Below are 247,864 nucleotides of genomic sequence, written 5' to 3'. Positions count from 1 at the left end.
TAAATTCCAGGAGGAAGGAAGTAAAAGTATAGGCAGAATTGGGGTTCACATAAAAATTCCACAGCGCCTGGAGCTCAGGGCAATACAGTCAATAGTTATGTTAGTAATAACACCTAGTCATACTATTGATATATTACTAGTTCCTTGCTCACAATAATTAATTTGATACACATTCCCAGAGAAACTTGTTCCACATTGATTTTCCATATTACAGTTTTATTCTCACATTATTCAGGGAAGTGTGTAGGTAGTAGGTTATATCGTATTATTATCCTGTATTGAATGGAAGACAAGACTGAAAACATATTATTGAAATGAACACGTGTGCAGGTGAAGAACACAGTCTGTTAAATTTTTCTTGGAATCTTGCATCACAGGAACTTTATGGTAATGGTTCCTTAGCTGAGCATGTGTTGATGATGTTTGAAACACCAAAAAGTGTAAAAGAGTTTCTGTTGTGGGATTTAACCTGCTGTTCCTTGGGCTGTCCAGGCTTTGGGAAAGATGAGCTCATTCATGCTCTTCATATTGAAATGCACATTTGAGAAAAGTCCGGAGTAGGCAAGCAGTGGGTCTACATTTTGATATTAATGTATTTACTTGTGATCTGATCCCAAGAATCCATTCATTTGGAAATTACCAAAAATCCAGCTTAACCAGAGATATTCTGAACATTTAGAATTTGCTGCTTTGAAGTGGTAGTACTAATAGAATGTTTTATCCAGTATGTCCTGCTTATTAATGGAGATATTTCTCTCCATGTAACAACTGCTAACTTCCAGGTCTACATGATGCCATTCATTTGTTTATTTATTCAGTTACTCCACAAATACTCCCTAATGCCTATTGTGTCCGCAAAGGTAGTTTGTTAGCCTCCAGGGATTCAGGGATAGAATCAATACCAGCTCCCTACTTAAAAGTTGATTCCAGTGGTAAGGAGGAGATAGATAAACTATAATGCAGTATGAATACTGTAATAGAGGTCTACACAAAATACCATTCGATAAGGCTTACATATGTTCCTTTCACCAGTGTTTAATTCAATCATTATTATTAGAAAATACTAGCATTTTACTTCAGTACCTATGCAGTATAACAGAGGAATGAAATGTCTTTTAAACTACCCTGTAAGTCAGCATACAATTTTTTATTTGTATGATTTTTTTCAATCTAGTGATAATCATAAATGTAGTTTATCAGGAAATTTCTATGACCTTTCTCTAAACAAGTAAGGCTATAGATATATCTCTAAATGATCAATACTTGTTTTAACTGATCCCTAATGCAAATTCAGTTTGGCAACAATACTTCATTCCAGTTAATTTTTTAGTTCATCATTTTAATTAAGTTTCGCCTTCTTTCAGCCTTCAGCCTTATTGGTAACTGTTACTTTTCAGCAATTTCAGAGAGATTACATTCTAAAATAATTTTTAAAATCTTCCCTGCAAGTGGTCATGAGCCTTACACACAGTAGATTTCATACTTCTGTGTGATTAGAGGGACCAAATATGAAACCTTTAAGCAACCAAAATCCCCCCACAAACCAGTAGAACCTTTATCCATAGATCTCTTTAAAATTAAACCCATGCCTTAAAGCCAAGTCATATAGATTAGGGGGATGGTAGTTTGGTCAAAATATTACCTACTCAAAAATATAAATGACAGCATTTTGCTTGCAATCCCAGAGTAAGGTTTTGCATATCCATTTTGAATAACTTTAGTGAAGTTAAGTGATTTGAAATTGAATGCAGTGGGGTAAGCTGGTGAGACAGCTCAAAGCTATTGCAGGTCAAGGAAATCATGGAAAGTGGAGTCATCTCTCTTTCAATCCCTTTCATTGTAGACGCCAGCACCATTGCGCTCGGAGTCGGGCTGCATCTTGTTATATGTATAGAAGTTTTAAAATCAATTTGATTTTCACTGGTATGATTCTCTAGTGTACTTAATATGCTATGGACGGATTTCTGAGAATAGTAAGAAGCAGTTACACTTCTCATGAATATATAGCAGATGAGGCACTGTGATTTATTATTCCATTCTATTTCAGAACATGCTTATGATTTTTTTAAAAAAGGAAAAGAAGAAGAAAAATTCTGAAAAGCACAGGCCAGTAGGCCTGAGTTATAGTTCTCTCACTAGATGACTTTGGGTAAACCCTTTGACTACTCTGTGCCTTAGTTTATCCTCCTGTGAAATTGGATAAGACTCCCATTACTACCAATATTTTTATGAACAATGAATTCTGACCTCTTTCAATATATATATTCAAAATTAAATAATCTCCATATTGCAGATCCAGTTTCTTTTTATTTATGAAAAAAAATTCCCTTCTTACTAATGACTTTTTTTTAAAAAAGTATTTGAAAGTCAAGGAGAGAGATAAGAACAATGAAAAACTCTGGGGGGGGGGGGAGTTAAATAACATTAACAGGCAACACAAGTTCTAAAAATCAAGAGAATTCTAAATGAATTCCAGATTCACTAATCAAAAATATTTGATATACTGATTCAAGCAGCAATGTGTATGTAACTCACAATAAATTTTGATCATGGACTGTAAAGTTTGCTTGAATTCATAGTTTACTCTAATGCCACCAGTATTAATCTTACTCTTGATCCTTTTTTTCCCTAATGGAATTAATATTTGGTTAGTTCATTCTATAATCTATCTTCACCTGTGGTAGTGATTTCCTCTTCTGTTCTGTGACCTTACTGAATGTGCCAAGTGTGAGGGAATTTAATGTAGAATTTTACAACAAAAAAAAAATTAGCAAAAGCCTGTGTCCCATTGATAGAGGAGAAAATTATTTAACCTTGCTTTCTGGGTAATTGGTTTTTTAATGCCTTAATGCAAAGTGTTTTTAAAATCTTCCCTAAACCACATGTTGTTCTAAATTTTGCTTATTCTTAAATGTACTAGCTAGACTAACTGTAGATTAATTGTGGCCCTATGAAAATTGTGCCTTTAAGGTAGATTGTTAAAGAAAGAGAAAATTTAAAAATTCCAGAAAATCTAATTTAAAGTCAGATCACAAGATTTTAAAATACATGGCAGTTAAACATGTATAAATGGATCCTCTGTCTCAAGGAGGCCTAGCCCTGTGCAGGGTTTGTTGGGAGACCTGAGGGCATGGCATCAGTGGCAACCACAAGCAAAGACTGAAGTTTCCAGAACCGTTCATGCCTTCCCTTCCAGGATGGGCTTCTCTGCACCAGAACACATATGGTAGCACAGGAGTCCCCGCAAACTATAGAACATCTGGATGCTAGACTAAAATTTTCATTCTTCATCCAAATAATAGAATACTTGTGTATCCTTTGCATAGACACAAATCCAAACCAAAATAGTTAAATTTAATCTTGAGTGTGAGATTAAATAACATTCTTTGTTTCTATGAAAGGAAACACTTTCTCCAAATATTTTCTACCAAGTGTTGTCAACCACAGTCCTGGGGCAACACAGAGGCCCATTCAGTGATAAGCAGTTTGCTGGTGCCTGGGGCTGCTGGTAGGGCAGCGCTTGGAGTGCTGGTTGCAGATTTGAGGGAGAATTTAAAAGAGAAATCACTAGTGAAGACCAGGAGTAGGAAATCAAATAGAGAGGGAAAGGAAAAGGAAGGGGAGAGAGTTTATCTCCATAGAAATGGGTGAATGCCAAAGTTTTTGCTCTTTATTCAACTGTCAGGCATTTCATAGTGTACGATGCATATGTACAGGGTATATGAAATAATGATATTATTCACTGAATTCCAGGTTAGTGTAAGAAGAGTGATAACCACTTAATCAGCTTTTCCTCCTAACCCATGAGCAGGCATCTGACCTATTCATCTGGCTCTTAAAATTAAATGAACTTTAAAATGTGCAGTACTTTTGGTGTTGGAGACTGTGATTTGTACATTAACTAATATTTTCATGCATTGGTTGAAATTCAGTGCTGTAGGTTTGCTTGTCTCTGAAATTTTCAAAATGTCAGCTAGGAAAAATAACCAAACATCACAAACTTCCCCAGTAAATTGAGACTATAGAATGAGTCAGAACTGAAAGTGAATCAAAATGTGCTTTTTTCAGTCATTGGATAAGTCAGTGCTTAAAAACCTCTTACAACAACCCAGGACTTGCAATACCATACATTTGTATTTCTTTCCCAATCCAAACTCTTTCCACATTTGTTCACAAACCAGGTTGATTTAAATTCAGTGCAGCAAGATTCTTGGAATTCATCCCTCCCTGGGGTAGATGAGGTGGAGGTTACCTGTCCAGCAGGGAGTCCCTACCCTCAGCATATTTTTGAGTTACAGAAGACCAGACTAGCATAGGGGAAACACTGGAATGTGGGGTACAAAGTGTCAAAGTAAGGACAACAGACAACAGCACTTAGCATTTCAACTCAGGAAGGAATACAATAGATCAGCAGCATTCACAGAATTTGGGAAAGGTTTTACAAAGAGTAGAGATTTGGCATTTTGATTTTAGATGGAGGGAGAAGAAGAAGGAGGGTACCTTAGGCAAGAGAAATGACATAAGGCACAGCCAGGTGTGAGAATAAATACCCAACTAGAGTGAAGGGTTTGTTTTTGCTGATAAAGACAAGTTGACTCAGATGGGACAAGGTGATGGGAGACCCTGGAGGCTCTGCGGGAGGAATTTAGAGTGGATTCTGCAATGTGGAGCATGGGGAGCCATTGCAGGTTCTCAAGCAGAGGTATATCATGATATTTCTAAAACAGGCACCCTTGAATCTGCTGGCTCTTTTAGGGAGCTGTTTTTCCAGATTTTTGTTCTAACCTGGGTATTAGAGTCTCCTCTTTTTGCCAGTTACTGCTCTTGTCTGCTTCAGCATGGCATAGTCTCACATCCCTCCCTCTTGTACTTCCAGATTCAAATGGCTGTGTGAGGGCAGAATCAAAGGTGGGGGGAACATCGGGGTAGAACATTCTTCTGGAATACTGGGAATGCCTGATGCTGGAGGACCCTAGAGGGTCCATGAAAACAGGACCATGTGGTTCCTGGCTCTCTGGCCTCCTCTACACTCAACATTGCCTGACCTCCCAGGGCCAGCAGGACTGATGGGCAATTGTGCTAGTCACAGTGATTGGCCCAGAGAACGTGAGCTTGTGGGGTGCTGATGAAGACATTTTCCTGAGCGGCTGCTCCAGTCTCATCAGTCCACACCCCGATTACCCTTTACTCTTGAACTTTAAACCAACCAAAGATTTTCTTTTACAGTCTGATTTAAGATATGTTTAAAGTCAGGCCTTGACGATACATGTTTCTTCCACACTATAAGTTTCTCTCCTTTAATGCTGCAAAATTAAGATCTCTATATCCAGTCCACCTTTTTGCAATGCTTTTTTAAAAGGGGAGAAACCAGATTGGGAAGAAATTCATTCATTCGTTTTGGGAAAGTAAAATGCATCTAACCTGATGGAATATTTATAAAAATTGGAAACTCATTGTCAACTAAATCTCATTTATTTAATCTAGTATTAGACTGCCTTTTTTTTAACCAGATGGAAAACATTAGCAGTAATAGTGAACAAACATATCCAGGCTCCCAGAGGTCATTTTTAACCACCATTAACAATCTGGTTTCACAGATTAGTAATATACAAAAGGCAGCGGTCCAGTAAAAGATACATAAAAGGCAGCTGAAGCTTCTTTGCCCCTTATTTACCTAACATTTAGCTTCTTTAATAAAGAAAAAAATGACATTTGTGAGACAAGTTGTATCTTTTCAGCACAAAGGTGGTAGATTTTACCCAGAAGTTGCAGCAAAATATTTGTTTGAAATAGACACTGATGCAAAATATTAGTAAAACCTCCACAAAGCTGATGGAAAGAAAAGCTTATTATTAATGTCATCAGTAGATTTGCCTGTGGTTAATGTAGTTTCCATTTACTAGCTATTTGTTTAATGGTGTCATACCTATGTAAACCTCTTAACTGTGGAAAAGAAATGCATCTTTGTGTATCATATTTTAATTTTTTATTTAATAATCTAATTAAAATACAATATATGATAAAGAGTCCATGCAATATGGTCATGAATTTTAAAAAAATCTGGTCTGTAATGTGATAAGAACATGACTTCTAAAGTTGCCTATTCAGAAACAAATGATCTCATTTAAATCCTTTTTTGAGTGATTGGGAAAGTTGTAGGATAAAACCTCATTATGCCTGTAGACAGCGCAGATATGTACATGCTCATTTCTTCTCTTGTTCAGATTTCATACCATATGTATGAAACTTCTATGCATTAACTGAGAATAGACATAACTACACATGATGTGCATTTACTTCCATTTCAAAATACCATTATTTTTGGTTTACATAATTATGATTTTTTTCAACCTCCAAGTTACTCTTCTTTCAGATACTGGTATTTTATAAGAATTATACCGAGGTCAATATTTAAAAGACTTCACAGATATTTCCTCATTATGTTCATATTATATGGAGCAGAAAAAAAAAGGTACTAACATTCGAGAGCCTGTAGAGAGAGATCACATCCAAGATGAGCGTGAGAATGAAGTTGCACAAATATGATCTACATAGTAGAGAAAATCCTACTGGGGATCCATGGATATTATTGTCCTAGTGAAGGGGAACTACGGAAAGTGCCTTCTCCCAGCTATACACATTTGGGGGAATAGTTGCATATATGTATAGTTACATATAAGTATTGTATACACAGATATGCACAGGCACACATACTTCATCAGGTGGATTGCAGAACTGCTGTTTATAATAGCACATTGGGGATTTTCCTGTCTGTCCTTGATACCGTAGGCCCCTGCTCTGGAGATATTGTTTCCTTCTTTGAAGAAATTTTACCTTGACAGTGAAATCTCCCAGTATTTCTACAAGTGCTTGGGGCTATTACATTCCATTTCTTGCTGAAGAAGGGAAATGAATAAATAGTGAGGAGAGAATTGAAATGATACATTCTGAACTGTGCTATAATTTAGAATTTACAAGCTCCTGGGGTCCCTTTCATGACAACCAGACACTTTATTGAATACCTGTTATGTGTTCACTGTGCTGGGCACTGGGCATGCAGGGAAGGCTATAGCAGGCCACCTAGTAGAAGGGGAAGGTGGGTAAGCAAACTGTACCAGGAACCAGAGGAGGCTGCTAAACCAGTGCCAACCCACCCACCCCACCCCAGGGAGGAGGGGGGAAATCCACAGAACCTCAGAGCATCCTTGTCTTTAGATAGAAATGAAAAGCTTAACTAAATTATGTGACTAGTTGAAGATATAAGATTGAAACCTGAAAAAAATTGGATTAGCTGAATGATTGAATTTTTTAATTTATTTATCTTTTCTGATTTATGGAGACTCAGTTTATGAATGTAGGTAAGTACGTTTTCTTAGACATCATCATTCGAATTAGCACATAAGCAAAATAGATGGAACAATCTAAACTTTATCTCCAATATAGTTTCTATGGGTCAAAGGCAATAGTTAAGAAACTATCAGTGAGTATGTGAATGTGACAAAGTAACATGAGATAACTTCACATCTCTGTCTTAGATTGATGTCTTTTCTATCAATTAGGAAATTGTCAATTATTAATAAGTTATTAGGAAATCACTATCAATTATTAGGAAAGCACTTATAATCACTTATAATCACTCCAGGCTTATAATCACTCCAGCTCCCAAGGACAACAGAAGTCTTCTCCTACTTCTTTTTCACTGCCCCAAATTTTGGCATTCCAGGAAGGGGAGAGGCTTCAGCTTGCATGGCTCCTAGGGAGCCTTCTGGTTAGTTGCTGGCTTTTTCCCTTCTAGAAGGAGTGGAACTCTGAATTTCTGCCAGAAGTGTTGATTGTTTACAACTAAGTTTGTAATTACCTTCAGCAGAAAGGATGGATCCTTGTAGGAGTAGAGCTAACTTTGGGAACCTGCTTTCAGGGAGCTGCCCTCACAGGCCAGGTACCTTCACCTTCCAGAGGTGCCCTCACCTTCTAGAGAGCCCCACTAAGGTCCAGAGGGATTATGCACACATAAATGAGGATAACATTTGGTTATGAGGACTTCTGCCTTCAAGCTATGTTAAATAAGCTCTTATGCAAATAGTAAAAGAAAACGAAAACTTTCAGAAAATAACCTACACAAAACTGATTATTTTTTCTCTCTTTTTTTTTTAAGGTGAACACACACAAGAAACAAATTCACCTCATTCGCTCAAAAAGGATGTAGAAAATATGGGGAAAGGTAAGGAAGTTTTAATTCTATAGAACTTCTCTTAGCTTTAAAAGACTATAGAGATAATAGGAGGATATTTTTGTTCTGCTCCATATTTTAAGCTTGACAAGCAACATATGAATAATATATGGACCATTGGGTGGATATAATTGAGATTAATGCATACATATCAATCAATACATGACACTGTAATATAATACTTTAAAATAATATATTACATTGATTTATATTCATGGATTTCTGCACAAAATCTATCCTATGTCTATGCAACACTTTTTAAACTGGTAAAATATTTTGTCTTATAATAATAAATTGCCATATATAACAGTTCTCTGGAGAGTTATTTGTAAAGATTAGTAAAATGACTCTTCTTTTTTTCTTTATTAGAAGAACTTCAGAAGGTTTTATTTGAACAAATAGATTTACGGAGACGACTAGAACAAGAATTCCAAGTCTTGAAAGGAAATACATCTTTTCCAGTATTCAGTAAGAAATCACTTTTGTTTCATTACTTTCATGATACTTGATAAGATTTCTTTTATTAAGCTTAAGAAGATACTTCTAAGTATTAAGTGACTATATACAGTACCCCATGGCCTCTGTTTAAATATTCAGAAATTTTGGCCTCTTATTTATGCTGAGTCTGTGCAGCGATAAAACTATCTTACAAAAACCTTGTGGCACTATTGTTTTCTTGTGTGTTTATGCATTTTCGTTTATATTTCAAATATATATGAAAATATACTATTATCTAGGTAGGTATGTTTAAATATTTAAGTGTATTTAGATTATGTATTTTAGAGCAAAATAATTACTTGGGTTGTTTTTTTTTCTTGAAAGTAGGGAGGAAAAGGATTAGTTTTTATTCTCCAATAATACTGGAGAGCTACCTCATGCTTAAAATAGATATAAAAAAGATTTTAAATAATTACAGGTGCACATACCTATTTTAGTCATTTAAATTAGTATGATTTTAGCAATTTTGGGTTCTTGGTCTATAGTAAATGTTAAAATTCCATCATAAATTTAGAGACAGATGACACTGTGGTGTAAAAACTGTTGGTTCTACTCCCAGAGTGTGGCAATTTCACACTTTATAATAGGTGTCCAGATTTCTAAAAATCACAGCTTTGGGTCATATTTGGACAAACATCCCAGTAGTATTTTTCCAAACTTTTTGGAGTTTCATTTAGTCATAATCCCCTCACCAAAGAAAGGGAAGCTGGGAAGAAAGTAGCATGTGAGCTTATATTTCAAATTCTATAAATTTAATATTAAATTTCTGGACTTTTTTTTAGTACGTCAGTATGTCCCTTGTTATTAATCCAAGCATCACAAAACTCATGTTGGTTTCTGGTGCTAAAAGTCACAGATCTGAAAGAATTTTTAATTGTGACAATTTTAATAATTGTGCATGACTGCATTCATGATGGATTCTCAAATGTAACTGTCAGCACAACAGAAAGGTGTGCCCTCTCGGTAGTGTTTTTGACTAGTACCAGGTTTTCTGTGATATGTCAAACTGAATCCCAGATATGTCAGAGCCAGGTGAAAATGAAGTGAGAGCTCTGACTGCAAAGAGCAGTGGGGTCTGCCAAGTTTGTGATCCTCAAGGCCCACCTGGGAGGTTTGGAATTCAGGGTGCTCAGTATTTTGAATTCAGAGGATGCCTGCTGAGGCTTCAAAAAAGCTCTAGTTGGGCCTTCCTGGTGGCACAGTGGTTGAGCGCTGGGTTGCGAAGCTGCCCACAGCCTCCGTAGCGCCGGTTCGATCGCCGGCTGTTCCCTGGCCCTGGAGGAGGGTCCCACATGGCGCGCAGACCTCTCCTGCCGCCCGCTGCTCCCCTCAGCAGTGTCCTTCGGTCCTTCTGCCTGCTCTGCTCCCTGCTCTGGCTCTGGTGAATTCTCTCACCCTCCCGTGCTTCTGACTGTACCCAGTGCTTGTATAAATAAATCAATAAATCTTTAAAAAAAAAAAGTTCTAGTGGTGGAGGGTGGACAGTAGCTTTTGAGAGGCTATTGGGTTCCCCAGGATATTTGTAGCTTCAAGAGAAAGAGACACATTAAAAAAGCCCTTGAAATCTTTAAAAACCTGGTGCTTCCAAAGGATCCAGAAATCTCTAACTTATAAAACAGCAATGAGCAAGCCCTGAAGGATTTGTTTCCCCTTTAGGCTGACGCTTGTCTGACCACTGAAAGCTGCTTTCAGATCCAGCAGAGTACTGCCAAGTCCCGGGAACCCCTCAGGTGCTCACCTAACTCCTGGTGCAGCCAGTGTACTGCGACTAACCATTAATAAAAACTAATCACTTCTAAGGAATTAAATAAGTTGTAATAATTTATACATTTTCCTTATTAGCTGCTCTGCCGTAAAAACGTATCTGGTTTCCTGTTTTTTAAAAAATTAGGAGTGTTAGTACAACGAGCCAGTCTCTATCCGGACCTATCATTTATCCCTTGATCTGAATTAAAATAAATGTGATTGCCAGACATATGAAATACTTCAACCAAACAACAAATTTCCCTCTTTTTCCTCTACAATCTGCTCTGCTGACCAAGGAAGTGGCATGTGTGTGCCCAAGTTTGAATAATGCGTGGTTTAGACATACCACAAAGAGGCAGTTAATTTCACACCAATGAAAACAGCATCTGCACATGATGTGCTTGTTAAATAAATGCAGGAGGCCATGAGGCTGGCGGACAGATTTAGATTGACTCAGATGCAAAAGGGGAAACGCAACTTTGTAAAGCCACCTCAGAGGAAGCATAAAGAATCCCACCAGGGTTTGCAGAGCTTTTTACTAGGAGGTGGACAGACATTCAAGTCACGATGCCTAAACTCAGTCCACTTACAACACTGTGTAGCCTGTGTTGATTAGGGATCCAGGCTCAAGAATCAAGCAGACCCTAGCTCGTGTGGGAGTCCTGCTACTTCCTGCTTGCAGGACTTTGGAAACCTTAAAAGTGGCCAGCTACTTCCTGTCTCCAGGGAAGATGAGAGGACTAAATGAAATGGTTCTCGTGAATTGCAGCAGACGTCCCTAGCCCAGGGTAAGAGCTCAGCAACAGCTGCTGAGACGATGGTGCTGATAAGGAAGCAGGAGCGGGAAGAGTGAGCACTGAGCTGTAGAAAGCATTTCTAAAATGGGTCCAACTTTCTGCGTTTCTCTTGGGCTGCTTGTGGTTCTGAGAGTTAATGAGGACCGCAGGGTTGAATCCCGGGAGTGGGAGGGTTAGGGTAAAGAATAGGAGAAATGTCGAGGAGGAAGGATAATATAGGGTATCCTCCTATACCCTATATTATTATAGCATCCATCCCTTTGCTGTAGCTTTTCATTCAGGAGGAAGGCACAAGTCTCCATCTTGGGAGGCAGTGGGCGAGGGGGAAGAACAAGCTTGTCTCTACCTACTGGGACAGAGGCTTCCAGAACAGCTCTCCACGAATACTTCTGCATGACCCTGATGAGGAAATCCAGGGAGGAGAAAAGAAGATAAAACAGCAGGGCAGGGTCTCCCTGGTGGTGCAAGGGGTTAAGCACCACACTATGAAGCAATCCTCAGCCTCTGAAGCACGAGTTCAATCCCCGGCCAGCCAGGGAGCAACCCACGTGGTGAGGCAGACCTCTCCTGTCTCGCCCACAGCTCCCCTAGGCAGTGTCTTCGGTCCATCCGCCTGTTCTGCTCCCTGCTCTGTCTCTGGTGAATTCTCTCACCCTCCTGCACATCTGGTCTATACCCCAGTTCTAGTATAAATTAATAAATCTTAAAAAAAAAAAAAAAAAACCAGCAGGGCAAAGGAAGCATTTAGCTTTAGGGTGGGGGCAGAGATGAATTGTGGTTAGTAGTGAGCTGAGGGCTCCAACTTTGGACACTGACTCTCCCACTGAGTAACATTAGGCAAGTTACCGAACCTCCTTTTCAACTGTAAAACAATACTACTACCTTCCTCACGGGCTGCTGAACGAGTGAAATGTAATAAAATGTTTAGCATAGTGACCGATCCATAGTCATGTGGGTTTTTCTGCTCATACCATTTTAAAGTTTGTTACTTATGTTCCTGCAGGGACTTTATAGTAAACTAGCTGCTATTAGAAGCCAGGACTTCTACAGATTTTATTGGGCCGTAGTTTAGAATTGTGGAACAGGCAGTGAAACTTGTTTTGAGACCGGACCATAAGTCTAGCTGACAAACTGGATAGGACATGAGAAGAAAGGTGTGGAGGGCGTCTCCAGGAAAAGCAGGTGAAATGTAGAACAGAGAAATAGGTATTTGGAGGAAAAGGGTGAGAAGAAGCTTCACCATCATCAAGGTCACTCTAAGGGCAGCAGGTCAGACGTTGTTCAGTGTCAGTCATGTTCAGTTGGTCAGGAGTGAATGGTGAGGGAGCCTGCCTCCCAGAGGCCACCGTTCCAGACTCCTCCATTAATGACTGGTTTCATCTGCAAATCCTGAAGGCACTGGTGCCTCCTCATTGTGTCCACCTTCTCTAGAGAGTCGCTTCTGGTTCCTTTCTCCTCTGATACCCTATATTATTATAGCATCCATCCCTTTGCTGTAGCTTTTCATTCGTTGTATTTTCTTCCCACTAACCATCAGTGTAGCCTAAGGGTCGAGCCCAGAACCTGGGACTTGTAAAGATTGCAAGATGAGGGCCTCCCCGGTGGCGCAGCGGTTGAGTGCTGGGCTGCAAAGCTGCCCGCAGCCTCTGCAGCGCTGATTCGATCCTTGGCCACCGGGCGAGGGTCCCACATGGCGCACAGACCTCTCCTGCCGAGCCCACTGCTCCCTTCCGCAGTGTACTTCGTCAGTCTGCCTGTTCTGCTCCCTGCTCTGGCTCTGGTGAATTCTCTCACCCTCCCGCACTTCTGACTACCCAGTGCTTGTATAAATAAATAAATAAATCTTATAAAAAAAATTGCAAGATGAGGCAATGAGTGGAGCTCATCCTCACACTCTCCATCTCCTGTGTCCCCACAGCAGGGCACCCAGGGTCCTCAGTTTTCTTCCTCACTCTTCCCCATCCGTCCCTCTCTTCTAAAACTTTACTTTTGACTCAAGAAGTTACAGTAAGTTGTTGTTGCAGATCATATGTGTCTAATTTAACTCCTGACTGACTCTTAGAAGTCTGCAGAACTGAACCACCCTGCCTCTCCACTTATTTCTACCTCGCCTGCTCAGCTCCACTCACCTGCAGGCCGCCCTCTCTCCCCTCACTTTCCACCTCTGCAAACTGTGCTCTAATTTGGATGCCTCCCCTCAGCAAGGTCCCCTCATCATACAGGATATTCAAGGTCCTCCACCTCCAGGAAGTCTTCCAGCTCTCACAGTAAGGTACTCTTTGCTGAAGTCCCACTGTGTTTAGTTCTAGTTCTCCAGGTGTGTTGTGGGGACTCCTCCCCTTAGTTATTTCCCACAGGCTACCCACCTTTACCCCGAGGCTTTGTAGATAGGTCCAGGAAAGGATGTTCTTCCCTTGCTGCCCACACAGCACCTGGCATGTTGTGGGCACATAACATACTGTCAGTAAATGGTTTATATAAAGTTTGGTATCACACTCAAAAAGAATAAAACTGACAACAGAGGAGATTGGCTCACTAACAACTGTTGGATACAGGAAGTGAGTGAGGACTCCTGAATCCTGTCCTTGGATGTGCAGGGATGAGGATCCATGGCACTGGAGAGAGCAAGGTGGAAGAACTAGCCATTCATGACAGAGAAGGCCTCACCTCTGGGGCTTTATGAAAAACCCAAGCTGTCGATTTTGACCATGTCATCATTTTAGATTCTTTTTCCCCCTCTCATCTTTTTTTTTTTTTAAGTTTATTGATTTAATTTCTCACATCATGGCTAATTTTTGGACAGCATTTGACCTCTCCCCTTTAGCATTTATGTATACTCTCCCAATTTACTGATAAGGTCACTTCACATTACAAACAAGCTACATTCCTCTGCTGGAATATGGTTGTCCCTCATCTTTCACCTGTCGCTGTCACCGATTTCATTCTACATTCCGTAGTTTCCATCCTTCCTTCCTCTCTCTTGCTGGAGGAGGAGGCGAAATGAAGGAATTCTAAAACACTGTACAGATCAAAAGTCTCAGTAGTTGTTTATTTTTTTTTTAAGATTTATTTTATTTATTTATTCATACAAGCACTGGGTACAGTCAGAAGCGCAGGAGGGTGAGAGAATTCACCAGAGCCAGAGCGGGGAGCAGGGCAGGCAGAGGGACCGAAGTACACTGCTGAAGGGAGCAGCGGGCGGCAGGAGAGGTCTGCGCGCCATGTGGGACCCTCCTCCGGTGGCCGGGGAGCAGGTGGGGATCGAACTGGCGCTGCAGAGGCTGCGGGCAGCTTTGCAACCCAGCACTCAACCACTGCGCCACCGGGGAGGCCCCTCAGTAGTTGTTTAAAAGTGATGTTAACAAAATAAAAAAAAAACTGTTTTGTTCTGTTTTTTACTTAGCTGATGAACCAGCTGAAGCTGGTGGGTCTGCTTCCACTGGTCCCAGGACAGTGGTCTGGATACTTTTATTTTTTTTGCACATAGAAGAACAGGGGTGTGGGGAGGGGGTGAGAGGACTCACCAGTGACAGAGTAGGGAGCAGAACAGGCAGATCTACTGAAATGCACTGCTGAGGGGAGCAGCGGGCAGGACAGGAGAGGTCTGCGGCGTCATATGTGGGTCAGCTCTCTGAACGGGGATTGAACTGAGGCATAGTGGTGTAGCGCTGAGACTTAACCCCTAGCCCACCAGGGGTGCTTTTTAGGTTGTGTATGTGTAAAGGCGGGACAGGACACAGTGCAGGTTTTCTGATCCCATGCAGACCTGGTAAAGGAGGAGTCAGAGTCCTCAGTGGGGCCTCCCCGGTGGCGCAGCGGTTGAGCGCTGGGTTGCGAAGCTGCCCGCGGCCTCTGCGGCGCCGGTTTGATCCCCGGCTGCTCCCCGGCCACCCGAGGAGGGTCCCACATGGTGCGCAGACCTCTCCTGCCGCCCGCTGCTCCCCTCAGCAGTGTACTTCGGTCCTTCTGCCTGCTCTGCTCCCCGCTCTGGCTCTGGTGAATTCTCTCACCCTCCCACGCTTCTGACTGTACCCAGTGCATGTATAAACAAAACAAACAAACAAACAAATAAATAAAACATGCCTCTATTTAAAAAATAAATAAATAAATAAATAATAAATTACTTCAGAGTCCTCTGATTTTTTGCAGGTCTTTTATTGGGGTTCACCAGGCAGGGGTGCTGGGGGGCTGGGAGGCTGGCAGGCCTCCCAGCTCCCAGCAAGTCTTCACTCTATCTGGGCTCTCTGGCGTTCGTTCTGCTGCTTCTCGGCTTCTATTTCGGCTTCTGCTTCAGCGTCTGCTGGCGTCCCCGTGACGCTGCCCTTAAAAGCACAGTCTTAGCCCAGGTGTACCCACTTCAGGTGCCCGCCATCAGGCATGCATTCAGGATCACAGGGTTCCCTCATCTATCCTGATGGCGGGAGGGCAGAAAAACCTGATTTTTTACCTTACCCTACAGTATGCCTTGGCTTTTCAAACCAAGTTCCAGCCCTTGGCAGCATTGGGCAGCAGGCAGCTCTTTGGTGCTTTTCTCTGCTACCTCCTTTCAAACATTGGGTTTTAAGGGTATATCAGAGAAATCAGTTTAATTAGTTTCATCTTCTCCAGTTAAATTGTGCCCACATCAGCCTTTAGGACATAGCAAAAATTTGACTTTTTTTATTTGCCAGTGAATAATCTTTAAATCACAAAAGGTATTCACATGCATATTGTAGAAAATCTTAAGTATATAGAAACGCTAAGGAAATAAGAAAAAAAAAATCACCCCAAGTCTTGCCACTTAGAGATTAACAAAGTTAACATGTGGAGTTTCAGCCTTTTTAATGCATATTAAATCCTTTTTAAAAAACAAGGTGAAATATTATACACAGTCATTTTAATCCTCCTTTTTTCCCTCTTAGAATAAGCCTCCTCACTGCATAGTAGTCTACATGTGTGCTTACTTTGGACATTAAAATTTGCTTAAGTTTTAGATGAACATCATCAGGACTAAATCTTTGCACATATCTATGTTTGTTTCTATAGGATAAACATCTTTAAAAACTATGATTAAAGAGAAGGACCTTTTAAAAGTTTTTCATGCATAATTTTGAGTGGTTTTCTGGAATGGTTACACTAATTATATGCCCATCCTTTAATGTTATCTTTTAATCTTTGCTAAGGTATATGGAAAAAGTGGTACTTCATATTATCTCTTTTCCTTCATTGCCAGGGATGCTGACACTTATCTATTCTGTAGTTTTTCCTCATTTCCTTTCATGTATTCATTTTCTTATTGATCTATATGAAGTCTTGATAGATACTAACAGAATTTTTTAAAAGATTTATTTATTTATGCATACAAGAACTGGGGTACAGAGTAGAGGTGGGGGGGTGAGAGAATTCACCAGAGGCAGAGTAGGGAGCAAAACAGGCAGATTAATTGAAATACACTGCTGAGGGGAACAGCCGGAGAGCCAGGAGAGGTCTGCCGCACCATGTGGTTAGCTCCCTGGCTGGGGATCAAACTCATCGTTCAGAGGCTGCAGACAGCTTCATAGGTTGCGTCTTAACCTCTTGCACCCCCAGGGAGGCCCTACTAACAGAATTCTTTATCATGTCACCAATATTCTTTAATTTTCATCATTTACCTTTAAGTGCTGACTGGTGTTTTAGGAGTTGAATTTGTTTGTAAATAGTCATACAAACATTTAAATTTTTTTAATTTTAACTTAAAGAATTTATTAAGTATGCCAACACAGAGCAATGCCATGAATTAAGTAAGGGTAGTACTCATTGTTCCACTCTGAACTGCCCTTAGCTATTTCCCCCTCCAAATTCAGAATCTTCTGGGAGCTCAGGGAGGTGTGCCAGAGAGGTCAGCATCTTGCTACCCCTCATCCCCAATCCATATCAATTTACCACCTGGTAAGAGGCACCTCAAGGGCCTAGATGGACATAGGGACCTACTGGGATGCAGGGACAGTCTCTTCTTCACAGAAGGAGACCCACTTGGGATGTGCTCTGGTGATGGGGAAACACACTGATTTTCCTGGAGGCACTCAGGCCCAGGTATAGGTCAGGGCCTTGCGACTGTGATAACTGTAAAAAGCAGGTTCCCCTGTGGCCCTGTGCCCAGAGCATGGGCTTTGACCTGCCTCCAGAGTATCCTGTGGTGGCAGAGTGGGTGCTATTGTAAATCGAAACCATTTGCACCCCCCCCCACACACACACACACTTCCCAGCACAGGAAAGACTGGAGCTCACCCACACTGGCACACTTGTTATCAAACTTTAAAGCACTAGAGCAAGAAAGGCCCTCACAGAGCACATGGTCCCACACCCTTCTTGTTTGGAAGAAGTTCTGAGCCGGGATTGGGGTAATTACTGCCGGTGGCAGAAACCAGACCTCTGGTGCATACTTCATGCTCTTTTCACTCTTCCTTCCCTAAGTAACCCCTGCTGTGTGCCGAGCACTGTGGTGGACTTGGGAAATTTGAAAAATGTTTACCTTCCTGCCCTCCAAGAACTCAGCTGTTTAGCAAAGAAACAGATGTGTAATAGCTAATCAGAGTTGGCCCATACAGACCCAACCCCCCATGTGCTACGGGCACATCACTATGGTCTGTGCAGAGCGCTGAAGGGGCTCAAGGAAAGGATGGCTAATTTGGCATGAGATGGCAGGAGAACTGAGAATTTCTTTTTTTTTTTTGAAGATGTATTTATTTATGCATACAAGAGCTGGGGTGTAGGCCAGAGATGCGGAGGAATGAGAGGATTCACCAAAGACAGAGTGGGGAGGGCCTCCCTGGTGGCACAAGGGGTTAAGACACAACCCATGAAGCTGTCCACAGCCACTGACTCGTCTGTTGCTCCCCTCAGCAGTGTATTTCAGTCAGTCTGCCTGCTCTGCTCCCCACTCTGTCTCTGGTGAATCCTCTCACCCCCCACTCCTCTGGCCTATGCCCCAGCTCTTGTATGCATAAATAAATAAATATTTTTTAAAAAAACATAGTGGGGAGCAGAACAGGCAGATCCATTGAAACACAATGCTGAGGGGAGCAGCGAGTGAGACAGGAGAGGTTCTGCTGCACCATGTGGGTCACCAATCTAGCCTGCTGCCTGAGATCAAACTCATGCTGCAGTGGCTGCAGATAACTTCACAGTGCTGCGTCTTAACCCCTTGCACCACCAGGGAGACCCCAAGAGAGAATTTCTTGAAGAGATAGTATTTGAACTGGATTTTAAAGAAAAAGGAGATGTTTGTTACAGGACAAGGCCACAACAGGGGCAAAACCAGCAGGGCAGGCTCCCCAGGCTGAAAGCACAGTGTGTGCAAGGTCAGGAGAGTGGTTTGCTAGGTGATGGGGGCCAGGAGGGTTTCTCCCACGCCCGCAGCTACTCTCAGCGGAGGTGCTCGCTGTTCCCCACCCCCTATGTCCTGTGCCGAATGCTGTTTTCCACATCTCTACTCAAGCCTGGCCCTCTTACCCCCCCCCCCCCAAGAGAATGAAAGCATCTCCCTCAGCCCTTGCATGGAGCCTGCTTACCTCTGGTAGAGTACCTTTCACCTCAAATTCAGGAAATGCATCTTTTTATAATTGAGTTGTAAAAGACAGAACTGGAGATATTAAAAAGATGAGTGGTTCCTGGGGGTAGAGTGGAGAGGAGACATGAAAAGACAGCGCGCAGAGGACTTCGGGAGATGGAAATCCTCCATCCGGTGTAATGGTGGACATATGTCATTATCCTTTGTCCAAACCCATGGAACGTACAACCCCAAGAGTGAACCTGAAGGTGAACTGTGAAGTTCAGATGACTAGGACATGTCAGTGTAGGTTCATCGCTTGTGACAAATGCACCACATTGGTGGGGGAATATTGATAATAGGGAGGGTGGGGGCGGGGTGGGGAATATATGGGAAATCTGTGTCACTTCCTCTTGATTTTGTCATGAATCTAAAACTACTATTTTAAAACTAAATATGTATTTTTAATTACATGCTTGGGCTTGGGAAGACATTCAAATAGCACAGAAAGGTAAAAGTCCAAAAAATTAAAAGAACAATGTCGAAGTACATAGAATTTCATTAATGGCAGGGATTTATTGTCTTGAAAACAGTGGGAAGTCACAGATTTTCAAGCAGGAGAATGAAAGGGATTTGGAGAGGGAGGAACTAGAGATCAGGTGGTCAGCTGGAGAACCGTTCACAGAAGAAGAGGTGTCTGCATTTAGGAGGTGACAATGGCAAAGAGAAGAGAGCAGGGAGGTAGAATGTGCGGGACTCACACACCAGTTGCCTGAAGAGCTGAAGGAAGAAAGTAAAAATGATGACAAAGTTTCTGGCTTTTCCAAACTGCTGGCCCCACTATCCATCACAGATGCAATATGAAATTGTTGAAGTTTCATTTAAAGAAAAAAAAAAAAAACAGCTGACGTTAGCCATATCCACATTTTAAAAAGACCACGTTGAGAAGATGCAACAATACAATATACACTAGGAAATCATTTCCATAAATTCAATAAAAGTGATCAGTACGTAGAACGATATAACAATATCTCTTAAAATCCTTCTCCCACCCCAACCCCCTAATCAGATAGAGGCAAAGTCTGTAGAACCATATCAGACCCAAGGAGGGCCAACATGATAAGGCTCATATAGGGTGAAAGAATTTGCAGGTTGGGAGAGCCGAGGCAGAATACACTTATCACTCTCTTAGGAGTGAACTCAGTTGCAGTGAAGCCAGGCAGACATAGCTAATGGATCTGGGTCATGCCAGAAGGCATGACCAGCATTACATCCCAGAAGGGTCCTAGATCCTGTTATCAGCTCTAACTGAGGTTCACCTCTCACTCATACAAGTCTAGTATGGAAGACAGTGGAAGTTCTCCATACCTGGCTTGCTCCAGTGTACGAAGGCTGGGGAACATGATTGCACCAGACATTCCTCGGGAGTTGTTATAATACAAGGCATTACACTAGATGGGCTATGACATACTGTAAAATATAAGATATAAATCTTACCCTCTCAGAATTTACTGTGTTGATTAAATTATAGGTCCCGTCTAACAACCACATTATTTACTTTTAAAAAATACCAAAAAGGAAGAGAGGTTTTTTTTTACTGGACTGTCAGTTATATTACTTAATATACTAATATTACTAAGTATACTAAAAATAGATTTTATCCTTTAATTTTAATTTTTTTCTATTTCTCTTCCTACCAGATAATTTTCAGGATCAGATGAAAAGGGAACTAGCCTACCGAGAAGAAATGGTGCAACAGTTACAAATTGTAAGATGCTTTTCTATTTAAAAACCATTGCAATTTGCTGGGCTTATGAAACTGTTCATGTTTTTGTCAGTGAAATCCTTTGGTCCACTTACCTCTCAGCTGGTATAGATGCTAATTACCAAGAGATTTACTTAGACAGGATAAACAGATGTGTCTGTATGTTTCCTCTAAATGTAACTACCTACCATGTGTTAATAGACAGATGTGTGAATTGTCTCTGTGGGCAAACCAGAGGTACCTGCATTGTTTTCCATTGTGCAAACTTGTAAATACGGTGCTGGCATGTGCTAGAAGCTCTGTGAGGGGAAATTGTCTGCTACCTTCCCCTCTTTTCACTACCTAGACCTGAACCAGGATCTCCCGTGTCAATAGAAGTTAGTATAAACACAATTAATCAATTAAGTTCACTTGAAGGAGCATGAAAAGAAATTAATTCTTTCCAAGTGAAATGTTGCCCTTTCTATTCTAATCATGTCTAAAAGCAGGTGCTTAGGTCTACATACAGAAACAGGGAAACAGAAAGATGTCTCATAAATAAATGTAGTGAGATTTGTTTGTTTTTTAGCTTTTGTTTTTCTGAGTTCCTCGCCCATTATCCCTAAGAGCTCCATCTGGTATTATTCATTAGTGCCCTTAAAGCAGCTTCCCAAGCTTCCTCATTTTCACGAGCACAGTGGGGAAAATAATTTCTGTGCAGTATTTGTGAGTTTATATGATCACCTGGACAAGACAGACCCTGATCCTTAATAGTATTTACAGCATGCTTATGATGCTGTGGGCACTGGACATTTTTGAGCAGGTCCTTATGCCATTAAGCATCTACCTCTGCATACCTGCTTGTTTTATCCAGAGTTAGGTATCTAGCTGTCAGGATTAAAGATCAAGAAACTAGATATGCAGGATATTTTTAAAATGTGGTTATTCGTGTTTCTTTTCTGCACGGGAGAAATCATGCCTGTGTGAATTGAGGCTGCTGAGACTTGGTTATAAGGCATTCTTGTTATATATAAGATGTTTTCCCCATTTAGATGGCTCTGTCCAAAGTGCTGCCTGTAACTCAACGTCTGTTATTTCCCTGTTCTCAATACAACTGAGCCAGTTAACGGCTCCGAGTTCTGAAAACCACCTCAGCAGTAGCTTGCTTTCTTAAATCACGATCTTTCTTCTCATTTTGGTTGTTTGTATTGGATTTACTTGCACCTAAATCTGCTGGCGAGGGAAGGGATTTTCTTAATTTATTGGCAATTAATCCCCAGAGGTTAAAAAAATTGTGTTTACTATTCTTAGGTTTTGATACCTAGATAACAAGAGCTGCTAATTACTTGCTGCATATATATTTATTGGACTTTTGTCTGAAGGACGAATTTAAATATAGAATTGGAGGCAGAGAGATATAAAAGCTTAAGACCGTTCTGCTTTACCTATCAGTAAAGATATACTTTAAGACACTTAAAACAAAAATTGCCACACATGCAACCAAAAACTTGTGATTTAAGGGTGGTGGTGACTATAGAAAAATGAGGATTAGGAAAGGAAACTAAGTATTTATGCCCCTGTTTAAGGCCAGTTATATAACTTTAATGCCTAATTTTCTCTGACTTGGGTTTCTTTAGTAAAAGAGGAAATGATATTGAATTTATGTAATAAACAGGCTATGGTAATAGAAGAAAAATTGTGTCATGTTTGACATATTTGTACATGGAAGCTACAAGTTGATATTGCTAAACATCTTTATATACCGTGTTGCAAAATATTTTATCAGCGTGTATTCAGTTATCAAATGGATCTAGATATCACGTTCATCTAGATAGTAAATTATTTCTGGCTGCAGGTTAAGTCTTGCAACTTAAGTTCAAAACTCATTCCATTTAGTTCATTTGTATCACTTCCTCAACTTAAAACTAGGATGTTTTCCCACAAGTAAGCACCATGTAATTCCTGATATCCACAAAGGCACTTTCAGATTAACCTCATGAAAACTGGTGAACTAGACATCATTTGTTCTCAATGCTACTTTCTTTTGTGTCCCCTGGAAAAGATGCCCAGATTTTGCATGCTGCCTCCAGCACCTAGCACAGTATCGAGCATCAACTGTCTATCAAATAAACATTTTTTGAATGAATTACCACTGATGCTCCAGACCCAGTTGTGATCCTCTCATATAATGCAGTCTAAGTCTTTTCCAAGTTTCCCTGGTTTAGTCCCAAAGTCTGTAAGTAACCACTGTGAAATTATGAAAGGAAGGCATACTGGTGAGCTATGGAAAACTTATTGTGATCACAGTCTTTATGATTAACAGACACAAGCTTTAATGTCTGTAAATGAGTTCAAAACTCATCCCATCTAATTCATTGTGTCAGTTCCTAAACTTAAAGGCCCTGATAGTGGGTCTAGCCTAATTCCCTGACCTAAGTATAGTAAGGCAAAAGCATGTAATAAATATGAAATGCACATGCCAGTCAAGAAGTGCAATGTTGATTTGAGAAATCAATTCAATGGCCTGCCCCTTCTCAAAGCCGACTTACTGAAGTGAACCTTCTAGTGGAACTATTTAAGTCCTGGTGGATGGAGATTATTTTTTGCTGGGAGGACCTGTGTTTACATTATGCTATTTGCTTTAGGACTGAGGTAGCAGATACAAGTTTACTTGAACAGAAATGTATCTAGTCCCTTATTGAGCTTGTATTTGCTGAGTATCTGTAGGAAAGCACTTTTAGAAAGATTACCAAGTTGCTAGGTATCACAATTCCTGACTTGCTTAATCGTTTTAGTTGAATGATCTAATTCATCAGTAAATATGCTTTGCTCCCTAAGAACAGAATGATTCACTCAAAATAATTATCTTATATTTAAAGTTTATAGAACATATGTAACAGAATAGTCATTTGCCTACAGAATAGGTATTTTTTTTCCTTTAGATGAAATAATAACACACTCTATCTTGCAATCATGGAGAATTCAAATATATTAAAGCCATCATATTTTGTAACAATTCCCATACCCACAGTGCATTTATCCTATGCAGTTACACAGTGTTCTTATTCAAAAGATTATATAGAAATCGTCTTGGGCATCATTACCAGAGAAAGAAAACTTATGAATTTTTTTGGCTCCTGCATTTTTAGATCCTCTACTGACTATAATTTCTGCACCATTGCTTTCTTCTTCAGTTTGTTAACAGCAAAGTTGTGATGACTATAGAGTCAAATGATAGACTCTCTTTGTGCATTTATAAATGAATGTGCATTTATCTCAATGTGATATTTAAAGCATAGACCATTTATTTAACATTTATGCATGGGCCACAAGTTAAATTTGTAACAATATCTTAAGTTAGAGTTTTGTAGCACTTAATGCAGTCTGTGTTTAAAGTCCCTTATCTCTGCCTTGAGTTTCCAAGTGCTTAAACATTTTCATTACTAAACCAGATTTATTTATACAAACAATGAAATATATTTATTATGAACCAAATGCAAAAGCTTTAAAATCTAGCAAATTCATGAAAGTGTTAGTGTGTAGACCAAAAGCTTTCTTATTCATAAGCAAATTGTGATTCTAGGTAAAATCTGTTCAAATTTGAAAGCAAAATCCACCATCCCTTAGGGTTCAGAGAAAGCAAAGAAACTAATGCAATGTTATATGTCAAGTATATCTCAATTTAAAAAAATCAAAGAAGCTGAAGATATTTTACTTAGTGTATAACCTTTTGATTAAAGTTTTTCTAAGAACTGCAATGTCATATAATTTATAACATGAGCTGAGACCATTATAATGCCTTGATAACCTTCTTTTACTGCAAATTTTGAAAAAAAAAATGTTTTTTAAGCTACTAGTGTGGGTTTGTTGAAGAGGTGCTCTTCTTTAGTCATAGTACTTAAAGAACCTGTGAAGCTGCAACAGAGAACACAATGCGTGAACCCAGAGTCAACATCCCTAAACTTGCAGGATTAATACCAAGGGATGCGGGGAGCTGCAGACAATATGCTAGTCCTGAAGTGCCCTCTGCTGTTTTTCTAGAATGCTGCAGTCACACATAGCTGGGGGACCTAGTCTCCAAGTTCTTCATTAAAAGACTCAATTAAAATAATGTTCAATCAATAGATTTAGTACTAATATGTCTTCACTGTGGCCTTGTAAAAAAATCAGTTTACAACTTCCTTGTGGTGGGAGTGCTTCTCTGCAGGAATGGAGCTGGAGGTCTTTACCATTGCTGCAGGAGCACTCCCTCTATGTCAAGGGCACAGCTCTTCAGCGACATGGTGTCCTCTTGGAGATTCTCCAGTATGCATTAGGATGGGAACTTAACCAAATTCCTACTGTCTCAACACAGAGAGTGTTTCAAATACAATTCACACATATATTTTAAATTAGATACAACTGTTTTGTAGTCTAGTTTTAGCAAAAAATCCCTGTGCCACTGAAGGAGTTTGGTTTCGTGGCTAAATATGTAATAAAAGGGGGTTCTTGCAAGTCAGAGGACTTGTCTGAACTTAAGTCTGCTTTTAAGAGTCTCCTAGCAGCTGACAGACTGGCTATAGGCGTCCTTTTCCAATGTTTGATCTACAGCCCTGCCTCTTGACAACGCAATCACTTGTTCTGCAGTTCTGTAGCCTTCTTCTCATCTATCTCCTTGTGAATATAGACCCACTTCCATACCTAAGCTCAGACACAGAAAGTTATATTTTTTTGGTAAGACTAATACATCTGGTAGACGCAAGACAATTAGTTAATTTAGAAATTAAATAATAACTTTGGGGAGTTTCTTATTTATTTATTTATTTTTGTTTGTTTGTTTGTTTGTTTGCTCATGCTAATTTTGGTGCTCTCCAAGCTGGTCAAAATAAAAAGACAGCCTTTTGAAGTTCTATTACATGAGATTTATGTGGAATAATTAATTTTAGTAGAATCTTTAGGACACTGAGCTCACAAGTTGGAGAGCATTTGTTGAGGTCTCTCTCTGTAAATTCAATATTGCATTTTATGGTATCTGAAGCATCATCAATCATAGGAGACAACACTAATTGATGTATCATAAGAAACAAAGCTTCCAACTGTTATTCTAAGATTCATCAATTGTAATATGCCCAAATTCAGAAATGTTAAAATGAAAGGAGAAAAGAATATTTGAGAATCAATGAAATAGGATCGTTTCCATGAGCAGTTGGGCCGTGTGCTGATATGTTTCTTATTTTATCATTCATGATTTAGGACTTAGAATTAAAAACACAAGATTTTCAGCTCACGACCTTTTGCTTTTTGGTCTTTGTTGTTAGTGGGCTTTATTTCATTTTGTTTTAATGAAATAAACATAGCAGTCAATGTTTGAGTGTGGATAATTTTTCACACATAGTTAAATTCTAATTTGGAGATTGGGGAATCAAATGTGCTCATTTAGATGTGTCCTTTTTTTGTCCTGAATGCCTTTTTCTCTTATTTCTCAGCTTCCTACCTTAATGAAATATTGCACTGCTCTTTCTGAAAAGGAAGAAAGGGGTGTGCTGACTTAGATCTGAAAGTGGTGCCCTACGAGTGATTTTCTTTGAGTTAGGATGGTGGGCTACTGGCCTTGATGAGATCCCCATGGTGATGTTAGCTTATCTTGTTAATGGCTGCCTTAGAACAGGGACTTACTAAATCTTTGAGGCATCTTATCTTCATGTTGAGACCTCTTTCTAAATGTGAGGGTGGTAGAAATACATTTTCTTAGGGCCTCCCCTGTGGCGCAGCGGGTTGAGCACTGCGCTGTGAAGCTGTCTGCAGTCTCTGCAATGCGGGTTCAATTCTGGGTCGGCCGTGGAGAAACCCGCATGGCGTGGCAGACCTCTCCTGCCTCACCTGCTGCTCCCCTTGCAGTGTATTTCATCAGTCTGCCTGTTCTGCTCCCCGCTCTCTCTGGTGAATTCTTTCGCCCTCCCGCACCTCTGACCTGTACCCCAGTTCTTGTATAAATAAATAAATAAATAAATCTTTTTAAAAAAAGAAAAGGAAAAGAAATACATTTCCTTAGGTAATTCCTTGTACCTCAAGGTTTACATCATTTCTGTTTGTTATCCCAACGACAAGAATGCCATTCAAGGCTCTGCTGGAACAAGCATCTAAAGAGAGGTGATCCATGGGTTGTTGGCCTATTGAACATGCACCATAATGGAAAATCAAGATTCAAGTGTATCTCTGTTAATAGCAGGTGTAGCATAACCTAGAGTGAAAAGAAGAGGTAATTAGAGTAGGTCGCTGTGTAACTGTTCTTGACATAGTTATCTAGCTGATCTCAGCTCATGTCTTAAAATATGAGATTAGGACACTGAACTTTTTATGGTACTATATGAATCATTAATTTCAATGCTACTATCTGTGCCCTTTATCAGATATGTCCCTATCATATATATCCATGTTGTGGCTGTGTATCCAAATAGCAAGTTTATTTTAGTCTTCTCTCTTTTTGGCATTAAAAATACTGTTTGATTCAGCTGACCAGTTATTTTGGCAAAATGACCCAGTTCATCTTAGTCAGTAGCATCATTGTAGAGTCCAACTCCTTTCCATTAACAAAGGTTCATATTTATGAGCTATTGAATCAGGAGAGCAAAATATTAATATGCTGGAAGTATGGGGAATATAATAGCAGTACTCAAAAACATTGTCTAATTGAATGAAAATAATTTTATTTCCCTCAATGCTTTCACATATCAGTCATATTTTATGATACTATCTAGAAGACTAAACATTTGTCCCTTTAAATGTAAAATAGATTTGAATCTTTAGAGTCCTAGGTTTATTCTTGTAATAATGAAGGTAAGTAATATAATGATAGGGTACTTTAGCTGGGGTTAGAGCAGAGGCAAATCTAAATAATACATGTAGTCCAATTTCAACCATTTGAATTTTCTAATGAAAAGTAGCATATCAAATGTGATAGTCTTTCATTCAAAGCCCAGTATTGAAAAATACTTTTCAAGTTCATCCAGTTAGAATTCTCAAGAGTGGTATTTTCCATGTAGTGTAATTATTTCTGATGCGTCTTAGTATTTACCGGGGAATTACCCAGAGTAATAGTTTGTGTTTAGTTAGTTTGTCTTGTTTGTGGTTTATAATGATGGCATATTTTACTACTCTTAATTAAATGAAAGATTACATTGAAATAATTTGTAGTCACATTCTTGTTGTGTGACCTTGAACGTACATTATAAAATCACAAAATGTTTTTGCACCTAAATAAAAAATAATGAAATTGTATTATTAAATACAACTTTTTAAAACTTCTTTAAGTGAAATGTCATATATTAAACTCAGCGCTAACTGTAGCAACAATCCAGTGTGATCACCTGTTCTGTCCTCCATTTGCTTTTTCACTGGCCTTATAGATATCATACCCCAGAAGGCTCACAACGCTGTGCATATGGATAGAGCTTTTCTTTCCAGAGAGGACCCACTGACATTCAACTTGTTAGACGTTGATGAAGGGTCTCCATTATACATCTGTCTCTACATTTTACTTACCTGGAGAATTTTGCCTGTTTTATCTTACAGATCCCCTATGCAGCAAGCTTGATCAGGAAAGAGAAGCTTGGTGCCCATCTCAGCAAAAGCTAAAAGGTGAGCTCACCAGGAGAAAGAGATTTACCTTAACTCTCTGAGTTGTCGTTGCCTGGCCATGTTCTTTATTGATATGTTTGAAATAATCCAAGGGATTGATGAAGTTACATCTTGTGTTTCAGTCAATGCAGTGATGAACTTTGTTCGTGGGGCAAAGTATGGCAGAAAGGCACAGAGCATCCATGCCATTTTTAGGCACAAGTTTCCCTCCTAAATCTTCATGTTCACCAACCTGAAAGCCCTATGAAGCCCCCTCCTTTTGAGTTTTTATGCAAGCTTCACTACATAAGCCTGGTTAATAATATATTTGGCCTTTAGCAATTGATTCAACTTCCAGACCCTCTCCCCTCCCCAAAGGTCAGGAGATAGGGCTGGAAGTTCCAACCCTCTATTTGGGTTGGTTTACCTGGCAACCAGAACCCCAAAACGTTACCTTCATTAACATAACAAGAGACACCTTTATCACTAGTAATACTTAGAAAATTCCAGGGGAGCTATGGACTAGAAACTGGGGATGAAGACCAAATATGCACGAAAAATACTTCTTTTGGTAATCTGAACAAATATGTATTTCTTGTATCACAATATCACAGTTCAAGTATTTTATTTAAGTCTGAAGTTGTCGTTGGGCAATTTATTTCTTATTATAGTAGACCAGCTATGCATCTGCAGTGTGGAATGAATAATTTTAGAACATTCAGATGCCAGTAAATCTTAACTCAGAATATCAAGGTAATCAAGGCAAGAATGATCCAAATTAATGCTGATAAACACATATGTATAATACCCTGAAAGTGTCAAGTTAATTTTCTTCCAAATCAAAGAGACTATATTAGGTTATATTTTTAATAATCTTTGTATTGAGTATAATGCACCTTGGACAAAATCTACAAATCATCAAGTTGTACAAATTAGGAAGTCTACAAATCAAAACCTAAATAGATTTCCACAAGATGAACTCACCTGTTTCCAGCCCCCACAGACTGACCTCATGTCCCTGTCCAGCTATCCCCTACCTCAACAAAGATTAGCTTTGCCTGGTTTTAAACTGTAGTAAAGGACATTGTATAGAATATTCTCTTGAGTCTGGCTTCTTTAACTCTGTGTTTGTGAGATTCACCTATTAGAATAGAGTTTGATTTACACTTAGGAACTTCAACAAAATCTCTTTTTACTCCTTCCACTTCCCCAACTCATCTTCTTTGCTTGTCAGACATGAACTCCTTCTGCACCTACAAAATGAGACTTCCATAAACCACACCTTTGACGGTGACATAGCATACAACTAGGTGGAAAAAAGAGATTGATTTGTATTTAGTAACTAATGCTTCCTCCATGCTGATTTTGTTTCCATCCTTGCAGACAACAGGGATTTCTCTAAGTAGACCCTGGTGCTTTCAGAAGATTAGTGGTTACTTAAATGCTGAGCTAAATCAGCCAAGCAGAGAATCACAACCATATTGTTAGAGGCAGTATTTGATTCTCAACATGCCAAGCCTGCAAGGAATTACCCCAAGAGAGATTACAAAATAAAAATCATTACACCAAAGGAGAGAGACACATTCTGTCTTGCTGAGTGACCACAGGTTTCCAAATTAGGGACTGATGCATTAATGTCTTATGCAAGAGTGACCCTTAAGGTAGTATGCTGTGTTCTTGCCACCCAGTGGATTCCAATATGACTATTCAGAGGAGGAAGCTTTTCAAAACCACAGGCAATCCACTTAATAAGCTGAGCAAGTATTACCACATATATCTCTGCTCTACTAATCTTTTTTGCCATGTGTTAGGATATAAGCAATTCCATGTTGAGTCAACATAAAGGTCTACCCAGACCAATATATAATTGTGAATTTTCACTAGAAGAGTCAAATTGCTGTTCTTAACAATACCAACCTTAAAATTTATGTATATACACTGAAAATGCTTAACTTTTCCTTGATAACTCCTTAATGACCCATTACCCATGGATTTATCTAAACCTTTCTCCAACCTAGGCACAGTCCCCTTTAGGGCAATGAATTCTATTTGTTTAGCCACCAGCTGTGTAAAATTAGTTTATTTTATTTATCTTCAAACTACCTCTTCAAACAAGCCCTAGTAGATTAGACATTGCACCACTCTGCCTGTTTATTTCATTGTGAGCTCACAAGAGTACAATAGAAATTATTTGAAAAATATTTCATCTGGGACCATTTTTAACATCTCAATTATTCCTAACAACCTTCCTTACCTTAGGTTGTTTCTGTGACCCAGTTCCCATAAAGACACCCCCATTTAATCTCCATGATATCTGCACCCTGAAAAAAATGCCATAATGTTAATATAAATTTAATTATTATTTTACATTCTTTTTTATTTCAAGTACCTCTTAGCATGATGTAAGTGTAATCCATGTGACTGGCAGAAACAGCCATGTGTTTCACAGAGAAGAATGCCATCATTTTATATTAAGTGAAAAGTGAATTGTGGGAAATGATGGCTCACTCATGATCATACAAAAAGTCATTGGCCATGTCGGAAGGAATAATAATTATCATTTATTGAGCACAAACAATGCCAGATAGTGGTCTAAATTCTTTGCCACATTATCTCTTTTGATCCTTGCAACTCTTTAAGAAAGATGCTGTCACTACCCCTCATATGCTACCATCTCATACATGAGAACACAAAAGCTCAGTGAGGTCATTAGCTAGCTAGTGACAGAGCCAGGATTCAGTCCACATCTGTTTGATTCTAAAGCCTCTCCTTGCCTCCTTAGGATCATTGAGTTGGTTCAGGGGAAGCCTGGTTTCTAAATCTGACACTAACTCCCTAAGTTAGCTTGAAGAACAGCATTGCATCTCTTGGAAACTGACTCTTATCTGTAAACCATGGGTGACCAAATCTGATCAAACTCTCAGCCATCTCTAATATTTTGGCTCTCACTGTTTCATGCCAGTCTTCTGTCTCTTCTCTCTCCTCTCCCACAAAGAAACTGCTTTTATTCAAGTCTGCTCAGTGAACACCCAATGGCATGGCCCACCTACTTTTGTTTTATGTCTGCATTTTGTTCATCACTAATGGATAGTTTGATTCCTTTTGGAGCATTTGAAAATGTGATTTATTTTCCTATATAAACAGTATCTACCTCTTTAATAAACTCCTGTTATTATTATTTCACTTCTGGAATAAATGCTATAAAAATAATAATAAAAAAGGTCTTAAAAGTATGTGAAGGGATTGAACACTCTGTCTTTTGCACAGATCAGAAATAGAGAGGGAAAAGGTGGGTCCATTTCTCTCCTCTGTGGTCAGACATAAGAGTCTCCATTAAGGGAGAGCTGTGTGGAGATTTCTGGACCTACTAAACATAGAGCTTCCATATGATCCAGCAATTCCACTCCTAGGTATTTACCCAAAGGACACAGAAACATCAATTCCAAAGAACACCTGCACCCCTATGTTTACAGCAGCACTGTTTACAATAGCTAAGCTTTGGAAACAATCCAAATGCCCAAAAATAGATGACTGGATCAAGAAGATGTGGTACATATACACCATGGAATATTACTCAGCATTCAAAAAAGATAAACACATGCAATTTGCAGCAACATGGATGGCGCTGGAAGGGATCATGCTCAGCAAAATAAGCCAGAAAGAAAAAGAAAAATACCGGATGGTCTCACTCATAGCAGGAATCTAGAAAACTTAAATAAGGGACCAGGAAAATGAATAACTATAAGAAAGTAAAAATCAAAATCAACAAAAAACTATGAACCAGAGATACCTTTTGAGGGGTGGGGGGCGGGAGGGGAGGGATTGGGGTCAGAATGGGGGGGGTTGCAATTGTATGGGGAATATAAAAATAAAATTTATTATTAAAAAAAAATTTCTATAGCTCCCCATTGCCAACCAAAATAAATATAATCTCCTATAAAAAAAAAAAAAACTATGAACCAGAGACACTTTTTAGGGGGTGGGGGGCGGGAGGGGAGGGATTGGGGTCAGAATGAGGGGGTTGCAATTGTATGGGGAATATAAAAATAAAATTTATTATTTAAAAAAATAAATAAATAAATTGTATATAATGAAAAAAAAAAAAGAGTCTCCATTAAGAATGACACTGTGCTGTCATGGTTCTGTACAAGAATTTTATGTCAATTATCATCTTTAATTTTCCAAACAACCCATTAATGGAAATACCTGTGCTTTTACCATTTCTACCACTAAGAAAATTGAAATGCAGACGTGAGTAAGGTGTTGCCATACAAAGTAGCAGGGTTTGAAACAGCCCACCTGGCTTTGTGGCCCACACTTCACCTGTTCTCTGATTTAAAACCTCAATTGAAGCCTAATTCACACTTCTCTTATCAGTTATTAATACACACTTAATAACCAGTATAATGCTTTCATTGCTGTTGAATCACAAAACCTCCAGTCATTCTTCTCCAACTGCCCTAACATCCCAAGGTAAGAAAAATAAATGAAACTTGGGCCATTCAACCAAAACCAGAGGGCACTGCAACATGAAATTTCATCTTTTCTTGTCACTGCAGGCAACCTGAACCTTTGCTCCACCAAAATGGAGATTCTAGAACCCAACAAAATGGCTTTACTCTAATGAAGGCATAGCAACCCAGCACACTCTGACCTAATAGTTGTAGTTTGGATCAATGTCAGCAGAGATTATAACCTAAGAAAGGAGGCAAGATTGTAGAATGGAAGATGGTCTCATGGTCCCTATTTAAAATTTTTAATCCAAACCATTTTTAATCCAAACCATCCTGAAAATGTCTTCTCTTAAGGATATAATAAGTATTACTTTGAATATGTTTAACCTGATTGTGTCATGCTGAGGTTGTCATTCTATGCTTTTTGTCTTATCCCAGGTGCACAGAACCACTTAGTCTTGTTCTCTTGTAAGATACAGCCTGCCACTGAGCACTTCTGACCCACATAAAGACTGTGAATTGAAAGGGCTTGGGAATCAAATGCTAAATCAGGTTTGGGAGAACACAAGGACACGTGACCTCAAGCAGCATGGACAACCATGTAAAATAGACTGTAGCGGCCATTTATTAGTGGGGGGAGGGGGGAGCCAACCAGAGCAGCCAATGCTTGTCGCATCTTTTGGTGGAACCAAAGTTTGAGTCTTTGTGTTTTTAAAGGCCAACTGGACCCAGAATGTGGGCGTGCTGTTAGCCAACCGGGGTGGGAAATCCATGGACGGTCCCAAGTGGTTTCAGGGCTGCACACTTGAGAGAGCAGCTCTACAAGACTGTCTTTTATGTCTGAAGAAGTGATTCTTGTTTGGAAAGAAAACACAAGACCTGTCCTAAGAGTGGGGATCACGTTTCGACAGCCAGGATGGCATTAGCCGTGCAAACCTGCTTTTCATAACAAACTGGACAGACTTATGTGTGGCCCCTTCCTCTCTGGTACTTTGCCTGCTGTATGAATGAAGATTGTATTCCTCTGGAAATATTTTACAGTTTAATATTGAGTGTAATTAAGAATATAATCATGTTATCAAAAATGGTATTTAACTCTGTTGTAGTTTCTTTAACATTCATGTGGATAAAAAAAGTCTATAATAAAAAACTATGACATAATAGTTGTGTTATTGTAGTTAAATGCATATTTGCTTGGGGGCTGCTAATAGAAACTAAAACTTTTTAGAATTATTTTGGCATAAAATATTTGAATAAATTATTTTTGAAAACTGAATTCCTTCAAAAATGATTATTAAAGTCTAGATTAGTCTTTGGCCATTGTCAGCAGCTGGGGACCTCCCCCTATGGTAAAATCTTCGTGTGGGTAAGAGAATGATCTATATTCCTGCCAGATCTTTCAATAATGTTGGTGATGTGCCTCCTTCCTTACTGTGTTGTTGAATCAAAGTCCATGAGATCATTTTACTCCAAAGTTCTGCTTTTTAAAAATTCTTGACTTTTCAAAAGATAGAAGGGCCAAAATGATGATCCTATTGGGGCCGGGATTTCAAAGTGGTGCTGAGTTGCACAGAAGTCTGCTGTAGATGCCTTCCACCCTGGGATTGCAGAAAACACCCTAACTGGAGAGGCATCTCATCATTGGGATCCCTCGACAGGTTTCAAAAGAGGTTTATGATATTTGATACTTTGCCCCACCATCTTCATTACCATGAACCATCCCCCAAAAAGCTTCACAAATTACCCTTATTCTAAACTGCCACATAAAGAAACCAAAGGAGTTTTTCTTATTTGTGGTTTTCTTCCTAGTCCATGAATGATATAAATCACAAACCAAGTCCCTGACAAACCAAGTCCCTGACTCCCAGGGACCACTAGTGGAAAGTAATACAATGATGGTGCAAGAGACCATGGAGGGCAGAACATTCTATATGACTTGTTCTTCCAGGATCCTGGGTCTGGGGCTCATGCAGCCCTTCAGCTGTGGGATGCATTTCTGAAACTGGCAGCTGTTCTTAGCAGGATAAGTAGGCTATCATGTTGGTATAGAGCATTTTCTCTCAGTAAGTCTTAAATTACACCTAGAGATGTAAGCCTAGTGTCCTTAACTGTCCACTCTCAGGCAATAATACCAGAGGAGACCAAATTTCCTGGAAAGACACCAACCTGGCTTCATGGCCAGTCACCAGGGAACAGCAGAGGTCACTTTCTATATATCCCAATGCAAATTCTGATACCAGAGAGCTTCTCAGAACAAGATCAGCAGGTTGGTCAGGAGTCCAGGGAGAGAAGAAACTATTGGATTAACTAAAATTTATTGTCCTACAGCTACATCAGCAGGCAACGTAAACAAGACTGAAGTGTTGTTCTTTCCTTTCCAATTGCAACTTTAAATGTCTTTAGCACTATAAGTGATAAAATATCAGCAAATTATCTTATAGCAAAGGGAACATTTGAACCAGCTAATTTGACAAGTACGTCTGAGAGCCTTAAGTTGTTAAGAGTGAATATAGGGGGGCCTCCCCGGTGGCGCAGCGGTTGAGCGCTGGGTTGCGAAGCTGCCCGCGGCCTCTGCGGCGCCAGTTCGATCCCGGCTGCTCCCCGGCCACCGGAGGAGGGGTCCCACATGGCGCACAGACCTCTCCTGCCGCCCGCTGCTCCCCTCAGCAGTGTACTTCGGTCCTTCTGCCTGTTCTGCTCCCCGCTCTGGCTCTGGTGAATTCTCTCACCCTCCCGCGCTTCTGACTGTACCCAGTGCATGTATAAACAAAAAACAAACAAATAAATAAATAAAGCATGCCTCTATTAAAAAAAAAAAAAAAAGAAAGAGTGAATATAGGTATAAAACAGTGAATTGTGTCCATGGCTATTGACCTCTGCATCTGAGATCACTCAAACTATATATATGCCTTCCAGTTCTCCACTTTCCAGCCTCCCAAGGAGCCAGATTGTACATCTCTTCCTGAGCACTGAGACTCTGTCCATGTTCTCATGGCCTTGGTCTCTCTGATTTTCAAGGTGTTTTATCAGACCGAGTCTATTCCTTACAAACACTAGTGCCAAACAATTCTCCATGTCACCAAGAAATTATACACCAAAAACCTCCAGAGAAAAAGGGTCAAGGAAATCCAGCTTAAATAAGGAAATGTCATTAACCTATGTATTTTCTCATGAAGGAAAAAAAGAGTAACTCTGCTCTAGCAAATCTTGATGCTTCTAAGTTATAATAAAAGGAATTTGTCCCTAAAACTGCATGTGATTGGGTTATCTGAGCTTTTGGGAAAAGACAGGACATCCATCTAAAGTACTGCACGCAGCTAAAAATAAAGGCATTCTTCAGGAGGGCAAATAAAAATTATTGGCTCAGCAAAATGACAGCAGAAAAATGCTATGTTCTTTTCTTTGACTGTTTTATGGTAAAATTCCAAGGTGAACCCAAATGTTAGTTAATGAAGAATATGGGCAATGCAAATAAAATTCTCTATTTTAATTCCAAATGAAATGATAAGATCAGAAAGAGTCATAGCAAATCAAAGCAGAATCCCCAACCCCACCATTAATGTATTTCCTATTGGGATGGACTAGCCATTTCAGACTGATGCTTTTGATCCTCAGAATGCCTGGTAATTGCTCCTCTGTTTGCCATAGGCCAGGAGAGTGGGGACAACACATCCTGGTCTCCTTAGATTGAACAATGAGTGTAGCCTCAGCTCTGTGGAGAATAGAGGGAGAATTCCCTCTTAGCTACAGGGGATATGATCAAGCAGATAGGACCTCTTTCATTTAAGAAGGAGCATTAAGACATTCCTAGCCAGCAATGAGGAAGGTCAGAGAAGAGAAATACAGTCAGCATACTAAGGAAGTGTAACAAGACCTTCAAACCAACTCCAGGCCCCGCTAGAAGAGGCCCCTTGTCTCTCTCTACAGAGTTGAGAAGACAAAATTCAAGCCTGACCATCTTATAAAGTTCCACATAGAGAGCCCACACCACACTGTGTGATTATACACTCTTCTATTTGTGGGCGGTGTAGACTGAAGACTTTATGAGGACAGGAACTGTTCATTTCGGTTCATCACCACCTCCCTGTCTCTGGCACGTAATAACCATACAAAACATTTTTGTTGAATGAGTAAATGAATCTCATTTATTTTATCTGCGCTAATCACAAGATGTCATTTCACTGTTATCTCTTTAACTGCCCTCTCAAAGAAGGTTGACATTTCATTTGGCTTAATTGCTATCCAACAGTATCCATGGTCAAGTGACATTACAACTAAATATAAGACTACATTTCCCAGGTTTACTTGCAGTTAGATGTGGCCTTATCACTCTATTCTGGCACCTGGGATGTAGGTGTAAATATGTGAAACTTTCAAAAAGAACTTGATTTAGCCATCATTCCCTTTTCCCTTCCCTTTCCCTCTTTTATGATGTCTGTAATGTGGATGGAGCCCCAAAGCCCTCTTGGGCCTTGAGATGTCTCTGAAAATAGACTGTCACAGACAGATAATAGAAGCCTGAATTCCTGACAACGACTAAGAACATTTGTCTAAGAGTGGAGAGAACAACTCACCATTATAACCATTCTAACTCTGAACTGCTCAGTTTCAAATTTCTTTTATGTTGGAGAAAAATGAGGTTCTATATATTTTATTTATGCATACAGGAACTGGCATACAGGCCAGAGGTGTGGGGGGTGAGAGGATTCACCAGAGAGAGAGAGGGGAACAGAACAGGCTGATTGACTGAAATACACTGCTGAGGGGAGCAGTGGGCTAGTCAGGAGAGGTCTGCTGCACCATGTGGGTAGCTCCCTGGCCGGGGATCGAACTCGTGCTGCAGTGGCTGCAGCTAGCTTCATAGGTTATGTCTTAACCCCTTGCGCCATCAGCGTGGCCAAATGAGGTTCTATCTTATTTAACCCTGTTGCTTTAGAATTTCTGTTAACTCTGATTACAAAACCATTTTCTGTATTTTGGAGCTCTGATCCACCAAAAGGAACACAAATTCTTATTTGTGTGCTAGCTTTCCAATGTAGAGTTATGTGTCTGTTCGTGCCATTTTATGTTCTCTTTAGCATTTAGATTTAACTAAGGGAGGTCATGGATGGGCAGTCTAGTTAGTTACAGAATCAAGCCTCTAAACTTACTGCCATACAGGTTTTTTCTGCTCAATCTCTTGGCTTTAGCATCACAGCTGAGCCACTCTTAATATCTCAGATATCCCCCATGGCAATACAGGCAGATAAAGGTAGGGGGGAAAAGCTGACTGGAACTTGATCTGCTCCCCAGGGTAGTTCAAGAGCCCGACTTGAGAGGTACATTATCCAGAAGGACACCCTTGTCTGATGCAAGCAAAGCTGTGGCCAGGTATTTAGTCAGGACAGCACACATGTGAACAGACACAGCACTGGTAAGCTCAGGAGCAGGAGAATGTCATCACCACTATCATAATGATGGACTCCTATTGCCTGATTGGCGTCCAAGGAAGGTTCATCTTGGGAAATCACACTATTGAGAAGAAATAGGGTGATTAAAAGCAAGCCAGGTTCTTGATTTAGGAATGTAACAGACTGAGAGCAATATGATGCAGTGACCCATGTGGGCACTGACCCTCTTGTCGGAGGGCAGGGGGTAAGCATGACAGATCAGGTCATAGCCCAGGGACTCCCAGACTTGAGCCAGCAGCTCAGGTAATAGAAGAGACTGAAGAAGAGAGCTAAACTTTCTAAATGCCTCTGACTCTCATCTGGATTTGGGCTCTGAAACAATGTGACAGCTGTAGGACAGGGAAGAAGGAAAGAAGGTTGGTTTTGAGCTGAGAGAGGATAAAACAAACAAACAAACAAACAAACAAACAAAAAAAAAACCCAGAAGAACTGAGAATACCTTTCTGCAAATGGCTACTTTTTTCCATACCAGGCCTAATATAAATAAATATAACTTAGAAATAACAGTTAGGCTAACTAAAGTAAATAATCATTCCGAAAAGCCACAACTCTCAACTGAAGGAAGAATTTCCTGAAAGCATTGTTAACGCCTGGAGTTTTCAAATAATAAAATTCATTCTTCTTACCCAACTTTTACATCATCTCACTCTTAAGGACAGTGGCTTCCTGGATGATTGTTAATGATGGTTTTCTTTATTATATTTTAGGCCATTTAGCAAAGTTTATTGATTTATACTTCCTTGTAATTAGTTGTAGTGATTAAAATAGCTTTTATGGCCCTCTAGAGATTGACTTTTTAAAGAATCAACATTTCCCCCAAATTGTGTGCTTTACAACATGGTTAAATACTGTTTGAATTCACTGCTAAACCATCACTGGTGAAACTGTGATTTTATATGTATTTGCTTTCGCATCCCTCTACTTATATGGCACTATCATCCAATTACTTGGCAGCCAATAATAATAACAGCAGCCAACTTTCACAGAGTGATTACAATAACCGAACATTGTGCTATGTCTTAATGCATTATTTCATTTAATCTTCTTAACAACCCTGTGAGGCAAGGACTATTTAACTACTTAACTAGTTAATTGAAACTTGAAGGAGTTTAGTCACTCAGTTAATAAGTGGAAATTGGGAATTTGAACCTCAGGTCATTATGATTTCAAAACCTCAGATTTTAACCAATAAACACCACTGCTCACTGCTAAGTGAGCTAAGCCAACCCCTCCATATATAGGTGAATTGGCAGTCCCCTGAATAACAACATTTGAAAGGTTCTGGAAGACCCCTCTTAGACAAAAATGTCCGCACCCTCCCCCTCACTTGAAGCTGAGATGCCACCCGTGGCATGATGTCTTTGATTAAGCTATGTTATGTTCCTGAAAAGAAAAATACTCCAGACAGTGTGCTATATTGAAGATCTTAAACTATAGAAAACACAGGAGCAGGGCCTCCCTGGTGGCGCAAGGGATTAAGACACAACCTATGAAGCTAACCGCAGCCACTGCAAGCATGAGTTCAATCCCCGGTCAGGGAGCAACCCACATGGCCCAGCAGACCTCTCCTGACTCGCCTGCTGCTCCCCTTAGCAGTGTATTTCAGTCAGTCTGCCTGTTTTGTTCCCCATTCTGTCTCTGGTGAATCCTCTCACCACCACCCCCCCACAACTCTGGCCTATACCCCAGCTTTTGTATGCCTAAAAATAAAATAAATCTTTAAAAAAAAAAAAGAAAACACAGGAGCAAATATTCATGACCTTGGGTTAGGCAATGGTTTCTTAGATAAAACACCAAAATTGGGCCTCCCCGGTGGTGCAGCGCGTTGAGCACAGCACTGTGAAGCTGTACGCAGCCTCTGTGGTGTGGGTTCAATTCCCGGCTGACCAGGGAGATACCCACATGGCACGGCAGACGTCTCCTGTCTTGTCCACTGCTCCTTTCAGCAGTGCTTTCGTTCTGTCTGCCTGTTCTATTCCCCCCTCTGTCTCTGGTGAATCCTCTCACCCCCCATGCCTCTGGCCTGTACCCCAGCTCTTGTATAAATAAAAAAATCTTTTTAAAAAAAAACACAAAATTACAAGCAATAAAAGAAAAAATATAGATAAATTGAACTTCATCAAAATTACAAACTTTTTTGTTGCTAATGATACTGACAAGAAAATGAGAAGACAACTGACAGAATGGGAGAAAATATGGATGAATGATAAGCTTGATAAGGAATCTGTATCCAGAATATATAAAGAACTCTCGCAACTTGATAATAAGATAAATATTTCAAATAAGAAATGGGCAAAGGATTTGAACAGACGTTTCCCCCGGAAGAGATATACAAATGCTCAATAAATACACAAAAAGATATTTAACATCATGAGTCATAAGGGAAATGCACTTTACAAATCATTTCACACCCTCTAGGGTTACTATTATCAAAGAGATAGGAAATGACACTGTTGGTGAAGACATGGGGCAAATTAGAACCTTTGTACACTGCTGCTGGAAGTGTAGAATGGTACAACCACTGTGGAAAAGAGTCTGGCAGTTCCTCACAAAATTAAACAGAATTGTCACTCCACCAGGCAATCCCACTTCTAGGTATATACCCCAGGACATTGAAAACTGATACTCAAACAAATCTTTGTATGTGAATGCTCATAGCAGCACTATTCACAATAGTCAATTGTAGAAACAACCCAAATGTACAAATGAATGGATACACAAAATGTCTTTTCAACAAAACATTACTGGAATAATATACATTGAACAAAATAAACCTCTATCTTTATATACCTCAGACTATATATAAAATTAAATATGAGACATAGGATAGATCTAACTATATAACTTAAAATCATAAAAATTGCAGAGCAAAATGTAGGAGAATATCTTCATGACTAAGGGGGAAGGCAAAGATTTCTTAGACATACAAAGAAATAAGTATTAAAAAATAACCACACGAAACCAACCCTGATAAGCTGAACTTTACCCTGTCTGCTCATTATGACAAGAAAATGAACATGCAAGCCACAAACTGATAGAAAATATTTGCAACATATATCTAATAAAAAATGTGCATCTAGAATATATACAGAACTCCATCAAGCTAAAGAATTGAACAAATATTTCACAAAAGAAAATGTACAAATCTCTAGAAATATATGAAAAAGTGCTCACCACCATTAATCATCAGAAAATGCAAAAATCACAATGCAGTACCACTGCATATGCTCAAGATGACTACAATTTAAAAACTGGCAACACTAAATGTTGAAAAGGTTGTGGAGCAACTGGAAAATCTTAGGCACTGTTAATGGGAATGTAAAAGGATACAAACCGTTTAGGCCTGGCAGGTTCTTATGAAACTAAACATGTACTTACTCTATGTCATACAGTTCTATTTCTAGGTATTTATCAAAAAGAAATGAAGACAAATGTACACAATGTACAAAAGAGAGGTGCAATAGTGTTTAGAGCAGTTTTGTTCATAATAACCAAGAACTAGAAACAGTTGAGGGGTTCATCAATAGGAGAATGGATTTTTTTTAAATTGTGATACATTCATATGAGGGGAGACTGCCCTGCAGTATAAAGAAATGAATTACTGATATATGCAGTACATGGGTGAATCTCAAAAATACTGCACAAGAGTTTATACTGTAATTATTTGATTATAATGATTTATAGTTTTATAATGGTTCCAACCAACCTATACAGGGTAAAAATTTACAACAATGGTTGCCTCTGAAGGCAAGTAAGAATTAGCTGGGAAAAGGCATTAAAGAACTTTCTGGGATGATGATAATGATCTATATTTTGATAAAGCTCTGGGTGACATAGATGTACACATTTATTAAAACCCAGGAAGTCTACTGAAGTTGTGTGCATTTTATTGTATGTAAATTTTATATCAAAGAAAAAATATAAGCAAATGTTAAACTCTAGTTAATGAGTTGCATGTTCAAATATTTAGGGGGACGTGATGTCTGTAATTTACTTTGAAGTGCACGGGAACCAGGATGGATTAATAAATGTGTAGAAGGATAGACAGGTGATAAAGAAAGCATAATAAAATCCTGTTGGTAGCACCTAGATTTTGGGCATATGAGGGTTCACTGTAAATTTGCAACATGCTTGCAATTTTTATGATAAAATGCTGAGGAATCAACAAGGATTACATAGTCCAGTGTTGCAACAAATTCCTGTGTGTGCTAGTGAGAAGTTATCTGTATGTTCCTTGCCATCTCTATACATATTTTTAATTTTCCCTGTATTCTTCTGGATAGCTTCTACAGTGTTGGTGGTTAGAAGGCATAAAAACAGTCCCTAAGAGATATTTCCTTTACTAATGTTAGGCAGAGTTGGGAATTTTCTTTTTCACAATATCCCCAAGTGAACTGTTATGAGTTAAGTCTCTACTTTAGGAGGCAGTAAGTGAGGGCTGAGCTACACCAACAAGACTTAGATGAACAGGGAGGAGAGGAAAGACACTGGTGAGCAGTTAGCTCTGCCATCACTGAAAAGGGCTCTTCTCGAATATGGATGTTGGAATGTTGGTCATGTTGCACTATTATTGGCAAGACTACTTCTCTTTTAGTGAAGAAGCAGGTTTTCAGCTGAAGGATAAAATACTGTGACATCCTCTGGTGAATCCTCTCACCCTCCTGCGCAGCTGGCCTGTACCCTGGTTCTTGTATAAAAAAAAATAAATCTTTAAAAAAAAAAATATTGTGTCATCCTGTCAGCAAAGTCTTGAATGTTCCAGGCACGGCGCAAGATACTAGGAAGCAGGAAACCCCTGTTCTTAAGATCCATGCTGTTTAGTGGAGGATGCATTTATAAAGAGATAGAATGCACAGGGGTTAGAGATAGATGGCGCAGGGGTTAGAGTCTCAGCACTATCAAGCTATTGGCTACCACTGCAGCATGAGTTGGATCCTGGCCAGGGAGCTAACCCACAGGGCACAGCAGACCTCTCCTATCTCACCTGCTGCTCAGTAAATCTGCCTATTCAGCTCCCCACTCTGTCTCTGGTGAATCCTCCCTCCCCACCCCACCCCCATACCTCTGGCCTACAACCCAGTTCTTGTATGCATAAATAGATAATTTTTTTTTTTTTTTAAAGAGAGCAATAGAATGCTATAGTAGAGACATGTAGAAGATGCTTTGGGAAGGTGAGGAACAACACCTGACCCAGACTGGAAAGTAAGAAGAGGCTTTTTTCTAACATCTCATTTGCCTCCTTCCTGAAATGTTTTGCCTGGAGGAGGTGACAAACGAAAAGGGGCTTCCCCTGGTGGCGCAGCGGTTGCGCGCTGGGCTGTGAAGCCCGCAGCCTGTGCAGCACCGGTTCGATCCCCGGCCAAGAGCGAGGGTCCCACATGGTGCGCAGACCTCTCCTGCCGTGCCTACTGTTCCCGTCAGCAGTGTACTTCGTCAGTCTGCCTGTTCTGTTCCTTGCTCTGGAGCTCTGGTGAATCCTTTCACCCTCCCGTGCTTCTGACTGTACCCAGTGCTTGTAGAAATAAATAAATCTTTAAAAAAAAAAAAAAGAACTTATCCAAACGAAAGTTGAATGTAGAGGCAAGGATGGGAGGCGGGGGGTGAGGAAGGAGTAAGGGAAAGTTGTGTGGGATATGTCCCTGACTCTAATCCCAGAGACTGGCATTAGGAGGAGAGAAGGTGGGTGGCAGAGGCAACAAACACCAAAATCAACAGAACTGTCAAGCATAAAAAATGAGGTGCTACAGATCCTCTGCTGAGCTGGAAAATCTTATTTCTTGAAACTTGAACAGGTCTCTACAAACAAATGCATAAACAGTCATCTGCATTGTATTATTATATTTACTTATGTCTGTGTCTAAAAACACAAAAGACATTTTTTGTGCCCCCAGCTCCAGGAAAAGTCTGTTGGAAGAAAACCATGTGGCTTTCCTACTACTTAGAAAAAGGAAATGTTGTCTATAATATAGCAGATTTCCAGCACAATCACAGTCCCCAAATTCTTCCTTACATCTGTAAATATTCTTCCTGATTAACTTTGGTTTCCCTAATCACCTCCTACCTCTTCCTTCCATCTCCCTGAGTATATAAGATTAATAAGGTTACATTTGCAAAGAGAGATCTTTCTTTAATAAGCTACATAAATAACAATGGACATAAGAACCTCCCTTGGGAGATACTAATTAATTCTCAAAACCCCTAAGAGGTTTCATTTCTTTAGCATTAAGTAACAAGGAAGGAAAAAATATTGGCAACAACAGATGGGTGTTCCATCTTCTGGAACAGAACTTTTTATTCTTAACTCTTAACAAACCAAGGCTAATTGAACCTTGTAGATGCTCCAGAACTAAACTGAATTGGAATGGTATTTTCATATATTCTAAGGCTTGAAAACTAATACTAAAAACATAAATATGGTCAAAGATTTTAGTGCTACCACTTTTATCTTGAAAATTGTTTATGCTATCTATTGTCTACAAAATAAATCCCAAGTTCTTACCTGTTATTCAAGGTAAGATCAGATAATTCAGGTAAGAATGTATAGTTTAGACCCAGTCTATACTGGCTGTCTCAGCAGTCTCCCTATGTTGGTTCCAGTTCTTACCTTCTTGCTTTTGCTGACACATTTTCCACCTGAAGGCCCTCCTTTCCTCTCTTCTTCAGAGAACTCTGTCCTACCCTCAAATTTCAGCAACTCAAATCTACCCCTGGCTCTGCCTTTCCAGGCCTTCCTTTTAAAAATCTTTATTTTGCCCTCATTATTAATAGTTTGATTAGCTATAGAATTTTAGGTCCAAAATTATTTTCCTTCAAGACCTTGAAAGAAGCACACCACTATCTTCTATATATAGTGCTAATCATTTTCTCATTTCTTTAATAGATAACATTTTTCCTCCCTTGAAATTTTAGAGTCTTCTTTTTAATAGGATTTGAGATTTAAGATTTAATAATTTTTGAAATTTCATGATGATGGGCCCAGGTAATGATTTTTAAAAACCATTTAACCTACTCAGTATCAGTGGATCTTTAAGTTTGAATACTCATACACTTTTCATCTCTGCATTTTTTTATTTTTTATTATTATTTCCTCCCTATATTTCTGTCCTTATGAAACTCCCATTTTTCTATTTTCTTTCTTTCTGCTCACATTTTTTGTATCGACTTTTTGTCTATTTTCTGGGCTATTTCCTCAACCTTATCTTCCAATGAACTCTTTTAAAGGGCTATCACATTTTGAATTTTAAGAAATTAATTTTAAGAAAATTTGTTTTTCTCTGGTAGTTGATTTTGTATAGAAATGGGGGGGGATCCTGTTTAAATGCCTTTCAAATCACTTTTAAGACTGTTAATTAGACTTTTATTTATCTCTGTTCTCTTCTGAGATCAATTTTACTGATTATTCATCTTAGTCTTTCCTTTCACATTGCTTGTTTTCCCTGTACCTCCTGCTTACCTGCTTATGTTTGTTAACAGTAAACTTGAGTGGATCTATACAATGGTGTGGGGAGAATTACCTTGCTAGAAGTTCTATGCAGTTGAAAAGTATGAAACTGGCAACTTAGCAAGTGCAGGCTGTGTACTATACTAGACTGTGTCCAAGCAGTTTGGGATTCAGGGCTGGAAAGCTGAATATTTCACATGCAGATCATCAATCAATCTGCCTGTTTTCAGCCCTGCATCAGATAATCTTCGGGTTCTCTATTGTATGCCTGGCTCTGAATCAGGAGCTTTTGTGAGATTCTTCAGGACAGTGGCTTTCACCTCCCCTGCAATCCATTCATGTTTTTTTCTGACTAAAGTTTTATCCACTGAGTGTCCATCCATACACTTCCTTCCTTTTTTTTTTTTTTTTGTCTTCCAGATATTGTTGAAATTGCTTTTGTCCCTCTGTATCTTTGCTATTACAAAGGTATTTTCTTTTTTTTATTCTTTTATAATTTAGTGGAGTCTTAAGAAGGAGTATATGTGAGAAATACATGTACTTGATGCACCATCTTGAACTAGAAGTAAAGCATATATATTTAAAAGTTCTCAGGTGATTTGACAACCAGCCAGTTTGGAAAACGCTGTTATACATTATCTTTTGTTCCCACTTTCCCTTTATTTTAACACTTAATATATACTGCTTTGTAGCTCCATGTACTCTGTGGTTCATTTTTCTTAGTAGTTGACAATTTTCATCAAAGCAGAAGTATATCCAATGACTATTTGTGCTTAGTTTCCTACATACATCACCCAACTCCTGCACAATGCAAAGCATATTTTAAAATTCCAATTCTGATAGAGTAAAAAAACAAATGAATGAGTGAAGGAATGACATGCATTTGAATGTTTTTTTATTCTGCTTTTATTTAGTGGGGTGGGCTTTTTTTTTTTTTTTTTTGGGAAATATAACTACTCAGCTATATGTAGCCATTGAGGATTAATCCCCTTTAAAAATAGATACAGTGACTCATTTTTATTTTGTAAGGAAACTTTCCACTTCCAAGAGCCCTATTTCCAGAAACACTTCATAATGCACAAGCTTTCAGCTTGCAAATGGTTTCATCTGAGTCTTATACCAGGAATAGCTTATATGAATCCATAAACATGAATGAGGCTCTTGTGGGATTTTCCTATTTTTGTCCATTGCTTACCTAAATAGAACCCATTTCGGTGAATTCTACTGCCATAAACCCATTTAAACTCAAGGTTGCCATTGTAAATAATAGGGTTAAAAGCTAACATGCCTCAGTCATCATTGATTCATATCTCAGACATAGGCAACAAAATAAATATATGTATTAAAATATAGCAGGATAAAAATGCTTCAAACCAATAATCCATTTTTATCATTCTTTAAGATGAGGTCTAAATTTTTAATAAATAACATGCATAATCCTTATCTCAATGAACTATTTTTTAATGAATTCAGGAATAGAAATGCTGAGATATAAAAATAGGAATGGAAAAAGAACTGTCAACATATTTACTGAAGAATTATTCTAAGATCTGATTTGTAAAAATGTTCTCTTTACCACATACCTGATATTTTTCTTTGAGTTAGTGAAAGGTTTTAGTCAGTTTAAATAGTAACTATTTTTTAATCACTAAATATTTTCATTTTTTACAGGTGATATGGGTGTTATGCATACCCTTTGAGTCAAATAGGATCATGGGGATGAAATCCAGGTTGTGGGAAGTTCTAAAAGACAAATGGTCCATCTTTCTCAACAAAGAAAGTCTTTTCCTCACTTGGCTTTAAAAGAGGCACTTGGGCTCCTCTGGGAAGAATAAACTTTGGAGAGGCAAAAGTGGAGTCATAGAGGGGCCTCCCTGGTAGCACAGTGGGTTACACATCAGCACCATGAAGCAATCCACAGCTACTGCAGCAATAGCTACTGCAGCAGTTTGATCCCAGCCAGGGGGCTAATCCACATGGTGCAGCAGACCTTTCCTATCTCACCTGCAGCTCCCCTCAGCAGTGTATTTCAGTGGATCCGCCTGTTCTGCTCCCCACTCTGTCTCTGGTGAATCCTCTCTCTCATATGCACACATATACCCCGCCCTGCATCTCAAGCCTACACTCCAGTTCTTGTATGTATAAATAAATAAATAAATAAATAAATAAATAAATAAATCTTTTAAAAAGAAAATACTCCATATTAACAGTTACAGAGAAAATCTGAAGCAAGTGGTTTAAGATGTTAAAGTGTGCCGTCTATCAATCCTAAAGAGAAAAAAAACTGAAGAGAAAAAAATCAAGACTTAAAGAAGCAAAAGAGAGATATTTGTCTCTGAAATTGAAAAAAGTTTTGTCTTCTATAGTAGTATCCTGTAGGATATCTAACAAGAATGCATGAAAATATTTTATATAGATGAGACACAGGGCAAGCTAGGGTTATTAGGCAGTTTTAGGGACAGTGCAGGAGGGGACCTCTGAAGAATTAAGGGAGGCTTCAGAGATAAGGACAACCAAGGGAATGTAACCAATTCCGCTGGGAAAAACAAACATCCCAGGACCATTGATAACAAAATGGGAAAAACAAACATTCCAGGATGGTCCTGGTTTTCTTCAGGTGATAAAGGTGTAACAAATGGGGAAAGACAAACCTGTTAGATAAGGAATGTGAAGATCTCCCACTCACTAGCAAATTAAGTGAGACAGCCAAGAACTGACCAATCACAAAGAGACTGGTAGAGCTTTAGAATAATCAGGGAAAGAAAGTATATATTCCCTGAGATACGACTCCACTTTGGCTTCCTTGCCCCTCCCAGGCCTGGTTCCCTGGCCTGGGAGTCCCACTTTATTTCTGCTCTTTTTCTCCTCAATAAACTTTCTTCTTCTTCTAAACAAACCTGCCTTTGCTCGCTTGCTTGCCTGAGCGTCTGCGAAGTTCCTGCTGCGGCTTCGTGAGACACCAACCCGTGGGGGGGTCTAGCGGCTGGGGCTCAGCGCTGCCCTGCAGCCTGGAATCCGTTCCTGGCTGGGAGACTAGGCCTGACAATTCCGGTATCATAGACATCAGAAGTTCAGCACCAACAAAGCAAGTTCTAGTTTTAAATAAACCATAATCAGTAATTTTTTCCCAAAATCCTAAAATGCAAAATATGCCTCTTACCAAGTTCTTTTTTCACAGGACAGATTTTTTTTTTTTTAAAGGAGACAACTGTTTGATAAATATATTAAAAAGATTCCTGGTCTTTTGAATTTTTTTTGCAAGTAAGGATATAAGAGGAACAATTCTTTTTAAGGATATGGTCTGCTGTTGTCAGCTTAGACCACAAACCTGGATTATTATAAAAATAATGAATCAGATAATCTGCTAGTAGTGTAACAGGGTGGTCCCCAGGAAAGGGGGAGGTTCCCTGGTTTGGGCTGCCCCTCTCCCTGTCCTATAACAGTAGCAGCTGTACATTATCTTATATTTGAAGCTGCTTTTGCTGGGGTTAGAGATGGGAGAAGGGGTGATGCTGAAGCAACCTTAGAGATCAGAATCACCTAATTTTATGATGAAGTAATTTGATTCTTTTGCTAATGAAAGAACTGGATCATGTGAGTTGCAACCCAGAGGCAAGTGACACAAATTATCTGTAGGAGGGCTTATGCCCACCTCCACTTCACCCACCCCCATATTCTCCAGTCATCCCCCTTTACCTCTTGTCCTCAGAAAGCATGCAATCTAATAAAAAAAAAATATATACAGTTCACTGCTCAACCAAAGCTTACACACAAGGCCCTCTGGTATTTCCTTCCTCTGTCCAGTCAAGCACAGAAATCTTGGCATGGTAGCTGTCCACTTACAGGTATAATTTTCCTTCTCTGTCACCAGAGTCTAGAGTTTTACGGGCCTCAATAATGGGAGGATTTGTCAGTGTACTGTTGTTTCTCTTTATCTTCTGTGTTTATTCCTATCTGATGTGCACTTAGGGCCAATTCTGGAGATAATGTTTATTTATGTGTGTGGAATTGATATATCTCTTTATCCCTATAGACCCTAACTAGAAATTAAGTTTAATTTCTTCTTGGGAGTTTAATTATTTTGTTCTTCCTTCTTCTATTTCTTCCAGTATTAGCAACACAAGAGCTTCCAAAGTTCTGGGACTGAATGTGCTGCTTTTCCCCTTTTCTTTTTTCTCTCTCTTTTTTTTTTAAGATTTTTAAAATTTATTTATGCATACAAGAGCTGGGGTACAGGCCAAAGATGCAGGGGTGAGAGGATTCACCAGAGACAACAGGCAGATCGACTGAAGTACACTGCTAAGGGGAGCAGCAGGCAAGTCAGGAGAGGTCTGCTGCACCATGTAGGTTGCTCCCTGGCCAGCCAGGGATTGAACTTGCTGCAGAGGCTGCAGATTGCTTCATAGTGCGGTGCTTAACCCTTTGCGCCGACAGGGAGGCCCTGCTTGTCCTCTTTTCTATCTTAGGGAGCCCTAAGAAGTTCAAGATGTAAATACTTTACATACTTGTCCTCAAACAATATCTAAAATTTAACATGATGGAACTCAGCCTCTTAACTGCTGCTGTCAAATATAAACAAAGCCAGATACCAGCCAGAGTAGCAAAGACAGATTTTAATCTGTAATATACTATTGCAATAGGGAGGAGGGTCAAGTGTGGACTGAATTTAAATTCCATTTGTACAGAGGTGACTATTCTAAGGAGGGCATTTACAGGGAGAATTGGGAGAAGAGAGGAGGAAGGTGGGTGGATGGGAGGGAGTTTAATAAAAGTCAGGGGAAGTGAAAAATTACAAAGGGGGGGTCAGTGTAAATGTTGATTAGGTCAGCTGTGTCTGCTAGCTGGCAAGATCAAAGGTAGGATTTTACCTTCCCTTGGAGACTGAGAGGCCTACACTTCCTGATGATTATATTTAAAGGAGTGGCTTTCAGATCTTTTGGAAGACATTCCTAAATTGTAAGAAATGCATCTACATCTCAAAGGGAGAAAGGAAGGATTCACATTTGCAAGTCCTCTAAGAAAGGTGATCAGGGAATGGGCTAAAACAAAGAGTTGGTTCTTTTGGCAGCCTCCAGCTTTCTCAGGCAGGTACTTTAAGAAAGGTTGGGGACATGCTAGGAATGGGGCCTTGTGCCGTTCAAAACTATGTTAGTGGTAGTTTAAAATGTTGAATGTGAGGGTAGAGGGGTGGATGAAATAATTCGTGTTGAGACTCTGAAGTTTGTGTAGGTCATGGTTGAGTCTCAGCAAGAGGGCTTAAAGGAGCCTGGCTAGAATTTGATAGCGGAGAGAACGTTTCTCATTGAGTAATTTTAAGACCTGTTATTTTATTTTAAAAAAAATTTTTTTTACTTCACAAAGCCTCCATTTCTTTGTCTGTAAAAGAGGAAAATTAACATCTTATGCATGTGTTGGGAGGATCGAATCCAGAGCTGTGCAGTTGAAAGACACCGCTGAAAGGTTCAGCGCGGTAAAGAAAAGGAGAGCCAGGCTACATTTCTCAAAGGGAGGGAAAGTTTATTGCGCCCCGGGCGGACCTCACAGACCCAAGGCGGGGGTCAGTGGAATCGCGCACGTTGTTAGGGGGAAGCAGGGTTTTATAGGGCGAGGAGAGGTCAGGTGGGTAGTTGGGCTCGTACGGCGGGAAAAGTTTGTAGGGCAGGTAGAGGTTCTTTGAGACAAGACTCGTAGGGGGAGGGGGGAAGCTCATTGTCTGAGTCCTCCAGGCAGGTATCCGCATTCCTGCCCCCCAGGTGGGCTTCCTGGTTGGCTCCAGCATTCTGGCTTCCTGCAGGGACCTTTCAGTTAGGGGGAAGCAGGGTTTTATAGGGTGAGGAGGGGTCAGGTGGAAAGTTGGGCTCCCACGGCGGGAAAAAGTTTGTTGGGCGGGGGGAGTTTCGTGGGGTAGGTAGAGGTTCTTTGTCTGAGAAGAGACTCGTAGGGGAGTGGGGAGGCTCATTTTCTGAGTCCTCCAGGCAGGTTTTCCACATTCCTGCCCCCAGGTGGGCTACCTGGTGGGTTTCTGCATTCCGGCCTCCTGCATGGACCTTTCAACCACAAGCTTCACACGTCATTTTCAATGCACTCAAAGCCACAATCTTAAAAAAGCCGGAAAAAAAAAACAACAACAGTAAAAATCAATGTTAGTCCTTTATTTCCCTAATATACTAAAACATTTTTTAATTATTGGGAGATTTTACGTTGTTTTCGTCCTAAATCTTCGAAGTTCGGTGTGTATTTCACCCTTACAGCACCTCGATTCGCTCTGGACCAGGCTCATCTCAAGAATTCCAAGTCCACAAGCGACACTGCACGAGTCAACACGGGTCTAGACAGCAGGCGGACTGGCCTCCGCGGCGCAGCGCAGCGCGGGCGTGTCGCAGCCAGACAGGGCGGAGCGTCGCGGAGGCGTTTTGGGCCTCGCGAGCCTCCGTAGGAGCGCGCGGGCGGCGGCGGCGCCACGTCCCCTGCGGCGGCCGGAGCGCGACGCGCTGGGCTTGGGCGCTCGGTAACTATGGCCTTTACCCTGTACTCGCTGCTGCAGGCGGCCCTGCTGTGCGTCAACGCCATCGCGGTGCTCCACGAAGAACGCTTCCTCAAGAACAGTGAGTCGGGCCCGGGGCGGGCCGAGATGGCGGCGGCGGAGCCCGGGGGCGCGGACCCGAGCCTCGCCGCGTCGGGGGATTGGGGGGCCGGGGGGGGGCGACGTGCAGCCGCGGGCTCTCCCTTGGGGGTCTTTCCTTGAGGTGGTGTCGGTGGGGAGGTGGGAGGGAGCTGAGTCTCTCTCAGGGGCCAGGCTTTACTCAGCAGCGGCTGAAGGCTGTTGTGATACCCACCCGGCGCCGGCCCGGGGGCGGGGGGCGGGGGGCGAGGGCGGGGGCCCGGGACGCCCCTGCCTGCCAGAGTTAGGTTAGTGGGTAGTAGTCTGGCATGGCTCTGCATCGCGTTTATTAGTCAGAAATCCGGGTCTGAGTTTTCAGTTGATAAGGGAGGGGCGTGGCTCGTTTGGAGCGTAGGTAATTGGAAGAATGAACTGAAAGGGTTAGGGGGCTTCCTGGGCTTTGGGGGTCAGAGGAGAGGGAAAGTACTGGGGTTCTCATTACATCCAGCCATCACGTTCCGAGGAAAGTTTATTCAGCACAACTTTTTTTTTTTTTAAAGGTTTATTTATTTATGCATACAAGAGCAGGGGTACAGGCCAGAGGTGCGGGGGTGAGAGGATTCACCAGAGACAGAGTGGGGAACAGAACAGGCAAGACTGACTGAAATACACTGCTGAGGGGAGCAGTGGGTGAGACAGACAGGAGAGGTCTGCCATGCCATGTGGGTTTCTCCCTGGCCGGCCGGGGATCGAACTTGTGCTGCAGAGGTCGTGGATTGCTTCATAGTGCGGTTGCTTTACCTCTTGCGCCACCAGGGAGGCCCTATAAAGCACAACTTTTTAGGTGCCCAGGATGTGCCAGTAATTGTGCTAGAACCTAAAAATAGAGAGGCACAAGTTATGCCTACCTGCACTCCAAAGTTCACCAGTCTCTGTGCCACCCTAGGCAGGCGGCTTCTTGCAATGTGAGGCAAAATTGAGGCAGGCCACTTTATGATGTGCCTCGTTTGTCACAGTATGCCAGCTATGTCTGTGTGAATCACTGAAACTCAAACCAATAAGGAAGATTGATTCGTTTCATTTATTCCTTCAGGCAAGATTTATTGAGCACAAATTATATGCAAGGCCCATGTAATAGAACCTGAGATTACAACAGTTGCCTTGCCCTTCTAATGGAAATTAATCTAAATAAAATCTGAACAAGTCACAATAACAGGTAATGCAGAATATTATGAAAGACAAGTGCAGAATGGCACTAACCTATGAATCTGGGAAAACATCTTGGAGGAGGTGTGTTTAACCCAAAACCTGATAAATGAGTAAATATTAAGTAAGTAGGTGTGAAGGGTTGGGAGAAGTTGGTAGCATTAGGAGTGCTAGCTGGTGTGAAAACTCTGAGGCAGTTGAAAATAAGGTCTTAAACAGATCTGTAACCAGATTTGTGTTTGATTTGCAAGATCTTTCTGACTACAGTGTGGAGAACAGATTGGATGGATAAAAGAGTGGATATGGGAAGCACCATTCCTAACAGGGCTGTAGATATGCTGGGTATAATATCAGTTGAGTTTGTATAAGAACAATAATAATAATAACTAACACTTAGCCAAAGTCTGTATCAAGTGCTTTACATATATTACCCTGTGTAACTCACAACAATCCTATGAGATAGGTACTGAGGAACCTGAAGCATAATAGAGAGTAAATTTTCAAAAGTCACACAGCTAGAAAGTGACTACGATTCAAACATAGGCATTCTTACTCAAAGAATCCATCTCTTTACCACTGTTTTATACAGGAAAGTAGGAAGGATCATCTTGTGGGTTGAATTGTATCCCACCCAAAAGATGTATTGAAGTCTTAGCCCTAGGTACCTGTGTATGTGACCTTCTTGCAAAACAGGGTCTTTGCAGGTGTAATCAATCAGGTTAAGGTAAGTTATATTGAATTAGGATGCATTCTAGATCCCACCTCAAATATGTTGTCCATATAAGGAGAGAGATAGAGATGCACAGACCCACTCAAGAGGAAGCATTGTAGGGCCTCCCTGGTGGCGCAGCGGTTGAGCACTGGGCTGTGAAGCTGCCCGCAGCCTCTGCAGCCCCGGTTCGATCCCCAGCCACCGGGGAGGGTCCCACATGGCGCGCAGACCTCTCCTGCCATGCCTGCTGCTCCCCTCAGCAGTGTCCTCCATCTGTCTGCCTGTTCTGCTCCCCGCTCTGGCTCTGGTGAATTCTCTCACCCTCCTGTGCTTCTGATTGTACCCAGTGCTTGTATAAATAAAAAAATCTTTAAAAAAAAAAAAAAAAGGAAGCATTGTAGCCACAAAGTCAAAGAATGCCTAGGATTACCAGTAGCTACCTGAAGCTAGGAAGAGAGATGGATGATATTATCCCTTAACGTCCCGTATGGAACCAACTTGATTTGAGATTTCTACTCTCCTGAGTTGTGAGAAAATAAATCTCTATTGCGGCAAACCACAACAAAGCGATGCTTTGTTATGATAGCCCTAGGAAATTATAAGTCAGAAGAACATAACTTGGTGTTTGCAATCAGAAATTTTTGCCATTTAAATTCATTCCTAAAATTATAGCAGCAACTCTTGGCTGGTCTTAACCATTTGTTCCTTGCTAGACCCTCTAGCTTTTGAAGTCACAAGAAAACCACAGAATTAAATCTTTCTCTTTAAACAAGCAAAGCCCTTAAAACTTTGGCCAGGTTCCTTATAAAAACAACTGAGACTCTCTAAGTAGCAGTTTGAGGGAAAACTATTTTAGTAAAATGTAATCCCTGGAATTACATCTGGTCTTTTCACTTGTTACCTTGTATTTATTTGTGGAATATCTAAAGAAATGGTTTGCTCTCTTTAGCTAAAATTCCATTTTCTTTTTCATCCTAGTGTCATAAGAATAGAGATGAGTCTAGAATTAACTGAGAACTTGGTCAGTTAATTTCATTGTAGACCCCGTATTGTAGTTTTGTCAGAGTAGTTTAGTGTAGAAAAATGTATTTTTTTCTGGGACTTGCTTCTTTAATTGTGTAAAGACATATTTAAACACCTTATTAGAACAGGCCTAAGAGAATGAAAGAGTTTTGGAAGTTATCATTTATGATAAAAATTGAATGAATGATCAGATAGCCCTGCATTCAGAAGCTGCCACATGGAACATGTGCAACAGTTAGTAATTAAGTGCAATAGGAGTATTTGAGGAACTGTGATGGGATATAAGGCTAGAATGTCAACTTGAGCAGCAGGCAGTGGGAATCCCCACATGATTGTGAGGTGGAAAGGTCTGACCTTTAAGGAAGAAAACTCAAGAGATTGACACAGCGAGATTTCAGAGGCATCTTAGGAAACAGTTGTAGAGACTGTGACAGTAACCACTGCGATCTATGGTGGTTGTACAACTCAAAAAACTGTGAACTGAGAAGGCCGTGGTACCAGCCCCAACCCAAAGGCCCTCTAGAGAAAGAATTCACCAACAAGCACTAGTAGTTGAAGCAGGCAAGGTTTTATTAGAGACTTGTCCATGAGGGAACTGGTGCTGGAAAGAATTTAGCCTGACTCTTCGAAGGGACTTAGGAGGAGATAATTGACATGTAGCTCCATAAGATGGAAAGGAGAACAGTTTTATAGCTTGCTCTGGGTTGGGGTACACTCAGGCATGCACAGATGAGTTACATTCCAACTGCACATACATGGGCTCTCAGCCTTTTCCTCCTGGAAATTGTGAGATCTAACCCTTTTTGTCTAACATGGCATCTTATGGTCAGTAGGGTGGACCAAATTGTTTGGACAGGGTGTCGGGACAGGGCCCACCACTCCAGGATACAGTAAATTGTTCAACAGGACTTGGGGCAACTGTTACCCAATCAACGGTAACTTCTTTTACCTAGATTGTTTCTTTCTTTTTTTTTTTATTTTTTTTAAGATTTATTTATTTTATTTATACAAGCACTGGGTATAGGCAGAAGCCTGGGAGGGTGAGAATTCACCAGAGCCAGAGCAGGGAACAGAATAGGCAGACTGACGAAATACACTCCTGAGGGGAGCAGCGGGCATGGCAGGAGAGGTCTGCGGCCATGTGGGACCCTTGCTGGTGGCCGGGGATCCAATGGCTCTGCAGAGGCTGCTGCGGGCAGCTTCACAGCCCAGCACTCAACAGCTGCACCACCGGGGGAGGCCTTACCTAGATTGTTTCTTAAGTACAATGTGAACTAAGTCTTAAAGGGTGAATAAAGATCAAAGCACATCAGCTCTGTTGTGAACTCGAATGTTAAATTAGTTTTAAAGATTTATTTTTATTTATGCATACAAGAACTGGGGTGTAGGCCAGGGTTGGGGGGCCGGGGGCAGTGAGAGGATTCACCAGAGACAGAGAGGGGAGAAGAACTTGTGGATCTACTGAAATACACTACCGAGGGATACAATGGGCAAGAAAGAGAGGTCTGCTGTGCAGTGTGGGTTAGCTCCCTGGCCAGGGATCGAAGTCATGCTGCAGTGGCTGACGACAGTTTGATAGCGCTAAGAACTTTAACCACCAAGAAGGCCCTATTAAATTATTTGTAAACCATGTGTTACAGTGTTGATGTGGCAATGAACATGAAACCTTTATTTAACCTTTATTTCAACCAAATAAAAGTTGATTTAAAAAAGTGAGATTGTTTCCTGATATTTGGTTCTTTCATATATAAAATAAATGAAGACTTGTTCTTTGTCTTCAGGTTTAAGGGTTATTATGTCAGGAATTAATTAAAGCCTGTAGTCATATGAGATTAAAAAAAAAAAGTAGTCATGTGAGATATGGCAGGTGGACCTGAAATGAGGGCAAGAGAAGAGCACATTGTAGAAATGAGGACATGGATGTCTTTAGGAGAATGTGTAAGGCAATAGAAAAAGAATTAGTAGGTGTGGGTCAAGAAAGTGATGCAGAGAGTAAAAGACCCATTTACAGAGAATAAGTGGGGTAGTGGACTAAATTCCTCACCTCAAAATTGAGAAAGGAAAAGGAGTGATCAAGAGGGGAAAAGTGTGCCCTGTTGGCAGGATGAAGCATTCTTTGAAGGCCTAGCCCAGCTGTGATAGGGCTTATGTTAAATTTCCCCAAATGATGTGAATTTCAGCTATAATGTTTTTAGACAGATTTGGGTTTTTAAAATTCTGGATTGAGCTGATTAATTAATCAGCTTGACACTATGCTTTGGTTTTCTGTTCTGACCTGAAAAATGTTTTATTACTTTGGGGGGACTAATCAGGGCAGTGTAGGCTTCTTCACTGAATGGAATGCCATGGAGTAATTTAGACTAAGGTTTTTTTTGTTTTTTTTTTTTTTTAAGATTTATTTATTTATACAAGAACTGAGGTACAGTCAGAGGCGCGAGAGGGTGAGAGAATTCACAAGAGACAGAGGGGGGAGCAGAACAGGCAGAAGGACAGACCTGAGGGGAGCAGTGGTCAAGGCAGGAGAGGTCTGTGTGCCATGTGGGAATCTCTCTGGCTGGCTGGGAATTGAACCCACACTGCAGAGGCTGCAGACAGCTTCACAGAACGGCGCTCAACCTGCTGCACCACCTGGAAGGCCCTAGACTAAGTTTTTTTTAATAAAAGTGGAAATGAAATTTGTTCATGCTGTCGAAAGTAAACAAAATCAACATATCCTAAGATATAACTCAGTATTTTAACTTTTAAGTCAAATGACTTTTGTATCTTTAACAAAAAGTAAGCTTATCTTTTAGAATATGACTAATGAAGGAGCAAGACAAGCACATAATAAATTTTAACACATCTAATCATCTTTCTGTTATGCAGTTGGCTGGGGAACAGACCAGGGAATTGGTGGATTCGGAGAGGAGCCAGGAATTAAGTCTCAGCTAATGAACCTTATTCGATCTGTAAGAACTGTGATGAGAGGTAAGGAGAAAAATTAGTGTAACTAAGTTTTAATTTTGTGGTTTGATTTAAAAAGCAAAACCTCTGAGTACAAATACTATCACATTGGTTTTTGTAATGCAATTTTTTTCTTTTTAACATGACTTTACTGCTTAAAAGTGTTGGTTTCTTTCTTAGTTTGCCTTTTATTTCTAAGCCAGTTCATGCAGTTCAGTGGTGTAATCATTTAACTCCTGCACCACCAAGGTGGCCCTGTTAAATTATTTTTTTTTAAAGATTTATTTATTTATTTATTTATTTATTTATTTATTTATTTATTTATTTATTTATTTATACAAGCACTGGGTACAGTCAGAAGCGCGGGAGGGTGAGAGAATCCACCAGAGCCAGAGCGGGGAGCAGAGCAGGCAGAAGGACCGAAGTACACTGCTGAGGGGAGCAGCGGGCGGCAGGAGAGGTCTGCGCGCCATGCGGGACCCTCCTCTGGTGGCCGGGGAGCAGCCGGGGATCGAACCGGCGCTGCAGAGGCTGCAGGCAGCTTCGCAACCCAGGGCTCAACCACTGCGCCACCGGGGAGGCCCCTTGTTAAATTATTTTTAAACCACATGTTACAGTCAGTGCTGATGTGGCAAAAGAGCATGAAACAATTGCATGAAATCATGCATGCATCAAACTGCATGAAATCATGCAGCTCAGTGGTATAAGCTGTATGTTAACCTCAGAGCTGAAAGACAATGAACTTCTTACCTCTAAAATGTGCTTTTTAAGTTGTAAAGTACTTTATAGTCTTGGAAGCCTTTCAAGAGAAAAATAAAAGTTCCATATCTACCATTCTATTGAAAAATATTTTATTTTAGACAACTTCACACTTTTTATTTAAAACCATTACAATCAGGCCATGTGCACAGGCTGTGTGTCTCCCTCTTTTATTAGCTGTTTTAATCATGGCTTTGGGTGAAATGATACATAGCTTCGTTCTTAATTTAGTGATAAAACTACTTTGGCACTTTTGAATCTTCTCTGCACTGTATTTTCTAATGCCAGGTGGTACTAGCAGTCATGAGGGTCTACTTCTGCCAGTGTGTTTGTGTTCTCAAAGCTGCACCAGCACTAGCCACTGATGTTTCACACTGAAGTAGATGTTCCATTGTGACCTTGATCCCTAGTCACACAATCCCTCTTTAAAATAAGTTTTGGATTTTCTGATCCAGCGCATATTTGAATGTTCGCTGTTTTGTTTTATTTTTTAAAGATTTATTTGTTTATGTATACAAGAGATGAGGTGGGGTACAGGCCAGAGATGCGAGGGGGTGAGAGGATCCACCAGAGACAGAGTGGGGAACAGAACAGGCAGACCGACGGAAATACACTGCTGAGGGGAGCAGCTGGTGAGACAGGAGAGTTCTGCTTCGCCATGTGGGTTTCTCTCTGGCGGCCCGGGGATTGAACTCGTGCTGCAGAGGCTGCGGATTGCTTCATAGTGCGGTGCTTAACCCCTTGCATCACCAGGGAGGCCGTGAATGTTCGCTGTTTTAGCTACTTGCAAATGATTATGATGGCAGGTTTTTATTTTATTTTTTTTAAGATTTATTTATTCATGTATAAAAGAGCTGGGGTACAGGCCAGAGATGCCAGGGGCAGAGGGAGGGCGGTGTGAGAGGATTCACCAGAGACAGAGCAGGGAACAGAACAGGCAGACCAACTGAAATACAGTGCTGAGGGACCAGCGGGCAAGACAGGAGAGCTCTGCTTCATCATGTGGGTTGCTGTCTGGCCGGGGATCAAACTCATGCTGCAGAGGCTGTGGATTGCTTCATCGTGCGGTGCTTAACCCCTTGTGCCACCAGAGAGGTCCCAATGGCAGGTTTTTAGATATTTCCCTCCATCCTTCCTAGATGCTAGTAACTTCTTTCTGATATTTCTTTTAGTAACCAACTCTTGTTTTTTTTTTTCCTTTGCAGTGCCATTGATAATAGTAAACTCAGTTGTAATTGTATTACTTTTATTGTTTGGGTGAAGATCAGTAGGGGAAATGGAGACTCAGAGGAAGAGATGCCACCAGAAGTGATTACTTCCATCATCATTGGAATATATACATCTTAACTGGTCATCCTTGCACTTGAAAAAAATGTAAAACTGACAATAAAACAAGAGTCCCTATTTATCTGATTTTTTAAATGTTGCAATTAAAATATCATTACAGAAAGATCAGATCATCAGAGGTAGTAGCTATCCAGGATTGGAATACATTTGATTGCTGACTATTAATAAAAGTTCATGCTATGGGGAACATTATTAAAGGGCATAGGACTGTCACTTCTCTGTTTTTTAGAGATTTTCTCTCAGTTCTCAGGGATAAATTTTTTTTCAAAGTTTTGAAGTTTCTTGTGACTATAATGGAAAGAGTGATTATCCTTCTAGATAAAATTTAAAGGATTTTTAAAAAGTATTTACAACACATAAAATGATAAATACATAATTTGGATAATTTTATTTTGAATTCCTTGGTTAAATGTTTTGTTGATATGTTGTCTTAGCTATGAAAAATTCAAATTTCTAGTAAAGATAGTAAATAATTATACTCTGATTTCATAACTATACTCTGATTTTAGAGAGAATTTTATAGTTGTTAGATAGTCACATGATGATAGTGATTGTGATTTTGTTTAAAGTTCTTTTCATGCACTTGCTATTTTATTAATTGGCCTGATAGGACCAAACCAGTATCTGCGTATTTTCATTGGTAGAAAAATCTATCTAAAAAAGTCTATGCCCTTTTTATAGTGATGACTTTTTAAAATCAGCATAAATATTATCCTTCAAGATTCATAAATAATCACAATGAAACTATTATATAACTTAGAAAAATTTTATTGTAAAGCAAGTATCTCTCCAAATTACCACATATCCATTTCTTGGAGACATAAAGACATTAAGTAAGGGTGTGAATTTTTTTTTTTTTAATTCTTCACTCTATCACTAAAGCATTCATGCTGAACAAGTTTTGTTGTTTTTTTGGTCTCAGATCATCCTATATATGCTTTTCTCATAATATTCTTTTATGCAGAAAGATTATATGTAAATGTTTTTTCTGGAAATTGGCAGTTTTAATATTTTAAAGGGGGGTGAAATGACATCTTTGTTTATAGAACATTTGTAAATAAAATAATTGTAAGTCAAGCATTTGTTTTTGTACCTGAGAATATACCTGTCAGTGTTAACTGAATTAATCTCATTTGTATGTAAACTTCTTGTGTTTTTTGTGGTTGAATCACTGAACACAGATTTAATGAAAGTAAGCATTGACTTCATTTTTTCAAGGATTTAACAATTGCTGACATATATCAAGAAGACTCGTGAACAACTTTTGTTTTATGATTTAAGTTACTCCTAAAACTTTGGAGCCTTGTCTGAATTAGAAATGGATCATTTCTGGGCCACTGGATTGCAGCTTAACCAAAGAAATATACCAGGGATTCTTCTTAGTTGATTACTTGGCTAATGTGAGTAACATATTTGGCACTTAGAGGTCAAATATTCTTTTTGGCCTTACAAAGAACTGGACATGAGTCCAGGTTTAAGTTACTGAACAAATTCAAAAGAAGCAATTAGTTGAGGGCACTTCTCCACAATTTGAAACAGAAAGCAAAGAAAGGCCTTAGTTAGATGCCATTTTCTTGTAAGAAAATGTGAACACATGGTGTTTAGTGTCAGCGTACCCTTCACCCACCCCTGGAAAGAAGTCAGAGCAGGGTAGGATCAGCGTATTCTGTAGGAAAGTGGTTTTAAGAAAAGTGAAGTATTGGACATCAAAATATTTCCTCTCTGAAGACCATCTACATAGTTCTAGCTTTACTGTGCCTGAAGGGAAGTATGTAGGCTTCACAGGTTAACCTTGTTTCCCCCAGAGCAGTTGTGATTCAGTGACCATAGGACGCATTAACTTAAGTGTATGCTTGCTTGCCCATATCATCCCCCTTAGCCATTCTCAGGATTAATAATTTGTGATCATTTTAGACTCCAAATATCCATGATGTTTATGGTCCTTACACATGCTGATGCTACTCTGTATGCTTCTCATCTGTTGTGTAGATTACCCAAATCATACCTTAATCTTTAATCTAGTACAGTAGTTTTCAAACTTCAATTGTTAACAGCAAAATCAGACTTTCAAAGGAATAACCAGAACTGTAATGCACCAATATCTAAAATGGATGGGTCGTGCCCATTCGTTCTTTGATTTTTGCCAGAAGTAGGGATAGGTCCCACTGTTCAGCCTTCATCCCCCTTGTCAAAATTTCTAAGGCACTTCCACAATACCCTGTGTTTTAAACATGGCTTGACTATTGTTTGTAAAATCCTGCTTTAGATAGAACAAGCAGTGTGATATGTGCTCTAGGCATATGTAATCACATGTATATATGTACTTATGATTTGAGAGAAAGCCATTTCAGTAAAGAGGAGGCAGGCTGTTCCTGATATAGCAAGCAAAATCTTTTATCATGTGACTTAAATTTCCTAAGACAGTTGGTTGCCTCATCTAGAAAACTGTTCAATAACTTTCAGAAAACAATCTGGGCCAAATAGTTATATATATTTATGTATATAATCTTTTCCAGGTCAGTTTTTGATTCTAGATGTACCTCACTCAAAGACATGTTCAGAAATAAAATGTTTTTGGTGACAAAAAAATCACTTTCTGTTTGACTTACAGCTTCAAAGTTATCAATAATAAAATGTTGATATTAAGCAAAATGAAAGCCTTTTTGCTAAAATTGCTCTTGACCGGAATGGTCATTAGACGTCAGATGCTGTAAAACATTGTGCAAGGACCTGGAACAAATAGGGAAAGATATACAAAGGTATATTTGGTCAACTGTTTTTCAGTTCTGCTCTAGCTTCCTTTACCTCTCTACTACCTTTTTTACCCCACCTTTTAAAAAGCTTTTACCCCACCTTTTCTTTCCCAAATTCAGCCCCACCCTTTTAAGGACCCACCCCTTCCTTAGTCATCGTGCACTTTAGAAAGCAGAATCCTGAGTCTTGATGAGAAGGCTGTCGTTAGTCTCATACCATTACTCCATATCACCATGAAGGATACCATCAGTTACACAACCCAGTTGCCCAAATTTGGTACCTAGTAATTATCTTGATGCTTTTCTCTCATGTAACCAATTTTTCTTTTACCTCCTAAAGATCTCTTGGATTTGACTGCTTTGTTTCCACACATTCTAGTTTAAGCATATCTTGTAGCCCTGCAATAGTTTCTTTTTTTTTTTTTTTTTTTTTTTATAGAGGCATGTTTTTATTTATTTATTTATTTGTTTGTTTGTTTGTTTTGTTTATACAAGCACTGGGTACAGTCAGAAGCGCGGGAGGGTGAGAGAATTCACCAGAGCCAGAGCGGGGAGCAGAGCAGGCAGAAGGACCAAAGTACACTGCTGAGGGGAGCAGCGGGCGGCAGGAGAGGTCTGCGCGCCATGTGGGACCCTCCTCTGGTGGCCGGGGAGCAGCTGGGGATCGAACCGGCGCCACAGAGGTCGCCGGCAGCTTCGCAACCCAGCGCTCAACCGCTGCGCCACCGGGGAGGCCCCCTGCAATAGTTTCTTAACTGGTCTCACATTTTGGCACTTCCATCCATTCTTTATATTACAATTAGAGTAGCATTTAGAAAAATGCATGTCTTACATTACCTACTTTAAAATTTTTCAGTGATGTTTTAATGTGATCAAAGATAGCTTCTAATTCTGAAGGGGAGAGTAGGAACAGGTTCCTTTTCCTCAACCAAGTAGGCCCTCACACAAAAGAATAAAAGACCCAAGTAAGCTCCAAACCCAGTCAGGAAGAAGAGTAGAGGGTCACTAGTCCAGAGAACAGGGTTATAACATGACACGGTGACGGCAGCCCTGGGCAGAGGGGATACTGGGTTAGGGTTAGGAGGAGTCCCCCAGTCAAGGAAGGAGCAGCAGATTTGTCGTGGGGGTCTATATATGTAAACCAAAGTTTATATCCTATTGTGTCAGACTGCTCCACAAAGTTTTTCATTTAGTAGTTTTCACAGAGCGCCTAGAATGACCATCTTTGCACTCAACTTTACTTGGATCAAAGGAAGACAAGTGTGTGAGAGGGAGTGGTGTGGGAGCTAGTACTCCCTATGTCAGCATAATGCCCCTAGGGAAGATAGGCACTGACTTAGCTCTATGACAGGCTGGTTGGAAAACATGACAGCGTAGGGTTTTGGAATAGCTAATGCAGGACTAGTGAGGTCGCTACCTGCGGCAGTGGCTAACAAAAACAGCAGTTAAGTGCCAGGTATAAAATTCAAGCAGCAAACCAGGAAAGACTTCGGAGACTGGACGTTTCAAGGGCTGTATCAAGACGATTTATGACTTAACCCTCGAGAACGGGCAAGAAAGTGGTGCAATGAGGGAAGGTGGAGGCAAAGAAAGTGAACAATGGTGCTATGGAATAGGAAACAGCTACGGAGCCAAGGAGAGGGTTTCTTTTTCGTTTTTCTTCTTGCATCTAGTCCAGCAGGCTGCGCCTCGGAAAGAGCGGGTCTCAAGTGCAACTCTACTTTCTTCTCTAAGATAGTGATGGAGCAGGACTAGACCCAGTAAAAGACCAGCTGCGAACCCCGCGCGGGCGGGGCAGAAATAGACGGGAGGGGCGGGACTTCCGGTGCGGCCTGGCCCAGCTTCCGGCGCAGGCGGGGTTGCGTCCCGCTTGCTCCGGGCTCGCAGCAAGGACGCAGAGGAAGGCGCCGCTGTGCTGACTTTCCCGTGAGCGGGGCCTTAGCTGAGGACGGCGTGCGGAGCGGGTGAGGAGCCGCCTGGGACGGACGGCCGCCGGCCCGCTTGAAGGCTGCATCTCTTTGTGAGCGGGTGAGGGGGCCCGCGGGCTGCGTGTCCCGGGCGCCCCCACCCACCCGCTGGCTCCGTTTGAGCTGCCCCGCCCCTCCGCGCGGGCCCGCCCCCTCGGCCGCCCTTCTGCGCGTGCGCGAGGCGTTTCCGCCCGGGCTCTGGTTCGCGGAGTCTGGCGCGTCGCGGCTCTGATGTGTTAACCCTCGGAGCCCGGACTAGGCGACGCTGGCCTCCCTTCGGTCAGCCTGGCCTTGCCAGCCCCGGGAACTCGGGCAGAGCCCCCTCCGCCCAGCCTGGGGGTGGCAGGGCTGGCTCTTGAGTTAGTGCTGGAAGGTTCTCGGCTACGTCCCAATTCCTGAGAACGGGTTTCCAGAGCTTAGTTCATTCAGAAATCTTCTTGCGCGTTATTAGATGGCACATGCAAAAGGCAGCACAGCCGCTTTCCTCACGGATCCAGAGTTTGGACCGGTGATGAGAATAATAGGGGAGCTCGCTGGGGCATCCTAGCCCAGCCCTGGCAGAAAGTAAGTTCGACTCAGGTATGCCAGGGGAATCAGAAATGAGAGAATGATGCTTACCTGAGACCCAAGGCCTGAAGGAGTTGCCTGGGGAAAGGACTGGAACAATGCAGGGAGCAAAAATGGTTTCAGACAAAAGTCCAGCGATGAGGGAAGTAAAGTGTAGGACTTTAGGCGACTGCGGTGCATGGAACTTGGCTTTAGGAAAGGACAGATGAGTTGAAGTGGTAAACCACGGCCCTGTACACTAGTGTTCATTGTTGAGGGTGCTGGGAAGTCTTGGAAAAGTTTTAAGTGAAGAATAACTGAATAATAACGTTGTTGATTGAATACATACGGTGGTTCCAGACTTTTCCACTAGAAGTATATTGGGGCAAAAAGATTTGTACACGCCAAGGAGTCTAATAAACATTCTGAACAGCCCCAAGCTCCCAAGAGAAACTTTTAATTGAAATCTTTTGCTTCATCTTAAATATTTATGCAATTTTGAGTAATATGTGATGATATATCCTTTTTATGTAAAATTTTTTCTTGTGTCATCAAGTTATAATAATGTTGCATCATGGTTATACTGCTTTTTGCAGTCCTTGATATGTCTATCCATTGTGTACCCTCCCTCATTTTACACAAACACAAAAACGCACACACAACCCAGCCTTTCTACCTACAGAATACCTTCAGAGTTTGCTTTTTTTAAGTGACTGTTAGATGTCTTTCGCAAAACTCAGGTCTTGAGAGAAGCAATTTTAGGTTCCTCCATCCAAAAAGGAGAATGCTTTGTCTTCACTTTTTGTAGCCTTATCTTTTGTGATGTATGTTTTAAATTTAAAAGTCCTTAACTTTTTTTACACATCCAAATCTTTTAACTGTTTCTCTTTTTAGGTAACTGGTAATGCTATTATGGAGGAAAGCCTCCCTTTCAAGGTCACAATAAAGATCAAATGTAAAATAACATGTGAGGACTGTTACAAAAGAGGATTTTGCAACTGAGTCTTGCTTAACCAGAAATCTTAATATCATTTTGTGCCTCTTCAGTTTTTTTTTCCCCACCAGATACAGTATAAAAGACAAACAGCACCAGGGAATTATTTAAAATGTTAAAACAGTTTAAGGATGGAGGTTGTTAGTACTGAGTGCGTAATGATTTTCTGGACTATATTTAGTTTTTTAATAACTATATTAAATGAGAAATGACTATAATATAACAAGTCTAATTTTTGTGAAAAATGTCTTAAAGAGTATGAAGACCATATATGTAAGTTTTTAATGATTATAAAATAAACACACACATACTCACCATCTCCTTTCAGAAGACCTTAGAGATCCCCTTGTGCTCTCCTGGTTTGCGTTTTCTCTCTGTGCCCTGCAGGAGTCACTGCCCTGACTCTTGTGATAGTCATTGCCTTGCTTCTCTGTGCAGTTTTACCAAAATCTGTGTGTGCATCCCTGTTTCTGAACCTGTAATATGAAGCCATACTGTATGTAGTCTTGTCTTGCTTACCTGAAAAAAAATTCTATATAGTGTGATATAGAAGTTCAGTTTTATGTTTTCTACTATGGATATTCAGTTTTATGCACATTTATTGAAATGTTCAACATTTCATTTTTTCTTCACTAATCTGAAATACTGTTCTTGCAACATATCAAGTTTCTGTACATATAAGAGGTTCTTTTTTGGGGTTCTCTCTTCTGTTCCGTTGATCAATTTGTCTCTTTATGTGCTAGTATTACACTATCTTCAAATTACAAGACCTTATTAATCAAGTCTATATATTAGGTAAACAAGGCCACTCTTTGGTTTTCTTCTTCAATCTCAGCTAAAGTATCTTGCTTATCCCTGGCCATTTTCACGGATGCATAACTTATGATCAACTTATCAAGTTCCACAAAATATTTTTTTGACTATTGATTGGAATTGCATTGAATCTCTAAATCAAAGATGCCATGAAAGCTGACAGCCTTACACTATTGAGTCTTTTAATCTATGAAAATCGTGTCTATATATTTAAGTCTTATTTTTATCTGTCAGGTTTTATAATTTTGCCTTCAAAGTGTTGACACTTTTGTAAGAAATTTCCTGGTTACTTTATATTTTATCATCCATTGCAGATAATATCTTTTTAAAATAGTTTTCTAATTATTTGCTGATGGCATGGAAATGACTGATTTTTATATTACTTACTAAATAATCATGTAGTAATTGCTACTCCTACCTTGTTAACTATTTTAAATTCTTGACTTTTTGATACAATGGTGTCATCTATAAATAATGATAGTTTTGTTTTTCCTTTCCAGTCTTTATACTTTGTTTTTCTTGCTTTACTATACTAGCTGGGGTATCATTTGCAGTATTAAGTAGAAGTGGTGTGTGAAATAAAAACAAACCAAAGTCTCAGGTTTTAAGTTGGGAGGATCTGTCTCTTCAGGGGAACCCTGAGTTTTGTCTTTTGTTACCTGAAGGGGCCAACTTAAGGTCACCTAGCATAGCAGATGTTGTTGAGGCCAAGCAGGCTGCAATCTTTTGCTCATCTCCCAGTTTCTTGCTTTTATTCAGACCTATGATGGTACTAGTCTGTATAGTACTGGGGTAATGGATTCTTAACTCTGCATTTGTCAAAACTTGTAGAATTATATCACAAAGAATGGGCCTCAGTGTGTTCAAACAAACAAAAAGATGAACCAGGGTTTGGAAGATCCCAGGATGGAAAGCAAACTGTGTGACAAATGAATCTAACTGTACTGGGAATGTATTACTTAACCACTCAACCATATGAGGGCTATAGAGAATGGGGAGGCACTAACCTAAGTAGCTTTGGAAAATGACGCTTTGATTGAAGACATCTAAGGATAGATTTCCTCTAAGAAGACAGACAAAATGAACTGCACGTGAACACTGTACTTTAGTGAGTAATATGTTTCTCATGAAAACAAAAACAGTCCTGAAAGTACCTTATTAAATACCAGACATGAACAAATAAATAGATGGCATGAGCCAGGTTTCTGACTTATCTTAGAGAGAAATTAAAAATAAACAAAGAAGGCTAAATGGATGCTGTAGTTATTGTATTTGAATTGGAGGCATCACTATGTATAGTTATTGTTGCATATAATCACACGCACAGATGGATAGGTGCAGAAGTAATGATAGGTATGTGTGTATACACGCATTAGGATGCATCCTTGTAGTGCCTAGTTTTTTCTGCTGAGAGGACCTAGGAACAATGACATCCCAGTAGCAGAGAATACTTCCAGTATCCAGATCTTGATTTCTAAGTGCTATTCTCTTATTAAAGGAACCAAGACTCCTCATGGAAATGGCTGATTCTAGGGCTGGGGCAGGGAACACACAGATGAGCCAGGAGCATCTTTGCAGCTGCTCAAAAGAGAAAACAAGGAAACAAAAACCAGAAGGACGGAGGCATGGAAACCAACTTGAAAGTTCTCTCAGTAGCCTAAGATAGAACAGTTTGAGGTACAAAATAGCACAGTATGGGTGTGTATCCCAAAGAATAGAATAAATATCTGTGGGTTCATACTGATTGTATAAACAAATGACTTATAGAAAAGTTACAGAAAAATTCCAAATACTATGTCAGTGCTTCTCTCTAGGGAGTAAAGCTTGGTTCCTCCTTACCCCTTCTGCCCCCATGACTCACTTCCAAAGAATATATATGGAAAAGGAAAAAGAGTAAATGTGGAGAAAAGTAGTAGTGTAAAACCATTTATGACAAAATCTTTGTAAACTGACACAAGCTCTTATTGTGGTGGTAAATACATACAGCATCCAATAAATGTGAGCTGTTCTTACTTTTCTTGTTTCTCCATGGATTTCATCTGATTGCTTCTTGCTCTTACTTTTTCTGATCTGTGACCCCAGCTCATACACTTTGGGGAACCAGTGATGTAAAAGATTTGCCAATGCTTCTATTCACCTGTCCTTCAAAGTACATTATTCTCATATTTAAAAATAAGAGGAATGTGGGCCTCCCCGGTGGCGCAGCAGTTGAGTGCTGGCTTGCGAAGCTACCCGCAGCCTCTGCATCGCTGGTTCAATCCCCGGCTGCTCCCTGGCCACCGGAGGAGGGTGCCACATGACGCGCAGACCTCTCCTGCCGCCCACTGCTCCCCTCAGCAGTGTACTTCGGTCCTTCTGCCTGCTCTGCTCCCCGCTCTGGCTCTGGTGAATTCTCTCACCCTCCCGCGCTTCTGACTGTACCCAGTGCTTGTATAAATAAATAAAAATAAATCTTTAAAAAAAAATAAAAATAAGAGGAATGAATTGTTCACCAAATTGTTAAGAAATCTGAAAATAAATAGTAACTTTTTGGTAACTTCTCTTTTTCCTCTTGTAATTTTAATTTTAAAAATTGACTAAGCGTTATGAAAGTTTTATGAATCAAATTTGGATTTTTTTAATTTTTAAAACTTTTTTGATCAAAGCAGCTTAACACTAAACAGTATCTTTCTGGCTATGAATAATATTTTCAAAGACTTACCAGTTTTTAATTGTCCATTGTTTCCTAAACTGTATTTTTAATTTCATTTGCTCTCTCCTAGGGAATGAAGGATGGCAGCACGCCGTGCATTAAAAGCTGTTTTGGTAGATCTCAATGGCACACTTCACATTGAAGATGCAGCTGTGCCAGGCGCACAGGAAGCTCTTAAAAGGCAAGCTATCCTGCAGGTTCAGCTGACAAATATGTTTATAAGTGCCATTTTACCGAGGCAGATCATTAGCTAAATGGATGGCCTTAAGATGGCATTTCACCAGCTTACCATATATACAGGAACTGCCTTGGGTTTAGCTGGAAGATGTATGTGTTGTAATATCCTCCAAACGTTGTTCTCCAAGCCTTTATTAGGTTTGGCCTTTTGATCTAGTCATTTTGGGGGGGGGGGGGTGTCTAAGTTAGTATTGTAAACTTGGGAATGAAAATTCAAGATTCTAAAATGTAGAATAAATAGTACTGGAAAAAATTACAAATGAATATTGGAATCAGGAAATGAAGCACACACATACACAAAGGCACAGTTCTGCCCAGCCTCCCCTTCATTTAAGATCTAGCATTGAGTGTGCAGCTGCTCAAATAAAATTTAATTAAGGAACTTGAAATTTTAGAATTATTTCTGTCAACTAAATTTAGTCCTTTCAAAGGTTAGAGACTTACATTTCTGATATATCAGCCACGGTACCAAACACAAGTATAGATAAAAACCAAGAATACATAGTAAAATCTTTTAAAGTGAACTGAATATGAGTGTTTCTTCTGATTGTACTGGAAAAAAAATATTAGACAGCACTACAACAGAACTAGTAATTGGTATTAAACATCTTCTTCCTAAAATAAGGAAGTTTTCGAAATCAAGAGTACTTAACATGTAATGCTTGTCATTTTCCAACCTTAAAATATTCCTGTGCTGCTATTCAGAAACTAATGACAATCACATACCAGGTGTTAGGGCCAAAGATTGACATAGACTTTGTACTCTCTCAAGAAGCCTCCTTTCCATTTGGGGAATCATCAAATAAAGAGACTTGTGTATCTGGTAAGTATCAGTTGGAAGTTACCAGTTTAATTAGGAGTTATGATGTTTGTTTTGTAGGTGGACAATATGTTACTTAAACACCCCCCAGGCCCCCCCAAAAAATCAGACTCCTGACACAGTCTTTCTCTTAGGCTTTCTAAGGGAAAGGATGTCTTTTGATTTACATTCCTGTTGGACAGGAGTTTTTGCTGCTTTAAAGATGAGCTCTCACTTTTGGATCAAAAGAAAAAATCTTTTATTTCTGGTGGAGAACAAATGACATCTCTCAGTAGCTCTGGCATCTGTGAGCCTGTTATTTTAAAGGGGCAGGAGCCTGCAGATTGTTTCCTTACTGGCCCTGGTAGATTTCTACCTGAGAGAAATCACGGGACTGTCCTGCTGGATTTGATTCTAGAGAAATAGACTAAGGGAAGTTTAGGGGCTAATAAAAAGAAAAGTTTTGGTTTTTTTAAATAGACACTAAATGTGGTAATTTCAGTGCTGGTATTTACTGATATTTAGGATAATAGTTATAGCAAAGTAATCACTTTCTTTTGAGAAATAAACCATCAAATTTAATGTGTTCTTTAGAAAAGTTACCATAAGGATATGATAGATTAATCATGACTATAGTGCACTATTTAATCATACAAATTTACTTAATGTTCTTTGGTTGAATACTTAGAAAATCTCTTTTCTGCTTTATTTGCTTGTTTGTTTTAAATAGTGGTTAGTGATTTTACGCCTTGTGTCCATTTGGAGTAGGCATAAAATAAAAAGCCACAGGGTATTAGGAAATTTTAAATTGTAGTTAAATTAAAACTTTTTTAGATTTTTTTAAATATTTATTTATTTATGCATACAAGAGCTGGGGTACAAGGCCAGAGGTGTGTGGGGTGAGAGGATTCACCACAGAGTGGGGAACAGAACAGTCAGATTGACTGAAGTACATTGCTGAGGGGAGCAGCGGGTGAGACAGGAGAGGTCTGCTGCGCCATGTGGGTTTCTCCCTGGCCAGCTGGAGATGGAACTGGTGTTGCAGAGGCTGCGGATTGCTTCATAGTGTGGTGCATATCTCCTTGTGCCATCAGGGAGGCCCTGTTTTTTAGATTTTAGATTAAAACACTATAGGACCAAGAAAATAATTTTTCATTTTTGAAGAAAGGTGTGCTGTCATAATTCTTTCCATAAGATCTGATTGCTAGTTTAGATTTCAGAAGCAATCATGGAATCAAAATGGTACCATAGATAAGTAGTTCAGGGGAAACACATTTCTATTTGAAAAAATAGAATGTTTCTTTGAGCTGCCCAGATAGTTTCTGTTTACAAACATAGTAACACATAAGGGCTCAGTCACTCTCAAGTTGACTGAGAAAAAGGAAAAACAAGTTCTCAGGTTATCCTCTCATTCTTAACATAGGAACCCAGACCCTATACCAGAACATCGATGGGAGCTCTTGCCTAAGCTCTGCTTCTACCCAACTGTATAAAGCTAAGGAGCCACTTAACTACTCTTAGCCTCTGTTTTCTCATCTTTAAAACAGACAGTTGTATTAGTAGCTAATCTCTAAGATAACTCACCTCTGCATATTCTGTGCATATAGTGATGACTAACTTTTGCGAATTTTTTTTCAACTTCTTAATAAAACCCTGCAGTAAAATACAGCTAAAGTATAATGGGCCCTCAAAAAGGTAGACATAGCTTTTACAATTTGACTTTTCAGCCTATAGAGATCAAGTGACTCACAGTATTGGGATAGTTTGTAGGCAATTCTGGGTAAATAACAAAAAAACTTACTGGCAGTAAAAACATTTACTCAGTGACTGAGCCTTCATTTTCTAACCTTTTGTAAGTGCTACCAGATTAGGAGGTTTTATGGGGCGGGATTGTAAAAGCTACCTGTTGATATCTGAATTTTACTTTTTCAGGTTACGCGGTGCTTCTCTAATGGTCAGGTTTGTTACCAATACAACCAAAGAAAGCAAGCAGGACCTTTTGGAAAGGTTGAAAAAATTGGAGTTTGATATCTCTGAAGATGAAATATTCACTTCCCTAACTGCAGCCAGAAACTTAGTAGAACAGAAGCAAGTTCGGCCCATGCTGCTAGTTGATGATCGAGCACTGCCTGATTTCAAAGGTAGAGGACATTTGAGAAGACTTTAAAATTTGTTCTGCTTATCATTATTAAAACTGAATATTTAGAAGTATGTACTCATATTTTCTCCTCTTAGTAATGAAATAGTCAACAGATAGTTTAAATCTAAATTGGTGTTTCTCAGATTTATTTATTTTTTTTAAAAAACTTTTTTTAAAAAAAATATTTATTTATTTATTTATACAAGCACTGGGTACAGTCAGAAGCGCAGAAGGGCGAGAGAATTCACCAGAGCCAGAGCGGGGAGCAGAGCAGGCAGAAGGACCGAAGTACATTGCTGAGGGGAGCAGTGGGTGCGTCTGCGCACCATGTGGGACCCTCCTCCGATGGCCAGGGAGCAGCAGGGGATCAAACCGGCACTGCAGAGGCTGTGGGCAGCTTCGCAACCCAGCGCTCAACTGCTGCGCCACCGGGGAGGCCCTCAGATTTATTTTTGACTGCACCCCACAATAACTGAAATATATTACATGGTAACCCCGTGCATGCATGTATGTGTGTGATTATATAAGTTAAACAATATTTTTACTGTATGAGAGGTATTGCCATTTATATTTGATTCACTTAATTGCTTGATTTTAATGCTGTTTAGAACCCTTCAAATTAAGTTTCACAGTCTACTGATGAATTATGACCCGCAGATTGAAAACTATAGGTCCAAATTACAGTAGTTCTCCCTTATTTCCATGTATGGCTTTGCTTTCTGAGATTTCACTTATCCACAGGCAACCACAGTCTAAAAATACTATGTACAGTAAGATATTGTAGGAGAGACCATATTCACAAAACTCACTATATCACATTGCTGGAGCTCTACTTTATTATTAATTATTGTTGATTTCTTACTATGTTTAACATGCTTTATTACATTATCATAGGTATTTATATATAGGGTTTGGTACGATCCACCATTTCAGGCATCTACTGGGGGTCTGAAACATAGCACCTACAGATAATTGGGGACTACTGAGTTTTGAGAATTATAATTAATCCAAGAGCCAGCATATTGATTTGATGAAATGATAAAAGATCTCCTTTTTAAAAAAGAGATTCCATTCTGTATCTTGTGAAGTTTTTGCAATGACCTTGAATTCTTTTCAATCGAGAGAAAATAAAGCTTTTTTCTCTTTGGAAAAATTAACAGACTCTGAAAAATTCTCCTAGTTTTATGAAGCTTTGCCATGTTGCTTCTTTTTGTAGATGATACTCAGAATGGAACAACACAATGTAGAAAAATGGGCATAAATAAACCATGTGATGGATGGCCTTACAAAAATGATAGAGAAATTCTACATGGTTATATCTCTGTCTCGATGAGCAGAATCTCAAAATTCATACTGTAAGGAACTATACTAATAAGAATTACTATTTGTAAGGAATAAACCAATTTTGACTGAATTAAACAGAAAATAAATTTATTAAAAGGATATGACTGCTGGGGCCTCCCCAGTGACGTAGAGGTTGAGCGCTGGGTTGCAAAGCTGCTCGCAGCTTCTGCAGCACTGGTTCGATCTCCGGCCACCAGGCGAGGGTCCCACATGGTGCATGGACCTCTCCTGCCTCCCACTGCTCCCTTCAGCAGTGTACTTTGTCACTCTGCCTGTTCTGCTCTCCACTCTGGCTCTGGTGAATTCTCTTACCCTCCCGTGCCTCTGACTGTACCCAGTGCTTGTATGTATAAATAAATAAATCTTTAAAAAAAAAAAAAAAGGATATGACTGCTGATGGGAATATAAAATGGACAAGTTCTCTAGAGGGGAATTTGGCAATTGCTTGCAAAATTGCATATGAAGCAGTATTACCACTGGCAGGAATCCCATCTCCATGTTATAGTTAGAAAAAAATACAGTGACATATGAACAGTTATTCGTTATGACCTTATTTATAATAAAAGACTGGAAGCAGCCTGAATGTACATTGAAGGGAATAACTAAACTATGTTATGGCCACAAAAGGAATGCTTTGTAGATGGAAAATAAGCAATGATAAAGAATTTTATCTCCTGATAAGATGTGATCTTCATAGGCTATATTAAGAGGAAAAAGTAAGGTACAGAAAATCTTACCCATTTTGTGTGTAAGAAAATGAGCAGGAAATAGAAATACATATTTATTTCCTATATTTTTTAAAAGGAAACTAAAGAAGGATAAAAGAAAAACTAATAAATATGGTTATCTAAAAGGTGGAACAGTAGAGGAAAGGGTCCAGAAAGGGGGTTTCTCTAAAAGTGCTTTGTTATATAGTTTTGACTTTGGAAACATAAATGAACAATCTCTGAAAACAAAGTGAAAAAATTAACTACATAAAATTGGTGACATAACCACTCAGAGAAAAGAATTATTTCAAATGACTGAAATTGTATTTTGTTTGTTCATTCATGGTGGGATAGAGTCTAAGTACAAAAGAATGCCAAAAAAATCTTTAACTGCTTTCTCATATTTGTGTTATTAGTAATATTGGTATTATTATTTTTGAATTATAGATATATGATAGGATAAAACAAAGTAGTATATGCTAGGATTGTTAGGATTCAAAATTTAAAATGTTAACGAAAAGAAATACAAGTATAAAAAATCAATTCAAAGCCATGTATATTAATTTTGTATTGAAAATCTCTTTATTAACTGTCTTGTTCTCTTAAAAAGCATAATCGGGGCCTCCCCGGTGGCGCAGCGGTTGAGCGCTGGGTTGCGAAGCTGCCCGCGGCCTCTGCGGCGCCGGTTCGATCCCCGGCTGCTCCCCGGTCACCGGAGGAGGGTCCCACATGGCATGCAGGCCTCTCCTGCCGCCCGCTGCTCCCCTCAGCAGTGTGCTTCGGTCCTTCTGCCTGCTCTGCTCCCCGCTCTGGCTCTGGTGAATTCTCTTACCCTCCCGTGCTTCTGACTGTACCCAGTGCATGTATAAGCAAACAAACAAATAAATAAATAAATAAAAACATGCCTCTATTAAAAAAAAAAAAGCATAATCGTGGGCCTCCCCTATGGCTCAGCAGTTGAGCGCTGGGTTGCGAGCTTCCCGCAGCCTCTGCAGCGCTGGTGCGATCCCGGGCTGCTCCCCGGCCACCGGAGGAGGGTCCCACATGGTGCGCAGACCTCTCCTGCCGCCCAGACCTCTCCTGCCGCCCGCTGCTCCCCTCAGCAGTGTGCTTTGGTCCTTCTGCCTGCTCTGCTCCCCGCTCTGGCTCTGGCGGATTCTCTCACCCTCCCGCGCTTCTGACTGTACCCAGTGCATGTATAAACAAAAAACAAACAAACAAACAAATAAATAAAACATGCCTCTATTTAAAAAAAAAAAAAAAGCATAATCGTTATTTAGATTTTCCCCTTGAAAAGGCCTATAAGTAATGACAACCCAGTGCTCAGACTATCCTTTGCTCCTTTCCTTCTTTGGAGAAATGGCTGATTCCAGATTTGGGCAGGCATTGTATAATATGAATCTGGGGTAACTAGTTGTGTTAGCAAGGAAACTATTGAAGACTAATGAGGTGATTTGTAAAGGACACTGGGGCCAATTTGAAGAGATAATTTGAGCATCAAAAAGGATAATGATTGCAGTGTGTGTGTGTGTGTGTATGTATAAAAATGTTAAAAGTTCAAAATGGTCCTCATCCCCACAAAACTCTGGTCACCATGGTACTTTGTTAGGGCAGTAGCTCATTATTCCAAAAAATGGATAAATTAAGGGAGTAAAGCAAGCTTTTATCCACCCTTTCCTATTCAAACTAACTGTTAAGAGTAACCAAATATATAAAGGTAAAATATTTAAAAGAATTCCAGTCTAGTAAATGCAAGAGGAATGAAAAATTAGGAAATAACCATTTGGCAAATCCTAATGAAATAGGCAACAGCATCAATAGTTTTATTTTTTCTCAATTTTTTTTGACCTGCCAGTTGTTTATGTACCAGTATAATTTGGGGTGTGCAGCTTCACACCTCCATAAATGCACATGCTTCACTCACCCCCACCAAAGCTCCAATGCCAGTGCCCTATGGCTGTCCCTCCCTTGACCTCTCCCCCACTGTGCACTCTGGTAACCACAATGGTATTCAAAAACTGGGCAACCCGAAATAATTAGAAATGCATTCTCTAACCACTGTGCTTATGTTTCTGGGTTAGCTGGAATTCTACAAAATGATTTTTTTAATCAGTTTTTTTCCTTTTGATTTTATTTGATGAAGATTAAGATTGTTGTGTCAACAGTGATCTGGACTGGGGTATATAAGCAGAGACTCTGATATAAAGGAAATATTTGTCAGTTTTCATGAAAATACCCAAAATTGATAGATCTTTGAAAGGAATGGCGATATCTTTGCTGATGTTTAATATATTTGCTAGTGGTTAATGGAGATAATAAACAGAACTTGAAAAATCCCAGCTCTTATTATAGCCAACCATTTAATTTTCTTTCTTTAATAAATTTTATTACTCAATAATCATGGCTGCTGGTGAGGAGAAAATTGGAAGTCTTGATCTGTTTTTCCTATTCTCCTCAAGTTTTGGTGGAATTGGTAATGAAAATGCTAAGAGGCAAATAGAAATTGATGTATAGATAATCCACAGAACTTTTAATCAGACTTAGTAACTCTGATAGTGGATTACTTGTTTGGTTGTCATAGCTGTTGTCAGGTACAAATATCTTTAAAACCTGCTTAAATTGTAATATTTGTGAAATTAAAAATAGATTAGGCATTATGCAGAAAACTGTAGGATCTCCAGTGCATTCCATATTTATCATGAAGGTGTTAACCTCAACTGTGTCAATTAAAGAGTCTTAATTTCCCTTGTCTCTTAGGTTTCTATCCCCTCATCAGTTGCTATTGATCTGATAACTCATGGCTGTTCTTGTTGATTGTAATCAGTAAAGCTTTTTGAAGTTAGAAATTGCTCCTTGTTTGAGAATATCAGGTTACAAGTTTCAATTCAAATCTTCTAGTTACTGAGTAGCTGTAAGACCATGCAAAAGAAATGTGTTAAAATACTAGATCTTTTTCTTCAGTATCTTACACTACTTCCACTGGCAGGGTAATCTCTTATACCTCAGATTATGGTTACAGCAAACATTTGCATTTGCTTGACTAAAACTACATTATGAAATGTGACATTATTTTTAATTGCATTTTCAACAATTGTATGGTTACCATTCCCAGGTCTACAAACAAATGATCCTAATGCAGTGGTCATAGGATTGGCACCAGAACATTTTCATTATCAAATTCTGAATCAGGCATTCCGGTAAGTATTTATTTTTCATCATCCGATCATATATTCTACTTACCTTCTTGAATCTTTGTCATACAAGGTTATGAAAATCCAGATGTACTCTTAGACTTAGTGTTTTTCTCCCCTCCTGAACCCAGTCATCGATCAGGTCATTTTTGGGCTGCCTGAATCTTTTTTCTCTCAGGCCACCTAGATTGTATGTGAGCACAGACATCTTCTTCTAGATCAGTACCAAATAATATTTATTACTGTTGTGCATTTTTTCGCTAAATGAGCAATTTGTTAAAATATTGTCATCATTGGGGTTTTTCTGGTTTATAGAATCCATATTCTGGAGGGAAACTCATAATAAAATGGCACCTCTCAAAGCTCAGAGTTTTCTCTCTTATTGTCTGCTGGTTTTCCACTGACCATGCTAATTTAATCTCTGATGGAAAAATTGCCTCCAGGCTAATACATCCGAAAAGGGGAATGTGTATCTTCCTCCCATGGGAATACAAAGCATGGAGGGGAAAGCTGACACATTTGGCCGTGCTTTCAAAAAAATCATACAGTAAGTGAATCTGATATTGTGAGGTAGAGTAGTGGCAGTAGGGATGAAGAAAACCAGATTCAGGCAGCGCCACCATGATCTGATGGGTGATCAGGTTTAGGAGTTGAGAGGAGCAGTAAGTCTAAGAGGACATCCAGATTTCTAGCCTGAGTTTATTTGATAGAAACACTTTCTGTTTGGGGTCAGGATATAATAAGCTTAGGTTGGAGTTGTTTTACCTGTGGGATAGTTAAGTGGAATTGTCCTTATGTTGGTAGAAATTTGGTAGAAATTTGGAGAAATATTTAAAATCTTACAAATATTCAGTTGTGTATGTATTCTATATAAACTTTTTGCTGCTGTTCTCCAAAGTAAGATTGTATGCAGATTCTTGTACTTCTTAAAATAAATTGCATCAGAATTTATCTGCAGATCTGATCAGGATTAAGTTTGTGAGTTTTTTCCTTGGATTTTTCATCTTGCTGTTTACTTCTTGTCAAACCATTAAACAATATAATTTGCCTTTGAATTTGTGACAAGTAGTTCAAAATATGGCATAGATACATTGAAGTAGACTTAAAGTTGTTTTTTTTTAATTTTTTAAAAAAAGATTTATTTATTTATGCATGTAAGAACTGGGATACAGGCCAGAGGCGTGGGGGTGGGGGGTGAGGATTCACCAGAGACAGAGTGGGGAGCAGAACAGGCAGACTGACTGAAATATGCTGCTAAGGGGAGCAGCATGCAAGTCAGGTGAGATCCGCTGTGCCATGTGGGTAGCTCCCTGGCCGGGGATCGAACTCGTGCCGCAGTGGCTGCAGATAGCTTCATAGGTTGTGTCTTAATCCCTTGCGCCACCAGGGAGGCTCCTAGACTTAAAGTTTTTTAATAACTTGATAAATTTTGGCATTTAAGTAAGAATGCTATAAAAACATTGTTTTCTTACCAGTACAAAATTCTGAAGCTTCAGCCTATCTTGTTCTTGATGTAGAATTCATTTCTCTATGCATGTGTCCTAGAATCAGCATGATCATAGGAAACTTTAAATCTCACCACAGGATTTACATTATTTGGTGTTGATCTTGAAAATGACTGTCCTTGTGTACAATACATGTGGCCAGAAATAGCACCTTCCCTTCCCCACCTCCACCCCCCATTTGTGCACATTGATTTTAGATCCTTGGTTAATGGAAACTATGGGCACTCAGTCACTGTGACAGTCAAGTCTTTGTTTAATAGGAACATAATCATCATTGCTAAGTATCTCTTTACTTAGTTTTTTTCTGGATACTCATAGCTGTGCAAGATTGTATGACGAGTACTTTGGGGTGTATGGTATTAACATTTATTTTGTGTCACCTGCTTCAGTTATCCTACTTTAGTGTCGACAGGGAGGGTGTAGGGGACAGGTTATCTCACCTGCTCCTTGTACATAAAGTTTACAGCTATACTAAAAATGGTTTTCATTTGAAGTAGAGCACCTGCTATTATGTCTTACTCCAAATTGACCCCTCCTACCTTTTATTTATTTCATTAACCACAGAATTCAAGGAAAAGGTATTGATTGATTTTAGCTGGTAATTTGGGAAGGACATATTTAATAGGAAGTTGGGAGGTCTCTGTCTTAGATTAATACTAGACTTAGGGTAATAAAAATATATGTTGGCATAATACTTCGTAATTGCTCGGATGCTGTCTAATTAGTACACTTCCCTAACCATATTGATTTTTTTAAACACCACATTTTAAAGCATTACAGTGCATTTATAGGTCAACTCTAATTTCACAAATGCACTTAACAGCTGGGTGGAGAGTTAACAGAAGGATTTTAGGTCTTGCCCTTCTTTGCATATTGATGTCTCCACAGAGACCATGCCTTCCAACCAATGACTGCAGCTGTTTGTATTGTAAATGGAAAATACAGACATCTCAAATGAACCACCGATTAGTTAAATTACTATTCAGGTTGATAATGAGAATAAACATTGGATTTTAAATCCCATTGCATAGCTGTCTTGAATACCAGCTTTAGGGGCATATTGTCCTCAGGCAGATGCATCAACCTTCCACATTACACTGCCTCTTATTTACTGTGTGGGTATGCCCCCCAAAATGCATAGTACAATCTGTCTACAAATATGTCTCAGATGGCTGAATGAAATTGAGAACATTGAATTTTGAAGAATTGATTTAGGGCAAGAATATGAACTAGTTACAAGGAATAGACATGATTTAAGTTTGGATTATGTAAATTATTCAAGTCCTAAGAACCACTGGTGACTTTGTTCCTTTTACCTACTACTAGAAGATATAAAGAATAATATAATGAACACCCATACACCAGTCAGCTAGTTTAAGAAAGAGATTATCAAGACATTTGATACCCCCAGTTTTATCACCCAAGATCGAAACGTAATTGGGATATAAATTTTGTTTATCATTCTCTTACATTTTTATTCTTATAACACATGTGTGTAGCCCTAGAGAGTATATAGTATTTTGCATGTTTTGTACTTTATGCATTTATCAATTTGTTTTTTTCCTCAATAATATTGCATGATTCACCAATGTGAATGTCCATAGCTCTAGTTTAATTGTTTTCACAGCTTTAGTACTAGCATATAGCAGGGTCCTTTTTCGTCTTCTGACCTAGTTATAAACCTAAAGCTTGAGCATTTTAGTAATAGACCAATTATAATTAAATTTGATGATCTCTGTTAGGAGAAAGTCCACCTTGGCAGGCACATCACTTAATAATCTAACTTAAACTTAGTATTAACAAAACTAATAATATCTAAACACGAAAGTGTTCTGTCTTCTTAGTGAAAAATTTTTAATGTTCAAAAAAGAGAAAAGAACCTGTAGTTCTTTCACCTCGCTAGTTGATTTATTTCTATAGAATGTACATATAATATATGTACTGTGTGGTGACTTGTTTAAAAAAACCCAACAGTATATTGTTCATGTTTTTCCATACTGTTAAATATTATTCTAAAATATGTTTGATTTTAAGTCAGAAATCACTGTAATAAGTGTAATAAATATGTAGCCCTGCTTCCTGTTGGTTATTTCCAGTTTTCTGAAGGTAGTTTTAAGAAACTTCTGACAACACATTTGTTAAGCAATGTTTATGTTTGCTCCTTTGTGGACTTCTAGTGAGTCCAAACCTGGGACGCGACGGTGAAGGAAATCAGACATGGGGGACTGTCATGTCCAGCATGCAGCAAATCTATTGTCTTAGTGCTCATTATATACTATTTTAATTGTAGCAGGTGTAACATCAAAGCATACCACATAATGATAACATGTATGAATGATTAGTCTATTTTCTTACTATTATCTATTTACTTCAGACAGTAGGGTACCAGGCAGTTAGTTCTCACACACATAATCTTATCGCCTCCTAGCCAGAGCCTGGGAAGTTAGCTCATTATTTTGTTGTTAAACTGTGGAGATGTATGCAGTTCACTTCCAGGCTCTCAACACCAAGTCCTGTCACCCAGAGGTTTTCCTCCGAGACGCATGTGTTTTCACATGCCTTAGAGACTCGGGTCAAGGCCCTTTTGCTCACTACGCAGGGTGGCCGCCTCCAACATTCCTTGAGATTTTTTTTTTTTTAATAAATTTTATTGTTATATTCCCCATACAATTGCAGCCCCCCCATTCTGACCCCAATCCCTCCCCTCCCGCCCCCGCCCCCGCCCCCGTAAAAGTGTCTCTGGTTCATAGTTTTTGGTTGATTTTGATTTTCACTTTCTTATAGTTATTCATTTTGCTGGTCCCTTATTTAAGTTTTCTAGATTCCTGCTATGAGTGAGACCATCCGGTATTTTTCTTTTTCTTTCTGGCTTATTTCGCTGAGCATGATCCCTTCCAGTGCCATCCATGTTGCTGCAAATTGCATGTGTTTATCTTTTTTGAATGCTGAGTAATATTCCATGGTATATATGTACCACATCTTCTTGATCCAGTCATCTATTTTTGGGCATTTGGGTTGTTTCCAAAGCTTAGCTATTGTAAACAGTGCTGCTATAAACATAGGGGTGCAGGTGTTCTTTGGAATTGATGTTTCTGTGTCCTTTGGGTAAATACCTAGGAGTGGAATTGCTGGATCATATGGAAGCTCTATGTTTAGTAGGTCCAGAAATCTCCACACAGCTTTCCACAGTGGTTGGACCAGTTTGCACTCCCACCAATAGTGCAGAAGAGTTCCTTTTTCTCCACACCCTCGCCAACATTTGTTGTTGCTAGTTTTTTTAATATGTGCCGTTCTCACTGGTGTAAGATGGTATCTCATGGTAGTTTTGATTTGCATTTCCCTGATGACAAGTGATGTTGAACATTTTTTCATATGCCTGTTGGCCATTTGCATTTCCTCTTCAGAGAAGTTTCTTTTTAGCTCTTCTGCCCATTTTTTGACTGGATTATTTTCTTTGTTGTTGTTGAGTCTCATCAGCTCTTTGCAGATTTTTGTGATCAGTCCTTTATCATTAGTGTTGGGTGCAAAAATGTTCTCCCAGTTGGTGGGGTTTCTCTTTGTTTTTGTTATTGTCTCTTTTGCTGTGCAAAAGCTCTTTAATTTGATGTAGTCCCAGCTGTTTATCTTTGCCTTCACTATCACTGCTTTGGGTGATGTGTCTGTAAAGATGTCTTTGATGTGCAAATCACGTAGTGTTTCGCCTATATTTCCTTCTATATATTTTATGGTTTCAGGTCTTATGTCTAGTTCTTTAATCCATTTTGAGTTGATTTTTGTGTATGGTGTGAGGTAGTGGTCAAGCTTCATTCTTTTGCATGTAGCGACCCAGTTTTCCCAGCACCATTTATTGAACAAACTTTCTTTGCTCCAATGCATATTCTTTGCTCCTTTGTCAAAGATTAGTTGACCATAAATCTGTGGGTTTATTTCTGGATTTTCTATTTGATTCCATTGGTCTGTATGTCTGTTCTTGTTCCAATACCATGCAGTTTTGATGATTATGGCTTTGTAGTATAGTTTGAAGTCTGGGAGTGTGATGCCTCCATTCCCTTCTTTTTTTTTCAGGAGAGCTTTGGCTATTTGGGTTTTTTTGTGATTCCATATGAATTTCATCAATAATTGTTCTATTTCTTTGAAGAATGACATTGAAATTTTGATTGGAATAGCATTGAATCTGTATATTGCTTTTGGAAGGATGGCCATTTTAATAATGTTTATTCTTCCAATCCATGAGCAGGGGATGTCTCTCCATTTCTTTGTGTCTTCTTCTATTTCTTTTAACAGTGTTTTATAGTTTTCTTTGTATAGGTCCTTTACCTCTTTTGTTAGATTTATTCCCAAATATTTGATTTTTTTTGTTTCAATAACAAAAGGGATGGTTTTTTTGATTTCTTCTTCTTCAGATTTATTGTTTGTGTATAGGAAGGCTACTGACTTTTGCGTGTTGATTTTGTATCCTGCCACTTTACTGAACTGATTGATGAGTTGAATTAGCTTTTCTGTGGAGTTTTTGGGGTTCTCTATGTATAATATCATATCGTCTGCAAATAGTGATAGTTTGACTTCTTCTTTTCCTATTTGGATTCCTTGGATGTCTTTCTCTTGTCTTATTGCCCTGGCTAGGACTTCCAGTATTATATTGAAAAGCAGTGGTGAGAGTGGACATCCTTGTCTTGTTCCAGATCTTAATGGAATTGCTTTCAGCTTTTCACCATTGAGAATGATACTGGCTGTTGGCTTGTCATAGATGGCCTTTATGATGTTGAGGTATGTTCCTTGTATCCCAAGAATTTCAAGGGCTTTTATCATGAATGGGTGTTGCACTTTGTCGAAAGCTTTCTCAGCATCTATTGATATTATCATATGGTTTTTATATTTCTTTTTGTTGATGTGTTGTATAACGTTGATTGATTTTTGGATGTTAAACCATCCTTGTGTCCCTGGAATGAATCCTACTTGGTCGTGGTGAATTATCTTATGGACACATTGTTGGATTCTGATAGCTAAAATTTTATTGAGGATTTTTGCATCAGTGTTCATTAGGGAGATTGGCCTGTAGTTTTCCTTTTTTGTGTTGTCCTTGTTCGGTTTTGGTATTAGTGTAATGTTGGCTTCATAAAACGTGTTTGGTATTGTCCCTTCCTTCTCAATTTTTTGGAAGAGTTTGTGAAGGATAGGCACTAATTCGTCTCTGAATGTTTGGTAGAATTCATTTGTAAATCCATCAGGTCCTGGGCTTTTGTTTTTGGGGAGGTTTTTGATTACCATTTCAATTTTGCTAATTGTAATTGGTCTGTTTAGGTGTTCTATTTCTTCTTTATCTAGCTTTGGGTGATTGTAGAGTTGTAGGAATTTGTCCATCTCCTCTAGATTGTTAAACTTGTTTCCATATAACTGTTCATAGTAGTTACTGATTATTCTTTTGATTTCTGCTGTGTCCGTTGTGATTTCTCCTCTTTCATTGATGATCCTGTTTATTTGTGCTTTCTCCCTTTTTTCCTTTGTGAGCCTGGCTAGGGGTTTGTCTATTTTATTGATTTTTTCAAAGAACCAGCTCTTGGTTTCATTGATCTTTTGGATTGTTTTTTTAGTTTCATTTATTTCTGCTTTGGTTTTTATTATTTCTTTTCTTCTACTGGTTTTGGGGTTTTTTTGTTGTTCTTTTTCTAGATCTTTGAGCTTCGAGATTAGGTTGTTTCTTTGCGTTCTTTCTTGTTTCTTGATGTGAGCTTCTATTGCTATATATTTTCCTCTTATTACTGCTTTTGCTGCATCCCATACATTTAGGATATTGGTGTCCTCCTTGTCGTTCAATTCAAAAAATTTTTTAATTTCTTCTTTGATCTCCTCATTAGTCCAATGGTCTTCCAGTAGTGTGGTTTTTAATCTCCATGAGGTAGGAAAGTTCCTTGCCTTCTTTTTATGGTTTATTTCTAGTTTGATGCCTTCATGGTCAGAAAAGATGGTTGATATGATTTCAATCTTGGTGTATCTGTTGATGTTTGTCTTGTGTCCCAGTATGTGATCGATCCTGGAGAATGATCCGTGTGCGCTTGAGAAAAATGTGTACTCCGTTTTTTTGGGGTTTAGTGTTCTATAGATGTCTGTTAAGCCCAATTGCTCTAGGTCCTTATTTAGAGCTTTGGTTTCTTTACTTATTTTTTGTCTTGTTGATCTATCCATTGTTGATAGTGGTGTGTTGAAGTCTCCCACTACGTATGTGTTTTCTCTGATGTCTGTTTTCAGAGAGGACAACAGTTGTCTGATATATTTTGGTGCTCCTTCGTTTGGTGAGTATATGTTAATGAGTGTTATTTCTTCTTGAAGTATTGTCCCCTTGATCATAATGTAGTGACCATTGGGGTCTCTTTTTATCTTTTTGAGTTTGAAATCTGTTTTATCTGATATAAGTATAGCTGTTCCTGCTTTCTTTTTTGGTCCATTTGCTTGTAGGATTGTTTTCCATCCTTTAACTTTGAGCCTATTTTTATCTTTTGTAGCTAAATGTGTTTCCTGGAGACAGCAAAAGGTTGGGTTTTGTTTCTTAATCCAGGCTGCAACTCTGTGTCTTTTTATTGAAGAGTTTAGTCTATTTACATTTAGAGTTAATATTGATATGTTAACATCTGTATTTGCCATTGTGTTTGTCTTTCCTTTGATTTTATTTATTTATTCTTTTAATAACTTTTTTTTTTTTTTGGCCTTCTTTCATTGTTATTCGTCCCTCTGAGGTTCTGGCTTTAGGACTCCTTGTAGTATTTTTTGGAGTGGGGGTTTATTTGCAATGAAATTCCGGAGTTTCTGTTTGTCTGGGAAGGTCCATATTCTTTCTTCAAAGAGGAAGGAGAGCTTTGCGGGATAGAGTATTCTTGGTTGGCATCTGTTTTCTTGGAGTCTGTTGACTATGTCCCTCCACTCTCTCCTTGCCCGTAGTGTTTCTTCGGAGAAGTCTGATGTCAGCCTGATTGGTTTTCCTTTGAATGTTATCTGTTTCTTCCCTCTTGCCAGCTTCATTATTTTTTCCTTGTCCTGGATTCTTGGGAGCTTTACTATTATGTGTCTTGCTGTATTTTTCCTTTCATCGTGGAAGTTTGGTATTCTTCTTGCTTCTTGTATATCAATTTTCAGCTCCTCCTTCACATTTGGGAAGTTCTCTTCAATTATCTCTTTGAATATTTTCTCTGTTCCTACATCTCTCTCCTCTCCTTCTGGTATTCCTATAACTCTTATATTCCCTTTCCTCATGGAGTCAGATAGTTCCCGAAGTCTTTCCTCGTTCATTTTCCTTCGTACTTCTCTTTCCTTTTCTGTTTTGGTTCTTTTTATTTCTGTGTCTTCAAGATTACTTATTCGTTCTTCCATTTCATCTATTCTGCTTTCATTGCTTTTCCCAGAATTCTTTAGTTCTTCCATTAATTCTTTGATCTCCTGCATTTCTTTTACTTCCCTCTTTAGGGACTCAATTTCTTTCTTCTGACCATTGTTTTCCCTCTCTAGGGACTCAATTGCATTCTTCTGATCATTATTATTTTCCCCTTATCATTGTTTTCCTTTATGACTTCTGTCAGTTTTTTAATCACGGCAATTTTAAATTCTCTTTCTGGAAGGCTCAGAAATTCTTCCAAGTTATTGTCGTTGCAATCTGGGGGCTGGTTTTCTTTTTGTGGTGTGCTTTTTCTCTGGAGAGTTGCTAGGTTGCGTGTGGTTCTTCTCCTCCCTACTGTCTTTTTTCTAATTTGCCGTATGCGTTGGGACACTGTGTTGTTGGGACTGGCCGGCATCTTGGGTGGGCTTCTCTGCTCCCCTCTGGTTCCTCCAGGAGTCATCTGTCAGTTTCAAGCAGTCTTTACTGGAGAAAGGTCCCTGTTCTAAAATGCCGATGTGGGGACACACTCCCCTGTGCGCCTGGTCTCCCCCGGCGGTGGGTTCCTGCTCCCCCTCTGGGCTTGGACTGCAGGCCAGAGGGGGTCTGGCGTGGGCGAATTTCCCCCGCTCACCTCTGGCTCCTGAGGAAGCCTTCTGCAGGTAGTCTTTACTGAAGAAATGTCCCTGTTCTAAAATGGTGATATGGGACACACTCCCTGCGCGTCTGGTCTCAGGCACACTCTTCTGCGCGCCTGGTCTGCCCCGGCTGTGGGTGCTCGCTCTCCCTGTGGGCTCAGACTACTTGTTCGGAAGGGGCCCGGTGTGGGCTAACTCCCCAGCTGGCCACTAGCTCCTTCAGTAGCCTGTGCTGGGGTCAAGTCGCTAGGTGGCGCCAGAGATCTCTCCTAGAGCCCTTGGGGAGCTGATTTTCCACCCCGTGGGACAGGGAGCAGAGCGGGGATGCTAGGGTACACCTCAACGGCTTTGGGGTGCTGTGTCTGCCTTGTGCCCCACCGCCTCAGCTCCCGTTCACGTTCACGGGGTGTGGTGGCTGCAATAGTTCCTTTCCACTCACAGTCCCGCTTGCTGCATCGTTTGTTCTTGTTGGCCGTTTTGGTTTGTTGTTTTCCTCCTCTCTGCCGGTCGGAGAGTGCCGCCTCTGTGGGCGGGGGAGGGGAGCAGGGTTCTGCGCTTCCCTCCCTTCTGGTCCTCTTTTATGGCAACTTTCTTCTTTGGGCAGTTTGTTGGAGTCGTCCGTTTATCTTCCGTGTCCCAGTTCTCACTGGGACCTGCCGCTTTTCCTCCCTATTAACTTTTTTTAATGGTAGATCTTACTCGCAGCGTCTCCTCGCCGCCATGTTGCTCCGCCCCTCTATCTCCTTGAGATTTTTTCCTATAGTTCTTGGATCAAAAGAATTTGCGGGAGGGGGGGACTGCATGGAGTTGCTTAACTTAGGAAAAGTTCAAGGTTTTTTCTAATTTAGAGGCAACAGTTCTGCAGCTTCTAGAGGAGCTAAATGTCATTATAAAGTGTCTTTATATCTGAAGATAAGTAACATTACATCACAACTTTCGCATTTAAGCACAGAGGTTGGAGGCTGCTTACCAGTAATGGTTTGAAGTTTTATTAATGACTTCTTTCCTGTAATTGTTACAAAGAATAAAAATCCTCCAAAAGGATCTTAGAGATGTCCAGGAATCAGTAGTTTTTTTCTATAGAAGCAAATTCTTATTACCGTAAATGATTTCTGTTGAATGTTGGGTTGCTTTTTTACCCCCATCTCCTAAAGAAAAACAGAAACAAGTTTACTCCAATATAGTCAATTCCTCAGAAAGGGAAAAAGAGAAAAGGGTGGAGGTGGGGAGAGGGAGAAATCGCAATAGTAGCTCTAGTTATCACTGCAGTAGTACCATAACTCCTGACTCTTTTCTAATTATTTAGAGCCACTTGTATGAGGAATTCAGAACAGTGTGTCAGCAGGCCTTATATTAGAAGTATGTCTGTAGGATTTTTCCATTTGAAAGGGCTACCTGCTATTCAGTCTTTTAAATTAAAGTCCAGACTAAAAAAGTAAAACACTCTGGAGGTGAAAATATTTAAGACTGGAGAACTTGAGTTATTTAAATCGTTCTGTTAGTATATACATAAGAACTTTTACATGCCAATTGGAAAGTCATAGAATATGTAATTGAGTCAAAATTTCAGGTGACTATTCAAACCACATAAATATATTATGAATGATTTTTTTAAGATTTATTTTTATTTATTTATGCATACAAGAACTGGGGTATAGGCCAGAGGAGCGGGGAGTGAGAAGATTCACCTGTGATAGTATGGGGAGCAGAACAGGTGGATCTACTGAAATACACTGCTGAGGGGAACAGTGGGCAAGACAGGAGAGGTCTGCCTCACCATGTGGGTTAACTCCCTGGGGATCGAACTCATGCCGCAATGGGTGGTAATAGCTTAATAGTGCTGAGACTTTAACCCCTGCGCCACCAGGGAGGCACCTGTGAATGATTTTTTAAAAAAAAAAAAACTGATGTATAACATGCACGGTAAGGTACATATACAGATTGTCGATATATAGCTCAATGCAATTTTACTGTGTAACCCCCACTCTGATCAAGTTATAGGACATTTCTAACACCCTAGAATGTTCCCTGTCCCAGTCAGTGCCACCCATTCCTCAAAGTAACCACTACTCTGACTTCTTCCTTATAGCCAGTTTTTGATCTTCATCTGAATGAAATCATGCAATTGCAGTATTTTTGTCAGTTTGAGATTTATCCAAGTTGTTGAATGTAACAGTACTTTGCTTTTTTTTTTTTTTTTTTTTTTTTTTCTTTGTATATTTTTTGTTTAGTAGTCTGGGGTGTGAATATTCCACAATTTATTTATTCCACACTTAATGGGCATTTGGGTTGTTTCCAATTTTGAATGTTTTGAATAAAACTGCTATGAACATTCTTCTACATGTCTTTTGGGGCATATTTGCAGTCATTTCTCTTGGGTCTCTATCTCGAAGTGAAATTACTGTGTAATAGGATAAGCACTTGTTTCGCTTTAGTAACTATTACTAAACCATTTTCCAAAGTGATTGTACCAAGTCACACATTCCCTCCCCACATTCTCACCAGTCTCTTGCCATATTCTATGTAATTACAGCCATTCTGCTTGGTGTATATAGTGGTATCTTACTGAGTTTCAGTTTGTATTTCTCTGATGAGTAATGTTGAAACCTTTTCGTGTACTAATTGGCCATTGGATAACTTCTTTTATGCTGTGTACATGCAAAATCTTTTTACCTTTTCTGATTGGATTGTATTTTTCTTACTAATTTGTAGGAGCTTGTTGATGATGATACTCAAGTCTTTAGTTGATACATGTCCAGCAGATACCTTAGCCTATCTGTGATTTGCCTTTTCACTCTCTTAATAATATGAGAACATGATGTTCTTAATTTTAGTGAAGTTTGCTTTGTCATTATTTCTGTGCCCACCCCATGGTCTTGAAGATATTCTTCTGTGTTTTCATTTGCAAGCTTTATTGTTTTTCTCTAGCAATTAGGTGAGTGAATTTTTATAAATTGGGTGAGGTGAAAGTTTGGGTTTTTTTCCCTATGTAGATTTCCAGTTTCAGCAACGTTTATTGCATTTTTCCCTCACAGAATTGCAGTGGTGCTTTTGATCTTAATCAAGTAATATTCTCTCTCTCTCTTTATATGTGTATCTGTTTCTAGATTCTTTATCTATACTTGTGCCATTCCACAGTTTTGAATACAATAGCTGTATATTAGGCTTAATGTCTGGCAATCTACAGCCTTCCACTTTGGTCTTCTTTAAGATTGCTATTCTGGATCCTTTGTCTTGGCTATAAATTTAGGAATCAACTTGTCAATTTCCTAAAAAAAAAACAAAAAAAACCTGAATTTGATTGGTACTATATTAAATCTATGGATTTGGATGGAATTTATATCTGAACAATAATGTGTCCTCTAGTTTATGAAAATGAAATATATCTCCATTTATTTAGGTTTTATTTTTACATTGTCAGAGTATGGCCTTTAATTCATGTTGTTTGATGCTGTTGTAAATCTCACTTTGTTAAATTTCATTTTTAAGTGCTTGTTGCTAATGCATAGATAAATCATTTAGGTTTTTTTATGCTAACCTTGTGGCAGTGACCTTCATATATTTACTTGCTAATATTATTACTTACTGTAGAATTCTTGGATTTAATTTCCTGTATAGATAAATTGTGTCATCTACAAATAACGACAGTTTTACTTCTCCCCACCACTCTTTGTATTTTCATTTTTTTTCATGCTTTATTATATTGTCTGGAATTCTCCAAGTACAGTGCAAAATTGAAGTAGTGAAAGTAGATAGCCCTATCTTATTTTTAATTCAGAAGGAGAGCTTCAGTATTTTCTACTTTGAGTACTTCTTACTAAGTCAGTTAACTATATATTTGTTTTGACCTCTGCCTATAAGCAGAAGCAGCAATATTGAGGATGTCTTAGACCTTTTTGGATTTTTCTTCTTTCTCTCAGGATGTTTAATATTCTTAGAAAATTTCTATTTCACATGGAACATTGAGTCCTTAAAAACTCACAATTTTTTCAGTGATTACTGAGAGGATTATGGTGACATTGGAGATATTTTGGGGGTTTTGATTAATTAAACATTAATGGAATTTTCATTTGATATATTTCAAGATTTATTGTTGCTTTAATTTGAGCCTTTGATAGTTTGTCAGATTGCTATTAGTTTTATAAGTATAGAATGTTAAGACTTTGGCTATCACCTAGTTTAGTGGTTCTCAACTATGGACAGTTTTGCTCCCCGGGAAACAGTTGGCAATGCCTGAAGACAGCTCAAGATAATTTTGATTGTCACAAGTGGCAGAAAAGGGGTACAAAGGTAGAAGCCAGGAATGCTATTCAACATCCTATAGTGTATAGGACTGCTTCCCAGAGAAAAGTGTTTTTAGGTCCAAAATTTCAGTAGTACTGAGGTTGGAAAGCACTGATCTAGTTCAGCCGCTTCATTTGATTTAAAAAAAAAAAAAATCCCACAAATGTGAAGTGATTTGCTTTTACTTATTTCAAGTAGATAATTCACTTCCTGTATTTATGGATAAGAATAGTTGCCATTATTCTTAACTCATATGAGGGAAATACATTGTCTCTATTCCCCAAGAAGATAAGTGTTGTTATATAGATAAGGACAGGGAGGTATATGGAAAAGGAATGTTTTGGGTGATGGGAAGTTTGGTGTTGGACATACAGGAAATGCCTGACAGTTATTTACGCTGCAGTATAATTTCATTTCCACATGTTCTGTCTTCAGTGAAAATGGTGAGAAGTTTATCACATTCCTTGGAAAGTTAATTTAGAAAAACAGTGTAGTGTATCTGGGTGAGTGCTGGATTGTTCTTCAGAAGTGGGTTTTAGCTCTCCCTGGCAACATGATTGATTTTGGCCAACATCTCTTCATCTCTAAAGTGGGCATGTTGGATTTGATGTTCCTTAAGGTGCCTTTTATTAATACTTTGTGGCTCTGAATTTAAATTATCTCCTTAGCTTTTCTCCCACAGCTCTGCCTAAGATTTTTATATTGCGGCCCTGCTAACTCATAAGATTTTTCACATTTTCCTTTGCCTACAGGGAATTTAGATGCCAGAGATTGTTGGACCAAGTGTTCTTTGTCCCCTTTTGTCCTTGCTTCTTGCACTTTACAGGGTTCACAGATGTAGATGGAAAAGTATAAACATTCCTGCTGACATACTATTTCTGGTAACAAAAGTGATCACTATTTTGTTGCCCTGTCTAATAAGTTTAAAAACACTCCAAGTACTGGGGTGTTTATTTTTAAATTTTTTTTTAATTTTTAAGTATAAAAAAATCTTTGAATCTGTATCCTAGAAAATGTTTACCTTTCAGTCCGTCCTGAATATTCATTGGCTTTTCAAAGACTCAATAAAGCTAGGCTGGGCAGAGAAGCAGAAACCACTTCCCTGAGAGATACCTCTCTTTTCCAGCTTAGTGTAGCGCCAGTTCCCACTTAGAGAAATATAGAAGAACCCACAGTTTCGGCACTTCCAGGGAAGGCACTAAAGTACTGCCTGGGAATTAAGTACACACATCAATCAAACTGATAAGTTTTATCCCCAGTTAATATATAATAAAATATTAACAAAGCCAAATCAAATGAGTTTTTAGTTTGGCTATATAAGTGGAAAGCAATTTTGAGGTCTGTTGCATAAAGAATTCCAGTTCCGTGGTAGGGTAGCAAATAAATGGGATTGGGGGCAGGGTGACAAGAGGGGAGATAGATAAATCACCCGTTATTATCTCATTGCTATCAAATGTGGTTCTTTAAGGCCAGTGTAGTGGCTTTATCAGGTTTCCTAATAGTTGAATTTCAAGACCTGCTTAAGAAATAAATAGGTATGAATATTAGTGAATAAACTTGAAAGTGCTGTCCTGTAATGTGAGCAATTTGTAGTAACTAACAATAAGGGCCTGTAAGAGTCCAGTGTTGGTTTTTACTTAATAAAATATTTAATCATAAATGTCTGAATTCTGAATCTCCCACAGGAAGGCATTTCCATGCCCACTGACAAGAATAATTTAGCAGTTTCATAGTTGAGCGCTTAATTACTCATAATTGTGAAGGGTAAGATGTGATAAATTCTTCCTCGATGGACATACTAAATATTTTAACTAAGTAGATGACTTAAAGTAAATTAAGCTAGTGAGATCATTTAAAATTACATTGGTTAAAAGCAGTTTAAGGAATGTATTAAGTCTGGCGTACCATTAGATGATAATGTGTGTATGACTATTTCTGCTGTGTGACTATGAGCTGCACCGTTGGGATAGATAGTAGATTTTTGTAAATGTGGTTGGGAAATAAGTATTAATAAATTGGTGGGATTTGTGGGTTTGTTTTCTTATGTTTTGCTTGAGTCACTAATGAGGATCCTTAGCTTGGTGTAGAGCTTGGTTAGTAGAAAAATGCGCTATGTCCGTTTGCTTGGTGTGAGTTTTTGTGCTATATCAGGACAAAGTAAGGGACTTGACAGTGAAGACTCTCCATTGAACCTTGTTGGTGTCTTTTTTTTTTTTTTTAAGATTTATTTATTTATTTATACAAGCACTGGGCACAGTCAGAAGCACGGGAGGGTGAGAGAATTCACCAGAGCCAGAGCGGGGAGCAGAGCAGGCAGAAGGACCGAAGGACACCACTGAGGGGAGCAGCGGGCTGCAGGAGAGGTCTGCGCACCATGTGGGACCCTCCTCCTGTGGCCAGGGAGCAGCCGGGGATCAAACCGGCGCCACAGAGGCTGCGGGCAGCTTCGCAACCCAGCGCCCAACCGCTGCGCCACCGGGGAGGCCCTTGTTGGTGTCTTCTTAAGGGAAAGTGACCTAATTTATATAGTAACATAGGCAGCAGTCAAAAGGTAGAATAAAGAAATAAAGATACAAGCAAAAAGTATTTGTAAAGTGCTCTGTTTAATTTCTGAATTAGGAGGAAACTTACATTTTGGACTAGAGGAAACAGGAAATCAGGTACTTTAGGAGTTAGCTGATTATGTCACTGCAGCAACAATTGGTTCATATTGTAAATGGCTCAAGAGCCTCCTGCTTACCATCAGGGAAGGTTGAAACAACTTATCTCATTAAGTTAAGCTTCTTCCCTTGAGTGTCTTATTTAGCTTTACTTCTCTTAATTCTTGTTCCCTGGTGATTTGGGTAAAATGTCTGAAAGCACTAAAGGTAAAAGGTTGAAGCAATCCCAAATTTAATAATCTATCACCTTTCTTTAGTGTAGTTGAGTGCAATTCCCTGAAGTTCTTAGCAAATTCATTAGAAGACAGCAAGTCATTAAAAGTTAATAAGAAACTATTTGTTTCTGTGAGTGTGAATAAAACCACTTTATAAGTCTGACATTCTTTTCTACTTATAAAAACCTTGCTTTTAGCCAATTTCCATTTTCTCTGTCTCTCTAGGTTACTCCTAGACGGGGCGCCTCTGATAGCAATCCACAAAGCCAGGTATTACAAGAGAAAAGATGGCTTAGCTCTGGGGCCTGGACCCTTTGTGACTGCTTTAGAATATGCCACTGACACCAAAGCCACGGTAGTGGGGAAGCCGGAAAAAACGTTCTTTTTGGAAGCATTGCGAGGCACTGGCTATGAACCTGAGGAGGCTGTCATGATAGGAGATGTAAGTAGAAGAGTCCAGATATCCAGCATCACCTGTCATACTGGGAAGAGCCAACTTTAAAGCACTGCTTTGTAACACAACATCAGGTCACGCTAAGTGGCTCCCTCTCTAACAGTCTCTCCAGTAGATGTTTAGTGGTGGTCTTCTAAAGAACTGAAGCTTTGATTACTTCCAACATTCTTCATAGTGTGATACAATTAAAAAAACCATTCAATGCAAGTCAATTAAATACTTTATATCTTTTTGAAGAAAACCTATAGATTTTTTTAAAAATATTACTAATGCAGGGAACAACCTATACTGAAAGAATTCTACCATTATTGATTTCTTTCTTAGTATATGCTTTGTGGAAGAACTTCCTAGTATGCCACAAATAGCTAAACATAGCGATTACTTCAGCCCTGCGAGTGGCAGGACTGAACCTGGGTGGTTGGAGGCTCTAGCCGATCACCTCCAGCCCTGAGCACCTGTCGGTTCACCCCAGTTTACTGGGCAAATATTTTTCTCTGTGCTGTGACAGGAAGAGTGCTGGGACGTATAATGCCATGTGGAAAACAGCTAGCAAAAATTATATGTCAAGTTTAAATTGTATTTCAAGTTTAAATAATTCCATCCTAATAAGCATAAGCCTGGAAGGGGCCTATTGAGATTGTCAGAGCTCCTCATTTTACAGACTGGAAAGTTGAAGCCTACAGAGGTAAATCTCCATGCCTAAATCCTCACAGCCAATTAGTGACACAGCTAGAAGCCAGGACTCTCTCCAAAACAAACTACAGATCCATGGCATTGTTAACTTGCAGTGGTGCAGCAGTGTTAAGTCCTCCTGAACTTGTCTTCCTTTCCTGTACCCATTCACCTAACACTGGGCCAGATAATCATTGGACTGTTTTGAGAATCATCTCTTCGGGCACAACTTTCTCTTTTGGCAAGCCTTTTGCTGACTCTCTTAGGCAAATGTGTACTTGAAGAAGTAATTATCTGAACCTTGAGACTTGAGAGTTCTCTATCAGGAAATCCTGGTATTGGGAAGGGTGGAGAGGGAAGGGCATGAGATGGCAGCATTCGGCTGCTTGGAGGGGATACAGGCAGTTGCCCGGGAGAGAGGTCGTGTCCTTGTCTCTGTTCACTCTGCCCCACCTCCCTGCTTCCTGCTTCCCTCATCTCCCCTGCTTCAACAGGGCAAGTTTAGATGCAAAAAAAGGTTTTAAATTAGGCCTTGAAGGAAGATTTTTTGATATTCTGTGTCTCATTTCCAAGACTGTTGTTGAATAATATTAAAAGTTTTTAGGTGGGAGAACTTTCCTTTGGGCACAGTTTGAATAAATCCTGCTTATGGACATGAGATGGCAGGGTTGAGTTTCTTGCTGTTTCTTCCACTCCATGCATTTTTATTACCTTGCATTTATCCTCACAGTCAACCAAGTTTGTTCATCCCTCACTTGAGAGAAGATCCCTTTTCAGGTTGATCTGTTACTCCTAAATGTGACTTGAATGTCAGACAGTCACAGAGTCTATTTAAATATAGTCATTTGACTGGATTCCACCTGTTAGGGTTGATCGGATGCAAAGTAATGACAATAATTAGCAGCAGTAAACCTATATTCTGAATATAGTGCGTTCTCTGTCTGTAGCTGGATCATTCACCTTAAAAGTTGCCAAAAGGATAGAATGATTTTTCCATGATCTGTTTTAAGAAAAGATAGGTATACCTATGGCAAAACATGCTCTTTGCATTCGGTTATTGGGGTTCATACTCTCCTATACACCTTATACCTCTATGATATGTGCCTTTCCAAATAGTATGCTGCCTTGGACTTAACTCTTGTTTACATTCTCAGAAGAAGAAAAAAAAAATCATTACAGGTAGCCATTTCAGTCTAACAAATCATAGCAAACAGTAGGGTTTTGTTGGCAAGCTTAACCAGATACGTTGGACTAATTGCTTTCTTTATGTTTTTCTAGGATTGCAGGGATGATGTTGGTGGGGCTCAAGATATTGGCATGTTGGGTATCTTGGTAAAAACTGGTATGTATGTTCTGAATAAGCCTTCTCTCAAACAGATTGGTAGAACACAAAGTTGCTTAAAAAGCAGCCTTTGCAGAAAATACCACTTCTTCCTTTCGGGCTTTGCAAAGCCCAAAAATGAAATGAGCTTGGGCTTGCAGGGAACAAAGACATCATGGGGGACCCATGCTGTGCCAAACAAGGGAGATTCGAGCTCAGAGATAACTCAGAGATAACTACACACACTTGATGGTTCATGTTTCTATGATTTTCTAGATATACATATCACCACATTGGAACGGGCTAAGAGACCATTGATTCATGGTAGTCTTTACTTTTCGTGCCAGTTGTAAGATGAGAAAGTTGATCTCTTTAGGAACTGGCCAGCTAAGTAATCTAATAGTTTAATCTTGGTATTAGTATTGGCATTTTTTTAAAAAACACAAATCTTTTTTCTTATCTTTTCTCTATGTTATAGGATCTAATTTTTTTTATTTATTTCTTACATCATTGTGTATTCCCTGTAAAATTCCTGCCACCCGTGAACCTTTACCATAGTCCCTTGTGCTCTTCTCTCCCCTGTTTTGATCCCTTTTCCTCCCCTCCTTCACAGGATGTCTCTTATTTATGGTTACCGGCTAGTCTTTTTTTTTGTTTTTCCCCCTGATCCCTTATTTGGTTCCCCTGTATTCCTCCTATAAGTGAAACCATTCTATATTTTTCTTTTTCCTTCCGGCTTATTTCACTGAGCTTGATCACTTCTAGCTCCATCCGTGTTGCTGTGAATGGCATGGGTTTATCTTTTTTAATTGCTGAATAGTATTCCATTGTGTATACGTACCACATCTTCTTGATCCAGTCATATATTTTTGGGCATTTGGGTTGTTTCCATAGCTTACCTATTGTAAATAGTGCTGCAGTAAACATAAGGGTGTAGGTTATCTTTTTGAATTAATGTTTTTGTGTCCTTTGGGTAGATTCCTAGGAGTAGAATTGCTGGGTCATATGGTAGCTCCATTTTTAGTAGTCTGAGGAAGCTCCACACAGCTTTCCATAGTGGTTGGGCCAGTTTGCATTCCCACCAGCAGTATAGGAGAGTTCCTTGTTTTAGGATCTACTTCCTGTACCAAAATAAGGTGTACTCTATGTGGCCCCTCAAAAAAATTAAGGGAAAGCAAGGTATTAATTGGGGGAGGACTTAGCCAATCCAATGTTATAACTCCAGTGGGCTGGTTAAGTGTCCTGGGTCCTGGTCTCAGCTCGTTCTGTCTCTGAAAGGCTCTGGTCAAGGCTCTTACCTCTTTGGGCCATTTAATAAGGAGGGTGTTAGACTGGTCCCTTCTCGTCTGACAGTATATGAATTTATGCTATTTTCCTGTGGGAAGTGATTAATAAAGCCCTTTCAAGGTAGTAAAAGAACAGGCATGAGAGTTATGTGTGGGGCTGAAAGCTGTTGCATTGAAAGCTTAACAAACCTTCCAGATACCATGAAAAGATCCCCCTCATACTCTGTCCCTGCCAGACAGCACTAGTTATACCTGCTGAGCTTGAAACTATTAGCACAGGGGTAAGCATGTCAGCCACAAGTCTTGTCCAGGAATTGTCATTGGACTCATATTAATCCAATGGCCGATAAGTGGTCCATTGATGGCTCTGTGAGCTCATTTGCTTGGTTTCATATAATGGTAGTGAAATTATTTAATGGGCTATTCATTATAGGGAATTTAAACATAACATCACAGAAGAACTACCACTGGGAAATATTTTATAAAAAGTACATCTATTCATGACTATGACACTTGCTTAAGAAAATGTGGTTGGTAAAAACCATTTGGAATTGAAAAATAGAAACAAGAAAGCTTAGAAGCAGCTAAACTTGCATCAAAAGTATTTGGCAAGACCATGTATTAGCAAAGAGTTGAAAAATCAGTGGTCTGCTCCTGCCAGGGATCAGTGTGGAAGCACTGAAACCCTGCAGATAGTGACACCAGTCACGCTAGTATTAACAACGTTTCTTTTCAGTCAAAGTGAACATCACCATTGTATGAACATTACTGCCCATTGATGTCAGCCAAAAAAAAAAAAAAAATAGAAATTAAGAAGTAAAGCCATACTCATCCTCCCCCATGTCTTTATTTTCGATTTCCTACCAGCCCCCATTTTCTGATAACTGCTTTTGGGCTGTGTGTTATTCCTAGGAACACTGCCTTTTACCCTTTCACTGAGTATCAAAGCTGAGCCTGTGCCAGTGTCTTGTAGACCCAGCGCCCCTGGTTGGTCTGCATTGGCTCTGCCCTCTTTATGACCATCCCGTCATGGAGACATTAAGTTAGTCTTAGGGAAGCAAAATGCAATGAGACCTGAAATATGTGATTAGTAAAGCAACTAAGTCCAGCTCTTAAAAATTGGCCCATTTTGTTTTTTTTTTTTAAAGATTTATTTATACAAGAACTGGGGTACAGGCCAGATGCACAGGAGGGTGAGAGGATTCACCAGAGACAGAGCAGGGAACAGAACAGTCAGACTGACTGAAATACACTGTTTAGGGGAGCAGCGGGACAGCAGGAGAGGTCTGCCTCGCCATGTGGGTTGCTCCCTGGCTGCCGGGTATCGAACTCGTGCTGCAGCGTGCTGCAGAGGCTGTGGATTGCTTCAGAGTGCGGTGCTTAACCCCTTGTGCCACCAGGGAGGCCCTACTGGCCCATTTTGCACTGTAGGTCTTTGGTCAGGAAAAATCCTGGGGGGGGAGGGGGAAGAAAAATTCCAAGTATGCCTGCTATTCTGGAGGCATGCAGAACAGCCAGCATCATTGAAAAATGAAGAGCAAGTAGAAAGCGCTAGGTGTCCTGTGTTGAAAATTACTAGAAAGATTTGAATTTATAGTCACTGGTAAGTGCTTTTTGTGGACATTTAAGCAATTTTGTTTCTCAATGAGTAGCACATAGGTGTTCAATATACATTTGTTTAGTGATCTGTTAAAAAAAGACTTGACTAGTCTTCATCAGAATTAATTTGTTAAGCATGTAAAACAGTCACCCAGAAAAGATGGGGTCACTCTGTTATCAGCAACCTCCTGTGTTCTCTCGCTACTCATCTTCCACCTGGGAGAGTACTGACAGCCACAGCGCAGAAGTCACGCATGGTGATGACTGGGCTTCATTCACTCAGCCAACATTATCAAGCGCCTGCTGTATGCCAGACAGTGCTGGAGCTGTGAACGCGCGCGCGCGCACGCACACACACACACACACACACACACACACACACACACACGGTCAGGTAATACTCTGTAGAAACCCTACTTGCAGGGCCAGGCTAAGCAAAACCCTTGTCTCCATGGCTAAAAAAATTGCCTTTCACCTGCTTGCCCTTACACCACTGGACCCCGGGATAGGTTGTATAGCAATAGATAGTCACTAACTGAACCCATGACTCTAAGTACAAACCTTGTAGTTATACTTCATGGGACTTAAGCTTGAGGAAAACGCTAGCAGTAGAGTTCGCTGCATGGGCCACCTTGAGAAGGCAGCAAGAAGACAGGAGGCATCTCCCCACCACAGGGCATACAGGAAATAGGAGGGGTGTCCAGGCTTCTTGTTTGCTGGGCAAAGCCTCCCAAAGTGGTAGCTGGAGAAAATGGGAGGAACTGTAGAAATTGGTAGGTCCGGATTAGGCAGGATATACTGACAAATGAAGAATAGATAGCAGAAGTCACAGAACAGGAGAAAGAGAAAGTACAGAGGCAACAGTGGTGGCTGCAGGGCCACTGGCCTTCCCCGAAGCGGTGCCGAAGCAGTGCTCCGCATTTCCTTCCTCCCCCTCCATCCTTTTTCTTTTTTTCTTCCTCCCTTCTCCCCTCTCTCCTTCCATCTTTTCCTTCTATTCTTACAGAAGGTGGTGGTGGAGTGCCCACCACACATTAGTCATTACGTCAGGCGCTCAGGATACAGTGGGGAATATAACAATCAGGAAGGGGGTGTAATTTGAATGGAGGGTGGGGTGAGACCTAAGTGTGGGGACCTAAGGTAGTCAGATGAGGAGAATGGGAAGGGGGTGCCAGAGGTAAAGGTTCTCGGAAGAGCCAGATGCAGTCTAGAACTGCAGCCTAGAGAAGCCGCACGTGCCAAGGTCACCAGGGTGCTGGGGCCCATGACAGAGGCCTGCTAGGCAGGAATACAGCTGTTGACTTCTTTCTGGAGGGCGTTGGGACCCATTAAGGGTGTAATTGGGACCATGCCTCTTCTGGCTGTAGTTGCCAAAACTCTATGTGTGGACTGGTTCCTCTTCTGTGTTGGGGTATTGTGTCTTGAATTCCAAAGCCCAGGGAGAGGTAAGCAGTGCCTGCCCCGCGATGCCCTGCTGCGCAGCCTGTCCTGCCTGGCCCAGCCTGTGAGCATCCATCACTCTTCCTTTGCGACCCCAGGCGTTCGCACTTGCCAAGTCCCTGCTGGGCTGCAGCACACGCTGTTTCCAGTCACCCTCAGGAGCCCACAGGGCTGCTGCCCCGTGGGTCTGGGCTTCCATTTAAAAGCATTGATTTAATCACCATTCCTATCTTTAGGGCTGGTGGGGGGAAAAAATTCCATCAACTGTTCAGATTCAAAGGAAACCTTAGCTTGTCAGGTGACCCAGTACCTGTGAGTGTCCATTGCGAAAGACCAGAGGGCCTGGGAAAATGCTGAATGTGATTTTTCTATGAATTGCCTCATTGCATCCTGACGCCTCACAAAAAGATGCTTTGGGAGACGCGGAGCCCCCAGTTCTGTAGTAATTGTGCACTGGTTCTGGGATGGCCTGGGTGCTCCAGGGTGTGATTAATGTGGCATTCTAACAGTAGCCTCTGTTCACTGGCTTCCACTCTCATTGCAGGGAAATACCGAGCAGCAGATGAAGAAAAAATTAATCCACGTCCTTATTTAACTTGTGAGAGTTTCACTCATGCTGTGGACCACATTCTGCAGCACCTACTGTGAACCGTTACGGGAATTGGAAGCAACTTGAAACGCAGCTTTTCATGGTCCGGAATGAATCCCCCACCATCTCAGTGCCACGTAGACAGACACAAACCATTCAGCACTGATCACGGTTGAACCCTCTGTCATTGTGCATTAATTAGGAAGAAGGGTATTGAATTGCAACCACTAAGCCTTGCTAATCCCTTTTGTTTTATTTTTTAAAAGAAGATGAGACCCAAAGAAAGGGAAAACAGAGATTTTTATACCATTCCTTTTAAAATATTCATTAGGTTAGGCAGGGCTGGGAGGGAGAATCTACTGCAGGGAGTCATGTTCTCTGCTGTATCCTCACTAATAAGGTGGGGGATTCAGATTGTGGATGATGGTGAATGGTGTTTTTTAAATTATAAAGCAATGCATTGAAAGGTGCATTAAGCTGTAGTTTTAATACTGAATTCAACTGTGAAATCCATCACAAGTGCCAAGTGGAATACAAGAGAGAAGAAGCAAAATAAATTGTCCTTTAGCCCAGGTGATTGAGTGAATTTGCTTTAACTGGTGTTGAAACTAGATTATCTACTGTGTTATTCCCAACACGAGTGACTTCTTTTTTCTCTTCATTAGCTAGAGATGACTAATTTAAATTTAGAACCTGATTTTAATTTAAAATAATATTTCCATTAATAACCTATTCATTGTAGATACCTATTATACTGTGTAACAGTTGTTTTGGAAATTTTATGTAAAATTAAAACTATCAGTATTTTACAGATGTTTTAATTAGACATTGTTATTAACAGGAACAGTGCAGAAACTAAAATCAAGCCTTTAATGTCTTATAGACCATGCATTTTTGAAGTTAGTGTCCACCAGGGTCCTATTAACTGTACATTTGCAAGATTTCATTATTTTTGCCTCTGACACTTTGGGAAAAATCTTTTAGAAGCTATTGGGACAGATTCAAGCTTTTATGTACTTGGTTACTACAGCTGTAAAATGAAATCTCCTCTTGTAGCATGGATTATTCTTCTCGTGTAAACCCTCCAAAATGAAGGGAACTAAGTAGGTAATGATTTTCCTAGTGCATTTGCATACTGTGATCATCCTAGGCCTTTGCAATTGTTTTACAGGGCTCTTGGGCATTGAATTATTAGCATGTAATTGTACATCATTGTAGTGTTCACCTTATTGAAGCGCACACTGATGTTAATGAGCTTCGGGTTTTGATGCTTGTTTAGAGATCAACTTGGTCTTGGATGGAGGAAGCAAAACTAAATAAATGGCAGCTCTTTCTCTTGGTCATTTCGTGAGCACTGTGTTCTTGTTTTTGCCAGTGCCCCAACTTAGTGCTTAAACATCCTTGATTAAAAAGGGCGGATGACCAGGACCGACCACCACCTCAGACCCAAAGGGTGAGTGGAGTGGCAGAGAACATCAACTTGGGGGCAGCCAGCGCCTAACAAGCCTGTGACCTCGAGTGAGTCACCAAGCCTCTCCTGCCTTCTTTTCCTTATGTGTAAAGTGGAGGTAACACAGTACTGCCCACCACTGGGCCTGTTGTGAGAGGTAAAATACACGACCCACACTTCAGATACTTAGAGTGGAATCGGGCAAACGCTAAGTACCATGTGTTTGTGATGCTGGTGGTGCAGGTATATGAGGACTGTCTGCATTTAACAATCTGAAAAGGGTTGGTAAAATTCATCTCTACAGTCAGTTCAGTGGGAAAAGTCCTCCTGAGAATTAGAAAAGATATCCTACTACATTTGAACTTCCTCGGGGCAAATCACAGAGTGACGCTCAGTGTTCAGCAGAGAATGCTATTTAATGCCTGGGTGGGGGGGGGGCCGAGGGAGGGGGCCTGTTACCTGGATTCCTGGGTCAGTGATTCCTTGGCACAAATATTATTGAGTATTTATTTCCTAGTTGCTACCTGCCATACTGGGATCCTTATAATCAAGCCTATAAGAAAAGGATTTTGAGTTGAGCCTAGAAGAACACACAAGACATCCTGAAGATTCCAGAGTCCCTCTGTGATGCCCTCCTGACTGCAGGGAGGAGGGTTGCTCCCACTTGTGCCCATGTAGCACTTGTTAGAGGGAATTTAGGCCTCCATATGTCGCTCTTCCCATGAGGCAGAGCTTTTTTATATCTGCTATAACACAGGCACTCAGCTCCTGAACCAATAAACTCTAGCTGTAAATATTGTAGGAATTTAATGCTAGAAGGTCTATCTGTGGGAAGGAAGAGAAAACAAGTTTCATTTTAGACTTGTTGCCCCTAGGGGAGCCCTGCAAAACACTTGGAAGTATTGGAGCTGGTGCTCTGGAGACAGGTGAGAGCTAAAATGAGGAAGTCGACATCACTGATGGGTCTGGAATGAGAGACAGACAGAGACACAGTACCAGGTAAGATCACCTGAGCATAATAGACCCAACCAAGAGAAATCGCTGCTCTCCTTTCCTCCATTTTAGTTTAGCCCTATGAGCCATCCAGATGTTAGTTTGATATTTTATTTGCTTAAAAATTATCTGGGCTTGGGCCTCCCCGGTGGTGCAGCGGTTGAGCGCTGGGTTGCGAAGCTGCCCGCAGCCTCTGCAGCGCCGGTTCAATCCCCGGCTGCTCCCCAGCCACCGGAGGAGGGTCCCACATGGCGCGCAGACCTCTCCTGCCGCCCGCTGCTCCCCTCAGCAGTGTACTTCGGTCCTTCTGCCTGTTCTGCTCCCCGCTCTGGCTCTGGTGAATTCTCTCACCCTCCCGCGCTTCTGACTGTACCCAGTGCTTGTATGCATGTATGTATAAATCAATCAATCAATAAAATAAATAAATAAACAAATCTTTTAAAAAAAAAAAAATTATCTGGGCTTGCTAACTGACTTGTCCAGTGAGCTTCATGAGGATGACTAAAAACCTTGTTTTATCCAAGTTACTGGAAACATTCCCAGCTCAGCTGGTTGGTCTGCTTTGGGCCTCACGGAGGAGATTTAATGACTAAATAGCTAAAGGACTTTATTTTCCAGTCATTGCATGGAGGAAAGTTTAACTTAATCCAAATGAGGGCACCGATTAGATGCCTACCAGAACTTGGAACAAAATGACAGGAGTTAAGTCAGTTCAGTGGAACACAAGGCGGAGGTGGGGGCTAGATGATCTAGAGCTATCCTTGAGGACATAGCTTTTGCTATAAGCCTGTCCTGGGGTTATAAAAGGAACTAAGTGACCTCACTCTCTAAGTGACAGCTCCATCAAACAGCCGGAGCCATGGATGTCAGCCATCCCTTTGCCGTGACAGTGTCATTACTTTGTCCTTAGTCGCACATTTAGAAATCACAAAAGGGCCTTCCCGGTGGCGCAAGGAGTTAAGACACAACCTATGAAGCTATTCACAGCCACTGCAGCACCAGTTCGATCCCTGGCAAGGGAGATACCCACATGGCACGCAGACCTCTCCTGACTCGCCCACTGCTCCCCTCCCTCAGCAGTGTATTTCAGTAGATCCTCCTGTTCTGCTCCCTACTCTGTCTCTGGTGAATCCTCTCACCCCCCACCTCTGGCCTGAATCCCAGTTCTTGTATGCATAAATAAATCTTAAAAAAAAAAATTGCAATAGCTTGTTGGACAGGAAAGTGAAAAACAAAGCTGTGTTGGTGTGTTCAGCTCGATTTGGATCGATGGTGGTTCTTGTAGGATGAAACTGAAGTCCTTGGGCACCTATAATAAAGAACTTCTTAAACTGCACTGATTTGTATATTTCACTAAAACACCCTGCCTCCTGCAGTAGAACTCCTTTTTCATTAGCACTTGTTTGTATAAGGCTGTTTGTGTTACAGGTTTCTTTTGCCGTAATTCACAAAAGCCTTTTTTGACATAAATAATGAGGCTTTTGCTGACTGTGTATTACATCTCTGACAGGACTTGTACAACTACCTTGAACTTATCTGAGCCTTTTGAACTGTTGGATAAATTTCCATATGCTTCAATCTCCCAACTAGAGTTCTGATGTTAGGAGTTGGAGCTGCGTTCTCCTGTAGTCCTTAGTGCTTTACCCACAAGGGGGTTTGATAAATTATTTTCTCACACACATCAGCCAGTGAAACAAGAATCAATGTGTATGGGGGGGCGGGAGGGGAGGGATTGGGGTCAGAATGGGGGGGTTGCAATTGTATGGGGGAATATAAAAATAAAATTTATTATTTAAAAAAAAATCAATGTGTATGATGTGAAGCACTGACAAAAGTAAGGGATTCAAAACTGACTGGAGCTCTGCCACCTTGCTCTGGTTGCCCTGGGAAGGGCACCAGGCTTCAGGGCCGTAGCATGCTTCCTGGAGGGGCAACCAGAAGCAAGGTGCCAAAGCACAGAGATTATCATCATTTCAGCTGCATGTCACTTAATCAAACAGTTTTGAATACCTTCGTTTTTTTCACAAAAGAGGTTGTGTGCATTCAGCTAAGTGCTCTGGAACTATAATCACAGCTTTTAGCCTGTGAAGCAAATAGAGTGCCAATTAAAGAACATCTCCATTCAGAGGCCATGAGAAAAGTAACACGCCCTTGGTGCTAACATTTGAGGAGGTTAATCAGACAACAAAACCCTTACACTAGTCATACAATGAAGATCTAGTAAGTGGTGAAGAAAGAATATATAGCAAATGGATGAGGTTGGAGTTATTTTAGATCAGTATGGTCCATCCGGGAAGACTGATGTGACCTTAATGCAGGCACTCACTATAGTTGCCAGTACCCGAATATCAGGAGATTTCAGTGCAGATCAATTACTAGTTTTCCTAGGGAGACTGAGAGATCTGGCAGTGTTGGGTCCAAATCTCCACACACTTGTTAAGTTAGAGCCGAGTCATTGCGGTCTCTGGCCTGCTATAGATCATCCAGCCCCCACCTCTTCCTTGTCTTCCGTTGAACTGACTTAACTCCTGTCATTTTGTTCCAAGTTCCGATAGGCATTTAAGCAGTGCCCTCATTTGGATTAAGTTAAACTTTCCTCCAACAGACAAGATCTATATCCTTCTAAATCTAGATATACTTTTAATCCACTTTTTAAAAAGTAACCAGGTATACACAATAGATTAATCAGATGTGCATGTTTACCTCTCCAGCCTCCGCTAAAATAACAGTAAAGGAATAAAGGGGTATAAGCCCATAAGGATGACCTATAAGAGAATGGTAGAGGGGAGATTAGTGGAGAAGAGGGTACAATAATTTGGAGGATGGAGAGTGGCTGGAGTGTTGGTAACTAAAATCAGTGTCAAGAAAATACAACCAGAATTCATCCTATAGGACAACCTCAAAGATTCAAGCTTAAAAGTATCCTAGGGAGAGAAGTGACATATGAGGCAGGGTTAACAAGCAAGGAATTAGTTAAAACCTGGTTCAAAAAGGGGCTCCAGAAACCTTCCCTACCTTGCACAGCCAGAGGAGCACCCCCAAGTAAGGCAAGAGAATTCCATCCTCCAAATGCCTATAGGAACTGAGGCCGAAACAACACGTGCATCAAGTAAGCTGAGTGGAAGCAGTTACCCACATTCCATCCACTTTCCTCCAGATTATACCCTCTTGTCCACTAATGTCTCCTCCACCGTTCTCTTAGGGGTCGTCCTGGTGGGTCTGTACCTCCTTTATTCCTTTACTCTTAGTGGAGGGCCAGTGTGAGAGGTGAGGCTGAAAGCAGGGAGTAGGTACACATGTTATTTTAAGGGGGCCTCTGGTTCTCTGCCCATTAAAACACCAGGACTAGAGGGTGTGGGCATGGAATTGAAAGTTTATCTGATGTGCTAGGCCATTGGAAAATAATACTGATGGGTATCTGGCAGATCTGAGAATGTGTTGCCAAAACAGGATAAACAAAATGGAAGATGAAGCAGTTATTAATTCCAGGAAGGAAAAAAAATCACAAAAATGGAAATATTTTGATTTGCTAGTTGGTTCTGCAGTAACCAATTGTAGGGCAAGTGTATTCATCAAGGCTTTTTGCGCCCCTAGCCTCTGGCTATCACCTGCAGCTTTGATGGTGTTCATTCAGAAGGCGCATGGGCGCAGGGCACCCAGGCCTGAAGTGGACACGTGGAGTGTGCGTGTGGGCATGCGTAAGTGTGTGCACCTGAGCCTGGAAGTCAGGGCTATAAGGGCAGCGTCACTCAGAGACAGGCAGACGGCTGCAAGAGGATGAGATGTGTGACTACAGAGAGGTGAGACCGCCAGAGAGAGCCCAGAGAAAGTAATGATTCTTTGGGAGATGGGGGCGGGGGGATTGGGGTGGAGGGGGCTTGGTTGCTGTCAGACTCCCAGGCCCCCAGCCCTTCCTTGCTCCTGGTTGCCCCACTACACCAGTATACAGTCTTTGTAAAAATACTTGTTACTGAGTGAACCGAAAATCCTCACATAACTGGGGTGTGGTCGGGATGGGCAGAGGCATGAAAAAGCTGCATTGCATTTCATTCAAAGCAAGAAATCAGTAGATAATGTACAAAACTGATAAGGACAAAGCCATGAAGATAAAAGCATAACCTGGGAACACATGCATAATTATTTGGAGACTAACTTTGCAAGGGAAAGAAGAGAAGATTGAATATGTGGGATGGAAGTATTGCAAAGATAAACTGGGAGATTCCCAAAGGAGCAGAGGATGGATGTGAAGGTGGGTCAAGCACAGGGGAGGCGGGGGAGGATTTTTGAAGTGGAGGGAGGCCACAAGGATGTGTGAGGAATGGCCAGGCCGCGCTTACTGAGTAGAATGAGGAACAGGCAGTGAGCTCAAATGTACTGCTGCAAAGCATGCTGTCCGGAGTAGTGTCTCTCTGCCCCTTTACCTGGTCACTGTGGTTACACCTACAGCACACACAGCAGATCCACAACAGTTGAGGTTACATCCAATTGAATTTTATGAAATCAAAGGATAGAGGTAGCCACAAGCCAATGAACTAACAGCCACAAGAAATGTCAACCTACAGGGCCTCCCCAATGGTGCAGCAGTTGAGCGCTGGGTTGCGAAGCTGCCAGCAGCCTCTCCAGCGCTGGTTCGATCCCCGGCCCACATGGCGTGCAGACCTCTCCTGCCGCCCGCTGCTCCCCTCAGCAGTGTACTTCATCAGTCTGCCTGTTCTGCTCCCCGCTCTGGCTCTGGTGAATCCTCTCACCCTCCCATGCTTCTGACTGTACCCCAGTGCTTGTACAAATAAATAAATAAATCTTTTTTTTAAAAAAAGTCAACCTACAGCCCGACAAAGTAACCCCTCCCTACCCCTCAAAAGAGGGCACAGAAAGCAGATGTTGGCAATTGAACAGCAGTCTGAGGCCAATGAGTTTAGAGACCTAGACATCTGGCATCGCTTACACTGCATAGCGCAGTACCTAAGGCTCAAGAAGAGTTTTAAGTTCAGTGTATACTAATACCATCTGTTTTAAATGTATTATATAAGGTATATTTTCAATATCACTACATGGTCCCTGAACTATTTCAAGAAGCATTTGAGAATATTCTCAAAATAATACCAAAAGAATGCTTGGTATAAAAGGATAAATTCCTTTGGAATACTCACTAGCCAGAATTTTTCCTGGAAGTTTTTCCTCTCTGGAGGAGTCTGCCTGGCAGAGATTAAAAAAAAAAAAAAAACAAGAAAAAAGAAGGTAATTTACCCTAAAGAAGTTCTAATTGGTGAGGCAGGTGGCCTTACTTGGTGGAATCCTTCAACTTTTGTCAGAAATTGAAAGTAGGTGCTTCAGATTGTGGGTTTCTGAAGGAGATGCCTCTGGCTGTTTATAAATTCATAAAGAGATCGGAAGGTGCCTAAGAGCAAGGAAGACCCAGGATAACTTCCAGAAGCTCAAGAACCCCATCCTGAAGTTTAGATCCCACGAGGCGTGTAGCACTAGAAGCAGGACAGCACACCTGGATGAGGTGTGAAGAGTCAAAGATGTTAGAAGGGGCTGGGACTGAAGAGTCAAACTGGTAGCTGCCGGTGGTATGCTGGTCCCCTGGCTGTGAGCGCTGGACTCCAGCTGCTCATCTCTGGCAACGGGTCAGTGGCATTTCCGAGTGGGAGTTAGGTTGGGAGGGGTTTGCAGGTGACAGGACTGGTTGGGGTCATAATTAGGAAGAACTGATGCGATTCAGACGGTGTCCAGAGTGAGAAACAGACTATATCTTCTTTCCTGTTTCCATCCTTAACCACCACTGCCCTGTCAGCTGGTTAGGGGGGCTGCTGAGCTTAGCTTCTACTTGCCTCCCCCAACTTACGCCCATCCCATGCTTTCCAACACAACTCTCTTAACTACTTTTTCTTCCAAGTGAATGTGCCAGTTCACAAATGAGGAAACTGTTCACAAACCCTAAGAAATTGTTCATTTAAATTTTATAGTGTCTGTAAAAAAAAATCTCCATCATATGACCTAATAGCACATACAGCTATAATTGAAATCTTCACTATATTGCTGACATTTATCATGAAAATACCTCAGATTTCCAAAATATAGTTGTCCAAATTAATTCAATCTTCAAGAACAACTGTCTATGTTCCAGTTGTTATGATCCTCTTCCGCTGACACTAATAAAACCAAGAGGCCTCTGTGGTGGGCTTTGAGGCCAGGCAGGGGTGAGTATGACTTCAAACAGACTCGAACTCTCGTTGCCAGGCTGAGTATCTCTGAGTCAGATTCTTTGCTGAAGGCTTGGTGTGAGCTAACACATCCAAAAAGTCGGCAGTGGTCACTGTATCCAGCTGGATCTTGGGTAAATTGCTGCTCTCTAGATAAAAACACAACAGTAACAGCATAACAATCGACCTCATAGTGATCAATGCTCTTGAAATGCTAATAGACCTTCTTTCAGGACAATGCATAATGCAGCATTCTTAATGCAGCGAAAGGTAAGACTAAAGAGGGCTGGGGAAAAAATTCTTTAAAGTGCAACTCAGCCCCCGAAGCCCAGACAAAATATGTGACTTAAATGTATTGTTATCAAAGTATTATTTAATATTTATATAGTGCCTCAAATGGATCCAGTCCAACATCATAGCATGCCAGGGAAATAAAAGCTTGAGCCTTAAGGAGTTTATCATCTGGGGGCAAAGTTGATCCAAAGCAGAACGCCACAGGAGGAAGGAGCTGAGCGTACCAGGGATGATTTGACTGGAGGAAGCATGCAAGTGTGAAGAGCCCCCATGAGCAGGAGCAAGGCGCCACCTGCTGGTGGAAGTTGGACTTTCCAACACAAAGTTCTCCTCTGTGATCCCAAGCATACCTGGCTGGTGATTTTCAAGTGCATTGAAGATCTTCCTTACAGGCCTCATGGCCGCTTCCCTGCAGACTAGCTTAATGTCTGAGCCGGAGTAGCCCTCTGTCTCCTGAAACAACCACGAAACAGCCATTGGTCAGCAGGCAGAAGGCTGGTGGTAGTTAAAATCTTAGAGGCAGGGCCAGGTATCAGGGCCCCCATTTACATTCTACACCCGTCCCCCCCAAGAACACTATACAAAAATATTCCCAGGTAAATAATCCTCGGGAAAAGAGAGACTGCTGACATGTTTGGATAGCCTCAGAAACGTCCTAACAAGATCCAAATGAATGCCGTAAGATACTAGTCAAGGACTCTACCACCCAAGTTCCCCTAATGGGACTCTTGTGCCCGAGCCAAGGATGGTCAAATCTGGTAGATTGTCTTGCTCTTACAAATGAGATCATACCTGCCTGAGCAACCTCAGAGAACGTCAAATTACAGGGGCCACTCAGACAAATACACCAGTAACAATGGGGTAACAGACAAGTACCTAGAGCTTTTCTATTTGGGGAAGGTTTCATTTAATCATCACCATAATCCTCTGGTTTGTCTGTTACTCATTTTACAGATGAAGAAGCTGAGGCTCAGAGGGCGAGGCCACACAGTTAATAAGCAGCAGGGCCAAGATTTGACCATTGTCTAAACCCCACCCCATTTCCACTCCATTGCTTTGTTTCTCTCTGCTCACATGTTTCCAAGTGACAAAAAGCTCACTTTTGCATGAAGAAGAGGCCCTTGTTCATTATATGACTGGGCTGGCGTGGATCTTTTCTAAATCACTCAAGGAAGAGGCTCCAAACAGCCCATGAGAAGACTGCTTGGAAAACTTGGGGGGTGACCCTTTTGCTGGCAGATGGCCCCCTCCAAGGCAGCTTACCTGGCTCAGCACACTGTACTCCAGCTCTGTGCGCAGCTCCACAGCTCTGCTCTTGCTCACTGGGGGCAGCCAGTGGTGGATCATGGCCTGCCTGGCCTCCTGGCTGGGGAGATCAACCAGAATCCTCTTCTCTAGGCGGCGTAACATAGCACAGTCCAGCTCCCTAGGGTCACGTCAGAAACACAGGAGCTGGTTGCAGCAGGAAACTCCCTTAAGCAACAACTATGTTTGAATGACAATTCAGTACTGCAGAAGCAATTCTGCATTTTAACTGAAGGACCAAAGGGAGATTTAAAGTAACCAAATGCCCATTCAAGACACAGGAGGTCTGACACAAAAAGTGAAGGGACTCTCCAGCGTGTTGAGTGAGGTCTTGTGAGATCCTCTCTCTACACACAGGACAATCTGTTCTGTTTAGAACTGGTGAGAAGGCTCTGGAAGAGATGTCTCCAAGAATATGGAATTGATAGAATATTTATCAGAGTGTCTGAATGAACTCAGGGTCCATTTAGAGTTGTGGCTGGATTAGTGGAAGGAGAAGTTGACGTGGAGAAAGGGTTGAGGGGAGAGGGACATCTTTTTTTTTTTTTTTAAAGATTTATTTATTTATTTATACAAGCGCTGAGTACAGTCAGAAGTGTGGGAGGGTGAGAGAATTCACCAGAGCCAGAGGGGAGAGCAGAGCAGGCAGAATGACAAAGTACACTGCTGAGAGGTGCAGTGGGCGGCAGGAGAGGTCTGCGCGCCATGTGGGACCCTCGCCCAGTGGCCGGGTATCGAACCAGCGCTGCAGAGGCTGTGGGCAGTTTCGCAACCCAGCTCTCAACCGCTGCACCACCGGGGAGGCCTAGGAGAGGGACATCTTTTAATAGAGGGGGGAAAAACATGAAATTTAAATTTTTGAAACTCTGTTCAGCAATATTTACCACCTGCCAAATGAATTATCACTGCTAAACCTCCAATAGTCAAATAAATAAGATTAACTTTTACTTTAAAGACATTAACAGGTTTGGGCCATGGACTGCAGGGATGTTGGTCCTGTGAAAACTTCAAAGATAAAAATAAGACTTGCGATTAGACTGAAAACCAGGAAGAGAGACTATGCTGAACAAGTGGCAGAAGTAGGGGCTTTCTTTGGACCAGCTGCCCTTCCTGAAAAGGTGGGTACAGCAGAAAGAAGGGTTTTTTTTTTTTTAAGGGCACCTCTTCTGGTCTCCCCATCCCATCCAAAGTGACTCCAAGCTGAAAGGAAGACCAGATCCCCAGAATGCCCTCGGGGAATGGAGTCCTTGAGTCACTCTAGATATCTGTATTGATCAGCTAATGCCCTAAAGCAAGAGATTTACCTCAAAACTGCTTGTGGGCACAAAATAAGTGCAACTCTCTGACAGCCAGCCCTGATGAATGCACTTTTAATGACATCAATAATAATATAGTCATACAAGGGAGGAAACAAAGGACAAATGGAATGTACCAGGAATCATTCTTTATGCCAATATATTTATATGAAAAAATTTAACCTGCGGTAACCAGGAAACACTCCGGTTAGCAACTATGCCTTGAATGTTTAAACCTGCGTATCCTGTTCTGATGTCTCCATTCCGGTTATTTGGGACTTCCATCACCTCAGAGATCAGAAGCAATCAGCGTGACATGCAACACAGCCAAGGCTCGCCAACCACAGAGCCTGGCCCTGGACTCAGCCTACTGTTGTATAAAAGGGGGGCAGTGCCCACTGGCCCCGGACAGTTTGCCTGGGCTTCGAGGCTTTGCACCTGAGAGCCTGGACTCCCGCCCCAAACCTTCCCGGCTTTCCTCAGCCTGGTGGCCTGTCTCGGGTGCTAAGCAGTGTGGCTCCTGGGACAGAGATCATTCTAAATGTTACAGAATTTAGCAACCAAACATACATCTAGTTCATTCACTCAATAGTGGAGACATATCAGGTACAAACTATTTTGGTGGTGAGAGAAGAGCAACCTTGAGTTTTGTAGGCCAAGTCTTTGCAGCACATCCGCAGTCCCCATGAAAGCAGTGACCACGACAATCCAAGGCGGAGGGACTGGCGTGTTCTTTGGCACAGGATGCGGAGCCAGTAACAGAGCAGGGGAAGTCATTTTGTCTCCCAGTGAGCCCTGCATAAATTGACTCCTACCTACATTTCCCAGGACGGTCTCTGAATCCGCTACTGTGATCCAAGCGGAGCTTCTCATGGGGCTGTTCTTCTTTACAGAACTTCCATTTTTACTACCAAGAGCCCAGACATTTTTACAAGCCTAATTCAAGAATGCCCTACCCCATAAAGACTTTTTCCCCCTTTTAAATATCTGTTATCAATATCTGTTATGGCCTCTTCCCTGTACAATTTTACTCTCCTTGTTATCTGGGCCAATCCCATGGTACATCTTCACCTCTCACTCTCCCTCACACCTCATTCATTGTCCCACCAGATCACCAGCTCCCAGCAGTCAAGGATCATAGGCCAGATGTCTTGGGTCCCCAGCCCTCCATCACGCTCACAGCAGCTGCTCAGTAAGTACTACTTGGATGAATGAATGAACTTTTGATGGAGGGCTACTGGCTGTATGTAAAATGACCTGCTTCCTTAAAATCCCATATTTATTGATGAAGATAAATCTGTTTTGCTGGAAATTAGTATTTTATAATCATAATTAATTCTAACTTAGAGAAAATCAGCATCAACTTGGGCAATGGAAATCGAACATTCTATTTTTCTCTTTAGTGGAAATAATGGAAACAGTGTTTAGGGGATGATTCGTCCACCTCGTGGCTGGCAGGGCTTCTGAAGGTGAGGAAAGCATTGTTTTCTCCTTTCTCCTCTTGGAAAGTCACAACACACAATAGCTTCCAAAAAAAAAAAAAAAACACTGAGAGGTCCTGGGTTGGGGGAAGCAAGCTGAACCGTCTTTAACTCAGTGACTCTTGAGCTTCTGAGACCTTTAAGTCTCATTTTTTGGATAATGCTTCCTGACTTTGTGCCAGGCCACTCTTGGAGAATGTTGATGTGGAGTATGAGGTGCAAAGTCAAAAGGTAGGACCTCAGAGGGCATGCTTCTCCCAGGAGATACATGGACTTACTATGCAAAAACCAAGGTTATGTCTGCTGATCTCATCGATCACATGCCCATACTTTCAGAGAAATAACACACAGAGGAGAGACTTCATGTGCAAAGAAGCCAATTTAAATAGGTAAATTCTGCACATACCCAGCAATCTCTTAGATCCTATGCTTGCATCTAAATATTAGACTTTGGGCTTGTTTTTTTTTTTTTTTTAAATCTACAGTTTGGTCATACTACGGGTCTAAATTTCAAGAGGGATAGTGAAATTTCCAGCTCTTTTGCAAATAGCAAGGGGATGGTAGGTTTCAACATGCTTCACACATGGAATTGTCACACCTTATTTGTACAAACTACCATTGAGTTAAATAGACATCTAAAGATGGCATTTGCCTTAATGGCCCTATTCAGTGTTTTGTTTCCCTCCGGACTCCTAGGTCTGAGTTTGTGAATACTCAACAATCGAGTCGGGTCAAATTAGCCCTAATTGTGCTCGCTAAACATGTCTTGCATGGCTATTACTTTAAGTGGTAATATTAAAGATGCAACATGTGTTGTTATTCTTTTCATTGCTTATTTACACATCAAATGACACAGATGAGCTGTTATTTCTTGCTTCCTTCCTGTCCTCTCTGTGATGCTGTGGGGTAGGGAACGAGCTTGGAGGAAGAAAACCCGAATCTCACTGCTGAGGAGGGGTAAGGACTGACCTTTGAGACACAATGGATTTGTCTAGGGAAAGTGATAAATTAACTAGCAGGAACCGATAGCCTAGCACTCTGGAAGAGGGCAGATAGGCATTACCACTAACGAACCATAAGGAATCACTTTGGGATTTTAGGGGCTGGACTCTTACACAGTTTCCTGTGATTCTGCTATTTCCCCCAGAAGGACAGGCTCACCCAAGATCCCAAAGCCAAGATAAAAGTCTGCCCCAATATTCTTGATAAAAATCTTATTTCCTCATAGAAGGACTTGGGCAATAAACATTTAAACCCTTTGATACAGGGCCTCCCCGGTGGCGTAGCAGTTGAGCGCTGGGTTGCGAAGCTGCCCACAGCCTCTGCGGCGCCGGTTTGATCTCCGGCTGCTCCCCGGCCACCAGAGGAGGGTCCCACATGGTGCGCAGACCTCTCCTGCCGCCCGCTGCTCCCCTCAGCAGTGTACTTCGGTCCTTCTGCCTGCTCTGCTCCCCGCTCTGGCTCTGGTGAATTCTCTCACCCTCCCTCGCTTCTGACTGTACCCTGTGCTTGTATGTATGTATCAATCAATCAATCAATAAATCTTAAAAAAAAAAGATTTATTAAAAAAATAAATAAATAAAATAAACCCTTTGATATAGTCATCCTGCTTCAGAAAATCTGTCCAGAACTTTATTTAATGATTTGTAGACAAGGAAGTTCATTTCAGTGTTATTTATCAGAGAGAAAAACTGGGAGTATCATATACATTCAATAGGAAATGATCGCAGGTGTAGATTTGGGGCACCTATTATAAAACCCACTTTTCTTTTTTTTTATTTTAATTTTTCTTTAAATTTTATTTTTATATTCACCATACAACTGCAACCCCCTTATTTTGACGCCAATCCCTCCTTTCCCCTCCCCCCTCATAGTGTGTCTCTGGTTCATAGTTGTTTGTTGATTTTGATTTTTTCTTTCTTACAGTTATTCTTTCTCCTGGTCCCTTATTTAGGTTTTCTAGATTCCTGCTATGAGTGAGACCATCTGGTATTTTTCTTTTTCTTTCTGGCTTATTTCGCTGAGCATGATCCCTTCCAGCTCCATCCATGTTGCTGCAAATTGCATGTGTTTATCTTTTTTGAATGCTGAGTAATATTCCATGGTGTATATGTGCCACATCTTCTTGATCCAGTCATCTATTTTTGGGCATTTGGGCTGTTTCCAAAGCTTAGCTATTGTAAATAGTACTGCTATAAACATAGGGGTGCAGGTGTTCTTTGGAATTGATGTTTCTGTGTCCTTTGGGTAAATACCTAGGAGTGGAATTGCTGGATCATATGGAAGCTCTATGTTTACTAGGTCCAGAAATCTCCACACAGCTCTCCATAGTGGATAAAACCCACTTTTCAAGGATAATTTAGTGACACTGGAAATATTCTTACTACAATGTTAAGTAACAAAAGCAGGACACTGGTGGGAATACAAAATGGTACAACCTCTATGCAGGGAAGTTTGGCAACCTCCTTATAATTTCATGCACATTAACATTTTGGCCCAGCAAATCTACTTCCAGGACCCTACCCCAAATACACACTGGCAAATGCAAGAAGTGATATTTGCACACTGTTACTCACTGCAGCATTACGTTTAATAGCAAGAATAGGAATAACCCAAATACCCATCATAGGTGATTGGTGGGTTAGATTATCTTACACACAAAATGAGGCATACACAGTTATGAAGAGTCAGGATGTTCTGTTAAGAGGGAAAAAAATCAAGATACAGAACAATGTATGTAATATACCACTTTTGGTGTAATTAAATAGAATTAGGTTATATTATGGGACTGTGAAAAAAAAAAAAAGACCAACTTTGAGAGTTTACCCATGGAGCATGTGACAGCTTGTCCGTATATAGTGTCTATCACCTCCTTTCTTACTGCAGTGACTCTGAAGTGGGGGTAATTTTGCCTCTGAAGGCACATTCAGCAATGTCTGGAGACATTTGGTTGTCACATGCTGGGGGCAGGGGGCAACAGGGGTGCCGTTGGCCTCTAGTGGAGAGAGCTGAGGAAATGCTGCCCAGCACCGTACAGTGCACAGAACGGCCCTCAGCGAGGCTATCAATGATGCTGAGCTTGAAAACCCCCACTTAGCTCTTCTTGGTTAGGCCAAACTATTTTTCTCATCAAAATGGTACTGTCGTGACAGTAATTGGTATTATTAATTAATAAGAAACTTTTATACATAAAGTGTAAAATTTATTTACCTATTAGGAGAAAGTTTTAAAGGCATATATAATGAGTTCCTACTAGTATTTCCCACTCACATTTAAGATTTCAGGATTTTTAGTTATGTCATTTTACTTTTGCATATTTATAGAGAAAGGTTTTCCCTAATTGTGAAAATTAGCTACTCGTCATGCCAGATCTCACCCCTGTACATGCTACTATAAACTTCTGTTTGGCTTTTCCTCTTATTAAAAAATAATAGGTAGGGGCAGTGGGTGATAGGGCGTCACAAATCTCAGCTTATTGAGTCTTACTGTTGACTTTGGGTGGACTGAGCTCCCTTAACCTTGGCCCCCTACTCTGCGAATAGGGAGAACATTTGTTATCAGTCTCCTGTCTTATCTGCAACTCAAGAGAAACAATGCATGTGAAAATATTCTTGGAACTGTAAAGGGATTATAATTATTTACATATATATACTCTCCAGGTAGGTGTTGTTTTCCCCTAGTCAATGTCCCTTACTTCCCAATTCCACTTCTAGAGTTGTTTTTAAACCACTCTGGGATATAGTTTGAATAAAAAACTCTGAGAGTAGATTATATTTTCAGTTAGAGATTACTTAGATTCCTACTTACTGTGAAACTTTTTTTAAAAAAAGAGATATTCCACCTAAATTAGAAAAGCTTAAATTTTAATTCTGTTAAAATCCATATTATTTCTGGAATATTCTTTGAGCCCCGGAGATGTTAGCATTGTATAGTTCTATGCTACAACCCTTCTTTAGCACAGTCAATAATTTGACTTTAAATTTTCACTGTAAATAAGTTTAGTGGTGAGGTTAGGAATGGAGACAAAAGGGGAAGGGCCCAGTGATCTAGGGTAAAGGACTTTGTGTGCTTTGGTTGGGGGGTGGGATGTGGTGACATTTATCTGAGGAGGTGTGACCCTATTCTTCTAAATCTTATACAGTCTTGTAAACCAATATTACCTCAATTAAAAAAAAAACTCATCAAAATCAACAAACAACTATGAACCAGAGACACACTATGGAGGGGGCGGGGAAAGGAGGAATTGGGGTCAAAATAAGGGGGTTGCAATTGTATGGGGAATATAAAAATAAAATTTAAAAAAATTCTTGAAAAGTAAAAAAAAATAAAACTCAAAAAAATTTATATTGAGAAGATAAAGCCATCTACTAGACAGACAGACAGACAGACAGACAGACAGATAGATAGATAGATAGATATTTAGATAGATATCAGTGGTAACCCTTGCCTATGTTTCTTCCATTAAGTCAAATTCTATCACTGTATAGAGAGCAAGGATTGAAAACTTGAACAAGAAAGACTTTAGATCGATCTTCCAGGCCTGGAACCAAATAACAAGGCTTTGCCTGAAGTGGTCAATATAATATCTTCATCTGTGCTCAGTGACTCATGAAAACATGTTCAGAATGTACTCTTTAGATCTCTTACCACGGCAGGTTGGAGGCTGCTAAGACAAACACCAGGTCTTCTGAACGAGCCAGCCCATCCATCTGCACCAGTAACTCTGTCTTCATCCGAAGGCTCCCTTCATGCTCCCCCCTAGAGAGAGACGAGGATGTGAGATTCTCCCAGAGGCAAAGACTTTGCTTCCACAAGAGCAGCATTCACAGCAATGACCCAGCCACTCCTTCCTCTTCCCTGGTGTAGATTGAGGAAAAGAGACCCGAAAAGCACCTTTCTTACACATGACATGGTAACCCAAAGTAGGTATGCGGTTTTTCAGGACTATGCTCCTTATTAGCTGACCACCTTTTCCTAAGAGAGAAGAAAGTCTTGCAGTGTAGTTATAGAATTACTTAGCCTTTGCCCATAATTAGTATTCTTTTTAACAAGAAGTCTTCATAGCACTTGGCTTTATTCCCTGGCCTTATGAAGGCACTAGCTTTAGAGCTTAAGCTCCAGACAAGAAAAGCCGCATTCAGGGTAAATCCTGGAGCACACTCACTTATAGTAGCTGAGGAGCTTCCAAATTAATTCAAAGCTGTGACAAAGCCTGGGGAAGCGGATGCAGAAAGGAGCACACAGGTCGCCATGGCAAGGCAGGGTCTTTGCAGAGGGAATGAGCATTAGGGTTCCTGCTCGGGCACTGGTGCTGCTGCCTGCTGCTGTCTGACCCCCTGTAGAGAGGCAGAGCTCCCCAGCCTGGGGCTGACTAGCACTCATGAAGCTGTGGAAATCGTCCCATTTCAATCAATGGCATGAATCCCATGCATCATGGGCACATCTGAATGGTTGCTTTTCCCTGCTGGGAAAATGGTTTTCAATGCATAAAATTTCATAAATTATATTCTAGTTATACTTCCAACAAGCTAATTATTTACTTTTTATTACTATCAGTTCTGCCTTGATATTAGACCAGTAGAGATCATTAATACAAGCAGCCATGTTGAGATTTCCCAGGCCTGTTTTTTTCAAGCCAGGGTACCAAGTGCAGTAAAAGTTCAAAAAAAAAAAAAAAAAAAAAACCATCAGTGGTGAAGACAACAGGTGTTCTTAAAGCACACACACACACACACATTCAAACAGAAGGCTACCGTCTGAGACACGTTCTTTCTGCTAGGGTCAATAGCGGACACCCAATCTTTAGAGATAACATATGTGACATGGTTAAAATCGGACAGGCTGAGCCACAACTGAACGTCACATTGAAGTGGTGGCTCCCCTGGCCTCACACACCTTGTCAACGACTGCCCTGGGGACCTGGCCCTTGGCGCCCGCTCCCCACAGGCAGCCCCTCTGGCTCCAGACATCGTGGTCACTGAGGCTATTTTGAGCTGACAGGACAGAAAAGGCAGCCTGGGGTCTGGGGGCTCAGCCATCTTCAGGCCTGAAAACCACTCTGTGGGGAAGGGGGAAGGGGAGGATGATATTTCCTCCGGTTATAAAAACTACTTAAATCAGCTGTTCAGTTAACAGGATCTAATTTAAAGACCTTTCCGTGTGTCTGCAGAAAATTTGTGGGCTTATTAATAGGCTCATTCTGCTGGTAAATGTCGATGGGCTTCCGACCATCAAACACACTTACAGAGGGGAGAAGTGACGACCAAAAAAACCCTGTCTGTTACCCAGGAGACGTGCCTCTCTGACTCATCACTGACTCCAGCTCGTCCAGGAAGATGGTGGAGGGGGCGTGATAGCGGGCAAGTTCAAATAGCACCTGGGTAGGAGCAAAGCAACCACATATTCGAATTCAGGTAATTAAGTTCAAAAGTTCTCAGGTGATCCCAGAGATCAAAAGCTTAGAATGACTGTAATAGTAAGCATTTATGCGGCACTGTTAGTTTACAGTAACTTTATAATCATTATAGTTATTTCTCCCTAGCACCACCCCATGGGGTTGTCCAGTCATTTCCATTTATCACCGAGTAACATTAGAGCCAAGGAAGAGTGAGTGGTGAACTCGAGGTCACTAGTCAGAAATGGGGGCGGGGGGCTTAAGATAAAACCCAGTCCCCAAGCTTCCAGTGGAACCCTCACCAGTAACACGGCCCATAGGAACACAAAAGCCTCAATGTGTACAATCATGTGACGATTTTCCTTTAACCTTTAGGAGTAATGGGAGGGCTCGTCTCAGAATGAAAAGCTGACGAGAAAGGGTAGCATCCCAGTCATGGGGAGCAAGCTGGGAGGACTTCGCCCATGTATGCTCCCCAAATGACTCCACGAGGCTCCCCGCACCACCCAACACTGCTATTTGCTAGCTCGGGTGCTCAAAGGCAATTCCCAATTGAATAAAATGTTCCATTTCAGAGTAAAAGATTATAGACAACAAGAACAGGAATGCAAAACAGCAAAAAAAACCAGACATATAAAAACAAAATAAAGCGCTCCAAAGGGAGATGTGGTGCTGATGAAGAAAGTAGGAAAAAACGAAACCTATTTTTTTAACCCTCAAACTGATCTCTTGAGCACCATATACAATTCTTCACTGCTTGATTGGAGAAAGCAGTGGCGATTTAGAAGGAAAAAAAATTGAGGTACCTTAATAAGGATGGGGATTTATTCTCCGTGTCAGTCACACTGGCAAAGCCCCACAGAACAAATGAGAAGGGACAGGATCAGAAAGGGTTGATGCGGTTTTCTTGAGTGGTAGCAGGCCACCCCTTCCGGTTTCCCTGTCACTGAGCGGGAATGCCTCGTCTTCGCCACTGCTTGCAGTGTGGTGGCTCCATGATCAAGCTCAAGTATTTTCTTTTCACTCAATCCTGTTTCATCCAATGAAGACAACTGGCTCAGCCTAATGAACTGACAGAACAGAGCCAATGCTGGCACACACATCCCAAACAACTTTTAGACACAATAGAGACCACTCCTTAGAAGGAAGTAGCTTTCCTTCCTTGTCACAAAAGAGCAAGCTCAAATATACCTGATGTTAAGGATGATTACAATGGCAACAATCTACCCAGAGAAGAATGGATACTGGAACTTTATGAGAACCAATCGCATTTTTAAGGAGCTCCTTGAGGTATAGAAAGACCAAGAACCTCCACCAGACAAAAGATCCAGCTGAAACATGGATGGAGCTGGAAGGGATCATGCTCAGCAAAATAAGCCAGGAAAAAAAAAAAAGAAAAATACCGGATGGTCTCACTCATAGCAGGAATTTAGAAAACCTAAATAAGGGACCAGGAAAAAAACTAGTTGTAATAAAGTAAAAATCAAAATCAACAAGCAACTATGGACCAGGGACACACTACAGGGGCGGGGTGGGGTCAGGGAGGAGGAGGGATTGGGGTCAAAATAAGGGGGAAATTGTATAGGGAGTATAGCCAAGATGAAAGTGCATACATTGTGCAAAAATGAAAAATGATGTAAAAAAAAATCCAGCTGAAAGAAGACCCTTCCAGAACCACCTCTGGAACCACATCTCCATACTGAGAGCCACAGCTCTGTCCAATGCCAGAGTCCAGGTAAGTGCTCTGGAAGCATTAGTCTAAAATCTTCAAAAGTACTTGGAGGAAGTTAAGTCATACAATAGGGGCTGGGAGGTTGTTGAAAGATGCAAGCACCAACAGGTGTATACATTTGCTTAAGAGACCACTCAACTACTCAAACGCATCAACTCCTGGGAGGCATGAACATTAGATGGGGAGGGAGGAACTTAACCCAAGAGTTCCCTATAAATAACTCTTTAATTGGAATAGAAAAGAAATAAATGATAGGAAAGCTTCTCTGATTTAGGGGAAGGTCCTGAAGGGCTCTCTCCATCTGAAAGCTTCATAGTAAGGAGCTTGACAGCATGACCAAGATTTTCCAGGTGAGGATCTTTCCAAGAGCTGAGAAAACAAAGTGATTTCTGAAAGGAGAAGAGCTGAGATCCTTCAAGGTGAGCAGCAGTTATGTCTTCCTCTTGAATTGTTCTTTTTTAATAATCAAAAATAAAAATTCAATTCACAGGAAGAAAAATACAAATGACCATCTAAACTGATGAAAAGATGCTCAGGTTCATTCAGAATTAAAGAAATGCACATTTGAGCATGGAAGTATCACTTTCACTATCAGATTGGCAAAGATTTTTCAAAGATGGGTACCCCACGGTGTTGGCCACAGCGTAGGGAAGCAAACACGGTCATGCACCACGGATGGGAGTGTAAGCTGGTGCCACCCTATTGGCAGGCAATTTGGCAATTTCCTTCCCTCTGACCCAACAAATCTCCTTCAAAGAAATTGTACTATATATGCAAAGGCATGACTATAGTAAGACTGTTCGCTGGAGCCCTGTTCATAATAGCAAGAGACTGGAAACAACATAAATGTCCATCCAGAAAAGACTGGTTGAGTCTGTTTTGCCTTGCAGTGAAATACCATGAGACATAAAATAAAAAAGTTCTGTCTATAATATTAATAGTGTGGAACAGTAGCCAAGGTGTGGCATTAAAGGGGAGGGGAGGGGGATGCAAATACAGAAGAGGATGTGCAGTGTATTCCTACTTGTATTTTACAGAAAGGGAGAGAGGGGCCTCCCTGGTGGCACAGGGGTTAAAGTCTCAGTGCTATCAAACTATCCCCAGCCACTGCAGCATGGGTTTGATCCCCAGCCAGCCAGGGAGCTACCCACATGGCACAGCAGACCTCAGCTGTACCTGCTGCTCCCCTCAGCAGTGTATTTCAGTCAGTCTACCTGTTCTGTTCCCCACTCTGTCTCTGGTGAATCCTCTCCACACACACACACACACACACACACACACCACCGGCCTACACCCCAGTTTTTGTATGCATAAATAAATAAAAAATAAGTCATAAATAAAGAAATAAAAGGAAGGGAGATACAGAGACAGGCATTGATGTCCATGCAGGTAAATGCTGAGCAGGGAAGCAACAGTGAGAGCCCAGGAGTCTGTATATCCTTGTGTGCTTTTTTTTTTTTTTTTTTGCTTTCAAAAAGATGAGTAACTTTTTAAATAGATGGTAGAGGCAGAAAAACATGGGAAAGTACTCATTTCCTTACTCTTAGAATTCTAACAAAGTAATAATTAAGCAGAGGAAAACTTTAGTTAAATAAAATGCTCATACAGAATGGAAAGTTCTTGGTAAATGACTTTGTTTTTCAATATTAAGCAAGAAAGTTCATTTAGTTTCAATCTTTGTTGAGAATATTCATAAAATATCTGAATTTATTCTTCTGAGGGACAAAATGTGACCATTCTTTGAACACTTTGTAGTGTCTCGGCTCATAGTTTTAAACACCAATTTTCATTATAGGAAATCAAATTTAAAATGATTCTGGGGTCATTCTTCAAAGAAATAGAACAATTATCGATGAAATTCATATGGAATCACCAAAAACCCAGAATAGCCAAAGCTCTCCTGAAAAAAAAAGAAGGGACTGGAGGCATCACACTCCCAGACTTCAAACTCTACTACAAAGCCATAATCATCAAAACTGCATGGTATTGTAACAAGAACAGACACACAGACCAATGGAATTGAATAGAAAATCCAGAAATAAACCCACAGATTTATGATCAACTAATCTTTGACAAAGGAGCAAAGACTATGCATTGGAGCAAAGAAAGTTTGTTCAATAAATGGTGCTGGGAAAACTGGGCCGCTACATGCAAAAGAATGAAGCTTGACTACTACCTCACACCATGCACAAAAACCAACTCAAAATGGATTAAAGAACTAGACATAAGACCTGAAACCATAAAATACATAGAAGGAAATATAGGCAAAACACTACATGCTGTGCACATCAAAGACATCTTTACAGACACATCACCCAAAGCAGTGATAGTGAAGGCAAAGATAAACAGCTGGGACTACATCAAATTAAAGAGCTTCTGCACAGCAAAAGAGACAATAACCAAAACAAAGAGAAACCCCACCGACTGGGAGAACATTTTTGCACATAATACTAATGATAAAGGACTGATCACAAAAATCTACAAAGAGCTGATGAAACTCAACAAAACAAAGAAAATAATCCAGTCAAAAAATGGGCAGAAGAGCTAAAAAGAAACTTCTCTGAAGAGGAAATGCAAATGGCCAACAGGCATATGAAAAAATGTTCAACACCACTTATAATCGGGGAAATGCAAATCAAAACTACAATTAGATACCATCTTACACCAGTGAGAATGGCACATATTAAAAAAACTAGCAACAACAAATGTTGGCGAGGTTGTGGAGAAAAAGGAACTCTCCTGCACTGTTGGTGGGAGTGCAAACTGGTCCAACCACTATGGAGAGCTGTGTGGAGATTTCTGGACCTAGTAAACATAGAGCTTCCATATGATCCAGCAATTCCACTCCTAGGTATTTACCCAAAGGACACAGAAACATCAATTCCAAAGAGCAACCTGCACCCCTATGTTTATAGCAGCACTGTTTACAATAGCTAAGCTTTGAAACAGCCCAAATGCCCAAAAATAGATGACTGGATCAAGAAGATGTGGCACATATACACCATGGAATATTACTCAGCATTCAAAAAAGATAAACACATGCAATTTGCAGCAACATGGATGGAGCTGGAAGGGATCATGCTCAGCGAAATAAGCCAGAAAGAAAAAGAAAAATACCGGATGGTCTCACTCATAGCAGGAATCTAGAAAACTTAAATAAGAGACCAGGAAAAGGAATAACTACAAGAAAGGAAAAATCAAAATCAACAAACAACTATGAACTCTATGGAGACACTCTATGGAGGCTGGGGGGTGGGGAAAGGAGCAATTGGGGTCAAAATAAGGGGGTTGCAATTGCATGGGGAATATAAAAATAAAATTAAAAAAATAAAAATATAAAATAAAACAAAAAAAATAAAATGATTCTGGGGACATCTTGTAACAGTTTTGTAGTTGATACAAAAGAGGGATTTAAGAAAAAAAACTCCTCAGCCTAATAAAGATTTTAGTTTAATGAATTCCAGCTTACGAAACCCAGCTAACTAGAATTACATAGAACTACGAATTAAGGAGCAGCTAAATGCAAACCCCATCTTTGTTTTTTTTGTTTTGCTTTTTAAGATTTATTTATACTAGAACTGGGGTACAGGCCAGATGCGCAGGAGGGTGAAAGGATTCACCAGAGACAGACCGAGAACAGAACAGGCAGACTGACGGAACACACTGCTGAGGGGAGCAGCGGGTGAGACAGGAGAGGTCTGCCGAGCCATGTGGGACCCTCGCTGGCCAGCCAGGATCCAACCGGCGCTGCAGAGGCTGCAGACAGCTTCATAGCGCTGCACTCAACTGCCTGCGCCACCAGGGGAGGCCCGCAAACCCCATCTTTGGCCCTGGCACTGAGTTACACACAAGAAAAAGGACAAAGAAATAGAAGATGTCCACAGAGATTTCCACAAATTACAATCTTGAAGGGTTGAGAAGAATTGATAAAAATGTATACATTTGAAATAACTTGAGAACAATATCAAACTAATAACGTTAGGTTATTTTGGTTAAATCAATCCTTTAAAAATATTGTATTATGACTTCCAAATAAGCCATATCATTTTAAAAATGAGTCATCAAGGGAGTGTAATCCAGCATAGTATTTTAGGGTAATTCTTTCAGAAAATGTATAACATTCATATTCACTTAGTATTGATTACTTATCAGCCATTCTACAAAGTGCCATAGTTTAACGGGATTTCTGAGAAGGACTCATCTTAGGCTGAGGCATAAATCACAAATAGGTGTTTACATAAGGTGACTGGAAGATACAGTAAAAATTTATAATATTGAAATACACTCTGGACTATGAAGGAAAGATAGCATAAAGATGGAAATAATCTCTTCAGGAAAGGAAAAAACCTTACAGCCTGCAAGCACCCTGGAAGAAAAGTTGCTCAGAGCATCTGAAAGAATACTTAAGTGTCTGGATTCTCCATAGGGTATCTAGTGTAGAGACTAGCATATAGCAACAGCCACTCAACGAATGTTCACTGAACAATACTGCCCATGCTTACTAATAAATGCTTCTTGGATAAAGAAAGAAACCAGCTCTGCAGAGATGACTTTCTGCAGCTCCCATTCCTAAGTTGCAGGAATCAAAACAGGAGTGTGGGTCAAATCCCCAAAGGGTGTGTGTGGGGGTGGGGGTGGGGGTTGCTGATGGGGGTGAGATTAAACTCCATGTATAACAATCACCCATCTCCTGGGTTTCTGTAATCAAGATCCAAAATAAAATCTAACATGGAAGTTCCTTAGAAAACAAAGCAGCTTTGATATCATTTACAGCACTGTCCTCTGCCAAAACTAATTTTTGAAAACCAAAATCCAGAATTCCTACCCGAACAAGTTTTTCTGAATCCCCTCTCCATTTGCTGACAATGGTGGATGCGGAAATGTTAAAGAAGGTGGTTTTGCACTCCGTGGCCACGGCTTTGGCCAGCAAAGTCTTTCCTGTACCTAGAGACACACGTGGGTGAAAGATGAGCGGTGTTCGGTCTCCATCCCTCCGCTCACAGACAGAAGCCAGTCTCTCAAGCCACACGGAGGTGATCACTCGGCTCATTTGCCCCAGTCCCAGAGTGAGGCCAGATGGGGCGACTCCTCCTCTGCCCATGCTCCTAACACCAGGCCCCAAGCAGAGAGGGGTGCCTACCTGGAGGGCCGTAGAGCAGCAGTCCTTTCCAAGGGGAAAGAATTCCTGTGAATAGCTGTGGGTACTGCGGGAACAAGGAAGAGGGTGAGGTTTGGCACGGAGCCTGCAGGCCCTTAGCTCAGGCCAGGCAGCGAAGCTAAGGTGAAACAGCCCCAGTCCGGGGGTCAGGTCTTCCTTCTGTAAGTTCTGTGGCTTCTGCATAGACCTTATTTACCCCAAGTTTATTTTCACACTTGATGGCAATGCATGGCTTAATTGTGGCTTTTTTAAAAAGCCTTTTTAAAAATATTTATTTTAATTGCTTATTGAGGCATCCTTGGTCTACACATTGTCAGTGTTCTGGAAGTACAGGCTCGCCCTCTCCAGGTGTCGTCACCCTAGCGCACCCACTGCCAAGGCACCCGTAGTGCCCCATCATGGTCCACTGTGGAAAGCAATTTCTTAAAGGAAAAGAAAGGTGACTTTTCCTGTCTGTTACAGCAGTGCTTTCTTGCACATGTAACGTCACTTCATGCACAGCTCTATATGCAGAGTATATGGCAATCTTTTGAATGTTGTAAAACAGGTATGAATTTTAAGATATACACTACAACTAATAAAGGTAGGTGAGATTCAAGCCCAAAGCTATGGTGAAGCCTGTTTTAGAAGCTGGGAGCATTCAGTGCAAGATGCATTACAAGATCCTGAATCCACACAGGCCAGGCTTGGACTTCGGGGAATTCTCACCCCTCAGTTCAGATTCAAACAAGCTGGGGCAGAGCAGGGAGGAGGGAGAGGGTTGGTAGAGAACCAGGAAAAGTAACTGAATAAGATTATAACCTCACATTAGTTTCTCGTGCTGACCAACTACTGTGACAGAGGGAACAAGTTAACCCTTGGACAGAAAACTATGTGTCCTCCTCGTGATGGTAGACACAGGACATGTAACTCGTCGATGGAGAATGAGCAGAAATGACCCCCAAGAGGTTCCCATCCTTACCCTTATGGGATACACAACAGCTTCTTTGACTAACTGCTTGGCTGCATCGAGTCCAATAATGTCATTCCACTTTATGTTTGGATTATGAAGATAAATGTCCTGCAATGCACATTTGATCATTTTGTTAAAACTAATGTTTTCCTCCACAGCTGTAATAAACACGGGAGCCGTGGAGTACTTGACTTACAATAGGACATAAAAGGCCGGTGATAAAAGCTCTCCTGTTAGATATATGTACACACACACAGTTCACCAAACGGATCCACGAAAATATTTTTGTTTTCCCTGGTGTTCCCATGTGATACTTTCAGGTGGGGATGGGGGTGAGGGAGGTACCTGTCTGCAGTCTACAGCAGCTCGGGCTGATTTACAGCCACAGTTGCAGGAGCTGCAGAATATGCCTTTGAATTACATTAGCTTTTACTGGGAAACATAGTTCCTAGCTGGTGCTCAGCCTCTCTTGATGCCTTGATCTCGCAAACACTTTCTTAATTTGTGACACAAGAAGGATAATGCTCCTCTGAAACCAATTTCCCTTTTTCCCTAGTGATCACTCCCCACTTCAATCAGGAGCAATTGCTTCTACAAAATTCAAGGAAGCCAACCACCAAGCAGTTTCCCCTCCTCAAAGTAGAGCCCTGTAGCGACCATCTAGGGTAATCAATTAAGGTAGCTTTTACTGATAACTAATTTACAATTTCCAAACTTCAATTTCACAAGATGCTCAGAACGGTCACTCGGGGGCCTTTCTCAGGAGGAGCTGTTTCAGGCAAACTGAGTATCAATCGAAAAAAAAAAAGGCCTCCTTTCCAATGTCACTGTGTGTGACTGCAGAACAATCTGGAAACTATTTTTATATTTATTTAATTTTTACTAATACATATATGCATATGGTCCAAGTCATAAAACTATAGTTTTAAAATGAGATGTTCTCAGGCTCCACTCTTTTTTTTTTTTAATTTTTTTTTTTTAATAGAGGCATGTTTTATTTATTTATTTATTTGTTTGTTTGTTTGTTTATACATGCACTGGGTACAGTCAGAAGCGCGGGAGGGTGAGAGAATTCACCAGAGCCAGAGCGGGCAGAAGGACCGAAGTACACTGCTGAGGGGAGCAGCGGGCGGCAGGAGAGGTCCGCGCGCCATGTGGGACCCTCCTCTGGTGGCCAGGGAGCAGCCAGGGATCGAACCAGCGCCGCAGAGGCCGCGGGCAGCATCACAACCCAGCGCTCAACCGCTGCACCACCAGGGAGGCCCAGGCTCCACTCTTGTCCCTGAACTTCCCAGTACCCTCCCCCATGGGTGACAACTTTAATTAGAGAAACTATTTTACAAGTGATTTGGTCAGGCATACTATGCACACTCCCGCTTTACATGGGTGACAGAGAAAGGAGTCAGTTTTCTAAAAGCGAGGAGAACCCAGCCTGTCTTCAGAGCCTGGGTCTGAATGCTGGCCCACCAGCCACTCACATTCTTATTACCAACATTTCTTAGGAAAACTTTCACACACAATGGGGTGTCATCTACCTTGGAATTCAAAGCATCTAAACCCAATGGCAGTATCTTTTGGCCTCTTCTAGAGTTGATACTGAGTGCCACATGGTAGTGCTTAATTTCCGAACTGGCGACTAGCTCCTTAGAGCAATCAAAGGTTATCAGTCAGAACTCAACATGTCAGTCTCCAAGGGGAGCGAGCTCCCCGTCACCATAAGTATTCAAGCAGAAACTGGAGGGCTGCTTCCTATGGTACTGCAGAAAGGATTCCAGATGGAACATGGAGGACCACTTCCACTCTGTGACTCTATCATCACTAGCCATGTTAGCCGTTTGCAAAAACAGTAACGAGACTACTGATTTGTGTGGGTATAAAAAAATTTTTTCTCTGCTCTCTTATGCATCCCAGTGGCCCCAGCTTGGCTTTCTCCCTCATCCCCTCTCACGGGTAATAGTCAGAGCTGGTGTCTCTGTCTCCCTTCCCTGGATACCTGCCCCCCACTGTCATCAGAGCAAGATATCCAAAAAACGCATCTGATTACGCTGTCTCCTGACAGACACCTTTCAAAGATTCCTCATCTCCTGCAGGCTGATTCCCAGCCGTGTGTCCTGTTCACAGCCTCTTACTCAGCAGCCCTGGCCCTTCTCTCCAGTCCCCTTCCCTGCCACGCCTCGTGTCCCACTTGGCTCAAGGAAACAATGGCGGTCTGTCCAACATCGCCTTTGCCCAGAACACCTCCTACCCCCTTCTACTCCTTACCGTTTGCTTTTTCCTGTGTCTCTCTGTCCCTTTCCCTACTCTTTAACACAAAACTCCCTTCTTTCAGCTTGCCAGGCACGCCTTATGCCCGGTGGGGAGACCCTCGTGTGGCAAGGACTGTGGGGATTCATTCACCTTGTGTTTCCAGCCCCCCACACGTACCTGACACATAGTAGGTGTGCACTATAGTGAACAGACAGATCTGGCAAATCTTTCATTCCCGGAGTGTCATTTTAAACAGCTCCCTGAGCCTGCTGTGGTTTCGGTCTTCCATTAAATGGAGATCACTGGAAATTACAAATGTCTCCGAGAGCTCAGGAACCGATTCTATTCCCAAAGAACTGGCCCAAAGTCACACGATTAGAAAGAGGGAGGATCTAGACAGCAAATTGGGGAGCCTGTGTCTTTAACCATTAGTGCTCACTGCCTTTGGATTCCAAGGGGTAAGCTTGAGAAATCTGGGTGATAAGATCTTTCCTACCAATCTTGTTTTTTACGGAAATTTTCCATAATGAAATCGTCAGACTGCCCACATTCCTATTTCTAGGCTTTGACTGTTTAAACAAGACACAGACAGGCTCTCTCCTTCTCCAAGACGCTCTCCCTGACTCTTGGCTCTAAAACCCGTTCTCCTGTCCCTTTCTGTCTTGGTCTTTTTCTCTGCTGGTTTTCTTGGCCTCTACAGTGAGATGGGGGCTTTTTATATTGTAATTTTATGATTCTATAATTTATTTATCATGCATTATTGTGCCTCTAAACAATATGAGTGCCTTCGCAAGTGGGGGCACTTTATAAATAAATGATCATATTTATTGTTATTAATAAAAGAAGCAGCCCGCAGTGCTCCAGGAGCCCCAATCACCTCCGTAAATTTGTGAATTGAATATCAGATCTTACCCGGCTCACCACGGCTGCCAGTTCTCGCATCTCACTGTTCATGCCAATAAATGCACTCAGCGGCTTCAGCAGTCGCTCCTGGCGGTGGGGACAGAGAGCTTCACGTTACAGGGCTGCTTCCTAACTTAGGCAGAAAGCACAGCGCAGGTCTTGGTGACACAAAGTGTAACAAGGTGCCAAGACCTTCAACTTGATCCCAAGGTTTCTCTGAGTTTAAAGTTCTGTTTCTAAAATCTGACTGGGGGTGGGGTGGGGGTGGCAGTTTGCATAAAGAAAGTCCCCTCTAAGCCACTTACTGAGGGGTCTGGGTCACAGTTGATGCTGTTCAGGCCCAGTTCACCACTGGCTCCTTTGATGGCGTCTGTGATTAGTCCTCGGAAGTCGATGATTTGGCCCTGAAAGGGAGCATTCTTTCTTTACGCCATTAAAACCCGAGAGAAGACTCTCCTTACCAGCTCTGCTTCATCATATCAAGACACACTTACCTCGGCGTGAGGGCAGACTTTAAACCTACACTAAGAATGAACATGAAATTTCCTCACCTCGGGGCACTCTTGAAAAGAAGTTGTAAGTAAATTCTTCAGAATGAGGTTGATTCGAATCCAAATTCACTAGCATTTTTCAGTTCCTGCTATACCTGCTATGCCTACACCTGCTTCTTAGATGCCTACTTCCCCTGCATTGTCTCCTCCTTTCAGTATATTCCACATACAGGAAGAACCGGCTGGAGAGGAACAAAATGGCACCTGTTTCCTGGCTGTGATGCCCACTCACCATGAATAGTGCCTGGCACAGAGCAGGTGTGCACCGCCTGCACTTCGTTAGGATTAGTTCCAATTTAAGATCTCTGCTAGCTGGAAGTGGCACCCAAGTTCCCAAGTTTCATAGATGTGGGAGTTAGACCAGAGAAGGTATTGATATGTAATCTGCCTAGGGCCACACAGCTAAAAATGACTTACGGTTAGGATTCAAGCCCAGATATCCACCTCCCATATTCCCCCCAGTGCCACCTTGTCTCCTCCACAGGCAGAAGGTAAAAGCAAGGGTGTACAAACAACAATAACAGCAAACAATAATAAAGCAGTCAATGTGGAGGGAGTGTTTATTACCTGCTAGCCACTGTACTGGGATCTCCATTCATTACATTTAAATTGACACCGCTTATTTCCATTTCTAGATAAGAAACAGGCTTGGAGACAAGAGACACCTTTCCAAGGCTACACAGCTGGGAAGGTCTGAATCGGGGTCCAAACCTAGGTGGGCTGACTTTGCAGCCGGGACCATTAAGGACAACACTCCCATTAAATTCTCAGGGGAGCTCGGGAGTCCCTGAACCAAGGGGCCCCAACTTGGCCATGATAGACCCATTTTAGAGATGGGCCCCCAGCCATACACCCTCATCCAGCTTATTAACATTTGAAATATTAGGAAGAAAACCCGGCTATGTTTTACCCGGAGGACATTTCTGCTGGAAAGAGAATTTATAGCCAGACTCTTTGCAAGGTTAAGTGGTGGGTCCAGTACTAGCAAGAGAAGACATTCATGTGAGAAAAACTGGTGCAAAAATGTTAAGCAGAAAAGTGACTGAAAATACAATGGAAGTGAAAGCGAACAGGGAGACCTTTCTCTGGCACAGTCCAGCATCTCATGGCCGGCCATCACGCACACCACTGCCACCCTTCAGAGGAGCCAGTTCAGGGCAATAAGAATTGTCCCTGATTTCAGGGAGACGCTCCAGCTTCCTCCTCAAACACACACACCCAGAGTTCAGTTTGACTGAGAAGAGCTGGCCAGAGGCAAGTCAGACGACCTGTAGTTTTAGAATTTGATCCAAGGCAAAAAGGTGACTCTCAAGGACGCACAGCTTTCCAAGTCACAGTCAAGAAAAGCAAGTGACACATTTTTAGCCACTTTTTGCCTCCATCCACCCAACTGGGGTCTTTCCTGTTCGAGAAACTGTTATTTATGACTCGGGACATTACGTGCATTGTAAAAGGAGTGAGTAGAGCTATCGATCAAGATAAGATCAACTCTGTAGCATCTGAGGTCTCAAACGGCTCCCATGAAATGATATTCCAGCCTGGAGCCAGATGTCCAAGGAGAAACCAACTACCCTATAAGGCAGTAATAGTGACCATGAGGCCGCAACTCCTCACGCAGACCAGTTGCGCAGACATGACACTTTCATCACCAAATTTTTAGGCTGAAAGGAACATCGGAAATCATCTCTTCCAATCCCCTCCATCTACAAATGAAGAAATTGAGCTCCCTGGGGTGGGAGGGAGGCATTCATTCAGCACTCTTCACCCAGAAAGGGGATGCAGACCAGGGCCCCTCGTTTCTAATCCTCATCCAGGGCTCTTCCCAGTTCACCTCGCAGTCAACCCTGCATCACTATATATTAACTTTCCCACTGGAAAAAATTTTTTTTGCCAAATCATGGAACCCACCCCAGTGCCCTTCAACAGATGAACGGATAGAGAAACTGTGGCGCTCTTATTCAATGGAATATTACACACTGGTGAGGAAAGGTGAAATGGTGGCATCTGGCACAAAATGGATGGCCTTTGAGGTGATTATGTTGAGTGAAATCAGTCAAAAAGTGAAAGACAGGTTTCAGATGGTTTCACTCATCTGCAGAATATAAATAGCAAATAAACAATGTAGACAATAGAAGAAATAAAAATCTGAGCTCAGCAAAAAAGCAAGATAATGGTTACCAGGGGAAATAGGAAAAAGGGGAGCAAGAACAAGGAGGAGAGGCAGGTGGGGCACAGATACAGGTGGTTTGGTGGAGGCTAAAAAAAAATTTAAATGTGCTGGATGGATTCAATAGTACGTTAAAGATTGACTAATAAAGAGAAAAATATGTTTTTGTAATTTTCACTTTTGAGAAGGGAAACTTTCCCTTTCCATGGTAGGCTCACGAGTTCCGCTTACTTTGGGTGGGTGGAGGTTTTCTTCGCCACCACCTCTGTTGATCCCTGATACATGTAAGCCGAAGTCAGCATTCTGCACATGAGTGCTATTGACAACCTCCTGGAGGAAGAGGAGAAGTCCACTGTGGGGAGCCACTTGGAGATGCTGCTTACAACAGCCTAGTCCATCATCCCACGGCAAGTGCCGGGTATCAGTTCTGTAAGCGGGAACCCCAGGTGTGATCCTGCCACCTCCATGCAGACCCAGCAAGATGAATCAAGTGTGTGCCTGTGCCATGGGGAGGGCTTGGGCGCAAGGTGTTTGTGGCTGGGCGAGGCTGAGCTTGGAGAGGCTGCGGTCAACAGGACTCCAGGGGGTTCACAGCCCCACCCCCCTTCACCGCCCCTCCGCCTGGCTCAGCCTGCAGTGGGAAGGCCAGACAACCTCCTGGGAGGCGACCGGTTTCATGATCACTCCTTTCTAGCCCGCCAGACATCCTTGATGTTAATACTTTCTGGTCCCCTTCACAATCTCCTGGTTTCTCTTTTCCTGAAAGCCCCGAATGTTTTGTTCTAAACCAGGAGCTTCTAGCATGGATCTCCAGAGTCAGAAGCCTTGATTTCATCCCCTGCTGGGCTCTCTCTTCTTGCTGTCCATCTCCTCCCCCAGAACATCCAGTGTGGAGGGCCTGAGCCAACTGTGAATGCTTTGGAGAAACCCCAGCAGAGGCCCTGAGACCCAGTCACACCCGACACCACCCCTGGTCTACTCAGGCACCCAGGGATGTGCTTCGGGACAGAAGGCCTGATCCCTGCAACTGCCTCAATGAGAGATGAGCTGGGCAGCCCTCCTGCTCTGGCTCGGCCCAGCCTCCCCTCTCGGGGCTGTTGTCCAGCACTCGGAGGGGAAAGGCTGGGTGGAGAAAGGACTCCTGCTCCAGTTAAGAACGCTTAGGGCGCCCAGGGATTTGCTCCTGGTTTTAACCCAGCATGTAGGAAGAAAAGCTGCAATTTAACGATATCACACAGTAACTTAAAAAACGCAGGTCCTCAAAAAATAAACGTGACTTTTTGTTAGAGCCATTCTTTACCCCTCTGCGATTTCACCAATACCAAGTAAAGCTGTGCCAACCTGTTTAGGATGCTCCTTATGGAGGGATTTGGCGTTCCCTGACTTCCCCGCCGTGCTTTTGGACCGAGGCCTCTGTTGACTGATCTTGGGAAGATTTTGATAACTGTCGGTAATCACTCTAAAGGGGAGAGCAAAGACCTTGGTGGAAATTATTTCAACCACTTAATTTGAGGTAACTAAGCAACTGTGGTGCATACTAAATGATAGTTCTGGAAAGCTGTGCAGATACACCATAATAGGGCCCTTCAGTCTGCACTATCCTCCTCCTACCCACCCCCCTCCATCCTGGCCCTGACACACTCCAGTCAATCCGCTGGGTTCCTCCAAAACCAGTCAGGGGGTCCACCTCCTCCTGGAAGCCCTTGAATCATCCTCTTCTCTTCTCCCTACCATCTGGCTTCTGCCCCTCTGCTCCTAGCCTGCCTCAGAATACGTGGCTTTGCCAGCATATCCTCTCCTGAGCCTTCCACCTTTCTCACAAAGTACCACGCAGGCCAGGGGGAAGGCGCCAGGTTGGAAAGAGGCCTCTGTCTCAAATACAACCTGGGGATGTGTTCATGGTTTCAACCCCAGGTACTGGGTAGACCCTGCCTCTTTCAAATAGCTTTCATCACATGTTCCGACACGGCTGAAGGCACTTGTGGAAGGAGCGCAAACCTCACCTCTCTGCTGTCAGGTCATCCCTAGTCACAAAACAAACTGTCCTGGAATATTATTCACCTCAGGCAAAATGAATGGATGGGACTGGGATCAGGGCAGCAGCTGCCTCTGGTGGACAGGGGGCTAGTGACTGGCCTGCTGCTGGGTTGGGGTGGCAGAGCTGACCAGCCATCTACGCATTTGTCTGTATTTTATATGTCAGTACAAAGGTGAGGCAAATGTGTACGTTACATCCTCACAATTGGACATAAAATCCAGTACTGGAGTATTTCCAGTCAGGAAATGACCTGCAGAGAGAAGCAGCACTTGCTTGGGGGCATGACGTGAAGCCTGCGTCCTCAAGTGTTGCTCCTCTGGGTTCTTTTGTGTTTACACGTGAGGCACAAAGGCAAGGCTCACTGGAACTTTTCTCCCCATGTCCTAAATGAGCAGCTACTTCAACCCCATTTCTTTGTGAGAAAGGGCAAGTTGTCTGCGTCTGATATGGACTCACAGCTGTGGTTGGTGAGCCCACCTGCACAGTCATACCACCAGGGTGTCCACGTGGCCAACCAGCGTCACCCCGGGGTGGGGGTGGTGAATGGGTGTTATGAGGGCGCAGCAACTGACAGTTTCTCAGGCATGTTTTTCATCTGTAAACTAGAAATAATGTCTGTCCTCAGGTCTTTTGCTGGCACAAAAATGAAATGTCTGTGAAGTGAATTCCGAACATTTTACAAGAGCAAACCCTTATGAATAGCCTTGATTTAAATGAAGCGAGGTGATATATATATATATATAGTTCAAGTCGCACCAACTTCTTGTGGGATTGTCAGGGAACTGGAAGCCTCTATTCCCATTTTGATCTCCCTCTGGAGGTAACTGGCTCACAGCTGTTTTAACATAACCAAAGATAAATTCACTGATGAACTCACTTCCAGTCAACACTAAGGATTGCAAAATTCTTCCTAGCATGGAGCCAGATTCAGCCTGATTTATTTAGTCACCCATCCTACGTGTGTCCTGCAGAATTCTGCAGAGAAGTTCCGATCAATCCCTCTTCAGAGAGTGAAGGCTGCTGCAGCATAAGCTAGGGACCTCCCTCCCCAAGTCTGTTTTTCAAGCCAAATACCCTCACTTCCTCCGGTCATTCCTAAAGTTACCTGATTCCCAGATTCTTCCTCATCCTGGTCATCTTCCTTTTGTCCACTGTCTTCTGACCAGAATAGAATCCTACTATTTGGACACTATATTTCTATTGATGAGGCCTGAGACCACATTGGCAACCAAATCACACAGTTGACTTATATTGCACCTGTGGTTGTAACCCAAATTTCTAGGGGGAAGAGGAAAAATTTCTAGGTCTCTGACATTGTAACGGGGGGGGGGGGAGCTATTCATTGTGAATCTTTGATGGGAGTTCAAATTTTATTTCATTAAATTTCCTTTTGCTGTTTTGTGGCTCACATCCCAAATGACCAAGATCTTTGGGCATCCTAATTCTCTTATCCAGCACCTTAAATAACCTTCCTCATTTGGGTCATCTGCAAAGCTGTAAACCAGGAGCTCACTCTCTGAAATGAGATGCAAAATCAGGAAAAGTCGCTTTCATTCGTTTACAGTCAATCACAACACAATCTTTCCTTTCAACAACTATCTTTGAACATAAAATTGTAGACAAACACCATTCATTACTTTACTAGTTGTTCTCTCTGACTCCACTCCATTGCTATCCACCCTGGATGCCTGCCACGTACAAACACCCACTCAGGCAGGAGCTGCAGAAGGCCCAGGCTGCCGCGTGCCACTACGCTCCAGCCCTCAAGGAGACGGTGCTGATGTCTCCACAAGGCAGGGAAAGCTAGGAAGTTCCAGGCCTGAATGTGTGGCTAAAAAATAATCAGAATTCAAATTTGTCCCCAAAGCTGGTGTCTTGAAATGCTCCTCACCGTTTCTATTCACCGTTTCTATTCTCTGATTCTATTTATCACCAGAGTCTGACTAGTTATATGAAATTACAAATAAAAGGATAACATTTTGGTCAAATAATAAAAGGTTCTTAAAGAGCACGAAGCAAAGGGAGCCTCTGGCCAAGGGTTCTTGGGAGTCTGACCGGAGGCAAGCGTGGGCTCCACGACGAAATTCACAAGCAAGACCAAACAGCACTGTGCGGTGTCTCTGTCCCTTCCTTCTTAGGCCACAGACAAGGGACCAGAGTCACAAGGGCAAGGACGTAGGCAGGAGACAGAAACTCCTGCCTTATGAGGAGGGCCTAGTGAGCTGCTTAGAGTCACAATCGAAGTCTTATTTTTTCAATCATATTCTAAGATTTTTTTTTTTTTTAATTTTGGTGACTGCCCAAAGGTTGTGTGGTTCTGACCAGAATTCCACTTCAAATTTCCCCTGAGGCCAGGCCTTGATGGCTCAAAGCCATCCCAGCCAAGCAGCAGTGCCCTTGCATTTGCAAACAGGCTCTGACCACAGAGATGAGGGAGGATGGGGTTGAGCGTGTCAGGTAGCAGGAAGAGAGGAATGAGGAGAGCTTTGAGGCAAGTGGGGTGTAGGTGGACTTGTGGGAAAGTGTGTCAACCCAGAACCATTCGAGAAACAGAGGGGTTCTAATCAGTTGTTACAAATCCCAGTGAAATCTGGATTTGAGAAACTGAAGAAAGGGTTGTCGGATTAGCCTAAGAAAAGGAAGGAGAAAAGAAAGACTTGATTATCTTCAGACAGATCAGGACGTGATCTGGGAGTTCATAATGAAATTCAGTGATTTAAAAAGGGGAAATCCTATTTTTTTTGGGTGCTCACTATGTACTAGGAACTTACTATGTATCATAAATTGGTTTCAAGGTAAGTAGCAGAGCCAGGAATTAAGCCTGGGACTTTTAATCTCTGAGGTCCATACTTATCCTACCGCATGGCCTCAAAAGACAGGGCACCAGTGGATGCAATTGTTTGTGGGATAAAACCAGGAGAAACTGCAGACATTGGCCCACATCCTGGACATCTGTAACACGAGGGGAAATGATGAGTAGGTCCCCAAGGCCCCTGGACCACTGGTATTGCTAGTTGATAAGCATGCAGCTGCACTGGAGAAACTTCTGGAAAGGGATACCCCAAACTCCTAGAGTTGAGCTGATCAAGATGAATTACCATTCACTTTACCTTCTGGTCTTCCCTCCACTTCTTATTGGTAAATTATTTTCTGCTGTGGCAAAACAAACATTGGGAGGAAAGAAAACAGTTTAATTTTTAAGAGAAAATAAACCTTGAGTTATACTCTGAAAACTTATGTTACAGCATTTTGTAATCCTGAGACTCTACTAAGCTATTCTAATCTGACAAGAGGTGATATCACCACCAGCTAGAGAACAAAGCCTGGGCTTCCCAGGCATTTCCACACAGAGAAAGACCCCAGAGGCCGCAGATGTTAAGCATGTTGGAGGCACATTAGGTCATAGCTAGCAATCTAGACATCAAGTCAGATCATGTCAATAATCATGCTGGAGGCTCCGTGGTTATGGTCCATACTTTTTTCACCAAGACTCACTCAGGTCTAACAAGCAGCCAAGGACACTGAGCCCGGAACCCAGCACTGGAAGGGAGCTCAGATAAAATATCCCTCTCGGACCCCTTCCAGCTCTGAGATTCAGCCCTGGCTATTTTAAATTGATGTTCCTCTTGGTTTCCTGGTCCCTACATGAAATGTTAAAGTCTGTGGCTTAACAAGTGCCTGTAAACAGGACAATGATCTCCCTTGGTTTATAATTACTTCCCCCACTTACAGACTTCTCAGTCAATGTTACGACAAAACACAGGGCCCTCGCTTTAGATCTTTCCTCCAGCCAGCCTCTGTGACTGCTAACCTACACTGGGTCTTTGCATTATATTGATCACTATCTGGATTGATAGCTTTCAAAAGCATTTCATTATCTATACATGAGCTATTAGCTTCACCAATACTCATTTTCATGTTATTTTCAAGATAGATAATAGGTCTTCCCAACAAGTAAAGAGTCTTCTGTCATTTATCCGCCTCCACCAGCTCTTTTCATCTCTAAAAAAATGAGAGTGATATCAGTCTTCAGAAAGCACCTGTCATACACTGGGGTTTTGCTCTTACTGCTCTAAAACGTAGATTCTCAAACAAATGCCAACGTGACTCAAGGGACATCAGCATCCAGATGATCACATTTAAATCACCTGTGCTGGATCCACGAGAGGCTACACAAGTCTTCTGGTCTAGTCTTTGAATTCAGAGTCAGGAGCACTATCTAACTGGGAATAAAATGAGGAAGAAACACTAATCTTAAAGAGGAGCTAATGTCTTATTTCTAGAATATAGCCATGTACCTGTATCTGATGCCTTTTTGATAATTTTGGGGTATTTCTGAAATTTTACATAATAATAGCTCTCATATTCCATCAAAATGGTTTCAAGATCAATGTTGTCACAGACTTCAAAGCGTCGTAACCCCAGTTTAGTTTCTTGCTCCAAAGCATTGGCTGTGTCGAAATATCTGCCATTTCACAGAAGAAAAAGAAAAAGAAAATTACTTCTGGGTAAAAAGAATAAAGGCAAACAGGTGTTGCAAGTCCAAAGAGACTCAGCACAAAGAATAAGCCCATGTCAAATGGCACGTTAGATGAAAACCAGACCATATGAAGCCTGCCTATGGAGGAAGAGCTTCGCATGTTAAATGTATACAATTACTGTCCTTTAAAGTGTTGCCTCTGCCAACTGCGGTGGGGAGAGGGGGGTGTTGGTAGGAGGGATTACAGTCAGGATGGGGGGATGGGAATTGTATGGGGACTATAACCAAGATGATAGAGCATACATTGTGCAAAAATGAAAAAATGATGTAAAAAATATATAAAATAAAAAATTATATATTAAAAAAACTTAAGTAACTCCAGCTGGCTTTTAACTGTGGTAAGTGAAGACACTTTTTCTGATGATTATTGTTTTTTTCTGGTCTTTATTGTGTGCAAAGCAGAATTCATTTTAGGAAGCTCCTGTGTATATTAATTTCTTCTCATGCTCAGTATTTCTTTCTTCTGCTCTGAATGACCTGATATGATGTCACTTGGGCTGTAGTAAACATTTTTTTAAAAGAAAGAAAAATAAAGTGTTGCCTCTGGAAGCTACACAATTATTTTAAAGACATCATCATTGTTCAAAATGTTTTTAGAAGTACATAAAAGTCAAGTAAGTAAATTAATGAGAAAAGTGTTTTGTGATTCATCTTTATTCATTTTTAGTCAAAAATAGGTATCTGTTCAACTTGATTACCTTGTCATTCACCAGTATTTATTCTGGGTAACACTGGCAATTGATAAAACCAAAATTCAAGCCCACCAAGCAAGATTTGCCACCCATCACGATATTAAAAAAGATGTCATGAGCTTTGAAGGAAATGCCAATGATATGTTGATCAATACCATCAAGCAAAATTAGTGTAAAAAAAATTATCCACTTGGCTGTATTCTCTGTTAATGTTTCTGTCAGTCACACACTACACTACCTAGTCCTTCTGTAAGTAATGTCCTCACCAAGGGTTCCTTACTGCCATTTTTAATGTATTCCATCATAAAACTGATTTAAGTGGTGCTAGCAATAGAAAAAAGGGCCTTTTCTCACAATCCTCTGAATGTGTAAAGATCCTTCAGGTTTTAATCTTAATTCTTAACTTCTTTTTAAAACCAAGGAGACTCTTCTGAAAAAATATACATGTCAATAAATATGCGCAAATTAGCATAAAATTTTAGGGGCTCATCCAGGGACCGCAGATTAAGGATTCCTACTGCAAATTAGACTCCTTTCAATTAGAATCTGGGAAAGTAGAAGGAAAAATTTTCTCTTTTATTGTGCTCTCTTCCCTACCCCAGATTCAGATCAGATGGAACTTTCTTAAAAGGGATTGCCATGGTTATTTTCAATGACCTTGCTTATTTCAAAGAACTTGCAAACATCAATTGACTGTAGTTGACCAGTTTCTATAATTACTGATGACTCATCAAGCTTCTATGCTACGTCTCAACTCCCGTTTAATAGAAAGAACTAACTGAATCTGTTTTATTATTAACTTCGTTTAGTATAGAGTTATACATGTTCAGTTAAAAAAAAAAAACTAGAAGCTAAAGATAAGTTCAAAAGAAAATTTCACCAATGACAGTGAATGTTAACCTTTTCTCTGTATTTCCAAACATTTTTAATGACTAAATACATACACTTACATATATGCACTTGTAAAACCAACCAAAAATAAAATGCCAGATGGAAACACACACTGCAGTTTTGCTCACAGCTTTTACTGACATCATAGCACATTCGGAGTGTTTCCCAGCATCATGACGTTCTGATCAAATAGCAATTACAGACTGGATGTTGTACTTCCCCATGTTCCCTAAACTAGCTGATGAGGGCAGCAAAACTGTTCTATGTATTCCCATGGTGGAGGCTAAATGGTGAAATTGCTCTTAGACCTTAAAGAACACAAAAAGAAAAATAAATTAACATTTTTCTTGCTAAGGCTTGTATTTACAGATAAATAATTGCAATAACCTTGAACTGAGCACCAGGGCCAGCTGGAAACTAAGAACACAGAGAAAGCAGCTGCTACCCAGAGGCGGCCATCTTGAAGGAACTGCACCCTGGCCCTGGACTCCACCTGGAAGCACAGCCTTCTCAAACTGCTTCAGGTGGATTAGTGGGTTCATTCAGCCCTGTGGCCACTGTTAGCAGAATATGCTGACTTCCTTCAATCTTTGGCCCTTGCTGTTCAAATTACTTACTCGCCCTTGTCTCCAAAAGCCAGCTGAATTCAAGGGATGTCAAGCCCATAGGACTGGCTTACAGAATGGTGATGTTGGGTCTCCTCACTCACGGGGATTCTGGAAGTTATTCTCATCCTCCTAATGGTGGGGTCTTGTCTGGTCATACGCTTGGTGTCAACATTATTAAAGGGGTTTCTACCCGTCCCAAGCCTGGAGCCCTGTGTGTGTCTCTCTCAGGCTGAGACAGAATTTCAGTCCTCACACCTATAGGTAGGGCCTCCCCAACATTCAGCAGGAAGCAGCTACAGAAGATTGACACTGGTGTCCCTTTGCCCTTTAACAAGGAGGAGGAAAGATCTCTCAGAGGGAATGAGACAGGAAGGGTCCTGGGACAGACACAGAGGGACAGGACTCAACTCTTCGCTGTTCCCATTGTTTTCACTGGACTAGGAAGCAAGAGGTTAAATAAATATGAACAGGGCTGAAATCTCTGAGGGAGGTATGAGGTAAATTGCAGCCTCCCCCACTCCAGTGATTCTGGAAAGACCTCCATGCACATTCCAGGGCAAGATGACCCACATCCTACTTGTTTAAAATCCCTCTGTCCTGGTTAAGGTCCGGGGCCCTGCTATGGCTCAGTAGTCTGGCTAAACAAAAAACTGGTCAGAACCAGTTCAGGACCCCACCAGTGAGCCCCCTCCAACTAAACATATGTATATCAGCAGCCTTGAGACCCAAGGCCCGATTCTCTCCTGAACTTGCCCACACTCCTTCTTGAGTGTGGACTATCACTTGCCATAAGAGATTCATTTCTAACTCACTCTGATTCCCATGCTAATTCTTTCCTGAGCCAAAGTCAAGAACCTCATGCCCTGGGGGACGGCCTCATTGTTTCCCAACTCATTCCTATTACAGTGTTGGAGCTTGAATGCCATCTGAACTGAATGGGGCTAGTTGAAGGAGCCACCAGAGGATTTTAACCAAACAGAGTGACAGGACAGGACTTCAGGAAGAAGAGCGAGGGGTCGAGAGCAGCAGGCGAGAAGGGGAGGCTGAGTCACGGGCCGGCCGACTGGGTGACTCTGCGCTGTGGGATCCCACCCTCCCTCCCTCACACGTGAACTCTGGGCTCTCTGCTAACCTGATTGTTCCACGAATGCTATGTCCCTTCTTTCTCTCCATTCCATCTATTTGTCTGGATTTCACACATCTTTCAAGACCTGCTCACATGGCCTTCATAGCAAAGCTTTCTTTGACTATTTATTCCAATCTACAAGAATCTATGCTCTTTGCCTAACTCTCAGTATTTTGTCGAAGGCAGGTCTGTGTGTACTTCAAATACCTAAGTTTCGCTTTTCATCTTGATAATCCACTCAAAGTCGCTTACCCAGCAGATCTCAAGAATTTTCACTGATTTGAGATACAAAGGGCCATCTCGTGGCAGAGAGGGGGAATGCATGTTTTGTACAGTAAATTTTGGGCCATAACAGCACCTGCAGAAGGTATACATATGCTAACTTTGTCTCTTTGTTTTTATAGCTTTCCTTCCTGATACATTTTCGAGAATACAAAATACATCATAATAAATGTCGGGAATTGCCTGTGTAAATGGCTGTGTCTGATTTCTAATTATTCTACCCATTTACATGCTAGTAAATTCCTCAATAGAACTTTTCAAATAATATTTATTGAGCATCTATTACACTGTGCTCACAGTATTGGGTCTTATGAGGTGAGTTCAAGTGTTGTAAGAGTCAATTAATCCATGAAGGCAGTATTTCTCAAAGTGTTCCATGGCAAACTAGTACATAAAAATGGATTGAGGAAAATAAGGGTGCCTTGGCAAAATTGGCTTGAAAAACTCTGAAAACTGTGACTTCAGGCCAGAGATTGCCATGCACATTAGTGAGTTAGACTGATCCAAGAAGTCCTGAAATAAGGAGGCCTATTTAACTTCATTTAACCCAATGCTTTGTCAAGTTTCCCTCGCCACAAATGCTTTTAAAGTAACATCTATTAACATTCTGCAGAACCACTGCTCCAGTGTTCCACCTCTTAAAAAATGTGGCCTTGAGGTATTTTAGTCCAGGGTTCTTTGGGTGGAGCCGAGATTTCATCTAAAGACAAAGTAAAATGGGCCAAACCCACATTCCAGCCACTTAAGGTCCTTTGCTGAACCAGGTTGGGTATTTAAAATATAAAATCCCAATCCTTCCTCCTCTGTAGTAAAAATAACAAGTGCTCCTACGTGCCTGCTTTGCGCTGGCATTATCTAAGCATGGCACATATTTAATCCTCATAAGTGTAGTATCTACCTGACACTCAAACACTGCCTCCCATTACCCCACTTTACATATGAGGGAACTGAGAAACAGAGAGAGTAAGTAACGCGTCAAGGTCACTGATTAGCAAAGAGTAGGGTGAGTACCTGAACCCAGGCCATCTGGCTCCCAAGTCTCTGATCTTATTCCAAAGCCCCCCCTACCAGGCTAGCCCACCTGCCCTTACCTTAGAGCAGATGGATAGTCACCAGGGAGAAGCAACCCACCACCCAAATGCAGACTGTCCAGGTCAATTTCAAGATGGGGAAACAGAGGCAGAGAGAGAGACAAAATCAGCCCTGCTCTGCCCCCACCCTCAGTTCCAACCATTGCTGTGTGTGGGTTTAGAGATTTAGCAGCTGAGTGTTGATTTTTTTTTTTATTAAAATGTCATTTATTGGGCCTCCTCGGTGGCGCAGCAGTTGAGCGCCAGGTTGCGAGGCTGCCCGCAGCCTCTGCGGCGCCGGTTCGATCCCCGGCTGCTCCCCGGCCACCAGAGGGTCCCACATGGCGCGCAGACCTCTCCTGCCGCCCGCTGCTCCCCTCTGCAGTGTACTTTGGTCCTTCTGCCTGCTCTGCTCCCTGCTCTGGCTCTGGTGAATTCTCTCACCCTCCCGCGCTTCTGACTGTACCCAATGCTTGTATAAATAAATAAATAAATCTTTAAAAAAAAAAAAAAAAGGCCATTTAAAATAAATAAATAAAATAAAATGTCATTTATTAATGCTGTTAATTTAATGTTAATATATTAATGTTATTGGTTATGTTATTAATTAATGCTTATTTTAAAATTGCATCTATGGTTGCTAAAAGAGAAAAGGTCACTAAAAGATAAAAAGCTTATTTGATCAAAAATAATTTGAATTAGGTAACATCAAACCAGATGTGGCTAGGAGTGTTCCACTGCTGGAGTTAGAGGAAAGGCTTTTATAGAGTAAAGGTAGAAGAAATGCAAGGAAAGAATTTAACTATACATTAAATGGTTGTCTTATTTGGGAAAACCTTAGTTGTCTGTGATTGGTTTTCCTTAGGTTCAAATTTCTTAACCTTGATGTAATTATTTAATTTATTTTTTTAATTGTAAAGCATTTTATTGTATACGTATATATATATTCTATTTTTTTAATTTAAATTTTATTTTTATATTCCCCATACAATTACAACCCCCTTATTTTGACCCCAATCCCTCCTTTCCCCACCCCCTACCCCCCCCATAGAGTGTCTCTGGTTCATAGTTGTTTGTTGATTTTGTGATTGTCTGTTTTGCTAACCAATTGGTGCATCTCTCTGACCCGAGACTGACAGTGATATGAAAAGAATAAACCACTTTTTTGATAAAATTTAAATCCCCAACACAAAAGAGAAAAGTGTGCAATAAAACCATGTATCGCAAGCTAAGTGGACTGAAGAAAGTTTTTGTCTTCAAAATGATGCAGTCTGTACCATTTACTTTGGAGAAAAAAGCTATTTCCACAATCTGATATTAAGGTGTTATGAGGAAGGCCACATTTTGTAATTAAGATCTAACATGGTCAGTCAAAGGGAGAAAATAATTCAAGTTTACTCAATAAACAAAGTCTGTGCAAAGGTGCAGTGTTATAATAGGCAACCAAAATATCAATACATGCATCTGAACTCTTGGCAAAAGAACTCAAATCCTTTAATGACTTAAATAATAAAAGCGGGGGTAAGTACAACTGGAGATATTTCATTTTCAGACTTAAAAAAAAAAACACCTCGGGCCTCCCCAGTGGCGCAGCAGTTGAGTGCTGGGTTGCAAAGCTGCCCGCAGCCTCTACAGCGCCGGTTCAATCCCCGGCTGCTCCCCGGCCACCGGAGGAGGGTCCCACATGGTGCGCAGACCTCTCCTGCCGCCCGCTGCTCCCCTCAGCAGTGTACTTCGGTCCTTCTGCCTGCTCTGCTCCCCGCTCTGGCTCTGGTGGATTCTCTCACCCTCCCGCCCTTCTGACTGTACCCAGTGCTTGCATAAATAAATAAATAAATGTTTAAAAAAAAAGAAAAATCTTTAAAAAACAAACAAAAGAACAAAACAAAACAACAAAAAAAAAACCACCTCAAAATTGTGGCCTGTGCCCATTCTTATTTTCCTGAGATGATTTTCAAACAAAACCAAATTCTTCCACATTGGAGTAGAGGACTAAGATTCTATGGGGCCTCCCCGGTGGCGCAGCGGTTGAGCGCTGGGTTGCGAAGCTGCCCGCGGCCTCTGCGGCGCCGGTTCAATCCCCGGCTGCTCCCAGGCCACCGGAGGAGGGTCCCACATGGCGCGCAGACCTCTCCTGCCGCCCGCTGCTCCCCTCAGCAGTGTACTTCAGTCCTTCTGCCTGCTCTGCTCCCCGCTCTGGCTCTGGTGAATTCTCTCACCCTCCCACGCTTCTGACTGTACCCAGTGCATGTATAAACAAAACAAACAAACAAATAAAGAAAAACATGCCTCTATTAAAAAAAAAAAAAAAAGATTCTGGAAGACTGGGAAGGAGACAAGCCTGGAAGTGCTGCCCATATTGCACTCTCAGAGTTCCTTTGCTCAGTTAAACCCAGTGTCTTCAAATGTAAAATAGGGACTTTATTCCTACTTTAAAAATTAAAAGAACAATTCCTCAAGGTCTCTGGAATGGCCATTTCCTTCAAGAGATTAATGGGTTTACTTAGAACAGCTACCAGGGTTCAGAGACATAATGACAAGGTCTCCTGTCCTTGAGGCTGCCTCTGACCCCAACCCTCAGGTCACTTGATTCTCCAGCCCAACTTCTGGTTTCACTCCTTCTCCTAACCCCCTAGCAGGGCTGGGTTAACTGAAGGAAGAGATGGGCTCAACCTTTTGGGAAAATACCAGCAGCTGGTTGATTCTTTGTGCTTGAAGGAGTTTCCACCTTGACACCACTGACATTTGGGCCAGATAACTGTTGTGGGGGGCCATCCTTGAAAGCATTTTGCAGCATCCCGACCTCCACTCACTAGATGCCAGGTGATAGTCAAAAAGGCTCCAGACATCCTCAAATGCCCCCTGAGAGGCAAAATGACCCACCTGAGAACCACTGCTCTTAATTCAAACATTTCCAAACCCTAAATCTGAAACCTGAAGATATTCTTCCTGGCTGAAACTTGAAAAGAAAGGAAACTCCCAGACACTTTATGGGTCAGCTCTCTTGCGCTCATGCACTCAACCTTCTGGCAGCCTTGATTGTAGGTGCCTGTGTGATTTTAAATGAGCTAGGTGGCCACACTCATTGCTTCCCAAGCCCTCTCCCTACCAGTCACAGAATAGACATTGCAAAGGGAACCAAGTTGAGTGTAGGTCATCCAGGTAAATCTGATACCTTTATTGTGAGGGAATGAAAATTGAGGAGTAAGAGTGTTACCTCTGTGTACAGAGCCAGCAGTGGGGCTCTGGGAAACCTCACCTGAAGGCCTGTGCAATCTTCACCTGTGCTATCTTCAGACCCGAGAGGAGAGTCTCATGAGCAAGGTAACTTTGTTAATAAAGTTTTCAAATGCAGCAGATATCTAGGTAAATGAAGTAGTAGGTCTATGTGTCTGGGTTGCTGGGAAGGTGAGGCAAGGACGATGGGACAGGGCATGTGTAGTGTAGCAAAGCTTCCATAGGATACCGTGATGGTGGGACGTGACATGATGAATTTGCCAAAACTCATGGGACTACACAACACAAAGGGTGATCTCTGATGCAAACTACCGGCAGAGTGAATAACACGATATCCGATATCAACGTTGTTGAGTCCTCAGTTGGAACAAATGGACCACACCAAAGACAGGTGTTAAGAGGCAACTGGGTAGGGCTCAGTAGGGCTTGGTGGGGGGTTACTAGTTTATGGGAACTCTGCTCCATTTTTCTGTAAATGTAAAACTACTCTGTTTTTATCACTGTGTCTGGAAAAGTGGAGGTCAGAAAAAGACAGAAATCAGCTCTGTAAACATTTGTAATATAACTTACCCTTCCTGTGTTAGATAATGCAAAATCAAAATTAGAAGGTTTTTTCTTCGTGCTTCTGTTCTCATCTCGCACTGTGAACAGAGGAGAAAAATTTAGATGGGACAACAGTGAGATTTAACACTCCTTTTATAGCAGTGAACCCTTGAAGGTAAAAGTAACCTGTCAAACCAAGAAGCATGACTTAATGGCTGGAAGGCAGTTTGACACCTGTAAGGGTATATACAATTGTTTCTGTTGTTACATTCTTTTTAGAGCTCCCTTCTAGATTGTCACCTGAAGATGCAAGTATTCAAATTAGGGTTTCAGTTTACTAGCTAACTTCTTACTGCCAACTTTTTATAACCACAAAGAAACAAATACACACACTTCTACTGCTTGGACCAGGTTAAGGAAAGTGATGATAAAGTCTTGTTGAGTTAGAAATCAATTCTGACATCACAGGTAACTTACTCATATCAGATCTCAAACTCACTCAGAGACCCACCCAGCCCCAGAAAAAATGTGGAGGTGAGCTCCCCTCAACCATTCAGGAGGGAATGCACAGTCAAGCATTTAGAATATTCACTGAGAGCATGAGAGACTGTGAAAGGAAAATTCCTGCATAACAATATCCTTCCTTATTTATGAACCTGTACATTTAGTCATAGTGTTATGTACCACATTTAGTTACCGGGTATCTCCCACCCTGATGCACTCATAAAATACTTGACTTGCCATAATATCTCCCTAATTTGAAAATAACTTACTTAACATCTTTATCAAAGGAGAATGCAAGAAAGAACTAGAGAGAAGTGAAAAAGGCCCATGAGTGGCCCAAATTATACCATAAGATCTATAAACAAGCACTCATGCTTATAACACATAAAAACTTTTCAGCTCTTCACCCAGAGCTTTCTCAAATATTAATGTTGTAGTAAAATCAAAGCATTAAATAAAATTTAAACTATGTTTCAGCAACCCGGTTATTTAAAAATTAAATAGTTCTGTACATTTTTTTAAGTTGCCTTTTTAAAATTGTAGTCATGTGTACATGACACAAGATTTAGCCTGTTACCCTTTTTTGCACCTCAAGTTCCTCAGATACTAAGTGTCAATTACACTCTCTCCTGCCCTCTACCCCCACCCCCACCCCCAGCTTCCCTGAAGCCTCCAGCATCTCCATCCACCAGAGATCGCAGACTCTCAGGCCTCCTTTGGGTGCTCATCCAGGGATTTCCTTTTGAAACTTTCCTGCACTGGGCCCCCTGGAAATGGAGTGTTCTCCTTTCTGGGTCACACCTTGGTTCAATGCACACCTCCCCTGAGTAAAGGCACATGGAGTTTGGAGATGTTACACAACTCTGGTGAAGACTGAATGTTTTGTAACTGGCCGAAATTAGCGATGATGGTCAAAGTCTTTCCCTCTTCTTTGTTTTTTGGCTTTGTTATTGTCGGCTTTTTGTTGTTTAGAGTTGGTTGGATTTTTTTTTTTTTTTTTTTTTTTGGTTTGTTTTTTGTTTGTGGTAATTTCATTTGCTTCGCCTATAGTGCCATCTAGTGTATTAGGAGGAAAAAATACTTGTGAAATTTAGGGGGCTCCATAATTTGCAAATAAAGATGAAAATCATCATAAAAACACTGTAAGTCAAGTTTGCAAAATAAAAATAGGGTCACATGGATTTGTTTCTAAATGTGCAAAATTCTCAAATTTATGTTGAGGGCTTGGTTTGGAATTTAAGGAGTCTAAAAGGTGTCTGCCCATCACTGTATCTCAGGGACCTGAGATCCAGAAGAGTTTAGAGATTTTCTCAGGAGCCCATAAAGAGTTGGGCACAGAACTTAGATCTTTTGCCCCCACCCCAGGCCCCCCCCCACAAGCTCTTGCCTCCACCAACTCCTCCTGGACATTATTACCCCCTCCTCACCAACCTCCACTCCCATCCCTAGACATTCACTCTCAACCAGAGAGAAGCTGCTATTTTAATTTGCCAAAAACAAATTTGTGAGCCAAATTTGCCAAAAAGCATACAACTGGTTACCCATCTTTCTTAGTGGACTTAACTGGGTAACAAATGGTGTCACTAACAATTCCTCAAACCTAATATCCCACTTTAGTCACCATTTCAAAGCAACTGGCAGAGACCTTCTTGGAAAAATTAGTCACCCTGCAGCGCCAGGAGTCACGTGTCTCATAGGAAATTATGCCTTTTAATTCCTGAGGAGTCACAGCTCTGGTGTCAATCAGGCTATTCCATGCCACAAGCCTTTAAGAACTAAAGGTCTGGGATTACTGAACCTTGAAAGCAACGTAAACGCCAGACAGGCTGCACTGGATACTGCCGAGTGCCATTTCCACCGATTTTCATGACCCTCTAGATTTTGAGGCTCTGCTGCAGTGTCCTGGAAATCACATGGGGCAAAGCCTGGCTTTACATACTGTGGGGTGCTACGTCGGGTCAGAATCAGTGGTGGGTACTCATCGCTGTGCTCCATCCTTCACTCTGGAAGCACAAGCGTCTTCCTGATCTAAACATGCACTGATGCAAATGTCCTCTTGGGACTAGGATACTGAGAACTAGAGAGCCCAGGGTTTTGCCCCTGCTCCTCAGTGATGTGCCCTCTGTACTGCCTTTGGCTCAGAACCCTGAATTTCCTCAAGATGAGGGTCTGAGTGGACCCAGAAAACTCAGGAACAAAAAAAAAAAAATCTCAGGAGAGAAGTTTTTAAAGGAGTAGTGTAAAAGAATAAAGGTGAAGGGGAGAATGGAGAAACAAGGGCTATGACAGTTAAGGAGTGCAGTTTCTTTTTTTTTTTTTAATATTTTTTTTAATTTTTTTTTTTTTAATAGAGGCATGCTTTATTTATTTGTTTGCTGGTTTGTTTGTTTTGTTTATACATGCACTGGGTACAGTCAGAAGCGCGGGAGGGTGAGAGAATTCACCAGAGCCAGAGCGGAGAGCAGAGCAGGCAGAAGGACCGAAGTACACTGCTGAGGGGAGCAGCGGGCGGCAGGAGAGGTCTGCGCGCCATGTGGGACCCTCCTCAGGTGGCCGGGGAGCAGCCGGGGATCGAACCGGCGCCGCAGAGGCCGTGCGCAGTTTCGCAACCCAGCGCTCAACCGCTGCGCCACCAGGGAGGCCCCGGAGTGCAGTTTCTTTTAAGGGGCATGAAAATGTTCAAAAATTATCATGGTATGGTTTGCCTAGCTGTAAGTATACTAAAGGTCAATGAGTTGTACGCCTTAAGTGAGTGACACTATATGAATTATATCTTAATAACACTGCTTTTAAATGCAAAAAAAAAAAGAGGAGAGATGTAGAGAAAAGGTTAAGAGAAATGTAAATAATTTAGGTAATTTTTTTGGTCCTGATATATACAATTAATGGTCCAGTTGAATATAGAAATAATTTCATGCAATATTTTGAAGTTATTCAAAGTGGAAAATAGGAAGGGGTGGCAGCTTATCACCCACATCACTTCAAGGGGCTGCTCCCTGCCCTGGGGGTAGAGCCGGCAGGTCTTGGACAGTGACACTTGCTTGTTCTGATAAATCGGCAAAAACAAGTTTGCTGTGTCAGTGTGACCATAGGATACACTAACCAGACAGAAAAGAAAACACAAAATTCTCTGGACAGAACTTTCTCTTTATATTTTTTCTTTTTGGCTTTATTGTAAGTAGCAATGCTCATGAAAGTAGAAAAATCCACTTAAATATAGTTAATATTTCCTTAATTCATTGAAACAAAAGTAAACATCTTTCAATAAGAATCTCAAAAGATTTTAATGTAAAAAGATGTAATTTTGATATTATCCAGAGTTGGAAGGATGAAAGAAGATGTACTTAGATGCAATTGGTGGAGTTATAAACTGGTGAAAATTTTTTTGTAGAACAAATTCACAAAATCCATTAAAATGAAAAATGTACATACCCACTGACCCAGCAATTTATACTACTAGAGAGCAATTGTACTATATTAAAGAAATACTCCCTTTATGTACAATGATTAATGTTTGAGGATGCACATTATTTGCAGCATTATTTGTATCCGCAAGCAATTAAACATCACCTAAATGTCCACCAGTGTTAAATAAATACAGCCTTGCTATGGAATACTATGCACCAATGAAAACAATGATGTGGATCCATATATAGTAACAAAGAATGATTTTGAAGACAATGTGTTTTCTCCCCATCCACTCACTGCCCACTTTCAGATTATTGTGTCACTTGGAGAAAGAAAGTTTGAATTAAAAAGTAACATTTAAATTTGACAAGTAAAACCTCAACTAGTACAGAAAATATGAAAACAAAGTTCCTCTCTTCACTCTACCAACCATTGTTAATGTATTGTGTAATGGTTCTGAAGAGGAGTACGGATATATCAGCATGTACATGCAAAAACTTTAAAATTAAAAAAAAAAAATTGTATACACTTTTGGGCACCTGGATTTCCCACTTAATAATGTATCTTAAAAATCTTTCCATATGAGCACATGCAGATCTACCTAATTCTAAGACATGCTGTCAAGTGAAAACTTGCAGAAAAAGCAAAGAATGAAAAAGCCTAGATACCTAGTTTTCTCTGGGTAGTGGCATGGGCTGGAAGCACAACATCTGAAGTTTTATTTATTTTATTTTTTTAAAGATTGATTGATTGATTGATTGATTGATTGATTGATTTATACAAGCCCTGGGTACAGTCAGAAGCGCAGGAGGGTGAGAGAATTCACCAGAGCCAGAGCGGGGAACAGAACAGGCAGACTGACGAAATACAATGCTAAGGCGAGCAGCAGGTGTGGAAGGAGAGGTCTGTCGCGCCATGTGGGCCCCTCGCCGGAGGCTGGGGATCAAATCGGTGCTGCAGAGGCTGCGGACAGCTTTGCAACCCAGCGCTCAACTGCTGTGCCACTGGGGAGGCCCCCCACCTGAAGTTTTAATCTATACTCCTGTGATTGTTTAAAATTAATACTTTGGTAAGTAATAAGGAAACAAATGCACTGGCTCGGGTTCAGATGTTCACAATCAGAAAATTGCTAAGGCAAGAAATTCTATCACTACTTTGGTAGATGAGCCACATCAGGAAACCCCCTGTTCCAGCTTCCATAGAGGTGCAGTGACAGGCTGGGGGTAGGAGGGGATGTCCTGATGCTGATGTGGCCTCAGGTGTTCTCATTCACTTAGGCTCCTAACAAGTCACCCAAAGGCAACCCTCTATACCTTATTTCCCCTCTCCAGATCCCTCTGAGCTCTCTTTCCTCCCTCTCCCCAATCCACACAACCCCCACAGAGGGAAAGAAACCTAAGGGCTTGTTTTTTTTTTTAAAGATTTATTTATTTATGCATACAAGAGCTGGGGTACAGGCCAGAGATGCGGGAGGATGAGAGGATCCACCAGAGACAGAGTGGGGAACAGAACAGGCAGACTGACTGAAATACACTGCTGAGGGGAGCAGCCGGTGAGGCAGGAGAGGTCTGCTGCTCCATGTGGGTTGCTCCCTGGCCGTGAAGTCATGCTGCAGAGGCTGCAGACAGCTTCATAGTGAGTGCTTAATCCCTTGCACCACCAGGGAGGCCCAAAACCTAAGGGTTTTATTGCCCAATATCCTAGGAAGGACCTTGGGTTTCCCTGGCTGCCCTAATGAAACCTGAGCTCCATCATTTGTCAGAATTATCTCCTTCAAATTCCTCTCAGAATCCCTGGAGGGTCTTTTAAATGGTGAACCAATGACCAAGTTGAACTCAGGCTTGATCAGGATGAACAGAAAGGCAAAGCTCTAATTCTTGGGAGAGAGGAGCCTCCAGATTCTAAACTAATCTGAGCAATGTTGACTGTATTTTTCAAAGTCTATCAGAGAGGCTTGTGCAGAGTTTTGATTATAGTCCTGCCATACACTCGCTGTCCCAACTCCAGTCAAGAGCCTTTCCAGGACATTTTGGCCAGAATCACAAAGTTTTGCAAATAGTCCCCGCCTCAGTGGCAGATGATGGGAATTGAGGGGCACCTTTGGTTCAGCGATTTGGAATTCTGTTTGGTAGTGAGTTTGCTCCACACATGGTTTACTTACTATACAGCTTGGGAAACAGCTTGTACTTGGAATCTCCAGGCCTTGAAATAATGATTCGAATTTTTCTTTGAGATGAGATTGACGGAAATGCAGAATTTAGTAAGAATAGAAAAGAGAGATAAGAAGACCCTATTCAAATATCTAGTGTTGAATATTTAAGATGAGCTGTTACTTGAAACACAGAACGTGCTCTTATAAATCTGTTAATTAAAAGTATAAAGCTTGCCAGATCTATAACATTATTCTAGTCATGCTATTCAAGTGAACACAAAAATGTGTCTTCTGAATGTAAAATCTAAGAATGGCCCACTGACAAATGGTCAATTTAAACTGTGAAAGATGGCAGCAACCTGAAATGGACACAATTAGATGCTCAATTAATTTCTGTCTACCAAAGCAACGAGGCCCAGAAGTGAACATCTCACCGAGGTGTCTCATTTGTCTCTGCTTCAATAACCTGGCTGTTTTCTTCTTCCTTCATTTCCTTTGTGGGCTATTGTGCAACAAAAATGCCTCCATTATCAGATTCAAAATTGAATCCTATGATACTGTAGCCTGAGGAAAAGGAAGCATTGAATATCATTCCTAGTTTTAGGCCCAGAAGATATTTAGGAAATGTTACTGTATATACACCACATGCAACATTAGTGCTTTTAATTTCTTTTTTACTGGTGCAATGGAGATTAATTTGCATGAGCTTGTTTCAATTTCTGTAATAAGATCTGGATTTTACATTAAGCTTTCCATCTCAAAAACAAACAGTTAAAAAGGACACATTTCTTCATTCAATTGTTTTTATTATAGTTCTATTTTACAGTCCCTGCATCTAATATTCACTTTAAAGCTTGACTATACATACCCAATGGTTCTAATTTGTTTTTTATTTGTTTCCTGATTACCTCCTCTTTCGACCAGGAAACTTCCTAAGTTTCAGAATGCTGTGTAACCTGACAAAACACTGGAACTACCAAAAGTAGAGTCTGTAGATCCAGGAAAGGCATTTATACTATTTAACATACTGTCAGGACTGGTCAGTTGTGCTGGGAACACAGTGTGTCCCAAAGGGGACATGTGTTTTTAATGAGTATGAACTGGTTATAGAATTTGAGGTTTCAGAGAAGTGTCAAGTCTACTAGACTAGAGTGTGGTATTATACTTAATTCATGTTCCCACAGACTACCCTCTGGTTACAACAGATCTGCAGGACGCAGAGGTCACTGCTATCTAGAAGAGTTGACATCAACCTGGTCACATGTGCCATGTGACATCACGGTATCGTCTATGAGGTCAATTATCTTTTTTTTTTAACCCACAGCAGGTTTAGTGACAATGACCCCATATTATATGCAGAGCAGGTTCACTTTGTGCCAGTTGTTGAGAGCACACATCCCTCGACCCCTCCTTCCTTCCCCATGAGATAAATTAAAGGGTTTAACTTAAATCCATCAAGTCTTTAGAACCAACTTCCAGTTGGGGTGTTTGTAAAGTAGGTGAGACTTTGAGGAAGGGGACAGATCTAAAAAGGGAGCTGTCCTGAGAAACAATTGGCATGGTTTCATAAACAAGTCAGTGTCATTGAAAATTTGAGAAGATAAATACAATAAAAAGAGAGAAGATGGGAGATGGCGGAAGCTGTGCTAATTCAAAGAGACTTAAAAGATACAATAAGCAGAAATCCTGAATGAACCCTGGCTAGAGAACCAGCTGGCTAAAGAACAGTATGTGGCATAACACTTTGTTTTGAAAAAACATACCTGTAGATGCGCATGAAGTACATACATACATATATATATATATATATATATATATATATACACACACACAGGAAAGATCTGGAACGACATGTGGATACACACTAATGTTCTCCCTTAGTTAACACCTTAGTATACCTGGGTTGTGGGAGTGTGGTGATTTTTATTTTATTTATCCAATTTTTAAAAAGATTTATTTATTTATGCATACAAGAACTGGGGTACAGGCCAGAAGTGTGGGGAGTGAGAGGATTCACCAGTGACAGAGTGAGGACAGAACAGGCAGATGTACTGACATACACCGCTGAGGGGAGCAGCGGGTGAGATAGGAGAGGTCTGCTGTGCCATGTGGGTAGCTCCCTACCTGGGGATCGAACTTGTGCTGCAGTGGCAGCGGATAGCTTCATAGGTTTGTATCTTAACCCCTTGCACCACCAGGGAGGTCCTATTTATCCAATTTTTACCTATCATTTCTTTCAACTTGATTTACAATTATGTAATTAATCATGCAATTTTAGAACTGCCAATTCATACCACTGAGAATACAGAAAACAATAACTCAGGAATTCTTAGATCTATTCAAGTTCTAAGACTTGGGATAGCTCTAAACTTAGAATGAAGGGGGAAATGTTGACCAATAAATCATGTTGACGGGCTACCGAAAATTCAGGGAAAAGATGAACAACAACTCACAATGTATATAATTTAATATAAATTTTTATGTTTAAGAATTTAAATATAAAAATAAGGGGAGAACAACCACTGGGGTTTTCCTGATTTGGACAGGAGACCATGGCAAGTGTGCTCGTGGAGATCTGCTAGGATCTAATCGGATCTGACCTGATCAAGTGCTGAATAATCAATATTGGCAATTTAAATTAAGACCACTCATTTATCTATTATTTGCTTATTTTAGCAATAGTGTTTCACAGACGACTACCGAATCTGTTACCAATTACAATGTTTTTGTCCACAAACGAGTATGAATAAGTCATTTGGAAAAGGCAAAATCAATGCTAACCAGGGGAGACATTTCTTTTACCAGTTTCCACATTCTCTGGCATGTCTAGTGATTATCCATCACCTGAAAGAGGACAGGAAATTTGGGGGGGAGGGCGGGGAGAATGAAATATAGGGGGGACAGCAGTCATAAAATGAGTTTGGTGCTGTATTTACTACATCCTAAGAGGTATTAAATGGATTTAAGAGGATTAGAAAACTCACTGAATTCACCAAGCAAATCTCTTTAGTAAACAACTGAAGCTAATCTCCATATTCACACTGAGACTCCAGTTGTTCTCTACTAATCATTTAGGGTGGTCACTACGGATAGATTGGATTTGACATATGAGAGAAGCCATTTGCTGACCCAGACCTATAATGCCCAGCAGTTTTTACCTTTAAGGAGGTGGCTTACTTCTTAGAAACTTTAAGGAAACACTGATTTAAGAAGCCCGGTTGTCAGGAGCTCTGGAAGTCTACACACTAATTGAAGTACTCAATAAAAATTCATTGGGGGGATGACAACTTCCATTCAGAATATGAGGCACTGTTAACAATTTTTTTTTTTTAATAGTTTAAGACACGGTTCCTCTCTGCCCTTAAATGGTTGGTTTTCTCGCCAGCATCAGAAACATAAGAATACATGCCTCTGTATGGCAGTGTCTTTATTTTATTTTTTTTAAAGATTTATTTTTATTTATTTATTACACAAGCACTGAATACAGTCAGAAGCACGGGAGGGTGAGAGAATTCACAACAGCCAGAGCGGGGAGCAGAGCAGGCAGAAGGACCGAAGTACACTGCTGAGGGGAGCAGCGGGCGGCAGGAGAGGTCTGCGCGCCATGCGGGACCCTCCTCCAGTGGCCTGGGAGCAGCCGGGGATCGAACCGGCGCCGCAGAGGCTGCGGGCAGCTTCTCAACCCGGCGCTCAACCACTGCACCACCGGGGAGGCCCGATGTGTCTTTATTTTTTAATAGATTAGTTTTCATTGAGGTAAGGTTGATTTACAATACTCAGTATGATGTAAGGGTATTAGTCCACACCTCTTTAGATGATGTTACTACACCACACCCACATTCAGAGCACCCATTTCTTCACTAGCATCCATTGGGCCCCTTCTCCGTTTGCTCCCTACTGCCCACCCTCCCACTCTGGCAGCCTCAATTCTACAGTCAGATTCCTAGGCTTTGTATTGTTTTAGTTCTATCTCTTCCTTTGTTTTTATTTTTTCTTTTTTTAAAGATTTATTTATTTATGCATAGAAGAACTGGGATGTAAGTCGGAGGTGCAGGGGTGAGAGGGTTCACCAGAGACAAACGAGGAGCATAACAGGTGGATTTACTGAAATACACTGTTGAGGGGAGCAGCAGGCAAGACAGGAGAGGTCTGCAGTGTCATATGTGGGTTAGCCCCCTGGCCTGGCATCAAACTCAGGCCGTCCTGGTGATAGCACTGAGACAACCCCTATGCCAACAGGGAAGCCCTGTTTGTTTCTTTATATTACATATGTGAGTGAAATCATCTGGTATTTGTCTTTTTCCTTCTAATTTATTTCATTTAGTATAATCCTCTCTCCAGTTCCACCCCTGCTGTTGCAAATGGCCAGAGCTCATCTTTTATTTATAGCTGAGTAGTACTCCACTGTGTCCATAGCACATCTTCCTAATCCACTCATCTGCTGTTGGTCACGTAGGTTATTTCCACAGCCTTTGACCCTTTTCTCCCTCGCCCCTCCTCACCTCAGAGATCTCATTTTGTTTATTAAAGACCACTAGTTTTTATAAGTATTTTACTTTGCCAAATAGTCTATTATGTAAATTTCCAATATTTCTCTTTGTCATTCTGACGTGCTTTACTATGCATAATTCCCTCCATTTTGCTGTTAATGGCAACATTTAGTATTTCATAGTGTGGCTATATATATACCACATCTTGATCAAATCTTCTATCCATGGGCATTTAGGTTACTACCATATGTCCTGGTTATTATAAGAAGTACTGCCATAAACATTTTAGAGTGTACAGTTTCTGAGTTGATGGTTTCACAGTCTTTGTAAAGGTGCCCAGAAGTGGCATTGCTGAGTCATATGGTATTTTCATTTTAGTTTTTTTAAGGTAAATCCAGATCACTTTCCAAAATAGTTGTACCAGTTTACATCCCCACCAAGAGGGGCATTGCCTCTTTCTCTGTATCCTCTCCTGCATCAGATTTTTATTGTTATTGTTGTTTGTTCATATACCATTCTGATGGGTACGAGGTGATATCACATTGTGGTCTTAACCTACATCTCCCTTAAATGATGAACATTTTTTCCATGTATCCATTGGTCTTCCGGATAACCTCTTTGACAAATTGTTTAGTTCTGCTGCCCATTTATTAATTGGGTTGTTCATTTTCAATTGTTGGATTTAGTTTTTATTTATTTGGCTATTAACCCCTTGTCATTTGTGTAATGTGTAAATATTTTCTCTCATTCAGTAGGATTTTTTTAGTCTACTTAAATTTTCTTTTGCTGTGTACGTTTTTAAATTTGAAGTAAACCCAATTGTTTAATTTGCTTTTATTTCCCCTGCCATAGGGCCCATATACTGTTCTTTTTAATAGCAATAATTTCCATAATAAATTCAATCCTTCTAGATAAAGGTCAGCACCCTTAGAGACACCTGAGGTGTCTTAGGCAAATCTGACTAAGGCCCTTAGTCAGAACATTCTGCTGATGTTCAGGTCATCAGGGCAAATGGCCATTCATTCATTTCAAAATAATTTATTTGATGTCTACTTCCGACACTATTTTGGGTGCAAATCATACACAGGTTATTATTGCCCTCAGGGGAGTTAAATTGTGACTTTCGACAAAGCTCTGTCTCTGGGCCTCTCTTCCTCAGGGTGCACTCACACCAGACCCACACTACTTAAATTCAAATTCCTGCTTCATCTTTCCTGTTGTGTTCCTTTGGCCTCCCTAAGCCTCAGTTTTCTCGTTCTTATAACAGGGCTAATACAACTCTTTTTGAGTGGAGGTTGAAATTAACTTCATGAATGGCAAGAGCAGCTCTAGAGTGGTCAGCACTGATGAATTCCAGTAGACCACCCGCGGGACCACCCTGGGGTGGGAGGTGGCGGTGTCAGTAGGGTGTGGCTCCCTGCCCTGCAGGGGGAATTGAGGGGGAAGGGATATATAAGGCGGGGCCTGGCGCGCGGGCGCTCATCCAGTCTAGGACTGCACTCCGGAGCAGTCCCTCCAGCGGGTGGCTCCATCCTGCCCCCTGAGAACCGAGGCTGCCCCCACCGAGGCTGCCTCCCGCGCACCCGGGACCTGACTGGACAGCCGCCCACCACAGGGGGCAGAGCAGGCCTCGCGGGCCGGACGCCAGCCATGGCGGAGGGGTGGTTGCCCTACGTGGTGGAGGAGCTGCAGCTGCGCCTGGCCACCAGCCCCGACCCGAAGAGGCTGAGGAAAGATCTGAAGAAACTCTCGGCCTTGCCAGTCACCACAACCGTTCTGAGGAGGACCGGGGTCGGGCAGACGGTAGGTCGGCTGAGCACACACGAGCATGTCGGCAGCCTCGCCAGGGAGCTGGTGGCCAAGTGGAACAGGCTGGTTCCTTTGGAAGGAGACGCAGAGCCAGATGCAAGGCGCTCGGAGAAGAGCGACTCCCGAAAGCGCCCCAGGGATGCCCCTCTGAAGGGGGGCGCGAAGGGGCGCCACGGAGAAAACTGCCAGGTCTCCAGCAGCCGACCGGACGGGCCTGAGGACCGACAGAAAAAACACAAAACAGCCCCCGAGTCTGAGAGGCCACGCCAAGGGGCCCACGGAATCGCCCCCGTTTATTCTTTGGATCGGGAATCTTCTGGTTGCGGCCTTTCCCCTCCCAAGGCCGCTGGGCCTCGGCAGAGGTCCCCGGAATGTGATGGATGCCCCTCTGAGACCCGCGGGGCCCGGTGGAGGCCCGGGCAAGGCCGCTCCGAGGCGCCTCGTGACGGACAGCGGCTGGGTCGCGACCAGCGCCGCCGCGCACGGCAGGAGAACCGGGCCGCGCGTCCGCGCAAGGGGCACCCGTCTCCCCCCGGGGACAGATGCCCAGTGGGTGCCCAGGGAAATGAGACGGGCTCTGTGCCCGCCAACCAGAAGTCACACCAAGCCTGCTCCCGAGAGGAGGCCGGGACTTACTCCCAGGGGAGCGCCCTGGAGAACCCGCCCTCTGGGGGCGCCCTGAGAGAGAAGGAAAAAGAGGGGGGCAGCACCCAGCGGTCCCCCCCTGCCTCGGAGGCTATGTCAGGCAACGGCTTTAAAAAGCAGACGAGCAGCAACCCAGAAAACAAGAAATCTAACGAAAACAAGCAAAGTGTGTACCGTTTATGCACAGGAAAGGGGGCAGGAGACCGGCTGCCCAAGGTGAAAGAAGCTTCCAACAACCTAAAGACGCAAGAGAAACTAAAAACTTTTAGCTTGGCGAGCCAGTCCGTGAGCTCGCTCCCTGAAGTCAGGAAGGCAGACACGGATCATGGCTGTGAGCAGCCCACCATGTCTTTTGAGTCCTACCTCAACTATGACCAGCCCCCGAAGAGAAAGAAAAAGACTGTGAAAACATCAGCTGTTTCTCTTGAACGTAGGGGACTGAAAAAAAATTCCAAAAGCACATGTGGAAACTTGAACTTGGGTCAGGCATTGCCTGAGGTGGCTGAAATGAAGTCAGAGAAGATACAGCCAACTGGGGCCCATTTCGCCAAGCTGGACACGGTCCCCAGTGGCGCTTTGCCAGTCCTGCCTGACCCCTCATCGGCCAGGCTACCAGCTAATTACCCTCCACTTCCTGCATTTGAACTGATAACCTCCTACCAACCAGAGCAAAAAGTACTGTCTTCCCCCCAGAGAGAGGAAGAAGCTGGATTTACTGGGTACAGAATGAATTCTAAGATGCATGTGTTTTCTGGCTCCAAGCAAGCCTGTCTCCCCCATATGATGACCTTGCGGGAACAATGCATTCGGGTACTTAAAAATAACATCAATTCAATCTTTGAAGTGAGGAGTGTACCTTATTTTGTTCTTGAACCTGTTTTGGAGAGTTGTACCCCTGATCAGCTGTATCGCATAGAAAAATACAATCATATGCTGGTTGAAGAAACAGATAAATTGTGGAAAAATCATTGTAACCAAAAATTTAAGAAAGAAATGCCCTCAGAGCATGAATCGTGGCGGGAGATGTATCTTCGGCTTCAGGAAGCCGGAGAGCAAAGGCTGCAGGCACTGACAATGAATATCCAGTCTGCACATGCCAATAAGCCCAAGGGTCGACAAACAAAGATGATCTTTTTCAACTCTATGACCAACCTGCCTTCTGATATTTCAAGGAAGCAGAAATCTGAAATAGGAGCAGCTGTTCCGGAAAAAGTCAAGATCAAGCCATCCAGTTACCCCACAGGAAGCAGTGCTACTCCCTCCAGCAGTGCCAGTGGCAGTAGCATTGAGCCTATCTCAGGCACCAGCAGTGCCCACTGGGTGCAGGTTGCCAGCAGCAAGAAACCTGCAAAGAAAACTGCACCACTAATGGCTAAGACAATTAGAGACTTCAAGAACAGATTCTCCCGACGGTAAACTGAGGACATGACTTGGAGATGGAAGTTGGGAGGAATACAAAGGCAGTGGGTGGGAGGTTAGGGATGAGGACTTCCACAAAAGACCAGAGTGTTTTGCTTTGTGGGAACTTTTGAATTCTGAATTCTATAGCTTTGAAGTGTTGAACTTATAAATTGCCACCTGCCACAGCCACTGCCCCCTGACTGAGAAAATTCCAAAATTCTGAAGAAGAGAAGCCTCAGTCTCTCTCCTCAGTGAGATCAATTATACTTTTGTTGTCAACTTGCTTATTTGTTAACAATGACATCCTTTTAATGAATATTTTCCCCAATTGTATTTGTATTAATAGATAAATAAAAGCATTTGACATGGCTTTGCTTGTTTAATCTCAGTGTAGATAAGGCCTTATTGAACATAAAGCCAGAAACCATTAATTAAAAAGACTACATAAAAATGATAAAAAAAAACAAGGTCAAAAGACTAATAAACTAGGATAGATATTAGTAAACCACTTGACACTGAAAAGGCAACTTTCCTTTATATATAATGACTACCCACAAATCAGTTTATAAAGGACCAATAGTTTTCTAGGAAAATGGGTAAAACATAGGAAAAGATGGCTCATAGAAAAGGAAACAACTTAAATATGTGAAAATAGGATCACTCATAAAAATGCAAATAAAAAGCCTGTGATACAAGTTTTACCTATCAGGTGAGTAAAATTCAAAAGATTCATAGCCTGCTGTGTTGGATCAGATTATCAAATGTTACTAGTAGATTTATTAGTGGATGCAACTTCTATGAAAGTTAGTGAGCAAAATGTTAAATAGATGTTCTTTGTTAGAGCTATATCACTTTTAGGATAAGACTGAATATATAAATGGATAATGGCCAGAACGACATAAGCGCAGGAAGTCAAACCACAACCTCTGCAGCAAACATTCCAGAAAACCACACCATAAACTCTTTAACAATTAACTCACAACCCCGATAGCAATTGGCCCAGAATGGTCAGGATTTGACTAACAACTGCCACTTTCCCTGTTTTTGCCTCCAGCTTCCAAGTCAGGACCAATCAGAGAAACCCAACTATGCTCTCCAAATCAAACACCTACCGTATCCTGCTTCTTCTAGTTAGCCCCCCCTCCAGCTTTCCCAAGTCAGCAACCTCCAAACAGAAAATGCCTGAAGTCTTTCTTTTTTTCCACTTTAAAGCTTTCCCATTTCCTTGCCTACCTTTGATTCTCTTCCTAATGCAAGTGTGGTGGCTGACTCCCTTGCCATAGCAAGCTGTCAATTAATAGCTTCTGCTTGTTTTCACTTGGGTAGTTTTCACTTATTTTTACAATAATTTTATTCTACAGGTGCACATATTTCAATTACATACAAATTATCTGATATAGGAATTTTTCTCTTTTTTTAAAGATTTATTTATTTATACAAGCACTGGGTATAGTCAGAAGCACGGGAGGGTGAGGGAATTCACCAGATCCAGAGCGGGGAACAGAACAGGAAGACTGATGAAATACACTGCTGAGGGGAGCAGCGGGCATGGCAGGAGAGGTCTGTCTCGCCATGTGGGACCCTCGCTGGTGGCGGGGATCGAACCGGCACTGCAGAGGCTGCGGGCAGCTTCGCAGCCCAGCGAAGAACCACTGCACCACCAGAGGAAGCCCTGATATAGGAATTTTTCTTCTAGGATTTTATCTTACAGATATTGCTGAGTGTGTGTGTGTGTGTGTGTGTGTATTCACTAATGCACAGACATGAGCATGCATTTGAAGCCACTTTATCCCAAGGACATTTGACAGCCTCTAAGAGGCTAAGATGTTAACTAATGTGCTCAACAACCTCAAGTAGGTGCTACAGGAGCAGAAGTTGGAATCCAGAACCTAACAAGAAAGGAGAACCTAGTAAATATATGAAGGGATCCCTTCCAGGAATTAGAACTACCTGGAAATTAAGAAATTAAGCTACCCAAGCTCAGTTTTCCATTCCCTATGTGGCCCAGAAAAAAATAACTCCTGGAAATTGGATTGTGATGTCCCTAGAGTGTTAGTATATACAATCCCTCCCCTCCTCCACCCCCATCTTGCTCATCCTCCCCCAACCCCAGCACAAGGTAGAAATAAACCTAAATCACCTACTCAGGAAGGTAATATCACCCTTCATCTCAATTCGTGTTTGAAAATAAATTATCAACTACTCTGATCTGCACATAAATGAGATACATTCGGAATAACAGACAATTGAAATAGATCCATGTGCGACTTGAGCTATTGCAACTCTCAGACACAGATTTTAAGAATACTATTTAAATCAATACAATTTACAATAGTGTATAAAAATAAAATAGGAATAAATTTAATATAAATGTTTAAGAAATTTGTTGTGGGCTAAATTCTGTCCCCCTTCCCAAACTCACATCTTGAAATCCTAACTCTGAAAAGCTCTGAATATGTGGAGATGGGCCTTTAGAGGATGATTACATTAAAATGCACTGTTAGAGTGGGTCCTAATCCACTCTGACTGGTGTCCAAAGAAGAGGAAATTTGGACAGAGTCCACGGATGCTAGCGGAAAAACCATCAGAGGTTCCTCAAGTCAGCTGTTTGCAAGGCCAAGGGGAGAGGCCTCAGAAGAAACCAAATTGCCAACACCTTAATCTTGATTTCTATCCTCCGTAACTGTGAAAAAATATTTATTGTTTCAGCCACCCAATATGTGGGGTTTTGTTATGGCTGCCCTAGAAAACTAATACAAACCTCTTCATTGAAAATGACAATAGAGCTAAAGCTGGTTGGTCAGAAGCACAAGTGATATTGTGGACTTGCTACTGGCCTTTGAAGTCTAGAGTCGGCAGGGGCGGAGGGATGTAGACTGAAGGGCATCTTGTAACAGTGAGTCCGTGGCCTGTGGGATCTGAAGCAGAAGCTATCTACCGGTAGAGAGTGTCAGAATTGAGTTCGACTGTAGGACACCCACTGTGTTACTGGGGACTGCCAGTGGGGACAAAGCTGCACACATCTGATGACCAGAGTGCATGTTCTCGACAAAGGTAAAGGAGACACAAACAGGGAAGACACGCACACACAGGGGTTTTCCCCACACAGAAAATAAAACCTTAAATTTTCACTTCATGGGAAAACTTTCGTGGAGAAGCTCCACTTGGGAAAATTTGCAGTCAGGAGTTCTATTGCTAATGATAGCAACAATTCAGCAGAAAAATTCTTGAACGTTCTACTCTGCGATACACCTCCAGTGAAGTTCAGGGGGCATTGTCATTCCAGCAGTCTCTGTGCGTTAATAAAGTCTCCACTAGTCAGAAGTGAAAGCTCTTTCAAATCCAAGTGTGTGCCTCACACAGGAAAAAAGATTCCATCATAAAAATTTGTAAAATATCTTTCCTTTTTTATTATTTTTTAAAGATTTATTTATTTCTACAAGAGCTGGGGTACAGGCCAGAAGCGAGGGAGGGTGAGAGGATTCACCAGAGATAGAGCAGGGAGCAAAACAGGCAGACAGACCAAAAGCACTGCTGAGGGGAACAGCGGGCGAGACAGGAGAGGTCTGCCGCGCCATGTGGGTTTCTCCCTGGCCGGCCGGGAATTGAACCCACGTTGCAGAGGCTGCAGACAGCTTCACAGCACTGTGCTCAACCTGCTGCACCACCAGGGAGGCTCCTCTTTCCTTTTTTTAGAGAAGCATTCAATAAAGCTATCAACTGGTCTCTCCAGTTTCATACATTTTCATTTTATGTGTGCGCAGCTTTGTCCTCAGTCCCAAATTCAGAATTACGGAGCAGTTTGTATAGTTCCCTCACCTCTGGTCCTCTGCCGCCTCAATCTAACCTCTTAAGTCCTCCCAAATTCCAGGCTGTCTCTCCACCTCAGCAAAATTACTGTGCTCTGCCTGGGCACTCCCTCTCGTCCCCGTCCCAGGTATTGCTTCTCTCAGGACACTGCCCGATGCCTGAAAACAGTGGATGCACAGCCTTAGTCCAGTCTCCTTAGTTGCAAAAAGCAGAAGTCTGGTACCAGCTCCTTTATCTCAGTTGAGAGCAGAAGGCTAGATCAACTTTCTTAATGTTTACAAGGCTTATCAGGGTGATGAGATTTATACGTTTTCCATTTAAAAATGAAGCCTGGTATCTGAGGGGAGAAATCCTATATTGTGAAAAAATAAGGATGTTTAAAGAACAAATAAGTAAATGAAAATAAAACCTAGTAAATGTTAATTTACAAAAAAAGAAAGAAATTTTGTTGTTTTATTTTTCTTACATTGTTGCTTAAATTTTTGTGCAATATTTGATTTCTGCCCTCAGATATAATCCCCCCATATCTCCCACCACCAGAGCATCAATGAACCGTCATAACCATAGTCCCTTGTGCTCTTTCCTCCCCTGTTTTGACTCCACATCCCCCCTATGTCTCAAATTCTGTAATTTGCCTGCTAGTTTTATCATTCCCCCCACCCCCGACCTTTTGGTTGGTTACCCTGTGTTCCTCCTATAAGTGAAAGCATCTGATATTTTAAAAGAAAGAATGTTTTTGACAAAACATAAAATACATAAATTCATATCTTTATAGTCTCATATTCTTGTGGTTAAAAAAAACCAAAAAACAAAAACCTCCAAGGAACAGCAATGTGATGTTAGTGAGCTGTTTCAGTCCCTGGTTCTCAAATCAGTCTCCCTTTCTCAATCCAGGTACAGGAAGACTGCGGTTCAAGAGCAGCCACAGTTTTTAAAAAGATGCCCAGGGTCTCCCTGGTGGTGCAAGGGGTTAAGACACAACCTATGAAGCTGTCCGCAGCCACTGCAGCACAAGTTCAATTCCCCTGCCAGCCAGGGAGAAACCCACATGGTGCAGCAGACCACTCCTGGCTCACTCATTGTTCCCCTCAGCAGTGTACTTCAGTCAGTCTGCCTGTTCTGTTCCCCATTCTATCTCTGGTGAATCCTCTCACCCCCCACACCTCTGGCCTGTACCCCAGTTCTTGTGTGCATAAATAAATAGATCTTTAAAAAATAAAATAAAATAAAAAGATGCCCACAAGGCTGTAGCCATGGTCAACTGAAATATAACATCCTCTAAAATGTGCTAAGGGCAAGGAAGCAGCGAAGTGGTTAATCTTCCTTGGGTAGGAGCAGAGCACTTAAAACATAAGAGTTACTTAAAATTCAGCTTAGCTTTATTGTGATTTAGAGTTTGTTTAATTAGTATTTAGAACTACACATTGTTTATAGCTATTGGTATTTCAATAGATGCTTAAATGTTTGAACATTTAAAGTTTAATAAGCCTTAGTTCTTTGAAGAAAAACATTGGTGTAATTAAATTTTCAATTACTCTGGGTTTTTTTTTTTTAGGGGCTCATGCAATTAATAAAAGCTAAGGCATTTAACAACACACATTTTAAAACCTAGTCAACCCTTTCATTAATTAGCTAACACTTATAGTCCATATTTTTAATATAGAAGTTTCATTTGGGCAAAGTCACAACTTTCAAAAAGTACATGGATTAACACAGGCGATTAAATAACAGTAACCTGTTTCAAGATTATTTTATGTGTACACATGAATATGGAGATCAATTATGGCTTTCCAAAAACCATTCTTGTGCATTGATACCAATAATTGTTTGTATTTAATTGTGTGGTCAAATTAAAAACACTGAAGCAATTGCTCCTCAGAGTTTCCTTGCCCTTAGCACATTTTAGAGGATGTTATATTCCAGTTGAAAAAAGAAAGTGGCAGAGGTTTACAGATTGGATATAATCTTATTTTAATTAAACACTAAATTTAAAATGAAGCAAAGGAAATTTCTCCACTCCTAGATTTTTGCTACGTAAGATCACCAGCAACATCAGTATATTACATGGGAGTTGATGATAGACACACCACCCTGCAACTACTGGATCAGAATCTGAATTTTCAAAACATCCCAGATATTTAGTATGTAAAGACAGAAAAGCCTGGTAAAGGCGTGGTCAGTTTATCAGTCAGAAAAGAGGTTTGCCAATGGCCTTGGCTTCAAGGAGCGTATAGTCTACTGGCAGTGAGCAGGGAGGGATCAACAAGAAAACAGTCAATTATAACAACCTGACGTGGGAGGTCTTCTCATTGCGCGAAGGAGGGCACTTTATCAAGTGTGGGAAGCAGGCTGACCAAGAATGGTACATTCAAACCCTAAAAAGCAAGTCTCTCTCTCTCTCTCTCTCTCTCTCTCTCTTCTACAATGTTAATTGCAGCATTATTTATACTAGCGAGGACATGGAAGTAGCCTAAATGTCCATCAAACAGGCAACTGAATCAAGATGTATACAGCCACACTATGGCATACTACGCAGCCACAAGGAAAAATGAAATACCTCTAATTCACCAATCTGCACCCTCCTCTCCATCTTATTCCCTTCTTCAGACTCCTAACCAGCACAATCCTTGTACTTGGAGCCCAAGAAATCAAGACATTGATAAGCATAACTAAATATTGCTCTCAGTACCATTTAGGGAATAAAACAAAAAATTAACACTGGCCTCTACCTTCAAGTTATATGTTCTGTTTGAGGGGCTAGGTAACACACAGGAAACATAATAAAATAAAAATAATCACAATTAAATGCTAACTTGAAATGTACAAATTATCTGAGACATGTCAAATTAGAATGAATGTGTCTAGACCAGAGAGAGAGGCAAAGTGGAAAGAAAAAAGGAGGATGATGTGGGTGTTATATGGCTGTGAATAGGTTGCAATGCTCTGTAGGTCATGTCAAGGATTTTAACCCAAATGTGTAATGGAAAGTCACTAAAATGATCCCAACAAGACATGACACAATTTTACGATGACTCTGATCACTGGATGAAGAATGGACTAAAGAGGGAGAAAACAACCACAAGGGGTGGGAGGAGAATAATTAAAAGCTATCGAAGTGGTTCACGTGAGAGATTTATATTTATGATGACTTGGATCCAGATGGTGGCCTGGGAGATATGGATGATTAAATACCAATTATAGAAGAACAATTCATAAAATTTGCTGATGCCTTCCTTCTATGGGTGTGTGGGGGGGGGACTGGGAGACACTAGAAGGAAGAAGGCACTAAGGATTATTATCAGAACTCTTATTTTAGCAGTTGGGTGAATGGTGGTTTCACATTTCCAGATGGAGGAAGGTCAGGAAAGGTATACAGGTTTTAGAGAATATTAACAATTATTGGGCAACTTAACAAGCAAATAATTGAGACACCCCACTAGATGTGTGGAGTAATCAATTGATTTATTATTCTGTCCATATTCCATCTTCTAGGAAACCACATGAGTTTGGAGCTCAGCAAAAAAAAAGTAGAGTCTAAGTCAATGTGGGGGAGTTGTTGGCAGATAAATGGCATTAGAAATCATGCAAACATATGAGAATGTCTAGGGCAGTGGTTTTCAAACCTGGAATATTTGTTCACATGCAAGTTTTGAGGCCCATTCCAGAAAGTTTCTGACTCAGTAAAGTCTTGGTGAGGTCCAGGAATTTGCTTTATGAAAAGTCAACCTAAAAGCTTCTGAAGCAAGTAGTCCAGGCTCAAATTAGAGTGGGTAAAACACAGTCCAGTAGCAATAGCAAATATAGCCAAATCTTTGCGGAGTCAGGAGGTTGTTAGATAAAGGAAGATATGAGGCCAAACAGAGGGCTTTTATTTAATTTATTTATTTGTATTATGAGGTGTTTTTTTTTTTAAGGTGGAGACACTAAAGAGTTGGTTCATAACCTTGGCTACACACTGTAATTGCCTGTTGAGCCGTTAAAAAATATTGATGCACAAGATCCAGCCCAAACAAGTAAAACAGACTCTGTGGAGGTGGGATCCAAGTATCAGTGTTTTTTAACTTTAATTTTTAGTCTATTTTCTTTTTCCTAAAGGATACCTTTTATTTCCCCAGTGTCTGGCTCATAGGATGTACTCAATTCAAGTTCACCGTTGTGAAAACATTGACCAGTTAGCAAATGACACAAACAATAGGAAACCAGAGTATATATTACAAATTTAATGTACTCTTCCTGAGAAAAGGATTCTAGTCCAACTACCTTTCTTTCCAAAGGGGGACTGAAGTCCCCCAGGTCGGTCTTGGTCTTGGCTAATCAGGACCAAGAACCAGTATTCTAACTCCCAGATCAGAGGTTCCGGCCTTAAAACAGTCTCATTTTCACTTTTCCCAAATTCTAACAGACCCACCCTTCCCGCAACTCGCCCTCTTGACCAGCCTGGAGATTGACCCGGCGGGGTGGGGGCTCAGGGCCCTCACTGCGCTTGCGCCTCTCGGCGAGGCTCTGTCGCCGGAGCAACCGGAGACGCGCGAATCGGCCTGCACCTACAAGGTGACAGGAGTTCCCCATACAGTTCTTTTTTGGATATGCTTTTCTTACCGCTTCCCGCGCCTGGTGAGTGACTTTGAGGGTCTGGTAGGAAAGCTCCATCAGACACTGTCTTAGGGCCCGAGAGAAGGAAGAAAAGGAGCCAGTTTCTGGGCTGACCGGTACATCCCAGGAAGGTGGCTCCGGGAAACCTGACGCTTAACCAGCCCGCCCCTCTCGGGATTGGCCAGAGCCGACCCAGGTCAGCCAATCTCTGGGCACAGATGAATTCCTTATCATGCCAATCAATGTTAAAAGTAAGCATGTTTAGTCCAGAGCGTTTGCGTGGCACTGGCCAATCAAGAGAACAAGAGGGGATGATTGGCCCGACTTGAGGCGGGGTTTGCAATTGTTTTGGTTCTCCGAATTCTGTCTTTTAAAGTGCAATTTAACGGACTCTCATATACCGTTACATTTGTCTTTGATTTTGGCAGTTCGGGTCTTCGTGACCCCATGCTTATGTCCCCAAGACTGAGACACACTTTGACATCAGAGAGAATCCTGCGGGATAGGGGTAGGACTCTGTAAACTTTGCTCTAGTTTGACATTGAAAGAACATCCTGTACTCTCTTTTGCATTATTTCCAAATGTAATATGTTTTTGTAGCGCATCTCCTGCACACCACCACTGACTCCCAAAGTTTTCTAACCACAGTAAGAAATACATTTTTGGTCTTACTTATCTTTGACAACAAGGTCAGAACACCCCATGGAGAAAGGATTGTCTCCTCAATAAATGGTGCTGGGAAAACTGGATATTAACATGCAAAAGAATGAAACTGGCTCTTGACTTAACACCACTTTCAAAAAAATTAGCGTGAAATTGATTAATAATGTAAACAAAAGATCTGAAACCATAGGGAGGAAATAATAGGGGAACGCTCTTTAAGGTGAGTCTTGGGGGGGAAATATATAAATATATAATATATATATCTCACCAAAGCACAAGGAACAAAAGCAAAAATCAATGTGGGACTATATCAAATTAAAAAGCTCTGTACAACAACAAAAATGACCAAGGAAATGAAAAGGCAGCCTATGGAATGGAAGTAAATATTTGCAAACTATTTAGCTGACAAGGGGTTAATAACCAAAATGTATAAGGAACTCACATAACACGATTTTTAAAAATCTAATTAAAAAAGTGGACAGAGTACTTAGAGATTTTTCTCAAAAGAGACGTACAAATGGGCAACAAGTACAGGAAAAAGTGTTCCTCTAAGTCAACAGGGTAATCCAAATGCAAATCCAAACTGTAATAGATATCACCTCATACCTGTTAGAATGACTTATTAGAAAGACAAGTGGCAATAAATGCTGGTGAGGATGTGGAGAAAAGGGAAGCCTTGTGGGCTGTCAGGAGGAATGTATATTGGTGAAGACCAGACAGAAAACAGTAGGGAGGTTCCTCAAAAAATTCAAAGTAGAAATAGCATATTATCCAGCACTCCACTTTTGGATACATAGCACTGGACATGATATCGTTGTTTTGAAGAGATATCTGCACCTCATGTTCACTGCAACATTATTTACAATGGGCAAAATATGCAAACAACCTAAGATGCCAAATAATTATAGAAATATATCCTTAAAGTGATGGTAGAAAAAAAAGCAACTGGGCCTCCCCGGTGGCTCAGCGGTTGAGCGCTGGGTTGTGAAGCTGCCCGCAGCCTCTGCAGTGCCAGTTCGATCCCCGGCTGCTCCCCGGCCACCAGAGGAGGGTCCCACATGGCGCGCAGACCTCTCCTGTGCTGCTCCCCTCAGCAGTGTACTTTGGTCCTTCTGCCTGCTCTGCTCCCCACTCTGGCTCTGGTGAATTCTCTCACCCTCCCGTGCTTCTGACTGTACCCAGTGCATGTATAAACACACAAACAAATAAAAATAAATAAATAAATAAAAAAGAAAAAAAAAGCAACTTAGAATTCTATACAAGTGAAAATAATCTTCAGAAATCAATGAGACTTTGAAAAGGTAACTGCCAGGAGCTGTGATGTAGGAGACTTTCCGAAGTAGTTTAGATGAAGAATAATGGGGGAGAGCTGTCAGGACTAAGAGAGACACTCTCAGAGTAGGTCTTTGGAGGTTACTGATCCCTGAATTATGCCCAGAATTAGATTTCCAGATAGTGCTGCTACCTATAAAAATCCGGTGTGGTGTCCCCCAGCATCCAAACCCCTCATCTTGAAAGGAGGATGTGGAGCAAAGGGAAGCCTTGTGGACTGTGAGGAGGAATATAAACTGGTGCAGACCTGACAGACAACAGTATGGAGGGGGTCTCCCTGGTGGCTGAGGGGGTAAGTCTCAGTGCTATCACCCCAAGTTCCATCCCAGCGAGGGAGCTAACCCCATGTATGGCACAGCAGACCTCTTCTGTCTTGCCTGCTGCTCCCCTCATCAGTGTATTTCAGGAGATCCACCTGTTCTGCTCCCCACTTTGTCTCTGGTGAATCCTCTCACCCCCCGCCCATCCCCCCACCTCTGGCCTTCACCCCCAGTTCTGTGCAAAAAACAAAAATAATATGGAGGTTCCTCATACTTTCCAATCTCCTCTCATCCTGTCTTAAAAATTATTTTTAAAAAGTTCCTGCTGCCAGGCTCCTGGGAGACTTGTGAGCTGGGGTTGTTGGGTGGAGGGCGGCTGGGGCGCAAGGCCATGGGCCAAGGTCAGCCAGTGGTGGGGGCGGCACCGGCTGCAAACGCAAGTTCCCCCCCCCCCCTTCTAAAAATGCAGAGGCCAGCAGCCTCATCTGGTCTTGGTCCTGACGTCCGCAGAACATTAGGAAACCCAGAAGTGGGCCCATGCCGCTAAGTGAGACTTTTAAGTGCATTTGAGCATCGGTCATTGATTGTGTGCCAGGGAGTTTTCAGCTTAGCGGGGACTTTTTTTTCATGTGAAAAAGGCCTCGCGGTTTCACTGCATGAACACCTGCCCTATCACAGTGTGAATTCAGTCCACGTAGAAATAAAGTGCCATTTAAAGTTTAGATCTTGACAGCTGCTTCAAGGTGCAGAACTTGGCAGAAAGCAAATGAGTATCACCAACTTTGCAGGTGAGCTTTTATGTGCTTGACAAAAAAGATCAGTCGCCTCGAATTAAGAGTTTAATCATTTCAAATACTTTGCATTTCAGTTTTCATTACCTAGTCGGATTTTGAACTGTCAAAGAAAAGGCAGAGTGGGGATTAATTGTTACCTTTGTGCGGCCTGGATGCAGCTGCATTCAGGCTGCTCTCCTGCAGCCTGGTCACTGCCCTTTCACTTTTGGAAACTAGTGAATGTGTTGTCAAAGAAAAAAAAAGTGTAAATTAACTACTTTGCAGGTTTTTCACTCCTCTGATTTTTTTTATATCTTTGGCATAGGAACTGCATAAATAGCAGCTTATGAAAAAAAACATCTCTTTAGAAAGAAAAAGCAGAAGCGTGAGTTTTTCCCATTGATAAAAGAATTCAATTTTTCTCACTGAAATTCTCTGCTAGATTTGTTGGGCAGGATTTCTCAAACTTGGCATTATTGACATTTGGGGCCAGAGAGTTATTTGTTGGGGTGGGGATAGTGAGCTGACCCATGCATTGTAGGATGTTTAACTGCATCCTAGGCCTCTGTTCACCAGATGCCAGTAGTATCCCCCAAACGGTGGCCACCAGAAATGTTCCCAGACATTGCCAAATGCCAACTATCCCCTGGACGGTGAAATCACCCCTAGATTAGAACCATTTTCTTTTCCTTCAAAAAGGTAAGAAACACCAACCACCATATTTATTTAAACTTTTCCTCATCTAAAAAGAGAAATATTCAAAGAAAACCTTGGCCCTCTCCACAAGGGACCGTGATATTAACATCTGGCAGTTCTCATTGTCCTCTGTCTCCTCAGGAGAGTGTCCCCCAACACAGGTCGCCACTTCTCATCTCTCGACAGGATGTGATGTTGTTATAGGAGGGGGGGGGCACTCTGTTACAATGTGACTTTAGCTGCAAACCAGTAAACACCTTGGCAGGAAGACAGCGCAGCTTGATGTGTGCCTCTGCCTTGCCCAGGCCACAGTGACAGCAAGGACTGCCAAGACACAAGGTGAGTGGTAGGTCCTGTGGCACTGGAAGGACCAGTTTCTTCACTGTATCAATGTTTTGCTTCCTAAACTGTTAATACCTACAGTGAAAAGAATTAATGCCATCTTGTTGAAAGGTAACTGAACTTTTTTTTCAACATTTATTTTTCATTTATGCATACAAGAACTAGGGTACAGGCCAGAGGTGTGAGGGGTGAGAGGATTCACCAGAGACAGAGTGGGGAGCAGAATAGGCAGATTGATTGAAACACACTGCTGAGGGGAGCAACGGGCAAGGCAAGTCAGGAGAGGTCTGCTGAGCCATGTGGGTCATCTCCCTGGTTGGGGATTGAACTCCTGCTGCAGTGGCTGCGGATAGCTTCCCAGGGTACATCTTAACCCCTTGCGCCACCAGGGAGGCCCAAAAGGTAACTGAACTTTTAACTTAAAAAAGATAATTTACTAACTAGCCAGAACCAGTTTCCAGCTGGGATGATCTTCTCTAAGAACTGTGCAAAGAAAATTATTTTTTTTTTTTTTCTCTCCAGAGTAACCAAGGGCACTGAAAGTCAATGAACTGCAAAAAAATTGAATCTACAACGATGTAAGTTTTTGCAACGCTGCCCTTCTTGCCCATATCTTTTCCTTTTAAACCCTCTTAAACAAAGACCTAAATGGAGCACAAGTTGAACTGATACCTGAGGTTGTGTTCCCTGATTTGCAAATCTAAGACAACCCCACCCAGCAAATAAACGCTATTATTTTATTTTAGCCTCTTCACATTCTTCTTGGTCAACACCCCAGAGAAAAGAAAAATATTTTTTTCTTAATAATATTTTGTTGTTCTCTTCTTTTATAAAATAATCATTATATAAATGATTGGCAAATCCATAAAATATGAAAAAGAAGTCATTCGAGTTTCTTGCTAGAAACTAGAGTTTTAAAACATTGTTTAAATAATTACCAAAGCAGCAAAATTGTGTCTGGTGTGCACATTAATGTTTCCAAGTACATCATTTGATGTTTATGAAAGAGCTGAAGCTTACCACTTATTTCTCAAGCACATTATTTCCTAAAGTCTTGAAAATAATCCACTTTGCATTGGAGAAAACAAGTTTTTCTACCTGTTCTTTCTGTTACAGCAAGGATGTCATATAGGGCAAATTCTAAGTGATTTTTAATCACATGTCTTTTGTTTTATTGATTACTCTTTTAAAATTCTACATCAATCCCTTTTCCTCCCCCTCCATTTGCCCCTCCCCAAGGAAGTACATTGGAATTCTGTAGTCATGACCTCACTTAAGTCAGACCATCTTCAGCAGAGCTTCTCTAGACATGCAAGCATTGGGGAGTTTTCAAGCATGACAAGAAATGTAAACCCTGTGACAGTCAACTCTAAGTCAGCTCTGAATATATACATCATTAAGACTCCATCTTCAATATTGCTATAAAAAAGTATCCCATCATTTTTAAAAACTGTCAACCTTGTCAATGGGAGGAGAGAAAGTTTTCATCACGTAGACATTCTGTGTTGGTATAAACCTGCCTCTGCTAACAATTGTCGAAACGTTAAGAAAGAAAAAATTGCTGACTCTTCTCCCAAAACAGAATGAAATCTGTTCTTTGCCCCATTGCTGTTACTAGAGTCATTTTCCTCATTTATTCTACAGGGTGAAAAATGTTTGCCCTGACCTCATCTCTACAACAGTCCCTCTGCCCTTCCTGCAAGCACAGGTCGGAGCTCCTCTCTATAGTCAAACAGCCCAGGATTGGAATCTTTGCTGCTCTGAGATTTCAGAAAGATGTTGGACTTGCTCAAGTCTTGTTCCTCCTCTGCAAAATGAGAACAGTTATACCTTCTTATAGTGTTGCAAGAATTAAGTAAAACAATGAGTTTCCTTGAGGTAGTTTGCTTTTTTGTTTATCGGAAAAGAAATAATCAACACAACAATGATACGTACTGATGTTAGATTTTAAAATGCAGGGAATGGAGCTAACTAAGAGGACAGCAGGGTAATTCATGTCATTAAGCCAAAAAACATTGAACAACAGAGTTCAGAAATCTGGGCAGATATCAGTTCAGCTTCAAGAATCCCAACAGCTGTTGCCTTCACTCAAGAATGTCCTGCCATTAACATGACTCATCTTCAAACTTCTTTAGTGTGCACATCACTCAGTACAAATTTTTAAGAAAAAGAATCAGATTGCATCCCCCCTGCCTAACAGATGGGCTTTTCTCCGCCAGCATCCCCTCCAAATGCAATCGACCGTGGCTAGAGAGGAGGCTCCCAGAACACAAAGAGGTTTGCAGAATATTTCAAGAGAGCAAGGTTGGCGCGCACCCCTAGAAGTATGTGGCTCCAGTACTTGGAAATTCCTGGCACGTAATGAGCACTTTAATGAGTCTTAGCTATTGTTACTGCTTGTAGAGTAACCTGCAATTTCCAGCCTCCATTCACTTGATTATACCATTTCTTTTAGTGCTGAAATGTTACCTCCCCTTTTTGAATGAAATAAAATGATTCATTTATTCATTCTTCAGGAAAACATTTATTTCATACTTAATATAAGTCAAACTATATGCTTGGCAGAAGGGACGTAGTGGAGAACAAAGTCCCTGTCTTCATGGAACTTATGTTCTAGTGGGGGCTAGGAACTCTGGAAATAAGTGTATCCATAAACCATGAATTAATGTAATTTTAGGTAGTGAGAGGTCTAAAAGAAAAATAAAGCAGTTTGAATGGCAATACAATGACAGGGGAGGAAGAATAAGAGCTATATGTGCCTGAAAATGCCAAGCTTATAATCATGGCTTGGTCCTTTCTGTGACCATCCCCCATTCAGGAGCTCACATATAGTTGCTTCCTTACAACGAAAAGCACACCTATCACCCAGGAAATTACAAGGGTTTTAGGAGACCTGTGTCAAAGATACTAGACTGGAATCTAAAATCATAAAAAAAAAAAAAAAGGTCTAAAATATTAGGAGACAGGGGCCTCCCTGGTGGCACAAGGGGTTAAGCACTGCACTATGAAGAAATCCGCAGCCTCTGCAGCATAAGTTCAATCCCCCGGTCCGCCAGGGAGCCACCCACATGACGCAGCAGACCTCTCCTGTCTCTCCTGCTGCTCCCCTCAGCAGTGTACTTCGGTCAATCTGCCTGTTCTGTTCCCCACTCTGTCTCTGGTGAATCCTCTCACCCACCACATCTCTGGCCTGTACCCCAGCTCTTGTATGCATAAATAAATAAATCTTAAAAAAAATAAAATATTAGGAGACAAAAGGTGCTCCTCATGCTCTTATCACTTAGGAATTTACAACAGTTCTATGGTTTGTATGTCAGGAACAAGAGGCAGATACACATGCATGCATACATATATATTTCTATTATAAATCACAGTATCATTATGTGACTAGCTATTTCTCTAAGGAAGATACAAAAATGGCCAATAAGCACATGAAAAAATGTTTCCTAATCGTTAGGGAAGTGCAAATCAAATCCATGAGATACCAGCTCCCACCTACGAGGATGGCTATCAGCACAGGAAATAACAAGTATTGATAAGGATAAGGAAAAGTTGGAACACTTGTGGGAATGCTAAATAGTGTAGCTACTTTGGAAAACGGTATGGCAATATCTTAGAAAATAAAAATGAAGGTACCATATAATCAAAAAATTCTGCTTAAGGTACATAACCCAAAGAATCCTGGAGGCAGGATCTCAAAGAGATATTTGTGCACCCATGTTAATTAATCTTATAGCAGTATTATTCACAATAGCCAAAAGGTGAATTTTAGGAAGGGTGTTGGACTTACCTGTTTTCCCTTAAAAGCCATATGTTGAAGCCCTCATCCTCAGTAAAATGGGATTTGCAGGCGGGGCACATGGAAGGTAATTAGGCATGTTGTGATTAGGTCTAAGTATGTGCATTATAACATGTGCATCATTATAATTCAACATCTGAATATACTACATATGTATGCCACTATTATACTACACTAAGTGTGTGTATCTTGATAAGCATTTTTCAAATATTAATAATTGTTGAATTTAATTGGAATGTATACAGGTATCCATTGCATTATGCTTTCAATTTTTCTTTGTGTTGAAAAGTTTGAGAACAAAAAGTTGGGGATATAAAATTGAAAGATAATTTCGTTGTATTTTTTTGCTATTTCAGTAAATGGTACTTGCAAAATATAAAGTAGCGAAGAAATGTGATTAAAATAGATATATGCTTGGAGAAGGATAGTAGGTTTGAACATGATTATAGGGAGAGAAAAAATTTAGTGAAAAGGAAAAAGATGTTGAAACCAGGGAGGACTGATGGATTCAGAGACAGGAAGGGAAAGAATTAATAATACACACACTTAGACCTAATCTCAACATGTCATGCACTGTCAAACTAGGTTGAATACGCTTCTAAATATACTAGGATATATTGTAAAGGTATTTGAGTGCTTCTTTATACTTTTTATTTTTGGTGTGTGTTTATAAGCTGTTTAGATGTAAGACGTAAGATATTTATCAGCTATCACTTTGTAAATTTATTAAGTACACTTATATATACCTTACCTTATAATCCTCTGACGTTCTGAGATCGGGAGCAATCATACTTGTTTTATAGATTAGAAAAATTAGATGAAGACTGCTAAAGTTACACAGCTAACAAGTGGAAAAGCCACTTTTGAGACTCTTTGACTCCATCTAGCAACTTGAGACAATGTAATGATAATATTTGGTTTTTATTGGAGCCAGATTAAAGTGGTAGCTTAGCTAAAGCCTCAATCCATCAAGTGTAATACATTTTATCATTGAGGATGTAATGACACAATTGTGCTGAATGGAATTCTGCTGGAGGAACAGTTGTGCATGTGGTTGGAGGAGTTATTTTATATGTGGCTTACAGGGGTGGTGAGACTACCACAGCTCTCTCCTGCTTGTCTCCTCCTTCAAGGATATTTTGACCACATTATAAGGCAGTTAGACCCAAGTAGTGCAAAGATACCTTTTTGATGATTAGTATATACAATATCATTGTATATCATTGCTGAATTGTTCCCGATAGTAAAGAGAGGCATCCTTTTTACTCTACCACTCAAGCTTTCCTTTAAATGATTATTGAATATCAGGAGCGTAGTTTGAAAAACATGCCAGATTAGTAATCTGGAGTGGAGGAGATAAGGGAGCTTTCTACTTCAGAATTCTTTTGGTTGCAACTAACAGAAAACCGTCCTGAGATCTAGAACTGTGAAGGAAAAGTATTGGCTCAAGACAACTGACAGGAAGAGAGTTGGGGGTATCAAAATTAATTCTGGTATTTATTTATTTATTAGGCGATTTCTGCCCACGAGATGGGTTGGTCTTCAAGTTGGCTTCTTATTGTAGCAAAATGGCTACACAGCTGTACATGTAGAAAGTGTCCTCATATTTAATCACTGAATAAAAGTGCCGCAGACCAGCACAGCAGTAGACGATGAGGCCACCTCAGGGTTGAGAGAAGCGTGCAGGGTGGTCAGGGCGTCGGCGAAAGAAATGACAAACAGACACACTTCAAGAGTGAAAATCTGAGTGTGTTTTTCTTTAAGTTTGTGACTAGTATATATATGTTTTCTAAAAGCACAGGAATGAATATCAAAGAAATTAGCTTGCTCGGCTGGCTCAGTCTATCACTATCAGGGAGGTGATCTACATAACAAGCAATGACCATTATAGAAGAAAGGAGGAAGTTTAGAAAGACAGATAAGGGATTAAAGTTTGTAGTTCTAGGATTTTTAGCATTCTTGTAGTGGTTCTTGGTGGTCGTTATCTATTGATAAGCTTCTGCCTTTTCAGGGAACTTCCGCTGCACTTCCTCTGCTTCAGGCTGTTCTCTCCCCGCGCGCTGGGCCCAGCCGGATCTAGGGACCATGGCGAAAGCCATTCCTAAAGATCACTGCGGGGAGAGGTGCAGCAGGTAGGGTTTTGCTGTTCTCCCCCTGCGCGCTGGCAACCAGCCGGACCTAGGGACGGTTAGCCCTAAAGGTCACTGCAGGGGGAGGTGCAGCAGGTCCCCCTTTGTTTTTAGAACGGAGCTGGAAGGTGTACATATCTCGTTGAAGATGATGAATGGACCTGTGAAGTAAGTGGGCACAGAGGGGAAGGAGTAAACAACAGGACGAGTAGGGAAAGAACAATAAAAGAGAGAATGAGATGATACCAGTGAGTAGGAGTCAAAGATTGGAGAGTGGAAGCTAGAGAATGAGCAAAGGAAGAGAGTGAAGTGTACAGATGAGACTTAGTGACAGCAGAAATTTCAGCTCTACCACTCAAGCTTTCCTTTAAATGATTATTGAATATCAGGAGCGTAGTTTGAAAAACATGCCAGATTAGTAATCTGGAGTGGAGGAGATAAGGGAGCTTTCTACTTCAGAATTCTTTTGGTTGCAACTAACAGAAAACCGTCCTGAGATCTAGAACTGTGAAGGAAAAGTATTGGCTCAAGACAACTGACAGGAAGAGAGTTGGGGGTATCAAAATTAATTCTGGTATTTATTTATTTATTTATTAGGCGATTTCTGCCCACGAGATGGGTTGGTCTTCAAGTTGGCTTCTTATTGTAGCAAAATGGCTACACAGCTGTACATGTAGAAAGTGTCCTCATATTTAATCACTGAATAAAAGCCTCAGACATTAATTGTCCTACCATAGAGCCTGGGGCAAAGACAGGAAATGTTTTGCAGCAGATGAATTTATAGGTCCAGTTCTGATCTAATATCCATGGCAAAGGAGGAGGTAACAGTTATTGCCCTGGGCCAGTCTGGGGCAGTAGCTAGAACTCTTTGCAAACTTACATAACCCTACAATAAACACTTCACACAAGTCTTAACCCAGTCTTGTTTCCATTACAATTTTGCATTCATGTTGGTCCTCCTTATGGGTTGTAAGCTCCTTGGCGGAAGCTTAATATTTGTTGAACAATGTTAAAATCGAATGAGGTATAAAATAAAGACTTAACTGAGAATAAACTAAGTGCAAGAACAAGACAAGAGAAGACCACACAGTTAATGTTGGAGAGCTAGAATTAGAACCTACTCCAGCTACAGTTCATTCGTTGTATTAATTAAACAAACAAAAATACCTGACAATTATTTGTCAGGTGTTTATCAGTCATTTACAATGTAATGGTTAAAAAAATTTGTTTACGATAAAGATTTTAAACTATTTATTGGGTTGTTGGAAGAGTGACATATTTTTTTCTATTGTTTCGAGCAAAAGTGTACTATCACTTTTCCCACAACCCGATATATAATACTCACATACCTGCATAAATACCATGGAGAAAAATTAATGAAGGAAACTTTCAGGTGTTAGGGATTTGAATTAAAATGTAATATATGGGGCTTTATGAAGAAGTGACAGTTAACTGAGTCCTGAGGATGAACAGGAAGTAGAAAGTGGAAAAGAGTGGGACATTATTCTTGGCCTAGGGAGTAATGTTCAGTAGTTTTAACACTTGTTGTGGGGACTGATGCATGAACTGGAAAAAGCAGTTTGTGGCGTGAGGAATGGAGAGAGGCAGTAGGTAGAAACTAGATTAAACAAGGCCTTGTGAATGATATTAAGAATTTTAAAGTCTCTTTGTGGGTTGGTTGCACGTACCTCTTTAAGGGAATTTTGAACCCTAGGTTTGGTCCAGCAATTTTTCTGCCTAGATTGACTCAGTATCATCTTTTGTAACACAACTCAATGGGTTCTTTCTCTTGGTGGGATAACTTTGCCTCATCCTTCACCTTGTTCCTGACACCATGAGCACATGAGCCCTGGGCCAGTTTGCCACTGCCCACTGCTTCACTTGTTGGGAGTCAAGATACAAACATCTCAAGGATCTTGATATTGTGACATCTAGGGTCACCGCGACTTGTAACCAAACTCAATGCTGTGGCAGAATAAGGCCTATGATCTCCTGCCTGTAACTACCAAAAAGGCAACCAGCAGACACTGGAATTGAATTTATAAGCACTTTTGTTTTTCAGATTACTGGCCACTGATCTGAAAGAACAATCTAGGCCAGAAGAGACCGTTCTGTCATCTTATCTTGAGTTGGCCTTTTTATAAAAGGTTAGAAAGACAGTCATGAAGAAACAGCCCATTAGAACAGTCTGTCACAGCTGATGTTTGGTACTCATCATATTCGGACCCAGAACTTTGTTATCAGCTTCCCAGTTACCTTGACCCTGGTACAAATGATGGTGTCAATGTCCAACACCCCTTTGGGCATTCACCAGGGCAGGAATCTCAGTTTAAAGCAAGTTTTAGTTTAAAGAAAACAGATCATTAGTCTGTGTATGTACAGGTTTCTATACTAGCTATGGTGGCCTCCCCTACCTCCTGAACCCCCAATCAAATGAATTTGTGCTCTTGGGTGTCTGGGCTGAGTAAGGTACTGCCAAGTAGAAGTGCACAAGCGACAATCATTTATTTCCTTGTGACAAGAAAATGAGACAGTGAAACCAGTGCTTCCAAAGAGACTGGCTCACAGAGGGGACAGTTTGGTAAAGTTATATATAGTATAGTTTAGCATGGGAGGGAGTCTTCAGGAATGTCTTTGTTCCCGGTGCTGGCATCTTCCAGTCCCTATCTTCAGTTGACAAGGTCTGTGAAAAACACATCTCAGGGAAACATGAAAGTCTGTCATATCCTGTATATGACAGGATTCTTCTCATCGAGGTCTAGCTTGCGGCCAAGAAGCTCACAGACAAAGTGACCTTTGCCTGGTGAGCTGGGCCAATGGGAAGCTCACAGCCATGTGCTCACACCCTCACCCCTTATCAGCTCGCAATGGGCGCCATCGAGATGTCTTCCATTTTCTCTGACCTGGCATGTCACTCTTTCCTAGCTATCTGATTTCCCTGACCCCTCCACTTTTTATCTGGGCCCGTCTATGGGCTCTTATTTCACGAGTCCCTTAACCCCATGTGCCCAACCCTCCCAACTCTGCAGTGACATTCAGCCGCCCTTCAAAGTCAGAATCCGCCGGGTTAGCACTTTGAGGGGAACAGCAATTCCAAGAGGTCTCGCTGCCCCTGCACCATCAGACGGGAGTAGCGGCTCCCCCAGCACCCACATTCAGACTGTCCCTCCTGGCGTCCTGGGGGGGCGGGGGGCTGGTTTTATTTGCGGCTGCTTCCTCCGTCCCCAGCCGCCGTGCGGCAGGGCACCCGAAGAATCTTCCCGAACTGTGCCAGTCACGCGCCCCGTCCACCTCTCCCTCCCGCCGCCCCCCCAGATCAGGCCCTTCCCCAGCCCGCGGGAGCGCCGCGGTCACGACGGCGCCTCAGGGACCGGCCGCGAGCGCGGCGCCCGGGCGAGAGCAGCGCGCGGGAGGCGGACGGAAGCCGCGGGCGGAAGGTGGCGGGCCGGGGCGGGGGGCGGGGGCGGGGGGCGCCGGGAGGGGCGGGGCCGCGCCGCCGGGGGCGGGGCGCCCGCGCCGGTCACGTGACGGGCCTGGCGGCGGCGGCGGCGGCGCGGCGGCCGCGGCGTCTTCGGCGGCGCCCAGTGCAGGATGGTGCTGGAGGCGGCGGCGGCGGCCGTGGTGGCGGCGGCGTCGTTGGCGGCAGCGGGCGGGGGTGCTGTGGCGGTAGCGGCGGCGGCGCCCGCGGGTGGTATAAAATGGCGGATTTCGAGGAGTTGAGGGTAAGCGGGGGCGCGGGAGTCCGGAGCGGAGGCCGCGGGGGAGGGGAGGCCGGCGGAGAAGCCGCGGCGTCGTCCGCGCCACCCCCTGTTTCGCGGGGCCGGTTGGCGGCGCTCGGGGCCCGGCCCGCGTCGGAACGGGCGCCCGGGCGGAACGGGCGGAACGGGCGGGCGGGCGGCGGGGCCGCGCGTGGCGCCGGGCCTGGGGCCCAGGCGGGTGGAGCCGGCCGGGGTCCGCACACCTGGCGCGGGGGGCCCGGGCCGCCGGGGGGGGCCGCGGGGCGCTCACTTCCGGGGTCCTGCCCGGCGGGCCGGGGGCGGCCGGGGGCGGCCGGGGGCGGCCGGGGGCGGCCGGGGGCGGCCGGGGCGCCCGTTCGGCCGTCGCGGCGGGGGGCGCGCTGAGGCGCGGGGAGCCCCGGGCGCCGGCTGCGCCGAGGCAGGGTCGCGGCCGCCGCTGAGGTGCTGGTCACGGGGAGGCCCCGTCCCCCCGCCCGCGCCCCGGCGCACCCCGAGGGACGCGCGGTCCCGGGGAGCCCCGGCCTGAGACCCGCCGGCGCCCGAGCGCCGCGGCGAGACGCCCCGAGCCCGCCCGCGCCGCGCTGGGCTGGCGAACTCGTCTCGCTCCTGAGGAAAGACATTTTTCATCCGAGCCTTCGAGCAAGGTCACAACTTTATTGTGGGGCCCTTTGTATCCGGGAGGTGTGAAAAGGGGCGTGTTGGGGGGCAGAGCAGGAAAGAGGGTTCCTCCCGGGCCGATCACCTTCAGGGGGAGTCCGCAGAGGAGGCACAGCTGAGAGGCTCGAGCGAGCGGGTTCCTTTTTTTCTGGGTCGCTGAATAACCGGCGACGTGAGTGGGGTGCTTAGGGGCGGGCAGCCTGATCATGAAAACAAGCCCAAGTAGAGGTGATGGTGAACTTGAAATTAAGTCAGCTGCAGCACGTTTGCAGAACACAGATTTATGATCGTAGGGTGCCTTTTTGGATTCTGCAAAAAATTCAGGGTTTTTGGTTTGGGTTTGTTTTTTTTTGTTTTGTTTTTTTTTTTTGGGGGGGGTATATTATCTTTTTTTTCTGGGTGGTATAAGGTGGGGGAGGGCTGTTCACCTGGCCGGTATGGTGGACAACAGCAAAAGAATGTCTTCAGGATTCAGATCTGCAAGGAGATTGTTGTAGTTTGCGTAATGCCTGCCATTTTCCCTTCTGCTGTTCCAAAAATTCAGTGCCTAGTAAAGAGAAACCTGTATCCGTGCATTTTATGACTTACACTAGTTTATGCAGAGACCCATGATAGGAGGTAAAGAGTAGTAAGTCTAGGAGGTTCAGTGGCTCAGAGCCATAGCTGGAGAGCTCTTTAACACCTGTGGTGCGCTTGAAATACTCAGGCCCCAGCCTCACCTCTGAAGACTCTGGCCTTTGGTTTAGGATGCTTTGAGAAAATGGGAGATTGAAGTTAAACTTACTTTTACTTGCCATATCATCTTAAATTTGTGTAGTAACATGTATACGTCTTTTCTAAGATTTTTTTTTTTTTGGTTAGTGAAAACTTTTCCAAGACTTGTATGAGACTTTTATAAATGTTGTTGGTCAAGACTTAATAAAAAGGAGAAAATTTATTTACTTCGATGGGTAGAAAGGCAGTCAGTGCTTAGCTTGGAGTGGAACCAGGAACTCCTTGAAAACCAAAGAAGCTTTTCCCTCCCTCTCTTTCTCCCTTCTACCCACTACCTCTTCTCTCTCCATTTTGTTTTGTAGATTATCTTCATCATCTCTTTCGATTAATCAGCTGTCTTTGCTTCTCCCTGCACTTGATAGATGGTTCTGTCTCCCACAGTTCACATTAGGTGACCAACAAAGACTCACTGGGGGAGAATTTTCAGAGGAGGGGTGAGTATGGGCTGTGCAGATGCTGGAAGAATTATCCACCTTCGGCTCTGCCTTGGCTGCTCAGTATTGATGACCATGGCAGATACCCACGTAGTGCTTATTACATGCCTGGCTTATCTAAACCCTTGACATGCATGCTTATTTAATCCTCACAGTTCTTTCAAGAAATTAAGGGGCAAAGGGGTTAACTAACCTGACATAGATCACACAGCTTAAGACAGGAAGACCTGCAAGTTTGAACATCAGGTGTGGAACTTTTGAGTTGGTGCTCTTCTGTCTTGAGCTTGGTTGCTCTGTTCTGTTTCCCGTGGCTCCAGACCATACACTAAATTGATGATAAGTATTCAATACTCTGCTTATGTGATATATAATATTGGAGCAAAAACAGGACAACTGGCTAAAAAACTGGAAGGGGAGAATAGGGGAAGGAACAGCTAGGGCTTTCTGTTGGTTTCTGCTTCAGAATGTATTCTGATGGTCACGGACCAGGAAAAATCTTGGCCTTTGTCAGCTGTTTTTCTTGTTTCTCATCAGTAAATGGTTAGCCACATACTTGGTTTGTGTTATTGCCGAGTGGATTTCCATTGTCTTTGCCCATTATTCTTTGGTGCCACTCCCGAGGGACCTGAATAACCAGAGCTCAGTACCTGGCTGTGCTGCAGTCTCTTATACTGGAGGTTGAGAATCTTGGGAAGGGGCATCCTCACTGTGCTTTAGTGACTTCTGTGCCCTTGCCTTTTCAGACTGGGGGTGGTGGGTTTGGTCGCATTTATTTGATGAGACGACTATTGTAGAACTTTAAGGGGCCGCCCAACAGTGTTAATTTTCTAGACTGCTCTGTGAGCAGACACCAGCATGGTGTCTGGTCGTAGTATAGCGTGGCAGCTCTTAACCTTCAGTTCATTTGAACTGTAGATCTAAACGCTTCTCTTCCAGATCTTCTGGGAGAGAGGATCTGGTTGGTTGAGCTTAGGTGATGGTCTACTTCTGTTCTCATTTCTGTAGACAGGAGGTTAAACTTACATCATACAAACCCGAACGGGGAGATCATCCTGATGACCGAAGGAAAGGAATGAGGTTGAGGGAAAGGAACGGGGAAGTTCTTTGTGAAGGGCAGTTGTGTGGTCAAAGATGCTATAATAATACATCACATATTAGAAGCTTTTGTGGTGTTAGAAGAAATTATTCAGTTCACCAGTTGCTTATTTGTCACATCTGTTGTTAGAAGTTTGTGAGTTAACTAATTTTCAAGTTAACTAGTTGTGAATTAACCTGGTACAAGTTCATAGAATCGAATAGCCTCTTGTCACTGCTGCCCTGCTTTCTGCCCCAAGAATTTGTAGCAGAATCAAGCATTGGGGTGGAGGGGGGCCGGAATAGTTGGGATTCTAGAGTCTCTCACCTCTTTCTCAACTAGAGCAGCTTTTTTACTCTTCTCTGTCTTCTCTAGCTGCATGATTCCAATACTGTGGGTTTCTCAGTTGCAGCCCTTGGGCAGTCCTTTACAAGGTCCTTGCTGCGTTTTAACCTGGTTAGTCCACTCTCCCTACTTACCTCCATTTCAGGATGGGGAAGAGGGAAGTAGGGAGGATCTAGTGTCTTAGCAGACTAACTTTTTTTTTTTTTAAAGGATTTCTTTCCTGTGTTCCTAATCCCTTTCCTTTTGTGCGTGGAGAGTTTCTTATCTTTGTGTGTTAGAACAGAGGGATTGTGCTGGCAAGAGTCTGGCGTGTGTTTGGACTAGTGAAAGCCAGTGATTATAACTGTCTTAGTAGGTGCTGGTAGATCAGATGCAGAAGATCCTTTTCACTAGGAGGCTTAAGTATTCTGTAACAGAAGGTTTTTTTTTCGTCTAGAAGGTTTGAGGAATATACCTACATGACTTGCCATACTGCTAGCTTCAGATGCTGTTAGGATGCAGAGGGGGAATGAGGGCATTTGAGGTTAGAGGTCCTCATCCCCTCAAGCCTCCAACTCTTGGGCAAGGAAATAGACCAATAGTTATAATAGCTGAAATTGTTTCTGCCACGTGATTCAAAACTGCTATCAGTGGTCACAACTAAAATTTTCAGAAGGACTTCACTTGAGGTTATGGCTAGGAAGACACATTGAAAACTAAATATTAAATTTAAAATGAAAAAGATACTTTTTAGTAGAAGTAAACCAAGATATTCCTAGCTGTATTAGACACTTTGCATTTGTTTGCTCCTTAGGTCTGCATCCTCCATCTTGTAAAGGCGAACATCTTTTTTGATAAAGCTAACATTTTCCTGCTTAGCATTTTTGTTTTTGTTTTTCTAAACTGAATCTTAGTCTGTTAATTTTTAAAATTGTGCTAATAATCCACATACCATAAAATACAGCCTTTTAAAGTATCCAGTTTAGTGGTTTCGGTCTATTCACTAAACTTTGCAGCCTTCACCACTATTTAATTCCAGAACATTTTCTTCATAGCAAAAGAAAGCCTGTATTATTAGCAGTCATTCTTTGCTCTTTTTTTCCAACCCTCCGCATTCACTTTATTTTTATGGATTTGCCTAGTTTGTACATTTCATAGAAGAAGAGTCATAAGTGTAGCCTGTAGAAGAGTCATAAGTGTAGTTTTGTGTCTGCATTCTGTCATTTAATATTACCTTTTCAAAGGTTGATCCAGGTCATAGTATGTATCAATACTTCATTCCTTTTTATGGCTCAGTATTATTTCCATTTTATGAATATACCATATTTTATTTTATCCATTCAAGAAATATATGGACATTTGGGTTGTTTCTACTTTTGACTAGTAGGGACACTTATCTCTTAAATGTGTAAGTTTCGTGTGGATCTATGTTCTTAATTCTCTTGGGTAGATACCCAAGAATGGAATTGTTGGATCATACTGTAACTCTGTTTAACTTTTTTTTTTAAAGATTTATTTTTTATTTATACAATAGCTGGGGTACAGGCCAGAGGCACCAGAGGTTGAGAAGATTCACCAGAGACATAGTGGGGAGCAGAACAGGCAGACAGACTGAAAGCATTGCTGAGGGGAGCAGCAGGCGCTACAGGAGAGGTCTGCTGCGCCCTGTGGGAATCTCCCTGGCCGGCTGGTAATCGAACCCACACTGCAGAGGCTGTGGACAGCCCCACAGCACTACACTCAACCCACTGTGCCACCTGGGAGTCCCCTCTGTTTAATTTTTTTTTAATTTTAATTTTTTACATCGTTCTTCATTTTTAAACAACATTTGCTTCCCCCCACCCCCTCAGGTGTAGTCCGTCCCCCATAGAGTTTTCTTCACCAAGGCTCCCGTGCACCATCACCTCAGTCCCCTGTGCTACCTCCTCCCTCCCTCTAATCCCTCTCCCTCCTCCTCCCCTGCAGGATGTCTCTTATTTATAATTGTCCGTTTTTGCTTTGTTGTGTTTTGTACTGTTATTATTTTTTTACACTGATGTCTTATTGGGTTCCCCTATATTCCTGCTATAAGTGAAACCATCCGATATTTTTCTTTTCCCTTCTGGCTTATTCACTGAGCATAATTCCTTCTAGTTCCAACCACGTTGCTGGGAATGGCATGAGGTTGCTGAATAATATTCCATTGTGTATATATGCCACATTTTCTTGATCCAACTTTTTGAGAAACTGTTGAACTGTTTTCCAAAAATAAAGCATTTCACATACCCACTGAGTAAGTAATATAGGAACTTTCTCCACATCCTCTCCTACACTTGTTATTGTCTGTCCTTTTGATTCTAGCCATCCTAGTGGGTATGAAGCAGTATCTCTTTGTGGTTTTATTTTGCTTTGCCCAGGTGAGTTATGCTGTTGAGTACCTTTTTGATGTGCTTATTGGCCATTTGTATATTTTCATTGGAGAAATGTTTATTCAAACCTTGCCCCATTTAAGTTTTTTTCTTTTAAGTTTAAGATCTAGATAGAAAATCCTTATTATATAGTTTGCAAGTATTTTCTTCCATTCTGTGGATTGTCTTCACTTTCTAGATTGTGTACTTTGAAGCACAAAAATGTTTAATTTTGACAAAGTTCAATTTATCTCTTGTTGCCTATACTTTGGATGCTAAATCTAAGAATCGTTGCAAACCCGGTGTCATAAAGATATATGCCTGTTTTCAATCAAGCTTAGATTTTTCATTTAGATCATTGACCAGTTTTGAGTTAGTTTTTGTATATGATGTGAGGTAAAGATCAAGCTTCATTTGCAGGTGATTATCCAGTTTTCCCAGCACTGATTTTTATTCTTCTGTTGAGTTATATTCACAGCTAATCTGTTTTTATTCAGGTGCCTCATTAATAAATTGTACTGTTGAAGTGAAAGTGATGGGGGGAGGGCCTCCCCGGTGGCGCAGCGGTTGAGCGCTGGGTTGCGAAGCTGCCTGCGGCCTCTGCGGCGCCGGTTCGATCCCCGGCTGCTCCCTGGCCACCGGAGGAGGATCCCACATGGTGCGCAGACCTCTCCTGCCACCCGCTGCTCCCCTCAGCAGTGTACTTCAGTCCCTCTGCCTGCTCTGCTCCCCACTCTGGCTCTGGTGAATTCTCTCACCCTCCCGCGCTTCTGACTGTACCCAGTGCATGTATAAACAAAACAAACAAACAAATATAATAAATAAATAAAAACATGCCTCTATAAAAAAAAAAAAAGAAAAAAAGAAAGTGATGGGGGGAATGGTATCATTTTCAAGTGTTTATTTTGACTCCACTAGTAATGTGTCCTTTTTCCTAGACTTTAGAAAAGTGGTTTGAAACAGGAATACTCAGCTCTGCATTTGAATATTTATACACCTCAGTAAAACACCTTGATTATCTTTAATACTAGCATTGGAGATGGATGGTTATTGACTGTATATGGTCTTGAACAAGTTATATGACCTTTTCCCTAATCTGGCCAGAACCTTTAAATTCTTTTTCTTTGTTCCCGTTTTTAAAAAATGAAGGTAGTACTTAGTACAGAAAAATTCAAAAAGTAAAAGTTGTTTCTTTCTCATTAAGTCCCAGTCCTTTGACATACATGTCTTTTTTTTTTTTTTTTTTAAAGATTTATTTATTTATTATTTATACAAGCACTGGGTACAGTCAGAAGCGCGAGAGGGTGAGAGAATTCACCAGAGCCAGAGCGGGGAGCAGAGCAGGCAGAAGGACCGAAGTACACTGCTGAGAGGAGCAGCGGGCAGCAGGAGAGGTCTGTGCGCCGCCAGGGATTGAACCTGTGCTGCAGAGGCCGCGGGCAGCTTCGCAACCCAGCGCTCAACCGCTGTGCTACCGGGGAGGCCCACATGTCTTTTGTTTTTAGGCAGTCCCAGAACTCAGAAATACCACGGTATCTTCTATGTGTTGATTTTTCTTTTTCAACTCTCAACAGTGTCTATTACTTGACCCTCTAGTAGATAGGGAATTTAGGTCATTGTATTTTTTCCATCAGTCCTAGCACTTTGATTTCTACCAATTACATTTTTGTTCCTTGTTCTACTATTTGATTATTTTTAAACTTTTTGCCATAGTTAAAATTCTGTTTTTTGACCTTCAGTTTCAAACAATCTCTTCAGTTCCCAGTCTTTCTGAGAAGAATTTAACTTCCATCCATTTTCCTTTGTCTTATCTCCACCCTTCCCCTTCCAGTCCTCATTTTTCTTTCTGTTGTTAAGATTTATTACATTTATATTATGGTTTATTTTGCTTCTGTACTTTTTTGCTTTGAGAGGAAGATCCTAGAGATCAAGTGCTAATAAGGAGACTGCAATATGTATGTTGATTGTAAGAATTGGTCAGTGTAGAACCAGGTATGTGGAGTTGTGTATTAAACCTGTCCTCCTTAGCACAGGAGAAATACAAAGGATCTGTTTGGGTGAGGCGAGCTCATGGGCATTGTTGTTATTTATTTATTAAGATTTATTTATTTATACAAGAACGGGGTACAGGCCAGATGTGCAGGTGGGTGAGAGGATTCACCAGAGACAGAGTGGGGAACAGAACAGGCAGACTGAAATACACTGCTGAGGGGAGCAGTGGGGGAGACAGGAGAGATCTGCTGAGCCTCCCCGGCTGGCCAGGATCAAACCAGTGCAGTGCTGCAGAGGCTGTGGACAGCTTCATAGGCTCATGGGCATTGTTTTAAAAATGTAATCAAAGAATATTTTCATCTTGTAACCATTCAGCTTTTCTTGAAGATAGAATTTCTTCAATTTTTTTCATCTTCGTTGTCTAGTGTGTGCATTACTTTATATTGCACTCCTGGGTTAGGTATGTTATTGGGATCTCATACCCTTCTATTTTTAAATTACTTTTCGATCTTGCTAGAATACAGTCCTTGGTTAGTTGTTTTAGGAAGGATATGTTGGTGATAAACTTTGTAAGTTCTTAAAGTTCTAAGCATTTGAAAATGGCTTGCCTTTGTTTCTGATTCTAAGTTGGTAATATTTTGTTTCAGAACTTTGAAAGCTTTGCTTTAGGAACTTAAAATGCCTAGTGTTGCCATGATAGATCCATGGCATCTGACGGTTATCCTTTTGTAGTTACCTTGTTCGTAGTCTTCATGGTGATCTTTTCATCTTTGATGTGAAGTATATCTGGTTATCCCTTTTCATTTCTTCTAGTGGGTAAACTTTCAGTTTTAAGCCTCTTCAGGTCTGAGGAATTTTTTTCTCTTCTTTGGATAACTTTATTTTCTCTGAGTCTCTTAGATGAATTTTGGACTTTCAGATTGACAGTTTCACTTGTTTACATTCTGGAAGATTTCCTTGACTTTATCTTTGAATTTCAGTAACTATATTTTTAATATATAAAAACTTTATCCTCTTTTTCTCCTTCCTTCCCACCTACCCCTTTAGAATGAAAGGGAAGCCTGTTCTTGATTCATGGGTGGGGGAGGGGAGAGTAATACCTGAATTTCTCTAAGGATGCTAATTCCTTTAAAAAAGTTCTCTCGAGACAATTCTTTGAAGTGGCAGTTGTCATACTGGTTTATGTATTTGACTATGTTATTCTTGACTTTTAATTTTAAAATACTTCAACCTATTTAATAGGTACAGGAGATTATAACAGGTAAGATTAGTAAACATATATTTACACATCACCCAACTTAAGTAGTTCATTACAGTAGTTCAACAGGGCACCTTCTCTGTCACATTTACATTATATAGCTAAATAACATTATGTAGCTAAATTATATATAGTATCATACAGTCTTTTTTTTTTTAAAGATTCATTCATTCATTCATTCATTCATTCATTCATTCATTCATTTATACAAGCACTGGGTACAGTCAGAAGCGCAGGAGGGTGAGAGAATTCACCAGAGCCAGAGCGGGGAGCAGAGCAGGCAGAAGGACCGAAGTACACTGCTGAGGGGAGCAGCAGGCGGCAGGAGAGGTCTGTGCGCCATGTGGGACCCTCCTCCAGTGGCCGGGGAGCAGCCAGGTATTGAGCTGGCACTGCAGAGGCAGCGGGCAGCTTTGCAACCCAGCGCTCAACTGCTATGCCACCCGGGAGGCCCTATATATTGTATCATATAGACAGATTTTTTTTTTGTATCTTAAATTTTTATACAAATGGAGTAATATTGTATGTATTTGGGGCTTTTTTGATTGTCATTGTTTTTTATTTTCCATCATAGGCATATACTCCAGTTTTTCATTTTCCTATTGGAAATTCATGTAGTTTCTGTTTTTTTATAGGTCCTCAAATCTTTTATCCACACTTCTGAAATCCAAAAAGCTCTGAAAATGCTAAAAAAAAAAAAAAGTAACTTTTCAGTGTTTTTACTTTGTGAAAAAGCTTGACCTGCATTAATTATTAGCTGTTTGTGATTTCTATTTTCTCATCTTGTGTGAATATTTATATTTTACTATAGTGATCCTAAGAGTCCTATTGCCAGGATTTAAGGATGTGTGCATCTTCAACAATGCTAGATAATACCATTTTCCAAAGAGGATGATAACAGTATTTGCTTCCCTTAAGCAATGCAGTTGTCATTGCTTAGATTTCTTGCTAATATTTTTATCAGACTTTAAAGTTGTTGCCAGCAAGTATAAAATAGTTTTCATTTTCCCCTTTTGTTAATGAGTTTGAGCATGTTTTTACTGTGCTGATTAACATGTTCTTTCCTTTTCTAGAATTCTGTTCATGTCTTTTGCCCCCGTTTGTACTGTCTTTTTTTAAAACCATAAAATTCCTAACTTGTAATAATTGGATTTACTTATCTATATTTTCTGACCTCTAGTTTATTAGTCCATGCCAGCAGCACCACCATATTTATAATAACTTCATAAAAACAAACTTCTCAACATAGCACCTATAGAAAGCATAGGTCATGAGAATATACCTGGATGCATTTTCTCTATATAACCCTATGCAGGTCAAGACAGAGAACATTATGAGTGCTCTAGCAACTCCCTTTGAGTCCCCTCTCAGCATTTAAGCTTCTCAAAGATAACTTACTAACCTGACTTTAACATCTTAGATTAGTTTTGCCAGTATTTTGAGCTCACATAAATGGAATTGTATAATATGTTTTTGGTGTCTTGACTTTTCCTGCTCTTTGGAAATTCCTCTGTGTGTTCTTTGTAGCTGTTTGTCCAGTCCCTTCCATTAGGAGTGTAAGAATTATGGTCGCTACGTGTCCCTTGCCTGTCCTTTAATTTTAGACATTTTAGTGGATGTTTCGTGGCTTTAATTTGCATTCCTCTAATGAGTTGTGATTCCAAACCCCTTTTAAAATACTTGTTGACCATATGGGTGTCTTATGTGAAGTGGCCTCCAAGTCTTTTGCCCATTTTTATATTGGGCCTCCTGTCTTTTTCATGCTGATGTGCAGTTTACTATATGTCCAGAATACCAGCTCTTACAGATTGTATTTTGCAGATAACTTGTTTTCCCAAACTTACACATTGAGTCAGAGTTCTGCTTCTTGACTTCTCAGCCTGTTCATTGCCCTTTTCCCATTGGCAGATATCTCCAGGGGGAAATATCACCAGGGGAAAAGATGCATCAAATGTTTGGATTCCATTTCTAGGCTGCTTAGATTCTTGCTGCTTCCATGCCTTCAAACAGATGTTTTTTATACTGTTTAGTTTTTAAAGTTTTTACAGGGAAGGTTGATCTGAAACAGTCTAGTTAATCATTGAGGAACACAAAAGTGGGTCAAGTCCTTCTGCATTGTAGTTTTTCAGTGAATTTACTGGCTGTTTGCTCTTCTATATAATTTTAGAATTATCTTTTTTAAATTATGTGGATACAAACCAAGTGTGTCTGCATGCGCACACATAACCCTACTGGGATTTTGATGGGAAATACATTGAATTTGTAAATCAGTTTGGAGGGAGCTTTCATTTTGTTACTAGTTTTCTTTTTTTAATATTAATAAAGTTTTCATAACCAAGCGCATTATAGTCTCCATTTATTTAGGCCTTGTGCATAATTTTAATTTTCTTCAACTATTGTAAATATTTTGTTTGTTATTGCTAGGTGCCTTGTTTTTGTATCACAAATGGTATCTTATCAATATAATGACATTCTACCTTGGTAGTGTATTGACGTGCATTTGAGTTTGTGTAACAACAGTGCCGTGCTCCTAATTGTGATGAATAACCTACAGAATTCTTTTGGATTTTCTGTGTAGACAGTTCTATCTGTGAATAATGATCTCTTTGTTTCCTCCTTTCCAATTCTTATGCTTTTTTTCTTTCTTTTTCTTGTCTTAATGTGCTGGCTAGGATCTCCAGTACAATGTTGAATAGAAGCGGTGATGGGGGCATCCTGATCTTGTTCCTGATTTTAAAGGGAATGCTTTCAGAGTTTCACAGTTAAGTATAATGCTTGCTGTAGGTTTATTGTAGATAATCTTTCCAGGTTAAGGATGTTCTTTTCTATTACTAGTTTGCTAATTAAAAAAAAAAAATCATGAATGGATGTTGAATTTTATCAAAAGCTTTTTTTGCATCTTTTGAGAAGATAAGCATTTCTTCTATAACCTGTTAACATGGGGAAATACATTGATTGATTTTCTGCTATTTAAACCAACCTAGTATTCTAGGTATAATGTCAACCCTAATCTGTCTCTCTCTCTCTTTTTTTTTTTTCTTTATTATTGGGCTCAGTTTGAAGATAGTAAATTTAGTACTTTTGCCTTAATGATGAGTAATTAAAATTTTTTAAAACTATACTTTTTCTCTTATTTCTGGTAGAGTTTATGTAAGATTAGAATAATCCATTTCTTAAGCCTTTGGTAGAACTCCCTTGTAAAAATTGTAACTGGTGTTTTCTTTGTGGGACACTTCTTAATCACTAATTTGGTAGCTTTGGTTATAAGATTGTTCAAATTTCAAATTTTCAAGCTCGTTTTGGTAGGTTATACTTATAACGTAGTCCACTTTACCCACATTCTAGAACTTGTGGCAGTAAGTTATTAATTTCTTAGTTTGCGGTAACAGTAATGTTTCTTTAAAAGCACCCCTCCTTTTTTATGCCATCCTTGATCATTAAAAGCTAGATGTTTGCCAATTTTTAGACCTTTGGAAGAATTTGAACTTTAGTCTTTTATGCCCTTTAACATATAATTCCCCATTTCATTAACTTCTGCTCTTCATTTCTTTGCTTATACTTCCTTTGGTTTTATTTTTATTCTTTTTCTAGTTTATCAAGTTGGACACCGTTCTTACTAATTTTCAGCATTTTAACGTACGCGTTTAAGACTATCAATTTGTGTGTATTGCTTTCCTTACATCACATGCTTTTATGTTTTTATTTTTCACTTGTGAGTATTTTTCTATTTCCCACTATGGATTCTTTAATGTATGAGTTATTTATAGATTTTTATTTCCAAATATATGGGAATTCCTTTAGTTTGGTGACTGGCTTGTAATTCTGTTGTGGTAACAGCATGATTTGTAGGATACCATCCCTTTGAAATCTGTTGAGACCATGTGGTCACCTTTTATGATTTTTGTTTGTTATATGAAGAGAGTGTGTATTTTGTAATTGTGGGCACAAAGTTTTCTACATGTGCAGTAGTTAAGTTTGTTCCTATGTTCAAATCTTGTTATGTATTTAGAGTAGACATCTTAATCTTTCACTAAAATTTTTTTCATTTTCCTTGTAATTCTATCAAATTTTAAAATACATATTTTAATTGTTGTTAGCCATCAAAGTTTAAAGTATATTTTCCTGTAGAATTGAAATTTTCTCTGTGTAGTGACTTTATGTATAGGATTCTGTTTTGTATTACATATTGCTGTTTGATGTTAGTGTACCTATATTTTTTTCTTTTGATCATCTAATTTTTTGCCTGATTTTAAAAATTCCCCCTTCCTTTTATCCTTCTATTTTAGTTTTAGCTCTTGTGATTATTATTGAATTTTTAAAATAACGTGGTCTGATAGTCCTGGCTTCTGTGATTTTAACCTTTTGATTAAGTAATTGTCAATTTACTTAGAATTATAAGAAGTAATACAGAGACATCCCATGAACTTTTTGCCTAGTTTCCTTGGGTGGTAATATCTTATAAAAATCATAGTATGATATCATAACCAGGATACTGATATGGACACAATCAAGATACAGACCATTTCTATCACCATAAGAATCCCTCATACTGTCATTTTTATAGCTACACACATTTCCTTCCCATTCAGCCCCTCCCTCCCCTTCACCTTTGGGGATCCATTCATCTGTTCTTTCTTTGACTAGTGCATGAATGGAATCATACAGTTTCTAACTTTTGAGGTCTTTTTTCATGCAGCATAATTCTCTGAAAATTCACCATGCTATTATATGTCTCATAATTCATCACTTTTTATTGTTGAGTAATACTCCATGAGCTGGATTTGTTTAGCTGTTCATCTGTTGAAAGACATCTGAGTTGTGTACAGTTTTTGGCTATTATGAATAAAAGTGCTACAAAGATTTATGCATAGGGTTTTTCAACATGTTTTCAACTCTCTGGGATAATTGCCCAGGAGTGCAATTGCTGGATTGTATGGTTATTGCATATATAGCTTTTAAAGAACCTGCCAAACTGTTTTCCAGAGTGGCTGTACCATTTTACATCCCTACCAGCAATGTATGGAGTGATCCATTTTCTCTGCTTCCTCGCCAGCATTTGGTGTTTTCACTGTTTTTCATTTTAGCCATTCTGGTATGTATCTAGTGTTATCTCAGTGAGGTTTTAATTTGCATTCCCCTAATGGCTAATGATGCCGAACATATTTTTATGTGCTTATTTGTCATTGTATATCCTCAATGAAATGTTTCTTCACCTCTTTTGTCCTTTTCCTAATTGGATTTTTTTTTTTTTTTTTGAGTTGTAAGAGTTTTCGGTATTTTCTAGATATCGGTCATTTGATGGATATGTGCTTTGAAAATATTTTCTCTGAGCTGGTTGTTGATTGTCTTTGCATCCTTTCACAGTACTAGTAGAGTACAAGTTTTTACTTTTGGTCAAGTCCGCTATGTAATATTTCCTTTTGTGGATCTTGCTTTGAGTATAAGCCCAAGAACTGTTTTGCCTATTTCTGGACACTGACGCTTTTTCTCTGTGTTGTTTGAAAAGTTTTATACCTTTATTATTACATTGATGTCTGTAATACTGTTCAGAGTTACTTGTTTTTGTATAGCATGTGAGAATTAGTTAGAAGTTCATATTTTTCCTTGTCAGAAAGGGAAAAATTGACATTGCTTGTTGAGTCTTCCAGTCTATGAAGACTCTATTTAGATTGTAGACTTTCATTTGTGTTTTGTAGTTTTCAGCATGCAAGTCCTGTATTGTTTTATTTTTTAAAACGTGATCTTTATGTTCTTTGGCGTAATTAGGAGAAAATGGTGTGTTTTTAGCTTGTTTCTACATGTTCTGTTGGTGTTCATGTTTTGCTTTTATATCTTGTGACCGTGCTGAATGAATAACAACTTAGTTTTTAGTTCTTTGAACTGTTTTGTAGATTCCTTGGGATGTGCAAATACGGGTAGTTTCTTTTTTTCTTTCTGATCTGTATGCTTTTTTTCTCTTTTTTGTCTTATTCCACAGTTGGAACTTTCAGGACTATGCTAACTAAGAGTGTCAGAGTAGACATCTTTGTCTCATTCAAAATCTTGAGGTGAAGCATCCAGTCTTTCATCTTTAAGTATGTTAGCTCCAGAATTTCTTATAGATGCTTTCTATTAAGTTGAGAAAGTTCTCTTCTGTTTTAACTTTTTCAGAGAATTTTTTGTCATAAGCTGGTATTGAATTTGTCAAGTGCTTTTTTGCATTGATTGATATTATAATGCAGTTTCCATTTTTTAGCTATTAATATAGTGTATTACATTGATTTCAAATGTCGATCTAGTCTTGCATCCCTGTAATAAACCTCACTGGGTCATGGTGTATAATTGTTTTTGCATATTGCTGAATTCTTTATGCTAATGTATTAAGTAACTCATCTATATTCATGAGTTGTTTGTAGTTTCATGTTTTGTACTGTCTTTGTCTGGTTTTGTTTAAGGGTAATGCTAGTTTCTTAAAGTGAGTTTAGAAGTGTTTTCTCATCTTCACTTTCACTTTCTGGAAGAAATTGTGGAGCTCCAGGAAAATCGTCTGGGCCTAGTAAATTTTTTGGGAGGGGGGAAGTTTTAAATAATGAATTCATTTTTCTGAGTTGTTACAAGGTTACTCAAATTTTGTATTTCATACCGGCTGAGTTTTGATAGTTTTGTGCAAGGAATTGATACATTTTGTATAAGTTACCGGAAATACTTGTGTAAAGTTGGCATTATTGATGTATTGATGCATATATTTTTATCCCTGCAATTTGTGCTATACTATCATACTTTTTCTATGCTTTGTTTCTCTACTTATTTTCTTGCTGACTCTTGGGTTGATTTTTTTTCCTTCCTCATGTTTTCCTCGTTTTACTAGTTGTGAAATTATGTACTTATTTGGGCCTTTTTAAAGACTCCCAAAGTTTTCTTGAAATTTTAGTATATGAATATAAATCTAAAATGATTGTTTTTATCTATAGAATAAACTACTCATCACTCGATCAATTTATATGATTGCCATAATGTTGCCCAGCGTTATTGTTTTGTCTTTCTTTAGCATCACAAATGTGATGTTATCAGCAATAGTACATAATATTTACTGTTAGTTTACATAGAAAATAGTTAAGCCAATCACTTGTCATTTTCTTTGTTATTTTCTTTGCTCATCATCTTGCCATCTTAATACTCATTTCTCTAGATTATCCTTGACTCAGTAGCGATGGAGTTTTACTTTTCCTGCAGTGTGCTAGGCATGTCTTCTTCCTTAGGACTTTTGTACCCACTGTGTCCTGTTCTTTGGAATGCTTTTCCTCCCATGTCCACTCGGTGCTTTCTGACTCCTCCTGCCTTCAATTAGTTACTCAACTCCACCGTATTTGAGATCATCCCTCTTTAAAATTGTGCACCTTGTGTCCATTTCCTTCTTTGTTTTTGTTCATGGTGTTCATCACCCCTTGCCATATTATGTATTTTATTTAATTCTTTATTATAAGTTTTGATCAGTTAAGGTTTCCAGCTCACTAGTCATTTATTGGAATTTTATTTTAATTTGAAGAGAGTTAAATCTTTTCGGTATTTTAGTATTTTTATCTGGTAACTTATCCAAGGGTTCTCTTATTTTTAATGTAGATAATCATGACTTTTTTTGACCAATAAATCTTTTTACATTGTTTTCATTCAGTATTCAGAATGAGTTGCTTCCCCCAACATCCTCTAGAGGATATCAGTGATTTGTTTTTATAGTATTATGCACAAAGACTTTTTAATGTATTTGAGGTGTTTGAATCTGATGTAGTTACTGTTCCTTTTGACTGTCTCAACTTGGGCTACTGGGCTGTTTTCTGTGTCCTTCTGCCAAGATTACAGTGGACTTTGATAACTGCTTTCTGGTATGACATGTTTTGGGTTCGTTTGTATTTTCTACCCTAGTCTTGAAATATTAGCCATTTCCTCAGGCGCCTGGGTTCCTATGAGAAATACTATTTAGGCTACAATCTCTTTTTTACTTCATACAAATTAATATTTTTTTGTTTATTTGTTTAAGTAAATCTAGAACATGTTGAAGTTTAAGGAAAAGTTGGGAAGAGACAGATTATTTTATTATGGATACATTCCTACATTTGTAAAAGTAGAAAGTTTCCCATGTACACAATATCCAGCTTTTTAGGAGTTACCAAGTCTGATTTATCACCTATGTCCCTCCTTAGTCTCCCTAACTTATTTTAAAGGTAATTTTATATGCTGTACACTTTTATCCATCAATATTTTAGTATGTGACTATAAGGATAGTGACCATCTTACCCTGGTAATGTATTGAGTTTAAATTAAACCACTTTTATATTCCTAAACTGCATTTTGGGTGCTTTGAGAGGATATTTGTAGCTATCCTTATAGGAAACTTGATGTGTCACAAAAGACCCTTGATACTTTTAGGCCCTGTGTAGGGAAATGAAAACAATAAGGTGGTCTGTTAGTCTCCCTGTCTCATCAAGCTTTTACCTAAAAGTTTGTTTGGATGAATGAACTCATTTGCTCAAGTTTGAGAACCAGTAATTCACATGAATTTTGTGTTTTGTTTTTAATAGATTTTTCCATGTTTGTCTTCTAACTCTATTTGACTCTTATTCTCTGAAACAGTTTAAGGAACAGAATTCTTTGTTTTCCTTGAAGGATTAGTAGAATTTATTAAACTATCCTGTCTGGGTAGATGCTTTTATAAATGGCTTTTATAAATGGAGAGCGTAGAGATAATATACCTCTTTTTTTTTTTTTTAAGATTTATTTATTTATTTATACAAGCACTGGGTACAGTCAGAAGCGCGGGAGGGTGAGGGAATTCACCAGAGCCAGAGTGGAGAACAGAACAGGCTGACTGATGCCATACACTGCTGAGGGGAGCAGCAGGCGCGGCAGGAGAGGTCTGCGTGCCATGTGGGACCCTCGCGGGTGGCCAGGGATCGAACCGGCACTTCAGAGGCTGTGGGCAGTTTCGCAGCCCAGCACTCAAGGGCTGTGCCACCAGGGGAGGCCTGATAATATACCTCTTGAATCAGATTATTTTATATTTTTGTAGGCAATAACTTTTGTCTTTAATTTATTAGAATGTAGTTGTGTGTGATATTCTCTTTAAAGAAACTTGCTTAGTATTTGTGATCCTTGTCTCATAAGACTATATCTTTCTCCCTTTTTGGATTTGACTATAGACGTTTCTGCATTTTTGTCTTCTAGTTACTGGGTTTTTGTTTTGTTTTGTTTTTTTGCTTATTTCTTATGCTTTGGTGAATTTTGTTGTTAATTTTTTGCCTCTTAAACTCACTTTTTTTTAAATCTTGTGTTTTATAGTAAAAGAAGCATTTGGGAAGATGGTCTCCCAAGCTTTGGCTTATTTTATAGATATTGAAATAACAAAATAGTGTTTTCTTTCTTGTTTCTTTTGATAAGTTCCAATTTTTTTGCCTGTCAATTTTGATTTCTTTAGCTTAGAACTTATTTAAATCAGTGTGTTGTAAGGAAGAGAGCCTTTTAAGTTCTTTCAAATAAAAGGGAATTTTATTATAGGTATTACCACAATTTCTCAGGGATGTGAGGCCTCCTATGACCTCTGAAATAGGTAGTAGTTAGCAATTGGAATCTCTCATTTGTCACATAGTTTTTCTTATGGTATCAAATTGGCCACTGCTTTGATCTATTGATTATACTTACATACATGCATAATTACTACATGTATATACATGAAGATGTAGATTGTTTGAATATTGTGTTTTGGGTCAGCAATATTAACAATGGTATTTCCCTCAGCAGCTCCTTTCTCCCCTTCCCAATTATATACCATAGCAGATGGAGGCTTTACAAAGTTTTAATTTTTAACATGACTTCCAACCTATTAGAGCTTCCTCAAATTTCAGACTATTTTTGGGCAATTTCCATCACATATTTAAGAGTTGCTCTTAGGGAAATATTTTTTACCCAATGGTGATTATATTTAGCTATCATTTACTTGTTGAAGTTTTCTGAAGGTAGCACCTTCAACTTTGCTTTCACTCCTGTATTTAACGTTTTCAGTTATATGATGTCCTAGCATTTAAATTTTTAAATATTTTGTGATTGGAATTTGATAACTAAAATTGATTTAAATTCCTAGTCTTTCTTTAGAAATTCAGATTATCTTTTTTAAAATCTGTTGTGGTAACTTCTCCATAGTTCATATAATTTTCTTAAAGTCAGTCTGCAAATATTTTTTGAGAAATTCCCTTGTAGCGCACATACCAGTTGTTATTGAAGTATTAGAGGATTGACTTTGGGATGCAGCAAGATGGAGCAGATAAAATTCACTTACAAAAAAGTGCACTAAAGATGCAGCCATCAGAGATTAGTGAAGAACAGCTATGGACATCCATTCCTGGAAGTATTCATAGCAGGGCCACTTTACCTGGTGAGAGCCAAAACTCAGTGGAAGACTGAGTATAAAAAATATGCATCACTTTAAGAAGAAATGGGATCCAACAAGATTTTTCAGGAATACATTTCTATAGAATTTGATTTAGTTAATTCCTTTGAGAATATCTTAATAGTGTTTGCTACAGGAGGGTATTGTTTGTTTTCAAATAGAGATTGATGAGCAGAGGTATGAAATGACCTTCTAAGGTCCTAAGTTGTTTTTTCTTTTTTTTTTTTTTAAAGATTTATTTATTCATACAAGATCTGGGGTACAGGCCAGAGATGCGGGGGGTGAGAGGATTCACCAGAGACAGAGAGGGGAACAGAGCAGGCAGACTGACTGAAGTACACTGCTGAGGGGAGCAGCAGGCTAGTCAGGAGAGGTCTGCTGCACCGTGTGGGTTGCTTCCTGGCCAGCCAGGAATCCCACTTGTGCTGCAGAGGCTGTGGTTTGCTTCATAGTGCGGTGCTTAACCCCTTGGGCCACCCGGGAGGCCCTGAGGTCCTAAGTTTTGATGCCAGGATTTGACCTTCATTGCTTTTGTGAAGTCACAGGACTCCAGTGACTCTCAAAGCTAGCCTCTGTCCTGTCTGCTATTGTTTCTTTAAGCCAGGGGATTGGATTTCCCTTTTGTTTCAGAAGTCCATAATTTACAGAGTTCTAAGCCTTATACCTTTCTTCCTTTTGGGGAGAGGGCAGTGTTTACAGTAGCTGATGGAGCCAATTGTATGTATTAGCATTTACCAAATAAACTTACCATTGGAAATAAGTGATATGAGACCTCCCAGGAATTACTTTTTGAGAGCCAAGCTTAGGGTGACTTAGTGTCTATTTTGTTATTCTGTAGCAAGTCTCCTTAAAATGAATATTTGAAATAAAGTGGAAGGAAGAAACAAAATAATGAATTCTTAGTTTGGTTGCTTTAGGAAGAATCACAGATATGTCTGTACCACTGCCTTTATTGCTGTTAGTCTTTTCATGATAGCATGTTTTTTATGCTGTTGTGATATAAGCAAACTTCAAATAAATTATTTATTAGGATTGGGTACTTTGGGAAAGATGCATTTCTTACTTGGTAAGATACATCCTCAAAAGCTGTTGTAGACCTTTTCATAAAACATTGAATTAAACTGTTAAGAGATAGGCCAGAAATTTTCTTGTTTTCTGTAGCATAGGGGTAAGATAAATAAAATAGCCTTACACATGGAGGAAATGAAGTGAGTTAAAATATAATGGCCATGGTATTGTGGTATATTGTGCAGTTTGAGTGTGATTGAGTGCACTTTCACTGTGGTGACTACCAAGCCACATGTGGCTTTTAAACACTTGAAATGTGGTGAGTCCCGAATGATCCTGAACTGTATAGACTGGATATTAAAGTCTTAGTATGAAAAAGTATGTCATTGATATTCTAAAAAGTTGGTTATTTTTAAATAAAAATTTATTACATGTGGCAATATTTTTGACATTGATATGTATATTGATAGCTTCACATTTATTTTATTTTAAAATGGCTACTAGAAAATTTGAATTGTGTATATATAATTTCTATTTATTAGGCAGTGCTGATTGGGAGTACAACATGGCTGCTGATGAGCACTTAATATTTTCTGACTTGCGCAATGTGAAATGTAGAGACATAGCATGTGAAGTAGATTTCTGATACTGCATGTACGTGTGGATTACTATGATATACTTAAATGTGTTTGCATTTTTAAAAACAAGTATTATTCTGAACAGTATTAAGCAATTGCTTCTGGACTGTTACTGAAGACAGTTTCTTCTGCAGAACAGAGGGATTAATTATGAACCCTTATCAGCATAGGTACTGTTCCTGCCCTTTACTATGCTAAGGGGGAGGACAGGTTGAGAAGTTCTCACCGCTGCAGTTTGTGGTGCTTATGAGGAGTAGGTGGAGAAGCAGTTTTCTTTTTCTTTTTTTCTTCTTTTTTTTTTTTTTTTTTTTTTTTTTGGTGGGACCCTCGCCAGCGGCTGGGGAATGAACCGGCACCGCAGCCTTGCAGCCCAGCGTTCAACCGCTGCGCTGCCAGGGGAGACCCGAGAAGCAGTTTTCTTTTGGGCAGGTTTCTGAAAGGACTTTTGGTCAGCCCCAGGCTTAGTTCCCTTTCTTCTAGAAGGCGCACTTGTGGTGCAGGTAGGTCTGACCTGTGTGGCTCACCTCTAAACTCAGAATTGACTGAAAGTCACTAAGAAGGCAAGTGGTTACAAGTATTTATTAGATTTTGTTGACTAAATGGAAGGTGAGCGGTAAAGCAGGAATAACTTCTAACATTCATTTTATACCCAGGAACCAGTCAGTGAACGGTATGGAGGACAACTTGCCCTTTAAGACATGCGACCATTTGTTATCTCGCTCTTAAAGGTCTTTTTCTTAGTGGATACTCAAGTGGGAATTTTAGAAGTGTGACTGCAGAATAAGATGTTTGTGATTTTTAGTGTTAATATTTAAAAACTTCCTCGTTTTCTGTTCTTAATATTAGAGTTGGAGTTCTTGGATCATAATGCTATCTTGATTTTGTAGATTTACTACTTAGCATTGGAAGTTATACATATATAGTGTTGCAAAATTATACATTTTTATTTGGGTATCTGATAATTCTGTAGCAGACTACATTGTGTATTGTTGGGCTTAGTTTTAAAAGGAATATTTTCATTGGTTGTAGGTTTCATAGTCACTAAGGAAATATGGGTTTATCTTCAGCATCAGACTAAGTGGTTAATAGAAACTATAGAGCACCAAAATTTAGAGTACAGTAAAATTTAACACCATGACTTGAATGTAATTTGGGAGTGGTATGTGAAAAGGCTTGTTACTAGCACATGCCACTTGATCAAATATGGGAAAAATCAGATTTTTACAGTTTTACATAGGGTTTTTATATGCCTGAGGGTGCTTGTTTACTTATGTCCTTTTTTTCTTTCCTTTTAGAATATGGTTTCTAGTTTTAGGGTTTCTGAACTACAAGTATTACTAGGCTTTGCTGGACGGAATAAAAGTGGACGGAAGCATGACCTCCTGATGAGGGCGTTGCATTTATTGAAGAGTGGCTGCAGCCCTGCGGTTCAGATTAAAATCCGAGAATTGTATAGACGCCGATACCCACGGACTCTTGAAGGACTTTCTGACTTATCTACAATCAAATCATCGGTTTTCAATTTGGATGGTAGCTCATCACCTGTAGAGCCTGAGTTGGCCGTGGCTGGAATCCACTCGTTGCCTTCCACTTCAGTTACACCTCACTCACCGTCCTCTCCTGTTGGTTCTGTGCTGCTTCAAGATACTAAGCCCACGTTTGAGATGCAGCAGCCATCTCCCCCAATTCCTCCTGTCCATCCCGATGTGCAGTTAAAAAACTTGCCCTTTTATGACGTCCTTGATGTTCTCATCAAGCCCACAAGTTTAGGTAAGTGTTTCTTCTGGACAAGAGCATATTAAATAAACCAAGAGGCTTTCAACTGTTGACTTGTGATTTGCTATTGATAACATAAAATCGAGGCATTATGGCATTATTGTCAAATGTTTAAGTGTGCAAATAAATTGTTGGCAGCCATGACTGAAATCTAATATCAGGCCATTCATTCACTGGAATGTTCTCGTGATTTAGAATTTAAATTAATTATGTGCATATGGGAACAGACACAAGTCTTTTAATGTATTGCATGTTAGCCCACATTTTGATTCTTTTACAACATTTAGTTTTCTGTTTAATACAGCTTTTGAACTGTTTTCCTAACAAATAAGTCTTTTATACTTAATTTTTTCTAAAGTAGCACAGGAGTTTGACTTTTTTTTTTTTTAATAGAGGCATGTTATTTATTTATTTGTTTGTTTGTTTATACATGCACTGGGTACAGCCAGAAGCGCAGGAGGGTGAGAGAACTCACCAGAGCCAGAGCGGGGTGCAGAGCAGGCAGAAGGACCGAAGCACACTGCTGAGGGGAGCAGCGGGCGGCAGGAGAGGTCCGCGCGCCATGTGGGACCCTCCTCCGGTGGCCAGGGAGCAGCCGGGGATCGAACCGGCACTGCAGAGATCACGGGCGGCCTCGCAACCCAGCGCTCAACCGCTGCGCCACCGGGGAGGCCCAGGAGTTTGACTTTTGCTGGTTATGATGGCAGGTGTTTCAGAGACTAGTCTCAGCTTTTTAATATCCATCAACTGCTGAGAAAATTTAATAAATTTTATCATATATATCAAGTTGATGTGACTTTAACAGATTTTTATCCTGGCTACAGTGGCATAATTTCCTTCTGTGTATTGAAATTATTTGCTGTGGTATTCGGATTTACTGATGAAATAAATTATTTGAGAAATAACATTTCATAGTAAATCTGAGAGATTGTTTTCCTTTGTATCTGGGAAAACCCCTTTTCAAGTCATTTGAAAAACTCTCAGATACATTCATGTGCTTTCTCCTTTTTGTGTAGAATTATATAGCATTACATCTTGGTTGAGCCAGAAGATTTTGAGGAGCAGAACTGGCTAAAGGGGTCAGTATGATCTGATTGGTGGCAGACCAAGGAGGCTGTGCTTCCCCCCACCCCCTTCCTCTGCTGTAATTGCTTTTGTTTAGCAAAACTAAGACTGGCAGGCAGAGTAATGCATTTTATCCCTTCAGTACACTCGTTCTGGAATAAGGATTCCCTGATGTTCACATTTTATTATTTGTACGAATTTCTATAAGTAGAATTTTTCCATCACAGAATAAGAACATATTAGACTGTTGACAGTATATTGTTACATAAGTTTACAGAATAGCTGTGCTGGTTAAAATCCTAGAAAGTAAGAACATGTCTCATTGTACTTTATTGGTTGCATTAAAAATCAGTCTGATTCTGATAGGTGAAACTTCCTTCAGCTTTTCATTTTAAAAATTAACAGGAGCAAGCCTTTTAAATGTTTGTTACCTACTGCTTTTCTTTTATGATTTTATTTTTATCTTTAACCTCTTTTTTACAATTTGATTTATCTGGTTAAAATATTTCCACAATTAATTTTTTACTTCTTCCATTCTCAAGGTTTTTAGTTTATACCAGTGCCCAATATCATGGCTCATTCACACATTTCTCTCTCAGCAATTATTGCATGTTTATTTCTTTGCATTTTGAGAAAGATTCAGAATGGTGATATATTCCAGTGACCCTACCTCAGGATTATGAATGAAGTGAGGACTGAGAACAGAAGTCCTGGGACCCTGGAGACAGTGCAAGGTGTCACTGTTTAATGCCCGGAAAGGAGGCTGGAGATGGAAGATGTAGCAGTGTGTCTGTGCTCCTGGGCATCAGCGGTGTTCCAAAGGGATGCCCCAGAGACTTGCTCTTAATTTCCTGCTTTGTTCAGAAGAAGAAATAGGGATTTTTCTTTTTTTTCTCTACTCTTCATAGAGTTTCATTAACTTCAGTAAGGTTAAAGGAAAGTAGTAGATTCTTTGTAAGTTTACTAAAATAAAACTTGTGTATTCAGTGTTTAGATAACTCTTTCATTTGGCTTAGATAAAGTAATGCTCGAAGTAGTTTATGTTGAAGATAAGAAAAACCTGCCTTTGGAGCATAGTTTAAATTAGAATGTAAGAGGTACATATTACCTCACAAACTATTACTCCTGAGTTAGTCATATGTTTTTCAGGACTCCTACCCATTATTATTTTTATAAACTTTATAAGCTTATGAAACAAGACTTTAAAAAAAAACTTTATCTTGATTTCTCTAAAGCGAAAAAGAGCAGAATTTTTTAAATGTTATATAGCCTTATTTTTATCAGATTTATGAAATAGTTATCTATGAAATCTTTTAAATTTTGAGGTTAGAAGGTTAAAAAATTAGTGTATTTTGGATTGAAAATATGACAGTAAATAATGATAAGGCTAGAATATGTCAGAAAATAAAAGGCACGGTGAAGATACATCTGTTATATAAATTGCTAGCATTAACTTCACATGCTATAAATTGTTGATAAATATTAACATATAGCAACTATGGAAAGATTCTAGATAAAATTGGAAAGTTCTTGGTTTATGTGTACTTTGTAAGTCATTTAGACAGGGCCTCAAATATTGGATTCACCAAAGGTTGTGCACAGCACTGCAGGTGTTGACAATTTTGGTGCACTGAAAATAGATCAGTCTCTCAGGATTTTTATGTTAATCAAGCGTTAAAGAAAGAAGTATGAATTACAGCACTTGGGCTGTTGTATGTCACTTGTACTTATAAGGCCTGCCTTTTAAGGTCATTACTTTTGCTTTAAACAGTTGCTTTTTAAGGAAATTACAGGTGAAAACCAGCATATTCTTTTATATTTACTTTTCTTTTTTACACTGTTTGAACTGGGTTTTCATTCTTGAAAATTTGGTTTTGAATTTGCTGTCACTCTTTGTTGTTTTGGCCTTCATAGTTTCCTTCTACATTTCTTGCAGTTCATGCCTGCTTTCAACATATTCTCTTGGCTTCTGTTTATCTGAAAATCATCAGTCCATCCTGTTTTGAAGAGTATTGATTTTTCAGTTGACAGTTGTGTTTTCCACGGCTTTAAGATGACCTCTAATTTGTTTCTGATAATAAGCTAGCCTTTACTGTAACAGTGTTCCCTTGTGTATATTTCTTTTTTTCCCCCACTGGCTGCTTTCAAGATTTTATAGTCATCATAGATTTTCAGTAGTTTGATGTGACTAATTAGTTTGTTTTTATTTTGCTTGAGGTTTGATTTGTAAGGACTTTTCTCCCCTCCATCAAAATTATGGAATATTTTCATTACTTCTGTAAGCTTTAAAAATACCCCATTTTCTCTTCTTTTGGGACTCTGTACCTATGTTAGGTCTTTTCAAGGTTACTAACTGAAGGGATTGGGAGCTCACACCATTAACTAAGTTTGAAGACTCTGTAGTTATCTCTAACCTTTAAGTGTGTTTACTGAATTTGAAAATTAAGAGATCATTCGTGACTAGTGAGGGATGGAGAGTGACAGGTGAAATGTGCACAAGAAAGCAAGAGTGGAGGAGTGAGCAGGAATCCAAGAAACAGAAAAATTTTACTGTAGTTGTGTGTTTTATGTGTTTGTAATTTTATGCCCCACAGTTCTGTTTAATTTTTAGGCCTTCATCATAGCCAGCATTTCTTTCCTCCTCCTTTTAAAAATGTTTTGGGAAACTAAGAATCATGTTATGACATGATTTCATGTGATTGCTATGATAAACTCCCTATCCTTAAAGAAAAGAGTGTTTTTAGCAAGGAGTTAGTATTTTTCTTGATTTGAGAATTGAAGTCCTTGACATTGGATATTTGTTTGGCATTTTAATTATTTTTCTTCAGGAAAACACCCAGTTTGCCTTCTTTTCCATGTTATGGCAATACTTGTAAAGAAGCAAAAGACTCCAGGCGTCTATTAGCTTTCCTTTTGTTTATTTTAATGAGTCCTAGCATATCGATGACTTAGTGCATCAGTTTCAGTCTGTTACAGTTGTCTGAGAAGGAAATACATTCCAACTTTTAATAATGTAGTTAAGAAGGGTGGCTTCATAGGGTAATCTTTTTTAACTGAGTAATCTTTTTGCACGCAGAGTATTAGATAACTTAATTACTCTATCATCTTAGAAGTTTTAAAGTTTAGTCTTATACAAATGCTTGTGTAATTGAATATGAATTGTGGGAAATAAAACATGGCAAAGAAAGGAAATAAAAATTGAGAAAACAAAAGACACCTGCTTCTTGAATATTCATTGCTGATGCTATAGTCAAAGAAGAAATGTAAGTTGGAGAGGTTATGCGATATTTTCACTAGATTTAGAATAAAGAATGATAAATACTTAAAAATTTAACCAGCTTTAGAGTGACGTTTACTTTCATGATTCCATGATGAATGTAGTTTAGTGCTTCTTTACTTGGGATATTTTAATCAGAAAAATTTCAGAATTTGATAGATTTTATCAGAAAGCCTGGTTGTATAAGCCAGGTGCTTACATCTTTAGATTTATTGTTGGAATATTATCTATCTTTTTTTCTCCCCAGTTCAAAGCAGTATTCAACGATTTCAAGAGAAGTTCTTTATTTTTGCTCTGACACCTCAGCAAGTTAGAGAGATATGCATATCCAGGTAAGAATATTGTTTGGAATGTATTCTCTGTGTGTCGGTGTATTAGTCTGCTAAGATTGCCATAACAAAGTATTGCAGACTTGGAGACTAAAAAAAAATGCATTTTCCTAGGAGTCTTGCAGTCCAGGCTAAGGTGTTAACAGATCTGGTTTCTCTTGAGTCCTCTCTGGTTGACATGCAGTGTCCATCTCCTTTAGCTTTGTGTTCACACATGTGTCTTTCCTCGTGTGTGTGTGTGTGTGTGTGTGTGTATGCATGCCTTTGTCTTAGGAGTCCACTCTTAGAACCTCATTTACCCTTAATCACTCTTCAAAGCCTCTGCTTCCACCTATAGTCACATTGAGGGTCAGGGCTTCCACGTGTTTTGGGGGATACTGTTTTATCATAATTATTGGGCTCTTTTTCCTTAAGTGAGTAGGGTATGCTTTGATTAAAGGTAATCCAACAAAATTTAATACTCTGTTAGAACAAAAATTTAACCTTTGAATAAAATCTGAGATTATCTTTTGAATTACTTTTGTTACATTGGGCAGTAGCTTTCTGGCACAAGGTGATCCAGGCTCATCTTTTATTTTCTCTGCCTCAGTCCTGGAATTGAGTTCCAGGGAGCTCTGGTTCTTACTTCATAACAGTTCTACCTCTTTTGGGGGGAAAAGTGGCTCATTTGGTTCTGTAACATACTATACATTTTTGTATCTGGATGATTATGCTTCTTGTGTCATTTAACTCTCTGTGTTATTTCAGACTTTGTATAGGAGGATTACTGGGAGCTTTAAGAGTCTGGATGCCCAGGTTTTATTCATATAAGTTATATTAGACTCTCTGAGGATGCAACACAAACAGTAGTTTTTAACTCTCCCCAACTGTTTCCAGTGTGCAGCAACTTGAGAACCCCTGTTGTTCATGCATCTTTACCCCTTTGCAGTAATAGTAATAAGGTCTAAAGTGAGCCTTGTGTGCATTTTGGTTGGGTTGTTTTGTTTTCTTAGTACATCTTGTGAAGGTGGATCTGTGAGTTCAGCTTTCTTCTTGGTTTCAGTACCTCTTCCATTTGGCTTATTTACGTCTCTAATTGTGCCCTCTTGGTCTCTCACACTGACATCTGTTACGTGTTCCCAGGAATCAGTCTGTAATTCTTTTCTCAATAATCTGTGATAGCGTCCTCTATGAAGGTGCTTTGTCATTTTTATATTGATGGCTGCAAAAATTAGTCACCAACACATCCCTCTGGAGACTTCTGACACTGCCACTACTTTGATGACCCTCACATGCATCAGGCACAGTACACCCGAAATTGAACATGCCTTCCTCCCAAAGCTGCCTTTATCTGTGGCCCAGACAATGTTCCAAGCTTTAGGGGTGCAAAGTTGAAAAATAAACAGGCCACAAGGAGATTTCTGCTTCTTGTATTTCCTCCTATTACCTATTTCATTAATGGCTTGGACTCTGCCTGGACAGACACTCTTTATATTATCCCACACTTCATCTACCATATCTGTCAGTTTGCAATACTACATTGTTGTTTTATGTCTTTAAGTTTTGTTTTTTTTTTTTTAAGATTTATGTATTTGTTTATAAAAGCACTGGGTACAGTCAGAAGCACTGGAGGGTGAGAGAATTCACCAGAGCCAGAGCGGGGAACAGAACAGGCAGACTGAAATACACTGCTGAGGGGAGCAGCGGGCGCGACAGGAGAGGTCTGTCATGCCATGTGGGACCCTTGCCGGTGGCCGGGGATCGAACCGGCGCTGCAGAGCCTGCGGTCAGCTTTGCAGCCCAGCGCTCAACCTCTGCACCATCAGGGGAGCCCCTGTGTCTTAAGTTTTAAAGCTTGAAGCAAGTTGGAGGGAAGCTAACTTAGAGTAATACTAGCTGGCATGTGAATTGTGTCTCATCTACTTAGGTCTGCATGCCCTTTGGTAAGTTACTATAGCCCATTGAATCTCATGTACCCAGTATGTAAAATTGGAAAATAATAGTCACCACTTCACCTAGCGATTGGTGAATTGAATGGCATAACCTGCTTTACCTTTTCTCCTTATCCTGATGAGTGGTATCACCATCTATCAGTTTGTACCATTCCAAAACCTGGGTATCACTCAGTCTACATGCTGTCTTCCCCTTATTCTGCTTTCCTGACTGCTTAGTCATGGAATCCTATCAGCTTTTATGCCTAAAAATCATTCAGTGCTCTTTACATCTAAAGTAACTTCAAACCCTCCTCTTTTGTGTAATTGTAATGATCTCTTAACTCTCCCAGCAGACTGTGCAATCTTTCTAAAGCCCACTCAGTTTTTCCTCTCTTCTGCTTAAAAACCCTGTAGTGATAACTCATTGCCTTCCTTGCAGTTCTCTTAAACATCTCATTCTACTCATCTTTTTTATCATCCCATCCCTAGCAGCCTATCCTCAGAGTGGGTTTTCACAGATGTACCTTTGCATATCCTCTTCTTCCTTACTCTGGCAAATCACTGATGTTTTAAGGGTTTGTTCAGGTCTTAACCTTTCCAAGTTTTTCAAAACCCATCCTTTGTTTCTCAATGTACTACATATTTGTTTTCTATCAAAGCTTTGTCCCATTGATTTGACTACTTATTGATGAAAGCAGCATCCGTTATTTATTTTTATATTCTCAAAACCTGTCACAGGCCTGGCATAAAGAAATGCCTACTTTATATTTGATGGATGAATGAGATCAACATGTGAAAGTTCTTAGAACAGTGACTGGCAGAAATTTCTCAAAATGTTTTTGAAGGTATTTAGCACATTGTGTTTCCTAGTTTACATCAGTTTCCCTCACTAGAGTAAAGCGTAAGTCCTTAGCTATTCAAAGCCCTTTCTAACACGTTCTTTCTATCTTTTTAAGTCATATTTTATCATTTCTGTTTTCAATTGTGCTGTGTATCTCTGCTTGCTCCTTACCTTTACTTTTGTTGAGAATATTGCACTAGTGAAGCCGCTGTTACTGATGGAAATATGAGAACTTTGAGACAAGTGTTGTCTCTTACTTAGTTTTAACATTTCAGTGCCCAGACTGAACTATTTCTTGGTTTTAGTGAGTAGGATGATAGGAATTTCTTGCAAGAGGTAAATGAGTCTAGGATATTGGGATATTTTGAATACACATTTGAGAAGGGTGAAGCTACTACTAGGGAAACACAGACCACAGTTAACAATAAGAGCAGCCAGCTGCTCATATGTGTTGAGCTCTTCTTACATTCAGGCTCTTCACATGTGTAATTAACATGTTTAATGGTCACGAAAACTCTGTGAATGAGTTACTGCATTAATTTTCCTCTTTAGCAAATATAGAAACTGAGGCACAGAAAGGTGAAGAATTCATAATTTGCCCAAGAGCATACAGCTGGGATTCTAAAACTCAAGTAGGTCACTACATTGCTTTAGTGCCTTCCAGTGAACATAAAGAAGTGGAAACGTTGAGAAGACTGGCCCAGTTAAGAGCAAAATGAAGAAGGACTAATGACTAGTGATCTTCTAAAAATCCAAGATTTATGTAATAGCTAAGAACAGTACTTCTTAAGCTGTAATGTGCATACATGTCACTTGGGGATCTAGTTAACATGTAAATTCTAGTTCTGCAGGTCTGTAAGGGACCTGAGCTTTTACATTTCTGACACCCTCCCATACAACAGTACTGCTTCATTGTGGACTCCATTTTGAAATGGCATGGGTTTGGAAGGTTCAGTGCCAAAGATATTTTATATGGGACTCTAATAGGTTCTCATCCAGAAATTATAAGTGGTTCTGTGTCCTTAACTGGATACATAATTATGAGGCTGTCATGTTATAGAGATAATGAGACTCCAGGTATCAGTTCTTCGTCTTGGTTCTGTGTTACAGTCACCTGAGTAACTAAAAACTAGTGGTCAGACTTAACTCCACATTAACTAAGAATCTAGTGTGCTCCTTTTCATATTAACCAAATCTTTAGCCTCTTAAAATAAATACTGCTTTATGCAAGTTCTGGAATTACCTTAAAATTGCCATAAAGACATGACTAAACGTTCAGTAAATGAGGGTCATCACTATAGTGCTTCATTAAGGCTTGTGTTCTTGGAAGGCTGGTATTATCTTTTAAGGACTATGAGTAAAAATTCAAACAATGCTTTTTTTTCTGGTAAGACTGTTGCTGTTAATTTTCATTGTGCTTTCTTAACCTAATTTCTTTCTCTTTCCAACAGGGATTTTTTGCCAGGTGGTAGGAGAGATTATACAGTCCAAGTTCAGCTGAGGCAAGTTTGAAATTTTCTGGTACTTTTATTATATACTTGCAGATTACGTACATGCAGTCCTGAATTTGAAGATAAATAAGTATGTTTGAGAACACTGTTTAAGAATAATTTCTCTTTTCTCCTTTAATGTAGACTTTGCCTGGCAGAGACAAGTTGCCCTCAAGAAGATAACTATCCCAATAGTCTGTGTATAAAAGTAAATGGGAAGCTGTTTCCTTTGCCTGTAAGTTGCTTTTTATTCACTAGGCTTGCATATAACTTTAATATAGCTAGTGACAAGTTCTAGAAATTGACAATTCAGTACCAGTGAACAGTCTTGGTGTACAGATTAAGTGTTGTTTTCCGCTGAAGAGATTCTTTTTTTTTTTTTTGAAGATTTATTTATATATTTATACAAGCACTGGGTACAGTCAGAAATGCGGGAGGGTGAGAGAATTCACTAGAGCCAGAGCGGGGAGCAGAACAGGCAGACTGACGAAGTACATGCTGAGGGGAGCAGCAGGCGCGGCAGGAGAGGTTTGTCATGCCATGTGGGACCCTCACCGGTGGCCGAGGATCGAACTGGCGCTGCAGAGGCTGCGGGCAGCTTTGCAACCCAGCGCTCAACCACTGCGCCACCGGGGAGGCCCCTCACTGGAGAGATTCTTGACTCTTTGGAGAAATGACTGGTTCTGTGTCTAAGGGAGATGGAGAAGATAAGCCTGGAGCATTTTATGTCAGAAGGCAAGGGAACTGTATAGACTCTTAGGATTATATCAAATGGCCCAGTAGCAGAGCAGGCTTACATATTTAGGGCAGCGTGTTTTGATGGATGGCTGATTTAGTTGGGCCTGGGTTGTGCATGAGGTAAGACGATGAAAGTCAGAGACTTAATGAGGACAACTGGACATGGAAATATAAAGGATTCTGAGCTTGGGTCTTGATGCACTTCCTTGTGGGGATAGATACAGTGATATCTGACTGACAGCCTGTTGTGAGCAGCTAAGCAGAATGTGGGTCTCTGTACTGAAATAGACACAGTCTGTTTCTGACCTGAGAGCTCTTGAACTCCTCAGATTCTGTTAGTCAGATCTTAAAAAGAACACTTAATTGTTTAGTTGTACTAATGTTTATATATTCACTTAAGCCTGGATAGCCTCTAAATTGGTACAGCAGTATAGAAGGCCAGCAAAGCCATAGTCCAAAAAGTCGTGGGGCACAGCCTATTTGTCACCATGCTCTGCTGCTGGTGAAGGTATTTTGGTCTGAAATGCTGAAAAATAATGATTCTACCAGCCTACTAAGTTGCCATTTCAGCACAGAAGACATTATTGTGACTATTGAAAAGAAGGTGAGCATTTCTGCTGAGCATCTGGCTTGGCTCTGAAATAAGTTTCAGCAACATCTAAGAGTAGTTAAGTGGGTCATGAAACATAGTGTAGGACTCTGGGCCCTGCAGAGCCAGCGGGTTCTCATTGAACACCAAGTAAAGAGGGTGCATGGCCGAGGTTGATCCTTGTACAGATCTCACTTCTTGGTTGTCTAGGGGGTCCCATTTGTGTCATACATAAAGTAGATTTGCTTGGGAGATCCCTTGTCAAATGAACTTAGATAGGGAAAATTGCTAGAAATAAATGAATGCTAAATATTTAAATGTACAGTATCCCAACTATATCCTATTGTCAATAACCAGGTTATTGGTGATTGAGTGGAGGTGATGCTGATGATCAGAGGGAGAATGTAACTTAACATAATACAAAATTACCACTGAAATCAGTCCATTCATGGGAGTAGAGAATAGTTTTAAAATGCTTCAGGTGATTAGGACTAGTACATAACTTGATTTTGAGTTTGCTAACGTCTCATTCTTCTAGCTCACTGTTACTCTCCCTCCTCCTATTGCCCTCTTCTTTTGTCAGATTGACTTATGACATTGTTGCTTGCTGTCTCAAATTTCAGTTTGTACCCTTCTCCATTAGCTAGTTCATAGATTATTTTTGTCATGTTTTTAGACCCTGTGCTGTTGTTTTCATTTGCTCAATCTACCAGTGAACATTATCCTCTAGGCCAAGAACAGGCAAAGCAGCTTCCCAGATATTGGTGTTGATAGTCCTTGTGCTTGTTGATCTTTGAACCAATTCCTAGTGTCCTTATAAGAGGACATTTTTTTTCTTTAAAGATTTATTTATTTATGCACACAAGAACTGGGGTGTAGCCCAGAGGTACGGAGGGTGAGAGGATTCACCAGAGACAGAGTGGGGAACAGAAGAGGCAGATCTTCTGAAATACATGGCTGCAGTGCCATGTGGGTAGGTCCCTGGCTAGGGATCGAACTCATACCACAGTAGCTGCCGATAGCTTGATAGTGCTGAGACTTTAACCCCTGCGCCTATAAGAGAATTTTTTTTTTTTTAAAGATTTATTTTTATTTATTTATACAAGCACTGGGTGCAGTCAGAAGCGCGGGAGGGTGAAAGAATTCACCAGAGCCAGAGCGGGGAACAGAGCAGGCAGAAGGACCGAAGGACACTGCTGAGGGGAGCAGCAGGCGGCAGGAGTGGTCTGCGCACCATGTGGGACCTTCCTCCGGTGGCCGGGGAGCAGCCGGGGATCGAACCGGCGCTGCAGAGACTGCGGGCAGCTTCGCAACCCAGCGCTTAACTGCTGCGCCACCGGGGAGGCCCTAAGAGAATTTTTTTTAAGAGTTTTTTTGGCTCGATTTATTGCGCGTGAACAACTTTAGTTGGACTTAACTGTTCTCCCTTCATTCTCATATTTTCTCTCTGTCACTTTTTTCCCATATTATAATGAAAGTTTTTGAAGGGTCTTCCCTGTTCTGTGTTTAATGATTTCAAAAGTTTCACTGTTAATTTTAGATTGCACATATGTGAATTCCCACCTAATGAGTGCTGTCCTACCTTTTATGAGGCAGTGAGGGATGTCCCTTAGTTGTGATAGACAGGTGTGCTTCCTAGTGCCCCGTGTCATATGCCTGTATCATTGTTTCCAAGGTGCTTGTTTTAACATCCCTGAAACCCCAAGGTGTCTTAAAATTGCTGGTGGACAGGTGGCAGCTGTGATGTACTGTCATTGCCTGCACTTGTACAGCCTTGATGGAGTCCCTTGGCATGAGTGATTTTTGCATTCTCTTGGTTTTTCAGTCAACAAATGATATAAGGACATTTTGAGGAATGAGCATGAATCCTGGCTGTTTGTAAACTTTGAGTGCCTTTTACTTGCAAGGAAATCTGAGCACTCTTAGTGGAATACACTGTGTTTTAAGAAATCCTTTCCTCTTCAGAGCTCTTGATGGTATAGTGTCAGGTGAATAACATAAGCATTTGATGACTGAGTAAAAAGTGGTTCAGGAACTTGTTTTATATATTCAAAAGGAAATCTTTCCGCTAATTCATTTTGCTTATATTTTCTTGCAATGTATGCAAAAGTAGTGATATTACATTGTATTATTATTTTAGTGCTTTTTCCTTCTCAGTGGTACATCATTAAATTTGATCAATGGCTGCTTAGGTTCAGTGAAAAATGGCATGATTTTTAACTTATAGTTTTGAAATTTTAATTTTCTAAAAACTATCATTTTGGTTTTGAAAATCACAAACAAATGGTAATTGAAATTTGGATATAATATGAATCAAAATGTGTACATTTACTATTTAAGACAAATACTTGATGACTAGCATGAAATACAAGTTATTATAGCCATCAGGCTATTAGAATTTAATGCCAGTAGAAATATTTTTATTTATAAACATGACCTGACCTTAAAGATGACAGTCTCTGTTCTACCTGGGGAGAAGGCAGTGGAAAACATTTTTATCACTTACATGATTTTAATAATTCTTTGAGATTCATCAGTTTATCCTTTCTATTAGTTCCCAAAGTTTGTCCTTCCTCTTTCTGCCCCCAGTGTTGAATATATTGAGTTCCTAATACCAGTCGATACAAAGAGGTGCAACTTTATCTCTAAAAAGATTCATAGCCAATATTGTAGCATATCGCATCTTTAGTTTTAATTATGAAACATGAATTTTTTTGTGTGTACTTTTCATAACTTGAGAAACATTTACTAACCCTTTGAAAGTAATTTTCCTCGTTTGAATTGGTGACCTTAGAATGAACACTCTGATTTCCTGGATAAATAAAAATGAGTGAAATTAGTCAGGATGCTGTATCTGGAGAAAAAGTTCAATCTTCAGATAATTTAAGGTTAATTTTTTCTTTCTTATGGTTGTAGGGCTATGCACCACCACCTAAAAATGGAATTGAGCAGAAGCGCCCTGGACGCCCTTTGAATATCACGTCTTTAGTTAGGTTATCTTCAGCTGTGCCAAATCAGATTTCCATTTCTTGGGCATCAGAAATTGGGAAGGTAAAAATTCTCTCCTCTATGTAGCATAAAACTGGGTATTGGTTTGTTTATTTATTTATTTATTCTGAGGGTACTGGCACTACCTTGTTTAGTTTTCTGATTGTAATTTCTAAAAGGCAGTAACTCTGAATTCAGGGGTGGAGGTGTAGAGATTCTTAAGGTTAAAAACTTAAAGTTTTCCTGAATATTCCTTTGGAAAGGGAATAAAGGTAATGGTTTCTTCACAATGCTCTTTATGGTTGTGTTTAAATCATATTTTAAGAAATTATAAACTTGGGTGATTTTATGTATTTATGAAGAGAAACAAAGAAAGCTTTGGAGGGATTGCTTTAATTTGTCAGTTTTCTTGTAGGGCACTGATTCCTAATTTTCATTTGCATGAACTGAATGTACCCTGGTGAAGCATTGGCTAAGGATTCAGAAATTCTTGTGTTAGTTACAAATTGACCATTGTTGATTTTGGCACACTTAATTTATCTTGAGGCATGCTTATTATAAAGATTATATAAAATCTTTGTTTCCAAGGTGCATATGTAAAGGATGATGTGCATATGTAAAGGATGATGTTAGTTGTGTGCATATATAAAGGATGATGTTAGTAAATGATCATAAACATTGAAGATGTGGTGGTATTTTTGTTACATAATGGGAATAATACATTTTCCTTATAATTAAAATAATAAACTGACAAAATTTGCACTGTAAATAGGGTATTTTTTTTAAGATTTATTTATACAGTAACTGGGGTACAGGTCAGAGGCACAGGGGAGAGAGAGATTTCACCAGAGATAGAGAGGGGAGCAGAACAGGCAGACGGACACTGCTGAGATGGGCACTGCTGAGGGGAGCAGAGGGTGAGGCAGGGGAAGTCTGCCACACCATGTGGGTTTCTCCCTGGCCGGCCGGGAATTGAACCCATGCTGCAGAGGCTGCTGACAGCTTCACGGTGTGGTGCTTAACCTACTGTGCCACCGGGGAGGCCCTATAAATAGGGTATTTAAATATTATTTAAAAGAACCGTTGTAGGACATTAAAAATGATCTAAAATATTTTGTTGGGCAAATATTGAAAGTGTTTTGTTTATTGTGCAACCCATTGAATGAATATACATAATGAAATGGTAAAATAGATTTTTAACATTAGGCGAAGTAGTATATCAACTCTTCATAAGTAAAAATAACTAATGAGAGTTCCTTTGGGTGAGATCTAAAATCTGAGAGGCATGGGACTGAACACTATTACTTTCTGGCCTTGTCATTTTGATTTTTATCTTTGTTTGTCTTTTACTGTAGCAGCTGTCCCTCCCCAGTAAAATATCCATTTGGGATCAAGAGTTAAATCATCAGTTTTCCTCAGAAGAAAGCTGACTTTGGGGTTTATTTAACTAATTTGTTCAAGGTTGTGTAGCAGGTCTCTTCTGCCAGAACTAGAACTTTGGAACACTACATTTAAAGTGTTAATTCAGACATTGGTGTTTGAACATTGATTTTCTGTAATGTACCCCATTTTTTATTTATTTTATTAAAAAAAGATTTATTTTTATTTATTTGTGCATATAAGAACTGGGGTCTAGGCCAGAGATGCTTAGGGGGAGACCGGTATGAGAGGATTCACCATAAACAGAGCGGGAAGCAGGACAGGCAGATCTACGGAAATACACTGCTGAGGGGAACAGCTGGTGAGACAGGAGAGGTCTGTTGCGCCATGGGGGTTAGTCCCTGGCTGGGGACCAAACTCATGCTATAGTGGCTGGCGATAGCTTTATAGTGCTGAGACTTAACCCCTTGTAACCCATTTTTTAATACTGTGAGAACCCTGTTAAGTAAAATCAGAACAATTCTAATTAGAAGTGGGCTTTGAGGAATGCATTCTCTTTCAGTCCTTGGTGATGACGCCTAACGTACCAGTTTTGCTAAATTAGAAGCTCAATTTGGAAACTACTGACCTAAGCTGGATGTTTTAAAGTGACTCGTAGTTGAGAAGTACCTAATATGATTAGGTATTTATCTTCCCTAAAGTAGCTGAGTTGACTTTGTCACCTTCCTATAGAACTTATTTTGAATGTTATTTTTAGAAACTAGAATTTCTTAGATAAGTATTTTATGTAAAATAGGCCATTATGTCTGTCTTTAATACAGATTATCTTTCTTCGTAGAATTACTCCATGTCTGTTTATCTCGTACGACAGCTCACGTCAGCCATGTTATTACAGAGATTGAAAATGAAAGGTATTAGAAACCCTGATCATTCCAGAGCACTAAGTAAGTAATGTTTGAAGACTGACCATATGAGATTTAATGGGGGCGGGGGAGTGAGAAGCCTCACATAATACATCAATACAGGAACAATTTGGGAATAATTAGAAAACCTAAAAAGAATTTTGAGTTAAAAAATACTCTAAGAATGAAGCCCTGTAAGCTGAAAAATTTCGTTTTTAGAAACCACTCCCAAGAGGATCAATTTTAAATCCCAACTAGTCTGAATTTTACCCCTATACCTCATTAAGGTAAACAGACATTAGCATGATGGTAGTTTTGATGTATACGTTGACTTGAGAGTAGGAACCCAAGCCTCCAGTATAAAGAGAAGTACATTGCAAGAAAAAAATACATAAGCTCTTTTTACAAAAGAAATGTTGCTGTCAACAATAACATTTGCCTTTTGAGATGTATATTTGCAATGATGCTTTCATAATGTATAATAATAGAGAAAAAAGTTAACCCAAATTGTATATAATTGAGTTCAGTAACTGAATTTAGTTGAGTAAGATATTTTTCTGGAAAAGAAGAGTATTTTCCCCTAGTTAACTTTACCTTCCATGTCAGTGAATGGGCCAATAAGAAGAAAAGGATCCATAGGTTGAAAAAGGACCGTGGAAGACTATTGAAATGGTATTTTGTTCCTTATAGTTCTACGATTTCTCATTGCTTTAGACAGAATTGTTGCTCTTCCTTAGACTGAAAGCTGAGGAAGCTTTTCCCTAGTTTTTCTTGGTTCTTCCAGGTCCATTGTCTTCAGTTCCAATCCTCTTCTCCCTATGATGGTGTTGAGAATTAGACTTTTGAACATCTGTGTACTTAGTAGTTTGTATATACAGTAATTTGCAAATAATATCAGGTGAATAAAATCACAGAAACATTAACATGTCCATAGTAATTTTCACTTGTCAAAAAAAGTAAAGAATATTTTTACTTTTTCTGTTTACAAATTTAACGGTTGTTGGAAACAATCGATATTTTGTAATGAAAAACAGTCATGAATGTGTATTAGTAAGAGAGAGAAGTTCAACTGTTGCTTTCTGAGTTCCTTTCCTAATTATATTGTCCTCAAGTCTGAAATAGCTTTCTGCTTTGAAACTCTTCCTTACCTGCAGTTTTACTTTTTTTTTTTTTAAAGATTTATTTATTTTTACACAACAGCTGGGGTACAGGCCAGTGGCACAGGAGGGTGACAAGATACACCAGAGGCAGAGCAGGGAGCAGAACAGGCAGATGACAGAAACACACTGCTGAGGGGAGCAGTGGGCACGACAGGAGAGGTCTGCGGCACAATGTGGGATTTTCGTTGGCTGGGATCGAACCTGTGCTGCAGAGGCTGCGGGCAGCTCCACAGCGCGGCGCTTAACCTGCTGCGCCACTGGGGAGTGGCGCCACTGCAGTTTTACTTTTAAGAAGAAAATTTAAAATTCACTTAAGCATGTGATGTAGAAGTTACAAGTTCATAATTTTTTCAGCTTATGCTGTATGATAGTGTTTTCAATACAGTGACACTAAGTAGATTAATTTTTGTAGGTTTTATTTCATGTAGTTTCTTGAGTTATTTGAAGTGTTTGGGAAATTTTAAGTAAGATGATATGTATTTCTATAATTTCTTTCATATTTCAGAATTAATTAAAAACTTAAAAAAAATTTTTTTCCTTCTAGTTAAAGAAAAACTTACTGCAGATCCTGATAGTGAAATTGCTACAACTAGCCTTCGGGTATCCTTGATGTGCCCTGTAAGTAAAACTATTTTAGTCTGGGGTGTTTTACTTTTTATACATTACTAATTTTTTCTAAAAAGTGTGAAAATGAATGATATGATAAAATTCTAAACTTATTTTCCTGTTTAGACATCTTCATGATTAAGTGTTATGAATACAAAGAATGCAAGATTGTTTAGTCACTAAGAAAGATGAGCAGACCTTAAAGGATATGTATTAAAAAGTGACAGGAACTTTAGGTTCAGAATAGTTGGTCATGGTTAATTCTGTAGATAATCCATAGCTAATAATAAACACATGTTGAGAACTGGATTATTTTATCAGAATAGTAAAGGGCATTGAAAAATAGCAATAAAATTACTACAACCTAATTGATGTTAATTGATACTGGTTTAATGAGTTAGAATGTGTGAGATGTCTTACTCCCAATGTAATGTGCTTTTAAATTATATAATAATTTTTATCTTATGTCTCCTACCCTAAGACTGTGAAGATGAGTCAGTCAACAACTCAGATCCTATAGAGTATTTGGTACTTAGCTAATTGTGGGAGGAAATACAAAAAGCTTGAGATTATCAAAAAATTAAAAGTCTAGTTTGAGAGCTAATGCCAGCTCACATGAAAAAGGAGCCTCCTGTGCTTAGTACAAATAGTTGTGCTATTGGAGTCCCGAAAAAGAGGTAGGACAGGTCAGGAATAGTATGAAGGCTTCTTTAAATCAGTAGTGTTGGAGGGAACCTTATCCAGATGAGACAAACTTTATGAGAAATGTCATGAAATCAAGAAATAATAGTCCAAAACCTATGTCTTTGGGGCCAAAGGAAGGTAATTTCACAGTAATTACTGAAGAAGGATCTCAGAGTCTGTATAATTTTATTGCTGAACACCATATTTGAATTTTACACTGGAGTTGTGTGCTGATGAAGTCAGTTAAGTGATTTTCAGTATGTCCTGCAGAGGGGGCTAGGTGCTTGGGGAATCGAAAAGGAAACCAGGTCTGATATTTATCTCTTAAAATTTAAGTCAGTATGTTTCCCAAAACAAAAGGATCTGCTGCTACTAATAGTTTGGAACCGATTTGAGCCATTTTTACTTATAAGCTCTTTTTTTTTTTTTTAAAGATTTATTTATTTATTATTTATACAAGCACTGGTTACAGTCAGAAGCACGGGAGGGTGAGAGAATTCACCAGAGCCAGAGTAGGGAGCAGAGAAGGCAGAAGGACCGAAGTACACTGCTGAGGGGAGCAGCGGGCAGCAGGAGAGGTCTGCGCACCATGTGGGACCCCCCTCCGGTGGCCGGGAAGCAGCCGGGGATAGAACTGGCGCTGCAGAGGCTGTAGGCAGCTTCGCAACCCAGCGCTCAACCGCTGTGCCACTGAGGAGGCCCTACTTATAAGCTCTTAGTTTAGATAATTAGGATGGATGATTTTAGATACTCTACAGTGAAGTGGAAATCAGTTTAGATAGTAGTCACTTACTAATTAAAAAGTGTTATATTGGTTAGACATCATTTCATGCATAAAAACAATAAATTTCAAAATAATACCATTATCTGACTGAGTAGAATTCAGCACATTCAAATCTTTGTTAATACATGCCATAATTGGTATTAGGAAAATTTTCGGGCTTTGTAGTCGGTAATAAATGCCTTCTTAAGTTGGGCGAGGCTCATTAACTAATGTAAGATACTAGTGTAGGATTAATTTTAAAACCAGCAACTTTTGTAGTTTGGGATGGTTGTCATTTCTGCATGCTTGGAAATTCTAAAGTAATGACAAGAAGAGATGAAAGTTGTATAGAAGGAAAGAATGGAGTAGCAGTCTGCAAAGTGTGGTCCAGAGATAGCTGCTTATCCCTAAAACTCTTTTAGGAGGTCCACAGAGTCAGAACTACTGTTATTATAATGCTAGGACACAGTTCGTCCTCTTTTTGCTCATTCTCTTGTGAGTAGACAGTGGTTACCTTGTTCCCACTTTCTAACTTTGTAATGTTTGTTTAAGTTATTTGGCTTGTTTGTGCCTCAGTTTCCTCATTTGTGGAACTATATATCAACCCTATAGTGTAGTTGTTAGATTTAAATGCAAGACAGCTCTCAGATTTATGTGAATTACTCAGCATTGTACCTTGCATATAGCTAGAACTCCATAAGCCTTAGTTATTGCTGTGGTGACAAATTGCTGAATTATTTTCTTTTTAAATTACAAAACAGTGAAATATTAATTTTATATGAAAGAGAGTAGAGAGAAATCAAAAGGAAAAAGAACAACATTCTTCAAGTCTTACCCTTAAAAGTAAGGCAACTAATGTTACAGTTTTGCTGTGACTTCTTACAGGCTTTTTAGTACATGTAAAGAAGTCCTTCTCTCTTCACTTCCTTTCTCTTTGCCCCCTTTCCAGTCCTTCTCCATTTATTCCACCATTTAATCAACAAATACCAAGCATGTGCACCATGCTAGGTAATGTGCTCTGAACTTGGATTACAGTGATTAACATCGACATAGACCATGTCCTTTTGGGGCTCATAGTAGGAACAACAGATTTTCTGTCAGGATAATACAGCTGGTTAAAACTGAGATGTTTTCTATAAGGAAAGTTTGAAAGTTTGTACAGGAGGCCTGATCTGACCTAGTCTGGGTGTACACCTCTATGAACTGGAATGAGAACTAAACAGGACTATAATTACATAAAAGTACATTGAAACATCAACACACATGATTACATAAAAGAAAATTTAATAAATGAAAAATATATTTGCAGTTCATATCACATATATAAAAAAGGCTGATTAATGTAGCGATTCTATAAATAGATAACCAAAGGGAAAATGAGAAAGGGTTATGAATAGCTGGCTCTTGGAAACACAAATGACTCTGAGAAGTGAAGAAAGATGCTCAGCTTCACTTATAAGGAAAATGTAGTCACACTGTTGTATTTTTCACCTGTCAGATTGACAGAGGTCAAAGAATTCAGGGGAGCTGTATTGACAGGTTTAAGGATTAACAAGCACATTAATACATGCATATGTGTAAAACAGTAAGTAACCTCTTGTTAGAAGTTTGTCAATGCGGCAAAAATCACAAATGCACATTCCCTTTTCCCCAAAAGTTCACTTCTAGGTTTTATCCTATAGATATTTATTATAGCATTATTTGTAGTGATAGAGATTGGAAACCATTTAACTGTCTACCTCTAGGGTACTGCTTCAATAAATAATGATCCTTTGTATCATATACCACATATCAATTATGATACTTTCATATCATAATTTATATACTGATAGATGTGAAACAGTCATGAACACCAAGTTATACTGTGACAGTAGGTGCAGAATTGTGTATTGCATGCCACCATTTGTGGGAAAATGTCTTTTAAAATGCACACTTGGTTATGCATAAAACATCTATGAAAGGCTATGCCAGAGATCGATAACTAGTTCAGTTTAGAGCAGGTGAGAGATATGTTTTCATTGTATATGTATCTTTCCCTATCTGTGATTTTACATGTTATCTATTTGCAAAAATAAAATGGTTTTTTAAAAATCAAAAGGGAATGAATGAATACAAAAAATTATATATAGTGACCTTGATGGAAATAAATTCTAGTTTGAATTTTCTTTTTCATTTTCAGCATCTTTATGACTTCTTTGGTCTTCTATCTTCTTTGAGTCTTTGTTCTCCTACCTGAAATGGTTTCTCGTTTTGTCTTCCCTGTTCTGTAGTTAGGAAAAATGAGATTGACAATCCCGTGCCGTGCAGTGACTTGTACACACCTGCAGTGTTTTGATGCTGCCCTTTATTTGCAAATGAATGAGAAGAAGCCCACCTGGATTTGTCCTGTGTGTGACAAAAAAGCTGCCTATGAAAGTCTAATCTTAGATGGGTAAGTATATTCCAATATAGTTAGTAGCTCTGTCTCTGTTCAGTATGGCATAAAGTCCAGATATTTGTGTTTTCTGATTTATACTTAATCATACTAAATCTTACTTTTTAAACTGTGATTAGTGGCTCCTTTATAACAGTTTGTTTGGGGTATGAGATGTGTAGTTTCCTTTTACTTCCACTTTTTAAGATCGTATTTCATAGCATATAAAAGATGAAAACCCAGTCAGTGATGTCATTTTGCTTACTTAGAGCTTTTGAAGAAACAGTTAGGGTCTCTGCAAAAATGTAGTGCAAATAGTAGGTGGATGGAGTTGCACAGATGATCACCATGCAGCTGGAATTAATGCACAGATTTTTCTGACTCTGGAGTCCAGACTCTTTAAGCATTGTGTCTCATATTGCATATGTCAGAATCTGGAAAATGATGTAGTTGTCAACAAGTGGGATATTATTGAATAACACTTAAAAAAATTGTATCAACTAAGTACCATTATAAGATTTAGAAAATACAATTAATGAAAAGATTAAGATAATCAAAAGCTCATCCTATGGTGAATTTTTTACTGACATATTAAAAAGATTGAAACTGTACTTTGTATAGTGATTTGCATGTACATAGGATTTTCTCTCACTATATAATGAAAAGCATTCTAGATCTAGATTCTTGTACAGCAGTTTTTTCTGAGGATTTAAAAGGAATTTGGTAATGACAGGTAAGTGAAACTTTCACTTTTCTCTTTGTACTTTTACTTTTCTATAGATTTTTACTTTTTAAATCTTTTTGACTGATTTTGAAAGAATTTCACATGTAAAAAGAATTTGCAACAGCAGCAGATTCCTGTGCAACTTTGACCCAGATACATCAAGTGTTAACATTTTGCCATATTTGTTTCATCACATTCTCTCTTAATATTCATGTGCATGCGCGCACACACACACACAACCCTTTGGTTTATGTGTTTAGGGAGAGATGATGATTATTACTATTTTTAATTTTTTTTGAACCATTAATATCTTAGGGTATGTTTCCTAAATTCTTGATATTCCATTATGTGGGTATGCTGCTAATTATTTAAATACTTATCTACTGTTCCATAATATTTGTTTCTGCTTTTTCTTAAGTTGCCTTGTGATAACATTTTTGAAGGTTTTTTTTGTATATTTCTTTAAGTCCTTAGCTGTTGAAATACAGAATCAGATGATAAAATCAGAATTTTAAGGTTTTTATGATTTATTATTAAGATACCTTGAAGAAGGGCTAAACTATTTTACTTTCTTAGTAAGTTAGTCACTCTCCTGCCAGCATTGTTTTAGGTCTTCTCGGTCTTCTTACCAACTGATCATAGTAAATACTGTTTTCAGTGCCATTACCAGTTGTTTACAGTGTGAGGTATTAAAATGCCAGAGCAAACAAACATTCATAGAATATTGCCTTTCTTTTGCCTCCAAGGTAATATGTATACATTATTATTTCATCTTTGAACAAAGCCATTGATTACACTTACATATTTTTTAAATTGGTTTATAGGCTTTTTATGGAAATTCTCAATGACTGTTCTGATGTGGATGAGATCAAATTCCAAGAAGATGGTTCTTGGTGTCCAATGAGACCGAAGAAAGAAGCTATGAAAGTATCCAGCCCACCATGTACAAAAATAGAAAGTATGTGCAGAGGGGCAGCAGGGAACAAAGCAATGAGACTTGTACAGCATAGTCCTTTTAATTAACCTTGGCCACTAGAACTACATTTGGGATTCAGTTTGCTAACTTTACCTTTTAATCATCTGTTATATACATAATTTTTCTCAAATGAGTTTTAAGAAGTATGTTGAAGTTTATACTATTTATAATGAGCCTTCTCACAGTATTTTTTTTTTATGTAAGGTAAAGGAAAAAGTCACCTAAAATCATTTTTATATGTGGTGTGTCTTACAAGACAAAAAGGTATAAATGATATTTCTATGAACAATTTTTACATTGTCCCAGGTGGAGTTGTGGCTGAAGAGACAGTATCATCCATTGGGGAGGAGGGGGGACAAGGCCACAGATGGTAGCTTAAAAAATGAACAAATTGTTTTCATTTCTTTGTGAAAGGAATTTGACCATTGTTTTAGTTACCCAAGATGTACTTTAGTCCTAACTTCCTGCACCTGTCCACACTGAGTGGGGAAACTAAAGGCAGACTCAGTAATTGAAACCTATAGGTGAACTGAAAGTTTCTTTTAATGTGACATAGTCTACTTATTGCATCTGATTTTTGTGCTGACTATGTTTGACATTTTATCAATGTAATAAAAGCATATAATGTCCAAACTAGAAAGAGAGGAAAAGTAAAGGATTCATATCATTAAGTATGGAACGATGAAAGTTTCACTCATCTTTGAGAAAACCAGTGATTTAGTTGATTGGTTGCTATTGTTTTTCTTTCATCAACTAGCATTCATTTCCTGCTAAATAAATTATATTTTCCTATGAAATGGTGAGTTAACATGGCACGTAAGACTATTTTAGTAGGCAGAAGAGAGGTCCTAATTGATAATAAAAGGTAGTGATGTCTGAATAAGTTAAGTGAGAAGTCTGGAGTATTTTCAACTTAGGAAGGTGAAAGTTTTTATCAAGTTCTGGCTTAAGGTGAAGCATCTGCATTACTTTGCTAGACTGGAACTCTCTGATTCTGACTTAACATTGCCTTATGTCTGTGAGAAAATACAGCCAGTGAAGCCAAATATTCTCATCCATGGGGAGACCTTCCCCTTTACTCCATGCATCTGTAAAATGAGTCTTACTTGCTTATATGGGGAGACAGAGTGAGTAGCAGGATATGTGCCATTCCTTTGGCAGCATTAGGAGGCAGCTAAGAGCATACTTTCTGAAGGAGGCTTGACCCTGAGCAAAGCATAGAGGGCACCTTATCTCCCCAGATAAGCTCTCATTTTATAGACAGATGTCTGGAATTAGGGAGTTGGTTTCTGCCCAGTTTATGGCTATACTGGCTATGCATTCTTCTTAATGTACTGTACAGTTAAAATTCTTAGGACTAGAGTTTGTGTTACACCTTTGAGATATATATATATATTTTTTTTTTCTTTTGTTTCCTAAATGCAGGTTCAAGTGTCCTCAGTAAGCCTTGTTCCGTGACAGTAGCCAATGAGGCAAGCAAGAAGAAAGTGGATGTTATTGATCTAACAATAGAAAGTTCTTCTGATGAAGAGGAAGACCCTCCTGCCAAAAGAAAGTGCATCTTTATGTCAGAAACACAAAGCAGCCCAACCAAAGGGTTTGTTAATTTATAGTTCACTATTGTTTATTATACTTGGAACTAACTGTTCTTGGGATAGATTTGTAAATGTCTTTGAGACTTGCATAACCATAGAAGGCTGTTTTAATTTGCCTTTGTTCTGTTGAAATGTTTTCAAGTGAGAATGTTTATAGAAAGGCAAATTTTGATGAAGAAATGTTCCCATCTTTGGGAAGTGGGAGTCGAGAGCTGCTCATGTTTAAATATTTCATATTTGTTTTACTTAATACTTGATACATTTTCTCAAGCCTATTTATAAGGAGTAAATTTGCCATCACAGACCAACCTGAGGAAGCATGGTGTAATGGTGTGGAGTGGGGAATCCGACGAGTGTGGATTTCAATTCTGGCACCTCTGCTTACTCCCTCTGTGATCTTGGATGAATACTTGATTTGTTTGAGTCTCCGTTTTCTCTTCTGTAAAATGGACTTGAATAATGCCTACCTCATAAGATTATTTTTAGGTTTCAATAAGGTGACAAAGGAGTTTAGCCTCGGTGTTAGTTAGGCCCATGGTAGTTTCGCTATAAGAGTTGATTGCCTTTTCTTCTCATCTACCCCAGGGCAAAATGTGGACAAGTAAATGCATTCTAGCATGTATTTTTTATGATTCCTCTGGCAGAAACCATTAAATGACTGGTCTAAGTATTTAGCAATACTGGCTTCTTATATGGAGATTGGGAACCTGTAAGAAAGTATCAGAACATCTCTTGACATCCCATGAACACATTTCTTCAAATCTCATCTCTTTAGTCTCTCAGTGCACTTACGTGTTCTAGTGATTTTATTGAGGTTATAATAAACATGCCATAAAATTCACCCATCTTCAGTGTTAACCTGTACAAGTAAATGATTTTAGTTAGCACAGTTATCGTCTCCTCGTCACAGTTCAGTTGCAGAATATTTCTAACATTCAGAAAACAACTTTCCTGTTCCTTTCCGGTTAATTTTCTTTCACACCCTAAATCTAGGCAACCATTGATTTTTTTCCCCATCTCTATCAATCTTACTGTTCTATACATTTTATATAAATGGAATTATCCTCTCAGTGCACTTTTTGCACCTTTCTTTTTTTAATCAATATTTTTGAAACCAATAGAATTAAATGATCTGTGCTTCTTTCCTCATTGTTAAAATACTTGTATGTGCGGGTATGACTTACATATAATAGTAAGGTTGTATATTTTAATCAATGAATTTTTTGTAGTGGAACAAAAATGATAAAAGTAGTTTGAAGTGGGCTTCTTTTTCCCTCTTTTTAATAAGGATATTTATAATTTATTGCTCCTTTCAGACAATTTGGTACTTCTAGACTATAAATGATAAAAAATGAAACATTTTTTAAATGGTTGCTAGAGGGAGAGCCAGGCAACGAGTACTTACATGTGGTATTTCCAGACTTACTCTGTAGTGATAACCCTTAGAAGATGCTGGAAAAACATGGGTTGCATGATAATCATATAGATAGGTTCAGACTAGTTTAAAGGGTAGTGCATAGTGACAGACTTATGGATTGATGTGGCCTTGGAGGGTATATCTGGTAGCATGACAGAGGAGGGTCTTCGCCTCTATTCATCCTGTAGCATGGTTGATCAGTATTTGATGGGACATGAAACTGGAGGAATGCTACATACATTTGGTGACAATCTGAAATCACCTAATAAGGATCCTTCACACCCATGGCAAGGTACCATAGAGATAGATGTAAGACTCCTCATCTAGATGAAAAAGAAAACAAAACAAACATTGTTAAGCATAAAGTAGAAATTTGGCTAAATCGGCAACTCTGAATTGCAGCTACACAGCTCATCCCCTAAGTCAGTAGGACTCTTTGCACCCAAACTAGATTTATAATTTAACAACTATTCAGAAAACCCTTCTGAAATAGGCTCACATGGAAAGAAAAAAGAAAATTCTGAATTCAGTCTTAGGAAATCATTTAATTATGTATTAAAATGGCACCCACTACCACCAAGTAGGGTTTATCTAGGAATGCTTTAATACTAGAAAATATAGACAATGCAATAATAAAAATTATAGTGAATTTTGAAAGTTATGTTTTGAGAAATGACAATTCTAAAGTTAAATTGAAAAATAAAAATTACAAAAGTAAAAAAGGAGATACATTGATAAAATGAATTTCATATAGTTTTCTTAATAGATACTGGAAAGGCACTCAATAAATTAATAGCCGTTGTTGATAGACTGTCTTTGAAATATCAAAATTCATTTACTGCTTTTATGAATCTCTATTAAAGCTGATTTGTCCTTAGACAGGATAGTAAAAGAAATAGGGTCGGTTACATACTGATGCCAGTTTTGTTACATTTTAAGCTAAATAGCCCTCACTTGGAGCATTTCAGTCAATGCTCATCATCAAGAATGATGAGTACGCAGAGGTGGAGAACCTGGGTGAATAGGGCCACTGTCACATGATGGTAGCTGTTAAAACCAGGAGAACATGACAGTGAGAGTTACCTTGAGTTCTTAAAAGGGAGACGTTGATAACTGGGATTAGTTTATTCTTTGTTATAACATTTGGCAGATCTTAGTCAGGTAAAGGAAAAACTTTCCATTGGAGTTTTCCGAACGTTAAGAAAGTTGATGTTTTAATAGGAAAGGAAGAGTGAATGCAACCTCTGGCAGTGCCATGGTGGGATCTTAGGCTGTAGTTTCATCACTTTTGCAATCCCTTCCAAGTATTATGTTTCTGTGGTTTTATTCCTAGTCCTCTTTTTCATATCCTCTCTTGTGGCTCAACATCTAGAATGTTTGATTTTTCTCTGCTTAGTTTATTGTAGAAAGACTTGGTCAGTAATAGTAAGGAGAAGAGCAAGAATGTAGTATGAGAAACCAGGAAAACTCACTGTTGCAATCTAGAAGTTATGTGAACAGGACTTCTTTTTAAGAACTCCTGTTTTAGTAAAAGCTGTTCTTACAGTTCTACAAAGAAAGACTTGTTCCTCCTGGAGCAGCCACTGTTAAACTTACTCTAGTAATCCTTCTAGCCCCTTCTCTTGCACATACCTATTGTAGTGTTTAAATGCAGTCATATTATACCTATCAGAAGAAGGTATCGTAATTTAAGACCTTTTCTATAAAATGTCTAGTATTTTTCTTCATCAAAAGATAATTTAAAATATTATGCCCTTGCTCCTTGGCCTAGAAATTGAATGATTGCTTTGTCATTAACAAAGTGGTATTCTAAAGACAGGAAATAAAGAATAAGGATAAATAAACATGTCTCCAGATAAGAACCACTAGAATTGATAGTAAAGTTAGATTTTTTTAATAGTTTTATGATTATAAAGTGGGAGCACAGAGTGAATTTCAGGCTTTTCATAAAAATTCAAGTTTCTGAATTGTGTACCCATTTTTTGGACTATCTATGTCTGGGCCAAATATGAGGACTTCAGTGCCCCCAGCATACAGTCCAGAGTACTAGCATTTGCTGTCTAGGGGTATTCCATTTTGTGCTATGATATTATAGATAAAGATACAAAAAGTTAAAGTGTGTAAGTACGCATGCATAATGTATTTGCCTGTGTGTGTATTTGCCAGTCCTATGAGAAGGCAGTAATAAATGTTAAAATTTATAAGAAAGTTATAATTACTTTATAACATTATGTTTTATGCCCATAATTTCACCAGATGGTGCTATTTATATTACTTCTTGGTCCCCGTTATTTCATATTTATTAAATGCATCTATTTTTTGCACAAGCATTGGGATCATTGAACCTTTCTGAATTTTGAAAGATTCTGATAAGAACAAAAATCTCCTATCAAGACATAAATTGATGATCCTAAAAAACCACTGATTTCACCCGTTCTGTGTTTTACTGAATTGAAAAGTTGCCAAATTCAAATAGGAATAAACCTACTCTAAATAGTTTATCAAATGTTTGGTAAGGGTTTAGGCGTTGATTTAATAACCTGTAAACCTCCATTAGATTTTAACATTTCCACATATTGTGACAGTCAACATTTTTTATTGGAGTAACGAGGGGTAATTACTTAATCATTTAAAGTAAAGTTTCATGTAATGGCAATAGAACATATACAAAATTAGATATTACTGTGGTGACAGAAAGTGTGTTGGGACACTGACCAGACTCTTGCAGATAAAAGGAGCCAGATAGTGGGCCTCCCCAGTGGCGCAGCAGTTGCGCGCTGGGTTGTGAAGCTACCTGCAGCCTCTGCAGCACCAGTTCGATCCCCGGCTGCTCCCTGGCCACTGGAGGAGGGTCCCACATGGCGCGCAGACCTCCCCTGCTGCCCGCTGCTCCCCTCAGCAGTGTACTTCGGTCCTTCTGCCTGCTCTGCTCCCTGCTCTGGCTCTGGTGAATTCTCTCACCCTCTCACGCTGCTGACTGTACCCAGTTCTTGTATAAATAAATAAATAAATCTTACCAAAAAAAAAAAAAAAAAAAAAAAGGAGCCAGATAGTAAAGTGAGTTGTAGTTTTCTAGAAATCTGAAAGTTGAAGGATCAATGCAAAAGAAAATAAATTTCTAATGTGAGATATCAGTGAAAGAGATATGGGGGCAAGAGGGAAGGCAGACATCATTTAAATGTACATTTAACAGAAAATTTTCAAAATAAAATCATGTGTGGTGTTATGTTTTCAAAGTCGTTCTTAGATTTAAATAATAAAATAAAATTAAGAGAATAATACCGTGAGGCAGCCAGAATTGTGGGAGCTGCTTTTTAAGCCCCTTCCTTAGCACTGACATACCAGCTTCTTTCCCCTGGCCCGCTGTGTCTCCTTGCCCACTTTGGTAAAAATTCCTGTTTGAGAAGTGGGATTATGTGTAATTTGAAAACACTTTCCGTGATTTCCTTTTCTTCCACTTTTATCCTTGTAGAGACCACTGTTTCCAAACCTCCAGAAAAAGATGAACTTTTATACAGCATAACTAGCTTATTCTCATCCCAACTTCTCTCTTTCCTCTCTAGACTCATAAAGGTATCCTGACTTATGTAAAATCTTATGAGTCATCTGTTTTAATTGGAAGTTTCTTGATAGATAAAATCACTACTATTCACATATATACCACATACACATTGATAAAAGCAACTGTAAAATGTTTTTGTATTTGTGCAACAAAGTGTTATATATTACTCCAGCACTGTACATTATGTTTTAATGCCAACTTGCTCTTATGTCACAGCTGCTGTTGAGAGCCAGCATACATTCATGTTAAAAATGAAGATTGTTATGAAAGAGGAGAGTGGAGGACTGTGTAGTGAGTAGCTGCCGTATAGTTGGTATTGAAATGCAGTGACTTAATGACTGAGTATGCCCAATGGTGCAGCCCTTCTCTCCTGTGAACTAACAGCCAGATTGTTTGTAATTTTCCATGCTATTTAAAACAGGGTTCTCATGTATCAGCCATCTTCTGTAAGGGTGCCCAGTGTGACTTCGGTTGATCCTGCTGCTATTCCGCCTTCATTAACAGACTACTCAGTACCATTCCACCACACGCCAATATCAAGCATGTCATCAGATTTGCCAGGTATGTGCAGAGTTTTTTGTTTTGTTTTTACCAAGTTTTATTATTTATTTTCACTCTTAATCTGTGGAATAGTCTTAAATAGGAATGCTAAGGAAATTTGAAGCTTCGTGGACAGGTAGCATCTATTTAATATGTCACATTCACACCCTGTCTATATCATTTCAACTACAGAGCAATCTAGATTCCTGATGATAGGAAATACAGTAGGATAGTAGGGCGGTCAGAAAATTTTATAGGGTTTATTCTCTCATAGATAATTTATACTCAGATTTTTTCTTCATCTATCCTAGAAGTGTCACAGATTAGGAAGAGTATTTTTCCATACTCTTCTTGGTAGCCTGTCACTTGCTGCTAGCCCACCAGGACTTTAGAATATACTGGTGTGTTGTGGGGTCAGCACTGCCTACCAGTTTCATTTACCCTCCAGATTTTTTTCCCATGCAAAGATAGACTATACCAGGCGTTCAAAACACTGCTTAAATTTTGGGACATAATTTACATACGCATTAACTGAAGTTTTAAAGAAATTCAAGTTTGCTTGAATTACCTTAGTACAAAGACTTATGCAACAACCAGCAGCCATATGAAATTAAAGGAAAATTTAAGCTCTTTCCTCACTCCATAGCCATTGTTTTTTCCAGAGCATTTTTTAATCAATCATATTTGAACAAGTTAGAACTAGGACCTCTTATATTCATGACTTTTCCTTTTTTCAAAAAGGGCCCTTTTAGTGAAATACAGTTTCTTCCTCCTATTATTTTCTAAATTTTGAAGTTAATTTTAATCTTTGGTTATTCTTCCTTTCCCTCTTAGTGAGGTCTTTATTTTAAGCACAATATTTACTCTATTGTGCAAAATTATTGTTACTGAAACAATTAGGAGTTGTGTTATCTGACCCAGTGTAATTTAACACTTGAAATTTTTTGAGAGTACTTGAATAAAATTTCATGGAAAAGACTACACTAAAAATAATACCCATCAAAAAAATTTAAAGACCATTCACATTTTAAGTATGTTTATTCCATATGTATTTTGGGATTAGTGTTTTAGTTTGTAAGCCCAGCTAGCACTAGTTGCAGATAGCATTTGTGACATACAAGCTTGATGCTGAGGTGCAGGTCTAGTTTCATAGTCCATGACAAAATGGGAAACTCAGTTTTAATTCCTAACTGCCATATTTTGCTTTGGCCTTGACTAGTTTTAAGAGAGGTGGAAGAGTTGTCCACATGTCCTTTTAGTGTTATAAGCAAGCATTCTAGAAGGATTCATTTCCAAAAGATGATGAATAAAAAATTATTCCTAAGAAACAAACAAACAAATGCATTTTGTATACTGAAGTGACTTTGGCCATTTAGTTATAGATTAGAGACAATTTATAAATCACTCACTCTTGTTTGTTTTAAATTATGTGCATCAGGATGAATTTTAATTTTGGAGAGTTTGCATTAATTTATAAAATGTGGACATTGGAGAAAAATTCAGTAAAATATGTTTACTGTATTTCATAGAGTAAACTTTAGGCTGGTACTAAAGAAGTAAAACTAATATCCAGGACTTATATTTAGCCAGTATAAACCAATATGGTGATACTAGTTATTAAATGTTGAATGCTTTCTTGCCACTTGATAATATAACTAAGATCTATTGTACTTTAGAAGAATTACCAGTTTATTGTCATTTATGAATTATATAGCAGCTACTACATCTAAATAGTTCAGTTTTTACTCTGGTTTTATTGTTAATGTGCTCTTTTATAATTAGTAATTACCTTGGTTTTATTTTGTGCATACCTTTTATGTAACTAGTGTAATTTTTATGTAATTAGTTTTGATATTTAGAATTTTAATAATTTATAATAAAATATTAAATAGAACACCAAGAATGGAGATATGACAGAGTTTTAATACATTTAACATTCCTTTTTAAACATCATAAACATGAATCTTCTGAATCTGCAGGAGAACAAAGAAGAAATGATATTAATAATGAACTGCAGCTTGGAACATCTTCTGATACTGTGCAACAGTGAATACAAAATAAAACAAATAATTTGTATTTATGGAATGGAAAACAGCTTGATTATTTCAAGAAAAAATATGACTGCCTTATTTTTGCTAGTGCCATATTGTCAGGTGCGAATGGTGCTCAAAAGATGTATCATTAAAATTTGAAAGTGCTAAACATTTACATATATTAATTCTGTAGCAATCATGTTTTGTTACAAGTTCATGACTCAAGTAAGGAAAATGTGTTATTAATAAGAGTGGGAAAAAACCCATTTCATATAAAGACATATTTAAAATCTAAAAACTACAATTTTGCCAGTGTTACTAAAATTTTACCAATTTTGCCAGTGTTACTAAAACATTTAGAATTGTACCACCAGAATTTTTAACACCACCTGCTTTTTAGTTAAAAATAACTGAGCATTTTCAACTATGAAATACTTCAGAGGGCATAGGAATCTACCAATATAACTTACTGCAGTGGAAACTTATGGTGAAATAAGAAAACAGCCTTTTGCTTAATGTATAAAACCAAGGCGGTAACATTTTAGTCACGATTCATGAAACTTCATATGGAGTTTTAATAGTTTACTTAAAATGTAAAATGCAAGACTGATAATAGCTTGAAATTTTTTATTAGGCAGAAAAAGGTCTGAATTATTATATCTAGCTTCAGTGTTAGGGTATCAGAAGACATAGGCCAAGAAAGTGTCTTAAATCTTTTCTCAGTAGACTATAAAATTGCTGGCATGGATGAAGTCATAATCATCAAAGAAAAATACCACACATCTAAAGAATTGGGATTGAAAGAATGAAAACATGAAGAGTCTTTCCACCTTCAGTGTACTAGAGGGCAGCCTCCAGTACTAGAGCTGCAAAAACATTCTGAATATTGTATCAAATTGGCAAATTTTTTTAAGTTGTGAAGTTATGAAGTAGGAATGGTTAACATCTAGAAAGTGATTTGGCTTTATTGCATACTATTGCAACAGATAGCATCCTGCTCTTTAGCTTTATAAGAAAATTAGTTAATCAAATCAACTAAGCTATTCAATAATCATTACATGATTGTGATCGAACATATAAAATTAAACTATAAGAAGCAGAAGCTGTTATAAAAAGAAAGTGGTTGTACCATTTGAAGCCAAACAGAATAAAATTAACCAAATAATTAAATGGCATGCTAGTAAACTATTTTTTGTGACTTGTCAATGCAGGTTTTCCCAGTTTAGAGGCAGTAGAATCTTTTATAAGTTGTAAAGTAAAAAAGCAATTGCCACTAATTTATGTGGGAAATATTTTTGAGTGTCCCCAGACCTAAAATATAACCTACCAAACCATACCAAATAACACATCAGGGCTAATACAGCACTGACATAAAGTTAAAGCAGGAGTGATGCACAGCCTGTAAGTGTAGGGAAGGAGTGGGGTTAGGCCACATGCCACTTGAGGCGTTGGCTGCCCTTAGAACTAATAGCAATACAAAATCTCTTTTTCCCTTGTTGCTTTTTGTTGTAAAAGTAAAAATCCTCCTTGGATTTTTCTGGTTTGCGTAAACAGGTAGTAACACAGGTCTCTCATAAAATTGAAGTGGCATGAGGAGCACTTTTGAAAAGCTGGAGATACCTGTAGTAGAAATGTTTTGAATATAAAAAACTCTCAGGAAGTATTATAAGGGCTACACAAATTTTGAATAATAGAAACAGGCAATTTACCGAATAATATCAATGTGAAGAGAAACTCTGCTTTTGAGATGTCACCCACTGGTCATAAATATTATAGGAAAGTTGTTGGAAAGGTTTGTTGCAATGCCCTCTATCTGACTCAGATCTCACTATATCATATAGATAGTGATAGTCATATGAAGTGAAAAGTATTATCAACAATTAGGGAAATGCTTTAGAAATTGAGTGAATTTTTCCAGTGAATGTTGCTATAGCTTGTATCACTTGATCATAGCCTTATATCCTCCTTAGAGATTATAAGGGAATAAATATACTTAAAAATTTTGAGTTATCAGTTATTCATATTGTCCATTAAATATTTTTATTGTCCCCACCAAAATAGTATTCTCTATTTTGAGTAATGATATAGTACCAGACTTTCACTCTGTATGATTGTTAAATTTGAGGTGACATGGAATACCAGTATATAGGAATTTATAGAATCCAATAGAAATAGTGTTGTCTTAGTGACCTATACCTAGTATGTGACTTTTTAAAAATTTGTGTTTATACATATTTTTAAATTTTATTTTATGCACATTTTTTTACATCATTTTTCATTTTTGCACAATGTATGCATTTTCATCTTGGTTATAGTCCCCATACAATTCCCACCCCTTTGTTTTGATCCTACTCCCTCCTCCCTGCCCCCCCCCGTGGTGTGTTTATATAGTACGTGATTTTTATTTAATGTTTTGAAATTTAGTCAAATTGATCTTGAAGTTTACTACTTGATTTTTCAGACCTGAAATTTATACTTATAACTTTAATACTTCAAAATGGCATTACTGGGCAATCTTATACACATACCTATTTCTGAAGCATACTTGGAGAATCCCAGATCGTTAGTTTCGAAAACACATTAGCTTACAGCCCAGTAAACTTGGATAAGATCAACTTGTTAGTGAGCTGTGGTTAGCAAGTGCTTGCTTTGTGCAGCAAGGTGGGCTATATGTGACTTGGATGAACAGAAACAGAGAGCTATCCATGCAAAAGACATCTGTTTAAGAAGTGATATTTTAGATAAAGCTTAATGTAGTGTATTTCTAAAAAAATAAATGTGAAATATCGTATGAGTCTAAGTATGCTTGTTTTTTTTTTTTAACATTACGAATGCAGATCTCTCTCTCTTTTTTTTTTTTTTTTTTTTTTGGTTTCTCATTCTGTTAAGTGGTGAAGGGGAAAAGTTTGCCTCGACTAGTTCTTCTCTGGAAATTTTTGAACTGCTACCTTTAAGTCACTGGGAGCTGTTTTTTCCAGTTTATTGCCAGAAATTATGTTCATTTGGGGGTTTTATGCACATTAAATATCACTGATCCATGGTGTAGAACTTCCCTATGGCAGAATGGTAAGCTCTGATTCCCAAATGTTTTGTGACTTATGAAAAATACAAAATGATTTGGGGAAATAAATTCTTGTCTCCAAAATAAGAGACAAATATTAACAAAACATTTTTGTTTTAGGTTTGGATTTTCTTTCCCTTATTCCAGTTGATCCCCAGGTATGTATCCTGAATTTAAGCAACTAATTTGTATTTGATTGTTTGTTATGTCATACTAACTAAAAATTACCAGTTGCATAAAATCAGGACAGTCAATTCTCACTTATTTAAATTGATGGAAAGGAAGTACTATATAAATTTTTCCACTTTCATTTGGAGGAGTGAAGTTTGCTGTTTTTTAATATTCTGGCCTTGGTTCCTCAATTTTTTAAATTATCTTTTACTTAGTTTAATAACCATTTGACATTTCTTATAAGCGATTAAGTGAATGAGGGGAAGAAGCAATGCCAGAGGGCCAGAATGTAAAACTTTAGAGAGATAAATTATAAAACACTTGTTCTGTAAGATGTGAATCATTAGCTTGATTCTCCCTTCTTTTTAAAAGCAGTCAGATTCAGACTTTGGGGATACCCCAATCTAAAGTTGGTATAAACCAATCGTTCCTTTTTTTCTGTCAGAGATAAGAAGCCCTTGGTATTCCAAGTCCAGACATGAAGACCTTGCAGTGAGCTTGGACGCCACTGGCAGGCTAGAGCAGAGGCAGAGCAGAGGAGGAAAAGGCATGACAAAAGCCTAAGGGGAAAGTGAAACAGAGAAAGAGACTTTGAGAGAAGTGTTGAGAGGAAGGAATAGAAGAAGAGCGTGGATCCCTGCTTCATAGACTGCCCAGGAGCAGCTAGCCTCAGGTCTCATGTTGGCAGCCATAAACAACACTGGGAAGTTGGGCCCAAGGTAATGTGCAGAAAGAGGAATTTCTTCTCACCTGAGTTCACCTTGTTACATCAGATTCTGTAGCCAAAAAGTAGCTGTCTTTTTTTTTAAGAAGTAGATTCTTCTGACTTACAGTATTGCTCTGAACCCATCTTTTTTTAAAGAAGTGATCTTAGGCCTGAGGATTTTTATTTCATTAGTGCTATTTGACACACTTCGTGGCAGGCTAGCAATTGAGACGCCAACAGAAGGATGAGGTGGTACCTTCAGTTTACCTTAGAAATCCTATATTGCCTCCTTAATCCCTGTTCATCCCTCTGCAGATATTTGCAGATCGCACATAAAGGATACAGAGTTAGACGTAAAATAGCTGCAACCTGGGTGTAATTGAAGGCATAGAACCTACTGGTAGCCTAACACTATAGTATGTGCCATTCAAAAACTGCCTGAGAGGTAGCAGAAGTGAAAGTAAGTTTCCGGGCTGTTTTCCAGTCTTACTTCAACTTTATTGGAAAGTCGGAAATTGATTTTAGAAAGGAAGTTTAATATCTGACAATTCAACTATTTTCAGGGCTCTTTTTCCCCCTTAGCCACTATCCCTTGAATTTCTTGTGTGTGTGTGGCATTTTATTGATGAGCTTTCTTTTACTTGAAAGGCAGTCTGAATTTTACTTGTTGCTTTTCTACTGGCCAGCAGCTTAAACCTGGGACTGTGCTTATTTTATGGGCCTTGAAGATTGTATAGTCTAAACAATTTGAGTTTTAGATTCCAGTTTTGAACGTAGTGTCTGGAATGATAGACTTAAATAATACATGAATTTATAATATTGTTCGGATATCTTTACTGATCTTTCATTAAAAACAACCTAATGGCAGACTTAGGACATCGCTCACACTGTACACTAGACCTCACTTGCTCAGTTTACTGAAGCAATTACAGTTGTTTTTCATATAAAATACTCTACATTGATAAAAAGTTTTTAGCTCTTGTCTCTACTTCTCTTGGTCAATATTAGAATCGTAAACTCAGATATGAATTTGTTTAAGAATCAGTAGCCAAGATGAAAATGTAACTTGAAATTTAAACTCCTGGAGAGATATATCAAACATCACAAGGAAGACTAGATTAGCTCTCCTTTAAGATTTATTCCAAAATTTTGTGATTGCGTGAGATGATTATCTGTTTTGTGTATCCTGCCGTATAGTTACCCTCTAGTCTCCAGTTTGGAGCGAATTCACAGGTATTGTTAAATTACGTGTAGAGGAGTCAAACACATCACTCTTAACGTTGTTCCTAACATATCTGTTACTAAATTTTGAAAGATTTGGATTTGAGTTTTGTATTAGCGTTTTAGCTTAATATTATAAAAATAAGTTTTTTTAGCCTTTTATAATGTGGCTGAACCTGGCAACAATACAATTAGTGAACGAATTCTTGAGATTAAGTATGAGTCATACTTGTAGGACCAACATTCGCTATTAAATAACTTCAATTTTTTGTTGACATTTTTGTACTTGTACCTGCATCTTTGGTCAACAAACAAATGCTACAAGTTTTGGGAGAATCAAGAAAGTGCTACATTCATGAAATAATACAAAGTAGTTAAAGTTCATGCAACCTTCCATCCATTGATGTGAAGTTCTGAGAAAGTTTAAATTCTCAACTTGGATTTAAATATGTAGCTATGGCTTGTACATATCTAACAATTTCTAGTCTCTTTATTTGAAATAAATGTAGCCTCTTCCTCATCAGCATCATTGTTTGTTTCAAGCAGTACTGTCCTCCTATGTTTTTGGATAGTCTCACCTCACCCTTAACCGCAAGCAGTACGTCTGTCACCACCACCAGCCCCCATGAAAGCAGTACTCATGTTAGTTCATCCAGCAGCAGGAGTGAGACAGGGGTCATAACCAGCAGTGGAAGTAGCATTCCTGACATCATCTCATTGGACTAAAGGACTCACTCGATTCTAGGAATCATTCATGAAAACTGCTCTGTCTTGGATCTCTGGTCCGTGGAAGCTATATATATATTTTTTTTGTAACAATTGCTTTGATATTTATTGAACTGTCAAATGGATTCTTTTGCTTTCTGAGAAATGAACACAGATGACTGCAGCAAGAACCAAGTGACATGCGAGGATTTTTCTTATTCAAGCTGTACTCTGTGCATCAGATATATTCAGCCATAACTGTTATCTTCTTGAGAAATGGATTTCAATTTCATGTTCCTGAATGGATTCTACCA

At 40.3% G+C, this 247,864-nt stretch overlaps 6 protein-coding genes across 10 annotated transcripts in view; 5 read left to right on the top strand and 1 right to left on the bottom strand.

Moving 5' to 3' along the window:
* The window catches only part of SKOR2 (SKI family transcriptional corepressor 2), a gene marked incomplete at both ends in the record, with an annotated part of 35,172 nt that extends 7,036 nt beyond the window's left edge, over positions 1-28,136 (top strand). The window contains 4 exons of one of the 2 annotated variants that reach the window (XM_084252433.1): positions 8,156-8,221; positions 8,600-8,698; positions 20,479-20,546; positions 28,074-28,136. In XM_084252433.1, the coding sequence (XP_084108559.1) occupies positions 8,156-8,221; positions 8,600-8,698; positions 20,479-20,546; positions 28,074-28,136 (296 nt within the window). Of the gene's footprint in view, positions 1-7,995; positions 8,038-8,155; positions 8,222-8,599; positions 8,699-20,478; positions 20,547-28,073 lie in introns of those variants that run through there. The other variant, XM_084252434.1, reaches the window with a different exon arrangement.
* Positions 28,137-51,977: 23,841 nt separating this feature from the next.
* IER3IP1 (immediate early response 3 interacting protein 1) lies at positions 51,978-59,968 on the top strand (the record flags this gene model as incomplete). Its single annotated transcript, XM_084252264.1, has 3 exons — positions 51,978-52,068; positions 57,871-57,972; positions 59,913-59,968. The coding sequence occupies 3 exons, from the start codon at positions 51,978-51,980 to the stop codon at positions 59,966-59,968; spliced, it is 249 nt and encodes an 82-aa protein (XP_084108390.1).
* Positions 59,969-69,899: 9,931 nt separating this feature from the next.
* On the top strand, positions 69,900-102,400 carry HDHD2 (haloacid dehalogenase like hydrolase domain containing 2; the record flags this gene model as incomplete). Its single annotated transcript, XM_084252494.1, has 6 exons — positions 69,900-70,000; positions 72,788-72,996; positions 78,159-78,243; positions 95,128-95,344; positions 97,307-97,370; positions 102,219-102,400. The coding sequence occupies 6 exons, from the start codon at positions 69,900-69,902 to the stop codon at positions 102,320-102,322; spliced, it is 780 nt and encodes a 259-aa protein (XP_084108620.1). The 3' UTR covers positions 102,323-102,400.
* An 8,521-nt stretch (positions 102,401-110,921) lies between these two features.
* KATNAL2 (katanin catalytic subunit A1 like 2) lies at positions 110,922-173,290 on the bottom strand (the record flags this gene model as incomplete). The annotated part of the gene is made up of 16 exons (XM_084252263.1): positions 173,237-173,290; positions 150,446-150,516; positions 141,728-141,894; positions 140,540-140,582; positions 136,733-136,850; positions 135,623-135,721; positions 132,979-133,077; positions 132,683-132,760; positions 129,533-129,631; positions 128,554-128,617; positions 128,239-128,357; positions 121,572-121,663; positions 119,935-120,045; positions 112,470-112,632; positions 111,557-111,659; positions 110,922-111,061 (listed from the first exon to the last, which is right to left on the bottom strand). Exons 1-16 carry the CDS (start codon positions 173,285-173,287, stop codon positions 110,922-110,924), a joined length of 1,617 nt encoding a protein of 538 aa, XP_084108389.1. The 5' UTR covers positions 173,288-173,290.
* On the top strand, positions 162,623-164,842 carry LOC311182845 (elongin-A-like; the record flags this gene model as incomplete). Its single annotated transcript, XM_084251968.1, has 1 exon — positions 162,623-164,842. The coding sequence occupies one exon, from the start codon at positions 162,623-162,625 to the stop codon at positions 164,840-164,842; it is 2,220 nt and encodes a 739-aa protein (XP_084108094.1).
* Positions 173,291-186,922: 13,632 nt separating the features above from the next.
* On the top strand, positions 186,923-247,571 carry PIAS2 (protein inhibitor of activated STAT 2; the record flags this gene model as incomplete). Of its 4 annotated transcripts, XM_084252259.1 has the most annotated exons (15): positions 186,923-186,946; positions 200,846-200,954; positions 209,221-209,695; positions 214,291-214,375; positions 218,578-218,628; positions 218,761-218,851; positions 222,860-222,994; positions 225,150-225,255; positions 226,918-226,991; positions 230,697-230,857; positions 232,388-232,521; positions 233,965-234,136; positions 239,535-239,674; positions 244,868-244,905; positions 247,389-247,571. In XM_084252259.1, 13 exons carry the CDS (start codon positions 209,224-209,226, stop codon positions 247,569-247,571), a joined length of 1,842 nt encoding a protein of 613 aa, XP_084108385.1. The 4 variants fall into 4 exon arrangements, with proteins under 4 accessions (XP_084108385.1, XP_084108386.1, XP_084108387.1 ...); XM_084252260.1 differs by lacking the exons at positions 186,923-186,946; positions 200,846-200,954 and having other exon boundaries at positions 209,224-209,695; positions 247,392-247,571; XM_084252261.1 differs by lacking the exons at positions 186,923-186,946; positions 200,846-200,954 and having other exon boundaries at positions 209,224-209,695; positions 247,418-247,474.
* Positions 247,572-247,864: the final 293 nt, after the last annotated feature.

Source organism: Talpa europaea (assembly GCF_964194135.1).
Source record: "Talpa europaea genome assembly, chromosome: 13".
NCBI lineage: Eukaryota > Metazoa > Chordata > Mammalia > Eulipotyphla > Talpidae > Talpa > Talpa europaea.
This window is presented reverse-complemented; position numbering and strand designations above follow the sequence as displayed.